This window comes from Odocoileus virginianus, chromosome 1 (assembly GCF_023699985.2).
Source record: "Odocoileus virginianus isolate 20LAN1187 ecotype Illinois chromosome 1, Ovbor_1.2, whole genome shotgun sequence".
Lineage (NCBI taxonomy): Eukaryota > Metazoa > Chordata > Mammalia > Artiodactyla > Cervidae > Odocoileus > Odocoileus virginianus.
Window position 1 is genome coordinate 17,996,310 of NC_069674.1, and position 288,358 is coordinate 18,284,667.

Consider the following 288,358-nt stretch of genomic DNA (forward strand, 5'->3'; position numbering starts at 1 on the left):
TTTTGCTAAAGCAGCTACAGCTAACTAAGACAGTGGCCCGGGTAGATCGTCCCCTGAAAGAACAGGACTTCCACTGATGCCAGGAGAGATGAGGGACCAGCAAGGAACTGATCAGGAGCTCAACTGACAATAACTGGCCAGTCCTTCCCTGCTAATCCAGATACTCCCTGCTACTATTGAGACTTAAGTGGTTAAGGGCACCCAAAGGGTATCATTCAATTAGTCATTCAGCAAATATTTACTTAATAGCTATTTTATGCTGTGCTCTTTTCTAAGTGCCGGGATATGTCAGTGGAAAAAACTGATACCAAAACATCTACAGATACATTCCTGACATTATTATTCAATGAAGAATTTTTAAAAGACAACTGAAAAAGAATAATTTAAAGATTATCATAGTATATTTAAACACAGATATTTATAAACAGATTAAAATTTAGATCCTTATTTTCATTTATTTATATGGCTATGCTGGTTCTTAGTCTCAGCATGTGGCATCTTTTAGTTGCAGCCTGTGGAATCCAGTTACCTGACCAAGGATGGAATCCAGGCCCCCGGTATTGGGAGAGCTGAAGTCCTAGCCACTGCACTACCAAGGAAATCCCTAGATCCACACTCTGAATCTAATTTGTTTTTCTAAGAAATTGGCAAAACCTTAGGCAGGGATTACTAATATAATTGTTGCTTATCTTCTGCACTGTCACCCAAGCTTTGCAAATTTTCTTTCTTTATTTTTTTTGCCTCACACAGCCATAAACCTGGCAAGTTTGTGATGAGTTATCATTTCCCTTTATCAGAATTCTTACTCTCTGTATCAATGTTTATTCACATTTGTAGATTTTAAATACAGTTTTCTACAATACTGCTGAAAAGATTGCTCCTCCTCAACATACTCTGTGAAACGCCAGCCGCCTGCTTTAATCTAGAAAGGCGTCTGCTGTTGTAATGGGTGTTCTACTCTATGATCAGCATCCAAGGACCTTTTACTTTTCTGAATATTCTCTGGAATCTGCTCAACATTGTGGCAATGGGAATAGCTTAAAAACTTCTAACATGTTAGAATAAAAAGTAATTTCCTAACTGAATCCAAGCTTAAAATATTCCATGTGGAGCAAAATCATGAAATTTGTTATTCTATTAAACATCCAAGTGACTACAGTTTTCTGAGGATTAATTATTTAAACATTGCAGGCTACTAGCTAACATATTCTTCAGCAAAATGGGACATCATTCTTTTCCCCACCCCTGCCACTAATGTATCACATTTGCTTCAGATATAAAATACTGTCCATTCAATTTAAAATAATGAGATGTCATTTACCTAAATGACTTTAAATGATTTTAAAATCTTTTTCTGAACAAACTTTTATGTAATAATTACAAACTCAGTTGAAGAGTTCCTGTATACCCTTTATCCAATCTACGGTTGACATTTTAAATTACTTTGTTACATTTCTAAAAACTAAGAAACTGATGATGGTACATTATTATTAAATAAACTTCAGATTATTTGAATTAAATTACTTTTACTATGAATGCCCTCTTTCTGTTCCAATCTCTGGTCTTTGAGTTTCTTGATCTTTATTTGTATGTCATGATCTTGGCAGTCTTGAGAGCTGGCCAGAGTACCCTATAGGATGTCCTTAATTTGGGTCTTTCTAATGCTGTATCTTAAGATTAGATTGAGGCTACATGGGTCTGGGGAAAGAATTCTATACATGTGATTCTGTCACATCAAATCATCATGGGGAGGTTGGTATCCACAAGGCATCACTGATAATGCTAAATTTCATCACTTTGACAAGATGTTGTGTGTCAGGCGTCTCCACTGTAGAATTATCATTTTTCCCTTCCTGTACTCTATTCTTTGGAAGTGTAGTTCATTTATGTTTTCATTTTAAAATGAATGAGTCACAGAAAACATAACATTTGTATAGCTACCACTCAGATTTAAATAAGTTTTAAAATTTAGACATTTTGCTCTATTTTTTTAAAAATACTTTACCTTTATTAGCTCTTTTAATTGCTAAAAAGAAAAAAACCTTTGAGGTAGATTTTGTCATTATTGTTCAGTCACTCAGTCATGTCTGACTCTTTGCAACTCCATGGACTGCAGCATGCCAGACTTCCCTGTCCTTAACCATTTCCTGGAGCATGCTCAAACTCATGTCCATTGAGTCCATTATGCCATCCATGCATTTTTAATAACAAAAAATATTAACATGTGGAGTTGATATTATTTATATGTTACTACATTATTTCATTTTCTTTTTTTTTGCTTTGTAGAGACAAACTGATTTAAAATGAATGTCCAGTGAAAAGAAATAAATTTCATTTTGGCAAATACAGCTTGACTACATGTACATAAATTTTAAAAAGAAAAATAAATATTGTATGAATATCTACATACATAGTATCAAGATCATTGAACCAAAAATGTTTAATATTTTTTTAACTTTGCTTCTTAAACTTAATTCTTATTTGAGTATATCAGTAGTAATATTCCTTTGACAAGGGTTTGATAACACTGAACTCTCAATCTATGGCTCCTCCAAAATTATCTTTATTTTACCCTAAGTATTGAATGATATTTTAGCTGGGTATAGAATGCTAGGATGACAGCTATTTCCTCTCATAATTCAAAGATAAGGCTAGACAGGGATAAAATGGGGCTTCCCAGGTGGCTCAGTGGTAAAGAATCTGCCTGCCAATGCAGGAGATGCAGTTTCAATCCTTAGGTTGAAAGATCACCTGGATCAGGGAATGGTAACCCACTCCAGTATTCTTGCCTGGGAAATCCCATAGATAGGAGTCTGACGGACTACCACCCATGGGGCCATAAAGAGTCAGACACAACTGAGTGACTAAACAACAACAGGGATAGAATGCTATCATCAGATAGTAATTCCCTTGAATGTTAACTACTTTTTGTCTTTGTTTACTTTTAAAATATTATTTCAAGTTGTATGATTTCACTAAATGTATCTAAAATATGATTTAATTTTAGTTATGCTGCTTAGAAGTCAGTGTCCTTTTTTTCCATTTATTTTTATTAGTTGGAAGCTAATTACTTTACAATATTGTAGTGGTTTTTGTCATACATTGACATGAATCAGCCATGGATTTACATGTATTCCTCATCCCAATCCCCCGTCCCACCTCCCTCTCTACCCAATCCCTCTGGGTCTTCCCAGTGCACCAGGCCTGAGCACTTGTCTCATGCATCCAACCTGGGCTGGTGATCTGTTTCACCCTAGATAATACTCATGTTTCGACGCTGTTCTCTTGAAACATCCCACCCTCGCCTTCTCCCACAGAGTCCACAAGTCTGTTCTATACATCTGTGTCTCTTTTTCTGTTTTGCATGTAGGGTTATCATTCCCATCTTTCTAAATTCCATATATATGTGTTAGTATGCTGTAATGGCCTTTATCTTTCTGGCTTACTTCACTCTGTATAATGGGCTCCAGTTTCATCCATCTCATTAGAACTGATTCAAATGAATTCTTTTTAATGGCTGAGTAATATTCCATGGTGTATATGTACCACAGCTTCCTTCTCCATTCATCTGCTGATGGGCATCTAGGTTGCTTCCATGTCCTGGCTATTATAAACAGTGCTGCGATGAACATTGGGGTGCGTGTATCTCTTTCAGATCTGGTTTCCTCGGTGTGTATGCCCAGAAGTGGGATTGCTCAGTCATCTGGCAGTTCTATTTCCAGTTTTTTAAGAAATCTCCACACTGTTCTCCGCAGCGGCTGTACTAGTTTGCATTCCCACCCACAGTGTAAGGAGGGTTCCCTTTTCGCCACACCCTCTCCAGCATTTATTGCTTGTAGACTTATGGATAGCAGCCATCCTGACAGTGTCCTTTTTTGATTCACTGAGAATCTACATTTTATGGGTGGCTCTCTTTCCAATTATGACTCTAGCCTCTTGAAACTTTCTCTTAGCTGATAGATAGGACTTACCCATTTTCTATTTCTAGTACAAGGCAGCTCTTCATGAATTCTGACTTTATGCTAATTGATTGGGTTATCTTATACTTCTGGGTCATATGTGTTCTTCCTGATAGGTGTTTCAAGACACTAAGGCATATGTGATTTTGATGCTTTATTGAGTGTTTGAATCTAAGCTCACTCAACTCCATAAATTTCTTTTCCTTCTTTGTTTCAAGGAACTAATACTTTGCCATTCAAAGTTCTGAGGATGTGTATTCATTTAAAATAAATTATATCTTATTTTATACAGAATTTCGAAGTGTTTATAGAAGAGGGAGTAGAATAGCCAAAGCGGCCAAAGTATTGGCCACTGATGCAAAGAACTGACTCATTGGAAAAGACCCTGATGCTAGGAAAGATTGAAGGCAGGAGGAAAAGGGGATGACAGAGGATGATATGATCGGATGGGATTGCTGAATTGATGGACATGAATCTGAATAAGCTCTGGGAGTTGGTGATGGACAGGGAAGTCTGGCGTGCTGCAGTCCATGGGGTCACAAAGAGTCAGACATGACTTAGTGACTGAACTGAGTAGAATGGCTCTGTCATGTTATGACAGGCTGTTGTATTAATTGGAAACACCTGAACACCATTTCCATATAAGATATTTTTTTCCCATAGAGATAAAAAAGAATGCTGACCAAAAGTATAATATCTACTTTCTAGATGTTTGAAGTCTAATTAGGTATATCAGACACATATTCATAGACTATAAAAGGAAAAACTGTTATTAGCATTGCATAGTGATTTAAACAATATAAATTAGTTACTAGAAACCTTGGCTTTACAGCTAGAATTCCTAGATTTTGAATATAAACTCCAGCATTTGACAAATATAAAATTTTTTCATAAAATAGGTCAAAACTGGTTTCAAAATTAACCTGTGACAAGGATGATTTGACAGAAAGTGGATTTTGTGATAAGGATTTGCTTTGAAAAAAGTTGTTCTATAATTGGAACCCATTACAAGAGTGAGAGTTGTATGACCCAGTGTCAGCTAAAAAATAGTAAGAATCTTGGGGACTAATGCAAGAATCAATACATACTAGTGTTAGTACATATTGCTGGACTGGAACCACTCAGCCCTTGATAATTAGGAGATAACAGGAGACCGACAGAGAAACTCTTTGGAGTGAACAGCAGAAAAGTCATGGACTAAGGAGACATGACTCCTTGAGGCATAGAAGACATTATTTCACAGGAGTTGAGATCAGAAGAGTGCCCCAAAGGGATTTGCATGAAAGCAAAACAGGCTTAATTTATCTGCCAGTCCTAGACAGCATGAAGATATTTTACAACAGTATCAGTCCAATGCAAATTTCCTGTTTCCACCATTGCCATGACAAGTGGGGAAAGAGATAATCAGAAAAAGTAACCACATTCTCTTTCAATGCTACTGACTCTCCCATATAAAAACACTGTGAGTTTTTACATTACCTGAGAGTCAAGAGCAAAGTGACAGGATTGCCAAATCTTAATTCAGTGGCAGAGGAAAATTTTCCCTACCCGAATAAAATTCCAGGGGACAAAAGTAAAGTACTTTTCTAAATACACATTTCAAGGTCACCTTTTTCCTCTGAATCCTCCTTAATTGAAAATAGCCTTCCACTATAAATTTTGTAATTTCTCCTCCATTCCAAATTTTGATTAAAATTTTAAAATCAGTAATATGTAAATAGGATGAGCTATTCATTGCAAGTATTGTGACATTAATATTGTTTTTCTAAAGAGTTAAAATTGTCTTCTTCTATTAAAGTTGTTAATTCAACATATCACATAATGTAATTTAATGTGCTCCTTTACGTTTCATTTTTCCTTGACTCTGGCATTATTTAGGAGAGTTTTCTATTATTATTGCCATTATTATTGATTTCTTCTTCATTGTGCTTGTATGCAAAAAATAAATTTTTAGAATCTAATTTTTAAGGAATTAAGGTTATCAGTGGGAATAATTTTTAAAAGCCACTATAAACTACTAAAAAGAATAGATACCTATGTAAAGTAAAATACCTGATATATGCTATTTAACCAATGTTTCTTTTTTTTAGCACCCCTGTCTGCTTACTTGTTTTATGTTTGTTTCATAAATTAAACCAAAGGGAATACCAAACACTTTGTAAGTATTTCAGCATTTATGTCTATCACATAAGGAGTTTAAAAATATATAACCACAAGAGCTTTAGCATACTAACAGCCTATTATTTCCTTTATATCATTAAATGTTGATTCAATGAACAAATTTCCTATTTATCTCAAAAATATTATTTTATGAACAGCATTATTGAGGGAGCAAAAACATACTATCCTGCATTGTACTAGATTTATATATCTCCTAAGCATTTTTTAAAGATATATGCTATTTTTCCCATTTTTTTATGTTATCTATGTCTCAAATTAACCAAATCATCTGTTCTGCAGAGTGTCCCACTTTATGGATTTGGCAGACTGTATCCATGTTGTGTTTTTAACATGTTGTGATATCTAACATTCATCTTTAAAACTAGAGAATTGGTTAAATTTTGATGCAAGGGTAAGAATACCACATAGATGGTGTTCTGTATTTCTTATTGTATCGCATCAGGAAGAAGGAAATGTCTGATTGTTCCATGTTTACTAATATTAAGACTAACCAGTTAATGTGAGTGGTGCCAATTTCATTTATTCATTATAAAGTTCTCATCAGTATTTCACCAGCTGGTTTCAGAACCAATAGCTGCCTAGATCCATTATTTTATTATAGTCTGAAAATGGTAATTTACTACACTGTATGGTATTCTCTTTATTTAACTTTGGAATTCTTCTCTAAAGAACTTTTCCTCATCAACTATTTAGTTATCTTGAAGTACAATCTGTTTATAAAAATGTTTCTTTTTTCCTTCACTTACTCATTTGAAAAAAAAATGAGTTAATACTATAGAAAACTTCAAAAATGAAAACATTAGTTTATGTTTTTATTGTTATAGTGGATATTTTATATATTTGAGCTGTTTCAGCTAATGCAATTATATTCTTTGTCAGGTTCAAACTATTCCATCTTTGATCTGTTGGTGTTCCCTTCAGATAGATTCTTTTGTCCATTTGAGACAACTATGACTGTTTTTAAAATAGATTTCTTGCCTTCTGATATGACGAAATATTTCAGGTTTATCTTGTATATTTGGGCTTCCCTTGTGGCTCAGTTGGTAAAGAATCCTCCTGCAATGCAGACATGGGTTCAGCCCCTGGGTTGGGAGGATCTCCTGGAGAAGGGAAAGGCTACCCACCCACTCCAATATTCTGGCCAGGAGAATCCATAGGTTTGCAAAGAGTCGGAGATGACTGAGGAACTGCTACTTTCACTTGTCTCATATATTTATCACCCTGAACTGGAATAAGCTTTTTCTTCAAAGAGTACTGATTCATTTTAGTAAGAAACATTTACAGGCCATAATCTGAGCCCTAAGAATGTTCATTTCTACTGGACTGATGTTAGTGTTAAGCTTTTTAGTGTACAAAACAAGCATATATTCTGGAAAGAGTAAAAAAGTAAAAACATGTTATTTCATATTCAAAGATAAAATAACAGGATTAATACTTAATCTATTTGACTTTATATCTTTATTACCAAAAAATGGTTTCCCAGATATTACATAATTACTTCTTTATTTGATCTATCCAAAGATAAGTATTATTAACAACAACAACAAAAAATTGAGGTCAGCCAAAGATTTATTTGTGATTATATATATAGGCTTCCCTGATGGCTCAGTGGGTAAAGAAGCTGCCTGAAGAGCAGGAGACACAGATGTGGGTTTGATCCTGGGTCTAGAAGATCCCCTGGAGAAGGAAATGACAACCTACTACAGTATTCTTGCCCATGGACAGAGGAGACTGGCGGGCTACAGTCCAAAGAGTCACAGAGAGTTGGACATGACTGAGCACATACACAAATGCATGTATCTATATATATCTATATTTTTTTTCATTAAGATACCATGGGGTCGCAAGAGTCGGAGACGACTCAGCGACTAAACCACTACCACCACCACATACTTTTAGGGATATATGGTTAATATAGTCTTTTTAAAATAATTTTACATAATTAACATGTTTATGCTAATAATTTCTTATACATTTAGGTTCACTTATTTCACCCTTTTTTATTATTAAAATTTATATGGTCTTAGAGAGTCTTATACTATACCAAACTTGTAAACTATCTCCAACCAGCAACCTTTGGTTTCCCCAAAGATTAGTATATCTATCGATTTTTACTATAGATCCATCTATCTATATTTATCTAACTTTCTATCTACATATCTTATTCACGTGAAAATTCTAACTATTTATGGATAAATATTTTCTTAACCAAAAACTGCGACAAGGGGCCTGACCACAGGACCACCTAGTTTAAATCGGCACTGCCTCTCCAAATCAGGAATGTGGCATTGTTGAACCTTAACTCTCTACATGTTATCTACCAAATTAGTTTTTAGCAGATGACGTCAGACGGTTTTTTTTTGTCTCAAGGACTGAAAGATTGAGGATCATAATGAAACAAAAGGAATATAAAACTAAAGTAGAATCAGTCAGGTCAGTCGCTCAGTCGTGTCCGACTCTTTGCGACCCCTTGAACCACAGCACGCCAGGCCTCCCTGTCCATCACCAACTCCCGGAGTTTACCCAAACTCATGTCCATTGAGACGGTGATGCCATCCAACTATCTCATCCTCTGTCATCCCCTTCTCCTCCTGCCCTCAACCTTTCCCAGCATCAGGGTCTTTTCAAATGAGTCAGCTCTTCGCATCAGGTGGCCAAAGTATTGGAGTTGCAGCTTCAACATCAGTCCTTCCAATGAACACCCAGGACTGATCTCCTTTAGGATGGACTGGATGGATCTCCTTGCAGTCCACGGGACTCAAGAGAATTCTCTAACACCACAGTTCAAAAGCATCAATTCTTCTGCGCTCAGCTTTCTTTATAGTCCAACTCTCACATCCATAAATGATTACTGGAAAAACCATAACCTTGACTAGATGTACGTTTGTTGACAAAGTAGTGTCTCTACTTTTTAATATGCTACTTAGACACTAAAAGTAAGTGTCTTTAATTTCATGGCTGCCATCACCATCTGCAGTGATTTTGGAGCCCCCAAAAATAAAGTCAGTCACTGTTTCCACTGTTTCCCCATCTATTTGCCATGAAGTGATGGGACCAGATGCCATGATCTTAGTTTTCTGAATGTTGAGCTTTAAGCCAACTTTTTCACTCTCCTCTTTCACCTTCATCAAGAAGCTCTTTAGTTCTTCTTCACTTTCTGGCGTAAGGGTGGTATTATCTGCATGTCTGAGCTTATTGATATTTCTCCCCGCAATCTTGATTCCAGCCTGTGATTCTTCCAGTCCAGCATTTCTCATTTTGTACTCTGCATATAAGTTAAATAAGTAGGGTGACAATATAAAGCCTTGACATACTCCTTTTCCTATTTGGAACCAGTCTGTTGTTGCCTGTCTAGTTCTAACTGTTGCTTCCTGACCTGCATACAGGTTTCTCTAGAGGCAGGTCAGATGGTCTGGTATTTCCATCTCTTGAAGAGTTTTCCAGTTTATTGTGATCCACCCAGTCAAAGGCTTTGGCATAGTCAATAAAGCCGAAATAGATGTTTTTTTCTGGAACTCTCTTGCTTTTTCGATGATCTAGCGGATGTTGGCAATTTGATCTCTGGTTCCTCTGCATTTTCTAAAGCCAGCTTGAACATCTGGAAGTTCATGGTTCATGTATTGCTGAAGCCTGGCTTGGCGAATTTTGAGCATTACTTTACTAGCGTGTGAGATGAGTGCAATTGTGCAGTAGTTTGAGCATTCTTTGGCATTGCCTTTCTTAGGGATTGGAATGAAAACTGACCTTTTCCAGTCCTGTGGACACTGCTGAGTTTTCCAAATTTGCTGACATATTGACTGCAGCACTTTCACAGCATCATCTTTTAGGATTTGAAAGAGCTCCACTGGAATTCCATCACCTCCACTAGCTTTGCTTGTAGTGATGCTTCTTAAGGCCCACTTGACTTCACATTCCAGAATGTCTGGCTTTAGGTGAGTGATCACACCATTGTGATTATCTGGGTTGTGAAGATCTTTTTCGTAGCATTCTGTGTATTCTTGCCACCTCTTCTTAATATCTTCTGCTTCTGTTAGGTCCCTACCATTTCTGTCCTTTATTGTGCCCACCTTTGCATGCAATGTTCCCTTGGTATCTCTAATTTTCTTGAAGAGATCTCTAGTCTTTCCCATTCTATTGTTTTCCTCTATTTCTTTGCATTGATCACTGAGGAAGACTTTCTTTCTTTTTTTTTTTTCCATTTATTTTTATTAGTTGGAGGCTAATTACTTTATAATATTGTAGTGGTTTTTGTCATACATTGACATGAATCCTTATCTCTCCTTGCTATTCTTTGGAACTCTGCATTCAGATGCTTGTATCTTTCCTTTTCTCCTTTGCTTTTCACTTCTCTAAGTAGAATCAGTAGTTTAGTCTTAATGTCTCCAAAGGACTGCTGTGCTGTGCTGCGCTTACTCGCTCAGTTGTGTGCGACTCTTTGCGACCCCATGGACTATTTCCTACTAGGTACCTCTGTCCACGGGGATTCTCCAGGCAAGAATACTGGAGTGGGTTGTCATACCCTCCTCCAGGTGATCTTCTCAACCCAGGGATAGAACCCAGGTCTCCTACATTGAAGGCAGATTCTTTACCATACGAGTCACCAGGCCTTAAGTGTCTTAATAGATTCATTTTGCACACATTACTTTTTCTATAGGCATTTGAGTATTGGGAGGACCAGGCTAGGAACTGTTCATCATCAAACACAATGAATTCCAATTAGATTTTCCAAATACACTTTTCCAAATGAGCACCCATACTGTGCTCATTTCCTGCCTTAAATATTATTCCTTTTCACTTCCTCCACCTTAAGAAGACATTTTTTAAATCCCACAGCTTCACATAAGCCTTATAGGTAGTCAAAAGTAAGGATTTTCAAAGTGTTTTCAGGCAATCCTTAGAGCTTCATGTGCTTCTCATGTTCCAGTCCCATCATGGGACTCTGAGTGGGCACGAATCTGGATCTCAGCCCTATTTTACTCAAAATAGATTCTTTTTGATACATTTCATAAATAATTTGGCTCTTTGGAGACTTTATCTGAAAAAAGAAGCATTTTTCTTCTTAAAAAGAAATTCAAATTCTCAAATTCACCAGTTTAAAAATGAATATATTAGCCTCATTCTCTCCCTATGAAGTGTCATAAACATGTCAAATACAGCCTTAGAGGAAGTAGAATGAGTGTTCCATACCTATCTTTAGGGTAGTCACACAATAGCACAAGTCATCTGTATTTCAAAGTCAGAACTCTCTACCACAAATAAACATATATATATATATATATATATATATATATATATATATATATATATATTTAAACCTAATGGAATACCAAAAGCTAAATCCCATTCATTTATAAAGTATAACTTTATTATTATCATCACCAGGTTCTTTTCCACCAAGACACATAAAATATCCTGAGCAAGAAAAATTTTGCATATTTGTGTAAAACACTAGAGAAGTTCCTTGAAGTAGCAAATTGGCTCTTAAAGACACCATCTTTTTTAAGTGAAAAACACTGGCCAATAAATTCATCACAGGAAAAATCCTCCAGCTCTGAAAATACAGTCTAAGTATTTTATTCTCCATTCTCAGATAAAAATCTCTGTCTTTGAATTTATTTCCTAATGATGTTTAGAGCTTGGAATACAAAAATAACTCACACTATGTGAGTTCCTGACAAATAACTGTTAAGCAGAAGAGCTTTATAAATTTCAAACAAATGCCTTACAGAGACCATTTCAGATACTACATATTTACCTAAAAATAAACAAGCCGTGTTCTCATGGTCTATCTTAAGATAATACTATTTACAGAGTTCTAGAAAACTTTAAATCTAAATCTAAAAAATGCATTATCTTCTATTAGTGTATCTTCAAACACATACATAGATTTATAATTTCATTTAAGTTTGTCTTCATTTAGATTAACAACACCAGAATTTAAAATTCACATATTCAGAGAGAGCACTCATTGTTACCCAAACTAAAAAGAAAGTATCTTGATTTTGGAATGATTCATTAAAAACAGAGTGGTTATTTGATGTATCAAATAAAATGCAAGAATTTTCCAAATTTTAAAATTCTGTTGCCAAGTATACTTAGGTATATTTGAACATGACAGGCAGTGTGTTTTCATTTGGGGGGTTGAAAAAAAAGAGTGAAAATAAACATTAAGTTCTCCAAACAACTTCAGGCCTAGATGGTGTCAGTAGTGAGGTAAGAGGGAAAGGAGACACTCATAATGGACATGGGGTATGACCCCCAACTCCTGGTCACCTTCTGTCCACCTGCTAGTTTATTTTGTTGGGAGCCCTCCCTGGGTACCAACATCAATGTGGCTAGCTGAAATGGACACTGAGTGTGTGCTATATTAAACTGGGCTGGCCTTTTCCTTTCTTGTTTCTGTGCCCTGCTTCATTTTTCTTACATTCCAGTATTTGGGCTTCATTATGGGCCAGGTGGTCTTTAATGAAGACTCATTGTCCACTGTAACAGCTGCTTATTCTTAATTCCTCTAGTACTATCCACTGTCCCATTTATTTGGTATTTGTACATGGTCTGTATTGCTAATATTTTAAAAAACTATTTTAGTTTAGGGTAATCATTAACAGTCAAGGCTTTACATACAATACATTATTCTTGACTACAGGTACAATGTTGTACAGTAGATCTCTAGAGCTTATTTATTGTGCTGCAGTTCAGTTCAGTTCAGTCACTCAGTTTTGTCTCACTTTTTGCAACCCCATGGACTGCAACAAGCCAGACCTCCCTGTCCGTCACCAATTCGTGGAGCTTACTCAAACTCATGACCATTGAGTTGGTGATGCCATCCAACCATCTCATCCTCTGTCATCCCCTTCTCCTCCCACCTTCAATCTTCCCCAGCATCAGGGTCTTTTTCAGCGAGTCAGTTCTTTGCATCAGGTGACCAAAGTATTGGAGTTTCAGCTTCAATATCAACCCTCCAAAGAATATTCAGGACTGATTTCCTTTAGGATTGACTGGTTGAATCTCCTTGCAGTCCAAGGGACTCTCAAGAGTCTTTTCCAATACCACAGTTCAAAAGCATCAATTCTTTGGTGCTCAGCTTTCTTTATGGTCCAACTCTCACATCCATACATGACTATTGGAAAAACCATAGTTTTGACTAGACAAACCTTTGTTGGCAAAGTAATTTCTCTGCTTCTTAATGTGCTGTCCAGGTTGGTCATAGCTTTTCTTCTAAGGAGCAAGTGTCTTTTCATTTCATGGCTGCAGTTACCATCTGCAGTGATTTTGGAGCCCCCAAAAATAAAGTCAGCCACTGTTACCATTCTTTCCCGATCTATTTTCCATGAACTGATGGGACCAAATGCCATGATCTTCGTTTTCTGAATGTTGAGCTTTAGCCAACATTTTCACTCTCCTCTTTCACTTTCATCAAGAGGCTCTTTAGTTCTTCTTCACTTTCTGCCATAAGGGTGGTGTCATCTGCATATCTGAGGTTATTGATATTTCTCCTGGAAATCTTGATTCCAGCTTGTGCTTCACCCAGCCCAGCATTTCTCATGACATACTCTGCATAGAAGTTAAATAAGCAGGGTGTAGCCTTGACATACTCCTTTCCCTATTTGGAACCAGTCTGTTGTTCCATGTCCAGTTCTAACTGCTGCTTCTTGACCTGCATACAGATTTCTCAGAAGGCAGTAAAGTGGTCTGGTATTCCCATTTATTGAAGAATTTTCCACAGTTTGTTGTGATCCACACTGTCAAAGGGTTTGGTATAGTCAATAAAGAAGTAGATGTTTTTCTGGAACTCTCTTGCTTTTTCTAGGATCCAACGGATGTTGGCAATTTGATCTCTGGTTCCTCTGCCTTTTCTAAATCCAGCTTGAACATATGGAAGTTCTTGGTTCACATACTGTTGAAGCCTGGCTTGGAGAATTTTGAGCATTTCTTTGCTAGCGTGTGAGATGAGTGCAATTGTGCGGTAGTTTGAATATTCAGTTATTCAGTTATTGTGCTTAACTAAAGCTTTATGCTGCTCATTTTTAACTTGTTTACCCTTCCCCGCACAGCCCCTGGTTATCACTATTCCATGCTTCGATTCTGTGAATATGACTCCTTTAGATACTTCATGTAAGTGTAAGACTACTTGTCTTTCTATGACTGACTTATTTCATTTAGCATGATACCCTCAAGGTCCATATGTTGTTGCATATTGTATAATTTCTTTCTTTTTGCATGAGTCTAACAAACTTTATGATACTGAAAATGATTTGGGACCAGATAGAGGAGGTGACAGCACAGCATTGTGAAGGCACTAAACGGTTTACTTTGAGATAGTTAATTTTATGTGATATGAATTTCACCTCATGGAAAATAATCAATTTTTGTGAAAAAAAAAAAAAAAAGAAAAAACCCTCATAGCATTGCAAAACTTGAATGTGTGAATTTTACTACATGTAAATTATATCTGGATAAATAAGACTTAAAGAGTAAAGGCTTTGGAATCACTTGACCCTGGGTTCAAAGCCTGACTCTGCCACATATTAGCAATCTGTGAGTTTAGGCAAATCACTTATACTCCCTGCTGTTGAATTCCTTCATGGGTAAAATTGTAATAGTAATAGTGTCGAGGCTGTGTGAGCTATGGTGGAATTAAAATGGCATCACTGTATTTGACCAGAACTACAAGCCCAAATCCACTCTTAATGAAGTCACCTTTGCCTACAAAGTCCTTGAAACTAGCACAAAGCCAGCTGGTATGCTGAGTCCAGACTCCAGAGGAGAACCTGGGGACTTAAGCTGGGAAAATATGGGGTTTTTTTCCTTTTTGATCTCAAACAAGGCAGGTCAAGCCTCTTCCATTTATATCTACTTGAAAATGTAAATTTCATTTCAATTAAACAATTCAATGGTGAAAACATATAAATAATAAAACTATACCTTCTAGTGACAATACAAAAGGAATGAGAAAGATAAGACCATCGATCCCAAAGCTTAGAATAGAGCCAGCTCAGACCCTGTCAAAGGCCTGGTACTGAGTTAGAGTGGGCAGAGAGGAAGCTGTTCTAGTTTGGGGGCTGTGTGCAGATTCTCACGCATTAGGACTGAGGTCCAGCAGGTAACCTGAAATTGGGTCCAGATTTGGACCCTTCTTTGTGGAGATGGCATAACTTAACCTTAACAGCAACTGAGACTTAGGGAATGACTGAAGAGAGGATTGAGAAAGGAGCAGAGAGGAATCTTGCATGCCTTTCCTTAGAAGTCAGCAAATCTTTTCCTTACTGGTTCATTATAGATATTCAATGGCATGATGCAGGGAAAGTACAGATAACAACGCCGAAAATAGACCTAGCTATGATAAGTAGGAGACGGCAGAAGTATTTGTTGAATCGACTTTATCATTTTCTCAAATTGTCTATCCTGCTTTCTTTTCTTTGTCTTCACTGCAGGAGATTGAGTTTTGGGCTGCACCATGACTTTGTTGGAGATGACTGCATTTTAACCTCTTTAGAAGCATTTCCCATAGAGCTTCGTGCAATCAGGACATAAAGGTAAAATGATCTGTATCATTGCTTTGAAAAGCTCAGGACCATTCTAATTGCTTAGCAGGAGAGAGAGACTGTGCAGAGGGCTGGAGCACTAAGATGAGCTGTTATGAAAAGGGTTACATGTATCTTAGCTCTGTTGGCTCTTTGAAAATCAAAACGTCTGACAATACACCCTGGGGAAGCAGCTGTGCCTGTTCTTTTCAGGCAGATGAGCTTAATACTTGCTATAGCAGTGATTTCAGACACACTGCCTTTCTGGAAATGAGATTGTATTTAAAAGAACAAGCTCTTGTTATCTATTTCTTTCCTTCCAATGAATAGTGAGAAAAGATGGTGTTTCTGAAAGGAGATTTTGATGTTTACCGTCATTTAACATGTTTGGAAATGTAGGACTAACCCACAGATACTGCTCATTTTCCTCCTAAGTACTATGCCTGCAGTTCTGGAAGATGTCAACTTAAATCTGAATCTCCCTACAATAGAGATTTTCCTCAGGCATGAAGCTCTGAAAGCATCAGTGACAATCAACAATTCCATTCCTGATGCTCTTTTCCTATAAAACTTAACTTCTTGCTCAGTAAGTAGCATAAATGTAAACACTTTTATTAGACATTTCTCATGACCTTTAAGGATGCTTAAAATAAGAAGTTGTTTAGAGAAAGACTGAACGAAGCACAAAATGCAACTGTAAACTGATACCTTAGATACTAAGTCTGCTTATTATCAGTCAAAAATCAACTCTTAACTTTAGTTTTCCTTCTCTTTTGAGTGAAACTTTGACTTACTCTCATTACAGGTTTTGGGAAAATGCATGCCTGACCAGTTAGTCACTTGTAGTTTGTGTTTGAGAAGTCCTATCACACTTATTTCAGCTTCTCACTTAATGGAAAGTCATTAGTGTCAGAGCTTCTTACTGGTTTTCATGATAACTTAATTAGCCTGCTTCGCTATGCAAGAGGAATTAATTTTATATTTTCTTTCAGTCTTTATGTTCTCTATTTCTTGATTTTTCTAAAAAAAAATACACCATTTATTTTTTGACCTATGTAAATAAAGTCTGTCTTAAATTCTATGACAATTCCTTGCCAATAGGAAAAAAGGTAACTTATCAACCAATGCGGTATTAATACCAGGGCCTACTCTACTCGTCTTCATCAATATTCAACTACCATTCTATGACTTCTAGACCAAGGCCTACAGTGGAACCCTCTTCCCAAATATTTTTAATACCTTTATAAAGTACTTCTTTTTTAAAAAAAAAATGTTTATTTCAAGTATGAAAAGTAATAAAAATATGGAACGCTTCACGAATTTGCGTGTCATCCCCGCGCATGGGCCATGCTAATCTTCTCTGTATCGTTCCAATTTTAGTATATGTGCTGCCGAAGCGAGCAACATAAAATACTTCTTAAAAATAATCCATGCTATTTTTGACTGTTGTGGAGAAACACTGAGCATGTTGAAAAAAACAGGAAATGGATTTTGGGAAAGGGAACCCAGTAAACAGATTCAGTGTTCTGTGTTGTCATTCCTACAAAATACTAGCTTAAACTGCCCTTGAACAGTGCCTATGAATGCACCACTCTTTCCTTATTTTTTATTTCCTTCCAGCTTCTGAAAAGGGCTTCCCTGGTGGCACAGTGGTAAAGAATTCACTTGCCAATGTAGGAGACATGGGTTCAGCCCTTGGGTTAGAAAGATCCCCTGGAGAAGGAAATGACAACCTACTCCAGTATTCTTGCCTGGGAAATTCCATGGACAGAGCAGCCAGATGGGCTACAGTTCATGGGACCGCAAAAGAATCAGACACGACTTTAGCGACTAAAAACAAAAACAAACTTCTGAAATTTGTAAAGATTCACTAATCTCTGAGGAAATATAGGGGCCAGTGTAATGCTGTGGACATTCAAGAAAGGGGAAGTTCTATATCAGAGAATTGTCTTTATTTCATGCCTTAAAAATAAATAGATAAACCTAAAAATCTTTGGCCAAAATTACTACACATCAGTTCGGTTCAGTAGCGCAGTTGTGTCCGACTCTTTGTGACCCCATGGACTGCCACACGCTAGGCTTCCCTGTCCATCACCAACTCCCGGAGCTTGCTCAAACTCATGTCCATCGAGTCGGTGATGCCATCCAATCATCTCATCCTCTGTTGTCCCCTTCTCCACCTGCCTTTAATCCTTCCCAGCATCAAGGTCTTTTCCAATGAGTCAGTTCTTCTCATCAGTTGGCCAAAGAATTGGAGTTCCAGCTTCAGTAACTTCAAATGAAGATTCGGTGTTGATTTCTTTTCAGATTGACTGGTTTGAACTCTTCGCAGTCCAAGGAACTCTCAAGAGTCTTCTCCAACACTACAGTTCAAAAGCATCAATTCTTCGGCACTCAGCTTTAATTACACTTTCAATTACACTTAAATTGTTTAAGATGGTTTTGACATCTGATGTAATTTTTGTGTGTCTTATTTTGATACACATCAGTCTTGTGTAGATATTAAAAAGATGTTTTACATGTGCCTATAGTTTATGAACTGAGCAAATGACTATAATAATCCAAATCTTTAAGTAAGTAACCCTTAAGAAGACTCTCTGTCTTAACATATAGCAAAGATATTTTCTTCAAATTTGAACAGAATCATGTTCTTTAAATTGTTGGTACCAAGAAATTGAATGGCTTATATAAAGAGTTCAAGGTTATGTAATTTTTTTTAACTGTTGCATAGCCACTTGTTGAAATATATTAGCTACTCAAAGATTCATGATAAAAGAGCAGTGCATCAGCAAAGGAGAGAGAGAGAGTGAAGTGGCAAGATGATGCAGAGAGACAATGAGAGGGAGTGAACATCATTTTTCAGTATCTTCTATGGTGTGTCTTGGTATGACTGAATATCCTTGTTTAGCTAAAACTGTTGAGCTAAACAGTTCCAGAGGAAACATTCTGCTTTGGTTATAATCAGATTATGTTTTTTTAGGGAACAGAACAAAGTGGTTTTTTACCCTGGAGATAGATAAATCTAGTTTTAGTCTGATAGGCTGTTTCATCTCTTACACCTAAGTTTCTTCTGTATAAGATTAGGATCAGTTTCTACTTCATAATTTTTATAGGATTAAATGAAATGTCATATTAGAAAGGTTTAGTATGGATCTCAGCACTTATTTTACTCATATATTTTTGTTGTGGTGTTGTTTAGTCTCTCAATTGTGTCTGACTCTTTGTGATCCCATGGACTCTTGCCCTACAGGCTCCTCCATCCATGAGATTTCCCAGGCAAGAATACTGGAGTGGGTTGCATTTCCTTCTCCAGGGGATCTTCCTAATACAGGGATCAAAACTGCATCTCCTGCCTTGGAAGACAAGATTCTTTACCACTAAACCATCAGGGAAGCCCATTTTTTATGTATTATAATTAAGTAACTACTATTTAAAAAAAGGCCATAAGTCTTAATGGCTAATCAGATCTCTGTATTAATGAATAGTCCAGGCAGAATAATCACTAAGAATAAAATATATATATATATATACCAGAATAATTAACCATGGGAATATCAATATAGGTGCAGATGATACATACAATGCAAAGAGGAAAAGTGAGAATAAAGATGCATGACTTCTGGATGGCAAAGTGAAGAACTTCACAGACCCTCTCCACAATGAAACAATACAATTGGTGAATATTATTTACAAAAGCAATTAACAATTTCTAGAAATTACTCTAAAAGCATATGGTAAATGAAGAAACATTTATTTGAAAAAATCTACTAAATTTTGGTAAGTAAAGCAAGAATCTGTGGCATGTGAGTCATGACCCACTCCTGCTGTCCCATCTAAAAGCCCTATTGGGACCTAGAACACAACTCACAGACAGTCATCAAAGATTATTGCTGATTTAGTTGGATTAGACTTAAAAGCATTATTTCAAAGGATAGAGTAATCATCTGGAAATTAATGGAGGCTAACAGCTGGGTGTGATACCAAAGAGGCAGACAGCATAACAAGGATATCAGGGAGATAGACAGCAAAAAAGAAACCAGTTAAAGCCACTGTCAGCCCAGGATGACTGTCTGCATGCCTAAGGCTTTGCCACTTGAAAACTTATGGGGTGCAGCTTAAGCATTACTTAGAGGGAAATTTATAGTGGCAAATGCCCACATCTAAAAAAGAAGAAATCTCAATTCATTAACACAACATTCCATGTTAAGAAACTGTTAAAAGAAAGCTAAACTTAAAATATGCACAATAAGTGAAATAATAAAAATTAAAGTGGATATAAATGAAACAGAGAATACAAAAACAACAGAAAAATCAGTAAAACCAAAAGTTGCTTTTTTGAAAAAGGGAAAGAAAATTGAAAAACTGAGCTAAAATAAGAAAAAAAAATAAATAAGGCTTCAGTTACTAAACTTTTGAATGTAAGAGAGACATCACTACTGGCCTTGCACAAATAAAAAGAATTATAAGGTAATAATTATATCTCAACAAATAAGATATCTTAGAAATGGACAAATCTCTAGAAAGACACAAGAGAGTGTGACTTTTGCAAAAGTGGAGACATATGAGTCAGTGTAAGAACGGGCCCCAAAACAGTTATATTTATGGTTATTTGACCTTTTGACAAGGGTGTGAAGAAACATAAATGGAGGAAGAAAAGTCTTTTTAGCAGTTGTTACTGGAACAACTGGATTTACTGGATATCTACATGAAAAAGAATGAAGCTGAACTGTTTTCTTACTCCATCTACAAAACTTAACTCAAAATGGATCATGGAACTAAATGCAAGATTTAAATTATAAAACTCTTAAAAGATAGTATAGAAATAAATATTTATGAGTTAGACAAAGCATTCTTGGATATACTATCAAAAGCATATAACAAAAGAAATGATAGGCAAATGACATAAAAAATTTTTAAGTTCTACAAAGGACACCATTAAGAAATTGAAAAAAATAACAGAATAGGAGAAAATATTTGCAAATTTCATGTCTGATAAAGACTTGTATACAGAATGCATGAACTCATCATAATCAAAAGAGAGCTAACCTATTAAGACAGTGATATGAGCAATAAGTACATGAAAAAAAAGCTCAAGATCATTAGCCATCAGGGAAATGCAAATTGTAACTCCAGTGAGATACTGTTTCACAACTAGGATGACTTTAAGCAAAATGACAACTGATTACAAGTGTTGACAAGGTTGTGGAAAAATTGGAAACTTCATACATTGATGGTGAGAATGTGAATCACCACAGCCTCTTTTATCTGACAATTCTTTTAGTAGGTTAAAAATAAAGTCAACATATGGTCCATCATATATTGGCAGAGGATGTTCTGCCATATGAAGGACCTTCACCATATGAGGGTGTTCCCTGTCCATTATCTCCCAGAGTTTGCTGAAACTCATGTCCATTGAGTCAGTGATGCCATCTAACCATCTCATACCACCATTCCTACGTATATATCCATGAAAAATAACTTCCATCTATATAAAAACTTGTATGTGAATGTTTGTACCAGCATTGATCATAACAGCAAAAAAGTAGAAACAACATAAGTGACCACTGATGGATAAATGGATAGACCAAATTTGGAACATCCACACAATGAAATGTCACACAATGATAAAAAGAATAAAGTACTGATACATGTGACCACCATGGATGGACTTTGAAAACATGGTTGTTTCTCAGTCGCTAAGCTGTGTTCGACTCTTTGTGACTCCATGGACTGCAGCGCACCAGGCTTCCCTGCCCTTCATTATCTCCCAGAGTTTGCTCAAACTCATGTCCACTGCTATTAGATGCTATTTAACCATCTCATCCTCTGCAGCCCCCTTCTCCTCTTGCCCTCAATCCTTCCCAGCACCAGTGTCTTTGAAAGAGGAGAGTGAAAAAGCTGGCTTAAAACTCAACATTTAAAAACTAAGATCATGGCACCCAGTCCCATCAGTTCATGGAAAATAGATGCGGAAAAAGTGAAAACGGTGACTCTTGAAAACATTAAGCTAAATGAAAGCAGCCAGAAAAAAAGATCAAATATCATATTTGTTCCATATTCTTGGGCTTCCCTTATGGCTCAGCTGGTAAAGGATCTGCCTGCAATGCGGGAGACCTGGGTTCGATCCCAGGGTTGGGAAGATCCCCTGGAGAAGGGAAAGGCTACCCACTCCAGTTTTCTGACCTGGAGAATTCCATGGACTATATAGTCCATGGGGTCGCAAAGAGTCAGACACAATGGAACGACTTTCACTTTCCCTTCCATTCATAGGAAATTTCCAGAATAGACACATCTATAGACATGGTAAATAGATTACTGTTTGTTAAAGGCTGTGGATGGAGAGTGAGGACCATGGGATGGGAAATGACTTATTAAGTTTACAGGGGATTTTTTTGGTACTGATAAAAATGTACTAAGATTTGATCATGGTGATGGTTGCAGAACCCATTAACTATGCTTCAAACCACTGAATTGTAGACCCTTATGGTGAATTGTCAACAAAGGTCCATCTGGTCAAGGCTATGGTATTTCCAGTGGTCATGTATGGATGTGAGAGTTGGGCTGTGAAGAAAGCTGAGTGCCGAAAAATTGATGCTTTTGAACTGTGGTGTTGGAGAAGACTCTCGAGAGACCCTTGGACTCCAAGGAGATCCAACCAGTCCATCCTAAAGGAGATCAGTCCTGGGTGTTCATTAGAAGGACTGATGCTGAAGCTGAAACTCCAGTACTTTGGCCACCTCATGCGAAGAGTTGACTCATTGGAAAAGACCCTGATGCTGGGAGGGATTGGGGGCAGGAGGAGAAGGGGACGACAGAGGGTGAGATGGCTGGATGGCATCACCGATGGGCATGAGTTTGAGTAAACTCTGGGAGTTGGTGATGGACAGGGAGGCCTGGTGTGCTGCGATTCATGGGGTCGCAAAGAGTCGGACACGACTGAGCGACTGAACTGAACTGAACTGAACTGATGGTGAATTGTGTGACAAGTAAATTGTAGCTCATTTAAACCATTTTAAAAGAAATGAGAAAGAAATTGACACAGTTCTGCATCAATGGTCCGAAGAGGAAGAGAAAGAGAAAATGGAAGAGAAAAGGCAAAAGTGAGCAAGTTGGTGTGCAGCAAACTATTGGTGGTTTTTGACAGGAGAGAAATAATCTCTGGTACAAAGTCAAAAATCTTGAAAAGTTCCTCTGAAAAGGCATAACAATTTTCCTACGTAAGTATAAAAATTCTGGTGAGGAAAGCATTTCAAAGTGGATAGAAAAAAACCTAACACACTAATTTACTCTAGTTAGAAACCTATTATTTTAATTGTTCTATAATCATAGTTCTTATTTTTTCATGTTACCAATAAATCCAGAAAATATTCTTTTTTGTTTACTAAGTATGTCCTTTGATTTAAATTTGCTTTCATTTGTCATGATTTTTATTCATGATCCTTTTGCAAGTTCTGAATATATTTGCTTATTTATACTCACATCACTAGCAATAAGAATAATAATATACTATAATCAAAAGTTTTTGTTATTAAATCAGCCTCTAATTTTCTTTAGAAGTCTATCTATTCTTGCTTTTAATAGAGTGATAATGTCTCCCTTTTAATTTCACACCATATCTCATATCCAACTGTCACAATTTGAACATTATCTATTCATGGACTTTACTATTAAAATTTTAAAATCACAATCCTTGAAAGTCACCCTAGAAATTAGCTTGACCACTTCTTTATGTTTATCCTGGTTTTTACCTCCTATCTCATTTCCACAGATAAAAATTCTTTGTTATATCTTTTATTTGCTCTGATAGCTCACAATTTTAAATGATTCAAAGCAACATTCCATTTTCAAGAGCAGTGGAGAGCAGCTATCTTCTTTTAATATTCTTTTATATATGTAGGTGTGTTTACTGTCATCTTTCAGATCCCTGCTTACTATAACCCTGAGTTTATTTTATTTGTCAGTTAAAAAGACAAAATAGAACAAACAAAAATTGGTAAAAATCTTTACTTAAATGTGTAGTATGAAATAGGTAACATTTAATGCAATATTGTATTAAAAATAATAGCATTTGCTATTCAAAGCAACTTATTTGTTCTCCATCATTTAATATTTTACATTACTTTGAGGAAGTTCTACTATTATCTCCATTTTACAACTGAGGAAACTGAGGGACAAAGTTATTATTTTCTCAGCACCAACTAAGATACTTGTGATTATTTTAGCATTTAAAAATAGAAAAGGTAGATGAATACAGAAAACCAAAAACACTCCAAATAATTGAAAGATAGATCAAATAGCTGTTATTTTTGTAGCAAAAACAATCTAGTGAATCCTCATTTATGCATCATTCATCTTTAACAGCCATCAACTTTCCACCTAACCTTGCTTCATTTATAACATTTACTCAAACCTCTTAAGCTGTAAATATTAAATATCTTGATGCAAATCTCAGAATTCATTGATATCTTATAATTTTTGCATAAATATTTATTATGCATCTCACAAAGACAGACCTCCTTTTAACATAATCACAATACTAACAATACTCAAACAATACTCCTGTAATATCCTAAAATGTATAAGTAGTGTTCACAATTCCCTGATAAATCAGTTTTTGACAGTTTGAATTAAAATCCAAATGAGGTTCATATACTGTAACTAGTTAATGTGTCTCAATCTATAGATTTCTCGTTAATATGTAGTTTACTGTTACTTTGCAATCTGTTTGTTCAAGTAACCACTCACTCCCTTTGACCAGGGAGCTTCTCCTCCAATCTGTATTTTGAAGAGGACATCACAGTCATGTATTTCAACAGATCTCTTTCACCAACACTTTTTGAACTTTCTGTAGTTAATTCTAGAGCCCTGATCACATTATGGTTTTAAGCTTTAGCAAAAGTATTTCATGGGTGGTGTGGATTTCTTAATTGGAAAACCATGTCTGTCTAGAAAATTGAGACTGCAGAGAAAAATCTACTACCCATATTGTTTAGTTAAGATCAAACATAAGAGTGAATAGAGAAGAAAATTTTGCCTGAAATTTAACATGCAAAACAGATTCTAGAATATGGACAGACTTAAACAGACTTAAAAATACAGAAATAAAAGTATTTCCCAGAAGCTCAGTCAGAGTTTACTGGGCCAATCAACATGGATGAAGCACTTTCCAAGCCTTAATTTGAAATCTTTCAAACTGACTCACAAGTTACAAATAGGTAGGCTTTGTTCTTTGTTCTCTCATGGTTTGCGCTCTAACATTCACTACTAAAGGTAAGTCCAGCATCATTTGTCACACATTTCTCAGTGACTTTGTTTAATTTCTATAAAAGAAAGCATGAAATCAACTTTGAAAAGTAGTAAAGGGTACTGACAGTAAGAGCAATGGCAAGCTTTCCTGAGGAAAGAAGAGGCTAAAGAAATAGGATTTGTTAATAGTATCTAAAATGAGATTTTTTTTTTAACTTTTGAAAAATTTAAAACAAGGGAAGTCTATTGCTATTTAATTCTAATCCCAACTGTATAGAATGGATTGCAAGAGAAAAAACCATTAGTCATAAATTTTGTAATCTTCCTACCTAGGAGATATGCAGCTCCTATTTTTGGCCAAACTGACTCTTGTTAAATCTGAAATTAATGGATTTGTATGAAATAAGAGATCAGGGGATTGTATTAAAACATGATCCTGGGGGAAGAATACCCTTGCAGTATGAATTGCTTTTATATGTCATGGATATTTTTCCTCTCTTCTCATCCAAAATTCATATGGAGCCCTGGTAATGTCATCTCAGTCAGCATGTTGACAAAATAGAGATTTTTATGCTGGTTTGTATAGCAATTAACTATCTATTAGACTCTTCCTTCCATCACATTCTTTCATCTGTATTCTTTACATTGGAAGATGACTCTCAATCTTCATTCTGCCTTTCTATTCCTTTTAGGGATTTTTTTTTCCCCAATGGCATGGAGCTCTCTGGTATGTGAATCTGACTATGTAAAAGTAAAGTTCATGTTCAACTGTTTAGCTGAATCAGAGGAAAAAGGGGGTCTCGGCGTTAGAGCTATCCATGGTTTTGATGGAACGTAACCACTATGAAGTACAGTATTTTAGAACATGGTACTTTTTATTCAAAAGATATAAAGGTTGCTGGATATAGTAAAATTAATATAGTCTTTGAGATCTAGAGTTGAGGTTTATAGCTCAGATCCATAACATGAATTGGCATGTCTCTTACTCTTAATTTAAGAGTGTTTCCTCAAAAGTAAAAAATGAAAAAAACTTCATGTTTTTCTGGCAAAGTATTAATATCACATTAAATGTCTATAAAATTATGAATTAAAAATCACATTTATATATATATAACATATAGTATTCAATATATTATATATATATACACAGTCTTAACTTTTCATGGTATTGTAGAACCATAAAAATAACCATGCAAGCTGAAACCGGGAAAATGTTAATAATATATGGGTAAAACATAATTTTCTTTAAAAATTTTGTTGATATTAAAAACTGCTTTATTCTTGGTTATAAATGTATAGAAAAAATGAAAAAAATAACAAAATTAGTATTTCCTTATTATACTGTGATTTAAAATATTAGAAGAATTATGAATGAAAATTGAAATGCTTTATTCCTCTGTTAATAATAAACATTATCTATGTATACCTATGGCTAATTCATGTTGAGGTTTGACAGGAAACAGCAAAATTCTGTAAGGCAATTATCCTTCAATAAAAAATAAATTAAAAAAATAACAAACATAATCAAGAATAGATTTTTGGGGGGCTGCAGCATGAAGCATGGGGATCTTCGTTCCTGACCAGGGATGGAAGCCAGGCCTCTGAAGTGGAAGTGGAAGTGTGGAGTTCTAGACACTGGCTGTTGTTCAGTTGCTCAGTCATGTCTGACTCTTTGCAACCCATGGACTGTAGCACACCAGGTCTCCCTGTCCCTCACCATCTCCCAAAGTTTGCCCAAGTTCATGTCCATTGCATTGGTGATGCCATTAAGCCATCTCATTCTCTGACACCCTCTTGTCCTTCTGTGCTCAATCTTTCCCAGCATCCGGGACTTTTCCAATGAGTCAGCTATTTGCATCACATGATCAAAGTACTGAAGCTTCAGCTGCAGCATCAGTTCTTCCAGTGAGCATTCAGGGTTGATTTCCCTTAAGATTGACTAGTGTGATCTCCTTGCAATCCAAGGGACTCTCAGGAGTCTTCTCCAGCACCACAGTTCAAAGACATCCATTCTTTGGCACTCTGCCTTCTTTATAGTCCAGCTCTCACAACTGTACATGACCAGTGGGAACACCATATCCTTGACCTGCCAGACCTTTTCAGGCAGATTAATATCTCTGCTTTTCAACACACTGTCTAAGTTTGTCATAGCTTTCCTGCCAAGAAGTAATTATCTTCTGATTTGATGGCTGTAGTCACCACCTGCAGAGACTTCAGAGCCCAAGAAGAAGAAATCTGTCATTACTTCCACCTTTCCCCCTTCTATTTGCCATGAAGTAACGGGGTCAGATGCCATGATCTTAGGTTTTTTAATATTTAGTTTTAAGTTGGCTCTTTTACTCTCCTCCTTCACCCTCAAGAGGCTCTTTCTGACATTAGAGTGGTATCATCCATGTATCTGGGGTTGTTCATGTTTCTCCCACCTATCTTGATTCCAGCTTGTAATTCACCGAACCCGGCATTTCTCATGATGTGCTCAGCATATAGGTTAAACAAACAGGATGACAGTAGACATAGGCCTGTCACACTGCTTTCTCAATCCTGAACCCATCAGTTGTTCCACACAGGAATCTAACTGTTGCTTCTTGACCCGCATACAGGTTTCTCAGGAGACAGGTAAGATGGTCCAGTATTCCCATCTCTTTAAGAGCTTTCCACAGTTTGTTATGATCCACTCAGTCAAAAGCTTTAGCACAGTCAATGAAAAAGAGGTTGATGTTTTTCTGGAATTCCCTTGTTTTCTCTCTGATCCAGCGGATGTTGGCAATTTGATCTCTGGTTCCTCTGTCTTTTCTAAACCCAGCTTGGATGTCTGGAAGTTCTTGGATCATATAATATTGAAGCCTAGCATGCAAGATTTTAAGCATGACCTTACTAGTGTGGGAAATGAGTGCAATTGTTCCATGGTTTGAACATTCTTTAGTACTACCCTTCTTGGGAATTGAGATAAGAATTGACCTTTTCCAGTCCTGTGACCACTGCTAGGTCTTTTGGATTTACTGACATATTGAGTGCAGCACTTTGATCACCAGATAATTCCCTATCAAGGAATAGTGCTTGAACAGTGTTTGCTTTTTTGTGTAACATTTGACTCAGAGTGAGTATCTTTTCAGGACTTGGGTGAATAGTCATTTTCCTTTTTTAGTTTGGATTAACTTCCAAAATTTTATTCTTCACATTTTCAATGTCATGTAATATCTTAGAGTCCCTTCAATGTGCAAGATGTGCCAATGTCACTTGCCAATGTCACATCCTTTTTTCATTACAACTACTTCTCAATTTTCTTCCGCCATTATTACTTTGTATTTCTAGGCTATTCTTTCATCTTGTTGACCAATTTCCTCTTTTGATTTTTGTAAAATGTCACATGGGTTTATCAATGGGAGAGAAAAAGGAAATGTAAGTAAAAACTTTCCTATGTGTAAACAGATGTGAAGTGACCAATTACCTATTGATTGTGAAAGAAATAACATAGTTGGTAGCTGATCATTTGTTTTGATTTGTTGATATGTGGACTGAAAAGCTAGTGGTGAGGTTTGCATTTTACACATTACTCACAGAAAATAAACTGTGGTACTAAAATTTGAACTGTGTTGTTGGAGGGCTAATATGTTTTAATTAAACCATGGTAACAAAAATGCATGTATGTCAAATCATGCAAAGTGAGTGCTGTCTGTATATGATAAAGATAGTTTATTCAGTTTCTTTTGAGGTGTTATTTATTACACATAACTTTATTAACTTGGACTTAAGAATTAATTTGCCTTCACAGACCAGATTGATACCAATAAAAGTACCAGTTATACTGATACAACAGAAAGTTCTGTTTTTCCATGTTGGCTCTTATCTCTTTACAGATTTTGTGTTAGCTTTTTGCTCTGTTGACTTAATATCTCTGATGGATCAAGAAAATCCTTTGAATTGCTATTTGTTCAGCTTTTTTTCTTGTTGTAAGGATGGAGCAGACTGCTTTCAAGTTTTCTTCTTCTCTGAGTAAAAATGAGATACCTATATAGGACTCGAAGCAGTACGCCATAGAGTCTCCTTGGACAGAAAGAGGGGACACTGAGCACATTACAGGGTATTGACTCTTGAAGCATGGTTTTTAATTGGGTAATACTGGGCAAAACATCAGTATCTATGGACAAATAAACTGTAATAAAGTCTATACAACAATGAACTGAATAAAATAAATTTATACACATATAAAATTAAAAGACCTAAGAAATGTGTCTTTAGATGAACAGGATACAGAAAAATACTGAAGGAAGCATTTGCAATATGCATTGAGATAAATGTACATATAAAGCAACATTAGATACCTATTTTTTTTCACATAGATATCTATATAGTAGTAAAAATAGTAAGGACTTAGAGGTTAAGTGTAACTTATTTATAAATTTTGTAAAATTAATTTGCAAAATTTCATGTATCTTTTGACTGAATTAATTTCCAAGAAATGTGACACCAAGGAGGAGATGACATTGACTTGCACTCTCCTGCCACATCCCAAATGCCTAGAGAATACATACTTTCCTTTTCCATTTTCTTGATTTGGCTTGGAAACCTTCATGTTCTCCCACCATTTTTTGTTTGTCTTTAACTAAATGTCAGTGGCACTTACTTCTTCCTAATATCCTGACAGGATCCCTATTAGCAAATGGTATTACCCACCACTTCGCAAACCAATGCATTTGCTCTTGCCAGTCCTTCTGCCCAGCACACAGTCCTTTCCATATCAACAACTGACTTCATTTTTTTTTTTGCCATATTTCTTATACTTGATCTTTAAAAAAATATTCTGCTTTATTCTCCCAGCAAGCGTGATACCTTACTCTTATAAAGCATCAATTATTTGTTTATACTCTCTACTTTGCTCCTTTGTTTGATATTGCATTTTCTACTTTCCTTATTTTATGAGCCCCCTTAAATAACACACTACAGAAAAGCCATCTATTTGGATGGCCCCTCCTTTCTCTGTTTCATCTTTTTAGGTGCTAATGAACTCTCTGTTCAGTGCTTTAATAATGGCCATTGGCTCTGTCATCCTTCTAGGGCTCTACTATTTGACACTGAATATTGAAAAGAAAATCTAAATTAAATGAACTGAACTCTGGATTATGGTTTATCATGATGTCACACTATACTAAGAGTTAAAATGATCCAAATTTTTAATTTTAAATGGTGGTAGGACTACTACATTTTATGAAAAAATATTTACTCATCGAAATAATACATATAGTAGTTACACTACATTACATTTTATATCAAGATCATGAGGTTTGTTTTTCATTTTTATTTGAGAAAATTTCATTTGCTATAGTTCATTTGTATGACATTGTCAGCTTAGAATGGATTAGAAGTAATACACATGATAAAATATTGGAACCATTTCCCTCTTGGTTTCTGTTTAATGTTGAAAATATGAAATAAGAGGCAGTTTCAACTTCTTTCCCTTACACTCACACATCCCAGGCTGTCAGTTTAGGCTCTGGTCCAAGGTATGCTGGAAATTCAAGCTGACTTGGGAGTCTTTGGACCACTGCAATGCTTTTTCTATCCAATTTACAGAAACATTCATGCCTAAGGCCCTTAGCCTGCAAAAGCTAATTTGGGATTGATGTGACAGGAACTCTAAGCTTTTGCTGGGAAAGTAAGAAATAAAACATGCAGTAGAAGCAGAGAATGAAAAAGATTAAAGCAGTACATACTGACTTTCCCTATACTACCTCCATTTTTATCTAATCTTTGCTTTTTCTTATATTTGGTTTTGGATTTAGTTTATCCATCCATAAATTTTTATTTTCTTTTTTTTTTCCATTTATTTTATTAGTTGGAGGCTAACTACATCATTGCAGTGGTTTTTGTCATACATTGAAATGAATTAGCCATGGATTTACATGTATTCCCCATCCCGGTCCCCCCTCCCACCTCCCTCTCCACCCGATCCCTCTGGGTCTTCCCAGTGCACCAGGCCCGAGCACTTGTCTCATGCACCCAACCTGGGCTGGTGATCTGTTTCACCCTAGATAATATACATGTTTTGATGCTGTTCTCTTGAAACATCCCACCCTCGCCTTCTCCCAGAGTCCACAAGTCTGTTCTATACATCTGAGTCTCTATATAAAGTTTCATTAAATATTTTTATAGTGATAATCAAATGAAAAATATTAATACATTGCAATGGCAATGTAACACAGTGACTAACCTTGGCTATTGAGTAAGAAACATAAATTCAAGGCAGTGGTCTGAGTTCAATTAGCTATGTGACCTCAGAAAAATTATTTAACAATCCTAGACTCAGGTTCTGCATTTATAAAATGGGAATTATAATAATACCCAATTCATAACATCACTGACTCAATGGACATGAGTTTGAGTAAGCTCTGGGAGATGGAAGGACAGGGAAGCCCAGCGTGCTGCAGTATATGGGGTTGCAGAGAGTTGGATATGACTGAGAATGAACAACAACAAAGTCATAATATTATTGTTATCTTTATGCTGAGAATAGGCCACCTCATTTCCCCTTCCTTCACTCAAAGAACCTTTCAATTCTCTCAGTTCTGCTCTATACCCCCAAAGAATTGTTCCCCAAGGGTTTAATTATATGGGATTCCTTTTCTTTTGTCTTTAACAAGAGTTAGTTGAGGAGGAACATAGCAGGATATCTAAGAATGGAAAGAGATAGAGCAGATACTTTCCCTTCTGCTATAGACTAAATATTTGTATCCTCCCAAAGTTTACATGTTAAAATTCTAATGCCCAATGTGACAGTTTTTGGAAGTGAAGTTTTGAGGGAAGTGACTGGTCATAAAGGTGTAGCCTTCATGAATGGCATTAGTGCCCTTATGAAAGATAAACAGATGATACCTCTATAAGGGCAGAATATGGAGAGGAACTAAAGAGCCTCTTGATGAGGGTGAAAGAGGAGAGTTAAAAGCTCGCTTAAAGTTCAACATTCAAAAAACTAAGATCATGGCATTCAGTCCCATTACTTAATGGCAAATAAAAGAGGAAAAGAGGAAACGGTGACAGGTTTTATTTTCTTGGGCTCCAAATTCTCTGTGGATGGTGACTGCAGCCATGAAATTAAAAGACACTTGCTCCTTGGAATGAAAGCTATGACAAACCTAGATAGCATATTAATAAACAGAGACACCACTTTGCTGACAAAGATTCATAGAGTCAAAGCTATATTTTTTCCAGTAGTCTTGTGTGGATGTGAGAGTTGGACCATAAAGAAGGCTGAGCACTGAAGATTTGATTCTTTCAAGATTCTGAAAGTTCCTTGGACTGCAAGGAGATTAAACCAGTCAATCCTAAAGGAAATCAGTCCTGAATACTCATTGGAAGGACTGATGCTGAAGCTGAAGCACCAATATTTTGGCTCTTCATCTAGTGTGAAGAGCTGACTCACTGGAAAAGACCCTGATGCTGGGAAAGATTGAGGGCAGGGTAAGGGCAGGACAGAGGATGAGATGGTTGGATGGCATCACCGACTCAAAGGACATGAGTTTGAGCAAACCCTGTCTGAAGGTCGGGGAAGCCTGGCATGCTGTAGTCCATAGGGTAGCCAAGATTCAGACACAGATTAGTGACTGAACCACCACAACAACAACCAAGGATGCCTGAAAAAGCTCCCTCACTTCTACCATGTGAAGCTTACAGCAAGAAGACAGCTACCTGTGAACCAAGAACGAGGTCCTCTCCAGATACCATTTTCGAGTGCCTCAATTTTGGATGTCAAGTTTCCAGAACTATTAAAAACTTTGTTATTAACAAGCCACCTGCTATATGGTATTCTCTTATAGTGGCCCCAACTAATAAAAACCCTCTCCTTAAATTGACAGTGTAGTCCAGTTTTCCAGCTCCTGTTGGAAGTTCTCCTCTCAACAGCTTCAGATCTCTGAACTGGTATCACTTTCTCTCTGTGTCCTTTTAAGTTTAGGGACAGTAATAGCTTTTGACTATTGATAAGACTCTAGACAGCTGAACATCATTCATTTGCTCCCTAATCCTCTCTTTAGTTTTGGAAATAAACTTTCCATCCCCAAACAGCATTTGTAAAAGCAAGACCAAATTAGTTTTGTTATTTGGGGTTTTGATAAATATAAACTACATAATTGTACGAATAATAAGCATATTATTTCTCATCCAACATTTAATTTTTATTAAAGATTCTTCTGTCACTCATAGTATATATATACATATATTCCATCTTTATGAATATTTTCTATTTTTGTTATTATTCTATTATGAAGCAGAAAACAAAATAGCACATAGATATTTAGGTACAGAAACATCATGGATTTCAAAAAGTCAGTAATTTTAAAATTATTTTCCATACCTTGATTTATTTGATTTAATTATTCTTATTAAGAATACGTGTTTTATAGAGGACAGTCTATGATCACACATACACATCACATGTGTACGATCACACATGCCTTGGGTCAAAATTAATAAGAATAATGATTTTTCCTGAATGATTTTACACTTGAAGCTCTCTCTCACTTTACAATAAGGCCAATATATCTCACAATATTTTTGACAGTCTTTTTCACGTTCATATTATGAGACACAACGCAGACCCATCTGGTAGCCCCAGGTGCATTTGACGCATATGAAACCATCCAGGGTCTCCTCCAGCTCTCCTAGTTTTACAGGCAAAGGCAGAATGAATGATTCCCCTAGCACCTAAAGAACTGTGAACTTTGCACTCCTATAGTCTCATGACTAAAAATGAAGGCAGAGAAAAAGAAGACTTGAAACTGTTTGAACTACAGGCTTTCACAGCAGCACTGCTGTTTTAGCAGATGCAAGTGCTTTATATTAACTGTGACAGGAATTGCAGGTCCTGAGCCAAAGGAGAAAATAAATGTTTACTATTCAACTGGAAAGCTAAAAATCAAAGGCAGGGAGTGGGAGGCAAACAGACATAAAATCATGGATGAAGGTAATGTTATGGAGCTCAGTTCAGTAAATTTGTGCATATCCACATTCATATAAATCAAAGGAACTTGACCACGCAGATGTACTGGATTTGTTCCTGTTGGGTGCCAGCATTTTATCTGTGCAAGTGGACAGAAACTAGCCTAAGTTTTATTAAAATTACTAGTTCTCCAACTGTATAGTCTGTTCCCTCAGTGCTTCCTGGTTTGAAATTCTTAGTTCCCTCAGAAGAGACTAGCACTACTCTGAAAACACTGCTACAATAAATAAAGGAATTCCTAGACTACTGAACACACAGCAATAATGTAGGGTATTCTTTGAAAAAGTAATGACTCTGCCATGTTTTTGGATCCTTGTAGAACAGTCTGAGCAGGGACCACTATAGCCCTAAATTAACAACCAAGTTAAACCCAGTGTTCCTAGAATTATTCAAAGAAAGGCATAGTGTTTGAACTGTTCCAATGAAATCAACAGAATTACAATAGGGACTAAATAAATCAACCAGGCCTCCATGATTCCTCTAGTTTTAGATAGCTTTTAAGAAACTTGAAGCTCCCAGAAACTTTGAGTGAACTAAACACCTAGGCTGCATGTGAAAAGACCTAAAGGTTGAACATGTACCCAAATGTTTTTCATACATGGCCAGGGAGAAGCTCTAAAAATAATTTTATGAAATATGCAGAGGCATGAAACACTATAGATCCATTAAGGAAATATGTAAATTAGGGTGGGTATACACTTGAAATAAACCAATATTCATAGAAATGAAAAGTGGAGTTATTAATAATTATACTGAGAAAACAGGTATAAGCCATGTCCATTTTGGATAAATCAGGATGTATGACCACCAAAATATAATTCAACATGGCTAAACTATGGAGTATAAAGGAGGAAGTCATGGAATTGAGAGGCGGTATGCAGGAACTGGCAAAACATGAAGGCTCTTGAGTGTCAAAGATTTTTGGACTTCATCTATAGATGATGAGAAACATTCTACATATCTACTAATTTGGCAGATTATATGCCTTATCAATATGTTCCTTTTTATAAATCTGAAAACCAAGTACAAATATACCTAATTCAGACTCAGTCTTCCAAGTTTTTCATGTTCCAGATATTTATCTACCTACTGAACACTACTTATGATACTTGGGTTAAAAGAGGAACACAAATGTTGAAACATAGTCATTGACTTCTGGGGAGAACAATTATTTATATAAACTAACTAGGCTTACTAAAATTCAAAATAAAATAAGTTAGATAAGAGAGTACACTCGGGGTCTCTGTTTTTTAACTTTGTTTTCTACAGAATATGCAATATATGAGTCTCAATAGAGGCTCAAAAACTGTTTAGTTGGACTATTTGAACTTTAATTATTTTCCTAAGTACAGGCATTCCCAGTAAAATGGATTACTACGGTAAGATGCCTCCATCATTTGTAACCCAACTGTTTGCAATCCATGACACTAAATAAAAGTCAGCATTGTTGTCACTGTTCAGTCACTAAGTCATGTTCAACTCTTTGCAACCCCATGGACCGCAGCACAGGGGCTTCCTTGTCCTTCACTATCTCCCAGAGTTTTCTTAAAATTATGTTCACTGAATCGGTGATGTTATCTAACTATCTCATCCTTCACTGCCCTCTTCATTTCTTGCCCTCAATCTTTCCCTGCATCAGAGTCTTTTCCAATGAGTTGGCTCTTCACATCAGGTGGCCAAAGTATTGGAGCTTCAACTTCAGCATCAGTTCTTCCAATGAATATTTAGGGTTGATTTCCTTCAGGATTGACTGATTTAATCTCCTTGCTGTCCAAAGGACTAAAAGTCTTCTCCAGCACCACAATTTGAAAGCAACAATTCTTCAGCACTCAGCCTTCTTTAGGATCCAACTCTCATATCTGTACATGACTACTAGAAAAACCACAGCTAGAAAAACCACTACTAGAAAAACCATTTAATTATATGGACCTTTGTTGACAAAGTGATAGCTCTGCTTTTTACACAGACAGTTAAATTAGAAATTTTATTAGCCCAGTTAATTTTATCAAAATGCATTTTTTTTTCATTTTTTATTTTCCCATGAAATCCAGCCTACAGGATCAGTTGTTTCCAAGTGTACAGGCATAATCCAGTTCCTAATGTATAGCAATGTTATCTGGGGGAGTTCTTATGAAAGCAATTTTCTGAGAAATATAATAGGGAACGAAGAAAGTGGAGGTGGCTGTCTTTAAACAGTGTGCAAGGTATTAGATTATTTAGCCTTCCTAGAACAACAAGATAAACATACATGTCATCTGAAATTATACCTGTCATAATATAATGAAATAGCACACATGGGGTTTTCCTCCAAACTATGATATTTTACTTCTTTATAAATACTGCCCTAATCTTTTGACTCAAAATATGAACTTTCAAATTTCAGAGCTTAGTTACATTGCTAGTTCCTGGAAAACAAAGTAATGGAAATGAGGAGGGAAAGTCACCATTATAAATTAAACAGCTATAGTATATCCCAAATATGACAGTTACGATATTTACATAAATTTGAATATATGGAAGCTTGAAGCATTGACTAAGAGTACAGCTATATGCTAGATCTATTTCAAGGTAGGTCTTAATGTCCTTCCATAATATAAAGTATTTTTTGATGCTTATAAAATATTTTATTATTATTAGAATTTGATGTCTTCCTCAATTCAACTGAATGTATTGTAGATAAGTACTAAATAATTCAGAATTTTAAAGTTTCCAATGGAAAGTGGGCAGCTTTTATAGCCTAATTTCCATTCATGCCATAAATCCATTCATGCCTAACTTCATGCAGTAAGAGATAACATAGTAGTCTAAAAAGATTATCTAGGGTGAAACAGATCACCAGCCCAGGTTGGGTGCATGAGACAAGTGCTCGGGCCTGGTGCACTGGGAAGACCCAGAGGGATTGGGTGGAGACAGAGGTGGGAGGGGGGACCGGGATGGGGAATACATGTAAATCCATGGCTAATTCATTTCAATGTATGACAAAAACCACTGCAATGTTGTAAAGTAATTAGCCTCCAACTAACACAAATAAATGGAAAAAAAGAAAAAAAAGATTAATGCAGTTGTAAAGTTTAGATTATGAAATGATTTTATAGGACTGAGAAGAGTTTTAACTTGACTAGTGAGATCTGAAAGAGTCATATAAATTCCTCAGATAATTAATATACTTAACATATCATGGGGCTTCCCAGGTGGAACAGTGATAAAGAATCACCTGTCAATGCAGGAAACATAAGAGATGTAGGTTTGATCCCTGGATTGGGAAGATCCTCTGGAGTAGGAAATGACAACCCACTCCAGTATTCTTGCCTGGAAAATTCCATGGACAAAAGAGCCTGGCAGGCTACAGTCCATGAGGTCGCAAAGAGTTGGACACAACTGAGCACACACACACACATACACACACATCATAATATATCGACTTTCGCCATTACTGCATTCCATAGACAGTAATATAAACTAAGGTTGGAGAGAGATTGACCAGAAAATTCATTAGCAACAAAAATCAAGATTAACCTAGAGGTCTCTTGAATCCTGATTTAGGATTCCTTCAGTTAGAGATAAGGGTGGGATGTGTGTGTAAGAGAGAGGAACAGTCAGACAGAAAGAGGGGCGGGGGGGAATTCACAGTGAATATTAAATGCTGAATGCCACTTAAAGTCTCAAGAACATGATAATAAATATATTGCTTGTAGATTACAATTTTATTTCCATTCTTATAGCTAATTAACTATATTTTGGCTGTTTCTTTTTTAGTTGTCAAGAATGAGCACCTGAAACTTTTATAAGAACAGTGACTCATATTGATAATATGAACCCAATGACCATGGGGTCCAAAGAGTCAGGTATGACTGAGCACCTAACACACACACAATCATAAATGTGCACCATTATTCTTCATTGTAACTATAGGATAAATGGGTCCCAAACAAAATATCTTAGAAAAGTTTAAGTAGATAATTCATGAAGCAGTTTTCTTACTTTTTAATAAAGCTGATGGAAATGAGTTCATGGTTTCAGACAGGAAATACTAAAACTTTGAAACCTTTCTCACACACTAGCAAGAACAAAGAAGCTCAGTATCAACTGTCTAAATAGGAGATTAATCAATTAATTAAACAGATTAGTTCATCTTCTCACCTGACTCCTCCCTCCTCAAACTCACAAGCCAAGGCAGGATTTGTCCAATAGCTAGAATTTTAGTAGATTTCTGTACCAACTGAATCTACCTTGGTGAGCTTGACCTGAATTTCTCACCTCCTTCAGTGTGGCAGATGTCTAACACAGATGACTTCCTACCATTCCCAGTAAAGAAAAGTCTAATACTTTTTAAGATTTATAAAGCTCTATAAACATAGTTTATTAAGACTTCTGGAGTGAAAGGTACTCTCTAAATATAAGATATTAAAGTGCTTAATCAAAAGCACCTTTTTATATCCTCCATCAAGCTGAATAAACAAAAATGCAAAAGAACATAATATATCACTGCTGGAATATCCATCACAAATAGCCACAACTTTTCCATTTTTGGTTAGGTCTATTTGTACAGCCTTAAGTTACAAAGAATTCCAAATGCTTTGTGAAATGTAATACCACCGTCTTCACCTCACCCCTGCCCCTGCCACATCTCTGTCACAGATGTAATCACTTTCTAAGTGCTGATATAAACAAAGTTACATGTTCTTGCTTTATGAAGTTGATCACAAATCTTTAGCCAGAGGATTTATCTTTCACTTTGCATTGGATTTATAATATAAGACATAAAAATGTCAATAGTCCATATGTAAGGAGTGTGAGGATGAATATCCTAACTTTCATAGCCAACTAAGCTTCAGAATCAGTTCCAGCTTCATACCTGATGACTATGCTAAGTGTAAGAACTCTGCTGTATTATTTACAAAGACTGGTTTCGGAGGCCGGGCTGGTTTTAGCCTTTTTTTTCTGTAAGTGGAAGAGTATATGTGGTATGAAAGAGCAAAAGGGAATAACTTCATAAGTCTATTTCATTTGAAAAATATTGTATCAGACTCTCAAATTCATGAAATCAAGAATAGTATGCAAACAGTATACCATTTAGAATAAGAAAACTTGCCATAAAAAGGGAACAAAATGCTAAGTGAGTTTCAAAAAAGAAGAATTACTATGAACAATGGGAAAGCTTTCTTGGATGTGGATATGACAATAGGGAAAGGCTTTCAAAATCTGATGCCCCTTTGTTTGACAGGTAATTATTTATGGACATTTGAAAATAAATACAAGAACTATATAACATCAGGCTGAAATTAAACATACCTCTCTCTAGACGTAGGAACAGCCCAGTGGGAGCACAGTAATAACACACAGCTCTCCACACGTCTTCCCACTGCTCTTCCTTATCCGGCTTCCCTGGTGGTTCAGACAGTGAAAACCTGCCTGCACACTTTTCCACACCATTGACTGTAAGCCTCCTCCTTGAAACTCGGGATTCTGCTCTTCTCATTATGTGGACTCTTACTCACCGCTGCACCCTCAGCACACAAAACAGAGCAGGGTACAGAACTAGCATTCAATACATTTTGGATGAATAAATGAAGTTATTGTGCCTATGAAGTGAAAGGTGAATGAGGCTACAGGAATCAGGAAACAAAGATGGAGCAGGGAATTATGGATCTATGTTTACTCCAAATTTGACTTGCTCTTCTCCAGTCCTTAAATTTGGTACTATTGGATCTCCAGAGAAAGCTTGTGCTCCTCAAGGAAATCCAGCACTGGGATGGACAAGAAAGCGAGAAACAGACAGTTGGCCTTTAGACTGCTTTGTAAATATCACAATATCAATATCATAGTCTTAATCTTCCAGAAAATTAGAGATACCAAGGGAATATTTCATGCAAAGATGGGCACAATAAAGGAAAGAAATGGTATGGACCTAACAGAAGCAGAAGATATTAAGAAGAGGTGGCAAAAATGCACAGAAGAATTATACAAAAAAGATCTTCATGACCCAGATAACCACAGTGGTGTGATCATTCACCTAGAGCCAGACATCCTAGAATGCAAAGTCAAGCAGGCCTTAGGAAGCATCACCACAAACAGCTAGTGGAGGTGATGGAATTTCAATTGAGCTAATTCAAACTTTAAAAGATGATGTTGCTAAAGTGCTGTACTCAATATGCCAGCAAATTTGGAAAACTCAGCAGTGACCACAGGACTGGAAAATGTCAGTTTTTATTCCAATCCCCAAAAAAGGCAATGCCAAAGAATGCTCAAACTATTGCACAATTGCACTCATCTCACTGCTAGCAAAGTAATGCTCAAAATTCTTCAAGCCAGGCTTCAACAGTATGTGAACCGTGAACCTCCAGATGTTCACGCTGGATTTAGAAAGGTAGAGGAAGCAGAGATTAAATTGTCAACACCCTTGGATCATTGAAAAAGCAAGAGAGTTCCAGAAAAATATCTGCTTCATTCACTGTGCTAAAGGCTTTGACTGTGTAGATCACAACAAACTGTGGAAAATTCTTCAAGAGATGGGAATACCACACCACCTTACCTGCCTCCTGAGAAATCTGTATGCAGGTCAGGAAGCAACAGTTAGAACTGGATATGGAACAAAAGACTGGTTCCATATCAGGAAAAGAGTATGTTAAGGCTGTATGTTGTCACCCTGCTTCTTTAACTTATACGCAGAGTACATCACAAGAAACACTGGGCAGGATGAAGCACCAGCTGGAATCAAGATTGCCGGGAGAAATATCAATAACCTCAGATATGCAGATGACACCACCCTTATGGCAGAAAGTGAAGAAGAACTAAGAAGCCTCTTGATGAAAGTGAAAGAGGAGAGTGGAAAAGTTGGCTTAAAACTCAACATTCAGAAAACGAAGATCATGGCATCTGGTCCCATCACTTCATGGCAAATAGATGGGGAAACAGTGGAAACAGTGACAGACTTTATTTTTTTGGGCTCCAAAATCACTGCAGATGGTGACTGCAGCCATGAAATTAAAAGATGGTTGCTCCTGGGAAGAAAAGCTATGACCAACCTAGACAGCATATTAAAAAGTAGAGACAATACTTTGCCAACAAAGGTCGGTCTAGTCAAAACTATGGTTTTTCCAGTAGTCATGTATGGATGTGAGAGTTGGACTAGAAAGAAAGCTGAGTGCAGAAGAACTGACGCTTTTGAACTATGGTATTGGAGAAGACTCTTGAGAGTCCCTTGGACTGCAAGGAGATCATACCAGTCCATCCTAAAGGAGATCAGTCCTGAATATTCATTGGAAGGACTGATGCTGAAGCTGAAACTCCAATCCTTTGGCCACCTGATGGGAAGAACTGACTCACTGGAAAAGACCCTGATGCTGGGAAAGATTGAAGGCAGGAGAAGGGGACAACAGAGGATGAGATGGTTGGATGGCATCACCAATGCAATGGACATGAGTTTGAGCAAGCTCCGAGTGTTGGTGATGGAGGGAAACCTGGCGTGCTTCAGTCCATGGGGTCGCAAAGAGTTGGACACGACTGTGCGACTGAGCTGAATTGAACTGAACTGAACCCTCCAGTGTCTATCCAGAAAAGTCTGGTGGGAGAGCACCACAGATAGGTGACAGGTGACAGAGGCTGCTGGAAAGTACAGTTCAAGCACACAACACATCGTAGACTTGAAAGAAAAAAAATGAGGATAGGGACAAGGTGTTCGTAACAGTAAGATCTTAATGCCTCTGGTCTATGTTCTTTATATTCACAGTCAGAAGAGTAATAAATCCATGTCTTAGAGTGTAAACATAGTGGAACACTGTTTAGTCCCTAAGTCATGCCTGACTCTTTTTGACCCCATGGACTGTAGACCACCAGGCTCCTCTGTCCGTGGGGTTTCCCAGGCGAGAACACGGGAGGGGATTGCCATTTCCTTCCTCAGGGGACCTTTCTGACCCAGAGATTGAACCCACATCCCCTGTCTCCTGCTTGCTAGGCAGGTTCTTTGCCACTGAGCCAACAGGGAAGCCCAAACAGTGAAATACTGAGGTGGAAAACAACTATTTGCTTAAGGTGTAGCTTTGCACATTATAATAAGAACTTTCTTAGCTTTAAAAACTTTTTGTTAATAAATGCTTACGGTAGATGTTTGTTTTTATCATTTCCATGTAGTAGCTGTCAGGGATCATTTGAATCATGTATTTATGAAAATCTATTCTTAGTCACATCTACTTAGAGATACTTGGTATTTTTGATGTTCCTAACAAAGCCATTTCTCTCACACACTTTTTAAAGTTAAGTCAGATTTAATTTAAGCTCTACTTCTTTGTACCACAGGCATTTGTTATCTTTTTTGTCAAGTAGAATGTTAACTTGTACCACTCCTGCTAGACAAGAAGTTGGGATATTTTCTCTGTATTCCAATTGGTCTATTTTTAAAACTATTCATATCTTTAGAAAAAATTATAATAACAATATTTCTAAAAGACAGATGTGAAGTGTAAATTGAAAAGTAAGAAAACAAGTGTCTTAGTTGGAAAAAGTGATTAGCAGGCCACAGCAACAAAGATATTTCTAGAACACTATATACGGTGTGGCCCTTCTGACCCAGCCCTTAGCAGGGGATTCTATTTTGAGCTAGTTTTCTATGAAAAAAAAATGTGTTGTTCTTACCTTTTCACATTTATTTATCATGTTCCTCATATACAGTGGCATTATTTACAAATAGGTGCCATGGTTAGAAATTAAGGGGATCTGTGTCCTACTATTAATACACTGTATCTGCCACCAATTGACAAGATTTAAAATGACTAGTCATCGCTTTTGAACTAAGACTGTTTTTATTTTATTCACTCATACTGAATGAATGCTTTTTACTCTTCAAATTGTGTTTCTGCCACAGGAGGGAAAAAAAATACTTCTTTCATAGGAAGACAGAGAAATAAATCCCAGGTTTTGACTACCAAAACACATATATTTTTGTTAAAATAGCAGCACACATATAAAAACAGAGAGAAGATATTCTTAGAAGAAAAGATTAAAGAAAAAAGACAGTGAACTCTGGTATCTAATTACTACAACTTGCATGGAGTTACAAATGTTGACCCATTTTATGAATTGGGAGTCAAGTTTAGCTTTTCTCAGTACTACTGACTTTTCACACTCTTTGTTCAGAAGCTTCTACATTGTCTTCTAGGATCATAAAGCACAACATTTTGGGGGTGTCATAATGGCAACCCAATGGAATATGTTTACCTCCTCTCCCAAGGGTCCAGAGTACATGGCACTGTTGATCACTTTCTCATTCATAAAATTCTCACTTTTCTATGACACTTCTCTCTTGAGAAACACCTTCCTCTCTTCCCCTTTCATGTTTTCTTTACAGACACCTTTCATTCTTCTAAGTTGCTTCAATTGTGTTTGTGACCTTCAGACTCCTTGTGACCCTATGGGCTGTAGCCTTCCAGGCTCCTCTGTCCATGGGCTTCTCCAAGCAGCAATAATTGAGTGGGTTGCTGTGTCCTCTTCCAGGGAATCTTCCTGACCCAGGGATAGAACCTGCATCTCCTGCGGCTCCAGCATTGCAGGCGGATTCTTTACCACTGAGCCACTGGGCAAAGCCACCTTTCATTCTATTTGCCTCTAAATATTGGTACTTTACTTGTCTTTGTTCTCAGCACTATGTTTTTCTTCTTTCTTTTTTAAGTGAAATTATCCAAATATGTGGCTTAAGCTATCACTTATATACTTATGCTTCGCCATCCTAAATCCCCAACTGCACCTTTCTCCAGAGCTTAGATGCATATAGTCAGCCCTATTAATCATTTCAACTTGGCTATCCACACTATCACTTAGAATTGTAATTGAACTCATTGCTCATATCATCTCTGACACAGTATTTCAAAACTTAATATCAATTATCTCATACCTCTGCTTAACACACTCCAGAGGCTATCCCTGAAATTCTTGACAAAGCTTAAGGTATTGTACTTGGTATATAAGTTGTGCATGATTTTCTGCTGTCTACTTTTCTATTCTTCTCTCTCATCCATTTACCTGTATTTCTTGATTCTTCTTGCCTTTTTATTCGCTTCTTTCTCTACAATCTGCATTATTATCTTCCTCTACTTTCTTCAGCTCATAAACACCTCCCTATCTTACCAAAAGTCAGCATAAATAGTAACTCTTCTAGAGACTCTTCCTTACTGCCTTGTCTAATTTCAATATGTCAATGTCCCAATTCACGGCTCTTAGTAGATCACACTTATGCTGTTTAGTCGTTAAGTCATGTCTGACTCTCTTGCGACTCCATAGACTGTAGCCCGCCAGGTTCCTTTGTCCATGGGATTTCCCAGGCAAGAATACTGGAGTGGGTTGCCATTTCCTTCTCAGGAATCTTCCTGATGCAGGGATCAAACCCCCGCCTCCTGCACTGGCAGACGGATTCTTTACCACTGAGCTACCAGGGAAGCCCAGGCCATACTTATACCTGTAGTATTATTTGCACTACATGTTAACTACTGATTTTCTTGTTCATTAAGCTAAGAAATCTGTGAAACCTCAGAGTCATCCTTGACATTTCTTTTTATATCATAACCTATTAAAAAGCAGAGACATTACTTTGCCAACAAAGGTCTGTCTAGTCAAGGCTATGGCTTTTCCAGTGGTCATGTATGGACGTGAGAGTTGGACTATAAAGAAAGCTGAGTGCCAAAGAACTGATGCTTTTGAACTGTGGTGTTGGAGACTCTTGAGAGTCCCTTGGACTGCAAGGAGATCCAACCAGTTCATCCTAAAGGAGATCAGTCCTGGGTGTTCATTGGAAGGACTGATGTTGAAGCTGAAACTCCAATACTTTGGCCACCTGATGCGAAGAGCTGACTCACTGGAAAAGACCCTGATGCTGGGAAAGATTAAGGGCAGGAGGAGAAGGGGACAACAGAGGATGAGATGGTTGGATGGCATCACTGACTCGATGGACATGTGTTTGGGTGGACTCTGGGAGTTGGTGATGGACAGGGAGGCCTGGCGTGCTCTGGTTCACGGGGTTGCAAAGAGTCGGACATGACTGAGTGACTGAACTGAACTGACACACAATTCGAGAAACTCTCTTGGCTCTACCTTCAAGATATATGCAAAATCTAGTCATTTCCTACTACCCCTTCTCTACTTTTCTAGTCCAAGCTACCAACATGAGTCTGGATTTCTGTAGTAACTTTCTAACTGGTCCCTCTTGATTCCAAGTATTCCACTCTCAACATAGCAAGCAGAGCGATCCTTTTAAAGTATCAGTCAGCTTATATTTCTCTGCTCAAACTCTGTCATGGCTCTCCATTTCATGCGGAGAGAAAGCCACATCCAGAAAGGGCCTACATCATGAAGTTCTCTAAACTTTCTCTGACCTCAGCTCCTACTACTGCTTTGCTGCTTACTTCTGCCTTATTTTACTGGATCATAATATCTCAGAGCCTTTTCACTGGGTGTCCCTCTTATTAAAATATCCTTTCCCCAGAGAGCCACATGAATAACTCATTCTGTGGTCTGTGCCCAAGTGTCATCTTCTTAGAAGAGAAGATTTTACCATTCTTAAAATCACAGCCTGCAGCTCACTCCAACACTAGCCCTCTTGGGCCTCTTCACATTAATATACTTTCTCCATAGTATTTTTACTTTTTCATATAATAGTTCTTGTATTATTTGTTTATGTTCTGTTACTCCTTCTAGAATATAAGCTTCACAGGGGCAACGATTTATATTTTATTCACTGATGTATTCTAAATACCTGACAAATAATGAGCTTTTGATCAATACTTGCCAAATCAATGAGTAAACAAGTGAATAAGAGAATGATAATAGGGTCCATGAACTATTTCTCTATTTCTAGACATAGCAGAGTGCCTGACATATACAGTAGATATGCAATTATTCTTGATAGAATATGTATATATGAGCAACTGATTAAAAGAATGGTTGGGAGATCTGGTGGGGTCTCCACCATTTTAAAAAGATAAATAAAATACAGTCTCTAAACTAAATATGCTCCCTGTCTCTCTGGAAAAGGGTAAGAAAGACAAATTATGCTATTGTAAATATGAACCTAATGTTCAGAAATAATTACTAATCTTAGCTGTCCTGTTCTGTCCTGCAAATTATACTATTGCTGACCAGCTAAACTTTGATTATCAGCACTCTTTACAGTTTTCACCAAGACCCTAAGTATTTTTATGTCTTCAATTCCCTCTTGCTTCACAGGATGTTAATATATTCTCTAATATAAAGCCCTCAAATCATTCCCATGATTGGACCCAGTAAGAGAAAGTTTCCTCTTTTTATGTTCTGGTCACCAATTTCAAAATTGAGTGGGTGAGGAGGATGGTTTCCAGAGCACCAACAAAGAATTCTTAGATACCAGAAGAGTATCTGAGAATTCAACTTGATTCTGACACTATATACTTAGTAGGTAGCATCAGATTCCACAGGTTAAAGGTTCAATCACACAAGATCGCCCCCCTCTCACTTAGGATGCCAGAGGTAAGTCCAGGTTGTCACCTGTGCTTGCTTCTCACCTACAGGCTACAGATCAGAAGTTCCAACAATCCCCTCCTTGAGTTCAATTAATTTGCTCAAGTGACTCATAGAACTCAGATAATTTTACTTACTTGATCACCAATATATCTGGAATCTAAAAAAAAAAGTATTACAGATGAACCCATTTGCAGGACAGGAATAGAAACACAGACATAAAGAACAGAGATGTGGACATGGAGGGGGGGGAGTGTGGAATGATTTAGGATGAGGATTGACAGTAGGATTGACACTGTGCTGTGCTTAATCACTCGGTTGTGTCCGACTCGTTACGACCCCATGGACTGTAGCCCGCCAGGCACCTCTGTCCATGAGGATTCTCCAGGTAAGAATACTGGAAAAGGCTGCCATGCCCTCCTCCAGGGGATCTTGCCAACCCAGGGATCTAACCCAGGTCTTCCACATGGGAGGGGAATTCTTTACCAGCTGAGCCACCAGAGAAGCCCAAGAATACTGGAGTTGGGTAGCCTATCCCTTCTCCAGGGGATCGTCCAACCCAAGAATCAAACGGAAGTCTCCTGCATTGCAGAAGGATTCTTTACCAGCTGAGCTACCAGGAAAGTCTGGCAAATATACACTACCATGTGTAAAATAAAGAGCTAGTGGGAACCTGCTATATGCACATGGAGCTCAGCTTGGTGTTCTGTGATGACCTAGAAGGGTGGGGAGAGAGGTGGGGTGGGAGGGAAGTCCAAGAGGAAAGGGATATATGTATACATATAGCTGACTCACTTCGCTGTATAGCAGGAACTAACACAACATGTAAAGCAGTTACACTCCAATAAGAAAGGGTATAATTCAGGAATAGCCAGGTAGAAGAGACGCACGGATGCATGGAGCAAGGTACAGGGAAAAGGGCAGAGCTTAGATCTTCAATGTCCTCTTCAGGTGCCCCACTGTCCCTAAATCTCCACCCGTTCACCAGCCTGGAAGCTCTACGAATCCTGTCCTTCTGGGGTCTTTTTGTTCATTGTATTTTTAGGGGGAAGGCTTTGTTACATAGTCATGGTTGACTAAATCACTGACCTCCAGCAATTAACTTAACTTTCAACCCCTCGCTCCTCCCCAGAGCCTGTGATGACAGGCGGGGTTCTGAAACTACCAACACTCTAATCATATGGTTGGTTCCCTGGCAACCAATCTAGTCCTAATACTGCCTCAAAGGGCTTTCCAAAAGTCACCTTGTTAATATAGCCAAAGACTCCTTCATAGCTCTTAACACAAAACACTCCAAAGGGTTTAGGAACTTTGTGCCAGAAATGACAAAAACTATTATATATATATACATATGTATATGTATATATATGAAAATGAAAGTCATGCAGTCATAATATACATATATATTTATTATTATAAATCTCAATGCCACACTTCCAAAGAAAGAAGATAGTATTATAGTCTTATGGATTATATAGTTTTGGAAGATAATAATACTATAGTCTTGAATGAGACAGTTATTCCTCCGACAGAAAAGAGTCATTTGAATGCTTTGCTTTTGATCAAAGTTTGCTCATAGTTTGTCATGTTTGGATTGATGTAATGATTTTATTAGTTTTGGAATATTATTTCCATCATGTAGATTTTTGGGTAAGATAAGTGGAGAAGATAATCAACAAAACAACACAATTTTTTCCTTTTGTAATTTTGAAATACATTCAATTTATATGAAGTGCTTAAGATGGAAGAGTTCTTATAAATGTGAGTAAGAATATGGAAAGGTGAGAAAGGAGAAACCTAGATAAACAAAGTAAGTCTACCCAAATAGAATACAGAAAGTTTTGAAATGAGTAAAACATGTGAATCTTTTCTAATTTCAAAAGCAAGTCTTTTTGCATTTTGGTTTGAGCAGGTTCTCTGCCACTTCAAGGTTGAAAAGAGAGAAATGATAAAGCCAGTTTCAAAAACAGATAGTGTTGCCCAAGATAGTGGAGGTTTATTATTTATTAAACTGCGATGAGAAATGCCTTTGTATGGTGTCACTCTGTAATATCTACAGTAATGGGCCACTGGTTCCATGGTTAATCATATTCAAACTAACATATTAAATTAGCCCAACATTAATCATTAGAAAAAGTCCAAAGATAAATGACTGAAAAGGGCATTTAAGTGAAGGGAGTAGCTTGAAGATAACAGCAAGCAGGACATATAAATAAAAGCAAGGATAATTATATTCTCTTTTAAGCAAAGATCATGGAAATCTCTACCTGCTTGAATTATGGCAAAAATCAATTAGTCTACAAATCAGAATTTTTTCTGTTGGGCTGTACCAAGCCTAGAAGAAATCATTACTTTTGACATCACTAATAAAATAGAGTTTTTCAGCTAATATTTAGTTTTCTCTAAATAATATCATCTTCAGAAAATCATCCATCAATAGAAAGGCCTACATATGTACCATGTATAGATTTCTAACTGTTGTCACAAAGAGAAAAGATCCAAGTGAAACAATTGGAAAGCAAGACAATGGGTCTGTGCTTTAGTGGAGATTCAGATATTATCAGAAAGAGTTTTTTGGAAATTACATGGCCCAGGTATAACTTCTTTACCACTCACTGTGAGACCCAGACAGGCTCCTCAATCTCTGTGGACCTCAGCTGTTTGAGATTTAAAAACTTTAAAATGGAGTTCATAATATCTTCTTCCTAACACTTTTGTGAGAAGTCAACAATGTAAAGTTTATGTAAATTCTAATTATAATACCTGAAAGAGGATAACTACTTGATATATCATTGTTGCAGACTAGATGATGATGACAATGAACTTTTTTAAAAAGGTAATTCTATGACAATAATTCTTATTAATTACATTGTCATTTAAAATACCCACACATATTAATCTGTACAAGACCACTCCCCCATCATCTTCCATCCTCCGTTTCTCTCTGGCAGGAGCAAAACAAAGCCCAAATCTCTGCATGCTCCTGACAAGATGCCTACTCCTCCCCTCCCAGCAGCCCAGTCCTGATTGCCTTGAGATTAACAACACTAAGATCACAGTGCTCTTTATAACTGTTTTCCTCTGCCACAAAGGAGGCTCACAACTCCCAGGTTAACTCCTCAACCTCAACTTCCAACCTAAACCTCTCAACATCCAACTCTAATTCCCTAGAAATTCATTATCTTTTCATTTCTACATAACTCCTCAAACTCATCCACTCTTAACTCTGGAAATTCATAGTCAGCTGTCAGCAAAGTTCACCACATTCTCCATCTGTTTTTTATATTTCCCTTTTTGACTTCTTGTACTGAAACCTGACTTACCCAGCAGCCCTAACAATTAATGTCTATTTTGTCTTCATTCCCTCCCTAACACCGGGATCATAGTCCCCTTGCTTTTGCTAGAATGTCCTGTTCCTTTTCTCCCTAAAACAAACATTAAAAAAAGCAAAGCAAATTTTGATTCTTCTGTAGTTATACTATCACATCTCTCCTTGTTATAAATTGTTGCCAGTATCACTTATGCTTATTCCTCAAAGATTTTAGCTCTTGACTGATTGTCACTTTCTGTAACAATATAGTTGAGACAATGCTTCATGGTTTACATTTTCATGTAAATGCTTATTTCAAATTTTCAGTTCTCTAAAATGAGTTTATTCCCCACCCTACCACACCCATAACTTCATATCCCAGACTCTGTCTTTACCAAAAACTACAACTCCCTCAAATCTAATTTTAAACATCCCACTCTCCGTTCACCATTTCCCATCTTTCTAGCTCCCTCTATCCAATGTCTCAACTTGTAATATTCTTCAACCCCCTTGGAACCTATAATCCGTCAATCCTGACTCCCCTTCACTGCCCCTTTTCCCTCAGTCTTTTATTTCTCTCATTCATCACATGATATATCATGGTCCAAATTATAATCACTCTTATATTCACCTCCAATATTTTGACCTTTCCTTTTCTCAACAAACTTGGTTAAATCCAGTGCTTTTGCTATTTTGCAGATGAAAGTGTTCAGAGAAAATTACAGGCATGCTGACCAGTCTTACATTCAATGCATATTCACTGACCTCAAATGGACCCTTCCTGGCAACCCTTCAACACTTCCTCATGGACAACCATTTCACAAGTTATTTGCTTCAAACCCACGGCCCCTCCCCCTCAATATTTATGTTTAGCTGATGGCCTACCTTCTCTTTCACTAATAAAACAGAAGAAATCAAGAATGAGTTCCACTATTTCTCACCATACATCTACCCACCCACCCATATCTGCTTCCTCTTGTCCTCCCTGTTATGACAGTTGAAGTGTCTAAAGTCTTAGCTAAGTCCTCCCATTCCATCTGTTGGTTATGTCCCATCCTCTCTCCCCTACTCAAACACATCATTCCAGCATTTCTCCTCTCCTGTAGTATCAACTTTCCCTTCACTGGAGCAACACTCCTGTAAGTACACAAACTTCCTATAATTTCTACTATCCTAAAAAGCCATTTTAAAGACTTCTTTTTAACGTCCCCTCCCCTCTCATTTATCACCTAATTCCTATGGTATTTTTAAAAGTAGAAAAAAATTTTTTTAAGTTTAATGTCTTCTTTGTTCCCCCAAAAGCCTGATTAAAGCAGGTTTAACTCCCCAAAACATCACTAAAACTTTCAAAGATAGCAATGGCCTCTTCTTCCCAAGTTCAGTGTTCACTTTTCAGTTCCCCCTCTCACTTATCATCAGGATGTCACATTTCAATGCAGAGTAACTCCTTCCTCTAATTACTCAAAAAAAAAAAAAAAAGAAAATAGTCATCTAAGTCTTCTCTGCAGCCCTCAAACTCTACATCCAATCCATCATTAGATCTTATCAGCAATTCTTTCAAAAGAAATCTGGACTCTAAGTCATCACATCCACTGCAGCCACCCGAGTCCATGCCATCATTATCTGTGGCTGGGTAACTGATGTGACTTGCTGTCTCTCTGCTTCTGTCTTTGTCTATACTCTGTTCTCATGAGTATAGGGAAACTGGCCCTCATGAAGCATGGTTGATTTCCATACCCTTAAAGTAAGCTGTAGCAGGGGTCATCAAACTACTGCCAGCAGGTCAAATCTAGCCAGAACACTATAGCACACAAACCAAGAATCGTTTTTAAATTTTTACGGGGGAAGCAGGAGCAAATGTGGAAGAAGAGGAAGAGAAAGAAGAGCAGAAGGAATGGGAGGAGGACAATATATTCTAGGGAACTTAAGCATCCTACAAAGCTAAAATATTTACTGTCTGGCTCTTTATTTGCCATCCCCAGGCCTACACAAGCTCCTTCTCTCCAAATCTCTTACTCACTCTACTTTAACCATATTAATATCCTTGCTTTTTTTGTTTTGTCAATGTTTCAGACAAGCTTCTTTCTCAAGTCTTTTGGATTAGCTATTCCCAATGTTACACTTTCCCCAGATAACCATGTATCAATAGTCATCTCCTACTTTTGGCCTTTATTCAAATACCACCTCCTCCAGGAGACTTTTGCTGATACCCCCTTATAAAACTGCAACACTTCTTCTCCTTACTACTTCCTATTTCCCTTCCCTGCTTCATTTTTCTCTAGAGCTCTTATTACTGCTGTTTCTCAAATAAGCCCCCAGACAGGGAGGGCAAAAAGAGACCAAAGAAAAAGGCAGAGCAGTCCAGACTGGTAGAAGTTCTAGGCAGCAAAGGAACTTACTTACAAGGCTTGTCTTGGGTATCACAAGACGACAAACTCCACATCCACTGCCAGAATCTTAAAAGAAGTTTTTATGGAGGATTTAAAGGGATTCAGTTACTTATACAGTCCAGATGGTCCCAACCACACTCTACTTTCTCAAGGCTGAGTCCTTGAAAGTGGCTCTGACTGTGGGAATGGTGGACAGAGTATAAATTCCAAGGACAGCGGAGGAATTCAGGAGCCTCCGATTGCCTGAGTCCAGCTCACGGGTTAACCAGGGGTCAAGTCCTCTCAAAGACTTCCTCCAACAACCACCATTTAGCATACTGTATATTTAATTCATGCTTTATTGACTGTCCACCCCCAACCACAGTGTTAGATCCATGAGAAAAGGGATGTATGCACAATTTATTCACAGCTATGTATCCAGCATAATGGCATTGCCTCACACATAGTAGGGACTCAGAAAGTATTTGCTGAACAAATAAATCATGTACTGTAAACTGCTAAGTTTTGGTCATATAAATAAGCATATTCTCTATAGCTCTGTGGGTAAGGTACAAAGTGCCAAAATTTCCCCTTTATTTGCAATATATTTTGGTTGTGTTTATTTTTATCATCACAAGACTCTTTCTAGTATGCCTAAGCTGAACCCAGTATAAGTGGCAAGCATTCTTAGCAGGGACAGACAAGAGCAGAATGTTTTATTATGCATTTAAGTAACTGCTTCTCTTTGTCTAATCTTCTAACAATAAACTGACCCTCTTCTATTTACATAAGTGTCTCATCTGCTTATTTCCTTTTGATTTCTTCATTTTTAAAATATATAGAGAGAAGTGAATAAAATAACTAAAGGTATAAAAAAAAAGATAACATTTTATATTCTGAGTGAAAAGTTCAGACTTATTAACCAGGAAATAATGAGTAACTTAACGAAAGAGAGTAAAAGATCAGAAATGTGAGCCCAGAGGCTACTCCCATGCAAAGATGGAAAAGCCGTCACCAATCACCCTTCATGAAGGTGCTGACAGGGATGATAATGCTGGACTACGAGCTTGAAAAGAATGTCAGCAAGGTCATCATGGAAAGCTTGATTCTTGTATCAACCAAGTAAGACCTCTTGTTTTCATTCATGATCACCAACTTAACTGTAGATATAAATAAAAAATAAGTATAAATCAACCTAAATTTGTACTCACTTCTATAAAAATCATCAAAGTACATTCACTACTGATGATGAATTTATCACCAGCAAAGCCCATTGCTACGGCTTCCCACGTGGCACAGTGGTAAAGAATCCACCTACCTGCCAATGCAAGAGACAGATGCAAGAGACATAGTTTCGATCCCAGTCGGGAAGATCCCCTGGAGAAGGAAATGGCAACCCACTCCAGGATTCCTGCCTGGAGAATCCCATGGACAGAGGAGCCTGGCGGGCTACAGTCCATAGGGTCTCAAAGAGTGGTACACGAGCACCAGCATCAAAGCCCGCTGCAGTCCCTGGGAAAAAGAAGATGGAATCTAGGTGAGAAGGTTTAACCCTTTCTTTTGTGCTTCGTCTAGCTCCACTTGCCTGCAGGGGGCTGTGGTCAGACGCCACACACCTGACACATCAGGTTAGAGTTTCCAGCCAGAGACGCTGCCGGACACTTCCATTCAAGATGGCAGAAGCGCCCGGGGCAGAGCCGTGCCCAGCACTTCAGTCTGAAGAGCAGAGCCGTGAGGGAAGTGACTGCTGGAAAACTGCCCTTCCCTCCACAGACAACGGGAGGACTAACAAAAGTTCAGTAAAACTTAGGCGGACCAGCTGCACAAGCAGGAGAAAATGCCCCATGGAGTGTGACAGGAACAGTTTGGCTGCAGTCGGTTCCCAGGATAAGCTGACGGGTGCAACGTTCCACCCTTTCAGTTCTTGTTCAGATTCGGGAGAAGCTAAAAATTCAGGGAATTTTAACGGAGAGAGAAGCCTGACTAACTTTTGGTCAAGACAAAGCAGAGGGCATGAAATGGACAGTTGAGAGCAATCAGTCAGCAGGAATGAAAACCTTCTCTCCTCCAGCAAATGTGGTTTCTCTATTCTGAACCGGACCACGATGGACAGGGGCTCCTGCCAGTTCTATAGACCAAACCCAATTTTACCAACACCAGCTCCTCCGGCAATCGGAGACTTTCACTAAGCAGAAGGCACTCCCTTTGAAACACTGTCACCGGCAAAGCTCATTAACAATTCCTGGGAAACAGAATGTGGGTAATAAAGTCTAACCTATTTTTCCCTTTGTGCTTTCTAGTTTCACTGGCTCATAAGGCCAGGCCAGGCCCAGAGGCCTCCCAGCTGGTACTTCAGGTCTGAGTCCATACCGCAAAATGGCGGCCGACACCTCAGCTGGCAGACCGCGCTCTGCTCGGGACACTCAGTTCAACATGGCGGCAGCCGGCCGTGCGCAGAAACTGCACTGGGCACTGCAATCTTGAGCATAAGCAGAGCAGCTGTTCCCACCTGCAAGAGCTCCACCCCTCCCCCTGCTGATGAAACCCTTATAAAGCAGCCCCACCCACAGCCTGTCCGGAGAGCACCTGCTAAAGAGCAGCAGCTTGTGCCTATCCATTGTTTGATGAGAGAGTAAAACTTCCTGTTGCTTCTGAACTGAACTCCTCCCCCTCCTACTAGTGAGAGTGACACCAGGCAGGAGGACCCTTGCTGGGGACTGACTCAAAACGGTCAGTGACAAATTTACAGACACATCTCTGACACAAATTTCATGACAATGACTTATTAACTCATCTCAGATTTCTAAGACTCCTTCTTATTCATAACCTCGCTAATTAATTTCCCTATTTTTTCCATTCCTGTGAAGCAAAATTCTCCTGGCCTTCTCTGGTTGCCTTCACTTTCAGTTCCTCTGGATGACTCTGACTTTTGTCCAGTAATCTCAGAAGCTGTCACTGTCAATAGTAATTAGGAAACAGATGACAAGCCAAAATTAGGCAAATTGAGGTGAGTTAATAAAAGGTCCATTTTCAAAGGTATGGGCAAGATACATGGGGGGGTGGGGGGAATGCAGTGATGTGGTACCAGAAGGTTATGAGATCAGGCAATATTCTTAGGCCTGAAAAAGAAAAGGAACAGGAGTAATAAAACAACTTGGAGAAAGTGCTCCACAGAGAGGGTCACCTAAGAGGAAGGGTGACCTTCAGCAGAGGACAGTCTAACCATGGGAAACTGGTGAGGACTTTCTCCCAGCCTCCAGACCTCTTGTTGGTGTCTCATATTGGCAAAATCCAGCAGGAAACCTTAGCACAAAGAAAGACTGCTGATGGTCATTGTCAGGTCATTGTCCCAGGACACTGCATTGGGAAAGGGTGAAGAATGAATCTGGAGCATTAAATGTCATTATTGGTTAGCTGCAATCTGAGTCAATAAAATGCTTTTCATAGATAGTTTCCAGATCAAGCAAAATTTACTCAGGATTACAAAGAAAGAATTAGCATGTTAGAGAAGCAGCACATAGCTTTCAGTTCATATTGCAAAAGGTACTTAGTATGTGGGATCAGATTTTCATTCCAGGTAAATTCCTAGGAGGATTTCTGTAAATTTTTCAGGTTAAAAGTTAATCATGACTATGTTCATAAATTTGTCAAACAGCATGACTAACAGGGCATAAGAATCTTTATTAAATAAACCTCTTTCCTTTGCATATACAGCACAAACTCAGTGGGTTTCTGAACTGGAATGACGTCGCCCTTTCTGTTCCTTTGCTCCTTCCAACCTTGCTCTGTCCCTGCTCCCATTCCAGGTCACTGTTCAGCATACTAATGCCAAGCCTGCTTTTACCCGAAGTGCCTGTTTCGTATGCTGTCATATATATACTGCCAGTTGGAGCTCAGCCAGTGGAATTAAATGAAATGGTTTTCTGTCAGACTGAATACTAATTATGTCTTCATGCCGAAGCTAGGTCTGCATAATGACATCATTTGCAAGTAGGCTGGAAGTTGAAGCTCAGATACAGTTTGCTCTTATATTTATGGATGTAAGCAAAGTGGTTTTATGCTGTTTAATCTACCTGTTTTGTGTGAGAGTCTGCTTGTTTGATAGATTTGGCTTTGAAAATCTAAGGTTTTCTCTGGGTGATACTGTGGATTAAGTAAATTTTTTCATTGCCTAAATCAGTTGTCAAGGCTTCAAACCCACAACTAAGTGCCCTAGGGAAACCTTTGGGACACTACTTTTTTTTTTTTTTGGTATTGTCAAGAGCCTGAGATTCCCTTCAGGTCATGCATATATGCCTAGCATGATAAAATATCCGATTCTCTGAGACAGCTTGGTTTACGTCTGTTGGTTATTATCAAAACTTTCCCACTTTGTACAAAGTCTGCACTTTGAGCTCATCAGCCTGTCAGAAATAATAGTATCCTTCACCCTTCAAATAATGCCCACATGTCTTGCAGCATTTATTGTGTTCAATTAGCTAAATTACTCACAAATCCATGTTATGATGAGAATGAGTAGAACCCCTCCAAGGCCCTCATTTTTCTCTTGGCATTTTAATGGTCATTTTATAGGAATAACTGTCCTCATGGGAATAAAAAGATAAGAAGCAGATTAAACGTTAGGGAGGCCCACTGAGGACAAAAGTTCAGTTGAGGAGAAAACACACGATGTCCATTTAATTCAAAACATGCACAACAGAATCCTTTCTAGTTCAGGGCATCTTGCTAGGTATATGATGCATTGAAAGACTAACATGTGAATCCTACACCCCAACATCTTGTAATTATATGGAATCATGGAAACAGAATCGGGCAAGTTGTTAAGAGGTGTCATTTTTAAGTCAATCTGTATTAATAGAGGGGTGTAGCCTTGGAAAACCATTTAATGCTTGTGGTTATTGAATAATGGTGATATACTAAATGATCACCAGTTGATACAGGCTCTAAATTTATCTTCTCTTCCAAGACTGTAGTATGTTTGGATTGAAGTAATTCTTTTAAACTCTAAAGAATTTACTGTTATTATACAAACAGAATTGCTTCCTATTGCTGTCAGAAAACAGCCATTATCCCTGAGCATCATGACATGTTCTACTAATTTTTAGAATGGTAATAACAAGTTAGGAGCTCAAGAGTGGTGAGTTTTAACATAAATATTTGGCCTGTGATTTGAAAATACTTTTTCCCAATGAGTAATCTGTACTGTTCAACCAGCCCACAAATGTCCCTTATATGGCCTATATCTATGTTTAACTGAAAGCAAGTTTGTGTTCCTTTCCACTTTGTTATGTAGAAGCAGGCAAGAAGCAAAGTCAAACAAGCAAATGTCAACAAGTTTGAAGGCAGTGAAACACGAAGTCTGGGAACTCTGAGGTCAAGTCTCCAGACCAGTGCCCTGGGCACAGTGACAATCTACTACTGACTCTTTTGTCAAAAAATCCTTTATTTTGTTACCTTTTACCACTATAGCTACAAGGTATGACTCAATGTGACCCTTTTGAAGCTGAAAAAGCTCTGATCCTCTTAAGTTCATGTTCTGATGCACCTGGGGGAAAAAAAAATCTACTTTAGTAGCTGTGTTGGATAGTAATCCATCATGAGAGTGACCATTAGGAGGTCTTTAATTATACCATGTGTATTTGGTTTGATAAATAGCTTTTCCCCTTACACCTCAGAGTTTTAAAACCCATAGGTTCACTAGATTTCCTGAAAGAGGGGCCAAGATGCTGACCTGTGCTAGTAAGCTCCTTGAAACTTGTACAAACATGATATGTACAATTGTGTTCTATTCTGGTGTCCTTGCCATAAAAGGAAGTTTTTTAGAAGTGAAAATATCTTCCAGAGAGAACTGGCCAACAAATAGGAAGCCAGATCAAATGGGTAATGGTTCATTATCAAAGGCTATCTGAAAACATGACTCACCTCCAAATATTTCAAGATCCAACAAATAGAAATCAAAAGATCAGAGTAAGAAAAATCTTTCTGATCTTTTGTACTATCCTATGATGGCATGAACTATTTGGGAAAACATGTTTCCCTTCCACACTGCTCCAGAAATAATTTAAGGTCATATTCAAGGATAAATGGAATATTGGGGATTTCCATGAATTAAGTGTAGACAAGAATATATAGGAGAGAGTATGCTCCTAGTGGTTCCATAATCATATGTCAAGGTGGTGTAGAAGGAGGTTATATATAGAAGGTTGAACTAAGTGATTCAGAAGAGCAGAGTCAAAAGTGATTTAAAACTCTAGACCAACTATCTTACCCAGATGCAGAAAATCTTTCTACAAGAATTCTGAAACAAGATCATCGATACTAGTCTATATTGTTTGATGTTAACCTTTCTGGTCAGTACTTCTTGGGGCAGTCTGTTCTTTTAAGAGATAATCATTATTGATAAAAGTTCTTTAAATTGAGCTAAAATCTAATTCTGTTTAATTTCTCAATTCTGAGCTTTATAGCCACTGGAATGGCCCAGATGAAACCTATCCCTTTCTAACATCAGTCCTTCCAAATAACTGGAGGCAGCTCCTATGAATCTTCTCTTGCACAACAGTAAAGAACATGGGCTTTGAAGCAAAGTAGATTTTGGTCTGAATCTTCTATTTAAAACACAATAGCTTTTTAAGAAATCTCCACACTGTTTTCCATAGTGGCTGTACTAATTTGCATTCCCACCAACAGTGTAAGAGGGTTCCCTTTTCTCCACACCCTCTCCAGCATTTATTGCTTGTAGACTTTTGGATAGCAGCCATCCTGACTGGCAGTGTAATGGTACCTCATTGTGGTTTTGATTTGCATTTCTCTGATAATGAGTGATGTTGAGCATCTTTTCATGTGTTCGTTAGCCATCTGTATGTCTTCCTTGGAGAAATGTCTGTTTAGTTCTTTGGCCCATTTTTTGATTGGGTCATTTATTTTTCTGGAGTTGAGCTGGAGGAGTTGCTTGTATATTTTTGAGATTAATCCTTTGTCTGTTGCTTCGTTTGCTATTATTTTCTCCCAATCTGAGGGCTGTCTTTTCACCTTGCTTATAGTTTCCTTTGTTGTGCAAAAGCTTTTAAGTTTCATTAGGTCCCATGTGTTTATTTTTGCTTTTGTTTCTAAAATTCTGGGATGTGGGTCATAGAGGATCCTGCTGTGATTTATGTCGGAGAGTGTTTTGCCTATGTTCTCCTCTAGGAGTTTTATAGTTTCTGGTCTTACATTTAGATCTTTAATCCATTTTGAGTTTATTTTTGTGTATGGTGTTAGAAAGTGTTCTAGTTTCATTCTTTACAGGTGGTTGACCAGTTTTCCCAGCACCACTTGTTAAAGAGGTTATCTTTTTTCCATTGTATATCCTTGCCTCCTTTGTCGAAGATAAGGTGACCATAGGTTCGTGGATTTATCTCTGGGCTTTCTATTCTGTTCCATTGATCTATATTTCTGTCTTTGTGCCAGTACCATACTGTCTTGATGACTGTGGCTTTGTAGTAGAGTCTCAAGTCAGGCAGATTGATTCCTCCAGTTCCATTCTTCTTTCTCAGGATTACTTTGGCTATTCGAGGTTTTTTGTATTTCCATACAAATTGTGAAATTATTTGTTCTAGTTCTGTGAAAAATACCGTTGGTAGTTTGATAGGGATTGCATTGAATCTATAGATTGCTTTGGGTAGTATAGCCATTTTGACAATATTGATTCTTCCAATCCATGAACACAGTATATTTCTCCATCTGTTTGTGTCCTCTTTGATTTCTTTCTTCAGTGTTTTATAGTTTTCTATGTATAGGTCTTTTGTTTCTTTAGGTAGATATACTCCTAAGTATTTTATTCTTTTTGTTGCAATGGTGAATGTTATTGTTTCCTTAATTTCTCTTTCTGTTTTCTCATTGTTAGTGTATAGGAATGCAAGAGATTTCTGTGTGTTAATTTTATATCCTGCAACTTTACTGTATTCATTGATTAGCTCTAGTAATAAGCTGGAAATAGAACTGCCATATGACCCAGCAATCCCACTTCTGGGCATACACACCGAGGAAACCAGATCTGAAAGAGATACATGCACCCCAATGTTCATCGCAGCACTGTTTATAATAGCCAGGACATGGAAGCAACCTAGATACCCATCAGCAGACGAATGGATAAGGAAGCTGTGGTACATATACACCATGGGATATTACTCAGCCATTAAAAAGAATTCATTTGAATCAGTTCTAATGAGATGGATGAAACTGGAGCCCATTATACAGAGCGAAGTAAGCCAAAAAGATAAAGACCATTACAGTATACTAACACATATATATGGAATTTAGAAAGATGGCAATGATAACCCTACATGCAAAACAGAAAAAGAGACTCAGATGTATAGAATAGACTTGTGGACTCTGGGAGAAGGCGAGGGTGGGATGTTTCAAGAGAACAGCATCGAAACATGTATATGGGTGAAACAGATCACCAGCCCAGGTTGGGTGCAGGAGACAAGTGCTCGGGCCTGGCGCACTGGGAAGACCCAGAGGGATCGGGTGGAGAGGGAGGTGGGAGGGGGGACCAGGATGGGGAATACATGTAAATCCATGGCTAATTCATTTCAATGTATGACAAAAACTACTGTAATGATGTAAAGTAATTAGCCTCCAACTAATAAAAATAAATGGAGAAAAAAAATAAAACACAATAGCTACAAAACAAAACAAATAAACAAGCATGATAGCTTTTGCTTTTGGACGAATTACTTAAATGCTCTGAGTTTGTTTCCTCAATTTTAAATATGAAAATCCTATTTACCTAAACAGGTTATTGTGAACTTTTATTCTGAGGAGATCCCTCAGAAATTTTTTTTCCCCCCCATACCACATAGCATGTGGAACTTCCCTGACCAGGGATCAAACCAGTGACCCCTTCATTGGAAGCACAGTCTTAACCACTGGACCATCAGCGAAGTCCAACTTTTTTTTTAAGTGATATAGGGGATTCCCCTGGCAGTCCAGTGATTAGGAGTCCATTCTAATACTGGAGGATGCAGGTTCAATCCCTGTCCAGGGAACTAAGATTTCACATACCACCTAGTATAGCCAAAAAAATAAAAAATATTTAAATTAAGAATATTAGATAAGTATAATCTTGGCATATAATATATATTCAATTAATTTCCTCTCATACCTCTTGATCCTCAGAATCTGACGTTTTCCTCCAATGGCCTGTATTCCAGATTCCTTATGATCATATCACAGTGCATTAAGTTCACTACAATTCTAAATTCTACAGGATACCAGATCTTTTTATAGGTGAAATATAGACATTTACATTGTGGTTTTTGCCTCTTTGTGAGTCAATGCCTCTATTTATGTGTGTGTGTGCATGTGCACTCAAATGTGTGTTCGACTGTGCAACCCCATGGACTATAGCCCACCAGTTTCTTCTGTCCATGGAATTTTCCAGGCAAGAATACTGGAGTGGGTTGCCATTTCCTACCCAGGGGAGCTTCCTCTTTATATAGTAAATATTATATAATGCTGTCTTTACTATCGCTAAAAAGATTAATAGAAAATTAATCTATATACAAAAAATAATTTCAAAAAATTAATATCCTAAGTGTAATATGAGACATTTTAAGTTGATACATAATAAAATAATGTGTATTTCATTATTTAAATACTTTCACAAGACTACAACGGCAGGCACAACAGAAAAGAGATTTGTGATCTATATATGTATTCCATAAATGCACTAATTTCAAGTGCCAGCTGATAGTTGATACAGGAGCAAATAGTGAAGCCACCAGTGACATAATTTTTTGAAATTGTAAACAGCCCCTGGTAAAGTTCTGAATAAAAACCAAAGAACAATCTTTCCACATAGTAGTTATACACCTGGAAAAAATAATACCCTGCAGAAACATTTTAGGATTAATGCTATGTGAAATTAGGTTTTAAGCTTAGATGATTATAAACAACTTTTACTTATCTTGCAGGACATTTGAAGGTCATAAATGATACAGGACAATGCCTTGAAGGTTTGACCTGCCTTGTGCATTGTAATGTATCTGGCATTGCTGGCCAGTAATACTGACCATACAAGAAGCATTGGGAAAATTTAAAAATATATTAATAAATACACCCCCAGATTGCCAAAACCCCTCCATTAAGAGTTACTATTTGAAGGGTACCAGAGCTATCTGAGTCATTTTTTTTTTTAAAGAAGCAGCTATGTTATCATTTTGGTGACCTATCTGGCAAGTTTTAAATTTTGAACCCATGCTACTTCTTTCAGGAATGTCCTTGATTTTACTCCTTAAAATAAGCCATATCTATCATACTTAGGTAATTTACATTAAAACCAAATTCTTTATCTTATATTTTTGCTAAATTTTATTTTCTTTATTTCACTTTATCTTTTCAGTCAATCATTTTGCATCTTGATTCTGGCATATTATATCATCTCTTCTTGGTTTCCATCACCTGCAAATTAAGTAAATATCTCTCATCTGTCTTTATCCAACTTGCTAGTGAAAATGAGAAATCAGACCAATGAATGACAGCATTTTATGGAACTTGACTAGAAATTTCCCTCTGTGTTGACATAGCTGATGACACATTACCTTTTTATTAATAACTATTATAGCTAAAAGAGATTTATGACACATGTGGTCAACAGCCTTGCTAAACCTAAGATAAATTATATTCCTGTATTATGTATTTCTCTTAGAAATAAATTATGTATTTTCCTTCCATGTGAAATTAGTAACATTACTAATATTACTATCTACTTCTAATTTTAGGGCAAAATGCCTACACAGTGAGCCTGAAGTACTAATAATGCATCTTTCTAAATTATTTCACATGCTTAAGTTTAATAATAAGAATTCTGACATAAATATACACAGTTTTAAAACATTACTCTATTAGTTTAGCTGCTACAACAGCTAGACTCTGACATCTCAGCTGTCTCATGTGATAGAAGGGCATTTCTTGCTCAAAGTTGAGTCTGAGGTAGGGATTGCAGGGTTCTGCTTCACTTCTGATTCAGGCAGCCAGATTAACCCATGTCATTTTCAATACACAGGACCCAAGCTCACTCTGAATACTCACAAACATCCAATAAAGCAAGGGAAAAGAGAGCAGAATGTCATGGAGCAAATTTTTATGGGTCAGGTCAGAAAGTGGCACATATCACTTCTGTCCACATTTCACTAGCTAGAACTCACCTGGTCACACCTAAGTCTAAGGAAGCCCGGGAAATAGAATCTTGCTGTTTGACTAGAAGGAAATGGATTTTGGTGAACTAGTAGATATCTCTGCCAATTTATTCTTAGAACTGCACTAGAGAGTTTCCTTCTCTGAGCCCCCATGTTTCAGGTGGCCCTACATTTTGGAATGCCTTCCAGAAAATATTCTAAGTCACCCTCCTGTGCCTAGGACTAGCCAGGGGCAGCAGTGTTCTCCGGGCAGCTAATCTAGAGCCTAGACCTGGTGCCATGTGTGTCCCTTTCACTGGAAGCATCAACCTCAAAAAATTTTAAGTCCCATTCTAGAAGCTGGACCTGCCAAAGCTAATAGTGCTTTTCAGGTGTGGTGCCCTGTGTGAATACCAGGAGCTATGTAGGCTGTAGTCCCTGCTTCTCCACTTCAGGGTATTCTTAGATCCTATACCAGACTCTGGGGTTGAGTAGATGTTCAACCGAGATGGTTCTGACACATCGGTTTAGGACAGTTTTTATCCAAGCCAGCATGCTGGACAAGCTCAGCGCTCTGGGCTATGATGGTCTGCTGTTGGCCCTTGGACATGGGTCCTGTGGGGAGATCCCTGAATGGATCCTCACCCCTCTGTGTTGGACCTCCACTTTATATAGCACCAAGTACAGCATGGATGCCAGCACCCAATATTTACTCTTGGGACTCCCCTCATAAGCATCCAAGGAGGTCACCAACCCTCTTCACAAATTTTGAACCATATTCAAGGTAATCTATGGGGGGTGATTGCGCATAATTCTTCTAAAGGTGATGAGACATTTATTCCACAATGCCATGAGGGCTTCTTGATTAATGTCCTTTGGTCTCCAATCAATGTGGTAAGGTTGTGCTCTTCTGAGTCAGACTTCCTGCTGGATGAAGGATTCCTTGCAGAATGGAATCATTCTCCTTGCTTTGAACACTAAATCCTTGCCTCTCCACTGGTGACAGTGTTTAGAAGGCAGGGGTTTGGGCAACACTGAATAAGATCACATCCTAAGAATGTAGTGATTACTGCCTAAAGTAGTCAAGAGAAGATGTAGTTGGAGATGTATTATTTTATATTTGAAATCACAAATTTAACATGACCAGAAAATGGATTATTGTTTATATTTTCCTTTACATTCTGGATAATATTCATCTCTGTGTTCATTATCAGTGAAGCATAGTAGCAACTCTTGTGTCATTAGGAACCAATATTCATGGGCTGCACAAGGGACGATGCAATAGCATGGGTAATGATGCAACCAGCATTAAATAAATGGTCTTCAGGAACTTCAGAAGCAAGAAGATACATACTGTTTCTGTGCAAACAGAATTCTAAAACCATGGTATTGTGAACAGTATTATTACTACTTTTTTCTTTTAGTGATAGATATGAAGTTAGACAGGCTTCCCAGGTGGCACTGGTAAAGAACCCGCCTGCCAATGCAGGAGGCATAAGGGATGTAGGTTCAATCCCTAGGTCAGGAAGATTCACTGGGGGAGGGCATGGCAACCCAATTCAGTATTCTTGCCTGGAGAATCCTCATGGACAGAGAAGCCTGGCAGGCTATAGTCGCAAAAAGTCAGACAGGACTGAAGCAACTTAGCATGCACACATGAAGTTAGCCAGGAATGATGCATTTGACAATGAATTGTATTGACCCATAGATCAATTTGGGGAATATGTTCATATAAACAGGTTTAATTCTTCACATCCATGACTATAGGATGTTCAAAAATTTATACAGATCTATAATTTCTTTCAATGATATTCTGCAGTTTTAAGTACATGCTTTGTGTTAAATTTTTTCGGTAAGAATTTGGGGGTTTGGTGCTCTTTAAATGGAAGCATTTTCTAATTTGATTGTTCATTGCTAGTGTACAGAAATATAATTGATATATGATTACTTATTTTGTGCCCCACACCCTTGCTGGATTTATTACGTATTTTGTATATGATGGTACTTGTTTTCAGTGTTCGAGTAGACAGTTTATAACTCTGCCTTAGTCTTTACTTCCTGCTTGTACAAAGCCTCAAGTCAGCCAAAGGTGAGAGTCTGGGATCTTCTCAGGTTTTTTTCTCAATGTGTGCATAGCCCTGCACATGCTCTTAGCTGTGAATATGTACGTGGCCTTGTAGATTCCCAGGAATATATTAAAGCTCCTTAAAGCTCTTAAGGATATCTTATTTAAGTTTTCTCTTTTAAGTTTTTTGATTAGCAGCTGCAATGATACACATTTGCTGATTTTTTTTTTAATAAAATGCCCTCTGGGCAGCTCACATGAAAAGAACTCCAAGTCAAGTCAAATAATACAAGAATGGAGCTTTTCCAAAATGGTCAAATTGCGGCAGATCTGTAAGAAAGGGGTTTTGAGGTGTACCAAACTCATTATTCCACCTTCTGCTAAGTTGCCGGTTTTCACATCTAATATAATTGCTTTTTAAGACTATTATTGAGCTAGGAGAAGGGGATATTATTAGGGTAAGTTAAAAAGCCTTTGACTGTGGATCACAACAAACTGAAAAATTCTTAAAGAGATGAGCCAGACCACCTGATCTATCTCCTGAGAAATCTGTATGCATGTCAAGGAGCAATAGTTAGAACTGTACATAGAACAACTGACTGGTAAATCGGGAAAGGAGTAAGTCAAGACTTTATATTGTCACCCTGCTTATTTAACATATATGCAGAGTACATCATGTGAAATGCTGGACTGGATGAAGCACAAACTGGGATCAAGATTTCTGGGAGAAATACCAATAATCACTGCAGATGGTGAAGAAAAGCTATGACCAACCTAGACAGCATATTAAAAAGCTGAGAGATTGCCAACAAAAGTCCATCTAGTCAAGCTATGGTTTTTCCAGTAGTCATGTGTGGATGTGAGAGTTGGACCATAAAGAAAGATGAGCACCGAAGAACTGATGCTTTTGAACTGTGGTGTTGGAGAAGACTCTTGAGAGTCCCTTGGACTGCAAGGAGATCCAACTGGTCAATCCTAAAGGAAATCAGTCCTGAATATTCATTGGAAGGACTGATGCTGAAGCTGAGGCTCCAATACTTTGGCCACCTGATGGAAAGAACTAACTCATTGGAAAAGACCCTGATGCTGGGAAAGATTGAAGGTGGGAGGAGAAGGGGACGACAGAAGATGAGATGGTTGAATGGCATCACTGACTCAATGGACATGAGTTTGAGTAAGCTCCAGGAGTAGGTGATGGACAGGGAGGCCTGGCATGCTGCAGTCCATGGGGTCGCAAAGAGTTGGATGCGGCTGAGTGACTGAACTGAAAAAGCCACAAGACTCTGGGTTCCTACTAAGATTGTACTGTTTATCTTTTAGTAAAAGCATTCCTCAAATTGTTGCAAGTCTTTAGTTAATTTCCAGGTTTCTGAAAATACTGATTTTGAGAGATTTTGCCAGTGTTTTTGTTTTTATATAAAGCATCAAGGTCTTCAGAATACTTTGCTCGTTCAATTTGGACATGATATGCTCACACACACAATGCTTAGAAAGAATACAGACACACAAAAATGCATACTATGTGAGTTCATTTATGTATTGTTCAAAGTCAGGCATAACTAATTATAGTAGGAGAAGTCAGAATAATTTTCCTTTGAAGAAAGCAGCACAAGGAGGGTTTCTCTTGTATTTCTGTGTTTAGTAATCTGGATGCTGGTTACTCAGGTATGTTCAATTACAATATTCATTATCTATATATTATGATTTGGATTTTTTTTGTACATTTGTTACCCTTCAATATAAAGGGTATATTTATGATCACAAAATTAGGGATATGCTTTTAGGTATTGGTGGGATAGGCAAGAGTCCTGTAGATAACTTCAGAGATATTTGAAAATGGTCCAGTCTTGAAGTTGTTAGGTGGTTCATGCATGTTCTTTTAATTATGCATTGAATTATGTTGTTCTTGTTCAGTTGCTAAGTCCTGTCTGACTCTTTGTGACCCCCCATGAACTGCAGCACACCAGGCTTCTCTGTCCTTCATTATCTCCCTCAGGTTGCTCAAACTTATGTCCACTGAGTCAGTGATGCCATCCAACCATGGGATTGAAGCCATGGGATGGATGACTTCAAAACATAGCTTCCTTATGTTGAAGTATTTCCATATAAGCTCAGAGATACATTAGTTCCCTGGACTGAATTTGCTGATTTTCAAAGGCCTAAGTCATAATATGTTTATAGATATATTGTTGTTGTTCAGTCGCTCACTCATGTCAGATTCTTTTGTAATAAAATTTTTTTTCCTTTCATGTGCATCCAATATTATATCATAAAATTTATTTAAAACACTGCCAGCATTGTCCAATAACCATTAATAGACATTGAGGTTTAAATACTCCAGTTTTTGCCCGTTATTTGGACATTTAGAGTAGTTCCAATATTTTTGTTTTATGATGTTGCAATTAGTATGCACAAAAATAAATCTTTGAGTATACATCTTATATTTCCTTAAGATATATTCCAAAAGTGGACTTAAGGGGTCGAAGTACATAAGCATTTTAAATACTCTTAGTACATAAACTCTATTGCTGCAAACATTTTACAAATTAACTCCCTACTCTCCTCAGAAACACATGAGAGATATCACTTTTCTGCCTGCTACTGAACATATACATACAATATACAAAAATTTTAATATATATACATAAACATATGAATGAATATATTCATAAAACATTAATATAGAATAAATCTGTCAAATATAATTTGTTTGCAATATGTTGGTGTTGGATAGGGAGTTAGTGATGGACAGGGAAGCCTGGCATGCTGCAGTCCATGAGGTCACAAAGAGCCAGACACAACTGAGTGACAAAACTGAACTGAACTTGCGATATGTTAAAGGAAGCATGTTATTGCATTTTATTATGTAATTCTGTGAGTAGCAGTTGTGTTGAATATTTTTGTTTGTCTTATTTTTTATTGACTTTTTTGTTTCTGATATTTAATGATTATTTTTATTTATACTGCAGTGTTGCTATTATTCTTATTGATTTGTGAGACCACTGAGCATTTCTAATTCTGCTTTCTAAGGTCTATGATCCATATCTTATTAAGCCTTATATTTAATTTTATTTGATATTTTAACCTCAAATATTGTTTGAGCACATTTGCTAACGTTTCAGCCACTTGCATTTCACCAAGCATCTTTTCATTGATGTTCAGAATGATGTACAGAATAGTTTTCCTCATGACTTCCTTTCCTTTCTTAAAATAAAATTTCAGCCTCAATAGCATCAAAGGTAATGGAGCTCTCACAGAGTTCTGTTTGTTGTGACCCTTTTTGGGTTCTTAAAGCTGCCTTTGAAAGAAGATGCCAAGGGTTGAAAACAGAACTTCATGTGCTCCTGCAGCCCTCCTCCCTTCCTCAACAGTTATAGTATCAGCATTCAAATCTGTCTCAGAGATCATCAGAAATAATCCCACCAAGACCCCTGTCCCTTTTTATGTCAGTCACCATAGAAAATACAGGATCCCCAGGTTACCTGGGGCTTCCCAGGTGGCACTAGTGGTAAAGAACCTGCTGGCCAATGCAGGAGGCTCAGGTTCGATCCCTGGGTTGGGAAGATCCCCTGGAGGAGGGCATGGCAATCCACTCCAGTATTCTTGCCTGGAGAATCCCATGCACAGAGGAGCTTGGTGGGCTAGAGTCCATGAGGCTGCAAAGAGTCAGACACAACTAAGTGACTGAGCAGCAGCAGGTTCTCTCTCATGTGATTATCTTGCCCACATTGTTTATTGTTCATTGAAAAAGGCCCTGATGCTGGGAAAGACTGAAGGTGGGAGCAGAAGGGGGTGACAGAGGATGAGATGGCTGGATGGCATCACCGACTCGATGAATATGAGTTTGAGTAAGCTCTGGGAGTTGGTGAGGGACAGGGAAGCCTGGAGTGCTGCAGTCCATGGGGTCATAAAGAGTTGGACATGACTGAGCAACTAAACTGAACTAAACTGACTGACATTGTTTATGAAGTCTGAATTGACCCAATCTCATATTTCACCCTCCAATTACCACACTGAGTCACTGTGCCCTCTGGACCAGTCAACTTAAAAATCTTAAATATCTTCAACTTCTTCTTTGAACCCAAGCAAGGCTGCTCCTGAGGAAATTTCTCTCCATGCAATTCTCTGGGGTGTGCATATTTATCACTGTTCTTCATATAGCCTTAAAAACCCATCCCTTTTTCTAGGTCTCTAAAGAAATTAATCAGCTAAATCTTTGAAGATATAGCCCATGGATCACTGTACCTATCCCCAGCCTTCTCTAAAAACTTCATAAATATTGATACTTTTAATATCAAGATAGATGCTCATTCAATACCTCAGCCTGATTCATTGAACTCCTCTCCTACAATGACCTTTGCTTTCACCCAACCTCTAGCACTGATTCCCATGGTTGAACTGCCTTGAAGCTGGCATTACCACTTGCAGCACACTCTCTATTATCCAAATATCAAGCATCACCCTCTTCATCCACCACCTCTCACCTTTTCAGTTCATGCTTCTTGGCTCTCTCCATCCTGCTGTTACTGTTCTTTCTTTCCCAGGATAAATTTCAATTCTGCCACCACACGAACACCCTGCATTCACACTCAACTCTCATTTTCCTCTCTCTCCACTGAACATGTCTGTAAAATCCCCAATGTTGATTCTAATCAACTCTTCATCCTCTTTTTTTCTCAAGCCCTTGAGTAGCTGAAGTCAGACAGAAAAGACAAAATCAGTCTCACTTTAAATTCCTGATCACTAAAACCAAGTGGGCTGCAGCTCAATTCCAGAAAAATAAATGACCCAATCAAAAAATGGGCCAAAGGACTAAACAGACATTTCTCCAAAGAAGACATACAGATGACGAACAAACACATGAAAAGATGCTCAACATCACTCATCATCAGAGAAATGCAAATCAAAACCACAATGAGGTACCATTACACTCCAGTCAGGATGGCTGCTATCCAAAAATCTACAAGCAATAAATGCTGGAGAGGGTGTGGAGAAAAGGGAACCCTCTTACACTGTCGGTGGGAATGCAAAACTACAGCCGCTATGGAGAACAGTGTGGAGATTTCTTAAAAAACTGGAAATAGAACTGCCATATGACCCAGCAAATCCCACTTTTGGGCATACACACCGAGGAAACCAGATCTGAAAGAGACACGTGCACCCCAATGTTCATCGCAGCACTGTTTATAATAGCCAGGACATGGAAGCAACCTAGATGCCCATTAGCAGACGAATGGATAAGGAAGCTATGGTATATAAACACCATGGAATATTACTCAGCCGTTAAAAAGAATTCATTTGAATCAGTTCTAATGAGATGGATGAAACTGGAGCCCATTATACAGAGTGGAGTAAGCCAGAAAGATAAAGAACATTACAGCATACTAACACATATATATGGAATTTAGAAAGATGGGAATGATAATCCTACATACAAAACAGAAAAAGAGACACAGATGTACAGAACAGACTTTTGGACTCTGTGGGAGAAGGCGAGGGTGGGATGTTTCAAGAGAACAGCATCGAAACATGTATATGATCTATGGTGACACAGATCACCAGCCCAGGTTGAATGTATGAGGCAAGTGCTCAGGCCTGGTGCATTGGGAAGACCCAGAGGGATCAGGTAGAGAGGGAAGTGAGAGGGGGGATCGGGATGGGGAATACATGTAAATCCATGGCTGATTCATGTCAATGTATGACAAAACCCACTACAATATTGTAAAGTAGTTAGCCTCCAGCTAATGGAAATAAATGAAAAAAAAATTAAAAAAATTAAAAAAAAAAACAATTCTGCAACAGTTCCTCAGGCCATTCAGTCTTTTACTCCCCTAAATAATTTATATTTTCCCTTTTGTCCTCAAGCCTTTAACCCCTTATAGTGAACTTCCTCATAGTGAATCACATTGGTTTTATTTCACAGAAAGTATAAAAACAGAAAACAATTTCAGAATCATCAAAAAGTGTAATCAACAAAATGTCTAACTTCTAATCAATGAATCAACAAAATGTGGTATACCCATGTAGTTAAAAATTATTGAGTACTGCAATGGAATGGAATACAAATAAATGCCAGAACATGGATGAAATCAGGAAACATTATGCCTAGTGAAAAAAATACAGTCACAGAGACCACAAATTGTATAACTGCATTTATATAAAATATCCAGAAAAGGCAACTGTGTACAGACAGAAATAAATTAGTGCTTGCTTTGAGTGGGTTTAGAATGGAGAACACAGAGTGAATGAAAATGTGTACAAGGTTTCTTTTGAGAGATAAAAATGTAAAATTAGATTGTAGTGATGACTGCACAACTATGTGAATATATTCAAAACCATTGATTTGCATGCTTTCAATGGGTGAATTATTTAGTATAGAAATGTATGAGCTGTTTAAAACAAAACAGAATCAGAGAATAAGTATTTTTTAACTGTGCACACTTTCCACACTTAGTTCATCTGGTAGACTATATTCCTTCAAATCACATCTTAGCTTGGGCTTGAAAGTTAAAAAATGGGGCAGAAATGATTAAAGGTATGTTGACAAAAGCGAGAGAGAGAGAAAGAATGCAAGAACATGGAGAGGAGATAGCAAATCATTAGACAATTATTTTGAAGGATTCTCATTTTGATTGTGTTGACTCTGCAGGTCAGTATGGGGAGTAATTCCATCTTAACAATATTCGGTCTTTAAATCCATGAACATGTGAATTTTCCCTTTATTTTTAGATCATGTTTAAATGGCTCTCAACAATGTTTTCTAGTTTTCATAATGTTTTGTACTTCTTTTATGAAATTTATTCCTAAGTATTTTATTCTTTTTGCTGCTAGTGTAAATGAGATAATTTTATCAATTTCATTTTTGGATTGTTCATTAAAGTGTATAGAATACAATTGATTTTTGTATATTGTATATACAATATTTTTGTATATTGATTTTGAAACCTTGATCAATTATCTTACCAGGTCTCATAGATTTTCCATGTTGAAGAAGCTCTTCTTCAAATAAAGAGCTTTACTTCTTGCTTTTCATTTTGTATACTTTTAATTTCCTTTTCTCTTAATTATTCTCTATAGAACTCCAGTACAATGAAGTCGAGAGAGCAGACATTCCTGTCTTATTTGTGGTCTCTGTAGTAAAGAATCCAGTCAACAATAAATATGCTAGTTATAGGTTTTTTAGTAAACTTTATCAAATTAAACAAGTGCCCTTCTATTTCTAGTTTTTTCTAGGGTTTTTATATTGAAATGTGTTGGATTCTTTCAAATGCTTTCCAATTGAAATGATCATGTGCTTTTTGTTCTTTTCTCTTAATATAATGAATCATATTGACTTGTTTTTATATTTTGAACCAATCTTGGAACAAGATCAGAATATATATGGAACAGATACTAGTCTTTAAAATAAGCCTTGATGACAAAATATGCATAGAAATGAATGAAAATGATAACACAACAACCCAAAACCTATGGGACACTGTAAAAGCAGTGCTAAGGGGAAGATTCATAGCATTACAGGCCTACCTCAAGAAAGAAGAAAAAAGTCAAATAAATAACCTAACTCTACACCTAAAGCAACTAGAGGAAGAAGAAATGAAGAACCCCAGGGTTAGTAGAAGGAAAGAAATCTTAAAAATTAGGGCAGAAATAAATGCAAAAGAAACTAAAGAGACCATAGCAAAAATTAACAAAGCTAAAAGCTGGTTTTTTGAAAAAATTAACAAAATTGACAAACCATTAGCAAGACTCATTAAGAAACAAAGGGAGAAGAACCAAATTAACAAAATTAGAAATGAAAATGGAGAGATCACAACAGACAACACTGAAATACAAAGGATCATAAGAGACTACTACCAGCAGCTCTATGCCAATAAAATGGACAACTTGGAAGAAATGGACAAGTTCTTAGAGAAGTATAACTTTCCAAAACTGAACCAGGAAGAAATAGAAGATCTTAACAAAACCATCACAAGCAAGGAAATCGAAACTGTAATCAGAAATCTTCCAGCAAACAAAAGCCCAGGACCAGATGGCTTCACAGCTGAATTCTACCAAAAATTTAGAGAAGAGCTAACACCTATCTTACTCAAACTCTTCCAGAAAATTGCAGAAGAAGGTAGACTTCCAAACTCATTCTATGAGGCCACCATCACCCTAATTCCAAAACCAGACAAAGATGCCACAAAAAAAGAAAACTATAGGCCAATATCGCTGATGAACATAGATGCAAAAATCCTTAACAAAATTCTAGCAAACAGAATCCAACAACATATTAAAAAAATCATTCATCATGACCAAGTGGGCTTTATCCCAGGAATGCAAGGATTCTTTAATATCCGCAAATCAATCAATGTAATACACCACATTAACAAATTGAAAGATAAAAACCATATGATTATCTCAATAGATGCAGAAAAAGCCTTTGACAAAATTCAACATCCATTTATGATTAAAACTCTCCAGAAAGCAGGAATAGAAGGAACATACCTCAACATAATAAAAGCTATATATGACAAACCCACAGCAAGCATCACCCTCAATGGTGAAAAATTGAAAGCATTTCCCCTGAAATCAGGAACAAGACAAGGGTGCCCACTCTCACCACTACTATTCAACATAGTTTTGGAAGTTTTGGCCACAGCAATCAGGGCAGAAAAAGAAGTAAAAGGAATCCAGATAGGAAAAGAAGAAGTGAAACTCTCGCTGTTTGCAGATGACATGATCCTCTACATAGAAAACCCTAAAGACTCTACCAGAAAATTACTAGAGCTAATCAACGAATACAGTAAAGTTGCAGGATATAAAATTAACACACAGAAATCTCTTGCATTCCTATACACTAACAATGAGAAAACAGAAAGAGAAATTAAGGAAACAATACCATTCACCATTGCAACAAAAAGAATAAAATACTTAGGAGTATATCTACCTAAAGAAACAAAAGACCTATACATAGAAAACTATAAAACACTGATGAAAGAAATCAAAGAGGACACAAGCAGATGGAGAAATATACCATGTTCATGGATTGGAAGAATCAATATTGTCAAAATGGCTATACTACCCAAAGTAATCTATAGATTCAATGCAATCCCTATCAAACTACCAACAGTATTTTTCACAGAAATAGAACAAATAATTTCACAATTTGTATGGAAATACAAAAAACCTCGAATAGCCAAAGTAATCCTGAGAAAGAAGAATGGAACTGGAGGAATCAATCTGCCTGACTTCAGACTCTACTACAAAGCCACAGTCATCAAGACAGTATGGTACTGGCACAAAGACAGAAATATAGATCAATGGAACAGAATAGAAAGCCCAGAGATAAGTCCACGAACCTATGGTCACCTTATCTTCGACAAAGGAGGCAAGGATATACAGTGGAAAAAAGATAACCTCTTTAACAAGTGGTGCTGGGAAAACTGGTCAACCACCTGTAAAAGAATGAAACTAGAACACTTTCTAACACCATACACAAAAATAAACTCAAAATGGATTAAAGATCTAAATGTAAGACCAGAAACTATCAAACTCCTAGAGGAGAACATAGGCAAAACACTCTCCGACATAAATCACAGCAGGATCCTCTATGACCCCCATCCCAGAATTTCAGAAATAAAAGCAAAAATAAACAAATGGGACCTAATGAAACTTAAAAGCTTTTGCACAACAAAGGAAACTATAAGCAAGGTGAAAAGACAGCCCTCAGATTGGGAGAAAATAATAGCAAATGAAGCAACAGACAAAGGATTAATCTCAAAAATATACAAGCAACTCCTCCAGCTCAACTCCAGAAAAATAAATGACCCAATCAAAAAATGGGCCAAAGAACTCAACAGACATTTCTCCAAGGAAGACATACAGATGGCTAACAAACACATGAAAAGATGCTCAACATCACTCATTATCAGAGAAATGCAAATCAAAACCACAATGAGGTACCATTATACGCCAGTCAGGATGGCTGCTATCCAAAAGTCTACAAGCAATAAATGCTGGAGAGGGTGTGGAGAAAAGGGAACCCTCTTACACTGTTGGTGGGAATGCAAATTAGTACAGCCACTATGGAAAACAGTGTGGAGATTTCTTAAAAAGCTGGAAATAGAACTGCCATATGACCCAGCAATCCCACTTCTGGGCATACACACCAAGGAAACCAGATCTGAAAGAGCCACATGCACCCCAATGTTCATCGCAGCACTGTTTATAATAGCCAGGACATGGAAGCAACCCAGATGCCCATCAGCAGACGAATGGATGAGGAAGCTGTGGTACATATACACCATGGAATATTACTCAGCCATTAAAAAGAATTCATTTGAATCACTTCTAATGAGATAGATGAAACTGGAGCCCATTATACAGAGCGAAGTAAGCCAGAAAGATAAAGACCATTACAGTATACTAACACATATATATGGACTTTAGAAAGATGGTAACGATAACCCTATATGCAAAACAGAAAAAGAGACTCAGATGTATGGAACAGACTTGTGGACTCTGGGAGAAGGCGAGGGTGGGATGTTTCAGGAGAACAGCATTGAAACATGTGTATTATCTAGGGTGAAACGGATAACCAGCTCAGGTTGGGTACATGAGACAAGTGCTCTGGCCTGGTGCACTGGGAAGACTCAGAGGGATCGGGTGGAGAGGGAGGTGGGAGGGGGGACTGGGATGGGGAATACATGTAAATCCATGGCTAATTCATATCAATGTATAACAAAAACTACTGTAATGATGTAAAGTAATTAGCCTCCAACTAATAAAAATATAAAAAAAAAAAATAAAAATAAAATAAGCCTTGATGAAATTGAAAGGCTAGATTAATACAAAGTATGTTCTCTGACCGCATGAAATGAGATTAGAAATAAGTAACAAAATTAATTAGAAATTGAAAACTAAATTGAAATTAAACAACACATTCCTAAATGTGCAATGGACCAAAGAGGAAATCACATAGGAAATTATAAAATACTTTGAGATTAACACAAATACAAAAGCCTTGGAAATGTATACATAAAGGCAAATTTATATTTATAAATGCCTATACTCTAGTACTCTTGCCTGGAAAATCCCATGGACGGTGGAGCCTGGTAGGCTGCAGTCCATGGGGTCGCTAAGAATCAGACATAACTGAGTGACTTCACTTTCACTTTTTACTTTCCTGCATTGGAGAAGGAAATGGCAACCCACTCCAGTGTTATTGCCTGGAGAATCCCAGGAACAGGGGAGCCTGGTGGGCTGCTGTCTATGGGGTCGCACAGAGTTGGACACAACTGAAGTGACTTAGCAGCAGCACACTAAAAAAATTTTTTTAAATCTCAAATCAGTAACTTAAATTTCCACCTTAAAAGACTGGAAAAGGAAGAACAAACCAAACTCAAGCAAGCAGAACAAAGTGATAAAGATTAGAGAAGAGATAAATGAACTGGAAAATAGAAAACCGATTTAAAAATAAATAACAAGACTTTTTTTTGCAGAAAATGACAGAATGCTTCTAAAATTCACATGGAAATTCAAAAGACCCAAAATAGTCCAAACAATCTTGAAAAGAAGGTAACAATGGATTGTTGATGGATTCATGTTTCCTAGTTTCAAAACTAATAAGAAAGCTATAGTAATCAAGACAGTGTGGTACTGACATAAGGATATACATATACATCAATGAATTTGCATGAAGAATTCAGATATAGATTACATTTACACCGAATTGAATTTGACAAGCGTAACAAGAAAACTATGTTGGGGAAACAACTGACTTTTCAATAAATTGTACTAGGACAGCTGTATGTCTACATATAAAAGAAAGAATTTGGACCCCTACCTCACACCAAACTCAAAAGCTAACTAAAAATAGATAATAGACTTGAATATAAGAGCTAAATCCATAAAATTCATAGAATAAAATCTAAAATTAAATCTTTGTGTCCTTGAATTTGATAATTCTATTAAACTAAAATCAATTTTCCTACTGGTCCTTCTTATATCTTTTTCTTCATGAAAATATGCACACACATTATCATTTTCATCACCAATTTGTTTCAGCTCCGCTCAAAATGCTTCTTTGCCTAAATCTCAAGTACTGAGAATTCTCTCTCTCTGGATGGAGTATTCTACCTTCACTACTTCATATGTTGTTTTAAACTTTCAATTTAGCTTCAGAATTATTCCTACTCCTCAATGATTTACAATTCTTAAAATTTTCTGTCCATATCTATATCAAGACTGAGCTTCAGGTTGATTATATCAAATCTTCTCCCTAGAGATCAAGACCTTTTTCTCTTTTGCTTGGTACCTGGTATGTTTAATTTTCAATGACAATATTCAGCCAAAGTAAACACTTTCTATTATCCAGCTTTTAACGCAAATCTCCAAAGCAATGAAGATATAGATAGATAGAAATAAAGCAACCAACTGGCTGCATTACAAATTCATGCTATCTGCTATCTCAAATGTAACTGTAAATAACTCACCTAGATTTTCTTAGTTTAATCTGTGTTTTCTTACATAGAGTTGCTCTCTTGTGATGGAACATATCATATCACTGCTTGATCTCACCTTCTCCTTTGATGAAAGATTAACCATCCCAAAAGAACTCCATCAGCTTATCTGCCATCAACTTCAATGTGTTTCTATAGCTGTTCATTATGTAATCATTTTATCTCAGAAGACAAGAAATATTCTTGTTAATTTTCAAAGCCTTTCAAACTTTACTTGATCCTACCTATGTCATGTTCTATAGGAACTGCCTCCATGGTCTTTACATACACACCTTCAATTTGTCTATTCGTTAGACTTCTTCATAAATGTTCAGTCATTTCCTATAAAAATAAAATTGTCCTTATAAAAAATAAAATGCTAATTGACCTCAATCCAATTTATTTTCTACTAAACTAAAATATTGATTACTCTGCTTCCAATTCTCCTTCTAATCATTCCTCAACTTATGACACACAATCTTCAATCACAGTATTAAAAAATCCCTAATTGTTACTGATAACAGTCCAGTGACCACTTTATAGTGCCTTTACTTTTCTGAAGCAGCACCCTGTTGAACAGTTACTGTTTATGAAAATGGCGACATCACTCCCATGCCATAAACTCAGTTGATGGACTTTCCACCTTTTTGAAAACTACTCACTTTTCAGTTTATTTCAATTCAGTTGCTCAGTCGTGTTTGACTCTTTGTAACCCCATGGACTGCAGCATGCCAGGCCTCCCTGTCCATTGCCAGCTCCCAGAGTTTACTCAAACTCATGTCCATTGAGTCAGTGATGCCATTCAGCTATCTCATCCTCTGTCATCCCCTTCTCCTCCTGCCTTCAATCTTTCCCAGCATCAGGGTCTTTTCCAGTGAGTCAGTTCTTCGCATCAGTTGGCCAAAGTATCAGAGCTTCAGCTTCAGCATCAGCCCTTCCAATGAATATCCAGGACCAATTTTCTTTAGGATGGACTGGTTGGATCTCCTTGCAGTCCAAGGGACTCTCAAGAGTCTTCTCCAACACCACAGTTCAAACGCATCAACTCTTCAGTGTTCAGCTCACTCACTCTCTTTTCCCTCAATTCTTCTATACTTCAGTCCTTAATACAATGTCCTTGTACAGTTTCCATTTTTAATTCCATGGATGACTTCTGGAAATTTGTCTCTTATCTTCCTGATCTTTACACCTGTTCAGCTACATTCAGGAGACCTCCCCAAAACTGTACCTCAACACTAAACTCATCATGAACATCCTCAAACTTTGTCTTGATCCTTGCTTCCTACATCAATCAATATCATCACCTTTCTCTTACTCATTCAGGTTTTGAAGATCAGGGTTATCAGCGATATTTTTTTCTCATGTATAATTAGTGACCAAATGCTATAGAATGTATCTCTATAAGACTTTGACTTATCTTAATTATGCAATTTAATAACTCTTTACTTCTTTCCTGGGACATTATAATATTTATAATGAATAATTTATATATAAATGTATATATAATATTTATAATATTGGAAGCAAGATGTTGCTTCCAATTTTCCCACCCTTGAAAAATATGATCCACATTGTCATTGGTTATTTTTCTATAACACAGATTTTATCAAACTATTTACATAAAACTCAAATATGACAATTATGTGCTTATATATTCATATATACTCTATGCAAATACTATATTTTACCCAGCTTACAGTAATACTTTGCTATGATTATTATGTTGCAAAAAATGACCACTCAATACATTTTTAATGAATGAGTTGATTACCAACTCACTAGCTTAATTCATTTTCATGTTTTAGCTAATGGAAAAATAGATAAGAACAGTGGTTATTAAGAGCTTAGATGGTGAGTAGTTCAATCCCTATGCCACTACTGCCTTAAACTCTGAGCCTTATTTTCTCCATCCATAAAATGATGACAATAACAGCACATGTTTCTTAGGGTTTTCCAATAAGAATTAATTCTTGACTCAATTCATATGAAGAACTGAAAGAGTATCCTCATGTTTTAAGCCCTCAATAAATGTTAGCCATCATTATTAATTAACATATATATTTATACAACAAAACAAAAATATGGACTTTAAAGACAGATCTAAAATTGTTTCCAACAGATGTGCTTTCATGTGCTTTGCATGCAACTTCCTGGCAGGTGACAAATAACAATAAACTTAATTAGGGGTGACTTTTCTGGTTAGTATAAAGGACAGAGCAGTTTTAATCCTGGCAAGAAGCAGAGTCTGGAAGCTTTTCATATTTAATCATTTTCTTTAACATGAATAAGTCGAGTGCTCCATTAGTTCTGGAAAGGAGAGTATAATAGAATCAGTTCTATAATAGGGGCATTAAGCCCTCCTGCATTATAGGAAATTGTTGAAAAAGGCTGCCAGGCTCTGATTTCCTTGCCAAAATAGGGTTACAGATACTCAACAGTAACATCCATCCTGATAAAAAAAATTTTTTTACTTTAAATAGCAAGAAATTCAAATGGCAGCATAGAATGCGAATGTCAGTTTTGAGCAAGAGTAGAAATCAAAACATATAGACACAATCCGTTCTTAAAGCAGGTGCTTATTAGCACTATCACTTTATTTAGATGGTTTAATCAAGATGAAATGATATTTCCATTGCTTGTCTTTAATTTACATTGCCTCTGTAAGCTAGAATTCAAATTTAAGCCAATATCAACAGTCTATGTAAAACAGAGACTTTTTTTTTACCTTTTGAATGTTGACATCAAAGAAGGTCAACTCTGTCGTAGTAAATTGAGAAAAATTTAGCCACATCAGTTTTTTTTATTACCTTACTTCAGAATTAGACAATTTCCCTTCAATGACAGGTTTTATTACCACTACATTTCTTAAAGGCACTAATTTGTCTATTCATTATACACTGCTTTCCAATTTGAGAGAGAAAATTTTGAGTTCCTCTAATACCTGCTAGGAAAATCCTGATGCTGGCATTTACTAGCCTGATCCCAAACCCTTGTTGCTACTGAAACTCTGTGCGGGGCATAGGCTGCAGAATGAAGAACTGTTCAGAGGCAGGAAAGCCTCTCTGTAACAGTGTCAGCAACCTCCCCAGAAGCACTATGCAGCGTGGAGCGTGCATCAGGGTGACATTGGTGTGCTTCAAACTGAAAGAAAACATAAACCCATTGACAGGGCACATAGACATCTCTTTAATAAAATATAAATGTGACAAGCTGACTCCACAAGCATTCTTTCCTTATCAAATCTGTTCTGATTACTTTACAGTCACACTTTTCATACACAGCCTGCTCATATCCCCATCTACTGAAATGAAATAGACGCACTCAAGCAGCCCCAGAGAGAAACACTCCCCAGCTGGCATTCCCGCCTGCTTCTCAAGCAGAACTCCATGAATCCACATGGATTTATATCACCAGTGAATCCAGATAGCTAACATCAGCTCTCTCTCCACATCACATGTAAAAGAGTTATTTCTTCTTTCTTTGGCCTCAGAGTACTTTATCGCCCTAAACATCTCATTATTCACAAAGACATGTTTCAATATAAAATTCAAAAGTGAAAGTAAAATTATTCAATGCCACTACAAATGCATACTTTCAAAGAGCTTATATCCAGCAGATTTCTTATTTAACCTTCCATTTCATTCAACAATCTATTAATGCCTTTGATAACAGTGTTCCGTGTTCTTTTCTTATATCTTTTAAATGAGAACCAGTAGTGCCTTTTCAGATTGGTTCTTCACTAAACATTATCAGATCTTAATAATTCAAAGAGAGATAACAATAAAAATCCAAAGAAGGAGATAGTGCTTATAGATATTATTATTATTATTATAGTAAGATAAGGGTGGAGACGTTTTATCTCCACATTTTTATGAAACATGTCTTTCCAGGAAGAAACCTAAAAGATAATTCTTAATAGTATCAATTCATGCTAAAAGAACTGATTTCTCTATTTTCCTGCTTCCTACCATCTACTTGCCCAGGTCAAATCCTTGGCTTAAAAAAGTCTTATTTACTTACAAATAAATAAGTAACAAGACGCTGAGACACTGACTTGGGAAGTTAGAGAAAAGTAAGAAGTAACAATTTGAAGGTTACTTGAGCTCCACCCCCTACAGCCCAAATTATATTTCTTATAATATAGCAAGGATATGTTTATATTATGTGGTAAAATAGACAAAAATGGAATATACATAGGTAGTAGTTTAAATTTACTTTGTGACTTTTTTAATGCTTACGTATGTTGTTACTTTCTTTTAAAAGGAGGCTACCAAAGATGACTCTCTAGAAAATAAAGCACAGCAGGGTGTGACAACAAATACCCAAAGACCATAGAATTACAGTTATGAGAATGTGATACCTTATAAGAAACCACTAACTTTTTGATTAAATGTCAGATTCACCAAATTTAGGGAAAGTGACCTAAACCAAGATCATCATAATTTCCCCTCAGACCACTCTGTCCTGAGTATCTCTTTCTACTATTACCCTAGAACCCAGAACACATTGGTTCAAGCTGGTCCACAAGAACCTGCTTGGTCTCCAGTTTCAGGGAGATATGGTGAGACATTAAAGCAAGTACAGCAAGAAGGAGTCTCAGGCCACAAACTATATTCTTTTCTTCTGTTTAAGGACTTTTATTCACCTAGAGTTGAGACTCTGCAACAAGGAGCATATAGAGATCAGATATAAGAGCGTGTGTGTGTGTGTGTGCGTGTGCGTGTGTGTGTGTGTGTGTGTGTGCGTGTGTGTGTGTGTGTGTGTGTGTGTGTGTGTGTGAGGGAGTGGGGAGAGCACCATCAGAGAGTCAGAATAATTTGACCAAACATGAATCCACTAAGGCACCTGTCATCACTCCTGGTCCTTGGAGAGCTGAACACGCAAACTGCTACAGAGATGACAATTGATGTTCACATGGCACCTTGGGATCTGGTAGCTCTTTCTACCATGCTTCCATCATATTGAGTTTAAAGTAACCATTTTATTCTGCTGCTTTGACAACATGCTAGGGTTCAGGAAACAGATTATCTAAGACTACCTCTGCCCAGATGCATTTCTTCTCTAGGGTCTTGACATCTTCCCAAGAAGTTCTACACCCCCAGAAATTGGCTTAGGTCTCAGTCTCTGATCCTACAGAAACATCAGAAAGTTTTTTCCTCATCCCAGGATTTCTCCAGGGGAACCACCAGTCTGGAGAAATTGATGATTTGGCTTCAATTGCTTCCATTCCACTCTCCCAATTCTCCTAACTTTATTGTGTGGCTTTTATTTTCCCTCAGGACCTAAGCTTTTGAAATGCAGCTTAGAGAGAAATTCTTTTTTTAATTTTGAGTTGTTTTATCTATCCCTAGAGACAAGGAATAGAGAGCAACTGAGATACTTAATGAAGGCAGGCCAATAAGTTAATTTTAAAAATCTAGAAGGAAATAAATAATTTAAAGTGATACTTTTTAAAAAGCTAAAGAATAAAAAAATTAAGATAAGGCATAAAAAGCAAACTGAAGTTAGATTATCTTTTCTGCAAGGAATAGTTTTACTCTTTAATTACGTTTCCTGGTCATGTTCCTTTCATAGCTTCTTAGACTCTTTCTGCAGTTCTTGCCACCTAAACGCAAATGCCCTAACCTCTGCCTGATCTGAACACTAAGTAGAAAACAGCAAGAGATTAGGGCATAAAAAGGAGCCTTACCTTGACAAGGTTCCCCTTCTTGACCCTATGATTTATCTAGATAGTAATGAAATGTTAGAACCTAAGTTCCATGAAGGTAGGAATCGTGTGTTTCTTGTTCATTGCTCATTCAATTCAGTTCAGTGGCCCAGTCGTATTCAACTCTTTGCAACTCCATCAATCTTTCCCAGCATTAGGGTATTTTCCAATGAGTCAATTCTTCCCATCAGTTGTCCAAAGTATTGGAATTTCAGCTATAGCATCAGTCCTTCCAATGAATATTCAGGACTGATTTCCTTCAGGCCTTTCATTACTCATTGCCCGCACTGAAAACTGAGCCTGCTCCATAGTAGCTGCTCAATCAATATTTTTTTTTTGGATGAACACATCATGTAAGATCATGCATTTATATCCATGAAGATAGATTTCAGTAATTCCTGCAGCTAAACACTACTCATTATTCTGAGGTTCTCTGAGGGACCCAGTAAAAAAACAAATATCTCACCACCACCAACACAAATGGTAGAAAACTATTTGAGAGGAACTATTGGAATGAGTGCAGACACAGTTCTCCTAGTGGCGTGGAAGACTGCTCCTTCCACTACAGCCCAGAGATCTGCAGATTTCCCCCAAATTTCAGATGAACTATGAGGATGCTCTAATCCCATAGCAAGTATGATAGAAAGAAAAGCTTTTCTCAGAGATCTTAACTCAAACAAATAAGCAGCAGCAGCTATAGCTCCTCAACTCCTGCCAACATATTCTGAACCATAAAGGCAAAACCAGATTTCCCATGAGAAGGATTCAACCTACTGACCATTCATAGTTGTCTTTAAAACTTGCTCCATTAGTCCCTCTCCATATTATACTCTAGAATCAGAGCACAGAAATAGAGTTATGATCCAAGTACAATCTTGACAAATCCTGACATGAATCTGAGACTCATAAGTTTTCTTATTCATCCCATGTATTAGATCCTTTTCTATGATACTAATATTACCTGACAAACCTAGACAGCATATTAAAAAACAGAAACATTACTTTACTGACAAAGGTCTGTACAGTCAAAGCTATGGTTTTTCCAGTAGTCATGCAAGGATGTGAGAGTTGGACCATAAAGAAGACTGAGCACCAAAGAATTGATGCTTTTGAACTGTGGTGTTGGAGAAGACTCTTGAGAGTCCCTTGGACAGCAAGGAGATCCAAACAGTCCATCCTAAAGGAAATCAGTCCTGAATATTCATTGGAAGGACTGATGCTAAAGCTGAAACTCCAAAACTTTGGCCACCTGATGCGAAGAACTGACTCATCAGAAAAGACCCTGATGCTGGGAAAGATTGACGGCAGGAGAAGAAAGGGGAGACAGAGGATGAGATGGTTGGATGGCATCAGCAACTCTATGGATATGAGTTTCAGCAAGCTACAAGAGTTGGTGATGGACAGGGAAGCCTGGCATGCTGCAGTCCACGGGGTTGCAGAGAATTGGACACAACTGAGTGAATGAACTGAACTGAACTGAGCATTACCTGGAAGTTGAATTCTTCACCAATAGGTCCTGGTCCCAAACTTGAGTTCTTTTCTCCTCTAACCTTTTCTTCAAAGATCTAGTTGACATGACTCAATACAGTATTCTTTAAGTCACCGAGTTAAACTCACTTTAGTAAACTTAAATTTTTATACCAGAGGAGTGTTTTATTTTTCCACTAGTGACTATAAATGGGAAATTTTATTGAAAAATATCTCTTGAGCTATTACTTGAGTATTATAACTAGAATGCCCTGTCAATGGAAAATGAAACATACATCCATTATTAGTTCCATAATAATATTAAAAATATGAGCCAAACTCAATAAGCCTAACTAAATATGGATCTACAGAGTAATATCCCGGATATGCAATAAGTGCTACACAGAATGATTCATTTTAATATGCAACAGTGCAGAACAATCTCATGTGATGGCGTAGTTACATTCTTAGAATACTGCAGCTTTCATTAAAATGCTTTCTCAGAGGAACACAGGCAAAGTATGGAGCTACACTGCTCATGGTTGGAGACAATCCAAATCTATGGTGTTAGAAAACAGATAAAAGATTAAAGCCCATTACAGATTCCTGAATTAATGAGGACACTTTCGAGAAGCTCTGCTACAGAATGCACTTTCTGAAAGCAGCCTGCTCTTGTCATCTCAAGGTTTGCTGACTTTGCTCTTTTTGCCTGCAACAACCTTCTGGTCATTCTTCAAGTGGATGGCTCCTTTTCTTCATTAGAACTCAGCGGACACATCACCTTCCACATGAAGATTTATTCAAGCCTCAGTCCCCTGACCATGCCAGATGCCTCTCCTCTAAGCTCCTAATCACAGTGGGTTTACCACTCTCACAGCATTTGTCACAAGGTTGCCATTGTGTATTATTTATTGTCATGCCTCATTATGTCAAAAGCTGCTTCAAGACAATAAGCATGTTTTTATCTCTCTGATTCCTGACCTTGTAGTTGGCCTGATATATAGCAAGAGCTTAATAATCATGTGTTGATGCCTCTTTCTTTGGCCAATTCTTTCTCATAGCTGAGTCCTCAATTTAAATATGACTTTAACTAAAAGGCCTTCTTTGACATTTCAGTTTACTTTGGTATCCCTGTGATACCCATACTATATTCATCACAATTGTAATTATAGTTATGAACGTGATGGTTGTTTGAAGCCTTTCCCCATTAGGCTAAAAGCTCTATGAGAACAGGCACTATGTCTCCCCTGTTTGAAGTTATACCCCTCTTGACTTACTGAGCCTGTTACATAATTTACACTCAAAAATAGTTATTGAGTCAACTACTGATACTTGCTACAGTTGGGATGAACTTTGAAATCATTATGTTTTCAATGAAAGAAGCTAATCACAAAAGACCACATTTCACATAATCTCATTTTTATAAAATATCCATACTAGACAAGTCTATAAAGACATGAAGATTAGTGGCTGCCTATGACTGTAGCAGGGGCGAAAGAAGAAAGAGAAGTGAGAAATGGTAGTGACTATTAATGGGAACAAGGTTTCTTTTTGTGCTAATGGGAATATTTAAAACTTAGATTGCAGTGGTAATGTCCTAACTCTGTAAATATACTAAAATCTATTGACTTGTGCACTTTAAATAGATGAATGTTATGATAGGTGAATTGTATTTCAATAAAGCTACCGAAATAATTATTGAATAAATAAATACTTGAATTAATAGATGAACATGAAGTTCAGGGGTCCGTCATTTAGCAAAAGGAACGTATTTCTGGAAATGGAAACCCTGCTACCCTTGGTCCTTTGATCTTACTCTTTTCAAAGATGCATTTCTGGCATTGACATAAAACACTGTCAATCATGTTTCCTTTATTTTCATATTCTCTGAATCCATGCAGTGATGCTTGCTATAGTGCCTTTCAGCTTTCTGTCATATAATTAATTGATCTCTGGTCCTCTGAGGCAGCCTCCAACGAATAAAAATAAATGGAAAAAAAAATCTAAAAGAGCTTAAAAAAAAAAAAGAAAAAGAATACCCATTAGCTTAAAATAAATAAATAAAATAAAATAAAAATCCTTAAAAAAAAAAAATTCCGCCAAACCCCAATTGTCATGTGTTTCCTCTCTCTGTCCATCATTTGAAGTCACTATGGGCCACTGAAGAAAAGTGCAACTAAAAACAGCTGCTGCTGCTGCTAAGTCACTTCAGTTGTGTCCAACTCTGTGCGACCCCAAAGACGACAGCTAGGAGCAACCAAATGACCTCAGTGAAATGCCCCTCTTCCTTCTCCTCTACTGTGCCACTTGTAACATAAGTGATGGCTGTAACTCTGGCAGCCACTTTGGATAATGAGAATGAGTTCCATACCTTCAGAATGTCAAGATTCAGTGGGAAGGAGATTATGAAACTTTTCTGTTTAATTATAGCAAAACAAAAATTTCAAAATATGGGTGCATGCATGTGTACTTGCCTGCTCAGTAATGTCCAACTCTTTGCAACCCCATAGACTGTAGCCTACTAGGTTCCTCTGTCCACAAGGTTTCTTTAAGCAAGAATACTGGAGTCGGCTGCCATTTCCTACTGCAATATATGGGTATATCCTGTCTAAATTCTGAGGAGGTAACCTTTAAATCATGGAGAGAACATTTTATTTCTATAAGGAATAACTGAATTCCACAAAAAGTGTCACTGAATACCTTGAGGAAGAAAACATGAGTTGTCATATTAGAAGGAAGCATTTAACTCTTAATTCTATATTTTATTATCGGTGAGAACTCGGGGAGATAATTCATCAGTGGGTCATACTTTTTTTCATCTGTAAAACAGTGTTAATAAAACTTACTGTGTTATCAAAGGATAAAAATTATGCAATGTGTTTGATAGTACCCAGCAACTATTTGGGATATTGGAGATACTTTAAACATGCTTGTTTCTTTCAAACATAATTACTTCAATCAAAGAGGTAATCCAATCTTATCTTTCCAAAAGATAACAGTTTGGTCAATAACTAATCAAGAACTGTATGTGTGTACTTCCAATGTACCGTAAAATCTATTGAGTCATAAAAGAAACAAAAGTAAAAGGCACATTCTTGTCATCAGAGAACCTACATTAAGTTAGAGAGTCACGACTGATAGAGCACCACACGGTAGCACCTATTTAACATGGCATCACATGCTAACAGGAAGCTTCATGAGACTGTCAGAGTGAGAGATACCACTGGGAAGGAGGGTAGTGGGGAAAGTTTCATCAAAGAGGGTATACTTGATCAGAACTTGGAAAATCTTAATAGAAATATTTATATATAATTTATTAATCATTTTTATTGTGTCAAAATACCAGTGTTGTTAATTCCTTAATTCTAATAGCCAGGGTAATTCATACCTATTCTAGACAGAGAAAATATATTCAGACATAATGCAACTCAAAGAAGGAACCAGCAGTTCACCACTCAAAAGCCAATAAAGAAGTCAGTTTGGTGGAAAGGAAAGTTTGCTTTATTTTGGATGCCAGCAACCAGAAGAGGAGGGCAGACACCTGTCCAAAGGTCAATTCCACCTCCTGGCACTCAGCGAACAAGAGTTTTTATAGGCTGAGGGAGGGGCCACGTGTAGAAATAGCAGTCAGTTGTGACAATGTATTTCGACTGTTTGAGTACAGTTACTCTTCAGGTGCATACTGATTTATTCCCATCTCTTTGAGGCCAGCTGACAGAACTGTGGTGGCATAAGTCATGGCTACAGTCTGGTCATCACATAGTTAATTTATTCTACCAGGTGGGGGATTCTAAGACACCACAAAGGATATGGCTTGAATATTATCTATAGCCCTTGAGAAGGAACTAAAGGTCTTTGACTATGCCTTAAATGACTAAACTATTGTTATTTGGTCTTCTTTGCCTAATTTTCTTTGTTTCTGCATGTTCTCACTTCTATGATTAAACTTATTCTTCAGCTAAAGTTTTTCCACAGATGAAAGTCAGGCTGAGGACATTGAGGGGCAAGAACCATAGGGTCCTGCTCCACTTAAAGAACAGTTAAACTATGGCTGCTGCTGATACACTATCCAAGCCCATTCCTTCCCACTGCCGTCAATAGTTGAATGACAAAATCAAGACACTAAGTATCATCATATAGTTCTTTTGGTCAAGGATTAAGGGGACAATTCAACCATGGTAACAGCTACAAAAAGGAAATTTGGGAAATATATCTTTTACAATGGGGGAGGGGGACAAATATTAATAGAAGGCTGGGAATGAATTGCATTCATTTATATGGAATGAAAGCAAAAAAAGAATAAAATAACAGACACAAGTGTAATATAGATGAAAAATTCTTTGGAAAATGCATCCAAACAAAGCAGAAAGAAATGTAAGGCAAATTTTTCTATATGCTTAAGGAATTTAGAAATAACATGGAGCTCATGAATTAAGTGGTGAGAGAGACCATAAATAATGCAGGATATCAATGAAGGTTTGAAAATAGAATACAAAGGAAAGGTAGCTGACAAGCCTATCAAAGAAACTGAAGAGGAAACTAAAACCTTTAAAGTATTTGAAATCCCATTAGAAGCAGAAAAGAATTGAATTACAGTAGAGCAAGTCTTTTCAGTGGTAGGAAAGTAAATCTTGGGGGAGAGGGAATCACATAAAATTCAGAGTAAGAAGATGAAGAGATCACAATAACTAGACAGAAAACAACAACAAGAAGAAAAGACAATGAATTCAATTTTTGAATAATTGCTCTTGTGAAAGCAAACTGGAACACAAGGAATAAGTTTTAAATATATAGTATAATAGAAATTTCCTGAAATAAAGAAGACCTGAAGACTCAGATTCTAAAGAAAGATGACTGAAAGCAATGTGTACCTATCCCAGTGAATTTACAGAAACCCAAATATAATGAAGAAATTCCCTAATTATTCAGGCACAGCCTGCATGTCATTCGGAAAGAAAGCAATCAGTAGACTGACCTCTGACTCCTCTCCCAAACAATGTTAGATGCCATGGTATTGATCTACACTATATCAGGAACAAAGATGTAACTCAAAACTTCTACATGCTTCTAAGTTTTATTCCAGTTGGAGGATATTTTCATAAACTAGAAGGCATTTTCCTAAGCAAACAAAAACATCAGGAAATATAGCAGTAAGATTTTCTTCATTTCACACCCACTTGAAGAAGGAAAATCTTAGGAATCAAAAGCTAAAGTAGAATGAACAAATTCTAACTAAGTGGTTAAATTAGGGAAAGAAAAGCCTGACAGAGCACTAAGTACATAAAAAGGTATAAAAAGGTCAATAATGATACATCTAATTAGGAGCAATATCTGGATATTTTATAAACTCTGAAAGATATCTACCTACCTACCAAGGCTATGATTTTTCCAGTGGTCATGCATGGATGTGAGAGTTGGACTGTGAAGAAAGCTGAGCGCCGAAAAATTGATGCTTTTGAACTGTGGTGTTGGAGAAGACTCTTGAGAGTCCCTTGGACTGCAAGGAGATCCAACTGGTCCATCCTAAAGGAAATCAGTCCTGGATATTCATTGGAAGGACTGATGCTGAAGCTGAAACTCCAATACTTTGGCCACCTCACGCAAAGAGTTGACTCATTGGAAAAGACCCTGATGCTTGGAGGGATTGGGGGCCGGAGGAGAAGGGGACGACAGAGGATGAGATGGTTGGATGGCATCACCGACTCAATGGGCATGATTTTGTGTAAACTCCGGGAGTTGGTGATGGACAGGGAGGCCTGGTGTGCTGAGATTCATGTGGTCGCAAACAGTCGGACACGACTGAGCGACTGAACTCAACTGAACTGAATCTTAATAATGAGTTGCTGAAAATGGACAAGGACTAAGGTCAGAGACATGCCTAGACAAAGTGGAAAAAGAGGAGAAATGAGGTAATATAAATGAACAAACTTTATTATTTATTATGTGCTGTGAAATCAATATATTCACGATTACATTTGACATTAGGCCTGTGTTCATATATACCTTAGAAAACCTTCCTTAATTAATAATGCTATGAAATAGAGGAAAACAGTGGAATGGGAAAGACTAGAGATTTCTTTGAGAAAATTAAAGATACCAAGGGAACATTTCATGCAAGTTCAGTTCAGTCGCTCAGTCGTGTCCGACTCTTTGCGGCCCCATGAATAGAAGTGTCTTTTAATTTCATGGCTGCAGGCACCACCTGTAGTGATTTTGGAGCCCGAGAAAATAAAATCTGTCACTGTTTCTACTGTTTCCCATCTATTTGCCATGAAGTGATGTGACCGGATGTCCTGATCTTCTTTGTTTGAATGTTGAATTTTAAGCCAGCTTTTTCACTCTACTCTTTCACTTTCATCAAGAGGCTCTTTAGTTTCTCTTCGTTTTCTGCCATAAGGGTGGTGCCATCTGCATATCTGAGATTATTGATGTTTCCCCTGACAGTCTTGATTTCAGCTTGTGATTCTTCCAGCCCAGCATTTCACAAGATGTACTCTGCATAGAAGTTAAATAAGCAGGGTGACAACATACAACCTTGACGTATTCCTTTCCCAATTTGGAACCAGTCCGTTGTTCCATGTCCCATTGTAACTGTAGCTTATTGAACTGCATACAGGTTTCTCAGGAGGAAGGTAAGGTGGTCTGGTATTCCCATCCCTTTATGAATTTTCCATAATTTGTTGTGACCCACACAGTCAAAGGCTTTAGTGTACTCAATGAAGCAGAAGTAGATGTTTTTCTGAAATTCTCTTGCTTTTTCTACGGTGCAGTGGATGCTGGCAATTTGATCTCTGGTTCCTCTGCCTTTTCTAAATCCAGCTTCAACACCTGGAAGTTCTTGGTTCATGTACTTTTGAAGCCTGGCTTGGAGAATTTTGGGCATTGCTTTGGTAGCATGTGAGATGAGTACAATTGTGCAGTACTTTGAACATTCTTTGGCATTGCTTTTCTTTGGGATTGGAATGAAAACTGACCTTTCCTAGTCCTGTGGCCACTGTGAGTTTTCCAAATTTGCTGGCATATTGAGTGCAGCACTTTAACAGAAACATCTTCTAGGATTTGAAATAGCTCAGCTGGAATTCCATCACCTTCACTAGCTTTGTTCGTAGTGACGCTTCCTAAGGCCCACTTGACTATCACACTCCAGGATGTCTGGCTTCTAGGTGAGTGTTCACACCATCGTAGTTATCTGGGTCAGTAAGATCTTTTTTGAATAGTTCGTCTGTAGCTCTTCTAAATATCTTATTCTTCTGTTAGGTCCATATCATTTCTGTCCTTAATTGTGCCCATCTTTGCATGAAATGGAAATGAGATGGGAATACCAGACCACCTGACCTGCCTCTTGAGAAACCTGTATGCAGGTCAGGAAGCAACAGTTAGAACTGGACATAGAACAACAGACTGGTTCCAGATAGGAAAAGGAGTACGTCAAGGCTGTATATTGTCACCCTGCTTATTTAACTTATATGCAGAGTACATCATGAGAAACGCTGGGCTGGAGGAAGTACAACCTGGAATCAAGATTGCCAGGAGAAATATCAATAACCTCAGATATGCAGATGACACCACCCTTATGGCAGAAAGTGAAGAGGAACAGTCTGACACTGTTTCCACTGTCTCCCCATCTATTTCCCATGAAGCTCCTTTTAAGAAAAGCTATGACCAATCTAGACAGCATATTAAAAACTAGAGACATTACTTAGCCAATAAAGGTTTGTCTAGTCAAAGCTATGGTTTTTCCGGTAGTCATGTATGGATATGAGAGTTGGACCATAAAGAAAGCTGAGCACCAAAGAATTGATGCTTTTGAACTGTGGTGTTGGAGAAGACTCTTGAGAGTCCCTTGGATTGCAAGGAGATACAATCAGTCAATCTTAAAGGAAATCTGTCCTGAATATTCATTGGAAGGACTGATGCTGAAGCTGAAATTCCAATACTTTGGCCACCTGATGTGAAGAACTGACTTACTGGAAAAGACCCTGATGCTAGGAAAAGATCGAAGGTGGGAGGAGAAAGGGACAACAGAGGATGAGATGATTGGATGGCATCACTGACTAAATGGACATGAGTTTGAGCAAGCTCCGGGAGACTGTAAAGGACAGGGAAGGAAGCCTGATGCGCTGCAGTCCATGGCGTCACAAAGAGTCAGACGTGACTGAGTGACAAAAGAGTAACACCAACATATATTTACATATTTATATAAGCGTCAAACCTATCACTTTCTTAGGTTGTACAGGTATTACTAGGATTATAGTTTCCAAGTAAAAAAAATAAATATCAGGTAACAAACATTAGAAAACTAAAAACAAGCCACAAAGAAAAATGAAAAGAATCACTATTAATTTGAATTCCTACTATGATTCAACCACTGTGTCAAAATCTAAGTTGTTGTTAAGTCACTAAGTCATGTCCAATTCTTTGTGACCCCATGGACTGCAGCACAGCAGTCTTCCCTGTCCTTCACTATCTCCCAGAATTTGCTCAAACTCATGTCCATTGAGTCATGATACCATCTAACCATCTCATCCTCTATCACTCCCTTCTCTTCCTGTCATCAAACTTTTCCAGTATCGGGGTCTTTTCTAATGAGTTAGCTCTTTGCATCAGGTGGGCTTTTGATTAAAATTTTGTGACTGTCTTGAGTTTGATTGAAATTAAACTTAATTCATACATTTACAAAGATGCTTGCTGCTTAGAAGAAAAGTCATCACAAACCTAGACAGCATATTAAAAAGCAGAGTCATCACGTTGCTGACAAAGGTCTGGATATTCAAAGCTATGGCTTTTCCTGTAGCCACACATGATTGTGAGAGTTGGACCACAAAGAAAGCTGAGCACTGAAGAGTTGATGCTTTCAAATTGTGGTGCTGGAGAAAACTCTTGAGAGTCCCTTGGACAGCAAGGAGGTCACACCAGTCAATCTTAAAGAAAATCAACCCTGAATATTCATTGGAAGGACTGATGCTGAAGTTGAAGTTCCAATCCCTTGGCCACCTGATACGAACTGCTGACTCACTGAGAAAGACCTTGACGCTGGGAAGGATTGAGGGCAGGAGAGGAAGTGGGTGACAAATGATGAGATGGCTGGATGGCATCACTGACTCAATGGACATGAGTTTGAGCAAACCAGGAGATAGTGAATAATAGAGAAGCCTGGTGAACATGACTGCTTATTAGACTATTAGAAATATTTTCTAATTTCCTTGTTATGGCCTCTTAGATACATCCACCATTAAAAGTGGACATTTCTCCATGGTATTTTGTTTAAAGTATCTTCAATATTAATTTTTTATTTTGATATGCTGCAGACCATAGGGTCACAAAAAGTTGAACACAACTGAGCGACTGAACAACATATCCAAAGACAACTGATTTCCTTATAATGTTGTCTTTCAAATAAATTTTAAATCTTTTCAGTATCTTTCAGTGAGATTTCTACACAATTTTCTAAACAAAGACAATGAATTTCTTTTGTGAGACTTATTTCTAGTTACTTGTATTACTCTGCTCTAGTTGCCATAACAAAATACCATACACTAGGTGAGTTAAACAACAAATTTATTTTCTCCGAGTTCTGGAGGATGTTAAGTCTAGATCAGGGTGCTGGCTGATTTGGTTTCAATGCTCTCTTCCCAGCTTACAGATGGCTGCATTCTCACTATGTCCTTACATAGTGGAGAGAAACAGAGAGAGAGAGAGAGAGAGAGAGAGAGAGAGAGAAAGAGAGAGCTCTATGCTGTTTCTTATAAGATCACCAACGCTGTTGGATCAGGGACCTACCCTTATTGGCCTCCAATAGGGATCCTCAGGTGGTGCTAGATAAGACACGTGGGTTCAATCCCTGGATTGGAAAGATCTCCTGGAGGAGGGCATGGCAACCCACTCCAGCATTCTTGCCTGGAAAATCCAATGGACAGTGGAGCCTGGCAGGCTATAGTCCATGGGGTAGTAAAGAGTCGGACACAACTAAAGTTTTTGGCAAGCACACAGGACTTCCATTAAGGCCCTATCTTCAAATATACTCACATTGGGGGTTGAGACTTTTGCATATGAATTTTGGTAAAAAAAAATTCAGGCCATAGCAGTACTTTAATGTTTGTTGCTATTGGAAATGGTAATTTAAGGGATAGGTCTTAAAAAAGATCCTTCTTAAATATTTTTGCTGGTATTAAGGAATTCAATTGTATCAGCTCCTATTTCCAAGCTTTGGAAGCCTGGGCCTTTTAACATGACTACAGAGGGACCCATCAAGCTGAGGTAATCTGACACCCACCATGTGATCCAGCCACTCCACTATTAGGAATCCACTCAAAGGAAATAAAAGTATATGTCTGTACAAAGACTTATATACAAATGCTCTGGAAGCTTTATTGTTAACAGCCAAAACCCTGAAATAATCCAAATGTCCATCAACATGTGAATAAGTAAACAAATTATAGCATATCTACACAGCATTATTCCATAATAAAAATGATGAACTTTTGGTATATGAAACAACGTGGATGAACCTCAAAGTAATGCTGAGTGAAAGAAGTCATATAAAATAGTTGTATATGATTCCATTTATATAAACTTAGAAGAAATGCAAACTAGCCTATATGACAGAAAGCCAAATAGAAGTTGTTGGCAGATGCTAAGAAGTAGTCAGTGCAGGTTGAGAGTGAAGGATTATATGAGCATGAAAAAACTTGGAGTGGGGGGCTGTGGTGATGGCTATGTTCACTATTTTTATTGTATTTGTTTCACATGCATATGTAAAAATTTATCAAAATGTATATGTTAAATATGTGTATTTTCTATCCTGTCAATTCAATAAAGCATCCCTTTTGATATTTTTCTAATCTATGAGCACTTACAAAGTTAGGTAAGAAACAAATTGAGCTTTGCAACACCACATTTATTTAAACAAATAAAAAGTATATAGTTATACAAATAATAAATAGATAGTAATGTTATTTTAATACAGTTCCAATATTGCTTTTATAATAAGGTACCTACTATTTAAACATGTTTTCATAGCAGCTCTAGTTGCTCATATTTTATACTTAAAATTTTTTACTCCTTTGATTTCTCATTGGTCAGCGCTCTTGCCTTATAGTTGAGATTTTGTTTACTTTTATTATTCAGTGATTATAGATTTTGATATCATTTTTAAATTTAAAAACCTAAATTACCAACTAAAGATTTTCAGATGTGCATGTGAGCTTCCGATAACTTAGTGGAAGACATCTATCTAACTTTGTGTGCTTATTTTATGGCAATACCTTACAAAGAGGTAAGAGTTTTTCCAAATGTTCAAGTGACTATTTTTATATTAACTGCAAAAATTCTTACCATTGCACTCATACCACTCAACTATCTTTAAATCTCATAATTAACTAACTTTACTAAGAATTTTTATTTTAAAGAAATTTAAGAAACTGTGGTTCTTATTGAACACATATACTGTATCCCTCCAACAAGCCCTTCATTAAGGTTTCTGTTACTCTGATAGCTCCTTCATCAACATAAGCTTTCTATGGAGAGTCTACATGATTGTGTGAGATTCTCCACCACTAACTTACCACACTATCCATGCCTTATTTTGTACCAGGAATTGTACAATCTAAGTAAGCACAGAGATAGAATTTCCAGTAAGGTATAAATGGTATATGGGGTAGAAAGTGAAAACTGATTAGGAGACAACTCCTAGATTTCTACTGAGAGGCACTTTGGTATTAGATTTTGGTTTTCAAGCCAGATGTATACAATATTTTGTTGGCTGAAGCTACTAGATTGACCTAATCAACTAATTAGATTGACCTAATTAGATTGACCTAATCAATTAATTGTGATTTTTATGTAAGTTTGTACATGTAACAAACAATAGAAAATTTTTTTCTTATAATAAACCGCTGACTGCTAGCCATAGCTTCCAAGTGAACAGCTTTATGTTTTATTTGTGATTATTATTTTAATGAGAAGTTAGAAAAGGACATAGTGGAGACTGTTAATCTCATTCCATCATATCCCAGATGGGCTGAGACTTTTATCTAAGTAAAGCTTGATTTGCATATGATTTTTAATCATACAGGACATGGAGTGAGAAACTAGAAATCCATGGTAGCATAAACAGAGACCTGGAGCAAAGAGAAATTAATTCACCTAAAAGTAAAACTGGAAAGAAAATAGCAGAGCAGAGATTTTGAAAAGCACATGGAAGTTAATCAGAGAAATGGCAAGTTCCTAAAAACTGTCACCAAGGGGTGGAGGTTTACTTTCCTCTCAATGTTTCCTGATGGACTTTGAGGATGCTTTAGACCTGATATGCCCTATCATTTGAAAGTGTCAGTTGTTGGAAATGTAAAAAATGCCAGATAATTTATTGACCTCGTTAATAAATAAATAAGAGTCAACTGTTAGCCAAAAAGAAGATACATTCTTAGCCTTTGGAGACTTGAGGGTTTCTGAAATTATCAGCAGTCAAATAAGATAAGCTGATACTTAAAATATTGTTAAAGGTAGCCATAAAAAAACTGATGGTAGTTAAGACACTTTAGCAAACTCTAAACTTGCATATGTGCATATGAAGATGAAAGGTGTATCAAAGGCCTTTGTAGACAGAGACGATTAACTTAGGTGCTTAGAGGTAGTCTATCAACAATAGATCTTTGGGTTAAAGTCAATAATGTCTTCTATTTAATGGCAAGTTCTTTGATCAACAATTCCTTTTGAAAAGATGTGTTTTTAAGCAGAATTTTCTGCATCATCTGTTTAATGGAGAGTAACAGAATAGCAAGATGGGCATCTGACCTTATCTTGTCCAGCTTAGGTGGTGATAAGCCATGGAGATTCTGGCACCTGGCTCATGGTCTGGAATTAATAATCATTTCTGCCAACTTTTCAGAAATAAATCATACAGTACAAATTATTAATAATCACACCTATGGTATCTGGTAGTGCAGTAAGGGAAGAAGAGAAGCACAACCCAGATGATGGAATTAGTTGTATCAATCCTGTGTACTAAGTGAAAGATGCTTCAAGATCCTCAAATCTCAGCAAAGAGAAGAGTTTTAGCTATTGTACATTATTCTGTGCCTTTTCTTAAAAAGGGTGTCTGATGCATATTATTTAAAAATACTTTTTTTTTCAGAAAATAAATCACTTTGATGAAAATGTAATGGTGATAACAGTATAATCATTTCCTCTCATGGAATACTGACAAATCTCAACATAATTTTACTTGCAATAACCAATGAGCCCTGTCTTCTGCTCACAATACTGTGCTAGGCACCTGGGATAAAAGGATGGGTCAGGTGTCCTCCTCCTCCACCCTCATGTTACACACCACATCTCTCCACCTTTGCACTGATTGTGCTGTGGTGAGACTATCTTTACAGCCTGCCCCTCTCCCTCTTGCAGCCACCACCATGGACATCCTCATGAGCAGGGCTGGTCTCATTCATCTTCATGTCCTTAATACTCTATCTATTGCTGTGCCTCACACATGGCCTGCATCCCATCCCATCTTTATCTATTCAACTAGGACATGAAACCACAATCTTTTGGTAGAGATAGGCAACTAATGCACCTATCACAACCATAGTAGAAAGTTAGGTGTGGTTAATACTAAAAGATGAAGCTAACTAGAAATCATCCTTCAGAGTTTCTTCTAGCCGAGAAGTGTAGCTCTCTGCAAAAAAAAAAATACTCCTTTATGACTCCATACATGTCACTAAAATAGTTGGGGATACTCAGAACTCCAACTTCTTGGTGAACTTGAAAAAATAATAGAAATTATAAAAAATGAGATGGATGAAACACAAGGTGGAAAATTTTCAACCTGGAAAAAGCAATAGAACAATGCATTTGGTCAAGTAACCATGCTGCCATCTAGCCAGCACAAAAATCTTTGGTGTATCCAACTGTGCTCATAAATATAAATATTGTAAAAATGATACATCTGTATACTGTGGAGAAAAGTTGCTACTCCTGTTTATAACATTAACTGACTTCATTTCAATGTTATAATCCTAACTTTATTTTTTTCCATACTACAACTGAAAAAGGTCTGGTACCAAGACTACCAGAATGAAGTCGATGGTATCTGTCTGCTATTTCACATTATTTCCTCATTCTTTAAACTATAGAGAAGGAAAATCCACTGAGATTTCCCCAGATGGTAAAACCTACTAGCATAATCCTTGAGTTTATTCTTCTCTTTAAACATCTGTCATAAAGATTGAAATCAAGTGAAGATAATATATGTTAAAGTGCTGTGCAAAGTTCAAAACATTATACAAATGTGAGATGGTATTTTTATCATAATTTACATGTATACTTGTCTCTCTGATTACATGATTTTGGCACTATTATGGACTTTGAATATAGGGTCACCGAAAACAGAAACAAATGTTGAATCTAAAAGCATTACTTTAGTTGGCTGTGATTCTATGCTGTTATTATTTCTCAGTGGTACAATCTATTCTATTATCCAAGAAAAGTCTACCAGGACAATTCCATGCTCCATCTTTGAATATGAAACCAAGTATTAAACTCTATTTCTAGGTTTTTATTAAACTTTCTTTGTTTTGGAAAGCAAAATCTAAAATGCATTGGCCATGAAAATACCTCCTCTTATTCCCTCAAGAAAGATGCTTGTCTGATGAAAAATAAGTTCTAAGTCAAGCATTTGCTTGACTTATTAGAGCTTGTGGTCCCTTTGTTTACAATGTCAACACTCTTGATGTAAGTTGACCCTGACATATCAGAAAGCTATGGATTTATCAGACTAGTAGGTCCTATCAAAAGGAGTGAGAAGCCAAACTAAATGATACAATTGCATAAAGAAGGGACAATTTAAGTACCAAAACAAAAGGCAATAAATGCAATACATTAAACATATTCAATACATTTAAGTCCATGAGAGCATCATGATACTAAATACAACACACACTACTGGTCAGCTTTGGGAGATGATAGATAATTGGCTCATTATTTTTAAACTGATTAAATATATTTTTAACAGATACTTTTATTTAAACTGATATATAAAGGGAAGTGAGTGTTTACCCCGCTTTTCTTACATGGTCTGCACATTATGATTACAGGAGAGTTGAAGAAGCGATGTTTCTTTTTATATGTCTTTCTTCCAGCTAAAAATGAATGATAGAATTTAATTATGAACACCATATAACATCCAGTGGATTAATGAATCTATGCAATGGATGCCAACAGCTGCTAATGTTGCAGAAATAAAGGCAACCAAACATCCATAGCCCCTAATGGAAGAGCGCGGCAAAGTACCACCTATGAAGTAGCATTGCAAAAGTAAATAAATAAACAGGAACCTGAATCTGATCAAGTCTCCAGATCTAACTAATGAACTTTAAGTAATTCAAAAGTCAGAGAAACATACAAAATATATTAAGCGACACCATGTGGATGCAATCAGAAAATTTAATCTGTGAGACATTCTACAGGATCCATATATATAAACACATATGTAAAATTTATTCAAACCAATATAAAATTTCACAAACTGTAGAGATAAAAAGAGCCCTAAGAGAAAGGGACATGCAAACCAGTTAAAATACATATATAACGATTCGAACAAAATGGAAAATTAAAATAAAAGGAAAGAACAAAGGAAAAATAGAGAGAAGTCAAGAAATACATTAAAAAATAATTTTGGAATTGTGAATAAAACATGAATGCCTGATGATTCTAAGGAAAATGTTTATATTTTATTGATATTCCTTTTTAGTTATAATATTCTTTTGTTAGAACAAAGAGCCCTTATTGTTAAAATATATATAGCAAAATATTTAGAGATAAATTGTGGTTGCCTCAAAATAATTCAGGCAAAATGAGTAAGGGTATAGATGAGACCAGATTGACCAGGAATTTTAAATGGTTGAGCTCAAATGAATTGAAAGGAGAGGCATATTGAATTTACTGTACTGTTCTCTTTGGTTCTGTATATATTTTTAAACATCCACAGTAAAGTATGTTTTAAAAAATCTCCTGGTACAACCCTGCAATCAAAAGTGAGAGAAACAGACTGATGATCCTAAGAGCCTCATAGATTATGGTTCTAAGTTAAATATCTTATTTTTGGCACACTGATGAAAACCAGAAAAAAAATAAACATCCTCTCCCCAAATGGTCACAAGAAACCAGAGAGTCAAGATGTTTACTGCTGAGTATCCCTTCCTGTCATCTGAGAGCATTCAGTGTTGATTTTTTGATCCAAAGATATCTTTAATAAAACAGAATGATTGATACAGTCTCTCAAAATGAAAATTAATAAAAATCTATGTAAGATAATTTACGTCTGTACAATTATAAGTCAAATTAATGGATTTTGGTAAATGCAGACATATGAGATAGTTTAGTAGACACTAAGCTCTATGGGAGTCAGCCATACAAAGTGGCCTCCATAAAGAGAGTGGATATTTCAGTGAATTCATAGCCATATACTGGGGCAAGGTGTCAGTCCCAATTTGCTCTCTGTTAGACAATATTGTCCCCATTAAAGGTAGCTTACCACCTTGGAAAGATTGGAAAGATTCTAGGATTAGTTACATGGCTAGAAAGTCTAAAGACCTGCCGTATCAGAAAATTTTGAAGTAAAACCATGCTTATTTTAGAAAAGAGTAGGGGTGGGGGTGGCAGATAAGTCTGTGTTGAGAATGGAAAAACTGCCAAATAAAACGAGTAGTTCCTCCCTACCGCACCCAGTGGGGAGGGATTACAGGCAGCCCAGAGCCAGGGATCATGGGGAGGTTTCAACTGCAGACTGGCTTGCCAAAAACAGAGGTCCTCCCTCCCTGGAGGCGTGCGTGTACACCCTGGACAACCATCTTGTGTTGTGTCATAAAAGGAATGATTTTCAGTTTCTTATATCCCTGAGACTCTGAAATCAGAACTATACTTTATCATAACCATTCTGCTTGTTTGGCTTTTTCTCTCCTCTTGTTCTAAGTGGCAGGTGTTTTCAGGGATTATTACCAACCTATTTGTGTCCAAATCGCAGCTTCCATTCTTTAAAATTAGCCACCTTTCCCTCCTCCTGCCTGACATGTTCCCTGTTGTCATGATATGTGGCTTGGAGGAGAGCATTTGATCACAGATAGGTGGTTGTTACCTAGTTTGAGCTCAGCAAGAATCAGATGGGTGACAAGAAGGAAAAAAGCTTCTATATATACACACCTAAGCACAAATGATGGGGAAGGGAAGAATCAAGATAAAGAACATGGCAAGTAAATTGTAGCCATTACTTGTAAAGTTTTTGAGTGGAAATAACAGGCTTAGATTGCAGTATGTGTAAGTAGAAACTCTGCCCTGTAGATTTAGGTTTCTAATTTACAGAAGAACATTGGGAACTTTAAGCCAGTGGGTATATTTGGTCTATGTCAGTTCCAGTGTCCTGCATTATTCTGTTGTCACTCCTTGACGTAAAGAAGGGAAGACTATTGTCGGCACTCTAAAAACAAAGATATACAATTAATGACATTGACTGATTTTGGCATTACTCTGACATGATTGATTTCTTGTCCTCACAAGCCCTTTGATTTTGTTTTGAAATATGTAGCAACACAATTGAGTATTCTTTTTCCCTTTCTTACCCCAATATACTAACTGGAACAATTTGTTGAACTGATAAAAATAGAGAACTTCCTCCCAAGCAGAATACATTCTGCTTTTATATTACCCAAGATATTTGGCCAGATTTTATGACTGCATGACATGACCAAACCTAATAAAACCTGATAAATCTAATGTACACTGAAGACAAAATATTAGACTTCTATTTATGTATGCCAGTGAAAAGTTATTTCTTTAATCATGCCACCACTAAAGCTAAATAACTGGAAATGAGTAATACAAACAATGATTGGGTGTTACAAATAAGTTTCAATTGCACAGCAGAATTTAGCTTTATATACAGATACTGGAATCCAAACTGGTTCCATGCTTTATTAGCTATGTGATATTTGTAAAGTCTTACTTTCCCTATTAGTGAAACAAGACATTAGGAATGAGGTCATCTTGTTGGGTCCTTCTAGTTTCAATAGTTTTTGAACTGAGAAACTAGAGCTGAAGTGTATGTATATCTTATGTTTAAAAAACTCACAGAAATACATATGGGAAAATATTAGAAGAAAACATACCCAAAAGATAACTCCCTGTTTGGCAGAGGGGAAGACAAAACAGTGCATGAGTAATTTATTTTTCTTTAATTTGTTTCTTCATATTTCCTAAAGATTGCATAAATCACCAAGTGATACACGTATAATTGGGGAAAACAGAAACTTTTTCAGTATTCAAAATCAATATTCAGTTCAGACCACAACTTTGTATAAAGACAATTCAGTTTAGTTCAGTCGCTCAGTCATGTCCGAGTCTTTGCGATCCCATGAATTGCAGCACCCCAGGCCTCCCTGTCCATCACCAACTCCCGGAGTTTACTCAAACTCATGCCCATCAAGTTGGTGATGCCATCCAGCCATCTCATCCTCTGTCGTCTCCTTCTCCTCCTGTCCCCAACCCCTCCCAGCATCAGGGTCTTTTCCAATGAGTCAACTCTTTGCATGAGGTGGCCAAACTATTGGAGTTTCAGCTTCAGCATCAGTCCTTCCAATGAACACCCAGGACTGATCTCCTTTATGATGGACTGGTAGGATCTCCTTGCAGTCCAAGGGACTCTCAAGAGTCTTCCCCAACACCACAGTTCAAAAGCATCAGTTTTTCGGCGCTCAGCTTTCTGCACAGTCCAACTCTCACATCCATACATGACCACTGGAAAAACCATAGCCTTGACTAGATGGACCTTTGTTGGCAAAGTAATGTCTCTGCTTTTTAATATGCTATCTAGGTTGGTCATAACTTTCCTTCCAAGGAGTGTCTTTTAATTTCATGGCTGCAGTCACCATCCGCAGTGATTTTGGAGCCCAAAAAAATAAAGTCTGACACTGTTTCCACTGTCTCCCCATCTATTTCCCATGAGGTGATGGGACCAGATGCCATGATCTTAGTTTTCTGAATGTTGAGCTTTAAGCCAACTTTTTCACTCTCCTCTTTCACTTTCATCAAGAGGCTTTTTGGTTCCTCTTCACTCTCTGCCATAAGGGTGATGTCATCTGCATATTGATATTTCTCCCAGCAATCTTGATTCCAGCTTGTGCTTCTTCCAGCCCAGCGTTTCTCATGATGTACCCTGCATATAAGTTAAACAAGCAGGGTGACAATATACAACCTTGATGTACTCCTTTTCCTATTTGGAACCAGTATAAGGACATGAGACATCAAATGTTGTCAACACAGAAAAATGAGATTTGCTTCGTATGTGTTCCTTGTTTAGGATAAAGTCCAAGTAGATAGCAGCAAAGTAGTGCCAGTCGAATAAAGCCAGTGATATTGGTAGTATCACTGGGCTAGTTATAAATAAACAATAAGAATCAGGGACTAAAATGAAGCAAATGGTTTAGATGTCACAGTATTTTACACTATAGGTTAAGCATAAAACACTCAAGTTCTAGTTTAAGATGTTTTGCTAGATTAAAAACAAACCAACAGGTCTGGTTTATAACACATCAATTCATATTCCACACATCACTGAAGTTCATCATGGGGGTCGGCTAGACATGGTTTCATTTATTTCAAATACTTAGTTGGAACTTGAAGATTTTGACACTCATATCTGAGGTCCAGGACCTGGTTCCAAATTTGCCATTAAATGACCCACAATTTGCTATAGATGGGTGAAGAATTGATTATGTCATATATTCACATTGTTTTAGCAGAAAGGAAAAGATTATCAGTTCTTCTGGCAGAGAAAGGGGGTTCATCAATTTAAAAAACAGAGGATGTGATGCTTATGCTGAATCCTGGCAGATGGTTGGTTGGTGCTTCTTAAATTAGAAAGTAGGGAGGATGGGCAAGTGAGAGATGGGGAGAGCATTCCAAACAGAGAAAGATAAAATAACAATAAATTATGAAGAGCTTGTATCGATCACTACAGAGTGTGCATCTCAACATTCAGGCAATGAGTCAGAGAAGGGCTATTTCAAGGCAGAAACAGATTCAGATTTTGCAAAGACTACTGTGATAAGCAATGCAGAAAGGGGACTAAGGGGTTGGGGAAGGAAAAGAGGCATACAGGGAAAAAATGAAATATTAAAAATATACATGAGGCTCAATTTAACACTCTTCTCATGGTATTCATTTCTAAATTGAAAGAGCATATTAATTAAAAAATACAAAATAAATATTTTTTATATTCTGTCCAACTTCCAGGATATATCTGATTGATGCTGCCATTCTAAGCTGGGACTGGTTTTCTTTAAGCATGAATTTCCGAAGCATATTATATTAACACAACTCATTGAGAAATGATTTCCTATTCTTCTGTTAACATAAAACTCAGAAATGACTATAACAAAGAGAAAAGTAAAATAGACTCTAGTAGTGAAGATAGTTCTGAAGTCCAATCAAGCTTTCTTTTGCTCTTTGTGATTGAGATACAACATCCAATGTAGAAAAGTCTTGGAGACAGGGAATGCCCTGGACTGCTTGAGGGTATGTAGGTCGTGAGAGGCCTAATTATGGTATCCAAGCGGAAGCACAAAAGGGGAAAACTCATGAAATACACACACTTTCAGGGAACACAAATGAAGGCCAAGAAGAGTAACAGAACAAGACAAGACAAAAAAGAACAATGACAGAACAACAACAGAATGCTACACTGAGTGAGTCTGGTCAGGCTGAAGACTAGCAGCAAAGAGAGGTTTCTGAAGGCTTAAGAGTTGTAGCATGATGAAAAACGGACACCTATGCCTATTTGAATGCATCTAGGATGCCCTGTGGAGGGCACAGCTGTTGCTTAGTTGCTTAGTTGAGTCTGACTGAGGTCCCATAAGAGGCTCTTGATGAAGGTGAAAGAGGAGAGTGAAAAAGCTGTCTTAAAACTCAACATCCAAAAAACTAAGATCATGGCATCTGATCTCATCACCTCATGGAAAACAGACAGGGAAACAATGGAAACAGTGACAGACTATTTTCTTGGGCTCCAAAATCCCTGCAGATGGTGACTGTAGCCATGAAAGTAAAAGACGCTTGCTCCTTGGTAGAAAAGCTATGACAAACCAAGACAGCATATTAAAAAACAGACATTACTTTCCAGTCAAAGTAGTCTTTTTTGCTTTTCCAGTAGTCATATGTGGATGTGAGAGCTGGACCTTAATAAGGAAGGCTGAGTGCTGAAGAACCAGTGCTTTTGAATTGTGGTATTGGAGAAGACTCTTGAGAGTCCCTTGGACTGCAAGATCAAGCCAGTCAATTCTAAAGGAAATCAATCCTGAATATTCACTGGAAGGACTGATGCTGAAGTTCCAATATTTTGGCCACCTGATGAAAGGAGCCAACTCATTAGAAAAGACCCTGATATTGGGACAGATTGAAGGAAGGCAGGAGGAGAAGGGGACAACAGAGGATGAGAGGGTTGGATAGCATCACTGACCCAATGGACATGAGTTTGAGCCAGCTCCGGGAGATGGTGAAGGACAGGGAAGCTTGGTGTGCTGCAGTCCACGGGGTCCCAAAGAGTTGGACATGACTGAGCAACTAAACAACAACAACAAATGGACTGTATCCCACCAGGCTTCTCTGCCCTTGGGGTTTCCCAAGCAAGAATACTGGAGTGGGTTGCAATTTCCTTCTCCAGGGGATCTTCCCAACCCAGGGATTGAACCCTCTTGTGTCTCCTGCATTGGCAGGCAGATTCTTTACCACTAGCACCACCTGAGAAGCACCCATGGAAAGTGCAGTGACTGGTATAAACAATCAAGTCTAGGGTCACATCAGGAGAAAAGATCCAGAAATATACAGAAGGAACTGGTGGATACAAACAGGAAAGCCATTAACAAGCAGTAACATGGTGGGAATCAGGGAACAAGAAAGACAACTGATCACAAAAAAGGGTGGATCACATTTACATATTTGATAGGGAAAAAAGCACCATATGCTTTGACTTTGGGATAACTGAGAACTCCCTCCAGGAACTTGGACCAGTTCCTTCACCTTGTTGTTTGCTTCTGCACAGAAGAATGAACGTAATTATACCCTCTACAGCAGAGCTGCTGTGCTACTTCAATTAGAACACTGGGAAAAGGCATTGAGACCACAGATGAAAAGCTCCATAACGGCACAACTTATAAAATCAGGAAGAGGATGTGTGCGCCCCAGCTGCAACCATTAGACAAACCCTGTTCCCAGCACAGCGCTGAGGTCAGTGGATGAAGCTGGTACACAAAAAAAGGACTTTGGCAACAGCAAGAGCTGCATGAATCAAAGTCATGAAACAAAACAACTGTCAGCTGCATTCAAGCCCCATTGTGGAAGGGAATCAATATTTGACAAACACTTTGTAAAGGACACAAATTAGAAAGGCAAAACATTTAAAAATATTTCATAGGAATCAAACTACAGGAAGTAAATATGCAAAGAAATGGTCTTAAGCATCGCTGCAGGCATTCCTTGGCACAAATGCTGACATACACCCTATAAGCAAGAACCTAAACTTTTCTGTGAGAGTGTCCTGATAGTTATGATAGATTCTGGATCAAGTATATCAATAAATATTTGACCTTAATGAGGAGCAAACTGTATCCAATAGCCAGACCAGGCAAAATCCATGGTTGCCAGAGACTTATTCAATAAACAAATTTGATGAGTAATTCTAATTAGTAAGAAGCAACTGCTCCTAGGGATTCAGTGATTATGTGACGGACTGATTTTTAAAGCAGGAAAAATATGACTAATTCATTGAATAATAAAAATGACTTTCATGTGGGTAGGTTATTCAGATGTTCTTATAGCAGAAGATAGCAAATTTTTCTGTAATGTGCCAAAGGATAAATATTTTAGGCTTATAAATACAGTCCTCTGTAAGGTTGCTCATCATTCAGCTGTGCAGGTGTTATGTAAAAACAGCCACAGACGGTATGTTAAGAAACAGGTGTGACTGATTCCCAATAAAACTTATACACACAAATGGCAGGTTCAACATAACTCACTGTGTTTGCTGACCACAGTCCTATTGTGTAATCTTAACTATTCCCAAGGCCACTGCTGATCAAGTGAATACAAACAGTTAATAGCAACCATATGACCATCAACAATTAAATCAAGAAGATGAGTTGCGTGTATGCAGTGGAATATTACTCAGCCATTAAAAACAATGAAATACATTATTGTTGTTTAGTCACCAAGTCATGTCTGACTCTTAACTCGCCAGGCTCCTCTGTCCACAGGATTTCCCAGGCAAGAATACTGGAGTGGGTTGCCATTTCCTTCTCCAAGGGATCTTTGAGACCCAGGGCTAAAACCCAGGTCTCCTGCATTGGCAGGCAGATTCTTTACCACTGAGCCACCTGTACTAACACAATATTGTAAATCAACTATACTTCAATTTAAAAAGATGTAGCTTTTGTAGCTTGCCCTATCTCTTCCCAATTAATCATCCAGTCACCTGATAGAGCCCATTTTAACTCTGCATAGTTAACACAGATAAGAATTTGCTATTTTCTGATTTTTTTTTATCATCTTTTCCTCTAGACCCCCCCCAACTCTCCAGGAATGATGCAACCTCAATGAAAGCAAAGACCCTATCTGGGATCCTCAGTACCTAGAGCAGTACCTGGTACTTAGTAGAGCCAGTAAATGTCGTTTGTAGAATAAACCTATACTAGGTGGTTAAGGCGGAGAAGGCAATGGCAACCCACTCCAGTACCCTTGCCTGGGAAATCCCATGGACGGAGGAGCCTGGTAGGCTACAGTCCATGGGGTCACTAAGAGTCGGACACAACTGAGCAACTTCACTTTCACTTTTCATTTTCATGCATTGGAGAAGGAAATGGCAACCCACTCCAGTATTCTTGCCTGGAGAATCCCAGGGATGGGAGACTGGTGGACTGCTGTCTATGGGGTCACACAGAGTCGGACACAACTGATGTGACTTAGCAGCAGCAGCAGCAGCAGGTGGTTAAGGGGGCTTTCCCTGTTATCTCAGATCTTTAGCTAGAGCTTTGGATAATAGGCAATTGATATGCCCACCTTCCTCAGAAAAATCAGTAGGCTTATCCTTACAAGATTTATTACAATGCAGGAATGAGGATCTCATCCTCCTACTACCTTCAGACCATACAGAAGACTAGATATTCAAAAGAAAGACATAAATTCAAGGAACCATGGACCTTGGTAGGGACAATTTTTTTACTACATTTCTGTCCTACCTGACAGTGACCCCCAGATTCCCATCCTTCAAGATAATGAGGGGTCTAGAATAAGAGAGAACCAGCACCTCATTCCCCAACTGGTTGCATGCTAAGTTTCAGAAAATAACAGGCATAAGTCCACACACTAGGAGAGCTGTATCTGATACTGAAACTTAGAGACAGAATAGCATAGAGACTAATGCCTATTTCTGGCCTGGAGTATTATGACAGGAGGAGGTTTCTAGAGCAAGGCAAAAAGAGAGGGCATTTGATGTGTATTTCTGCCCTTTGGAACAGCAAAATACATGAGGTCAAGCTCAGACATCATCAACCCACCTTGTGGTGATGCTGGTTGGCAGTGATGAGCGGTAAAGGGACACAAGCTGGACTTTCACATGCTTTTGGTTCAACGTTGCTTTGCAATAAAGGACAGAAATTGTATGGACCTAACAGAAGCAGAAGATATGAAGAACAGGTGGCAAGAATACACAGAAGAACTATACAAAAAAATATTCATGACCCAGATAACCAGGATGATGTGATCACCCACCTAGAGCCAGACATCCTGGAATGAAAAGTCAAGCGGGCCTGAGGAAGCATCACTACGAACAAAAGTAGGGGAGGTGATGGAATTCCAGTTGAGCTATTTCAAATCCTAAAATATGATGCTGTGAAAGTGCTGCACTCAATATGCCAGCAAATCTGGAAATCTCAGCAGTGGCCACAGGACTGGAAAAGGTCAGTTTTCATTATAATCCCAAAAAGAAGGCAATGCCAAAGAATGTTCAAACTACTGCACAGTTGCACTCATCTCACATGCTAACGAATCAATGCTCAAAATTCTCCAAGCCAGGTTTCAACAGTATGTGAAACAAGAACTTCCAGGTGTTCAAGCTGGATTTAGAAAAGGCAGAGGAACCAGAGATCAAACTGCCAAAATCCACTGGATCATCGAGAAAGCAAGAGAGTTCCAGAAAAACATCTACTTCTGCTTATTGACTATGCCTTTGACTGTGTGGATCACAACAAACTGTGGAAAATTCTGAAAGAGATGGGAATACCAGACCACCTTACCTGCCTCTTTAGAAATCTGCATGCAGATCAAGAAGCGAGTTAGAACTGGACATGGAACAACAGACTGGTTCCAAGTTGGGAAAAGAGTATGCCAAGGCTGCATATTGTCACCCTGCTTGTTTAACTTATATGCAGAGTACATCATGGGAAACACTGGGCAGGATGAAGCACAAGCTGGAATCAAGATTTCTGGGAGAAATATCAATAACCTTCGATACGCAGATGACACCACCCTTATGGCAGAAAGCAAAGAGGAATTAAAGAGCCTCTTGATGAATGTGAAAGAGGAGAGTGAAAAAGCTGGCTTAAAACTCAACATTCAAAAAACTAATATCATGGCATCTGGTTCCATCAGTTTATGGCAAACAGATGGGAAAACAATGGAAACACTGACAGACTTTATTTTCTTGGGCTCCAATATCTCTGCAGATCATGACTGCAGCCATGAAATTAAAAGACGCTTGCTTCTTGGAGGAAAAGCTATGACCAACCTAGACAGCATACTAAAAAGCAGAGACATTACTTTGCCAACAAAGATCCATCTAGTCAAGGCTATGGTTTTTCCAGTGGTCATGTATAGATGTGAGAGTTGGACTGTAAAGAAAGCTGAGCGCTGAAGAATTGATGCTTTTGAACTGTGGTGTTGGAGAAGTCTCTTGAGAGTCCCTTGGACTGCAAGGAGATCAAACCAGTCCATCCTAGAGGATATCAGTCCTGAATATTCATTGGAAGGACTGATGCTGAAGCTGAAACTCCAATACTTTTGCCACCTGATGTGAAGCACTGACTCATTTGAAAAGACCCTGATGCTGGGAAAGATTGAAGGCAGGAGGAGTAGGGGACAACAGAGGATGAGATTGTTGGATCACATCACCGACCTGATGGACATGAGTTTTAGCAAGTTCCAGGAATTGGTGATGGGCAGGGAAACCTGGCATGCTGCAGTCCATGGGGTCGCAAAGAGTCAGACATGACTGAGTGACTGAACTGAACTGAACTGAACTTGCTTTGTCTGGGCAGTTTCTGCATAGGGTAGACCCTGAAGTCAGAGAGGGTATTTTCCATGTCCTAAAAATGTTTAGAGGTAAGATCTTTGAGCCGCAGAATCTTTCCAAGTGTGCTCAGATGACAGCTACCCTTTGAGTTCCTGCTGAACAGACAACTATAAAACATCAACCAGGTAAAACATTAGTTCCTTTGTCTGTTACCCATCTGTCCTCCTACCTCAACATCAACTATCTCACATTTGGGGGCTGGAGTGAGAGGAAGAGTGAAAAATCAAAACATGTAAGAAAACAGATTATGCTCCTTTTCCATGCATTCCTGAGGGTCAGAAGGGGTGAGAAGTATGTGATCTAAATATGAGATTCCATTTTCAAGTCATATAGGACTGGATTTTAGTACCTAGCAGAGTTTTAATGACCAGAACGAGATTGTTTTAATAATCAAAGTGAAATCATAGAATCCATAATAAGATGTCATCAAGGGACATGGAAATGAGATCCAGAGAATGTTTAAATACATTGACTGGAAAAAATAAAACCAAAATAAAAACCATTATCTCTTCTAGCAAAATTCAATGCAGTAAATAAACTCATTAAAATCACTTGCTTTTTCTTTCCCAGGCTTACTAGTCATTCAAAAATAAAGGGTTTCTTGTGTCTCAGTCAACAAGCTTTCCCTACAAAACATAGATTGAAACTTGCCTTCTAGGTATAGCCTCCTTCATGCTGCCTCAGTCAAGCACACAGCTTGTTCACCTGGCTACTGCTAGTATCTTTTTAATAATGTCCAAAAACTAAATTTTCTCTCTTCCAAATCAAATATCTTTTCCAGTTCATTTAATGGTGTTCTATTGCCCCTAAAGCCCAAGATTTAGCAATTGTGTCTTTTTTGTGTGCTTTTCTCTCTTGCTTCCTATAATCAGTTACTGTCTCTCAGTTAACAGTCTTTCATGTGCTCTCTGCTTTCAATCATCACAGTTGCCATCCTAATCCAACTAGCTGGATTACCATAACGAATTGCACTGTTTTCCCTCAGCCAGTCAATGTCCATTTGAAGAGACAATGCACTCAATACTACATTGTTGAATACCACCAAAGGGCTTCCATGGTGGCTCAGATGGTAAAGAATCTGTCTGCAATTCAGGAGACCTGGGTTTGATCCCTGGGTCAGGAAGATCCCCTGAAGAAGGGAATGTCTACCCACTTCAGTATTCTTGCCTGGAGAATCCCATGGATAGAGAGGAGCCTGGCAGGCTACAGTCCATGGGGTTGCAAAGAGTCTAACACAACTGAGCAACTAACACTTCCACTTTCACTTTCTATCCAAACCTTCACCTACACTGTATTTCCTGCTGCTAAAACTTCAGCCTCACCTTGACAGATCTCTATAGCCAATAAACTGGTATATTTCCTACCTGATCACCTCTCACTTTATGTATAAAAACCTGTTACCTATTCACCTTTCCATAAAGGTACCTTTCCTTCCCACAGGCCAACTTTTTTATTGTACCTTCCTCTGCCTCTGAAGAGCCTTCTGAGGAAAAGGAAATCTGGGCATGAAACTAAGACACAATATTCTATAGTATCCCAGTCATCATCCAGACTGACATCTACATAAAAATGGGTCATATTAGATATTGCATTCCTTAGAATTCATCTAAACTCTAGAATCACAGAAAAAGGAAACTAAATTCTAAAAATAACTCCTCAGAACAGTAATTCCCAAGCATTCTGTGATTCTGATTTAGTAGCTCTAGGATGGAACCTATACGTCTGTATTTTAATAAGATGACTAATTGATTCTGTTGGTCAGACAGGTATGAGAATCTTGGTCCTCTGCTCAAAGGTGATTGGCCTGAGAGCCTAATCCTAATCAGGAGTGATGAGAGAACTCAATACATAACACACACCACAACTGGGATCATCCCTGATTTTTGACACAATGCAGGGGGAATCATACTATTTTGAACCCCTTGTTCATAAGCTACATTTCCCAAGAACCAGATAGCAACGGTACTAGCTCATGTTCCAGGCTTTCTTTAAAAAGTAGATCACTGGTCCTTGGTTCCATTCTGTTTGATGCACAAGTACATAATCTAAAGGAATTTAATCCATTAGCATGGCCACAATGTCCTAATATGAGTAATTTGTGATTCCCTTTCTGAAGAGAAAAAGTATACATCCCCTAGTCCACCCCTTCCCCGCCTCCTCTGGACACAACCTCTAAGTCTAAAAGAGTGACCAGTGAGAAAAATTTCAGGCTCCATATCAAAGTAGAAGTGGATCAGACATTTCACCCAGCTGGGGAATGGTCCTTGCATAAAGAATATTCACTCTTCACCCAGTTGAGTAGGCCAAGACACTAAGTCATGGAGTCCTGGGCTGTTTGACAGAATCTGTGAAGGGGTATGTCCAGAGCTAAAAGGCATCTTAGTGCTACAGCTACAGTGATGATCTGAACAGAATAACATAAGGAGCCCCCCTTTCACTTCTCCATTCCCATCCCTAACTTATGCTAGGATGGACAGAAAATTTGGAACCATCTCAAATAAAATCCTTACTACATTTCTTTCCAGAGAGTTCTTTCTATTTGAGCTGAGGTATATTGTATTGCTGTTGTTGTTTAGTTGTTAAGTCCTGTCTTGACTCTTTTGTGATTAAGCTCCTCTGTCCATGGGATTTCCCAAGCAAGAATACTGGAGTGGGTTGCCATTTCCTCCTCCAGCGTATCTTCCTGACCCAAGGATTGAACCCATCTCTCTTGCATCAGCAGGTGGATTCTTTACCACTGAGCCACCTGGGAAGCCCCTATATTATATTAGCACTGTCATAATATTATGGCAATTGCCATAGCACTTGGTGATTAAAAAGATCAGTTAGGCAACTTTTGGAGGCTGTGAATCAGGTGAGACTAATCAGGGCTTAAGAAAGCCAGACTGTTCTCACTGTCCCTGCTGAGTCCAGGCCAGGAGTAATTCATCTGCTCCCCTATCAAAGTAGAAGACCAAGTTTTACCCCTCTGGGGAAGCAGAGGCCATACTCCAAAACAAACCCAGAAAATAAGTGGCCAGGGATTTGCTATTTAACAAAGACCTAATAACTTTTCATTAGTGACCAGTTAAAATTGATTCAGATTCAATTATTTTTTTTAAAGGTGACTTAAGTAAATGATTTTCTCAAATGAAAACAAGCCCAAAGTTGAGCAATCCCAGAGATGATTCAGAGGCTCAGCGATGTCAGGACTCTGAGTGAACATCTCTGTCATTGCCTCTCCTTTCCCTCATGAGCACAGGGTGGCTTCACTGATTCCAAGCAACATAACTTCATAGAGCAGTAGTCAAGTAGAAATAAAGGGGCTGGAGAGAGGAGAGCTGTTTTCATACCCTAAGGGAAGAAAATGTATCTCCAAAAGACCTAAGATTTCCTTACGTCACTAGTGAGAGACACGTGTTTCCCCCTAGACAAATTAATGGCAAATAAGAATTTGATTAACATGATTGGCTTAAGTCAATCACATTCCATAACCTGTGGTTTATAATCTTGCTGCTAGAACTACACCTAATTGGACAATGGACTGCCTGTAGAGAAAATGACATCCATACAATGAGGAAAGCAGTGTCCTTCATTTTATAGAGGTTAGAAGGGATAAGGGATAATGTGCACATCATTTAGTTTTCACCAACAGTTGTTAAGTGTCAGCCTCATTTTTATGGAATCTGAAGTAAGTGAGGGATTCACCAACGGGATATTGAGGTAGAATTTCCAGCAGTAGTTTTTAGGGTCCTGCTTTGTTAGTAATGCAAATATTAGGATGCCAAAAAATGCATTTAGAAGAAGTCACTAATGAAACTTCCATTAAGTCACAAGACACACACCTTAAAGAACTTAGGGTGTCAGAGTTCCAAAGGGAAAAGAAGTTATTTTATTGATAATATCATCAAGAGGCTAAAAAGATAAATGAAATCTATGAAGGCATGCTAGCTTACTTCAAAAGAGAAGGTGCCAAAGACCCTAAGTATTATTAGACCTAGAAAACATTAGGATGGAAGAGGAAGAGCCAAGTCTCAAGCTTTCATATGAAAATAAGAACTAGAGATGGAAAGTACCCCACTCTCACATCAGTAGCTAAGAGATTACTGAGTTGCAATGAAAGGGAAAAGAGTAAAGCATCTCATTAAAAGACGAGAAGAGGCATGTAATGCTGCAGAAATTCCCACACAACAATAACTGTGATCAGAGTGTTAATCAACACTTTCTTCATCAGATGTGACCTATGTTCTTACTAAGACCAGGCCTCTCAAGAGTTGTAGCTCTCTAAACCACAGTTTCCAGGTGTGGTCCCCAGACCAGCAACATAACCATCATCTGGGAACTCCTCAGAAATGCAGATTATCAGGCCTTAGCTCAGCCCTCCTAAATCTGAAAGTCTGGAAAAGTGGCTCAGCAATCTGAGATTTAACAGCACTTCAAATGTTTTTTCTACTGCCTGCTAACACTTTAGAGCCACCCCCAAAGTTTCTGGCATTTTAAAATATTAATATTGAAGCCAGAATCAGAATGTTGAACTGGCTTGTTTGGTCCCAGTTTTTTATTTCTATTTTGGTTCTCATTCCTGGCCACAGAATCCAGTCCTTAATCGATATTTCTGTGCACTAAGCTGCTTTTGCATGCGACCTACTACAATATATGCAGACTGTTTCTAAAGGTGAATTACAGCTTTGTCTTAAAAAGTAATGCTTTCACATTAAAATAAGCTTATTGTTCTACTTTGCAAAATCATTCAGGTGTCAAACCGAGAAATGGTCAATGAAAATTAGTTAACACAAAGAGTACGCTCATCTAAAAGTAGTTTCCTTATTCAGCAGAAATAAACAAACTTGTCTTTCATGCATTCTCTTTATAAAATTAAGAAACTTGTGTCCAGGTGTCCTGTGTAAACAAGAATCCCTACGGGAATTCTTGGTCATGCTCCTGAAGGGGGAACACTGTGCTTATCGTCTTTCCCCAGCAGAGCACAAGCCAAGGCTATCATCAGGGCCACATTCATGCTGTTCTCCCAAGGAGCCATAGTTAGCAGACAGCTATTTTCTTCTTCCCCAATAATAATGCCTACACATAAGGACAATCAGCTAAAGGAAGTACTTAACATATTTTAGAGCTTAATTTTCCCTCCTCAGAGCTTCAATTTGAAAAGGCACTGAAGACTTTTCTACAACTCAAATATAAAATGCACTCCTAAAGGTTTTTTCTCTTTCCCTTTGGTCCAATTACTCTATTCAACTATCAGTACTAAGCGACAGCTCTGGCCACTGGTTTGGCAGATAAAGATGGTATTTAGAAAAAGCCATTCAGATTCTGGTGTTCTGCCTTCTATCACTTCCTATTGCCTACTCTCCCTCCCCACACCATTTGTTATTCTATATCTAGTAGACCACAATCTCTGGATGAACACCTGGTTTCTGAGAAACACAGGCCCTAATACTGTGATGAAAATCAAGGCCAGAGGAGAGATGATGGATACCATCTAGAAATGAGATTTGAGAATCAACGATCCTATCTTTTAGTCTAAGGCATTTGAAGACAATGACTATGCACAAAGCTCATCTTCAGGTTCAGTTCAGTTCAGTTGCTCAGTCATGTCTGACTCTTTATGACTCGCTTGCTGCGAGCCTGACTGCAGCAAGCCAGGCTTCCCTGTCATCACCAACTCCTGGGCTTGCTCAAACTCATGCCCATCGAGTTGGTGATTCCATCCAACCATCTCATCCTCTGTCATCCCCTTCTCCTCCCGCCTTCAGTCTTCCCCAGCATCAGAGTCTTTTTCCAAGGAGTCAGTTCTTCACATCAGGTAGCCAAAGTATTGGAGTTTCAGCTTCAGCATCAGTCCTTCCAATGAACATTCAGGACTGATTTCCTTTAGGATTGACTGGTTTGATCTCCTTGCAGTCCAAGGGACCCTCAAGAGTCTTCTCCAACACCACAGGGATATCCACACATCTTCAGGTATATACACACAAATCTATCTCAGTTTGCATAGTCCTAAACCTCCAGGAGGCAGTAGCTAAAAGCTAAAGGAAGACTTGGAGGGTGGGGAGAGGGTAAGGGGATAGAATTCCAGGAAACAAGAAGGTATTCTAGCTAAAATTTGAATTGTTGAAGCTATACCTGCAGATGGATTGCCCTGTAATCCAGGGCTGTTAAGATCTGTTATGATTTCTTGTCTAGTTTCAGAAGTAGTTTGGATATGAGAAGTCTTACACAAATATTGAAATGGAACTGCCACTTATTTTGTCTATTAATTTATTAGGATAGTGATAACACTCAAGTTGGTTTCTTCAGTCTTCTGTACAGCAATGCTGTAAAGAAATCAGCAATGGTTATGGTTCCAACTCCAAAAGCCAATAGCAATACAGTTCCTGGTTCCTTCCTCTCAACTAGGGGTTTTGTAAAATGTTAATGCCAGAATGCTTACATCTTTGTTATCTACACTTTATGGTTAATCAACCTTGGGATGAAGCTAAAGCCACTTGACCAGCACTACTGTTGGTGTCATAACTCATGGTGGTGAAGAGATATCCAACTAGCACAGCTGCCTCCATCTCTCTCCTAGAAATTCTTGAATTTGGTACAGGTCAGATGGCCTCTTTTAGTAGAACATGGCTCAAATCATCCTGAACTTATAGCACAAATCCTCAAGAAAAAGCATTATAATACCCAAAGGGCCAAAGTTAGTTTTTATTACAATGGTCGTGGCCCTTTAAAGGTCAATTATATCTGAAAATTTCTTTTAAATTATTTTAAAGGTATTTATGTAATAATTTGGCTGTTCCAGGTCTTAGTTGCAGCACTTGGGATCTTAGATCTTCACTGCTGCACAAGGGATCTTTAGTTGCAGCAGGAGAACTCTTAGTTGCAGCATATGAGATCTAGATCCCTGATCAGGGATGGAACTCGGTCCCCATGCATTGAGAGTTCAGAGTCGTAGCCACTAGACCACCAAGAAAGTCCCAATGCCTGAAAATTTCTTATTCCTTAGTATTTAACTTTTCTTAGCACTTAAATTTTTAATCTATAAGGAAGTTACTATGGAAAAAAAAAAGGGTTGAGAGACACTGCCTCTGACACTCTTACATCTTTGCTGACTCACAAAATTTCTACCCTGCCTTGACCACTCAGCTTTCCCCCAGTGGCTTTGAGCCAGTTTCAGAGAGGGATGTGATTTTTCACAGGTTTGAGTTTCACAGCAGTTACAAATGTCTACATTACCTTCTAGAGGAGACCACCCAGAAGATGACAGCAAAGGGCTCTAATCCTTATATTTCTAGCAGATAAACAGTCAACTATGACAATACTCATCTAGAAGGTTCACAGAAGTGAAAGCATAGTAACAAAAAATCAAGCAGGGATATGACATTAATTATTTAATTGCTTATTTTTTATTTTGTGAAATCAAATTCCTAAAACTTGTATGTAGAAACTACTCACTTCAGTAAAAGTCTTTAATAGCCTTAGATAAGATTCAAAGTTTAGTTTCTTAGAAGAGCAAATAAACTAGGTTTATTCCAAATGACAAGGTCAGGGTAAAAAGAAAAAATAGAAACATGATACAAGAGGGGAGACAAAGTTTTAATATAAGAAGTTTCTTCTTTCCCTAAGAGAAAAAAAAAAAGAACATGGTATTTCTTGCAGCCAATGGTGAGAACTCTCCTAAATTCTTTAATTAGGAAATATGGTTTGAGAGACAGAGACACTGATTGAAAACCTAATTTGCCAATTGTCTTAGTGATTATTAATAGCTGCTAACTTCTCTCGTTTAATTAAAAAAAAGATCTCTCATATTAAAATTGTAAAGTGCTTAGTTCCTTGACACACGTGTTAAACAGTTAATTTAAATGTATAGTCACAAATTTTAACTATATATATATAAAATACATATATATAAAATATATATATAACACATACATATACATATATATATATATACATATATATATATATATAAAATAGCTTTATCTATTCTTTCCCTTCCTGTCCTAACACCTGAGAAAAGACATATATATAATGTTCTATGCAGCCTCAAATGGCTACTGATCTCTTCCTAAGAACTCTGTATTTTTACTGAACTTGACTCTACTTGGTAAGAGTGGTTTACACAAACTTATCTAGAGCCAATGATATTCAGGTCAAAACCTACGGATACCTCAACAACTATACCCACAATTGGCTTGACCTATTGGAAGAGCAAGCTTTGTTTGGAGAATCTAGCTCTGTTGATGCTTTAGTAGCCTTGAGATGGCAAGCAATATAGAACTAGAGTGTCATTTGTAGTTGAAACATGGGTGGGCTTAGACTTAGACATTTAGAATGATAATGCCAGATTATCATAAAAGAATAGAAATGTAACTCACCAGATTTGGTTTGAGCCTTAAAACTCAACATTCAAAAAACTAAGATCATGGCATCCAGTCCCATCACTTCATGGTAAGTAGATAGGGATACAATGGAAACAGTGACAGACTAGTTTCTTGGCCTCCAAAATCACTGCAGACAGTGACTGCTGCCCTGAAATAAAGACACTTGCTTCTTGGAATGAAGCTATGACAAATCTAGGCAGCATATTAAAAAGCACAGACATTACTTTGCTGACAAAGGTCTGTCTAGTCAAAGCTATGGTTTATCCAGTAGTCATGTATGGATGTGACAGTTGGACTATAAAGAAAGCTGAGCACTGAAGAATTGATGCTTTTGAACTGTGGTGTTGGAGCAGACTCTTGAGAGTCCCTTGGACTGCAAGGAGATCAACCAGTCAATCCTAAAGGAAATCAGTCCTGAATATTCATTGGAAGGACTGATGCTGAAGCTGAAACTCCAATACTTTGGCCATCTAATGTGAAGAGTTGACTCACTGGAAAAGATCCTGGTGCTGGGAAAGACTGAAGGCAGGAGGAAAAGGGGATGACAGAGGATGAGATGGTTGGATGGCATCACCGACTCGATGGACATGAGTTTGAGCAAGCTCCAGGAGTTGGTGATGGACAGGGAAGCCTGGCGTGCTGCAGCCCATGGGGTCATAAAGAGCAGGACACAACTGAGCAACCGAGCTGAACTGAATGTGAAGGTAGAAGCAGCATCTTTCCATTGACCATATCCAAGTCAGCTAGACATTTAAAGAGCCTGGCTAGTACTTCATAACTGGGAATTGACAGGGGGGCTTCATGTAACTGACCCACTGAAATCAATAAGGACACATCAAAGAGTCAATTTTGTGTTTGGAGTCTGCATGGTTACACCTGAATCAATGCAGAGCCTTAAAACAATTAGACTCCCAATGTTGATATCAACTTGAAGGTGAATAACATCCCCAAATTGGACACTATGAGAATTCCTCTCAGAACGCCAAGAATCCGTATTGAGATATCACCCACAGAGCAACTGGAGGTGAGGAGTAGCATCAAATTTAGCCATGCCTCTACCTACCAGTCATCAATCTCAGAGTGAATTTTTGTCTCTGCTGAGAGGACAGAGTGGAACTAAATGGAATCTGGGTGGGCTGAATGGCTTTGCTTCTCACATTCCTCCTCCTGAGACATTAATCATAAACCAGCTGAAGAAGTTGAAGTAGGGAGTCACGGTAGGGCAGGAACAGCTATGAGACATCTCATCTGGTATAGGAACATTTTATTGGAATGATAGTTGAATTAGTTCTCAGAATACCAGAACTGTTGGCATACAATGAACTGTACTGTAGAATTATGGCATATATCAATGTGTCAGGAATCATCCAGATGCAATCAGACAAGTCTTTGTTACCTTAGTGATAAGATGGTTTCTTGGAAGGAGAGCTAGCACATTGTAGCAATGCTTTTTGTGACATTTTCCACCACTTCTTGAATTGAAGCTTTACATATAGCCAGATGGTATCTATAGGTTAATACCACAAGAAACTTAAAAATATCCCAAAATGGTTTCTCCAGAGATTTATGAAAATTAATTGTGGCAAGTGTGTGTGCTAGTGGCTCAGTCATGTCCAAATCTTTGTGACCCCTTGAGCCTGACCCCACCAGGTTCCTCTGTCCATGGAATTCTCCAAGTAAGAATACTAGAGTGGGTAGCCATTCCCTTCTCTAGGGGATCTTCCTGACCCAGAGATCAAACCCGGGTCTCCTGCACTGGGGGAAGATTCTTTACCATCTGAGCTAACAGGGAAGCCTCAACTGTGGCACAGATCCAGGTTAAGGATATGAATTTTAAAAAAAATCTAGGTTTTAATCCAAATACTGCTAGTTATCAACTGTACTGCATCAAATTACTCAAACTAAGTCTCAGTTTCTTCATCTATAACTTGGTGGAAAATAGGATTTGCTTCAAAAGACAGAGAAAAAGTAATTGTTACCATATTGCATCCCTTACTCTATTCTATGGGCAATTGATTCTCATAATTAGATTGTTAAGCTTACAGAAACTACTCTTCATATTTTGAACTATCATAATAACTGACTTTTTCAAGGGTAGAAAATAAAAATGAAGCAACTTGAATATTATTCACAACACTCTCCACCATTTGGTTAAGTTTTAGGAGCTGGACATTACTCAGACTACCTAAAATGATGCTGACAGTGGCAAGGCAAGAATTCAAGTCACTCATGTTTTATGTTATCTTTTGTGCAAACATCAAGAAGTTGACTTGATAGGTGATGAGGTCAATATAGTTAGGTAGTTTGACCAACCTCTCAAAACACGTCTTAAAAGCAACTAGTAAAAGCTACATCTTTTAAACAAAAGGACTCTGAGTTACCCCTCCTCTTAGCTTCTCAGTCAAACTATGGCATCTTGACAAATACCCAGGGAGGAGTATTACCCGTATTGTGCTGACACATTCATGGAGCCCACTTTCAAAGATGGCAGCATTGTTTACTGAGTCCAAATAGTTGTACCAGCAGCCAGCTGGGCCAAGACCCATAGGATGGGTTCCCCAGCTTCCCTTTCCTGAACACTTCCTCTGAACAGTTACTACCACCTTCTCTGAACCTGCACTTTAACAGGCAACCTTGAGTAGGAAGGCATAGAGAGGAGTCTCTGGAGAAGCCCAGGAAAGAAAAGGGACATGAGAAGACTCCTGAGTGGATTTCTTATCTCTGGTCAGGAATTGCTGGGAACAGAACCTGAAGTAGGAAAACCTCAAAGAGCAACAGATCCCAAAGGACACACTGCCAACCAGATTAAGCGAAGTGCCACCAGGTACCTCTGGGTCATCTCACCTGCTTGCTACAGCTAGCTTCCTAGCAACCTAGAGGTGGTGGTCTTTATGTGAAAAAGTAGTGGAAGTGGTACTTGCTCCATCATGTCCAACTCTTTGTGACCCCATGAACTGTAGCCCAACAGGCTCCTCTGTCCATGGAATTCTCTAGGCAAGAATACTACAGTGGGTAGCCAGTTACTTCTCTGGGGGATCTTCCCCACCCAGGGATCAAAGCCAGGTCTTCCGCATTGCAGGTGGATTCTTTACCATTTGAGCCACCAAGGAAGTCTAGTGGCCTTTATATCCATCCTCAAACCATTCAGTAGTTATTGCAGACCCTGAAATCAGGCTGGATATACAGGAAGCAAGAATGATAGTCTACACCTGGAACTCAGCCAGCCCCTTCATGATTTAAGAAAGAGCCTCAAGGATGAAGTTGTGAGCTGTTGAAAGATTTTCAGCTCTCCTTAAGAAAGCACATGTTGTACCCCTTTAGAGAAGCTTGATGAGTCCTGGAAGGGAGTTATAACTCACAAAGATTCAAGGTATACTCTCCCTGTAATCAAAAACTGCCTTAAGTTGGTGAATAATTTGATTAAAAGGAGTTTTAAATCAAAGACATAAGAGTTTAATTAGGAACTATTCTTGTCATACTGAAGTTAACAGGCAGCTGTGCTGATTTATTCCCCTGCCAGGAATTTTACAGACTCACAGAAAAGGGGGACTTTGAAACCAGCATTTAATGAAATGTATAGAAGGAAACACAGTTACCACTGAAATAGGTAGGCCATGAAGTGTTTTCCAAGCCACAAGGACTGATGAGGTAAGAGTCTAGCAGAAGAAGGTATGTGTCCTGGAGGGTGCTAAAAATTGCCCCAGACAAGCAGAGCTGGAGGACTCTCCTTCCAGGTTTTACTTGCTGTATTTTAGTACTCCATCTATTTATTCCCTTTGATACTTTTTCCCTGCTTCCCAATATTTTAATTCTCTGGTTGCTGAATGTCTAGCCTTACAATTTTCAAACATCAATGTGCATAAAATACATTTTGCAAGATTTTTAAAAATGCAGATCATCCCCTGCTTCCAGGCCAAACTCCACTCCCAACTTCGCTCGATAGGTCTGGGTGGGACTCGTTCACCTTCAGCAGACGCCCTGGGTGATGTGATGCAGTTGAGATACTCTCCCAGTCCCAGGGTTTGTGCTCTTGCAGTTATTCACCCTCCACCACCCCTATTTCCTATGACCTGCATACACTTCAACTGATCTGTTACCTGCTTTTTCCTATCCCCCTGCTTCAGGGATCACCTGATCAACTACAAATCTTTGATCAGTAAGAACCCTGGGACATATCAACATACAGGAAGGAAGACAAAACCTGTGTAGCTGTGGTTTAGTCACAAAGTTGTGTCCGACTCTTGCGATCCCATGAACTGTAGCCCATCAGGCTCCTCTGTCCATATGATTTTCCAGGCAAGAATATTGGAGTGGGTGGACATTTCCTTCTCCAGGAGATCTTCCTGACCCAGGGGTTGAACCTAGGTCTCCTGTACTGCAGGCAGATTCTTTACCAACTGAGCTACAGATATTTGTGTAGCTGTGGCATTCCCCAAAACAATGTTAGTATTTTTATCAAAAGGGTCAGATCCAAATCAGTCCAGATCCTGGAGAAATCCCTAATTATGGAGACTCATGGACTTCTTTCCAGAAAGTCTCGATGGTCCCAGGAATTTAAAACAGGTGGCTCTACCAGAAGAAAACCCGTAGAAAACAAAACTAGAAGAGGACTTTGAGACAATACAGAACTTTTAGGTTAGAAAAGCAAAACTCAGAGAGATTAAGTAATAGAATCACAGCAAATTTGTTAGTGGTTAGTGACATCTCTGAGGGTACAATCTGGGTGACTGATCTCTTTCCATGGGTGGTGTGTGTGTATGTGTGCGGACTGGAGGAGTAAAAACTTTGAACAACACTGTAGATCCTTGAATGAATCTGACTGCTCTGGATTGTAACCAATTTGCCATTTTGGGTCTACTCCGATCCCAACCACCATATGGACGTTCAGAGATCCACACTGCTAGCAGAGACTGGAAAGGGACAAGCAAGGGGATTTGGAGAGCATTTATTTCTATGAAATAGGTTTGCTATGATTCTGTCTAAAAGTCATACCCCTAAAGAACAAGCAAAAAATAATATTAAATGTACTCTATTTAATAATATACCATACAAAAAAGAGGTCCAGACAAGGGATGAGGGTGTGCAAAATCATCCATGTGTTCAGGATTAGAATCACACAGAAGCCCACATCTAATTTCAAATGGTTTGGTAACTGAGTGTTATCACCTCTCTTATCAATCACAGTTATGGTCATTCTTGATGAGTGTTCCTGAGAGACATGAGTCTAATATTTTAGATATTTTCAGAAGGCATTTCTGTAATTTAAAAAACCTTTGTAAGAATGAAGAATTTACATAATAATAAAACAAGCATTACTCAAAACTGTATGCCTTAGCTATGAAATTACATTTTAATTTCTGCTCTCCTGGCTCTTCAAGTAAATAATATTTTTAAATGCAATTCAGCCAATTCCAAATTCCTCCCCTAAATGTACATACTTCTTATAAAAAAGTATGTACACTGTCGATATGAACTATGATGAAGGGAGGTAGTAGGTCCAGCCTGACTTTGTCTTGTATATCTGTGGTGTGTGTGTATATGTCTCTGTGTGTGCCTGTGTGTGAGAGAGAGAGAGCAGGAGAGAGAGTAAGAGAGAGGGAAATTCAGCTTTGAGTGTCTTTTTAAAGTGAGATTTTTTGGGATTGGGTGGAAAGGGAGGTGGGAGGGGGGTATCGGGATGGGGAATACATGTAAATCCATGGCTGATTCGTATCAATGTATGGGAAAACCCACTACAATATTGTAAAGTAATTAGCCTCCAACTAATAAAAATAAATGGAAAAAAAAATAAAGTGAGACCTTTAAGAGGGAAAAATATAACATGTTATTATTATATTAATAGCATTAGAAGTATCAAAATACAAGAAAATAATCACAGTAAAAAAAAAAAAAAAACAAATCACTGGCAGAACCAAAGATGTCTTGGGTAGAATGCTTTTCCCCACCATTCATTTCTAAGAGGAGTAATCTTTCCTAACCCCACTCTCACCCCCCTTTCTCATTCCTGATTACCAAACTGGAGGAGGAAACCTGAGCAAGCTCATGCACCCAACATTTTAGCCACCTGGATGGGTCTGTCCCAAGAGACTTCACTGCTGCTATGTGGTGGAAGTCTTCCTGGGTATTGATGGGTTCAGTTCAGTTCAGTTCAGTCGCTCAGTCGTGTCTGACTCTTTGCGACCCCATGGACCGCAGCACGCCAGGCCTCCCTGTACATCCCCAGCTCCCGGAGTTCACCCAAACTCATGTCCATTGAGTTGGTGATGCTATCCAACCATCTCATCCTCTGTCATCCCCTTCTCCTCCTGCCCTCAATCTTTCCCAGCATCAGGGTCTTTTCAAATGAGTCAGCCCTTCCCATCAGATGGCCAAAGTATTGGAGTTTCAGCTTCAGCATCAGTCCTTCCAATGAACACCCATGACGGATCTCCTTTAGGATGGACTGGGTGGATCTCCTTGCAGTCCAAAGGACTCTCAAGAGTCTTCTCCAACACCACAGTTCAAAAGCATCAATTCTTCGGCACTCAGCTTTCTTTATAGTCCAACTGTCACATCCACACATGACTACCAAAAAAACCATAGCCTTGACTAGACCGACCTTTGTTGGCAAAGTAATGTCTGTGCTTTTTAATATGATAGGTTGGTCGGAGAAGGCAATGGCAACCCACTCCAGTGTTATTTCCTGGAGAATCCCAGGGACGGCAGAGCCTGGTGGGCTGCTGTCTATGGGATCGCACAGAGTTGGAAACGATTGAAGCGACTTAGCAGCGGCAGCAGCAGCTAGGTCGGTCATAACTTTCCTTCCAAGGAGTAAGTATCTTTTAATTTCATGGCTGCAGTCACCATCTACAGTGATTTTGGAGCCCAAAAAATTGAAGTCTGCCACTGTTTCCACTGCTTCCTCATCTATTTGCCATGAAGTGATAGGACCAGATGACATGACCTTAGTTTTCTGAATGTTGAGATTTTTGATTTAACTCTAGAATCCAGTGTCAGTAAGCTGTTTAGGCAACAAATCCCAAGGCTTGTTATTTTTTTACCTTTTCCCTTTTTTATGCCTCCAGTTACACGGGACTTTTTTGAGATATATTTCATATGCAGAATAAGAACCCTCCAGAAAGCCGTGGGAGAGAAGGGCACAGTGACATACAGCTCCCAGGCTCATCCAGGTGGGGCAAAGACCCTGATACTTGGTTTAGTGGCAGCTGCTCCAAGGCCTTTCTCCAAGCTTGCTCCAGGTCCACCTATTTAGTAACTCCCATGCCCTTCTTAAATCAAATTCTTGAGCCTTGCTTAGGATTTACTGAATCAATACTGGTCATAGGGCCCAGAGATGCACACATTTAACAAGTTTCTCAGGTTATTCCTTCTTATACAAAGCTTGAGAGATACTACAACAGAAATACTTTCTTTAGTACACAATATCTCTCAGGGAAGTTTCAAAAACCTTTCTCAAATATACAGCTCTTCAGCATGCATGTCCTGATTTTAAAAATTTCCTCTTTCAGAGAACATAGGCAAAACACTCTCTGACATGAATCACAGCAGGATCCTCTTTGACCCACCTCCCAGAATATTGGAAATAAAAGCAAAAATAAACAAATGGGACCCAATAAAACTTAAAAACTTTTGCACAACAAAGTAAACTATAAGTAAGGTGAAAAGACAGCCCTCAGCTTGGGAGAAAATAATAGCAAATGAAGCAACAAAGGATTAATCTCAAAAATATACAAGCAACTCCTCCAGCTCAATTCCAGAAAAATAAATGACCCAATCAAAAAATGGGCCAAAGAACTAAACAGACATTTCTCCAAGGAAGACATACAGATGGCTAACAAACACATAAAAAGATGCTCAACATCACTCATTATCAGAGAAATGCAAATCAAAACCACAGTGAGGTACCATTACACGCCAGTCAGGATGGCTGCTATCCAAAAGTCTACAAGCAATAAATGCTGGAGAGGGTGTGGAAAAAAGGGAACCCTCTTACACTGTTGGTGGGAATGCAAACTAGTACAGCCACTATGGAGAACAGTATGGAGATTTCTTAAAAAACTGGAAATAGAACTGCCATATGACTCAGCAATCCCACTTCTGGGCATACACACCGAGGAAACCAGATCTGAAAGAGACACGTGCACCCCAATGTTCATTGCAGCACTGTTTATAATAGCCAGGACATGGAAGCAACCTAGATGCCCATCAGCAGACGAATGGATAAGGAAGCTGTGGTACATATACACCATGGAATATTACTCAGCCATTAAAAAGAATTCATCTGAATCAGTTCTAATGAGATGGATGAAACTGGAGCCCATTATACAGAGTGAAGTAAGCCAGAAAGATAAAGAACATTACAGCATACTAACACATATATATGGAATTTAGAAAGATGGTAATGATAACCCTATATGCAAAACAGAAAAAGAGACACAGATGTACAGAACAGACTTTTGGACTCTGTGGGAGAAGGCGAGGGTGGGATGTTTTGAGAGAACAGCATGTATATTATCTATAGTGAAACTGATCACCAGCCCAGGTTGGATGCATGAGACAAGTGCTTGGGCCTGGTGCACTGGGAAGACCCAGAGGAATTGGGTGGAGAGGGAGGTGGGAGGGGGGATCGGGATGGGAAATACATGTAAATCCATGGCTGATTCATGTCAATGTATGACAAAACCCACTGCAATGTTGTGAATTAATTAGCCTCCAACTAATAAAAATAAATGAAAAAAAAATTTCCTCTATTGTAGCAGTGCTTCTTGGTTGGAAGTCCATGTATAGACTAGTAGAGGTCTATGAACTTCCAAAATGTATTAAGTGAATATGTATGTCTTTCTAGAAAGAGGGCTTATAGATTTCAAGATTTTTACAACCCAAAGCATTCTTGTAGTTGCAAAATTAGATAATATCCATGCAGAAAGACTGATTCGTTCTCAACAGCTCTTTCGGGTCCCTAAACATAACAAAGTACAAGGCTGAGCAGTTAAACTTTTGTTAAATGGCCTTATTTGTCTGCATGTCAGTTCCTTATAATTAAGCTTACTTTGACTAATTTGAATTAAGTATGCCTGCATTTTAAATTCCCCATGCTATTTGCCTTATACAAACAGAGAACAAAAGGACAGGACCGTCTGTGCTCCCTTTTCAGTGTTAGTTACCTCTGAGGAGCATAGGTGTCTTTGCTTTTCTGTGGAATAAATTAACATCTCTCTGATGAGAGTCACAGATTCATCTGATAACAGGTGCAGAAAGAAATATTTAAACTCTAGACAGATTAAGAATAAAGGAGGACCCTAGGGCACAAAGCAGATGTTGTAAGTAATCACAGAGACAGAAATTTTAATCAGTTCTTCTGTTTTTCAGAGACAATTCTGTGCTGTGAAGTTGAATTGCCCAGGTGTGGCAAGATACTGTCCTACCCTCCTAACCTGGGGAAGCTTAGAGAACTTCATCCTTTCTAAAACTTAAAGTTATCTAGAAAAGAGTTGCTTGTTTATTTTTTAAAGTAATAATTCCTTTTATTAACAGGGATTAATTAACAAAGCTTAACATACAACCTGTTAAGCTTTGGAGTTAGAGAGTTTTAAGGGGAGGAGTAGGGTATCTGGCGAAGGCTACATACTTCCATAATTTTCAATGGATTAAAAGCATTTAATACATAAAGTTGATGAGCATTACATGAAAATATATGCAAAACAATTTCCATTTGGCATTACTTGCTGTTACTTTCCTTCCCCTTACCAAGCTGAATGGGAAGACTAAACATTTCAAATGACCTGAATTTCATTTCAATAGTGTGGCAGGCAGCTTCTAAAATGAGCCCCAAAGATCCTCATCTCCTGATATCCATGATCTTCTGTACCCCCAACCCTTGAGTGTGGACTGAACCTAGCAACTTCCTTCTAATGGTAAAATGGTAAAAGTGATGGGATATCCCTTCAAAAACTAGGTAACAAAAGATTATGACTTTCATCTTTCTCTCTTTCTCTCTGCCACCGCTCTGGAAGAAGCAAATTGCCACATTGTAAGTAGCCTTATGGAGATGCACACATATCAAGTGTAGGGAAAGAGCAAACTAGCCAAGATGCCGTGGTCAAGCTCTCTCACCCGAGACTCTCACTCTTGCCCTGCATTTTATAATGATTATGTAACAGCTGAGATCACTTACAGCACTGCACATGTACATCACACGGTACTCACTTAGCCATGGGCTACTCCTGTATAAGCACATATAAGCTCCACCTGGAAAGCCCTGTGGTTTGGTTGGTATCGTTGCCACATTAGCCAGGAGGGAAGGTTGTGTTATGGCTGCTGCTACAGCTACTGCGTCAGTTAGAAGAAAACAAACATTTTTGCAGTTCCTACCGCTCTTTACATCTTCTTCCAGCCTCTTAGCTCGTGCTTTGCCTGCCATGGGTTCAGCAAAAATGTGTACTGTTGACAAGAATCACAAACAGCTGACAGAGAAAGAGGTCTTTTTATCCAGTACACCCACACAATTTCACTCTACAAATGAAAAAATGGAGGTCTTAATTTGCTTATAGCCACATAACTAGCTAATTGGAGCAAAAATTAAAACCAGATCTACTAATTTGCAATTCAATGTATAGTCTGGTGCTGTTCATGGGCCAGTAAACTCCAGGTAGTGTTGAAAAAGCACCACTTTCATTTATTCCAATAAAAAAGTGGAATCAAATTAACCAACAATGAATTATTAAGCTCTCTTTGGAGGCCCATGTGAAATATAAAATACATATTGAAAGAGCAACAATAGACTGACAGTTAATTCTTCCACAGAAATAATAGAATTTCAACTATAATGGGCAGATCTCTTTAAAATGCTTAAAGAAAATACTTCTCAACCTAAAATTCTACATTTGTACACTATCCTTCAAAAATGAAGGTTAAGCTTAAGAGGTTTTCAGGAAGCTAATCATTTATCACTAGCAGGAACACTGAAGGGAGTTTTTGAGGCAGAAAAAAAAAAAAAAGGTTCCAAACAGAAACACAGTAATGTAAAAAGGAATAAAGAAAAGGCTAAACACACTGGCAGAAGATGAGTACTGAATGCATAAATAATAGTAATAATGATTTAGAGGCTCTAAAATATATTTTGCATAAAAACACATAACAGCAACATAACAAAGAGAGGAAAGGATAATTGGAGTTTAAGTGCTCTAAAGCCTTTATATTTCGCTGGCAGTTGGTAACAGGACATATTTAAGGTGGATCTAATAAGTCAAAAATACATTATAGTCTCCAGGCTAACCACTAAAAAGAATGGTAACACTGACAGAGAAGGGAAAACTGAAAATTTTCAAATGTTTGAAAAATACAAAATAAGTCAAGATAAAAGAAAGGAACAAAGAACCTGTGAGTAAAAAACAAAAACAACAGAAATGTTATAGATTTAACCCAATTATATTAGTAGTTTCATCAACATAATAGACTGAATATTCCATTTAAAGGACTATAATATTCAAGAAAAAAATAAAACTGAACTATGTGCTCTCTACAGGAAACACACTTTAAACATAAGGACACAGAAATTTTGTAGTCAATAGACTGGGAAAATATATAACCAATGTAAACAGCATATCAGTAGTGAAAAACTAGACTTTTGGGGAAAATTTTTTAATTAAAACTGAAAAAAGTGGAAGAAACAATCATTTTTAGAGATATTAGAATACACTTTTCAGTAATTAAGGTAAAAACTGGTAAACAAATAAATCAGTAAGGATATAGAATATTTGAACAAACTGATTAATAAAAATAACCTAATTAACCATAACACTACACTTAAGAGCTGCAGAGATATTTTACAAAAGCTCACAGAATGTATATGAAAATAGAAGATGTGCTGCGTCATTAAATAAATCTCAACAAATTTTGAAAACTGAAATCATAAACAGTGCATTCACTGAACATAGTAAGCCAAAAACAATAATAGAAATTTGAATTTTAAAATCTCAAATATTTAGAAATTATGCAATATACATCTAAATTACCCTTGAGTCAATGACCAATACAAGGGAAAGTAAAATGTCTTTCAAATACTAAAATACTAAAATTTGTAAAATGCAGGTAAAGCGGTGCTTAGCAGAAAACTTATAGCATTACGGAGAAGGGAAAGGCTACCCACCCCAGTATTCTGGCCCAGAGAACTTCATGGACTGTATAGTCCATAGACTCACAAAGAGATGGACGTAACTGGTGACTTTCACTTTTCACATGTAGAAAAGAAGAAAGAATTTGAGCTTCTATCTGAGGAAGCTATGAAAAGAACAGCAAATTAAAATAAACAAGAAAGGAAATAAAAATAAGAACAGAAACCAATGAAAAAGTAAGCAAACATAAAGTTGAGAAAATCAGCAAAGGCTTTGAAGAGTAATTGAAATTTAAAGTCTAACAATACTGTGTCAGGGTGGGGAGGTGGGTCAAAGAGTAGGGGACAGAACACAAATGATCAAGATCAGGGATAAAAGAGCCACCGTTACTTCAGATGCTACAGATGTCAAAACAATAAGAAACTATTGTGACCAATTTTATACCAATAATTGTGATAATTTCGATGAAATGTACATGTTATCCCAAGAGCTGCATTATATCCAAAAGCTGCATTATAACAGCTGACAAAAAAAAAAAAAAAAAAAACAGAAAATAGAAGCCCACAGTTCCTTGCCAGGGAGGCTTTCTCAACATGGTTATTCAGTACATTAAACCACCAAGTAGTACCTCTTGTTCCAACCTCCTAAGACACAGTTTTATGTAGTATATATAACCACAGGAGTTACAGATCATCTTTGCCTCATGATGTAGCCTAATCAAAGGGGTTGTCAATATAATGTGGCAAATATAAATTTTCCATATTATACTGGTTAAGACAAGTTACAAGTACAATCTTTATGTAGGGTTGGGGGTGGGGGAAGTGATATATTACACAAACTTATGGCTACCATGAGGCAGAGATCATTTAGTTCATCTTCAGTTCAGTTCAGTTTAGTCGCTCAGTCGTTTCCGACTCTTTCTGACCAACCTAGATAGCATATTAAAAAGCAGAGACGTTACTTTGCCAACAAAGGTCATCTTAGTATCTGTCTATCATACCGTGCCCAGATAATTTGACTACTGAGCTTGTTATAAGAACATTCATAGTAGCATTATTTGCAAATGTCAACAAATTAGAAATGACTCAAACATACATCACAGCAGAATGGATGAATAAATTATGGTATATTCTAATAATAAAAACTATACAACAATGAAACAAATGAACTATTGCTTCACTCAAAAATATGGCTAAATTTCCTAGACAAAATGAGGAACTAAAGACATCAAACACAAGTATCTGTTTGTGTGTGTGTGTGTGTGTGCACTCAGTTGTGTCTGACTCTTTGTGAACCCCCTGGACTGTATCCTACCAGGTTCCTCTGTCCATGGAATTTTCCAGGCAAGAATACTCAAGTGGGTTGCCATTTCCTCCTCCGGGGGATCTTCCCTGATCCAGGAACTGAACCCGTGTCTCTTGTGTCTTCTGTTTTGGCAAGTCAATTCTTTACCACTTTGCCACACGGGATGCCCTACGTGTGGATGCGTACTCAGTCATGTCCAACTCTTTGTGACCCCATGGACTATAGCCCGCCAGACTCCTCTGTGCAAGGAACTTTCCAGGCAAGAATGCATCTGTGGTATAATTTCATTTATGTATGATTCAAAAAGAGACAAAAGTGCTTTATTATAAGCACTTCTGGATAGAATGACAGGTAAGGGGGGCACTTCTGAAGTAAGGGAAATGTATATGATTTAGTCTGAGTCTTAGTTAAAAATTTATCAACATTTAGATTTTGCATATTACTGCCTATATTCTGTCAGTTCAGTTCAGTTGCTCAGTCATGTCCAACTCTTTGGGGCCCAGGGACTGCAGCACACCAGGCCTCCCTGTCCATCACTAACACCCAGAGCTTGTTCAGACTCATGTCCATCTAGTAGGAGATGCCATCCAACCATCTCATCCTCTGTCATTCCCTTCTCCTCCTGCCTTCAATCTTTCCCAAGATCAGGGTCTTTTCAAATGAGTCAGCTCTTTGTATCAGGTAGCCAAAGTATTGGAGTTTCAGCTTCAGCATCAGTCCTTCCAATGAATATTCAGGACTGATTTCCTTTAGGATTGACAGGTTGGATGTCTTTGCAGTCCAAAGGACTCTCAAGAGTCTTCTCCAACACCACAGTTCAAAAGCATCAATTCTTTGATGCTCAGCTTTCTTTATAGTCCAACTCTCACAGCCACACATGACTACTGGAAAAACCATAGCTTTGACTAGATGGACCTTTGTTGGCAAAGTAATACCTCTGCTTTTTAATATGCTGTCTAATTTGGTCATAGCTTTTCTTCCAATGAGCAAGAGTCTTTTAATTTCATGGCTACAGGCACTATCTGCAGTGATTTTGGAGCCTAAGAAAATAAAGTCTGTCACTGTTTCCATTGTTTCCCCACTTATTTGCCATGAAGTGATGGGACCGGACACCATGATCTTAGTTTTCTGAATGTTGAGTTTTAAGCCAGCTTTTTTACTCTGCTCTTTCATTTTCATCAAGAGGGTCTTTAGTTCTTCTTTGCTTTCTGTCATAAGGGTGGTGTTATCTACATATTTGAGGTTATTGATATTTCTCCCAGCAATCTTAATTCCAGCTTGTGCTTCATCCAGCCTGAAGTTTCGCATAATGTACACTGCATAGAAGTTTAATAAGCAGGGAGACAATATACAGCCTTGACGTACTCCTTTCCCAATTTGAAACCAGTTCATTGTTCCATGTCCGGTTCTAACTGTTGCTTCTTGACCTGCATACAGACTTCTCAGGAGGCAGGTCAGGTGGTCTGGTATTCCCAACTCTTTAAGAATTTTCCACAGTTTGTTGTTATCCACACAGTCAAAGGCTTTGGCATAGTCAATAAAGCAGAAGTAGATGTTTTTCTGAAACTCTCTTGCTTTTTCTATGATCCAACAGATATATATTCTATGCTTAAAAACAAAAATTATCCCAATCTCTTTGAGTTATTTTTATTTCCTGTACAAAACATCAACTATCCTTGATTGTTCAACTCTTCATTAACACTTTTCCTTCCTATACTTCTTTCAAGAAAAATAAATAGACTCTTTGAATGGTCAATATGCACTTTTAGAAAAGCAAGAAAAAGTGAACAAACAACTACCAGCTTCTCTTCAATGTGGCACTGGTGCCCCTGTTTCAGGTAGCACATTTTCTCTTGTTTCATAACCCTCATGCTCATCCTCTATAAATCTCAAGACCCAGTGGTTCGGTCAACAATTGGTTGTTCAACAAATTGATTACTCAACCAGCATTTTTAGTTACTGTAGCTAGGAGACTACAGTGTACGTTTCTTGAAGTGTAAGATCATCAAAGAATAACACCAATAAAATCCACTCTTTATAGGCTCATAGGTGAATGAAGAGGAGAACTACTAGTGTGAATATGGAAACATGAATTAAATGCTACAAGATCAAGGAAATAAACAGTTCATATAGAAAACACAGGACTGTCTACTCAACATGTCATGAAAACTGGTATGCAGGGATGTGTAAACAGTTCCCTGAAAGAAATGGTCCACAGCAGCTAATATTTAACTAACTTACATCTACTTTCTGGGTGCTGTTCCAAATGCTATATACATATGTATATTTATTTAATTTGCATATCATCCAAAGACATAGGAACCACATAGCCAACTCTACTTTGTAGATGGGAATAAACAGAGGTAAAAAAATAACTCGTCCAAGGCCAAAAGCTGGAAATAGAAGTGTAGAAGTTTGAATAGGAACCCTGGAAGTCTGTGCTTCTAACTACTTTGCAGCGGCAGAAATAAAAACACCACCACCACACTTTCAAGTCTCCTCTGAAGAAGGCAAGCAACAGAGCAGGGCTGGAGACTGAGAGGTGAGGATGGGAGACTAGCAGAGGCCAGAGTGTTATTCCATAAATGATGTTTGTATCGATAAAGTGGGGACCCCATGGAACACTTTAAGGTATTAAGTTACCATAAGATTTTTATTTAGAAAAACCACTTTGGCAGCAATTGGGGTAGAAGGTATACAAGATATAAACCTAAAATAATAGTCCAGGTAAGAAATGACTAAGACCTCACTAGAGCAGTGAGGATAGGGGTGAATAGGAGTAGAACCCAGAGAAGGGATTCACAAAGTCCAGGCAGGAGAGTGGTACCAGCATTACTTGGAACCTGATAGAAATGCATATGTTCAAGCTCTGCCCTACACACTTGCATCTGAAGTGTAGGAGTAAGACCAGCCTTTCTGGTCATCCTGGTTCACCCAAAAGTCTAAGAACCACAGGCTTAGGGGATTCATTTTTGACCCAGGGTCCATGTTAGACATACCGGGAAGGTGCTCAAGGTTCACTGCCCCTCCATCCAGCCATTTGAATTTAGTAGATCTGGTTTGGTGCTCCAGCATGTGTGTGGTTTTTTTTGTTTTTTATTTTTTTGAAAGTTTCTTCGGTAACACTGATACACCCCTTGATTAAAAATAACTGGAACGGAAAATGGAATCTGATCTGGTTCTTTAGTTAGTTAGTTGGTTGGTTCAGTCACTCATTCTTGTTCGACTCTTTGCGACCCCATGAACCACAACACACCAGGCCTCCCTGTCCATCACCAACTCCCAGAATCCATCCAATCCCATGTCCATCGAGTCAGTGATGCCATCCAACCATCTCATCCTCTGTTGTCCCCTTGTCCTCCTGCCCTCAATCTTTCCCAACATCAGGGTCTTTGCAAATGAGTCAGTTCTTCGCATCAGGTGGCAAAAGTACTGGAGTTTCAGCTTCAACATCAGTCCTACCAATGAACACCCAGGACTGATCTCCTTTAGGATGGACTGGTTGGATCTCCTTGCAGTCCAAGGGACTCTCAAGAGTCTTCTCCAACACCACAGTTCAAAAGCATCAATTCTTTGGCACTCAGCTTTCTTTATAGTCCAACTCTCACATCCATACATGACCACTGGAAAAACCATAGCCTTGACTAGACAGACCTTTGCTGGCAAAGTAATGTCTCTGCCTTTTAATATGCTTTCTAGGTTGGTCATAACTTTCCTTCCAAGGAGTAAGCGTCTTTTAATTGCATGGCTGCAATCACCATCTGCAGTGATTTTGGAGCCCCCCAAAATAAAGCCTGACACTGTTTCCACTGTCTCCCCATCTATTTCCCATGAAGTGATGGGACCAGATGCCATGATCATAGTTTTCTGAATGTTGAGCTTTAAGCCAACTTTTTCACTCTCCTCTTTCACTTTCATCAAGAGGCTTTTTGGTTCCTCTTCACTTTCTGCCATAAGGGTGGTGTCATCTGCATATCTGAGGTTATTGATATTTCTCCAGGCAATCTTGATTCCAGCTTGTGCTTCATCTACCCCAGCATTTCTCATGATGTACTCTGCGTATAAGTTAAATAAGCAGGGTGACAATATACAGCCTTGGTGTACTCCTTTTCCTATTTGGAACCAGTCTGTTGTTCCATGTCCAGTTCTAACTGCTGCTTCCTGACCTGCATACAGGTTTCTCAAGAGGCAGGTCAGGTGGTCTGGTATTCCCATCTCTTTCAGAATTTTCCAGTTTATTGTGATCCACACAGTCAAAGGCTTTGGCATAGTCAATAAAGCAGAAATAGATGTTTTTCTGGAATTCTCCTGCTTTTTCGATGACCCAGCAGAGGCTGGCACTTTGATCCCTGGCTCCTCTGCCTTTTCTAACACCAGCGTGAATCTGGTTCTTTACTCCTCCACAAGTGGATACATGGCCACCTTGCACACAGGGTGTTCCCTGCTTCAGCAAACTCTGAAGGCGGAACTTGCTAATGTCTCTGTCTCTAAATCTAAATCTTTTCCTGAGGATGCCCTTTCATGTCTGCCTATGTACATAGGGATGATCCTGCCCTCTAATTCACATGCTGTAAGACCCTTGGATGTTTGAACTTCATCTAGCAATAAAAACAGGAAAAGTGGCACATCTACTAAGTGCTTATTTCTGAAATGTATCAGATAATGGTTTCTGAGTGAATGATTCAGTCCCTAATAATAACACTGTATTAGCTAGTGGATCCAATTTAACCTGAATTCGGGGGAATATTCAAACGGCTTTATACTTGTCAGTACTGAAATTTAAAAAGCAAACAAATCAGCAGCAGAAGAGAGGTAGGCAACTGTACAAAGATCAGCTCCACAATGTCCTCATTTCATACCTGTCTCCTTCCATCACCAGACTCGTCTTTCAGTGCTTCCTTAGACCATTTGAGTCCCTTTCTTCTAGGCTTGCACTGCTCTTTACTCTTGAAACAAACAGATATAACCATCAATATATAGACATTCCCTGTGGCTGGTGAAAATTTCAAAAGTCTTATTACCCCTGGGGCACACTCTTCACCTCAGTATCTCATTCAAGTTTTGGCATAAAGTCCAAACTCCTTAGAGTGGCTTGTAACAAAACAGCCATGTAATTTATTTATCATTCAATGAAAAGCATCTGAGAATGAGAAGGGGTGCTAACAGTAATGACAGCGGAATAGTTGGGCAAACTATGACTGCCCCAGTCAAATAGGAATCTCCATTAGCTCCACATGTGGCAGTTCATGACCAGTTCATGACCTGGCCTCTAGTTCCATAACCAGCACTTCATCAATGTCTACCTTGTAACTCATACTATTTCTAATCAGTACAAAAGTTCTGCAATGCTTTATTATTACCCTTATTTTGCATATAAGGAAATGCAAAGAAATTCAACAGCTTACAAGACAGTAAACAGGAAAAGGCAGAACCAGAAGTCAAATCCTGATGTGTTTGTTTTCCAAACTTTTCTTCAGGTGGGTGTTTATTTTTAACTAGTAATAAATTTCTAGAATAGAATAAATGGGGAGTTACTGAAATTCCCACTAATACCAAAATCTGTTTTTTTCATGTGACTCTCTAGCACTCTTCCTGAAGAACAAATCAATCATAACAGAACTCAAAGAAAATTTAGATAGAAGTACATAAAGTCAAAAATATAACTTCCCCTCTGCCCCGACTCTCAGTTAACTCAATCCCCCTCCCAGAGGTAAACACTGTTGGCAAAATCCTGTTTATACTTTCCAAAGTTTTTAAAAAGAAAACATAAATGTGGGTTTCTCTTTTTTCTTGGAATATATACATGAAGCACTCTCTTAATACTTCATTAAGAAATCTGGACAATTTAAAACCAAAGATATAAAGTACTTTCACATACCAATCTGCTGACAAATAAAAATGTTCATATTAATTCTTAATAAAAGACGAGGAGACATCTAGCAATAAACTCATGGGAGTGGAAGAACAAAATATATTTTACGCTTAGTAAATTTCATTCCTTGCTTGGCTTCTTCAAAGAGTTCAAAATATAATAAAGGAGGGCTGAGCCGGTTATGTGGAGGTTGAAGAATACATCTTTGACTCCTGGGACTGGGTTATTACTTTGAAGCTCCGACTCTGCTGTGAATAACCTGGGTTACCACACTATTATTCACCTGAGCCCCAGCCTTTAAGTTCAAAACCAATGAGTTCAACTTCATTAGACTAAAACCCCATGTATCTAGATGACACTAATGCATCAGTAACACCAAACAGGGCCCCCCCACTAGACAAACTCACCACCCTCTCTCGCCTATCAGCTGGGCTATTTTCACCAAAACAGACAGAAAACAAACATCCAAAAGAAAAACTTAATTGCAGAATTACTGAACTGTGGAAGGAGGATCATTGCTTCCCTCACCCTGCTAACTTCAGGGCTTGTTCCCATGAAGATTCACATCTAGAGGAAGAAGAGAAACACAGTTTTCATGATGGGTGTATCTTTTCCACTATTGAAGTTTCCTTCTTGGGAAGAGAGGTCACAATAATATACCCTGTGGGCATTCTCTGCAAAGTCCCTTGTGTCTCTTCTCATAAAAGTGTCTCTCCTCCCCATGACCTTGTCTGAACTCAGTTATTTCCCAAAGGCTGCATCTCCAAATTCCACTACATTGGGGGTTAGGAAATCACACTTTCAAGGAGGCACACAGCTCAGTCAATAGCAGTAGCTCAACTCCATTCTTTTTCTGATCATGGGAGTGAAACTGCCCACCAGAATCATGAGTGGTCTTGGGTCCATCTACACTGCAAGTCTCACTGGCCCAAGGGGGATAAGTTGCCTGATTCTTGAGTTCACTGTCAATAGTACCATGTTTTTCATAGAAAAGTCAAGTACTTTGTCCTGGTCTTTATCTACAATAAAGGTGATACCACGTACATAGCATACTTTTGTGGTCCTATTCATCAGTACTAACAACTGTCCCTTCTTCCAACACATGTAGGATCGTGAATGTCTTTAGCCATATGCTTTAACTGAGGAGCAGTTGGTTCTTTGAGAGTATTCGTCCCTCTCCACGAGTACACATTTCTGTGTGTGTACTGGAGGGGGAGCTGATGGTAAGGGTTCGTCCATAACTACACTTGGCCAGTATTCTGCACACATGGCAGAGGCGCTCCTGGGCGACAGTCTGACAGTGCAGCACGAGCCTTCTTTTCGTGTAACACCTCCTCCACGACACATGCTTCTTTAGCAATGAGAGACTCTGCATGACTCACCAACATTCAGGGTAAGGTCACTGGGAGAAAAACCAAGTTAGCAAGGCACACCTCTTTCAAAGAAAGGACACAACCACCAAAAGGAAGAAGGGTCAATCCTATCAGTAAGAACACATTAAGGCAAACATCACAGAAGAGCCTTGATACAGTAGGTTAAGAAATTAGGAAACATTTTAATCTCAAATAATGAGATAGCAGGGACAGCTCCAGGATTGATTTGTTCAAGTGGCTCATTGACATATCAAGAACTCAGGATCTTTTTTACTCTAACATCAATAATGTGTCAGTCACTCAACATAGCTTCCTTTATGGTCACTAAGTGATTACCACTGCTCAGGCATCTCATTCATGGAGACATAACAAGATTCATTGGGAAAAGGGGGGCACATCTCTTCCCATGTGTCCTATTTTAAGAACAATAAATCCTTCACCCAAAGTCCTTCAGCCAATTCCTTACATTTTAGGAGCCAGGACTTGTTCATATTTCCCTCCCTAATAGCATCACCAGCTCAATGAATATGAGTTTGAGCAAACTCCAGGAGACAGCAAAGGACAGGGAAGCCTGGTGTGCTGAAGTTTATGGGGTTGCAAAGAATAGGACATGACCTAGTGATTGAATAATAACAACAAAACCTATCAGTGAAATAAAGGTAATGGGATTAGTATGATTCACTTTGGAAAAATCACATTTTAGGCCTGAATTACAATGGAAAATCAGAACTAAACCAGCAAGAAAGGAGGAAAGCCAATTGAGCTGGCAACTAGTAGTGTCTGTTATACCTAACAGTCAGGATTGATGGATAATGCAAGAATATGTTCTTGGTAGAATATAGGATCACTTCTTACATCTAACTGAAATCACCCCTCCCATCATGTGTGCTTGAGAACTTCAAGGAAGATAGGCGACTGGGACTAAAACATTTGGTACGTTATCAGTTGCATCAGCGTTTCGAGATAGGAAGGCAGTGATCATATTTAATTAAATTATGCAAATCCTTTCCCAAATGGTTGTTGCTCTTGGTTTCCTTTCATAAATGGATGAAATGAACAAATAAATTATAGGACTACTCAGACTCCATTCCTTGGGAACTGTCACATAGTCCTTGACAGTGAAACCAGAGGGGCAGATACAGAGCACTGACCTTAACAAAATTTCAGCAAGACAGTAGCCTGGCCAACTTATCCTGAGTTAAAGTTTAAATTAGATGTGCTTCTGCCAATACAAGAGAAGATCAGTCTGCTGTTCTGACAGCACCTTTGCTGCAACCATTTATGTAGAATACACACTATTATTCAAAAAATGTTGGCAGTGATGTTATTCATATTAATTAAATAAGAACCATCTGAGAATGCGAAAATGTATCCTATTTTCAGCTAACAATTAAGGACTGTTGCATAATAATCAGGCTCTTGAAACATTTTCTCTAAACATTTCAATTTCTATTAACTATTTTAATTGAATTCAAGTTGTAATAAAAATATAGAATGGTGCTGCCCTCTTTAAGCTATGATGTTAAGAGCCAACCTGTGGATTTTTAAACAGATATAAGAGATTGAGTTTCTAGGTAGAAGGCCCAGTGACACGGTATAAAAACGAGATATTCCAAGAGAGAAGGCATGGAAGTTTCATCTCTGCTACTTAACTCTGTTTCTTACATATGTCAATCAATTACTGTAAACTGCTCATCTCTGAAGTGGGAGTAATATTACCTGTTGTGTAAGTTTGCTGTATAAAGCACTAGGTGCAGTACCTAGCACATGATAGGTACTTGAAGATGAGAGACATTAGTATTTATAATGGATTTGAAATAACTTGCATATACTTTCCACTGTTATTCTATCTAACCTAAACCTAGAAAACACAGATAGCACTAACATTATTTTTATGATGATGTAAATTAATTTGTAAAGGTATAAGAATTCAGACCACAACACCCAAAAGAGCAAACTTGGAATCCCCTGTGATGGCTAATTTTATATGATAACCTGTTAACTACATACCATGTCTAGATATATGGTAACACATCATTCCAGGTGATTCTGTGAGGATATTTTTTGGATGAGATTAACATTGAAATCAGTTGACTTTAAGCAAAGCAGATGCCCTACATAGTGTAGGTGGGCCATATCCAATCAGTTAAAGACCCAAAAAGAACAAAAGTACTGAGCTCCTCTGAGCTAGAGGGAATGCTGCCAACAGACAGCCTTCATACAGGAACTGCAGCATCAGCTCTTCCTGGTTCTCCAGCTTACCAGCCCACCCTGCAGATTTTGCACTTGTTTCCATGATCACCATGAGAAGTCCACAGCTCAAAGGGTAAAGATTCTGCCTGCAATGCAGGAGATCTGGGTTCTATCCCTGTGTTATGAAGATCCTCTGGAGAAGGAAATGGCAACCTACTCTAGTACTCTTGCCTGGAGAATCCCAAGCACAGAGGAACTTGGCAGGCTACAGTCCATGAGGTCACAAGAATCAGACATGACTTAGTGACTAAACCATCACCAGAATCACCTAAGCAAATTCCTTAAAATAAATCTCCTCCGCATATATAACCCAACAGTGGCCACAGAACAGAAAAGGTCAGTTTTCATTCCAACCCAAAGAAGGGTAATGCCAAAGAAGGTTCAAACTACAGTACAGTTGCACTCAATTCACATGCTAGTCAGGTTGTACTCAAAATCCTTCAAGCTAGACTTCAGCAGCACATGAATAGAGAAAATTCGGATGTACAAGCTGGGTTTAGAAAAAGTAGAGGAAACAGAGATCAAATTGCCAACACTTTTTAGATCATAGAGAAAGAAAGGGAATTCCAGAAAAATATCTACCTGGAATCAAGATTGTGTGGAGAAATGTCAGTGACCTCAGATATGCAGATGATACCACTCTAATGGCAGACAGTGAACAGGAACTAAAGAGCCTCTTGATGAAGGTGAAAGAGGAGAGTGAAAAAGCTGACTTAAAACTCAACAATCAAAAAACTAAGATTGTGGCATTTGGTCCCATCACTTCATGGCAAAGCGAAGAGGAAAAAGTGGAATCAGTGACAGATTTTATTTTCTTGGGCTTCAAAATCACTGAGACAGTGAATGCAGCCATGAAATTAAAAGATGCTTGTTCCTTGGAAGAAAAGCTATGACAAACCTAAACAGCATATATTAAAAAGCCAAGACATCACTTGGCCAACAAAGGTCCATAGAGTCAAAGCTATGGTTATTCCAGTAGTCATGCATGGATATGAGAGTTGGACCATAAACAAAGCTGAGCACTGGAGAACTGATGCTTTTGAATTGTGGTGCTTGAGAAGTCTCTTGAGAGTCCCTTGAACTGCAAGGAGATCAAACCAGTCAATCCTAAAGGAAATGAAACCCTAAATATTCATTAGAAGGACTGATGCTAAAGCTGAAGCTCCAATACTTTGACCACCTGATGAAAGAGCCCACTCATTGGAAAAGACCCTGATGCTGGGAAAAGTTGAAGGCAAAAGGAGAAGGGAGTGATAGAGGATGAAATGGTTAGACAGCATCACCAACTCAATGGACATGAATCTGAGCAAGCTACAGGAGATAGTGAAGGACAGGGGAGGCTGGCGTGCTACAATCCACTGGGTCAAAGAGTTGATCGTGACTTAGTGACTGAACAACAACAACAACATATATGCACATCCTTTTGGTTTGGCTTCTCTAGTTGGGGCTTCCACAATGGCTCAGTGGGTAAATAATCAGCCTGCAATGCAGGAGATACAGGAGACATGGGTTCAATCCTTAGGTCAGGAAGATCCCCTGGAGAAGGAAATGGCAACCCACTCCAGTGTTCTTGCCTGGAAAATCTCATAGACCCTAGGACCCTGGCTAATATGTCTCCTCAGGCAAAAAGTATTCTATTATGTGTTAGATCCTGACAGCAGTTGTCAGTTATGTTAGCATTATGGCCCTTCATGATAGGTAGGTTCTCCTCTCACTAGGTATGTCCCCTGCCAGTGTATAAAGGACAAAGTAAACTCCGTTCACATTCCTTAACAGCCAGAACCACAATCTACTATTCTCATTAATGCCCTTAAGGACAATTTAGTCTTAGAAATATCAGAGGATTAAAACCCTATTTACTAATTGTCCAAAAAAATATATCTACCTGCAAAATATCTGCCTGCAGTGCAGGACACCCGGTTTCAATCCCTTCGTTGGCAAGATCCTCTGAAGGAGGAAATGACAACCCACTCTAGTATTCTTGCATGGAGAATCCCACGGATAAAGAAGCTTGCCAGCCTACAGTCCATGGAGTCCCAAAAGAGTCTGACAGGACTGAGCGACTTACACTTTCTTAATATCCACACGTCTATTTCAAAATTTATCCAGGCTTCCTGTCAAAAATGTATTGTCCAACCACTTAGGTCTCTTACCTCCTGCCCCTTATCTATATATCTATTGATCATCTTCTGGTTTATTACCAGGTTTTGCCTCTCTATTTTGTTATTTTTCCTAAGGAAGAGCCCAACTTGTTAGAGGAATGAGATATGATTTCTAATGGCAAAATTGGGGTCACTTTTTAACTAATTTGTGGGAATATATCTATCCTTAAAGATTGTTATACATTTTTGGAAGTGGTCTATATCAGGTGAAGATGGAGATTAAGAAGGGAATTTAAATTATTTCATTTAAAAACAAAGAACAAGAAAAATATACGTTTTTTTTTCTTCACACTCCCTGGAAGAGGGCTAGAGAACTTAAGGTTTATCTAATCTTTGGAGCTTATCTCTTTGAACCTAGTTTACATCCATAAAACCCAAATCCATAGTAAGACCACACATCCTAGTCAGAGTAGTGGTGATAAGCACAGTTTAGGTTAAGACAAATGCATAGAACTGAGACATAATAGACAAGTACTTGGAAATAGGAACTAGACTATAGAAATATACGGCTGTGTAATAAATAGGTCACTTGCATATTAATGAGCCCCTATGACCTAGGAATTTGTTCCTGAATCCTCTACAAGCTACACTCACAGTGAAATAGTGTATTATTTGGGAATAGCATATTTGTGTTCCATTTTCTTAGCCAGGTTGAAAATAAACACTCCTATGAGGCTTAAAAAATCCATTTTGAAGTATCTACAGACAAAACTATTCAAGATGTGGATTTGGAGGAACTATCTCTCTGAATATCTGAGACATGTCAAATATTTAGGTATAAGCACTGAAGGTTATCAATACTACATTAACCTTTTAAAAAGAGTGTGAATACTTTTATCCCTAAGTTTTGAAGGAAAAAAAAAAATACAGTGGAAAGAATTCTAAAGCTGCTCCCCCAAGATTCTGTCTCCTGGTTATTCAATCAAACACTATCTAGGTAGGGCTATGAAGGGATTTTGTAGATGTAATTGAGGTTATGGACCTTAAATTATGGAAAGTAGCCTGTATTATCCAGATGGGCTCATTCTAATTACCTGACCTCTTAAAAGCAGAGAAATTTCTCCAGCTCAAGTCAGAGGAGCTATGAGACAGAAGAGGCAGTCAGACTCAAAGGAAGTGGCAGTCACCCTTCAAGAGCTGAGAATGACCTCAGGCTGACAAGCAGCAAAGCAACTCAGACCTCAGTCCTACAACCACGTAGAACTAAATTCCGCCAACAACCTAAATGATTATCTCCCAAAGCCTCCTGATGAAAACCTAGGGGGCCTAAAACCTTGAGGTTATACTATGGGATCTGGAGCACAGCTCATGGGTCCTCTGGATCCCTGAACTACAGAACAGTCAGATCATAAATCTGTGTGGTTTAAGCTGCTAAATCTGTGATAGTTTATTATGGCAGCAACACAACACTAATCTAGTACTTAAAAATAATTTTTTATCTTCCTCCGTTTCCTCTATTCCTTCCCCCTTGATAGGAGCAAAAGCAGTTTTCAGAAAATCTACAGCAGGAAAAATCTGTGCTTTGCAGATGCACCCTACAAATTTAAATTAGCCAATAGCAATTATTCAAATTAGCATTTTCCCCTAAAATCAGACTGGTAAAAGAAACAAACAAGCACACATTTCCATTGAGAAGAAAGGACTCCAAATTCACATTCTGTCATTTACAGGTTTACATGACTTTGGATACATTTTTAATCCTTTAAAACATTATGAGGACTAAAAATGATTTTTTAAGTGAATATCTCATTTATAGAAGATTTTATAATAATTTTTAAAGATACAGAAAGATAAGACTCTAATACCTAAATTCATCATTTTGTTTTTTGCAGAAGCAATCTATGTTTATTATAAAAGAAATATGACAAACACCACATGAGATTGATCTTTAAAAAAATAAAATAAAATGAAAAAGATAAAAGCATATTTTAACATTTCAGAATAATTCCTGTAAATATTCTGCTGCAAATATCCTTCCAGACACTCAATTTTTGCAACATGTAACATACATATAAATATTAAAAAGTGGTGGCAAGGATACACAGAAGAACTATACAAAAGGATCTTAATGACCAAGATAAACACGATGGTGTGATCACTCACCTAGAGCCAAATATACTGGACTGCGAAGTCAAGTGGGCCTTAGGAAGCATCACTATGAACAAAGCCAGTGGAGGTGATGGAATTCCAGCTGAGCTATTTCAAATCCTAAAAGATGATGCTATGAAAGTGCTGCATTCAATATGCCAGCAAATTTGGAAAACTCACAGTTGCCACAGGACTGGGAAAGGTCAGTTTTCATTCCAATCCCAAAGAAGGGCAATGTCAAACTATGTTCAAACTACTGCACAATTGCACTCATCTCACATGCTAGCAAAGTAATGCTCAAAATTCTCCAAACTAGGCTTCAAAAGTACGTGAACCGAGAACTTCCAGATATTCAAACTGGATTTAGAAAAGGTAAAGGAACCAGAAATCAAACTGCCAACATCTTTTGGATCATAGAAAAAGCAAGAGAATTCCAGAAAAAACATCTACTTTGGCTTCATTGACTACACTAAAGTCTTTGACTGTGTGGATCACAAAAAACTGTGGCAAATTCTTAAAGAGATGGGAGTATCAGACCACCTTACCTGCCTTCTGAGACATCTGTATGCAGATCAGGAAACAACAGTTAGAACCGGACATGGGACAACAGACTGGTTCCAAATTGGGAATGGAATATGTCAAGGCTGTATATTGTCACCCTGCTTATTTAACTTCTATGCAAAGTACATCATGCGAAATTCCAGGCTGGATGAAACACAAGCTGGAATCAAGGTTGCGGGGAGAAATAATAATAACCTTTGACATCCAAATGACACCACCCTTATGGCAGAAAGCGAAAAAGAACTGAAGAGCCTCTTGATGAAAGTGAAAGAGTAGAGTGAAAAAAGCTGGCTTAAAACTTAACATTCAAAAAATGAAGATCATGGCATCTGGTCCCATCACTTCATGGCAAATAGATGGGGAAACAATGGAAACAGTGACATACTTTATTTTCTTGGGCTTCAAAATCACTGCAGATGGTGCCTGTAGCCATGAAATTAAAAAATATTTGCTCATTGGAAGAAAAGCTATGAGCAACCTAGCCAGCATATTAAAAAGCAGAGACATCACTTTGCCAACAAAGGTCCGTCTAGTGAAAGCTGTGGTTTCTCTAGTAGTCATGTATGGATGTGGGACTTGGACTATAAAGAAAGCTGAGCTGAAGAATTGACACTTTTGAGCTGTGGTGTTGGAGAAGACTCTTGAGAGTCCCTTGGGCTACAAGGAGATCAAACCAGTCCATCCTAAAGGAAATCAGTCCTGAATATTCACTGGAAGGACTGATGCTAAAACTCCAATGCTTTGGCCACCTGATGCAAAGAACTGATTCATTGGAAAAGACCCTGGTGCAGGGAAAGATTGAAGGCAGGAGGAAAAGGGAAGAACAGAGGATGAGATGGTTAGATGGCATCTCTGACTTGATGGACACGAGTTTAAGCAAGCTCCGAAAGCTGGTGATGGAAAGGGAAGCCTGGTGTGCTGCAGTCCATGGGGTCAGAAAGAGTCAGACATACTGAGCAACTGAACTGAACTGAATGCACATATAATAAACAATGTGTATATATATAGTATAGCAGGGAAATGTATTAATGGTTTTTCTCTTTTCTTACTGCTATAAAGACATCAGAAATAATGAGAACTTCTTTTTTCCAAGGAAAACTCAAAATTGAGTTTCACAGACTGAATTTTCCATACCTGGGGCTTCTCTTCCCCCTGCCTAGGGAAAGAAACTTCCCTTTACTGTGAACATGAGGTTCACTTAGGTCCTTGTGATGGGACCATTCTGGACAGCTGAGCAAGAGGCAGGGCATCCAAAGGCAATGCCCGCAATGACCTCTCAGAAGATCCAAATCACACTCAGCAAAGATCAAGTGCCAAAACAAACCTCTAGCTGATAAGATCAGAATACTTGCCATCTAAATATATATCATAGTGAAATTTTAAAATGTGGTGCTTCTTATATACAAACTGTGTTGTAAATATAATATACTCATATAAAATTTCACAAAAATTCTAGAACCTCTGTTTTTCACTTCATGTCTTTATCTTTTTCACATCAATAAATATAGTTACAAAATCATTTTAATACCTATGTAGTGTTTTTTTGGATAGATGTTCCATAGTTATTTTATTAATAAACTATTTTTGGATATCAGTTAAATCCAAATCTTTACTATTGTAAACAACTGTGCTGTCAAGCTCCGTTATCTTTAACAAAATGAAAGAGTAAGTCAAGGTGACCTGTGCTTTACAAGACCAAAGCCAGGAAGCCTAGAGGCACAGTTGATGGAGGTTGTAACTAGGATACTTATTTGCATCCCCCTGAATGATGAAGGGTATCAATAAGATCTGCCACAGCATATGTACTCTACAGCTTTCTGATAGTTCACTCTCTAATACTTATTTTTCAGTGTTTTTTACTTTGTTTGGTTTCCTCAAAGACAGGTAGCATTTTGCAAGCAAGGCAACAAATATATTGTTTTTCATAGTCTCAGACTCTCTTCAATATTCTGCAAACAGTAAATGCATAAAAATATAATTACAATTATACTTATTTTCCTGGCCAAACATATACTAAGATAAAACATGGACTAAATTTGTCTTTAAAATTATATTATGACCTGGCTTCTCTAAAAACCATAAACCTGTGATGGTTGAATGCTGTTTCTAATACCTAAAATTTGATTTCATGATACATAGTTAGCCCTCTGCTATTTTTTAATGCAGTTGGACTATAAGTACACCCTCTAATATCAACAAAGATGGACAATTTTGCTATGCAAACTGTATGCCCAGTTATCTTCCTGGCGGTTCAGATGGTAAAGAATCTGCCTGCAATGCAGGAAATTCAGGTTTGATCCCTTGGTCTGCAAGATCCCCTGCAGAAGGGAATGGCTATCCTGCAATGTTCTTGTCTGGGAAATCTCATGCACAGAGGAGCCGGGCTGACTACAGTCTATGGGGTAGCAAAGAGTCGAACACAGCTGAGCAACTAACACTACACACACCATGATTCAATAAATATATGTGATATAACTTGATAAGCTCATGTTTTAGTGTATTTTCCTGCTGAAATTTTTTGGTTTCTTATCAGTTCCAAGGAGGTGAATTTGCTTAAATATACGCAATTATGTCCCCAAGCAGAAACTTCAAATACATTTAAATAAATATAAACATTGAGCAAAAGATACTGAGATGAGAGAAGGGAAACCCCATATATTGAATCCAGCAACAGAATCTTGATATAATGCCAAACCAAATCAATGAAATATTTGATTTAAGTTTTCCTTAGTCCCATTCTCCCCTAGCTGTTGTGCTTTTCTGTCCAAATGGCTCATTAGCTATTAATACAAAACTTCAGACAGACAGCTGGTGTGTCCTATTGCCTAGCTTCTGGCTGCTTTTCCCCTAAACTCCATAGGCAAGCAATGAGTTCCCAATATTGAAGAGTCATTATTTCCAAGTAACCAAGAATTAGCTCTTAGTGTAGAATCTAAATTAATCATCATGTACAACTTGGTCTTTAAATATCTTAATCTGAAAAGTTTCATATAACTAGGAGAAGGTGGAAGTATCCAGAAGAAAATCAATAGTCTCAGAAGGCAAGCCTTGCCAACACAGTGCTATAGGGTGAGTCCATTACTCCCCAGCAAAGGTGTCTATTCAAAGTTCACCAAATTTAAAATCCTTTAACAGGGTCTCAAAAATCCATATTCACATAAATTATTTAATGGATAAAGAATGCAAGAAAAACCATCATGTTTTTCCTCCCATCCTGAACATGTTACAAGTGTATTTTCTTTTTTCTTAGCCTTTTAAAAAACCGTTTACTTTATACTGGCGTATAGTTGATGAACAATGTTGTGCTAGTTTCAGGTGTATAGCAAAGTGATTTAGTTACACATATACATGTGTCTCATCTTTTTTCAGCAGACTGGTCCCAAATCGGGAAAGGAGTACGTCAAGGCTATATACTGTCATGCTGCTTATCTAACTTCTGTGCAGAGTACATCATGTGAAATGTCAGGCTGGATGAAGCACAAGCTGGAATCAAGACTTCCAGGAGAAACATCAATAACCACAGATATGCAGATGACACCACCCTTATGGCAGAAAGCAAAGAAAACCTAAAGAGCCTCTTGATGAAAGTGAAAGAGGAAAGTGAAAAAGTTGGCTTAAAACTCAACATTCAGAAAACTAAGATCATGGCATCTGGTCCCATCACTTCATGGGAAATAGATCGGGAAACATTGGAAACAGTGAGAGACCTTTTTTTTGACAGGGGTGGCCTCCAAAATCACTGCAGATGGTCACTGCAGCCATGAAATTAAAAGATGCTTGCTTCTTGGAGAAGAAGCTATGAAGAGAAATGAAGTGAAGTGAAAGTCGCTCAGTCGTGTCTGATCCTTTGTGACCCCATGGACTATACAGTCCATGGAATTCTCCAGGCCAGAATACTGGAGTGGGTAGCCTTTCCCTTCTCCAGGGGATCTTCCCATCCTAGACAGCATATTATAAAGCAGAGACACTACTTTGCCAACAAAGATCCATCTGGTCAAAGCTATGGTTTGTCCAGTAGTCATGTATGGATGTGGGAGTTGGACTATAAAGAAAGCTGAGTGCCGAAGAATTGACACTTCTGAGCCTTGGTGTTGGAGAAAACTTTTGAGAGTCCCTTGGGCTACAAGGAGATCAAACCAGTCAATCCTAAAGAAAATTAGTCCTGAATATTCGTTGAAAGGACTGATGCTGAAGCTGAAACTCCAATACTTTGACTACCTGATGCAAAGAACTGATTCATTGGAAAAGACCCTGGTGCAAGGAAAGATTGAAGGCAGGAGGAGAAGGGAACGACAGAGGATGAGATGCTTGGATGGCATTACCAACTTAATGGACATGAGTTTGAGCAAGTTCTGGGAGTTGGTGAAGGACGGGGAAGCCTGGTGTGCTGCAGTCCATGGAGTTTCAAAGAGTCAGACACAACTGAGTGAACTGAACAGGTTCTTTTTTCAAATTATTTTCAGGTTTAGGTTGTTACATAATATTGAGCAGGATTCCCTGTGCTGTACAGCAGGTTCTTGTTGGTTACCCATTTTAAATACAGTAGTGTGTAATCTCAATCCCAAATTCCCTAGCTAATCCCTCTGTCACCAGACAGAGGCATTTTCTATTTTCAAACAGGATAGTTTTAAAAGAGAGAAATGTTATGAAAAGGAAGTAGTTCAAAGTGATGAGTACTATACAGGAGAGAAGCTTGACAATTCTGCCCTAGCTTTTCTTGGTGGGGTAAAGAAAAGAGGATCATGCCTATACACACACACATATATAAACACACACTGCATTTGTTTTGATTTTAAACCACAAGTTTCATAAAAGCCCCAGATAATGAAACTATCTCTTTCTGAGGCCATATCCACGAATCACTGTGTAGCTTCCAATAGCTTAGAGACTCCCTGCCCCCCAAAATCTGGTCTTCCTGATTTGTCTGTCTCCCAAAGAGCAACTTCACTTTCACTTTTCACTTTCATGCATTGGAGAAGGCAATGGCAACCCACTCCAGTGTTCTTGCCTGGAGAATCCCAGGGACGCGGGAGCCTCGTGGGCTGCCGTCTATGGGGTCGCACAGAGTTGGAGATGACGAAGCAACTTAGCAGCAACAGCAGCAAAGAGGCAAACTCCAGTAAACATTAACATAAAGGCCAGCCTTGAAAGTCACTGTAAATACGTGGAAGATTTTTAAAAATCAGCCATCATTTTAACTGGCTTATCAGGATTAGTGGAGAGACAGAAGACGCTGCATCTGCACCTGGAAGGCCGTGTGCTCATGACTGCTTACATTTTTCACATCTGTGTACTTGGATGTCACTGTAGCTCCACGTATCTTGTTAGAATATTCTCTGATCCTATGCACAGCTAATGTACATAATCAATATTGTGAATTGAATGAATAACAAGAAATATATATCTGAACTATTTGACTTGCCTGTCTGTCTCAGCATAAACAAATAAAGGAGACATAGTAAAAATTATTTGGATCCAAATAGAATTTTGGGCTTCCCTGGTAGCTCAGGGGATAAAGAATCCACCTGCAATGCAGGAGACTCCAGTTCGATTCCTGGGTCAGGAAGATCCCCTGGAGAAGGGACAGGCTATCCACTGCAGTATTCTTGGGCTTCCCTGGTGACTCAGATGGTAAAGAATCTGCCTGCGATGCAGGAGACCTGGGTTCAATCCCTGGGTCAGGAAGTTCCCCTGGAGGAGGGCATGGCAACCGCCTCCAGTATTCTTGCCTGGAGAATCCCCATGGACAGAGAAGTCAGCGGGCTGCAGTCCACAAAGGGTCAGACACAACTGAGTGACTAAGCACAGCATAGCACAGAATCTGAGGCTTCTAAAGGAAAAAAGGGCAAAACAGCTGGTGGGTAGAATGAATTTCATGTTAGTAACACATACAACAGTATGTCTGAACTGGAATTACTGTTTCACTTAGAGTCATTCCAGTTTCAATATTCTTACTCACAAGAGTAAGATATCTTGCAAGTCTTCTGACAAAACTTGATTTATGATTTGCTAGATTCTGTTGCATGAATCCTTCAGTAAAATTGTTACTGAGCACGACAAATGGAAAGGCACTGCCATTCTTCATATTTTCTTCTTTGTAGATGAAACCTTTGATTTAACCAAAAATAAAGAGACCTGCCCTTGAGAGTCTTAAAAAATAGTCTTTGGAGTCAGTGGTGTGTCTCATACAAAGTAGATTTCAAAGTAGTAAATTCTTCCTGTGCTGTTTCTATGGAATATATGCAGAAATGTTTCTTTGGATGCCAAGGCAGCATTGGGGAACCGACTCTGGTGTACTAAAAGAGTTAATAACTGAATCATTTTTCTCTGTAGTCCTTGAGTGTAAGAATGAAGTCATGTCAGTCATATCCAGACATGACTGAGTCAAGGCACTCTGACTCCTCTGTCCATGGAATTCTCCAAGCAAGAATACTGGAGTGGTAGCCATTCCTTTCTCCAGGGGATCTTCCCGACCCAGGAATATAACATAAAGCCCTAATTTTAAATAAATAGAACTACACAATGATTTAACTTCTGATGACCATAAGTAAGATGATCTTTCAGAAACCAACAATATACTCTACCCATGCCCTGAATTAAATCAGTTGTAGCAAGGATGAAAACACTCATGGCCAATTCATTAATACTTTTTTGCAAACCCATGACTTATAGTTCTCCCCCCAAAATTAAGTGATCTACTTAAGAAATGTTAATGAGAAGAACAAGTATATTTCATTTCTGCTACTCAATTTTTTTGGTCCACAATGTTAGATATGGTTTTTAAGAACACTTGTTGTCAGTTGTATAATCCAAGCCCAGTTTTAAATGTAGCATTATTATCTGATTTCCAAGTCCACATGCTAGGTATGAGATGGGTGTAAATGAAGTAAAAATTCTTTGATGGTTTTACACCCAAAGATGATATTTATCTATGTTATTCCCCAATTCAGGAAACAGATATATATATAAAGCTACCATGTTTAGAGTGCTTAAGCATGTCAGGTATGGTGCTATTTTCCATGAATTATTTACTAACTCTCATAGGAATTCTCTGAACTAGGCATTACTACTGTTTTACCGATGAGGAAACTCAGGTGTAAGAAAACTAATATGCTCAAATGGTAAGTGATGAATTTTTAGCCTCATTTTTTCTGACTTTAAAGCCGCCTTATTTTGTTTTCACTATTTTTCTATAAACTGGTATAATGCTAACTTCTTTTCCTGATTAAGTGATTTTTAAAAACAAGTGAGGCTTTGAAGAGCTTAGGTCACCAAAACAACAGAGTGGACTTAGACTCCCATGTTACATTTATTACAGTTTATCAACAACAGAGTGCGATTAAGATTTAACATGTTTAAAGACATGAAATAGGCAATCAAAATAGGAGCTGGTAACAGAGAGATGAAACCATAAAATTTTTTTTTTTTCCTTTTCTGCTCTACAGTAGTTTTATTCATATCTCTGTTCAGAGCCCAAATTCACCATGGAAAACTATTTTCCTCTTCTCAGCATCACTTTTTTTTAATCAAAAACTTCAAACATATACAAAAGTAGAGAGACTAATATGACAAACAACGATAAATCTCCATTTGCCCAGCAATAATATTCATCAGTGATCAACTGATATCCACTCTTATCTACAGCTCCTCCCCAAAACTCCCAATATTCCTACTGGATTTTGAAGTAAATTTCAGGTATCATTTAATCTATAAACATTTCTGTATTTAACTCTAAAAGATAGTCCTTAAAATATATAACCACAATATCATTATCACCATTAAAAATATTTCCTCTCTTTTCAATCGTTTCATAATGTTGTTTTACGATTTGTTTTTATCAGGATTCTAGTGAGATCCATACACTCCACTTGTTTTTACATTTGTTAAGTTAATTTTAATTGACAGATTGCTCTTTCACCATTTTTTCCTTTTCCTTATCATCTGTTTATTGAAGAAACTGGGCCATTTATCTCATATAGTTTATTATAAACTGAATATTATTGATTGACCTGTGGTGTTACTTAATATTTCTACTATCTCTTGTATATGCTGTAAATCAGTAGTTAGATCTAAACTATCAATTCAAAACTTTGTTTTGGCAATAATGTTTTATGGGTGATATCACACACTTCTATCAAGAGATATGTAATATCTGTTTGTCTCTTTCTTGATGTGAATGCTGCTGCTGCTAAGTTGCTTCTGGTCCTGTCCAAATAATTAATAACTATTGCCTGGATACTTTATTTCAGTAGAGGTTGAAACATGATGATTCTCAATTGAATCATTCTTTCTTCATTTATTTGCTAAAAAGCATCTATAAAGAGAATGCTCTCATCAACATTTGATAACCTTGAGGTGTAATCCACAAAGGAAATGCAGCATAAAAGGTTAATTCTATTCCTTTATTCACCAGTTTTCAAAACAATGCACTGGATCTCTAAAGGTATCCAAAGACACTATTATTTTTTAAATTATTATTATTATTGACTGCCAGATTTAAAAATATTTGCTATATTTTAATTTACTACATTTATTTTTCTTATTATCAAATTGTCCTAACTTTGGCCAGTGATAATTTTTCAAGTTGACTCTTGAGTCTTTTTGGTCCTAATAACCTTGTAAATCTTTCTTGCTTCTTAAAAGAAAATCATTTTTTACTTTTTCATTTTTTTCTTTTTTATTTCTTCACTTTAAAGTAAAGTTTCCTTGCTTTTAGCCATACCAGCTGAGGCTAATACATGTGAGTGAGCTCAAAGCTGTCCATTGCCATGTAACAATTCACAGACAAAATGAGTAAAAGAATCACCCAGTAAGCCCACTGGAACAGAAGAAAATAATGCATAATTCTTGGTTTAAGACACTAAGTTTTGTTTTTTCAAGGAAGCGACATATAATCTTTAAAATATTATACTGACATAAGTTCATCACTGTTAAAATTTTTTCACTTTTATTTGGACTTACAACTTCATAGCAATAGAGAGAGCTATTTGACATTCTTTTTATAAAACTACTTGGTACTCTGTTATATGAACTTATGCTAGACAACCAGTGCTCTAGTGATAGCATTTGGTCTGTTTTGATCCTTTTACCATTATAACAATGCTTTAGTGAAAGTTTCAGTGAAAAGGACATGTTTCTTTTTACATTTTTTTAACATCTGTTTTGATACAGAATAATAAAATATTATGGAATACAACAAGAACCAAAGAAATGAAAAACATGGAAGAATGAATAAAAAACATAGAGAACAGATGGGAAAATTACATTTGTGATAAGAGTTACAGAAGACAAGAAGAGTCTGGATAAAAAGCAATACTTGGAGAGTTAATGGCTGAGAATATTCAAAAGGGACGAAAGATTTGAATCATCAGAGTCAGTACACAGATACCACATAGTTTAATCAAAAGAAATCCTTTTCTAGATGATGATGGTAAATTACAGACACCAAAGACAGTTTTCCAAGGAGACCAAGAGAAAAGAAAGAAAAGACCTGTAAAGACTACATTTACGCTGACAGCTACTTTCTCAATAGCACCAACAGAAACTAACAGCAAACTATATTTAAAGAGTTGACAGAAAACAACTGTCAACCTAAAATTGTATATCCAGAAAAAGCTGTTCTTCCAAAATGCAGGCAAAATAAAAATACTTCAGGCTTAAAAAAAAAAAAAAAGAAAGAATGATCCTGAGGAATTTTACCACCTAATAGATCTTCATTAAATGAAAGCCTAAAGGATGTACTAAGAGAAGAAAGAAAATGGTCCCAAAAGAAAGGTCTACCATGAAAGTTACACTGACAAGCAAAATGTGATTGTAAATATGTGGATAAATGTGTCAACACAGGTAGATAGATAGATAATATATAATTTTTAGGATTATAAAAGTCATAATAAAATACAAGACATTACAATGATATTTGGGAAATGGAGATTTGAGTTATAGCCTTTTAAGCTACTTATTTTGTATAAGATGGGGTCAAGACATTGATTAGTTTTATAATTAATATGTACATTGAGATTTTTAACAGTGCCATTAACAGCTTGAAAATAAAAGTATAAAACTACCAAACACATAGAAAATAAAAAAGGAAAAATACAACAGTTATTTAATCTTAAACATGAAAAGCGAAACAAAAAATGCACTGTAAATGGAGAACACGAATATGGTGATGTGGATAAAATTAAATTTAGTAATCTAAATAATTTAAATGAATTAAGCTTATTCATTAAAAGGAAATTAGTCTCAAAAGTTTTTACATTTCTGGTGCTAGACTGCTTACAAGTTACATATACGTATCATAAAAAGAAAAAGGATGAGAAATTATGTGCCAGGCAAATACTATCCAAAATGAAGCTACAGTTTCTTTCAGACAAATAAAACCTAAAGCCAAAGGCATTAATAAAGAATCCAGTTTACCAAAAAGGTATATCAATTTGAAATCTGTTGCTACTGAATAATATAGCTTTGAAATAAATAAAGCAAATACCACCATAAATATAGAAGGAAACTGATAAATCTATCATCATGGCGGGCAGATCTCAGTAATCAGTAGGTCAACCAAATAAAAAAGAGATCAGTTAATATAGAGAAAATCTGAACCATACATTAGCCAGATTGATCAATGGACTTGTATAGAACCACATGTTCAGTGTTGTAAACTACATTTTTCTTTAGCATAAAGGGTATCTATGGAAATTGTCCATATGCTAAGCTATGTTTTATGAAACAAGACTCTCTCCCTCCCTCTCTCTCTCTCTCTCTCTCTCACATACACACACACACACACACACAAAGAGACTAAGAACTGGAAAAAATGTTTTCTAAGCACAATGAAATTAACTTAAAACACACCAGAAAAAAACTTGATTGCTTAAATTAAAAACAAAATTAAGGAAGTAATCATAATAGAAACTATAAAGAACCTAAAACTGAATAACAATTTAAAAACTGCATATTTTAAAATGTATTAAGGTAGTTAAAATTGTCCTTAAAGGAAATATTTAGTCTTTGAACCCATTTTTGAAATTAAAAAAAAAAAAAATTGAAAAAGTACTGAACTATTAATTCAATTTAAAAAGTTAAAATAACAGAATAAACACCAAATATAGTAGGAGGAAAGGGACTGCTCTAGTCTGAATGTCTGTGTCTGACTTGCCCCACCAAATTCATATGTTGAAATCCTAAGTTCTAAAGATGATGGATTTGGCCATGAGGGTTTGACTCTTCATGAATGGGATTCATGTCTTTATAAAACAGGCTTCTAAGAGATCCCTTGCTCCTTCCACCACATGAGCACATTGCAACAAGGCACCAGCTATGAACCAGGAAGGGAACCGTCATCAAAAGGCTACCATGCTGGTGCCTTGATCATGAACCTCCAGCCTCCAGAACTAAAAGAAATAAATGTCTGTGTTTATTAGCCACCCAGTCCAATGCAGTATAGCAGTCCAAATGGACTGAGCAGGGCTTGGATTTAGGGGGAAAAAAGAAGTTAATACAATAGACAAAAATACAAAGATACAAACTGCAAACTGAACTAATACAGATACTCAATTTAATGCTGTCTATATGGAATGTAACAAATGAAATAAAAAAGAATATAATTTGCTTACATTTAAAATAAGAAACAAAGAGAAACCGAGAAAAGCTGAGCTTATATATTTTAATAAATTTTAACTCTGGTGAAAGAGGGGGTGGTATTAGCCCCCTTACTCCTAAATCTAGACATGTGGTTATTCAGACCAGAATCACTGAAAGAGCAGCCCTGGATGGAATTACATTTTTGTGAGGCCCAAGTATCTCAGGAGAAGTAGGAAGACAGAAGATGGCCAGGGAGGCAGAAGGGCTCCAGATGAGGCGAGGAAAGCCACTGCAGGGAACACGCTCAATACAGGATTTGTGCAACTCCTAGATAATGTTCAATCATCAGACCATAGAAAGAACAGTTAAAACTGGACATGGAAGAACAGACTAGTTGAAAATTGGGAAAGCAGTATAAGGCTTTATATTGTCACCCTGATTATTCAACTTGATGCAGAGAACATCATGCATAATGCCAGCTGGATAAATCACAAGCTGGAATCAAGAGTTCCAGGAAAAATATCAATAATCTCAGATAATCAGATGACACCACTCTAATGACAGAAAGTGAAGAGCAACAAAAGAGCCTCTTGATGGAAGTGAAAGAGGAGAGTGAAAAAGCTGGCTTAAAACTCAACGTTCATAAAACTAAGATCATAGCATCCAGTCCCATCACTTCATGGCAAATAAAAGGGTGATAAGTGGAAACAGTGACAGGTTTTATTTTCTTGGGCTTCAAAACCACTGTGGACTATTACTGCAGCCATGAAATCAAAAGACGCTTGCTTCTTGGAAGGAAAGCTATGACAAACCTAGACAGAGTATTGAAAAGCAGAGATATCACTTCACCAACAAGGATCCGTATACTCAAAGCTAAGGTTTCTCCAGTAGCTATGTACAGATGTAAGTTCAGTTCAGTTCAGTTGCTCAGTCATGTCTGACTCTTTGCAACCCCATGAACTGCAGCATGCCAGGCTTCCCTGTCCATCACCAACTCCCAGAGTTTGCTCAAACTCATGTTCATCGAGTCGGTGATGCCATCCAAGCATCTCATCCTTTGTTGTTCCCTTCTCCTCCTGCCCTCAATCTTTCCCAGCATCAGGGTCTTTAATCTGTGAGATGTGAAGTCTCACAGACATGAGAGTTGGATCATAAAGAAGGCTGAGTGCCGAAAAATTGATGCTTTTGAACTGTGGTACTGGAAAAGACTCTTGAGAGTACCCTGGTCTGCAAGGAGATCAAACCAGTCAATCCTAAAGGAAATCAACCCTGATAGTCATTGGAAGGACTGATGCTAAAGCTGAAGCTCCAATACTTTGGCCACCTAATACGAAGAGCCGACTCATTAGAAAAGGTTCTGATGTTGGGAAAGATTGAAGGCAAAAGGAGAAGCGGGTAGCAGAGGGTGAGATGATTAGATGACATCACCGACTCTAAGAACATGAGTTTGAGCAAACTCCGGGAGATAGTGACAGACTGAGAAGGCTGGAGTGTTGCAGTCCATGGGGTCACAAAGAATCAGACACAACTTAGTGACTGAACAACAACAAAATTAGACCATATGACTAGGTAGGAGATTACTATCCTGTCATCCGGCAAGTTTATAGATATGGAATGCAATGATTTGATCTTGGACTGGTTAACCATTTTCCTCACTTATCCAACCTCCTTATCTTTCTGCTATGCTTTAATACTGCAATTCCCAAGAAAAATATGTTTTAGATTGTTCCAAGTACTTGAGATAGTTGGCAAAACAAATCTCTAACAAATTTAAACTTCCTAATCTGATCAAAGAAAATGTTGAATATGGTTTACTGTCAAGATGAGTTTCAGCTTTTAGGAACAAAAGGATGAATTCATTAAAAGAGCCTGAGAATCTCTACATTGAATACTGCATCTTATTAACAAGTTTAATGAAATCAGCTCAAGAAATCACAGGAGAGACTTTTTTCCCCTTAATTCAGCTTTATTGACTTACTTTGATTCAAAGCACCAATATTTATGTGGCAGAAATTTTCAATTGCTTCTTAAATTTTGGTTTATTTGGTTTTACATGAGAAATTATGCTAAGAAGGTGGTTCAATGAGTAAGTTTTTGTACACATTTTCATAGAATGCTTCTTCTCTCCCAGCAGTAAGTATTTTCAACTGGTAGAACCCCTGACTTGCAGTTACTGGAAACAACTGGGACTATTCTTATGTTCAGCAAAGACATTTTTGAGCAGGTGGATGCCATTCTAAACACACACACACCAAGAAAAAAAGGAATTGAGAGCAAGATGTAATAGCAACTTGGTGAAAGAGAACAGAAGGGAAGGAGGGAGAGAGAAAGAGATTATTGATTGTTCCTGGGATGAAATTTGAACAGGTACTTCACAAAGGAAGAAAATGGATGGCAAGAAAAAAAAAAAAAACACATCAAGAGTCTCACCATAGTCATCAGGAAATGCTAATAGAGACCACAGTAAGTTACTTCTATATATCCACAGAATGACTTAAAGGAAAACTAAGTGTTGGTTAGGATGTTTATCTTGATCTCGTATACACTGCTGATGGGACTGGAGAATGATACAATCACTGAAAGGTGCTTTGACAGTTTCATACGAAATTAAACATCTGACTCAGTAGTTCCACTCATAGGTATGTACCCAAGAGAAATGAAAATATACTGCCGCAGAAAGACTTGTACGCTAATGTTCATAGCACCTTATTCATAATAGCTTAAAAGGGGAACAACTGAAATAGCCAGGAACAGAGGAATGAATAAACAAAATACACATTAATAAAAAGAAACAAACTAGTGGAACATGCAAGAAATCATGGCTATGTCTCAAAAAGATTCTAGAAGCTAGATATTAAGAGTACATACTGCATGACTACATTCATATGACACTCTAGGAAATGCAAACTAGGCTATAGAGATACGAAGTAGATTGGTGGTTGCCCGGAGTCAGACATGAAGAAAAATGGAAAGCAAAAAAGCATTAGGGAGTTTTTGAGCGATAAAAATATTCTGCACAATGATTGGTATAATACTTACAAAAATGTTTACACTTACCACAACTCATCAAAGTTTATACTCAAAATGGGTGAATTTGTTGAATATGAATTATACCTCAAAAAAATGTTAAAGGTTTCTAAACACATATACACACAGAAAGTATTTAAGAAAAATGAAGTGGATGGTGAGGGAATTAGAACCAGCTTTATTTGCCTTTGAAAAATAATATGCTATTTGTCTTTGAAAACATGTCAGAGTTAGTGGTAGATGCAATAATTGCCACAGCACTTTAGGTAAAGTAGAAAGGAAAGGTCAAAGTCAGTCCTTCAGCTCTAAATCAAGTGGATGAAACATCACCAGTGCATGTTGGTTGCTCTGATCAACTGTAAAATTCATGACTTTATATTCTTTCAGCGCTAATATTTTATGATTCTTTGTTCTGCAATAATGTATTGAAATTCATTTGTCAAACATACAGAAACCTTACAGCTAGAAAGGATAGCTATCTGATACTTTGGATGACAGCTTCAGGATTCAAAACCATTTTGATATACAGAAACACTGGACTGAAACCAACAAGAAGAAATTTTTTTTTTTTATTAGTTGGAGGCTAATTACTTTACATCATTACAGTAGTTTTTGTCATATATTGAAATGAATTAGCCATGGATTTACATGTATTCCCCATCCCAGTCCCGCCTCCCACCTCCCTCTCCACCCGATCCCCCTGGGTCTTCCCAGTGCACCAGGCCCGAAGGACAAATATCAGGGCATGCAGTTTCCTGTCCAATCCTTTCTAGTGCTCACATTTTCCTTGATATTATATCTACCTTAATCAAAATTGTGTGTTTTATGTAAGTTCAGAATAAATAATAATTCATACATGCTTCAAAAAATAAAATAAAATAAAAGGACAAATATCTCAAGGTGGGTTTAAAAATTCAATTCTGCAAACAGATTTTGGATAATCTGGCTTCCTTTAAATAAAAAATTCTCCGAAGGAGAAAAATCCTTTTTAATGGATTATCTAGGTGTGTATGATTTCATTTATACAAAGCTTCAGAAAATGCAAACTAATTTATAGTGACATAAAGATCATTGGTTGCCTGGGGTCAGAGGTAGAGATGCTATTAACAGCAAAAGAGCATTTAGGAACTTTGGAGTTAGGGAATATTATAACTTATTTAAAGATGATCAAACCAGGTTGTCGAATAACCACTAAAAATTTCATGCAATATTAGACTACATGAAGGGAAGTAACATCCAGAACATTGTAAATAAGAGCCTCATTGAGTTTTGTACTGGTCAAACCATATCTAAAATATATTCAATCATGAGTATCAGGTTATAAAGAAGTTGCCTATGAAAGACAATCTGATGGGAAATTCTCCAAAACATGTCACGAATTACAAGACTAAAGTGAAAAGAGGCATAATAGTTTCCAAATATTTGCAGCATCACAACATGCAAGAGGAAGAGGAACAGAAAATGTGTGCTTTAAAAATTTAAGATCATACATCAGAAATTAACACAGCATTGTAAAGCAACAAAACCCCAACAAAAAATTAAAGTTCAATGTAAGTTACAGAGGTAGAAATACCTTAAAATAAAAAAGAAGTCAAATATGGCAGCTAGTTCATAAGTCTGGACTATCTCTTGATGTACCATGCAAGGTGTAATTGTAATTGTGCAAAGGATACACAATCAAATTACAGAGATATTATAATAAGAATCCTACCATTAAGTGAAAAGTAAGACTGATGTCAGTGATTAGAAAATGCCATAGGCAGAATTCAGTGCAACCTTACTGATGGAAAATATCTGGAGAGGCAAAGAAAAGAGGGTGGAGGGGATGGTGGAAAGTAGAAGGGAAAAGCTAGCATATGTATTGATGCAATGATGCTGCCAACATTTTAAAAAGGAGAATAAAATAGTGTAGCATGTCACAAGACACTAACCTGGCTAAAATGCAGTGTTCTCATTAAGAAATAGTGCCCTAAACAGCCTGGGTAATTAAGGAAGACCTTAAAATTATGGCAGGTGATTTGATGGTTGACTATTCTGAGCCAAAGCTAGAAGATGTTGCTTTCAAATATGTTTTAGAGTTGAACGCCTTGCTTCCTTGTTCACATCATTAATAAAAGGAGGTAATTCATGGGCAGATACTGCCCATGAGATTAAGAAGGAAAAGAGAAGGAAGAAACAAAAGTGGGGAGAGTATTGAGAGAAAAAGACCAAAAAGATAAAGTAGAGTTATCATCAAACAAATTTTAGCTCAAGTTTGATAAATTCAGTGTTGAACTCTTATTTGTATGTGCAGGGGGAAATTAAGAGAATGCAGCAACTGATGGAATGATAAAGAATTTGTGGATAATGGAATACTATCAACAAACACAGCAACAACTGGAAGAAAAAAGACAATGTATGAGGAAGGCTTGATCTTTTGAGCTGATCCTTCTCCACCCACAGAAGAAACTCAAGGCACTCAAGAATCTGCAAGCTGATGTTTGTTCTGAGAGAGAGACAGCACAAGCACATCTGAGGTTCTTTTATTTGCTCTCTTTGTGTTTCTCTGTATTTGTTAAGATGGATGGATTCTCTGCTTCATTGAGCACTATAGTTAAAGAGAATGAAAATTAAATGTTGACTCAGTCTGATTAAAATATAAATCCAAACGCAGCACTGAGAGAGAGAATCAAAAAGTAAGGAGCAAGAGATTCATTAAATATTTATGTTACAGAAATGTGGCTTTTAAATATCTTTACAATGGGTTGCTGTTGTTGCTGTTATAATGGGTTAGATGTTTATAAAGTCATAGACATCACACTTTCATTTTAGCCTGCATATTACACCCTATGAACTTAAAATTCCAGAAGCTGGACTTACCTACAAAGGCCAAAGAATCTGTATATCCCTAAAGCTTGGGGCAGGAGGTCAAACAGCCCAAGATCTTGTCATTTTTATAAAGGAAGATATGGTTTTAGTCAAAAGCCTGTATATCCAAATGGCCAGTATATGTATGAAACTCTGTAAAACTTCAGATCTAATGAAATTAAATTAATAATGTTGTCTATCAGTTCAGTAATTTCACTTCCAGAAAAATATTCTAAGGAGATTAGGAAAGAGTATAAAGAAGCAAGTATGAAAATGTGTACTATAGTACAGACAATTTAAATGCCTACTAAGAGGAAACTGAAGTAAATAAATAATAAACTTATTCCTAAAATGAAATACTAGGTAACTGCTTAAAAGGATGAAAGCATCATAATTCATTAATATGCCATTATATATTACTAAGTGAAAATAAGATTGAAATATATATACAATGTGCTATGCAGGGGATTCCTTGGTAGTCCAGTAGTTAGGACTCGGTGCTTTCACTCCCATGAGCCAGGATTTGATTTTTGGTTAGGGAGTTAAGATCCCACCAGCCATGCACCACTGCTAAAAACAAACAAAAAATACTATGCTATACTGTACTTATAATATGTTTTCATTTAGATACATTAAAAAAAATCTATGAAAAAGTCTAGAAGGGTGTGTTTTTAACTATTAATTACATCTAGCCAGCATTATATAGAAGTTTTCATTTCTTTTACTACTAGCTCCAGAAAGAATGAAGAGGCTGGGCCAAAGTAGAAACGACACTCAGTTGTGGTTGTGTCTGGTGGTGAAAGCAAGGTCCTATGCAATATTCCTTACATAAGGAATATCACCTAGGCACCTGGAATGTAAGGTTCACAAACCAAGGTAAATTGGACATGGTAAAGTAGGAGATGACAAGAGTGAACATCAGCATCTTAGGAATCAGTGAACTAAAATGGATGGGAATGGGCGAATTTAATCCAGATAACCATTACATCTACCACCATAAGCCAGAGTCCATTAGAAGAAATGGAGTAGCCCTAAAAGTCAACAAAAGAGTCTGAAATGCAGTCCTTGGGTGCAGTCTCAAAAACAACAGAATGATCTGTTCATTTCCAAGGCAAACCATTCAACATCACAGTGATCCTGGACTATGCCTCACCACTATTGCCAAAGAAAAAGCTGAAGCTGACCAGTTGTATGAAGATCTATAAGACCTAGAACTAACACCAAAAAAAAAAAAAAAATGTCCTTTTCATCATAGGAGATTGGAATGTAAAAGTAGGAATTCAAGAGACACCTGAAGTAACAGCAAAGTATGGCCTGAGAGTACAAAATGCAGAAGGGCAAAGGCTAATAGAGTTTTTTCAAGAGAACGCATGGATCATAGCAAACACTCTCTTCCAACAACACACGGGATGACTCTACACATGGACATCACCAGATGGTCAATACCAAAATCAGATTGATTATATTCTTTGCAGCTGAAGATGGAGAAGCTCTATATGGTCAGCAAAAACAAGACATGGAGCTGACTGTGGCTCAGATCATGAGCTTTCATTGAAAAATTCAGGCTTAAATTGAAGAAAGTAGGGAAAATCACTAGGCCATTCAGGTATGGCCTAAATCAAATCCCCTATGATTTTATAATGGAGGTGATACAAGGGATTAGGTCTAGTAGACAGAGTACCAAAGAACTATGGGCAGAGGTTCGTAATATTGTACAGGAGGTGGTAAACAAAACCATCCTAAAGAAAAAGAAATGAAAGAAGGCAAAGTGGTTATCTGAGGAGGCTTTACAAATATCTGAGCAAAGAAGAGAAGTGAAAGGCAAGAGAGAAAAGGAAAGATTTACCTAACTGAATGCAGAGTTCCAGAGAATAGCAAGAAGTTATAAGAAAGACTTCTTAAGTGAACAATGCAAAGAAACAGGAAAACAATAGGATGGGAAAGACTAGAAATCTCTTCAAGAAAATCGGATATATCAAGGGAACATTTCAAGCAAGGGTGGGCATGATAAAGGACAGAAACAGTAATGACCTAATAGAAACAGAAGTTATTAATTAAGAAAAGGTGGCAAGAATACACAGAACTACACAAAAAAGATCTTAATGACCCAGATAACCATGATGGTGCGGTGACTCACCTAGAGCCAGATATCCTGGAGTGTGAAGTCAAGTGGGCCTTAGGAAGCATTACTATGAACAAAGCTAGTGGAGGTGATGGAATTCCGGCTGAGCTATTTCAAATCCTAAAAGAATGATGCTGTTTAAGAGCTACACTTAATATGTCAACAAATTTGGAAAACTCAGCAATGGCCACAGGGCTGGAAAAGGGTAATTTTTATTCAATTCCTAAAGAAGGACAGTGCCAAAGAACATTCAAAATACCATATAGTTGCACTCATTTCGCAAGGTAATGCTCAAAATCCTTCAAGCTAGGCTTCAACATGAAACAGGAACTTCTAGATGTATAAGCTGGATTTAGAAAAGGCACAGGAACCAGAGATCAAATTGTCAACATCCATTGAATCATAGAAAAAGCAAGAGAATTCCAGAAAAACATCTACTTCTGCTTTATTGACTAAGCTAAAGCCTTTGACTGTGCAGATTACAAAAAACTATGGAAACTTATTAAAGAGATGGAAATGCCAGACCACATTACCTATCTCCTGGGAAACCTATATACAGGTCAAGAAGCAACAGTTAGAACCAGACATGAAACAATGGATAGGTTCAAAACTGGGTAAAGAGTACGTCAAAGCTATATATTGTCATCCTGCTTATTTAACTTATATGCAGAGTACACCATGCTAAATGCCAGGCTGGATGAAGTACAAACTGGAATTAAGATTTCCAGGAGAAATATCTGCAACCTCAGATACACACAGATGATCTCACCCTAATAGCAGAAAGTGTAGAGGAACTAAAGGGTCTCTTGATGAGGGTTGAAAGAGGAGAGTAAAAAAGTTCACTTAAAACTCAACATTCATAACATGAAGATTATGGCATCCAGTCCCATCACTTCATGGTAAATAGAAGGGGAAAAAGTGAAAAAAGTGACATATTTTATTTTCTTGAGCCCCAAAATCACTTAGGACAGTTACTGCTGCCCCGAAATCAAGACACTTGCTCCTTGGAAGGAAAGCTATAATAAACCTAGACAGTATTTTACAAACAGAGACATCGCTTTGCTGACAAAGGTCCATATAGTCAAACTATGGTTTTTCCAGTAGTCACATTCGGATGTGAAAGTTGGATCATAAAGAAGGCTTAGTGCCAAAGAATTGATGCTTTCAAGTTGTGGTGCTGGAAAAGACTCTTAAGCGTCCCTTGGTCTGCAAGGTATTAAACCAGTCAATCCTAAAGGAAATCAACCCTGAATATTCATTAGGAGGACTGATGCTGAAGCTCCAATACTTTGGCCACCTGATGTGAAGAGCTGGCTCATTGGAAAAGACCCTGTTGCTGGGAAAGACTGAGTGCAGGAGGAAAAGGGGGATGAGAATGGTGATGAGATTGTTGAATAGCATCACTGACTCCTTGGACATGAGTTTGAGCAAACTCTGGGAGATAGTGACAGACAGGGAAACCTGGCATGCTGTAATCCATGGGGTTGCAAAGAGTCGGACATGATTCAATGACTGAACAACAACTACGTGCCAGTTAGTGCATTTGTTCTTAAATAATAATTTAATGCTCATAGAAAACACAACAGGAAAAGTCTTGACTGAAAAAAAAGCAGATAGTGAAATGGAGATAAAAGTTCATGACCAGATAGCTTGTGTGGATGTTTTCTTCTGGATGGTAACTAAGGATAGTGATGACAATAAGGTTCCTATTATAAGGACTAGCCTGCAGAATGCAGGAACAATGAAATGTGAATGACAGTTTTGAATATGCCCAAATACTACATATATAAAGATGGAAATGCCAATACATGAATATATCCTAAAAGCTAGAAATGCCAGATTAAGGATAAGACTTCATCATCCTCTAAACTCTTGCTACTCAGAGTTTGGCACATGGACCATCAGCCTTAGCATCACCTGGGAGCTTGCTTGAGAGATAAATCTGAAACTTACTTACTGAGTCGTAAGCTACATTTTTAACAAGTTCCCCTAGGTGATTCATAATTATATTAAAGTTTGAGAAATACTGCTCTATAACATAGATTTTCAACATAGATTACTCAAACATAACTGGTGGGATTAGAGGTGGCATTACAACTCAAACATAACTGGTGGGATTAGAGGTGGCATTTCAACATAGATTCAAACATAACTGGTGGGCTTCGCAGGTCGTTCAGTGGTAAAGAATCCACCTGCCAATGCAGGAGATGCAGGTTCAATCCCTGTGTTAGGAAGATCCCCTGGAGCAGGAAATGGCAACCCACTCCAGTATTCTTGCTTGGAAAACTCCCATGGACAGAGGAACCTGGCAGACTACATACAGCCCATGGGGTCACAAAAGAGTTGGACATGATTGAGCACACATGCATTACAACTAGGATAGTAGGAATCAGCCTACTACAACTATAGGTTGATATAGGAATCAACCTATATCCTGTTGTGTCTATGAAGTCATCTACTGAGCTATTTACTGGTGAGAGTGTAAGGCTGGTGAAGCTTTTTTTCCTGAGTTTATTTAGGTAAAAGGGGGAGGGGACGGTTGTAAAAGACAATTCCAGAAAAATAGATTTGCAAACTCATGTCTGTATGCTCCAGGAGACATTGGTGCCTAAGACTGATGGCAAGTTGTTAGACAGCCATGAGGATTTACATCCTATTGAAGAGAGAATTCTGTTCTGCAGAGAACTGTAAATGTGTACTGAGACTATATGCGGCTGGCCTCTGCCGCTGCCAGCACCTTTATAAACCAGGAGACTAGAGCAGAGGATAAGCGAATGTGCTGGTCCGGGAGTAGGACAGCACCAGAAGAGGCGGGTTGCCCAACCGCCTTGTGGTGACATTATGACCATAATGATAAAAGTCTGTTTTATACTCCCCCAGACTCAGGCCAAGATATAGTTTATAATTGTATTACCAAAAAAAAAAAAAATTAGCCTGGGTAATGAGGGTGGCCAGCAGGGGCGGAAGCAGGGTTTGAATTCACCTCAGTTTCTAGGAGGCCCATAAGAGTCTGTCAGAGATTCAGCCTTAGCCCACAGGAAGCCACGCCAGCTGTGGGGCAGGGAGAGAGCCAGCCTTGGAGGAGCCAACTTTTGAAGTAGCACCCTCTCAGGCGGGAGGAGAGGCTAGTAGTCCCGCCATTGCAAGAGAGAAGTGGGGCTCCAGCCATTCAAAAGCAAGCTCCCCTTTCTCCCACCTTCTACGAAGGCATTGCCTTTACAGAGAAAGGTTTGGGAGAATCTAAAAGGTTGGTGCAAACATAATTTTGGTTTTGCATTGTTGAACTTTTCTGTTTGATATTGGAATACATTCTTAAATAAATGTGGTTATGTTATACATCATTTTAACACATATTTCTCGCTTCATTTTTTTTTTGCTAGTGACTTATTACTAGCTGTTCATTTTACATTTATTTTAGACTAGAGAAATGATGTTAGACAAAAAGCAAATTTGAGCAATTTTCCTATTCGAGTTCAAAATAGTTGTAAAGCACCAGAGACAACTCACAACAACAACGCATTTGGCCCAGGAACTGCTAACGAACGTACAGTGCAGTGGTGGTTCAAGAAGTTTTGCAAGAGACAATAGCCTTGAAGATGAGAAGTGCAGTGTCCAGCCATCGGAATTTGGTAACGACCAGTTGAGAGGATCAATGAAGCTGGTCCTCTTACAGCTACACAAGAAGTTGCCAAAGAACTCAACGTCAACCATTCCACAGTCATTCAACATTTGAAGCAAACTGGAGAGGTGAAAAAACTTGATAAATGGGTGCCTCATAAGCTGACAGAAAATCAAAAAAACTTTTGGTTTTGAAGTCATCTTCTCTTATTCTGCAGAACAATAATGAACCATTTCTCTATCGGATTGTGATATGTGACAAAAAGTGGATTTTACACAATAACCAGTGACAACCAGCTCAGTGGTTAGACCTAAGCTCCATAGCACTTCTGAAAGCCAAATTTGCAACAAAAAAAGGTCATGGTCACTGTTTGATGGTCTGCTGCCCATCTGATCCGCTGCAGCTTTCTGAATCCTGGTGAACTCCTTACGTGTGAGAAATATGCTCAGCAAATTGATGAGATGCACTGAAAACGACAATGCAGGCAGCCAGCACTCATCAACAGAAAGGGCCCAATTCTCCATGACAATGCCTGACCGCACATAGCACAACCAGCGCTTCAAAAATTGAAGGAAGTGGGATACAAAGTTTTGCCTCATCTGCCATATTCACCTAACTTCTCACCACCTGACTACCACTTCTTCAAGCATCTCGACTTTTTGCAAGGAAAATGCTTCCACAGCCAGCAGGAGGCAGAACATTCTTCCCAAGTCTTCATCGAATCCCAACCCATGGATTTTAACACTACAGGAATAAGCCAACTTATTTCTCATTGGAAAAATTGTGTAGATTGTGATGGTTCCTATTTTGATTAGTAAAGATGTAGCTGGGCCTAGTCACAGTGATTTAAAATTCACAGTCCAAAACTGCAATTACTTTTTCACGAACCTATGCCTGCTAGCGACAGTCAGCATGCTGAGCTGAGAGAAGGCACATAACCTCTTTACCTCCCTTGAGGAAATACCCTGGGGTGAGCCATATGGACAGTCATCACACACCTGCCCAGAAAATTCTACCAATGTACTTGCCTACACCTCTTCTTCCACTCCTCCTTTCATGCCTACCACTACCCACCATTAGTTTAACATTAAAATCAGTCTGTGCCTTCCTTCCCCTGGATATGGATGTGGAAATTAACTTATGAGAAGTCAGAGCACATCATAGAGTGGTATTTTAACCACGGAACAGGGCAGGAGTCTCAGTTAAACTGATAGGGGTATTAATTTTTACTATACTATTTACCTTTTTTTGTGAGGCTTCCCACGTGGCTCAGTGATTAAAAAAAACAAACAACAACAACAAAAAAAAACCACCTGCCAATGCAGGAGACATGAGTTCAATCCCAGGGCTGGGAATTCTCCAGGCCAGAATACTGGAGTGCGTAGCCTTTCCCATCTCCAGGGTAATCTTCCCAACCCAGATATTGAACCCAGGTCTGCCACATTGCAGGTGGATTCTTTACCAGCTGAGCCACAAAGGAAAACCACACATGTGGCTATATTACTTTAAAGTGAACTATTGAAGATACTGCCAGTCACCCTCATTTGAGATACCTTCATCTTTCTCCAATCAGTATCTCAGGAGAGCACAGTTAGAAATTAAAAGGGTGGGAAGGAAAAATATCCTTAGATTATCAGTTGTTCATTACATATTCAAAAGGTGAACGGTAACGCAATTATTCTGGATCAGTTGTTAGCCCACTTGGACAAAAATGCCCTTCAGCAACAGAATGGCTCCAATGGGCTGAGTTTGGCTGAAGAGCTCTGAAATGCCAGAAGCCCTGATTTGGGGGTGTGAGCAAGACAGCTTTGCAGAGGCTTTTTCACTCTATTGCACTTCCTTGGCATTCACTTGTATTTCATCATTCAAAATGGATAAAACTTTTAGCCTACTTCAAAACTTCCTCAAATCTGTGGAGGAGCAAATCAAAATCACTACCCTATGTGTCCAGTAGCAGGCTGAGAGGTATCAGAATGATTCAGAGTCATTGAATCTGCCCTGGATCATTTTCCAAATCTTCTACCCTTAATTATACTTGTCTTCTCTTTGATTTCATGACAATCCATGGAGGAACAGCTAAATTATTCTAGAATGATAGGTAAAGAGTGACAGTCCTGAGTCACAGTCAATTCATTTTCTTAACTGAAATAATCACTGCTTCTTCCAACAACACTTGGATTGAAATATGGAGGATTTGATTTGTTCTTGAGGGTTACTGAAAAAGCTAAACCATGAGATATCTGAGAGAATTATTCCTGTCATTGTAAAAGCAAAGTCAGATAAACTGGGCAGTTATCTGCTTCATTATTTGTCCACTGTCAATCACAATAGCTGAAACAGAAATTAATAACAGAATAGTTGACTTAGGTGTGCTATATAATGTCTGAATATATCTGTCATGGACATATGTTATTTTTCCAATTTTTATACACAGCAGATCAATTTGCTGCCAAAAGTCTACAGAGCAACCATTTCACCAGCTTACAAACCATTCTATCATGGGAGAGGAAAAGAGAGGGAGAGAGATGTTTTTCTCAAGGAATACTGTCTTGTATATATGCAAATAAATAAATGTCTTCATTTTGCAAGGCCCCACTGAAAAATGTAAAGTGTTCATTATGCTTCCATGATACAATGTATTGGTAAATATCCAGCTATATAAGTTTTTTTCCACTATTTTTCAAGTACTTTACATCCACCTAGAATTTTTCACCATGCATATAAACTAGAGTAAGAACAATCAAAATATAATATAATATCCACTCCAAAATGAACCAATTGGCCGTTGTAAACTGCTTCCATTCTAAAAAAAAAAAAAAAAAAGAAAATGTGTAGCCACTTACAGGGCAATAACCAATCACTGGCCTCCAAGAAAGGATAAAACCAGAATGCACTATGTAATGTAAACATTCTTAATGACTTAAAACTCTAATTAAATCTATTTTGTGAATTCTAGTATTTTAATTATTTGTTAATTCTTCAAATGACAAATACTTAAATTTCATAGTTTTATTTTAAAAATTATCTGTAATGACAGGAATATGAGGGTGCAAATAGTGAAATAAGAGAAAGTCTTTTAGAGGTTTTTAAAGATTCAATTAAACAGTCATATTTATACCTTTCCCCCCCTTTTTCCTTTTTTTCTTTTGCTGGAAAAGCATTAGTTAAACCACTTTGCAATTGTAGAAGACTACAGTTTTTAAAGTGCTTTAAATACTAAATTTTTAATATTTTAAATCTGCCTAGAAACAAATATCTATATGTCATATTTTAAACAAAGAAATAAGAAATAAGCTAGTTGTTTTTTTTTTTTTTTTTTTAACCATAGATCTACCCATAAGAGAATACAATGAATAGAAGCAGGTGGAAGGAAGGGTGAGTGGCTCCCAACAATATACAGAAAGACAAGGTAAATCTTGCAAGTCAATTCACTGTAGACCAATAAACTGATTTACAGATAGACAGATAGGGCTGAACAAGTATAACATAAGGCATTTCACAATCCTTGTGAAAAGATTAATCTGATATTGACACCTGAAAACCTCATTATAAAATTGACCTATGGCATGTATTTTGGGACAGCTCTAAGAGAAGGATCCAACATAAATATTTGGAATCAATAAGATTCCTAAATTGGACTGGGTACATACTACGTATAGGTAGGGCCAATGTCTCCTGAAAAACACAATGCATGCTTTCAGAGGTTCCACAAATGGTTTCAAAAGGCATATAGACATTAAATAGCATCAATTCCCATAACAAAAGTTATTTCCTCTTTAATCAATATGATTATGTCAAGAAACAAGTCTTATTTTAGTGCCACTGTATCATCAAAAACTCTCTGGCATGTGGTAAACTACTTTAGTAAACAAAAAACAAACAAAACAACAACAAAAACTCATAAGCAGACTTCTATTTAACAGGTATCCAAATAAACTTCTACTTCCTGAGTCGCAAGTCACAAACTGACATTTAGGTCATGGTATTTCACCAAAGGTGTTCCAAGCAGTCTTGCTCTGCTTGGACATGAAATAGCCTTTAGGGAGCTTCAACACACACACGACTCTAAAATTGACTGACAAAATGAGTGTTCTGTGTCTTCTTGAACTCATACTTCTGTGGTCAAGATCCCTATCACATGAGAAATATTTTAGCTTTAGTGTTTCATCACAGCTGATGATGCAAGCATATTCAAGGGACATTTAAATTTTGTTGAGCTTTCTTTTCTTTCACATCTCTATCTTCAACCAGTCCTGATGTCACATAAGGCAAATACCCAGCATAATGCTAAGGTAGATTTTCTGTCAACTGGATACAACAATGATCTGTTACCTGACCAAATAGACTGATCCCCTGTCACTTTATATTTAATAATTAAGATCAAATAACATAACAATAACAAAACTTTAAAAGAGGCTAATAAATAGCTTGCAGAGAACGTGACCTCGATAACATTAAAGTACCTGTCTGATCAGCTTCCTGAAGTGCATCGGTGTTTCCAAAATTTCCCCTTAAGAAACCACGGCCAATCAGACCCCACCCTCAGGGCCTCCACGTGGTGGCCAAGGCCAGACTTAAAGCAGCCCAGGACTCTAGCCCATGCTACCCCTTTCCCTGAGTGGCACTGCCTGCCTCCTTCCCACTGGAGTCTCTGCGAGTGCTAGGCTCATCTTCTCCAGGAAGCCTGCTTCACCTGTCGTATGCAGTGTTCAGTTTTCTCTCACCCTAGTCCAATAGCACCTTCCACGTGCTTCTAAATTATAACGTATAACACACCATGGGCATATTTTTTTGCATGTCAGTTTCCCAGAAAAACACCCTCCCCTCAATGCAAGGTTATAGAGAACAGGACTCTATTATCAACCATCTGTGGATCTCCAGCCACAAAACCTACCAAGGTGTTATACTCTGGGAGTGATGTAATACCTCTACATTGAATGAATGCATTAGTGCATGACCTCAGAATCGTTGCAAATTTCTGCACTAGGGGAAAATCAGAAAAATCCTCTCATCATCTCTTATATATGGTAGAGGGTGGAGGAAATGTCTGGTATATAAATTCAAAAATGTGACTGAATGAATCTCTAAGTGGTATTCATGAAGAATTCAAAATGAGATGAAGTCCCAGTTTCTCATGTTTTAAAAATCTTTATTATTAAATACCTGCTACTTTAAATTTTTAGCTGAGAATGCTGTACTACTTACTTATTTATACTACAGTCTAGCATTTTTCATTTAAATAAGACCCTCTATCATTTTCCCTGAGTTTGTTAGTACCTGTCATGTACAAAATAACCACAAATAAAAGGAGGTGGAATATAAATGTTCAGAGACAACGCAGCATGACAAGAGGAGGTGAGAAAGGACGTCACACAACACTGGCCGGTTCCCCAGGGGACGAGGAATATGGGGCAAGTCACATCAGGGACGTCATGGCTGTTCAGTCCAGGTACACACACATATGCCAGTGTATGTATACTGTTCTTCTCTTGGAGGTGTAATCTTTCAGAATCTTTTGATTCGCTATGATGTGCAGGCCTCTGCTATTGTAACTTAAAATACCATACTTTTTTTTTTTTTGCTTCATGAAGCTAAGACTAAGTTCCTTCCTGAAATCCTTCCTCAGCTTCTAAACTCTCCTACCACAAAGAAATTTAATTTCAGCAAGGGAAAGCCAGAGAGGAAGTTTCCCAGGTGGGAAAGCAAATGAGAAGGGGAAGAGAAGGATGTATTTTGACAGCATCAGAGCACCAAAGGATTCTGGGACCAAATCAGAGTACCAAAGGATTCTGGGACCAAATCAGAGCACCAAAGGATTCTGGGACCAAATCAGAGCACCAAAGGATTCTGGGACCAGTGTCACTGAAACACTTTATGCTCAGGTGTGTGAATAGGCTGGGACCCTGAAAGCCTAGAGTCTGGGTTCCGGGTCAGCCTCAGTTCAGGTTAGCTGGGTAATTAAGCACATGTCATTTCCTATTCTGTGACTTGGTTTAATTACCTATAAAGTGAGGAATTTGTCTTTTCCAGGGTTGTACTTCTGTGCCTCAGGGAATTTCTATAAATTATTATTTCATGCTTTAATTTGCATCAACTCTAGTAAATGAGAACCATTGACTCATTCAACTTATATTAATTTGCCTGGAGTCTGCTAGGTCAACAAAAATAATGTGGTTGAAAAATATAACTGGTATGTTCCTTCTTTGTGCCAATTCAACAAACATCAGAGACAAGAAAAAGCTTTGCTTCAGAGTGAAACAACATGTTCTAACTGGCGCCACAATGTACAATATACATTACAGGGAAAGCATTGCCAAGCAGGGAAAAGCAAAACTTTAATTTTTTCCACTTGGAATTAAAAGTATTTTTCATTGCATTTTATGCCTACAGCTTTAGAGTTTCAACCAGGTGCCATAGCCGATGAAAGAGAGCTTAGAGCGTTCGATGACACATTTTTATCTCCCTGGGCTCTACTGCAGAATGGTGAATTCAGCGTGGTGCCCTCTAGTGGAGAAACACTCTGGTTGCAAGTTCCTTTTCCTGGGAGGAGAATCATATCTACAGCTATTTGGGATTTTTGTGTGATGGGGGCACCATTTTAAGTGATTTATGTCTTTATTCTTATCTGTGATACCGCATAAACAGCACACAAGGCTTGGTTTAAGAGTCCCAAGTCTGAGTACTGGATTGCCCATCACGTAACTATGTAAATTTGAGAGTAAATTTCTGAAAGTCCCAGTTTCCATCAATTATGTGAGTGTTACCTTCCAAGATGGGTTGTGGTATTAATTAAATGAAGTAATATATCCACATGAGATTTTTAAAATGTAAAGTATCCATTTTTATTATAAGTAAAGTTAAAAATAATACTGAGACCTTTCAATGATTAAATCAATATTAATCAAGTACATCTCTGAATACTAGGTAAATCAGCATATATTTGAATTGTTTTTAAGTTTTTTTCATATTTATCATCTTTGCCAATCTCCTCTCATACTTCCAGCATCTTCTCTGAACTCATAATTGCATTATTCAAGTAAAAAAAACTTTCATGAAATTTAAATAATTTACTTAAGAATTATCTCAAATCAACTGAAGAGTTAATAAGAGATCTGCCAAGCTCCTGGACTTAAATAAACACAAAAATTACAACAGTTAACAAAATCAAATAATTTAATTAAAAATGTCACCTATAGAAATCCCAGGCTTCCCTTGTGGCTCAGCTGGTAAAGAATCCACCTGCAATGCGGGAGACCTGGATTTGATCCCTGGGTTGGGACGATCCCCTGGAGAAGGGAAAGGCTACCCACTCCAGTATTCTGGCCTGGAGACTTCCATGAACTGTATAGTCCATGGTGTCGCAAAGAGTCGGACATGACTGAGTGACTTTCACTTTCACTTCACAGAAATCCCACTTTAAATAAACATATAGAGAGTAAAAGTATGATAGAAATATGACACTTTAACATTTGTCCAATTAAAGATGAAATTCCTTCTCAAAGAGCTTCTGAATAAGCTACTTCTGTACAGCAGAAGCACCTAAAATGTATGACTGATTATCTATGGATGGTGAGATTATTTATCATTTTTTCCTTCTTTTTATTCTTGTATATGTTAACAACATGTCACCCAAATTATCTTTATTAGGGGTAAAAGCATTATCTTAAATGAATTCAAAGTAACAGGTCATTCTGTGGGACAGGGAAATTGACAGAGATGTTTATCATTGTACCTACGTGAGAGGGTAGAACTCCCTTCCTCTCTCCCTGGTACTGTCTCCAGCTAGCACACACGTACCTTGCTACGTGCAGACAGTGGCAGACTATGTACTTGCAAAGCATCCCTCCTGTTTTCCCAGATGTCTTTATGTATCACCCCAGTCCACACACTCTATCTGTCCTTCCTCCTGCTCTCCATCACATGTTTTTAAGACTAAGAACTTTTAAAATTAAAAACACAGCCAGTAATTAAGTAATATAACACTTTTCTGTCTGAAACTCATCAATTAAAATTCTACTATAACCAAGCAAAGTAATCAATCTTTCCAGGTCTGCCTCTATGGTAGTACTACAGAATCAGAGAGAAAAGCCATGTTCAGGATTAGCCAGGAAGACAGATGGAGAGGGAATACCCAGGAGCGGGGTAGTGACACTGAAAGTGGGAAGGCAGGGTTTAACTGGGGCAGATTTGAGAGTCTGAATCAGGTGGCAGAAACAAAGTACAATGTGGGAAGGAGAGGGAGGAACCAGTGTTCAGCCCAGCCCTTCCAAGCACACTGCATCCTCATGTGTAGGTTCTGAGGCCAACTTAAACCTCCGGGAAACCCTAGACTACAGAACTGCTGTGCTCTGAGCCACGGGAAAGTTCCAGCTTCCCAAAGACACTGGATTGTCTTCCTGAAACCCCTATCAGCGAAATCACAGTTCTTAGTTCTACTTTTCTCAGAACACCATGAACTTTCCTTCACAGGACTTACTACAATTTAAGCATAAATTTTATTTATGTGAGTGGTGAACCTTATAAGCAATGGTATTCTCATAGAAGGGTTAAAATGGTCCCAGTTTATAGATGATCACCAAACTTAGAAGGACTCTGTGGACAGGCCCCCAAAACTGCTAGCCTGGTTAGCATTTCCAAACCTCTCCAAAAGTCAGTCCTGGATTGGACAAGTATGTGTAAAATCTCACAAGTCTCAGTTATTATCATTCGGGTTCAGAATTACTGTAAATCATCTCATCAACTTCTTTAAAGTGCCCCGAACCACAAGAAACAAAATAGAGCATAAGAGAGAAGACATATTTCTCCTTATTAAATACCTTTGATTATGGATCTAGAGCAACCCCATAATCAAAAATAATGAAATTACTTGTAGGAGTAGACCTGAACTGCTCAGTCAACACCAGTCTGTCTGCTCTGCATGATCTGTGAACTGGAAACTAATTATGCAGCTATAAATGGGCCCACGTTAACCCTTAATCCTCACAGAATTAACCAACTAATCTATTCAGCACACAATCCCACTCACCATGAGGACCATAAAGCAACTGTCCTAAAACTGGATGCATTTTCTCAATTTGCTCTTCCTCCTCAAACATCTGAATATCCCTTTGATGGCCCATCTGAGTTCAGCTTCCAGCAATCAAAACAGTAGCTAGATAGAACCCTCCCAACCAATCTAATTATGAGTTAAAGAAAAAATAAAGAACAGAGAGGTGATTGTTAAAAAAAAAAAATCAGTTAATCTCTCAAGAGCCTAGAAAATAGGATTTCTCTCTAAAGATATCAAAATGAATTTCTGACTTCTGCTAATCCATCACCAAAACCTTAATGGGGCTCCTACCAGAATTGTGTGCGCAGGCTGTGAGGAATTGCTCCTTTGGTCTAATACGTTGACCAGCCCTGTTCTGTTTTCCAATGACTTTTCCTCTTGTGAAGTATTTTTGGTCCTAGAAACCAAAGCAGGTTATGCGCCTTCTCTTAGAAGAGAATTTAAGTCAAGAATGCCTTTAAAAAGAACCCCATATGAGTGAAAACATACTGTACTGTGAAGCCAAAATAAAACAAAAAACAAATGAACAAATCTAAAAAAACAGAAATAGATCCACAGATACATAGAACAAACTGGTGGTTGCCAGAAGGGGTGGAGGCAATGGACAGAGTAGGTGAATGGATTGAGAGGTTCAAATTACTAGATATAAAATAAATAAGTCACAGGGTTGTAATATACAGCACAGGGAATATAGTCAATAATGATGTGTATGGTATAAAAAAATCAAATCACTATGTTGTTACACCTGAAACTAATATAATATTGTAAGTCAACTATACTTTGATGAAATAAACAAAATAAGATAAAAATACTATGTATGATATTATAATGGTGGATACATGTCCTTATACATTTGTCCAAGTCCTCATGACACTAAGAGTGAACCTTTAAGTAAATGATGGTCCTTGGGTGATCACGACCTGTCAAGGTAGGTTCACCAGTAGTAACAAATGCACCACTCTGATGAGGGATGTTGATAATGGGGGAAGTTGTGCATGTGAGGGGCAGGGAGTATATAGAAAACTTCTATACCTCTCTCTAAATTTTCCTGTAAATCTAAAAGTATTCTTTTAAAAAAAGCAAATCTTAAAAAAGAAAGAAAGAAACATTTACCCCAAAGGAGACCCAAAACGTTTATCACGGAACATTGGTTTCTGTCCCCCTGTCATCATCAATAGGGCACACAGGGGTGGAAAGGTGAGCTCTGAGAGTCTCCCTGAAGGGCTGAGGAGCCCCTGAAGACAGCCCCTCTTTACTCTGCCTCACTTTATAGGGAAGCTTAACCACCTGTTCTTTGAAAGGGTCTCCCCACAGGCACTTTTATCCCCCTCCCACTGTTCATCCTCATTCCCACTGTTAAGCACTACAGAGATCAATACCATTAAGTAGGTCATGAGGTTGAAACCTTATGATGAACAAGTTTCTTTATGAAGATAATCCCCCTTTCACTAAAAGCTTTACATCCTGGGGAAATGAAAACAAAAACTACCCTTGTCATGACTCACCAAAAAAACCAGACTAAAAGGTGTTTGTAGTACACTCTATGCATTTTAGGGTCTGTTCACTCACGATGATCCTGCTTTCTTTGGGACATTCCCCTGAGAGTATCTTTTTTCTTTTATTCCCCATAATGATGACAGCATCACAGCACTGTGATGTGGCTGAAACTGATTGGCCAGAAGTTGGCATCTGAAGGAAGCTGGACCAAGTAAGTGTGCACCTTCAGAAATCTGGGCGGAGTTCTGAGATGTCCAGTCAGTTCCTGGGTTGTGATGGATAATGGTGGGAGTGGAAACATTGTAGTGTCCACAATCCAGAAGGGAGGCCTCCAAGCTTCTACTGCAGAAACCCATTAACTATCCCGAGTTCCCAGTCATCTCAAAGCACAGCTCTTCATTTTCCCCAGCCCCTGTGAGATACCACAAAATTCTTTTTTCTATAAGCTAGCTACCTCACTTCATTTCTATAATAAATAATGACTTATTTAATGCCTCTTTTGCTAAAAGCTCATTTGAGTGGCACAAAGTGAAGCAAATTATTTGTACTTGGTCTTATTTCTGACACAGGTAACCATCATTGCCTGTGTTGCTGGAGAGGGTATGACTATTCAACTCTCCCCACACTTTCCTACGAAGGAACGCTTTGTGTCCAGTCAGTATCTGCTCTGATCTTGCAATTATGCTCTTGTTTGGATTGGCAAAGCAAGCTATATAGAACTTCTTTCTCTATCTCTACAAATTTGCTGACTATCCTGAAAGATTATAACTCACCACATGATTATAGAAGCGAATTCTAGGAAACTATGTAGAAGGATCCTGGATGTGAATGACAACTCACCAATCAATTCACCATCTTTCTCAGACCTGTGTGTGTGCGTTTTGGTTGCTCAGTCACGTCCGAAGTTTTGTGACCCCAGGGACTATAGCTTGCCAGGCTCCTCTGTTCATGAATTCTCCAGGAAAGAATACTGGAGTGGGAAGCCATTCCCTTCTCCAGGGGATCTTCCTGACCCAGGAATTGAACCCAGGTTTCCTTCATTGCAGGCAGATTCTTTACCATCTGAGCCACCAGACCTGTATTGCTATAATTTAGCAAATGGCAGCTACAGTTAACTTGACAAATAGGTGGCCACCAGCCTGGTACTTGTGTAACTTTTTATGTTCTTCTTTCTTCTTATTTTTCATAAACCCCTTGGCACCTCATGCATAAAAGAAAGGATAAAAGAATGAATAAAGATATAGACAAATAAATGAGATTCCCATATGAGGTCCAAAGGTTGAATAATGTTATTCTTCTCTGTGAAACCCAGCAGAAGAAACACGCATAAATATGCATACATATACACACATACAAATATGTTTCTTACTATTCAGTATCATATGTTAGGTTTAAATTTGTGCAAAATGTATATAATAGATGTGTATATATCATAGGAAATACAGATGTACATATGTAGGTATATACACATACAGATGTATATAGATGTACATATAAAGTAAAGTGAAGTTGCACAGTCGTGTCCGACTCTTTGCGACCCCATGGACTGTAGCCTACCAGGATCCTCAGTCCATGGGATTTTCCAGGCAAGAATACTGGAGTGGGTTGCCATTTCCTTCCCCAGGGGATCTTCCCAACCCAGGGATCGAACCTGGGTCTCCCGCACTGTAGGCAGACACTTCACCGTCTGAGCTACCAGGGAAGCCCATTTGTGTGTGTGTGTGTGACAGAGTCACACTGCCTTGTCTGACTCTGCGGCCCCCTTGGACTGCAGCTCCTCAGGCTCCCCCGTCCATGGGATTCTCCAGGCAAGAACACTGGAGTGGGCTGCCATGGCCTCCTCCAGGGGATCTTCCCAACCTGGAGATGGAACCTAGGACCCCTGCATTGTGGGCAGATTCCTTACCATCTGAACCACCAGGGAATCCCACAAATATACATATATGCATGTAAATATATATGCATATATCATAGGAAATATGCATAAGAAAGCAAATATTTTTATCCCTCATGCATGTCCTCAGAAGGGACTAATCAGGAACACTTTAAAATGAAGGCAAAAACCACATGATTCAAAAAGGAGATAAATTAAACTCATGAGCTGGTCTGTATTCTGCCCATTTAAAATAATTTAACATGAGTTTCAAAGTGATATTGTAACCAGGTTCACTTCACTGAACCTATTTGCATATTCATCTGAATGCAAAGTACAAGATTAAAGTGAATTGCTGTTTAGCTTTCTTCTGTGGAGTTCTCCACAGGATCCACCTCTTGCTGACAGGCACACCAAAGCCCCTAGGGAAGCATTTACAAAATGGGTTTACAAATTTGTTTATTTGCAATACCCTCCTTGCCAAAACAAAAACTATCACTAGGATCCTGAACTGAAGCAACTCTTGCCATTTAATCAGCTTCTCCTACTCATCCTTCACTCCATTCTTATTCTGTACAGTTTTAATTTGAGCTTATCATTATCCTATTTAATATTTTAAAAGTTATTTCACATGTGTAGCAAGATATCGAATATTCATTAGGTACGTCTTACACACTTAGTTTTATGTTAGGCTCTGGGTAGGCTCAGAAAAAGTTTTAATGCATATGCTTTTCCCATTAATCCGTTCTAGTGTTAGTTGCTCAGTCGTGTGTGGCTCTTTGCAAACCCATGGACTGTAACTCACCAGATTCCTCTGTCCATGGGACTTTGCAGGCAAGAATACTGGAGTGGGTAGCCATTCCCTTCTCCAGGGGATTGTCCCAAACCAGGAATCAAACCCAGGTCTCCTGCACTGCAGGCAGATCCGTACTGTCTGAGCCACGAGGGAATCTGTTCTAGCTTGGATATTTAACTCTATGTATGGCTTGTCACTTCAACTTCTACTGCATTAAACAACATTTGGTCATGTTCCAATTGAAACATACTGAATGAACTTATTTCTGAAACATTAGGCCCATCTTGAAGAGGATTACTCTATAGCTTGTCTATTTTAGAATTCTACTATATTTTACTGGGGTTTTTTAAGGAAAGGCAATTGATAGCACTAGGACAGGCTTAACCAATGATTTTAACATTGGATCTGAAATGCTGTGAGAAATATTTTTAAAATCCCGTTTATATATCATATGTTCCTTCATTCACTTATTTTAAAATAGTTGCCTAATATGTACCATACCCAGAGAGCCAGGGTTTCCCTGGTGAGTGCAGAGGTAAAGAATCCACCTTCCAACACAAGACACATGGGTTCGATCCCTGGGTTGGGAGATCCTCTGGAAGGAAATGGCAATCTGCTCCAGTATTCTTGCCTGGGGAATCCCATGGACAGAAGAGCCTGGTGGGCTACAGTCTGTGGGGTTGCAAAGTCAGACACGACTGAGAACCAGCACCACCAGAGAGCCTTGGTAGAGGAGAATCGCTAGCTTAGTAAAGATCAGAGGAAAAAGGGAGGGCCTACAGCTCAAAAAGTGTGCTCAGGTGGGACTAGCAGGGAGCAGTCCCATTTGCATGCATGGAAAGCTACAGCTTGTGCACAGAAAACAGACAAGGAGAAAACCCGAAAGCAGCAATTTGGAAACCAAGGTCAACTCTGCAGGTCAACTATGTTTTCATAAGAAATAGAGAAGCTGCTTGAGTGAGATTTAGGATGTTATAAAGAAATGAAGCTGCTACAGAAGTGAGATCATCTGTCCTAAAGATTTCTATGACATTGAAAATTGCTGTTATTGACAGTATTAAAATAACTACATATTTACATCATCCAACAATAAATGTAAAAGAGCTTTAAAATGATACCAGTTTCATTACTAACAACCAGAAGCCTGAATAATCTTTAAAATGTGTTTGCAACTCTATTGTTCTTAAAATATATTACACTAAATATATGTAGTTAAAGATTGCTTCTAAGCTACTTGAAATAATTTATTTTCTCCATGGTTAATACTGTCAACTCTATATATACAGTTAAGTGCATTCACTTTGCTTTTTAATTTGTAGATACTCTACTGTGTCTTTTCAACTCAATTTAATTTTTAAAATGTAAAGAATTTATGTTTCCAAAGTCAATATTATTTTAAAAGGTGTTTTCAGAGAAAGCTTGTTTTAATATCTGTTCCCTTTTTTGAGTGCTTTATTAAATACATCTGCATAGATATACACAAATGGTTGTGGATCAAATATGCTCTTCTGAACCTTGCTTTTTAAAAAATAATTTTATTTATTTATGTTTGGCTGTGCGGGGTCTTCCTTGCTGTGCATGGACTTTCTAGGTGGGGTACGCGGGCTCCTTATTGCAGTGGCTTCTTTTGGTGCAGAACATGGGCTCTAGGGCACGCAGGCTTCGGTAGTTGGAGTGCATGGACTCTAGAGCACAGGCTCAGTAGGTGTGGCTTTGTTGCTCCCATGGTATCTGGGATCTTCCAGGATCAAGGATCGAACTCGAGTCTCCTCCGTTGGCAGGCAAATTCTTCACCAATGAGTCACCAGGGAAGCCCTGACCGTTGCCTTTTTCACTTAACAATACATCCTCAAGATCACTCCATATCAGCTGACAGTGTTCTCATTACTTTTTGTGACTGTATACTATTCTGTCAGGGGAATGAACTATTTTACATTCAGCCAGAACCCTATGAATTGATATCTATTAACATTTCTAAGCTTACGGGTTAAAGCATTTTTAAATTTTGGATTATATGGATATAACAGAACTGATTTAGCTAGTATCATATTTCTAAACATGTAGGTTATTTCTAATATCTTCCCATTACAAAAAAAAAATCCTCTAAGCGATAATTCTTTAGCAAACTCTATACAGATCCTAAATTATTTTACAGAATAAGCTTCTAGAAGTGAAATTTCTGCCTTAAAACTTTTACACTTGTTTAATATTTTATCTCCATTGATTTAAGTCCTATTTGACAGCTTACAGAATAATCCTGAATTTGACCATTCAGTAATATCATTCTGTCATCCTGAACATAAAGTTTTTTCAAATCTCTAGATATCAAAAACTTAGAGATATCAAAAAGCTGTATTAAAACAGAAATAAAAACTATTCTAATACATGAATCTATTCTCCACCATGAAAAAATAGTATTGGGTTCTTTTACCTATAACATGGCAAACAGTTTGTTCCATCAAACTGAGTAAATAAATAAATGCAAGTTTTGACTGAAGGTGTTATACAAATGAATTTTATCTTCAAAGATTGTTTCATTTTAAGTAGTTATTGAAATATAATGTGAATATTTGCTTTGGGTTATAAGAACAAGTCTTTCCCTGTTTTATACATGCCCTTTTGCCTGTGGTGCAAATGTAGAAAACTTTGGAGCTATTGCCAAGTTAGAAATCTGAAGTTTGACTTTTCTGAAAAAAATGAATGCGTTCTACACTGTTTTCACTGAGAAGCCACCAGTAGGGATAAAGTCATCTCTGAGTCAAGTGTAGAAATTCAAGAAGGAAAAAGAGTTGGGATGTCTTCCTTCCTCTAGACAGTCATAAGACCTCAAATAATTTCCCCTGAAGATGCATCCCTCAGAAAACATATGGCATAGACGAATTCACTCGAGAATTCCACATAAAGCCATTTGTAGAGGAAACCCTGAAGGAAATTGAAATGACTAGTCAATGTTTTGATTCTGACCAGGGAAACACATAATGAACCTAGTTTGTACCTAGGGAACCACATACCCAGTGACAGACTATAAACAAATCAGCCAACGCCTGAGAGAACAGCTGGTATAAAGATAAAAGAGCTACTATTTACCAAAGATAGATTCAACAGAACAGAGATTCTTGGCCAACAGAAACTACTGGTACACAAGATCCCAAAAAAACCATCTGAGGAGCCATCTTATAGAATATTGATATGAAAGCAACTGTGCTACAGACCTCATCTGAGCTTCACAGCAAATACAATTAAAGTAATAAAAGATGAGGTTGGGTTGAGGACAGATAGAAGACACAATATGAGAAAACAGACTGTAGGCAGAGCTCCATTGAATGGAGCAAATAATTCTGGTAGATGGAGATTCTAGCAATAAAGACTCTCTGCCCTTAATGAAATAATAATTCATGTTTTTAAGGCAAGACAAGAAAAATGTAAACATACAGTTTTTCTCTGCCAGTATGGGCCCCCTCCCTCCCCTCTGGTGTGTGTTGTGTGGCTGCATTATGCATCAACCAGACCTCCCCAAATGCAGAAATACCTGCTCAACCATAAAGATTAATTTTTCTTCTTTCAGAGCCAGCCACATTACTCCTTAGAAGATAACATTGCTTTCTCAATTGTGGGAGGGATCACAGTGATCCACCACTTGCCATGTACCTGCAGATATCTTTGGTGAACTTTATGAATAATGCCAGTGCATCTTTTCCCTTGCGGATAGCAATTGGTACAGGACAGACTCAGTCAGATGACCTGAGAAGATACTGGTCCACATCTAATGGAAGTTCTGAGTTTAAATACACAGGACTTTATTAATGTTACTAGCTGTATTACTTGTATCCTGCCTATTTTATCGGGTTATTTCTTGCCTTGCCAGATGTGTGACTGAGCCTCTAATAAAAATAATGATGACTGATGACTAGGCAACTTGAAATAACTGACCAAATATATAGTCTTATAAGGTCAATGGTTGTTATGCTGTAACTCTGGATATGGGAAGAAGCAACAAGAGGGAGTCGTTTGCAGGACCATAACAGACTAGCAAGACAGATAGTGCAGAGGCTTCTGGATGCTGCTAACAGGGCTAGTTCAGTAATAGCACAATAAGTGGCCGCTCAATGAAATCCTTGCCTGACTTCAGAATGAGCATTCTGAGTACCATGGGAGACACTGATGATGAAACGCCTCCCAAACCCTGGTCGAAATTAAGACTGAAAGGGAGGGACTGTAAAATGAAGAGCATGACCCACCATCCAGCTCTCCAAGAATCAAGTCATCAGCCACGGCAGTCACTGGCCTATAGCACACCCTGAAAGGAATTCAGGGTGAGGATCAGGATGAGGCATTTTGTGCTCTGGGAAAACTGGTAGAACTGACTTTCAGGCAGATATGCTCAGGAGAAAATTTTGTGAACCCCTGTTTCTTGTCTCTTCCTATATTCAGAGAAGCACTAAAGCCATTAACTTAGAAATATTATTTCCTACCAATAGCAGTAACCTTATATCAAGATGTATGCTTGAAATGCATCCACCCCTTGGCCAATGTCACATATATAGTGACCTCTCCCTTACCTCTTTGGAACAGTTTTCAGAGCTCTCTGGGTTATGATCCTCAGGTTGGCACAAGTAAGTTTTTCCATTTCTTTCTTAGATTGACATCAATTAAATGTTTTATTGACAGTCTTATAGAGCCAAACACAAGACATCAGTGACTGAAGCCAGCCAGATGATAGGAATGACGAGTACGCTGAGGCGCCAAGAGTGCTCTCCCACCTGAAGACAGCAGGGGCCGTGCTGGCTTAGCTAATAGTTGCCTCTGAGGAATTTGGGTCCAGTATTGCCATACTGCAAGGCTTCCCTCATGGGGCTTCCCAGGTGGCGGCAGTGGTAAAAGAATCACCTGCCAGTGCAGGAGACTTAAGAGACATGGATAAGGATGATTCCCCAGAGAAGGGCATGGCAACCCATTCCGGTATTTTTGCCTGGAGAATCCCATAGACAGAGGAGCCTAGCAGGCTACAGTCCATGGGGTCACAAAGAGTTGGACACGACTGAAGCGACTTAGCCATTTGCACATTGCCATACTGTCTGATTTTTTTCAAGAAAAGCTAGAAAACTTTTGTGTGAAGAAATCAAACCATTATGTTACCAACACAATTTTTTAAGTTTTAAAAAATTATATATAGGCCAATCAAAACATGTCCACAGGGCCCTAATTTTCTATCTCTATAATTGTCCTCAGGCTACTGGGCCTTACCATCCTCTTCTCCCAAAAGGAATGAGAGAAGCTCAGAAACAACGAACACTACAAGGAGAAACCATCTATTTTTTAAGGGCAATAAATAATTCTTATTTACTTTTGAATTGCACAAGCTTTGTGACATCCCAGCTTAACAATGTTCACTCAAAATAACTTCAAATATCTTTTACTTTAAAAAAAAAAAAATCAACGCTGAAATAGGACTATCACTTCCCAAATTTCAAACTGGTTCTTAATGGTGCAATTCAAGCCTTTTTCATCTTGCTAACGAAAATGGTACACTGACTAGGCATTTCATGTATTCAAAGGTGCTGACACAGCCCTCTGAAAAGAAAAGACCCATACCTTCCAATAATCATTTGATTAATCTTCTGACTGAGATGATCAAATATTTTGTGACTGCTAAGACAGAAACATTACCTGCAAGGCCAGCCTAGTGTATTTTGAGAGCACAGATTGGGGTTGGTATTTTACAGCTCCCAGAAGAGTATTAACTGCATTTCTATCTCTTTTCAAAGGCAATAGCTATTTTTAATCTGAAAAAAAATTTTTCTATATATTAAAAAAAAATGACTCTGCCTCTGCAAATACGATTTTTTTAGAATGAGGGAATTTACAGTTGCAAAGCACACTGGAGGTCATTCAGGTCAAACCTCTGATTCAGCGGGGAATTCACGCTGTAGAACCTCAACAAATGACTAGTAGTTTCTGCTTAAGTAACTGGTGAAAGTGAACCAGCCTCCAAGGATTTAGGCTCACATGCAGAATAGTAAAACTGTGACCTGGAATGCTTTCTCTCTCCCCATCTCAAGTCCACACATGACAAAGTGAAAGATCCTGTTTTCCCTGGAGGCTCACTGGTAAAGAAACTGCCCGCCAATGCAGGAGATACGGGTTCTATCGCTGGGTCAAGAAGATCTTCCGGAGAAGGAAATGGCAACCCACTCCAGTATTCTTGCCTGGGAAATCCCATGGACAGAGGACTATAGTCTATGGGGTTGCAAAGGGCCAGACACGACTTAGTGACTAAACAAGAAGGATTTTGGTTTGCATGCAGAATGCTAAAACTGTGGCTTGGAATACATCTCTCACCCCATCCCTGCTATTAACTCTTGCTATCATGTTCGGCTCTCTCCTTAGTAATCCTCAGCACCAACAAACACCCAATGGGCTGGCGTCCCAAGCATCGTTCGTGACTCACAAGTATCTGATTATTTAAAGCAGTGAAATATCACATTTGGCACCTCTCCTGAGAGGCAGCTGCTGTGTTTAGCTGGTGTGTGAGCAGTTGGTGGGTCCTGCCCACTGACAGGCCAAGTCAAAAATAGTCAGTGCCCACGTCAGCAGTTAAAACTACACAGTTTCACTGAAATCCCCAAATTTGTGGGACTAATGTGGTCGAAACAGGAAACAGAAACCTATGTGGAAAACAGAAAGGCAAACCACCTTTCTAGTTTGCTGGCCTTTTGGTCCCCTTAAAGAAGAACAGAACACTTGTCTTTATAGAATTGATCTGAAATGCTTGAATCTGTGTCAAAGATATATTACCATCATAAGTCAAATGAATGTATCACGGCCCAGTTATTTCAAAACCAAAATAAATTATTTCAATTTTTACAAAAAACATATATTTGCTAGGGAAATTGGACATTTTAAAATATTGATTTAATGTGGTGTAGAATTTCCAATAGTAAGGGTATCTGTGGTTTCTAGGGCTCTTAAAATAATGTTCTGGAAGCTAGGTGTCTTCATTTTCCCTATTTGTATCCATGACACAGCTATTAATCTTTGGACAGTTACATATTATTAAAATATCTTCCAATTAATGTCTTGTCCTTCCACTTTCTCTCTTTGTTAATTACACCCAAAAGAAGCACTTAAATTGATGCATTCAGTTTTATTAATCTTTTCTTGTACATTTTGTTTCTTATGTATTTAAGAAATATTTTTCATCCTAACATTTAAAATAGTGTTTGATATTTGTCTCCTAAAACATTTATAGCTGTGCCTTTCAGAAATAAGCCTCATGTGAGGTAAGACTCAAATTCTATTTCTGTCAGCATGATAACAAATTGTTAGACCTATAGTCTCACTGACTGATGATGCCATATCAGTTGCATATCAATATGTCATAAATGTAGATTCTGCTCTGGGCTCTCAATCCTTATTCAGGAGTCACTTTCTCTATGAAGCACAAATACCACTTCATTAAATGCGGCAAATGCAGACTAAGTCAATATCATAGAGAGTAAGTTCTCACACCACATTCTTCAGGGAAGTTTTGGCCATTTTTCTTTCCCTCAAATTTTTAGAATCAGCTTGTCAAGTTTCTCAAAAATCTCTATTGGTACTTTTATTAAAATTGTGTTGAATCTCTAGCTTAATTTGTAGAGAACAGGCATCTTCTGATGCTAAATTTTCTAATTCACTAATTAAATATCTTTCTTTATTCTATTCTTCCTTAATGTCTTTTAAGAAGTTTTATAATTTTCTCTATAAAAGTCTTATGCAGTTTTTGTTAGATTTATTCTTATATACTCTAATACTTCTGTGCTATTGCAAAGATTATTATTTTTGAAGTACATTTGTTTGTTGATAGTGCATAAAAATTCAATTAACTTTTTTATATCTTACAGTCAGAAACATTGCTAATTAATTCTAATAATAAGTCTAAAAACATTTTGAAGTTTTTATTTGGGCAATCATTTTTTACAAATAATTATTTTCTTTCTTCCTTCTTTGTATCTTTTATTATTTTTCTTTTGTAATATCTTGGCTGCCCTTAATATAATGAAAGCTAGAAAATAAAATAATCTTGAATTTCTTTGGAAAAAGCACTACTTATTAAGGATATATGATCTTACTGTGCATAGTAGATTTAATTCAGAGCATTTTGCTTGGGATTTGTGCATCCATGTTCCTAAGATAGTCTATTATTTTATTTTCTCATGAAGCTCTTGTGTGATTTTAGAAGTAAGATAACATTCACTTTCTAAAACTGTGTTCAAAGAATATTCTTTTATTTTTTTATTTTTTGGAAAATGTATAACATTAGAACTACTGCTTGAAAGTTTGATAAGAGTTATTTTGTGCAACTAGTCTTTTTCACTGTGGGAAGAACTTAGATTACTCAGTTTTTTAAATGGTACAGAAATTGTCCTGCTTTCTATTTCTTCTGGAGTCAGTTTGGACCAATTATGTGTTTCTCAGAATTTGTGTTTCACTGATGCTTTTAAATCTGTTGACATAAACCTGTGTGTAGTAGCTTTTTATTACCTTGTCAATCTCTTTCATATTTGTAATTACGACCCTTTTCTCTATCTAACATTGGGTATTTTTGCCTTCTCCTTTGCTTTGGATGGGCCTCATCAGATTTCTGTTTTACTAATCTTGTCAAAGAACAACTTTTGGTTTTGCCATTCTCACTATTTATCTTTGACTTCTTATTTTGTTAATTTCTGTTCCCGGTATAATTATTATCTTCTATATTTTCTTGGGTATATTCTGCTGTTCTACTCTCTTCTTAAGATAGTTAGCTCAGTAATTTTAAATCCTTTCACAGAAGTAAAAGAAACTGAGTAAGTATTTGTGACTAACAATGACAGATGCTTTTATATTATATTTTTATAGTTGCCTAAATCTCAAAATATCACTTACATTTATAACTAAAGTTACAGTTATTAGAACCACCACTAGATCTTATTACTAATAAAGGCATGTCTGTTACTAAATCACACATTTTCAAAAAGACTTTTGATAACTATTTTTATGTAATGGGTTTTATTATACTTTTACATATTTTATTTTATACATCAGGAATTACTATTATGTGAAGGAACCTATAAGCTCATCAGATTTCTATAGAGAAAAAGGTGGGTAAAATCCCTTTGGTTGGATCTTACTGCAGGATTAGCAGATTTGGCTTCAACGTTTTGCCAGGAGCCAAAGTCTCCAGGTATTCAGTGCCTTCATGGGTGTTTTCCTTCATGTAGTTTGCTTTCTTTTTCATAACTTACCCCTCTGTGAGTTTTCAGCTCACTGAGTTTTATTTTTGTTAGGGTTTTTTGTTTGTTTGTTTATGTTTGCTGTTGGATATTTCTCTTGTTTTGTAGCAAATACAGTGATAAATTAAATATATTATTGGTAATTTACCAAGTTTCACATTATATTTTAACAAAAACATCCTTTAGATTATGTAGCCCATTTAAGTGAAGTGAAAGTCACTCAGTCATGTCCAACTCTTTGTAAGCCCATGGACTATATACAGTCCATGGAATTCTCCAGGCCGGCATACTAGAGTGGGTAGCTGTTCCCTTCTCCAGGGGAATTTTCCAAACCCAGGGATGGAACCCAGGTCTCCTGCATAGGAGGCAGATTCTTTACTAGCTGAGCCACCAGAGAAGCCCAAGAATATGGGAGTGAGTAGTCTATCCCTTCTTCAGCTAAGGTTCCTGACCCAGGAATCGAACCAAGGTCTCCTACATTGCAGGCAGATTCTTTACCAGCTGAGCTACTCGCCCATTATTCTGCTACAAAAAGATGTCTCATCCAGAATTTTCCAACTTTTACTTAAGCTGGCTTGGGAAAAATGTCTATCATAATTTATTAAAAATTCTGACCTTCAGATTTATAGTCAAAACAGACTCTGTCCCTGGAAGGACAATTTTCCACAGTGAGATTTTATACCTCTTACACATCTAACCCAAGATAGTCTTTCCTAATGGCAAAATTCAAAATTTTAAACATGGAAAACTAGTTCTCAGATTTTAAACATCAGTTGCTATTTCCTGTTTTAATAGGGACGTATACAACCTTCTCTCTTTTTTAAAAAATTGGAAACAGCCCTTTCTTTAATAAAATGGAATTCACATGAATGCTACAGACAACTCTTGAGGTTCTGTGTCTTGCTCTTCCATCTTGCCTGGTCTCCACCATGCCTTCTCTGCTTCCTCAGCCTCACAGCCAGAGCTTCAAAAGTCTCAGAATCCTGTTTCCTGTTATATACTATAATATCCATATTGACTGATCATTTAATTTTTCTGTCTCTTTCAAAATTCTAGATCTCAGTGCCATTTTGTTTAACTTCTTACCTAAAAGGGTAAAGGCATACCACTGGTAGAGGAATAAGCTGTTTCTTGGAACACAGTATATGCTCAAGATACAGCATCTTGTACAACATGCACAGCTGTTGCTTAGGCTCTAAGTCATGTCCTACTCTTTGCGATCCCACAGCTTCTAACCCTCCAGGCTCCTCTGTCCATGGGATTTCCCAGGCAAGATTACTGGAGTGGATTGCCATTTCCTTCTCCAATACATACAGTATATGATATTAAATATACATATATATAGTATAAGACATTAAATATGCTTGAGTCATAATTATTTCTCTTTGTTTTCAAGTAATTCTGCATCTGGTTGCTCTAACTTGCATTTCCCTTCCACTTTATACTTCCATTGGTTTTAGTTATTTTTGTTCTATTTAGGCTTTTCAAATTAAATAGGCCAAAAAAAATTCTTGTTTTAAAACTTACATTTTATGACTAGTGCTATTGAATATTTTATCTGTGTACTTAGAAGAGTTGACTAAGTTATTCCAGCAAAAAGTCATTCTCCTTTCAAATGTACCTTATTTTTCAGACTTAGGGCCAGTTTATGGTTAATTTAATAATTAACTATCAGTTTTCATATTATCAGCTTTTTGACTGAATTCTACGATGTGATTATTTTCCAAAGTAATTAGATCCAGTTCCTAGTGACTTGCTGCTCAAATTCTTTTATGGTTTCTAGCTAATTTGTTTTAGTTATCTAGGAATCAAACTAAATAAACTGATTGATATGAAGTACCTGAACGATGGCATCTGGTCCCATCACTTCATGAAAAATAGATGGGGAAACAGTGGAAACAGTGGCTGACTTTATTTTGGGGGGCTCCAAAATCACTGAAGATGGTGATTGCAGCCATGAAATTAAAAGACACTTACTCCTTGGAAGGAAAGTTATGACCAACCTAGACAGCATATTAAAAAGCAGAGACATTACTTTGCCAACAAAGGTCCATCTAGATAAGGATATGGTTTTTCCAGTAGTCATATATGGATGTGAGAGTTGGACTATAAAGAAAGCTGAGCACAGAAGAACTGATGCCTTTGAACTCTGGTGTTGGAAAAGACTCTTGAGAGTCCCTTGGACTGCAAGGAGATCCCACCAGTCCATCCTAAAGGAAATCAGTCCTGGGTGTTCATTGGAAGGACTGATGTTGAAGCTGAAACTCCAATACTTTGGCCACCTGATGCAAAGAGCTGACTCATTTGAAAAGACCCTGATGCTGGGAAAGATTGAGGGCAGGAGGAGAAGCAGACAACAGAGGATGAGATGGTTGGATGGCATCACCAACTCAATGGACATGGGTTTGGGTGGACTCCGGGAGTTGGTGATGGACAGGGAGGGCTGGCGTGCTGTGGTTCATGGGGTCACAAAGAGTTGGACACAACTGAGCAACTGAACTGAACTGAATAATGGCATCAGCTATTTTAGGGGTAGAATATTTTCATAAAACTTCAAAATGGTCATTTGATTCAGTTGTAGCTATAAAAACTTACAGATATAATTGGAGGAGAGAGAGAGAGAGTCAAATCTAGCACTCCTTTTTTGTAAATCTGGCAACCAATATCCAGAAAGGAAAACTGATTTACCAATATCACAGAGAAAGTTATTGGTAAATCTAGGATTAGAACCTAAATATCCTGTCTCTTTTCTACTGACTTATAAGGATTTTGCCATCATACAATTTTTTTTTCCAAATTGGAAAAAGAAATTATGACAACACATTTTTATATTCAGATTGACATTTATATGTCAACTTCGGAAAAATATTAAATTTTCTCTGACCAGGATGTCAACCCATTGGAGTGGGAGGTATATGTTTAACCCACACTGGTTTTTGCTTGATAGTTTCAAACTCTTAAAAAACAATTAGGCTATATCCCACTTAGTAAGTGCTAGATAAACAGCCATAGACTGAGCCTGCCATAATGATGTTTCTGGTATATTTTTTAAATGAATCTATTTCAGTGCCTTCATTTTTTTTAAAGAGCTTAACTAGAGTTAGTGATTTAATGAATAACTTTTTTTCTGCACAACATCAAACTAAACATGGAACTTAGTCCCTATATCACTTATACCAAACCCAACCCACACAAACAACTTGGGTATATAGTAGATCTTGATGAAAAGCTGGAGGCTGCTGCAGCTTCAAATTTCTACCTGCATGTGTGTATATTAAGTCACTTCAGTCATGTCTGACTCTTTAAGACCCTATGGACTGTAGCCCACCAGGCTTCTCTGTCCACTGGGATTCTCCAGGCAAGAATACTGGAGCAGGTTGCCATGCCCTCCTCCAAGGGATCTTCCCGACCCAGGAATCGAATGCATGTCTCTTGTCTCTTGTATTGGAAGGCGGGTTCTTTAACACTAATGCCATCTGGGAAGCTCCAAATTTCTACCTCGAAGGCGAATATGAACATTCAGCAATCAGGTTGGGAGAAGAGGTAGGTAGGGACATGTTTTGAAGATGCTTCTGCAGATCAGCTCACTATTTTGGTTTAGACTGTATTTTTTTTTTTTTTTTTTGAGGGATCAGGAAGGCATTTGGATCTAATCAATCTCTTTAAAGGGAAGAACTTTCTGGTCAGCCTGCTGTTAAATGAGTGTCCCACACCTTTCCTGATGACATAGCATTCAGCACACATCATGTCATGCCTCCTCCTTCTTCCACCTTTCTCCCTTCTCTGCCTTCACAGCTCTCTTTGCACTTCATGAAGAGCAAAAAAAAAAAAAAAAAAAATCTTTTCCACTGACATGTATGCCCTTTTCTTGGATGTCTTGGTGCCAGTATGCCTTCTACAAACATTCAGATAAAATTCCAGCCAAAGACAGTTCACTGTGTATGAGCAATTCTAATGCCAACCACTTAGGTAATAACATTTTTTCACCATATTCTACAATAAGCAGACAATCATCTATGAGGGTTTAATGCAGACAGACAGTTTACCACAGCACTTAATAGTTTCTAAACTCTAAATAATCTCTAAACCATAGCATGTAACAATCTTTCAACTCTGCTTATCTTTCTCTGCTAAGCAGCTTCAGCCGTGTCGGACTCTTTGCAACCCTATACACTGTAGCCTGCCAGGCTCCTCTGTCCATGGGATTCTCCAGGCAACAATACTGGAGTGGGTTGCCATGCCCTCCTCCAGGGGATCTTCCCAATGCGGGGATTGAACACATGTCTCTTACTTCTCCTGAATTGGCAGGTGGGTTCTTTACCACTAGTGCCTCCTGGGAAGCCCTATCTTTCTCTACTTTCCTAAATTTGTTACATTCCCGACCAACTGTTTCTCTGCCTAAGAAAGTAAACATTATCTTGCTCATTCTACCAACTTCTCATCTTGTTTTCAAGCAGAGTCTTTCTCAGCCCTCCTCTCCACTGAAAAGGTCCTTTCTCCCAATTTCCTGTCTGGCCCCAACTGGCTGCCACCCCTTGCCTAGCTCTCCTAAATCAAGGAATAATTAATCTAATAATTCCCAACGTTTAAAGAATTCTGAAAACATATTCTTCTCCTTCTTTACTCATGGTTCTCAATTTTCAAGTCAAGCACTCAAGTATTTTTCTTCTTCTATTCTAGATCTTTCAAGTGAAAACGATAGTCTCCCATTTACATGCTCCCATTAGCACACACTGGCAGTAATTTAAAACTCCTACATTGAAAACACTCCGAGTGTCTTCCCACCAAAAAGATGACAAGTGAACAAGGGTAGAGAATTTTCATCAAAAATGTCCATGTCTTTGTAATCGTGTTATACTGTTTCTCCCAAAACCAAAAGGATATATTTCATTATCCTCTCAGATAGTGATTTTTATAAAGAAGTGTTTAGTAGTCATTCTACCTATACTATCATATTCTGATCTCATTTCCCCCTGCTTTTCAGTCTCTAATAAAAATCACCACTCAATCCATATGTGAAACCATCCTGTAACAAGAAAATTTAAGGTTTCCCTAGTGGCTCAGTGATTAAAAATCCACCTGCCAATGCAGAGACACAGGCTGGATCCCCAATCCAGGAAGATCCCATATGCCTGAAGAGCATCTAAGCCCATGCACCACAACTATTGAGCTTGTGCTCAAAAGCCCACAAGTCACAACTATTGAGCCCACGCACCACAACTACTGAGGCCACTGTGCCCAGAGCCCATGCTCTGGGACAGCAGAAGACACCACAGTGAGAAAGAAGCCTGTGCCCTGCAACTGGAGAGTAGCTCCTGTTCTCCACAACTAGAGAAAAATCCTAGCAGCAACAGAGACCCAGCACAGCCAAAATAAATAAACAAATAAAATTATTTTAAATTTTTTTTTCTTTTTTCTTTTTTTATTTTTTTTTCATTTATTTTTATTAGTTGGAGGCTAATTACTTTACAATATTGTAGTGGTTTTTGTCATACATTGACATGAATCAGCCATGGATTTACATGTATTCCCCATCCCTATCCCCCCTCCCACCTCCCTCTCCACCCGATCCCTCTGGGTCTTCCCAGTGCACCAGGTCTGAGCACTTGTCTCATGCATCCATTTGGGCTGGTGATCTGTTTCACTATAGATAATATACATGTTTTGATGCTGTTCTCTTGAAACATCCCACCCTCGCCTTCTCCCATAGAGTCCAAAAGTCTGTTCTATACATCTGTGTCTCTTTTTCTGTTTTGCTTATAGGGTTATCATTACCATCTTTCTAAATTCCATATAGATGTGTTAGTATACTGTAATGTTATTTCACTCTGTATAATGGGCTCCAGTTTCATCCATCTCATTAGAACTGATTCAAATGAATTCTTTTTAATGGCTGAGTAATATTCCATGGTGTATATGTACCACAGCTTCCTTATCCATTCATCTGCTGATGGGCATCTAGGCTGCTTCCATGTCCTGGCTATTATAAACAGTGCTGCAGTGAATATTGGGGTACACGTGTCTCTTTCAGATCTAGTTTCCTCGGTGTGTATGCCCAGAAGTGGGATTGCTGGGTCATATGGCAGTTCTATTTCCAGTTTTTTAAGAAATATTCACACTGTTTTCCATAGTGGCTGTACTAGTTTGCATTCCCACCAACAGTGTAAGAGGTTTCCCTTTTCTCCACACCCTCTCCAGCATTTATTGCTTGTAGACTTTTGGATAGCAGCCATCCTGACTGGCGTGTAATGGTACCTCACTGTGGTTTTGATTTGCATTTCTCTGATAATGAGTGATGTTGAGCATCTTTTCATGTGTTTTTGTGCCATCTGTATGTCTTCCTTGGAGAAATGTCTGTTTAGTTCTTTGGCCCATTTTTTGACTGGATCATTTATTTTTCTGGAGTTGAGCTGGAGGAGTTGCTTGTATATTTTTGAGATTAATCCTTTGTCTGTTGCTTCGTTTGCTATTATTTTCTCCCAATCTGAGGGCTGTCTTTTCACCTTGCTTATAGTTTCCTTTGTTGTGCAAAAGCTTTTAAGTTTCATTAGGTCCCATTTTTTTATTTTTGCTTTTGTTTCTAATATTCTGGGATGTGGGTCATAGAGGATCCTACTGTGATTTATGTCGGAGAATGTTTTGCCTATGTTCTTCTCTAGGAGTTTTATAGTTTCTGGTCTTATGTTTAGATCTTTAATCCATTTTGAGTTTATTTTTGGGTATGGTGTTAGAAAGTGTTCTAGTTTCATTCTTTTACAGGTGGTTGACCAGTTTTCCCAGCACCACTTGTTAAAGAGGTTGTCTTTTTTCCATTGTATATCCTTGCCTCCTTTGTTGAAGATAAGGTGACCATAGGTTCGTGGATTTATCTCTGGGCTTTCTATTCTGTTCCATTGATCTATATTTCTCTCTTTGTGCCAGTACCATACTGTCTTGATGACTGTTGCTTTGTAGTAGAGTCTGAAGTCAGGCAGGTTGGTTCCTCCAGTTCCATTCTTCTTTCTCAAGATTACTTTGGCTATTCGAGGTTTTCTGTATTTCCATAAAAATTGTGAAATTATTTGTTCTAGTTCTGTGAAAAATACTGTTGGTAGCTTGATAGGGATTGCATTGAATCTATAGATTGCTTTGGGTAGTATAGCCATTTTGACAATATTGATTCTTTCAATCCATGAACACGGTATATTTCTCCATCTGTTTGTGTCCTCTTTGATTTCTTTCATCAGTGATTTATAGTTTTCTATGTATAGGTCTTTTGTTTCTTTAGGTAGATATACTGCTAAGTATTTTATTCTTTTTGTTGCAATGGTGAATGGTATTGTTTCCTTAATTTCTCTTTCTGTTTTCTCATTGTTAGTGTATAGGAATGCAAGAGATTTCTGTGTGTTAATTTCATATCCTGCAACTTTACTGTATTCGTTGATTAGCTCTAGTAATTTTTTGGTAGAGTCTTTAGGATTTTCTATGTAGAGGATCATGTCCTCTGCAAACAGCGAGAGTTTTACTTCTTCTTTTCCTATCTGGATTCCTTTTACTTCTTTTTCTGCCCTGATTGCTGTGGCCAACACTTCCAAAACTATGTTGAATAGTAGTGGTGAGAGTGGGCACCCTTCTCTTGTTCCTGATTTTAGGGGAAATGCTTTCAATTTTTCACCATTGAGGGTAATGCTTGCTGTGGGTTTGTCATATATAGCTTTAATTATGTTGAGGTATGTTCCTTCTATTCCTGCTTTCTGGAGAGTTTTAATCATAAATGAGTGTTGAATTTTGTCAAAGGCTTTCTCTGCATCTATTGAGATAATCATATGGTTTTTATCTAAATTTTTTTAAATAAGGGAATTTAATGTCCCTGGGAGAAATGTTTCTGTTGTGCTCAGTTAAGTGGCTCAGTAAAAGAAGAAGCATTTGTAAGACTCTGCAAAAGTACTGATTCAGTACTTCCAAGCAAATTGTTTCAGGAGTCTTCAGATCCATCATATCCTTTGATGATGGCTCTTCATTGTGAAAATAACTTTCCTTTATGAATTTCTTAAATCAGACACTGATTTCATGAAATATTCTTTCTCTCTAGTTCTTATTTCCTCTTTCTGCCTTTTAATATAACTACTTGGCTAGTCAAAGAAGGAATTTAATTCAGGAGGAGTGGGAAGGAAGGCAGACAGGAGAGAATGGACAAAATCTCAGAAGAGAACAAAATTAATTTTGATGTGTTGTATAATCTAGCAAGTGTCGATACAAGAGGCAGCATTATGCTCAACGAGTGGATATTTTACAAGAAATACCACTTAAGTTTTAGTAATTCCGCAGTGACCAGTCAGTTGAGGCAGGCATGATATTGATGAACAGTGATTCATAAGGTGAGATTCAATGCAAAATACGTTATGCATCTCCCACTTCATGGAACTTTCCAGGTTAGAGTTTTCTTTTTTCTCTAGTTCTCAAATTTAAGCCAAAATTGAGATGTTAACTCCATCAAGTAAGGGATAAATCTAGCAGTTCTCCACTTGCATCATAAAGGAAACTAGAGATATGAAAGAAAATCTTCAAGGCACCAATTCTGGCCTTCTAGTTATAGCTAATCAGTATGGTAAGTTTCCTATGGTTCTTTGCATCTTCAAAAATCCTCAGTTTTTTTGCCTTTATTATCAATATTTCTTTCTCATCATTTAGTATCAATATGTATACACCATGTGACCCTGACTTAATATCTTATTATGTATGATATTTCAAACCCTATCAGACTGCAGCCCACAAGGCTCTTCTGTCTATGGGATTTTCCAGGCAAGGATACTGAAGTGGTTTGCCATTTCCTTCTCCAGGGGATCTTCCCGACCCAGGGATCAAACCTGGGTCTTCTGCACTGCAGGCAGATTCTTTACTAACTGAGCTATCAGGGAAGCCCATCAAGTAATAAGAAACAACCAAATATGTCTTCAGACACTGAGAAAATCTACTTCCATTTTTTGCAGGTTAAATCATCCCCATCCCAATAAATTTCCACACAGAACATTATTTTCTAACTAAATATTTTGGCTTGTCTCTCTTACAGAATCTTAAAAATGTTCACATATATCTAAGCTCCTGGAACCAATAATAAGATTCTAACTAGTTTCTGACTAGTGAACATTAATACAACTTATTCTACTAAATATTCTAATACAGAAATATGCAGTTGAAAGAATCTTATCTCCTAATGATCCTCAGTATCCCACAGGTACAAAGTAGGTTTGTAGCAAGCAACCCTTCTCCGAAGTCAACCATATGGAGAAGAAACCATAAACTCCCACCACTACCACCCTCTTTGTGATGGGAATAAGCTCACAAGCCCTTCCTGCTCCCTATTCTGTGGGTTACCAAGGAAACTGCATGTCACATAAATATACTTGGCATTTGAGAGGTGTTCCCTGAAGACCTACTCTTCCATTTGCTTTTAATGAGATCTTTTAACTGACACACAGCTAAGTAACATAACAAACTCTAACCAACGGTTCCCTGAATTCATAGAAGTTCCTTGCAGCAGGGGAATGTACAATGCCAATAACATGGTAAAATTTGGTGCAAGCAATGGTCCCTCCCACGTCCAGGGGTCAGAGAAGCTTATATGTTGAATGTCTTAGAAGCCTTTTCACAGATCAATCCTCCTGAGAAAGATCAAGTCAGGGATACAGTGTTTCTTCAGTGACAAAGCCCTCAGCTGTCTTCATCCTCATGGGCTTTCATTCCACTCTCTTCCTCTCATGCCAAAGCCCCAGCCCCTCTGAAGTCCAGGATCCAGTGGAGGGTATCAACCATTCGTCCCTCCATTTGATTCTACATGGCACAGAGGGAGGAGGAATCTTAGATCCTAAAATTAGGGTAAGAAGGGGCTGGAAAAAAAGCTTCACAGTTGTCTGGACTTCAAACTGGATATCTGAAAACCAGTAAGAACTTCTGTACTAAAAAGGCGAATCTAATACCAACATATCTCCTATATCTCATACTGAAATGGTGTCTGAATCTTTGCTAGCTTAAAACTCACTTTAGAAACATTTCTAGCATGCCAGGCTTCAGGAAGAGAATACAGGTAGAGGTGGGAATGAGGAAAATCATTCCAACATAAGTTAAAAAGTAAATTATAATATTCATTTATCCATATCTAAAAACACTTTTATTTTTACCATAAAAAAGTTTGAACATATACAAAAGTTGAAAAAACAGTGTCATAATTCTTACATACCCATCACCCAGCTTCAACAATTATCAAGCTCAAATTGTTTTGAAACAAATCCCAATTATTATGTCATTTCATCCATAAATATATCAGACTGTACCTATAAAAAGTCATAATACCATGACTCTTTTTTAAAACATAACTATAATAACACTACCCAAAAAATAGCAAAAATTTTAGTACCATCAAATATACAATTAGTCCAAATTTCTCAAAGTGTCTCACATTTTTTTAATGTATTTGCTCATTTTAGGATCAAAATGTTCTGCACTTGGTTGATACATCTCTTAAGACTCCCTGAATCACAAATTCAAGTCTCCATCTTTTTTTTTTTTTCAATTTTTTTTTTTATTTTTTAATTTTTTTCCATTTATTTTTATTAGTTGGAGGCTAATTACTTTACATCATTACAGTAGTTTTTGTTATACATTGAAATGAATTAGCCATGGATTTACATGTATTCCCCATCCCGGTCCCCCCTCCCACCTCCCTCTCCACCCGATCCCTCTGGGTCTTCCCAGTGCACCAGGCCCGAGCACTTGTCTCATGCACCCAACCTGGGCTGGTGATCTGTTTCACCCTAGATAATATACACGTTTCAATGTTGTTCTCTTGAAACATCCCACCCTCGCCTTCTCCCAGAGTCCACAAGTCTGTTCTATACATCTGAGTCTCTTTTTCTGTTTTGCATATAGGGTTATCGTTACCATCTTTCTAAAGTCCATATATATGTGTTAGGTGAAAAGACAGCCCTCAGATTGGGAGAAAATAATAGCAAATGAAGCAACAGACAAATAATTAATCTCAAAAATATACAAGCAACTCCTCCAGCTCAACTCCAGAAAAATAAATGACCCAATCAAAAAATGGGCCCAAGAACTCAACAGACATTTCTCCAAGGAAGACATACAGATGGCTAACAAACACATGAAAAGGTGCTCAACATCACTCATTATCAGAGAAATGCAAATCAAAACCACAATGAGGTACCATTACACACCAGTCAGGATGGCTGCTATCCAAAAGTCTACAAGCAGTAAATGCTGGAGAGGGTGTGGAGAAAAGGGAACCCTCTTACACTGTTGGTGGGAATGCAAACTAGTACAGCCACTATGGAAAACAGTGTGGAGATTTCTTAAAAAGCTGGAAATAGAACTGCCATATGACCCAGCAATCCCACTTCTGGGCATACACACCAAGGAAACCAGATCTGAAAGAGTCACGTGCACCCCAATGTTCATTGCAGCACTGTTTATAATAGCCAGGACATGGAAGCAACCCAGATGCCCATTGGCAGACGAATGGATGAGGAAGCTGTGGTACATATACACCATGGAATATTACTCAGCCATTAAAAAGAATTCATTTGAATCAGTTCTAATGAGATCGATGAAACTGGAGCCCATTATACAGAGCGAAGTAAGCCAGAAAGATAAAGACCATTACAGTATACTAACACATATATATGGACTCAAGTCTCCATCTTATTTCATTCTAATTTGTTTGTTGAAAGAATGAGAGTATTTGTCCTGTGTACTTGGCCCAGCCTAGATTTTGAAAATTTCATCCCTGTGGTAATTTAGCATGGTTCTGTGTCCCATGTATATTGATTAGATTCAAGTTCCTTTCTTGAAAAGAATACCCTGGGGTGTGTGTGTGCTCAGTCATGTCCAACTCCATAGACTACAGCTCACCAGGCTCCTTTGTCCATGGAACTTTCCCAGCAAGAATACTGGAGTGGGTTGCCATTTCCTACTCTAGAGGATTTTCCCAGCCCAAGGATCAAACCCACATCTCTTATGTTTCCTGCATTGACAGGCAGGTTCATTACTACTAGCACCACGTGGGAAATCCTAGGAGTAACTTAGAATGGTTTATGTACCTTCATTACAAGGCAGTTAATAGCTGAGTGTCTCTATTTCATAATATTACAATGCATTGCAATAATTACCTAGATTATTTTAATTCTTTAGATGGAACTGTAAAAGATTTAGGCAAATTGCAATGTGTATATCCTAGAAATAAGAACTGAGGACTCAAAGATAAATAAGATATGGTCTTGCTCAGTAAAATCTTATAACTTAAAGGGTGGGAAATAAGAAGCAGAAATAGAAACCAACTGTTATAATGCCAGGCAGGCTCTGCCAATACCAGATTAGTTGGTAGTATGAGGTTGTCTAACAGAAAAAGGCCCACTGGCTAAGCAGTAAAGGAATGCACCCCAGATTAAACCAACATCAGAAAGAAGGAGTCATACAGAAGATCACTGGGAGTATATAGTGAAATTCAGCCTCTCTGACCATCAATACTTTTTTTTCCAGCTATACAATGAGAAAGCTGATTTAAAACTTCCTTAGGGACTTTCCTGGTGGTGCAGTGACTAAGACTCTACGCTCACAATGCAGGGGCCTGGGGTTTGGTCCTTGGTCAGGGGACTAGATTCCACATGCTGCAACTAAGATATAGCAAAACTAACTAAATAAATAAATATGCATACTTCTTTAAGTTTTATTTGTCCTTCCTTTCACCTCTAAGTTTCTAGCAAACCATATATTTAACCTACAATATGCCCAAAATACTCACATATTTGTAGCAAAAGGATAGTTATCAAATCAAATGATAACAAAAAAATTTAATAAAGAAGTTATTTGCTATTCACTTCTCCAATGAAAGTGTCAGAGGAAGATAAGTCAGTGGTTAAGATATCTGAAGCATTTATGCAAAGGATTTCTGGCTAACTTCAAAATATGATCATTCCGATTCTTCACTGAGTTAAATTTAATTTTAAAACATGACTTTCCAAGCACTCAGTGGATTGTGGGCAGGAGTATAAATTAGAATAATAACCACTTGAGGAAATTTGGAAATATCTGGTAATAACATAAATTTACATACATTTCTGGCATTATAATTTAGGCAATAAATTCTATATGAACACTCACACAAATATACAAATATGATAACTGTAGCTTTATTTGTGATAGTGATAAACTGAAAACAATTGGTGGTGTTCAGTTGGTAAGTCATGTCTGACATACTCCTTTTCCAACTTTGAACCAGTCCATTGTTTCATGTCCGATTCCATTTATTTCTTCTTGACCTTCATACAGGTTTCTCAGGAGACAGGTAAGGTGGTCTGGTATTCCCAACGGTTTAAGAATTTTCCACAGTTTGTTGTGATCCACACAGTCAAAGGCTTTAGTGTAGTCAATGAAGCAGAAGTATGTGTTTCTCTGGAATTGCTTTTTCTATGATCCAGTGGAAACAATTACACCCATCAAAAGAGGACTGATTTTTAAGATGCTAGTGATTTGTTTACAAAAAGAATACCCTAAATTTCCAACTGCTTATATGAACATCACTGCACAGTTTCAAGTGAAATCAATTAGTATATGGTATGTCTGTTTAATTCTTATTTTAAAGTGTCTTTCTACTTGTGTATCTCTATGTATGTGTGTATATATATTCATGTTTTTAGTAGAAAATGTCTGCAAGTATGAAAAAAAAACAAACGCTTTGTCAGTATTTTACTTTTAGAAGGTATAACTATGGATGATTTTCCTTTACTACTACTTCTATATTATTTGAATGCTTTACCTGTACATACTGCTTTTCAAGTTAGAAAAAGGGCAATAATTTTTTAACAAATGCTTTTATATTCCCAGGTACATCTCCTTTGTCTCCTCTCTCTTCTGCTTCAAATTCCCCATCACATTGACCATGTCTTATCTTACCACAAACTCTAAGTAAGTAAATAAGAAAACCTTTGCTTGACGTGGATGTTCCCCTGGCTTCTGTCCCATCTCCTTCCGTCCCCTCACAAACATGTCCAATTTTAAGGCTACTCCGACAGCTGTCCTTCCACACCTCCCCTTCACTTTTTGACCCACTATCTATCACTGGGCTTCTCTCCCTGTCACTCCCTGTCACTCCTGTCACTGCACTGAAATTTCCTTGATTAAAGTCATCAATGGCTTTCTGATTGTCAAATAATGTGAGCCATGTTGAATCTTCATCTTGGACCTCCCAACTACACTGAACATTTTTCAGCACTGCGTTCCCAAGACTTCCAAGAATTTCCTGCTTGAAATACTGCAACACCATCCTCTTGGCATAATCTTCACACCTGTGGGATCACATCTGGAGTCTCCTCTCATGAATCCACTCATTTGTGTTACTCTCCAAATGTTCTTTCCTTTGTCCGAGCTCCCCCTGATTCCATCCTTCTCATGCCCTCAGGGTCTTTGATCTACTTTTCATGCTCTCTTATGTATCTTCCATGTCTCCCTTCATCACTTGAAGTCATGTCACCAATGAGCTCATGTCACTCCATAAAGTAAACACACACACAATCATCCTATGCCCTCTGTTCTCTACCTCCACACAGAGTGATTTTTCAATTGTTCTTTTCTTTCAAAGCCTAATTTCTTAAAGGAGGAAACAACACTTGCTATTTAATCATCACCCACTCACTCTTCAGCCTGAAGGTAGATTTGGTAAAGAGCAAATGAAGCTGAATGTCAGGGCCCCTCATTGCATGGACCCCTTCCAAGGCTTTATGCATGGTTTCGAATTCGTAATTGCGTATTCTTTTTCTTATAAAGAGTCCCAAATTGTACAGCAGAAGGCCATCCATAATTTGAATTCTTTCCTCCCTCAGTACATTAAAAACTGGCTTCAGTATACTAACACATATATATGGAATTTAGAAAGATGGTAACGATAACCCTATATGCAAAACAGAAAAAGAGACTCAGATGTATAGAACAGACTTGTGGACTCTGGGAGAAGGTGAGGGTGGGATGTTTCAAGAGAACAGCATCAAAACATGTATATTATCTAGGGTGAAACAGATCACCAGCCCAGGTTGGGTGCATGAGACAAGTGCTCAGGCCTGGTGCACTGGGAAGACCCAGAGGGATCAGGTGGAGAGGGAGGTGGGAGGGGGGACCGGGATGGGGAATACATGTAAATCCACGGCTAATTCATTTCAATGTATGACAAAAACTACTGCAATGATGTAAAGTAATTAGCCTCCAACTAATAAAAATAAATGGAAAAAAAAAAAAACTGGCTTCTAATCTAAACATTCCTCTGAAATTACTGTGACAGAGATCACAATAAATCCTGAAGTAATTCCGAGTCTGTTTGACCTCTTGGTGATTTTGTTGCTGTTAACCATCCTCTCCACCTTCAAACTGCCTTTTTATTTATTTTTATTTATTCCTTTTTATTTATACCTTTTTAGCTGCGTTGGGTCTTCATTGCTGGTGCAAGCTTTCTCTAGTTTCAGTGAGCAGGGGCTACTCTTTAGTTGCAGTGGACAGGCTTTTCATTGTGGTAGCTTCTCTTATTGCAGAGCATAGGGTGCCTGGACTGCAGTAATTGTGGCTCACAGGCTTAGTTGCCCCATGGCATGTGGTATCTTCCTGGACCAGGGAGTGAACCCAAGTCCCCTGCATTGGCAGGCAGACTCTTAACCACTGGACCACCAGGGAAGTTCTGCCCTTTCATTTCAACATCCACCTTTCCCTGGGACTTTATACATCAATATCGTCTTCTCTTACTCCTTTTCTCTTTGCTGGCCTACCCGCACATTGAATTAATCATCAGGGTTATCAAGTACATCTCTGAAATTTTCCCTCCCATTCACTGCCACCTTCTTTCAGGCTTGCTCTCAGCTTCTACTCTCGTAAGCCCCTAAAGTTATGTCATCTCTCTGCCTTCACCCACCCCCACCATTAAAATCCTTAAATGTGGCCTATAGATTGAGGATGAAGTTCAGACTTTATAGTGTACAAAGTCTCCATGGCATGTTCTTGCTCTTTCTAGTCTCATTTCAAAACATGGCTCAATTACTACTCTAAGCTCCAGTCAAAATACTTACTTTTCCTAGAAAGCATATCCATGCTCTGTACCTACTGCTTACTATACCTAAAAAACGATTTCTCATTCTGTTCTATTCTCCTACCTATCATTCTATCTAATTCCTACTCAACATTTAATATTCAGCTTAAGAATCACTCCCTGACTACCTTCCTTTAAATTAAGTTGGTACTACTTATCTATGCTACAACACCTGTTTTCTATACCTGTTAACTTGCAGTATTTATCATACACCTTGCAATTTTTGATTTAGTTGTTCCCCAACCAGACAGAATTCCTTAAGAACAAGGAACATGCTTCACTCATCTTATGCATTTAGCACCAAAAATTATGCTTGGGACAGGAGGCTCTCAACAGGTATTTGTGGAATAAATGAGTAAATAAATTAATGAATCTTCAAAACACTGGAATAGAATCAGTTTGGGGATCTTTTTCCCTCTAAATCTTTCTGCCTAAAGCTTCTTTTAAAATTTAATCATAAGTTGAATACTCTGTTCTCTGTCTCAAATGAAGCTACTAGTTTGATTCTTTTTGAATATTTTATGTTCATAAAATATTTCTTTTCATCAGTCTAATCAATATGTATTCAGTGCCAAATGGTATATGCACTAGGGTCTTTGGGGTTCCAACAAGAACCAGAGAATGAAAGATACTCTTATCAACCAGGTTATTGTCATCTGTGATTATCAGCCACACTACCAAGTTTTAAGAGAATTTATTCAAGTTAAAGGAATCAGAGGTAGTACAAGTAAGTAAAATATCTATGGAGATATAATTTCAACAAATAGTATTACAGAGAATGATAGTTAGCAACAAAGTTAGGGTTATTAGAGTAAGAGATCTGAAAACCTAAATTCATGACCCTAGAACCTCAGCTGTTTTTGTATCTAGAAATAGAAAAAATGATTCCTGAGCCTGCTGTTGACTTCATGTCTTCTCTAGGACACCCTGAAAAGCATCATACACAGGATATGTTCCAGGTGAAGGGAGAGAGAGATAGGCAAAATAAAAGAGAAAACACATTTGATGATACCAGGATATTAACAAAGTATATAGTATGAATAGGAAACATAGCCGGGATAAAGTATATTTGAATCATGCCCCAAAATGAAGCAGATAGCCGATGAATATCCACTTCCTTCTCTACCTCTAGGAAGTAAAGTTATGATTATGAAGTCATTGGAGAGTGGGGCTTTGGTGTGTCCTGCTCTCTAATGCTCATTTTCTCTCTTTTTCAGAGGGAGCTTTGGTTCATGAAAAAAACTGGATCTCTACAGAACACAGACTACTCCAAATCAGAGTCTGGAAAAAAAGGAAACAAAAAAGTTAGCATGCTGTAACTTGTATTACTCGCAGCATACTAGGACTTAACTCTGCACTCTTCCAGGTCTTAGGCTCGAAGGATAAAACTAGAACATGCAGGTTTTCTTCCAGGTTAGCCTGCCTTATTAATGTGAATAGGAAAACAGCCAAATTTCAGAGGTAGCATTCTGATCTAGAGTAAATATTACTCATTTTAAGAAAACTCTACTAAAAAATACATCTTTATGTATTCATTTATGCCTTCAACAAATAGCTAGTAAATGCCTACTATGAACCAGGCACTGTCCTAGGTACTGGGAATACAAAGTGGACAAAATATATAAAAGTAAGCTTCACTAAGCTTCAGTGAAAGGCAAGCAGCCTGGCAATCAATGAAGTAAAATTCATAAAGTGCCAGATGAGGTAAGTTCTGTGGAGAAAAATAATACAGAGGGAGTAGATGGGGAACACTGGGCAGAGATGGTCATTTAAATAAAGTTGATTTTAGAAGCCTTCACAGAGAAGATGATATCTGACAAAGACCTGGAGGAGATGAGGGAGTGAGTCATGGGCACACTCAGGAAAAGAGGGGATAAGCCCTGGGGGTACCTGGGAGATTAACTTTCCAGGAAAAGAGAACAATCAGTGTCAAGTTCCTGAGAAAGTAGAGTTTTAGAGAAAGAAGGATATGACTGAGTCGGAGGAAACAGATGGAAATGTGCTGAGTCACATGTTAACTGCAGAAGCTGAGTGACAGGTACACAGGGGTTTAGTTTTCTATTATCTTTGCTATTATACATGCTTGAAATTTTACATAGTATAAATTTTTAAAAGCAGAATAAGCTGGATCATTATATAAAATGAAAAACAACCTAGTTCAAAATAAATAAATGTGGGGCAATTCACATTTGATGTAAAAACAAAGACTTTCAAAGAAAATCTCCATCAATTAATATTTGTGATGATCAAGGCTTTCTGTGCCTATTTTTAAGCATTTCAGTAATGAAGAAGGCACTGGGCTGGGAGAATGGACACAGGCATTCTAGGTTTCTCTCTGCCACTAACTGACCTTGCAACCCTGAGCTAGTGAACATAAGGGCCATGTTGTTCTGTCTCCCTATCTAAAATAATAAAGGAGTCAGACCAGATGGTCACGAAGGTTTCTTCCAAATCTAAGACATAATCTTTGTGATGGTTGATTTGCATTAATTTTGATTTTAGTGACTGCCTTGAAGCAAACATATGTTACTAAAGGGTAAAAAAAAAGAAAGAAAAGAAAAAACATTGTACCAATACAGAATCCTGAGAGATACAAAAAGCTGCCTGAGAATTAGGCAATTCCATTATTTCAACTCCAGACTCTTCTTACAAGATAAATAATAAAATGTAGAGCATAATCTCTGCAGAGATTTGAGTTTTTTCAGTAAAGGCCCAGACAGAAAATACTTGAGGCTTTGGTGCCATAAAATTTTTGTTGCAACTTCTCAAGTCTGCCATTGTGATGCAAAAGTGACCATATGGAATATGTAGGTGTTGGGGGTCAGGGGGCTTTGTTTCAAAAACTTCATTTACAAACCAGGCAATAGGCAACATTTATGCCACAGGCTAGAGTTTGCCAAGCCTGGCTCTTTAGCATAAACAGATATTAATAGAAGGATCTTAATATAACCAGAAAATAATAGAGATAGTAAGTCATATTCCTCTGCTTCACATTTAATGCTCATTTTCCTATAGCTTAACAGTGACTAACAATGAGATCTAATGCTGTTGAGTTTTATGTCCGAAGCCTAGCCTTTCTCATCATTCTGCTGCTTCCACTCCAATGCAAGCCCAGCATCTCTTACTTGAATAACTACAGGTTGCTGTAATTCAGTTGCTCAGTGGTGTTTAGGTCTTTGAGACCCTTGAACTGCAACATGCCATGGTTCCCTGGGCTTCACCATCTACTGGAGCTTGCTCAAACTCATGTCCATTGAGTCAATGATGCCATCCAACCATCTCATCCTCTGTCATCCCCTTCCCCTCCTACCATCTATCTTTCCCAGCATCAGGGTCTTTTCTAATGAGTCAGCTCTTTGCATAAGGTGGCCTGAGTACTGGAGCCCAGCTTCAGCATCAGTCTTTCCAATGAATATTCAGGGCTGATCTCCTTTAAGACTGATGGGTTTGATCTCCTTGCAGTCTAAGGGACTCTCAAGAGTCTTCTCCAATATCACAGTTCAAAAAGCATCAGTTCTTTATCACTCAGCCTTCTTTATGGTCCAATTCTCACATCCATATATGACTACTGGAAAAACCTTAGCTTTGACCATACAGAACTTTGTTGGCAAACTACAGACTGCCATATTGCAATTCATTCTCTGCCCAGCAGGCAGAAAGATCACTTGTTTGAAGGAATCAGATCATTTCGATGTCCTGCTTAAAATCGTTCTTGGCTCTGGGACCCTCTTACCATGGCCTCTCAGACCTTCCACTATCTGCCCTTTCTTCAACTTCATCCACAGTCAATCTTTCTCTCACTTTCAATTCTCCAAGCTTTCTTTCTATGTCATGAACAAACTAAGCTCATTCCTATCTCAAGGTGTCTGCATTTATCAGACCCTGTCTGCAATGCCTTTTTTACAGATTGCCATGTGGCTGCTTCTTATTCAACACTTATGTCTCACTTCAAATATCCCCTTTGAAGAGGACGTCTCTGACCACATACTCTTTCCCTCATAGTTTTGTAAACTACTGCATTTTTATATTTCTTCCTAAAACTGCTCAGAATTTGGAAAGATACTACTTATGTGTGTTTGCATGTTTATTGTCTGCCAATTCCAATATACTGTGATATGTAATAGCAATGATTTTTGTCTCTTTCATCCTTGTATCCCCAACACCTAGAACAGTGCTTGACATTTAACAGGCACTCAATATGAACTGAATACATGAATAAATTACTCTTCAATATTTTGTGTTTTTAAGAACCTATATTTTTTCTTAAAATGGAATTATGCTATATACTTGTGCTTCCTAACTGTAGTCACAAATGACCCCCAAGTGGTATAATGGTTCTGACACAGTAAAAGTATATTCTTGCTCATATAACAATGCCAGGCAGATGGATGGGTTTATAGCCCCCTTCATCCAGTCATTCCAAAACCCAGGATGGTAGAGACTGACATTTTAAATAGGTGGTTTTCCAGGTTGTCCTGAGGTTGTCCTGGCTCTTCTAGCCAGCCTGAAGATTAAGAATATTAAAAAAAAAAGAAAAAGAAAAAGTCCAGTAGATAGTTGGGGGAATAAACTTGCAGGCATATGTCACCTCTGCTCACATTTTGTTAACTTGAATTCAGTCATATTGCTACACTTAGATGCAAGGAATTCTGCAAAAGTTAATTTGAACTTAAAATAGTCACAAAATAACTGTAATACATGTAGATAAATTATCAAAATGTTTTTTAAAATATTTATCTCTGAGGAATGTATAGCTTTATGTTATTTTTTTATATTCTGTATTTTTAATATTCTACATACAATTTATTAACAAAAACAAAATATAAGTTGATGAACTTCCAATCACCTTTAAGGCGGTAGTGTTACCTCTACTTCCCCTCATGTAATACACAACACCTTCCATGAGGTTGTCCTGCTTTTGCTACATTTTTTAAAGAAACTTTACTTCTTGAAAGACAATAAACTAGCTTCTGAAATTCTTCATATTACAACATTTCCTTTAATCATGTAACATGCTTGCCTAGCAAAGGTCTTTAATGTAAAGAAAGAAAGATTCTTATAGCTACCAAATCCAACAAAGAATGGGACACAGAACAAGATTTTAATTTGTCTCATTTTATAGGATTTTATCTCTATATTAAAAATTTGGGAATCTCATTGTAAATAGCTGTGTCAACTTCCTCACTAATTGCCTCAGAACTTCCAAAAAGAAACAAGACTGAAAAAATTTACTCATCTCTCCTGTTTTCCTCCACTTAAGGGATCGTGGCTCTTGTCAAACATTAAGCAATGGAGAGAAAGAAAAAGCCAATGATGAACATTCTAAAAAAATGGACAACTGGGCTCTGAATGATGGAGGATTTACACTGTGTGGCATTTGATATCACATGTGTCTTCAAGTTGAACAACTAATTATTAAACAGCTAGAAATGATTTGTCTTTTCACAGACTTTATAAATAGTAGGTAAATGAGTCCCCAAATTCAAAACTGCATTTGGTCTTAGTTTATCCTCTAAAAGTGGGCCTTTGTTACCCTTCCTAAATTGAAGACTCTCAATGTGTAAACAAAAGTAAAATGTCATTCTGATGTCTCTACAAGTGACCCATAGAGACTATGGTGAGAAGTTCAAATACATGTAGTACAGGGCTCCTTCCACATCTTGGTATTGTGGAGGCAAAAGTCCTGCTCCCACTCCTTAACCTATTCCCATTTGCAGCTCTCCAAACCAAGTCAACATGCTTTCACCCAGTTTTAAATATATATACACAAGTGCATGCTTGTATGGACTTTTTAAAACAGCATAACATGACTGGACTTATTTGTGACCACTGAAGAGTAGATCTCGGTGCACTGCCAAGATATCCATTCATCAAAATGGCAACATGATGGTGCTAGGTTCAGCCTCTTGCTCACAGAGATCATTAGCTTATTAGAGATCATGGATTCTTTGAGAATCCAATAAAGCTGCAGATCCTGTCCTCCTAAGATATCTATAGTTATGCGTACACAGACTTATGTGCATGTGCGCACGTGTACATACACAAACACAATGTGATATACAATTCAGAATGTTTGCAGACTTCCTTGAAGCCCATAGATCCCCAGCTTTAGAATTCTGAATTCCCAATATAAGAAGCAATAGCTCCAGCTGTGTGATGTAATCAGTGCCAGGCCATAATCTAGTCTCTTCCTTAAGGAATCAACCCCATCATATTTTTTCCTTAAATGTTATTTTAGACATTAGATATTTAGATGCTCTCTTTATCTCATTCTTCCCCTTTCCAGTGTCTCTTAATACTCATGTATGTGTTTTTCTCACTGACTCTCTGTTCTCAATATCTTAATCTCTTTCACAGGGTTTGTCTCTATCTATATCTCTCTTTCCCTCTCTTTCTCTCTCCCTCTCTCTCACACACACAAAGATGAATGTCATTTGTGAGTTCTATCATAAGTCTGATTTAAGAATATGACATTTGTTTTAACACCATAGCCTGCTTCTTCAGAATTGCTCTACTCTGTACTCATTCAATCAATTCTAATTTTTCCAGATCATTTACATTCTTTCTATTGTTTCACTCTTGCTGAATAACAATCTCGCCATCTGGACTGTAATAGTTCAGTGAACGAACGTCAAAGTTCTAAATGTAAAAGTTCTTTACTAACAAAAGTTAGTTATTTTTTCAGTCTTTGCCCTGTGGCACACCATGGCATGCTCCAGTGCACTGACTGCTATTTGAATCTCCAATCACATTTAAACACGTCTACCTAAAAGCGACATGTACAATAACACAGGAATCAGATTTCCTATACTGATTTCTACATTTTCTCTCCCCAGCAATGGAACATCACTGTGTGGCTATGCATGTGGAACTATAGCCTGCACATTTCTATGTAAAATATAAACACAACTTGCTCATGTGCACACATGCACAGAAACACACACACATCCATACACTCACACACACAGACTTGTGATGAGCTAAGTTTGTAGAAGGAGGAGGTTAGAGTGAGTTGAATGACTACAGAAAGGAATCATTGTTTGCAGTTGACTAAATCAGTTGACTCACTGGTCCTCATCCATAATGTGCGTGTCCAGTCACCCAGCGGTAACTGTGACTTGACTGTTGCTAAGCTATTAATAGGGCTTCCCCCAGGGGCTCAGTGGTAAACAATCTGCCGGAAATGCAGAAGCTGTAGGAGAAGTTGGCTCGATCCCTGGGTTGGGAAGATCCCCTGGAGGAGGGCATGGTAACCCACTCCAGTATTCTTGCCTGGAGAATCCCATGGACAGAGGAGCCTGGCAGGATATGGTCCATAGGGTCTCAAAAGAGTCGTATTCAACTGAAGCAATTTAGCATGCACACAAGCTATTAATAATATAGTTATAAATCTCATCTTCATGTACTAATTGTAGTCACACTAATAGACAGGTATTATTTCCATATCTTAGTGATGACTGACGTGCTGTATTTCTCTACCTGTGGCCACAGCAGCCCCTCTCCTTGGCACACAGCTCTCCACATGTCCTGATAACCATTTCTTCCAGTTGTTCTCTCAAACCTGAAGAAAGTAAAGGAGCTTCTAACTATGCTAGATGCTATTTACTAGATGCTACCACATTCCTTGTTGAATCTCTCAACCCTGTCTGTTCCTCTTCATTAATAAAGAGCTGCTACATTAGACTCTCCTCACTAGTCAAGTCAAAGGAGTACAGGCTTATTCAAGAGCACAAAGGTAGACACTAAGAAAGATGATGTAGTCAACTAAAAGCTGGGTAGATAAGATGGAGAGGAAGGAGGGAAAATGAGGAAGACATTAATGTTGTTTCCAGTCAGGAGTCAATGGAGACAATCTAAAACCAAGCACTAAAGCTCTTTTATAAAGTTATTGTTATAATGATCATTCTTGAACAACAAATACACAAAACAAGGCTGGTCAAACAGGCAATTCAGTCAAGAATAGCCTACTAAGACAAAACTAAGACCAAACATATTTCTGATACGAGAATGTACTCAACTTGACAGCATAAAAAGATGTTTACACACATCTTTTATCACAAAGCCTACCATTGGCCTGGGACAGTCATAAGGCCAGTGGCCAGCCCAGATGCCAACCCCCCTCCCAGGGCAGGGCAAGGGGGGCGGTGGAGCAGGGGGGTAGTGACTTTACTGACAAGATCTGCTGAGAGCCATTGTGAACCCTGTAGCTAGAGTCAGAAGATAACCACTGCCAGGACCACTGCCCCATCAATCAGCCACTTTACTCATTCACCAAACTGCTTTCCAAAACACTGGAAAAAATTTACCTCTACAATGGAACAGAATTTATCTCACCATGCATGCTGTTCTGCTTTTTTTTTTTCCTTTAAAGATTGGTGTTTATTTTTTTAGAGTTGTGCAATTATAATCTTTGTTTATTTTTCTTTTGCACTTTTATTATAAAGTATATTTCTAAGAATTGTATCTTTTCACTGACTGAATATTAATTTGTGCCTATCTATACTACTAAATTCTCTTAGTGATTTTTCAGCATGAGTTTTCCAAGCATATGCTTACATCATCAGAGAACAATTTTACATCTCTTTTCTAACTTTTTTAATCTCAAGTCCAATATTATATCCTTTAGTCTAATTCTTTAAGCTACTATCCCAAGAATATTGTTAAATAATACTGATATAAGCGGACACTTTTGTTTTATTGTTTACTTGAATGAAAATGGTTCTAATGCCTCTTAAACACTTGCTGGCTTTGGGATAAGAAGTATATATTTTATCATCTTAAAGGCTTTAAAAACCTTTCATACCCAATTATCTAGTAGTTTCTGAGGTATAGACCAGTAATGTGGTTTAAAATGATTCACAGATAGCAACTGTTAGCAAAAGTAATTAGAAAATAATCTGCTTTTTGAAATCAACCCTAAGAAAATATTTAATAATTACAGCCATATAGAAGAGTTATATACAAAGATTTTTAGCCCGGTGTATATATATCATAGTAGGACAATCTAGCTCCATATGGTAGTGAACCAGTGTTTACTGTTTCACTGAACCAGTGATTCAGTGAGGTATGATTCAGTGAACCAGTGTTAATGGTATCACCAACCAGAGGGAATAAGACACAGTCATTAAGGCACACACTTAAGAAATACATAGTAACATTATTTAAATAAAAAGCATAAATTACACTGCTAAGCATAAATATGCAAAAATACAGAGAGAAATATATGAAAAATCATGTAGCTTTAAGTAACAGAACCACAATGTTTAACCTTTTTTTCCTACTTCTCTATGTTGTAAAAATTTAATGAGAATGTATTGCTTTTATTTTTTTGTTTTTTTTGTTTTTCATTTATTTTTATTAGTCGTATTGCTTTTATATTAGAGAGTAAACAGTAAAATTTATCGGATGTAGGTAATTTGGTATCAAGGAGGTTAAGCATAAACTACTCCAGCACGCTGAAGTTACTTTGATTTTAGATTCAAGGAAAAGAAGTGCAACCAGTTGTTGACCAATGATACATGCAGTTAATTGTCAGTTAATTATTTGGGTTTTTTGTATTTTTTTTTCAAAATTAGCTGGCAAGAACCTCAATAGAATTAGCCATACTAACCAGATATTTTGGCCATTCATATGCTTAGCTGGAGAACAAGGCTATAGAAAAGGTGATTCTCTTAGACCAGAAACCAGAGCATCAGTTACAGCAGGTACCCAATTAAGTCCATTTGACTGTAGGGAGGAGTGTGACGTCAAGTGCTCACGCTGACATTTTCTTCCCCAAATGTATAAACATACCTGTACTTACTCTGCCTCTTTTTCTTCCTTTCCTGCCCTTATGCTTTGCAATTATCTATTGTGAGCTTCATATTTCTGCTCTGTTTTGCAGTCCTATTTAACTTTGAGGGGCAATTAACCATGGCAAGGGAAATGGTGATATAGAAAAGATTTATCTCAAGACTCACCTAAAGAAGGTGGTGATCCAAGCCCCATTCGTGGTTATGGTCTACAAGCTTTAGGATTCTAGACAGAGGCAGTTTCTCACACTGCACTTGAGTCCACTCCTTTTTCATTTGTCCTCTCTGGGTTTTATTCCCTTATTTATTGGTAACATGTTGTACCTAGACAATGAAAAACATTCCTTTTAAAGATGACTAAAACTAATTATTCAATCAAACTAGCCTGCTCAAAGGTCTGTCACCCTTCAGTTTTGTGTCTGTCATTTTTGTCTTTTATATTTATACCAAAATCTTTCAAGTCTTTCTCTGATAAATTCTCCAGGTCTTAGGCTCCAATTCTCATTTGCACATTGCTCTTCATATTGGCAGCTTGCCTTTCCATTATCTTTCAACTGAATACTTTTATAAATTAGTCAGTGCTTTTCATATTAACAATCTGACAGCTCTTTCTGTGTATAATATCTTGCTGACATGAATATAACTTTGATTTGATGTTGACAGAGAAATCTGTACCACTGGTGGATTTTCAAATTTTACAGGAATAGCACTCAAAGGTGGCCATGAAGTTACTGGTATGACTGATTCTGTGGCAGTAGAATTGAGCCATAGACCCATGCAGGACTAGGATACTTGATAATTATGGAATTATCAAGTTTTTGTCAAATTATTATGTATTTGATAATTATTTAATGAAAACTATAACAAATAAATGCCATTTACAGCTCACTTTCACATTCATACTTTATTCTTTCTTTCAAATGACCTTGAGACTGCAGTATTATTGTTGCTAATAGCATGACAGTCCAAGAATCTGAGGTGGAAAGAGCATGAATAGCTGCTTTCCAAAGCCAGTTAACAAATGGCAGAAAAGACATTACTGTTCAATCAAATTCTTATCATCACGGATGGGCAGTAACACCTGCTCCTGTAAAGTAAACCTATTAAATTTTAACAGCAACAATATGATCCTGCTACTGTAAATACATTGAAGCAAGGCTACTGACTGGTCTGCTGTTAATATTTTTTATTCATTCTTCTAATCTATCTTGTTTATGTGCTGTCATTGCATAATTGAAACCAAACTATACTCATATATTATTATCTCTTTTTCATATAAATTATAACATGCTCTTTGAAAACATCATTTTAAATGTGTCCATAATCGCTCATCTCATTTAACCATCCTCTTACTGTTAACCACTTAAGCCTTACTATTAATCATATAAATGTATGTGTGTGTTTCCAGGATCATTCTTATGCATAAGGCATTTCACTTTATTTCCTTAGATAAATTTCTATCAGTGAGTGAAAAAGTACTATTTTTTAGGTTCTCAACACACTTTGGAAAATTACTTTCCAAAGGACTGTGTGATTAACATTTCCATAGCAGTTTATGAGAAAATACTCTTGCAAGAATTATTATTCATGTTTTTTAAATTTAGATAAGCTCATAGTCCAAACATGTTATTTTGTTGTTTTAATTGACTTTTTTTGACTTGTGACTTAATATTTTCCCATATGTATATAGCATTTTACCATTTGTATTTTCACTAGTATAAACTGTTTGTTGATTACTTATTCTTCTGAATCTGTCTTAAGTGCACAATTTATATATGTGCCTTGTATACGTCTATTTGTTAAACACTTTAGCCCTTTCTCTGTAATATGTTTTGTAAATATTCTTCAAATGTGTAATATGCTTAATAAATTGCTCTTTTAATTGTGAGCAACAGTTTTTTTTAAAAAGACATTTAATTGTTGTGAAATCTACTACTATTGCCAATGTGATGTCTTTCATTGCTTTTCAAAATACAAGATGTCCATGCAGAGGGTTGAAAAATATTTATTTATATTTTTCTGGTCTCTTATGACTTGGGGTTTTATTAAAACTATTACTTTAAATTTTTCATTGAATTCTAGTGCTATTGAAAAAACATTAATAATTAATATTGATTAATCAACAGTCTTAATAATATTTATTGAATGATTCACATATCTCATTGATTTTTAATGTTTAATCATATAATTGTCTTTTACATAAAAGAGTCTCTTCTGATCTAGTTATTTTGTTACTTTGGTTTAGTATACTGTCATTTTTATAGTTTAAATTATTATAGCATACAAAAAACTTAATATCTGAAGAATCTACTCTATTCTAATAGAATAACTTAATCTATTCTAAATATATTTTAGAGTAAATAATTAACTTCATAGTCATGGACAAGAGTTCTCAGGTTGTCCTGATCTTTTTCTTTTTTGAAAAAAGTGGATGGTACAAAGCCAGAAGATATGAATACAAACTCTTTGAAAGATATACAAATCTGCTGGGGTTTTCTCTCAGTGTTGAAATACTTGGTCCTGGCTGTCACTTTTTGTAAGGAAGCTGATGAACAAATGAAGGGCTCCTTACTAAAAGGTTAAAAGTTACTGCCAGCCTCAGGCAATGAATGCATCCAAACACCCAGTGGGAAGAGGACAGGCAGACAGTAACAGGGAGGGGACTGCCTTCAGTGAAACACAGAAAACTCATGACTTGTTTTGCTATGCAATGTTTTTATTACTTCAGTTTCTATGGAAAAAAAGGAAGAACATGACTGGTTTGAGCTCAGTTATATGATTTAAAGAATTGAAGAATTGATGCTTTTAAACTGTGGTGCTGAAGACTCTTGACTTGGACTGCAAGGAGATCAAACCAGTCAATCCTAAAGGAAATCAGTCCTGAATATTCATTGAAAGGACTGATGCTGAACCTGAAGCTCCAATACTGTGGCCACCTGATGCGAAGAACTGTCTCACTGGAAAAGACCCTGATGCTGGGAAAGCTTGAAGGCATGAGGAGAAGGGGACAACAGAGGATGAGATGGTTGGATGGCATCACCAACTCAATGGACCTGAGTTTGAGCAAGCTCTGAGAGCTGGTGATGGACAGGGAAGCCTAGCATGCTGCAGTCCATGGGGTCTCAAAGAGTCAGACATGACTGAAGTGACTTAGCACCCACACAATCCCAACATGAGGACCCCAGGCCATGACCTCATCCAAACATAATTATCTCTCAAAGGCCCCATCTCCAAAAACTATCATGCAAACTGGGAAGCAGGGAGGATACAATTCAGTCAATAGCATTCCACCCCAACTCCCCCAAAATTCACATGCTTCTCACATGCAGAACATTTATTCCATCCCAACAGCCCAGTTTTAATTTGCTCCAACATCAACTCTCAAAGTCTAATGTCCAAAATCTTACATAAATATCATCTTAGTCAAATGTGGGGAGATTAAAGGTACAATTTATCCTGAGGCAAAATGTATCTCCAGCTGTGAACTACACAAAGCAGACAGGTTATGGGCTTCCATAGATTTTCCACTCAAAAAGGGAGAAATCAGAGGGAAGAAAGAGTTGATGGGCCCCAAGCAAGTTCAAACCTAGCAAGGTAAATCTCATTAGATTATAAGGCTTGAATATAATCCTCTTTGGCTCCATGTCTTGCCTTCTGGCCCTAAGGGGGAGGCAGCATCACCTCCAGGGATCTGGTACCAAAATCCGTATTAGTCAATGTTCCCAGAGAAACAGAACCAGTAGGATATCTATTAATATATGTACATATATATAGATAGAGATATACACACATACATGCATGCTAAGTCACTTCAGTCGTGTCTGATTCTTTGTGACCTTGTGGACTATAGCCCATCAGGCTCTATCCATGGGAATTCTCCAAGCAAGAACACTGGAGTGGGTTGCCATGACCTCCTCCAGAGGATCTTCCTGACCCAGGGATCAAACCCACATCTCCTACGTCTCCTGCATTGGCAGGTGGGTTCTTTGCCATTAGGGCCACCTGAAAGCCTCTGTATGTGTGTGTGTGTGTGTGTGTGTGTATGTGTGTGCGCGTGAGCGTGCGCGCATGCCAGCTGGAAACCTAGGAAAGTTCATGGTATATTTATAATTCAAGTCCTAGTCCAAGTTCAAAAGCCTAAGAACCAGGAAAGTCAACAGTGTTCAGTCTGAAAGCTGTCAGGTTCAAAACCCAAGAAGAACTAACTTTTCAGTTCAAGTCCAAAGGCAGGAAAAGACCAATGTCCCAGCTTATATTGTCAAACAGCATTATATTCTGGCTTTTGTTCTATTCAGTAATCAACTGATTGGATGAGATCCACCCACATTAGGGAGAGCAATCGGCTTTACTCAATTCAAGTGTTAATGTCATTCCAAAACATCCTACAAATACGGACACACTCAGAATAATGGGTGGCCAAATGTCTGGACACCTTATGGCCCAGTCAACACATGAAATTAATCATCACAATGTTCCTCTTGATTTGTGGATTCTCTTTGACTACAAAGAGAGAACACAGACAAGTATTATGTCTATTTGATGAAATTCATCTTACAAATGCCTAGCTCTGGCTCATATCTTCTGTCTTCATGATTAGCATAATCTGCCTGCCAAGGGTAAAACGCTCAACATATGGATGTTTTTAAATCTCTAACAAAATGTTTCAATTTTATGTCCTGGAGAAACAGCTGTAGTTTGTTAGTTTATAATAGTGTTATGGGAAAATGTTACATAAGTCGATATTTCAGATAACTATTCCCATCTTTTTATTGGCCTTCTAAGGAAAAATTTCTCCTCTGCCCACTTTAGGTATCTGATTGGACCTAAGAATTAAACTGATGGAAGATAGACTAACAGGAGAAAAGCATAGAAATTTTACTTAGCAATTTTTTACATGGGAGACTTCACAAGAAAAATAAAAATCCAAAGAAGCCATCAGAACCACTTAACACACTGTGGGAAAAAGAGTGATAAACTGTAAAAAGGTGACAAGAAGAAGGATTTGAGGCTGGGCAGCTAATTATGGAAAAGTAACTAGGAAAATAAGGGTTATTCTAGTAAGATTTGTTTCTATAAATTCTCTTCCTCAACACCCTGTCTCTGTTGATAAGAATGTTCTCCTTCCTCCTGGTAAGGTTAAGCACTTGCTTTTAGGAAGAAAAAGCAAGGTTAAAGTGACCCTCTTATATCTACTGTTTTTAAGGTGCCTTTAAATTAAAACATGGAGAAGGAAATGGCAATCCACCCCAGTATTCTTGCCTGGAGAATTCCATGGACAGAAGAGCCCAGACTCATGGGGCTGCAAAGAGTCGGACACGACTGAGCACCTAACACTAACTCCAGTGGTCATATATGGATGTGAGTTGGAATATAAAGAAAGCTGAGCACCAAAGAATTGATGCTTTTGAACTGTGGTATTGGAGAAGACTCTTGAGAGTCCCTTGGACTGCAAGAAAATCCAACCGGTCCATCCTAAAGGAGATCAGTCCTGGGTGTTCATTGGTAGGACTGATGTTGGAGTTGAAACTCCAGTACTTTGGCCACCTGATGCAAAGAGCTGACTCATTTGAAAAGACCCTGATGCTAGGAAACATTGAGGGCAGGAAGAGAAGGGGACAACAGAGGATGAGATGGTTGGGATGGCATCACCAACTCAATGGACATGGGTTTGGGTGGATTCCAGGACTTGGTGATGAACAGGGAGGCCTGGCATGCTGTGGTTCATGGGGTTGCAAAGAGTCGGACATGACTGAGTGACTGAACTGAACTGAACTGAAGGATATTTTAGAGAAATTTTGAAATTAACTTGCAAAGCTTTTACTTGTATTTCTAACATCCATATTTGTCATTTGTTGTTCTCCTTGTATATACAGATTAGACAATTTCCCAACACAACTGCAAGTTTCTGTAAAGAGTTTTCATCTATCCATCCATTCATTAATCCATCAATTCATTAAACACACATACACAGACACACACACACACACACACACACACACCTATATACACATATTCACACACTCGGTAGGAGAGAAAGCAAGCATTAACAAATATTATGAACAAAAATAAACAGATCCCTGCCCTTGAGCAACTTACAATCTAGTGGAGAAGGAAGATGTTAACCAAAAAATCAGATAAATATAAAACTGCAATGCAGTGAGGGTATGATAAGAGGATTTCACCTAGCCAGGGAGATCAGGAAGAACTTCTCTCAGAAAGGAATGATGGATTTATTTGACAGATCAATAGAAATTAACAAAGGAAAACCTGGAGAGAATTGTTTAGTCCTGGTCAAAAACCTGAGCATACAGCATGGCATGTACACAAGAGAAAAACTTAGCCAGTAAATGTGGAATGAAGAAAGCTTGAATGAGAGGATAAAATCAGGTTGAGAGATCACTAAAGGACTTTTAAAAATTCATTTTGAGAAGTGACAGCGAAGGGAAGGAAGAATTCAGATAATGAATTCAGGTGAGTAGGAGAGGTTTGAAAAGTACATAAGTTAAAAAATAATTCAAGCTTATATCCAGAGAAACCAGGGGACAAAGAATGGGACCTGGACTTGCAGGTGTGGAAAGGTGAGCTGGAAACAGTGTCCTGGAGATGAAGAAGCCCTCAGAAACAGCGCTGAAGAGAGTTAGCCTCTTCAGGGGTGGTTGCCTGGGGGGTTTCTCTCCTACTTTGTGTTGTCAATGAATATAGGATACCCATGGACCAAAGGAGATTTAGAGCCACAGAGCCATCAGAGAACTGCAGTGAAGCCCTGCCATCACTACAACTGCTTTGCTGTAGACCCTGAACCTGCACACACTAATCCAGAGAAGATCCCTGATCCCCAAATTCACAAGCTTGGAGAAATCCTCTGGTTTCCCAGGTGTCTCACTTCCTCCTGAATTAAGTTTATTTCAGGCATCACACTTTTTTGCTTAGATGTTCACACTAGGAGTTATTCTTTTTTAAAAAACTTTACTGGAATGTTGCCTCTCAGTGAATGGCAACTTTTTTTAAAAAAAGAAACTAATATTATGTAACTTCTGAAAATGTTTGCTTTTCACAAACAACAAAAGCAAAAATCAACAAATGGGACTACATCAAGTTCAAAAGCTTTGGAATAGCAAAAGAAACAACAAAATGAAAAGGCAGCCTACAGAATGGGAGAAAATGTTCACAAACCATATGTCAGATAAGAGGCTAATATCCAAAATGTATAAAGACCTAACACAACTTAATAACAAAAAACCGGTCTATTTTAAAATAGGTGGAAGGACTAAATGGAAAATTTTTCCAAAGATGATATCAAAATGGCCCTCAGGCACATGAAAAGATGCTCAACATCATTAATTATCAGGGAAATGCAAATAAAAATCACAGTGTGCGATTATCTCACATTTGTTAGAATGGCTGTCATCAAGAAGATAAGAAGCAATAGGTGCTATTGAAGAGGTAGTGAAAATAAACCCTTTCCCACTGTTGCTGAGGAATATAAATTGGTCTAACCACTATGGAAAGCAATATGGAGGTTCCTATAAAAGTCAAAATAGACCTACCTTACAATCCACAATTCCATTTCTGTGAATATACACAAAAGGAAATGATAACTATAATTCGACCATATATACACACCTATGCTTATGGCAGCACTATTCACAATAGCCAAGATATGGAGACAACTCAAATGCTCATTGAATGGTGAATGGATAAAAAAGATGTGGTATATATACACAACGGAATATTATTCAACCATGAAAAGAAGGTTATCCTGCTATTTACAACAACATGGATGAGAGTGTTATGTTGAGTAAGATAAGCCAGGCAAAGGAAGATAAATACTGCATGATATCACCTATATGTGGAATCTTAAAAAAGTAAAAATGTAAAAGAAAAATCAGACTAAAATGGTAGTTACCAGGGGATGAGGGGTGTTTAAGGGGACAAACTTAAAAAATACTAAAATAGTCATAGAAATTTAATGCACAGCTTATTGAACATAGACAACATCAAACTGTATGCTATATGATAAATACTGTTACAGTGGCAATAATATTACAACTTATAAATGTTTCAAAGTAACATGAAGACTTAGATTTGTACAATGTTATATGTCCAATTTATAAATAAAAATTAATAAACAAATAAAAACTATTGCTTTTGAAAGAAGAAAACAACAGAGCAACCCAGAGAGGCAAAAGTTGAGGGTCAGCCACTGCCACCACTAGCTGGGTAATAATCTTGGAGCGTGAGCAAGCCAGACTCACACTTCAGCCAAATTACTGGTGACTTCATGTGCATCTTCATGGGTGCTGAGAAAGGCCAAAAATGTTTACCTTGTTGCCCTCTTATAAGGATGTGACTAGGTTAAGAAGGCCTGAAAACTGAGGTGTTTATGTTCCCTCTGTTCTTTCTAGAAATTATTACAAATTCTTAAAATATTAAGCATAACAAAAATTACCTTTTTTTGCCTCAGAGAGGTAGTTTTAAATTACCTATTATTGCTTCGACCTAACTGACCTCAATATTTAACCTAAAAATACTACAATATTTAACCTAGAAAATACTACCTCAGCAAAATGAAATAAACAATCAAGAAAGAGAAAGCAAAGTAAAAAAACAAAAGGAAGAAAAGACCAAAGTAGCACACTAAAAAGATAGTTCTCAGATCAAAGGCTCAGAGAGTGAGATTTATTGTGGGCACAAAATAGCTAGTCAGGAGAGCCTATGTCAAGTGGGCAAATTAAATCATCTAATATGTAAGTGAAGGCACAGGCCATAATGCCTAAATTAAAACTGCAGATATCAACCATGTGCTAATTATGACCAGTACAGTCATCCTCATCTAGGTACACATGTTGTGGTTTTACTTTTAAATTGAAATAGCTGGACAGAAAAATCATCAGAAAGAATAACATAATAATTATACAGTAGCACACTATCATTTGAAATAGGATATTGATCATTGGGATGATGCACATTTGTTATGCACTAATGCATTTCAACATACTAAAGTGGGATGATAGATGTGGAGTAATTATACAAAAATAGACAGCACATTTATCACTGTTTGTGGTTATTTCATAGCATTGGCATTTCCATGAATTACAACATGTCATCTCACATGTATACAAATGTTAAATCATTTATGGCAACAATTGATCATTAACCATAGCATATGCTGATGGGTGGCTCCTGTAAGACATTCAATTAAAGGAATGAATTTGGTGTTTAGGCTGTGCAATTAATTTGACAGGCATGCTGTAAGTTTTAAAGGTGATTCATATTTCATTCATTTTATTGCTTCCATCTATAAGATGTTACTGACACAAGAAAAATAAGCATGCTGAGAGTATGAAGTATTTTTCAATTCAGAAATAGGCTGTGATGTAATAATTGTGTTGGGGAATACCAATTAACCTGATCTCTGGGAGGAACGAGCTATCACTTCATCTCCCAAGACATACTGCTATTCAAGTTTCTGAGCAGCTACTAAGATTATTTACTAATTACTCTGAGACTAACCTAGAGAAGGAAATGGCGACCCACTCTAGTATCCTTGCCTGGAAAATCTTATGGACAGAGGAATCTGGTGGGCTGCACGTCATGTGGTCGCAAAGAGTCGGGCACAACGGAGCGGCTAACACTCACTTACTTACACACTGGGAATAAAGTAAGGAAAAATAAAATGATGGGGGGAAAAGAGCAAGGTAAGATACAGAAATAAGCATATAGCATATACAAAGAATATTCAAAGAGAATGGAAGATGATCTGAGAAAGAACAGAGAGGAAGAAAAAGAATTAAATTTGTAAACAAAAGTTTCGTTCAAATTTTATTTTATTCAACAAATATTTAAAGAGCATCTACTAAAAGATAAATCACTTTGAACTTCTTTGTCAAAATCAAAATCTTCACTAAAAGGTTCTTTAACTCATTTCTTCCTTTTTATTTATACCACCATCACTTAAGTTCAAATTCTTAATTTTTATTCCAGAATTTAAGAGGGTCATATGAATTTTCTGTCTCTCAGCTTGCATTTTCAATGTATCAATGTCAGATTACTATGTCTAAAACTGTTTGTGAAAGCATTATTCTTCATTTCAAGTTTTCAGTTGCCTACAGAAAAAGTTCAACTCAATTCAGTGTTTTGTACTAGATCCCACATGCCACACCCAAGAGTTATCATCCTGCAACTGAAAAAAAAAAAAAAAAACTCACATGCCACAACTAAAAGATTTTTGGTTGCACAACCTGCCCCTCACAACCTGCACACCACAACCTGCCCACAGCAACAAAAATGGAAGATCCCATGCACCACAAATAACACCAGCACAGCCAAATAAATACTACAAAGAAAAACAGGTTTAGTTTAGTGTTGTTTTTTTTTTTTAATGTTTAGTTAAAAAAGAAAAAATAAAAAGAAGATCCACCACCTGGATGGCTGTATGTCTCTGTGGAGCCCTAGGTCACATTCACAGGCCAAAAAGTATTTTTGCATACTCAATGCCTCTTTAGAAATTCCACTGCTTCTCAGATCTCTCCCAGGTGATTCTGGAAATTGTGAACAGTTTCTGGTGTGTTCTGTGAATCAGCCCCCTTGCCTGCCACACAGTGTAAGCCATTTCATTTCTCCCTTGGCCCTGCTGTCTACGGATCCAGTCCCTTGTCTCTGCCAAGACCAAAAGCAGGAAGTCTGCTGCTGGCACCCTCCAAAAGCACAGACTCCACACCTGCCCTACCGAGACACCGCAGAGTACCAGCGCCTGCCAGCATCTCCACCAGGCTGCCAGTGCTCTATGTCAAGGACTGACACTTGAGCAGAGGGCAACTGGGCCTGATGTCATCAACCTTGTTATCTGCGCTCAATTCCTTGTCTCTTAGCCTAACAAAAGCTGCTGGCATAGTCTTCTGTTGCTGTGAAATTGTTGGCATGAATGCTGCTGATGCTTTGCATCCTCGTGGTCCATCCTTGTTAATGTTTTCTTGGCCTTCCACTGCTGCTTTACCCTGCAAGCTTTTGACACAAGTCCATGATACCAGTCAGAGGATGCCCGAGGGAAAACAAGAAGCCATGTTTTCCAAAAAATCACGCATACAACCGACAAACCTGACTGTGCCCTTTCATTTCCCCTTAGGTGGAGGTTTGCCCAACCAATGTAAACAGGGGCTCAAGATTCTGATTTGGCCTGAAGATGAAGACTGACAAGGCTTTCTGGTCTGCTAGAGAGCTGGAGACAGAGACATCATTCAGATCCTTCCCCCCCACCCCCCCCCACCCCCGCCTTGAGTCTTTTTCCTCCCTCCTGTAAGGAGGTGGCCATGCAGATACTAAATCAGTAGAGTCGAACCATGGTAAAGCTCTCCCTTATGATTGTTAACGCAGATTTTTCTGGAATAGAAACACAGGCAGAGTATAGAATAATTTGTCTCCTTTATGAGTTCTGGTGTATATTTCCTGTACTAAAATTGTCAGAGGCACCAATGTACCCCAGAGGAGACCACAGACAAAAGTGAAAGTGTTAGTCACTCAGTCGTGTTTGACTCTGCAACCCCACAGACTGTAGCCCACCAGGCTCCTCTGTCCATGAAATTCTGCAGGCAAGAATACTGGAGTGGGTAGTCATTCCCTTCTCCAGGGAATCTGCCTGACCCAGGGATGGAACCTGGGTCTCCTGCATTGTAGGCAGACTCCTTACCATCTGAGCCATCAGCGAAGCCCACTATAGACATAGGAAATACACAAATATATTGCCTTGATTCCTGCCACCATCAGTATTATAGGCAAAGCAAATCAAGAACTTACAGCATGCCGATTGGTGTGTGGTCTCTTGCCACTAATCTGACCCACAGCAGCCGTGTTAAGAGACGGCAGCAGTACCCCAGCAAAGGCAGAATTGAAAACCAAAGGGACACTCCAAGGCATCAATTCCAAGGGTATAAGCACAAGCTAAACCAAGGCCAAAGTATCAGTTTTGTAAGCAACCAGTAGAATGACCAGCTTAAGGCTCTAAGCAGTTCCTTGGAGCTCCCAGCTCAGCCATGTCACCCCTATAACGCAGAAGTGTCCTTCAAACTATACGGCACAGACATGTGGGGCTCACTAAACACCCATGTGCTTTCCCCCACACCTTGCAAATAGCAACTATTTAGCTTATTGTGGCCAATGGACAGTGATGGAAAGGACTTGGCTCTCATCTCAGCCAAAGCATTTAAGAGTTGATGAGCAGCCCTCCAGCCTTCTCAGCCATGGTAAATGCAAAGGACACACACTGAGATATTCTTGCTTCCTCGTGTCCGGGTAGAAGAAGGACCATGCAGGGCCCAGCCCCCACCACTGCTGGACTTTAATGAGTGAACAAACCTTTGTAAAGTCATTAAGATTTGAGGACTGGTTTTTTACATCATTATATCCCAACTATCAAAGTATCACCAGCAAAGCCCACTAGGGTCCTGGGGCAAATCAGACAAAATTCAGGTGATGAGGCCTAACCTCTTCCTTTGTGCTTAGTCTAATTTCACTTACCTGTCGGGGGGCTGTGAGAAGAGGACTCTCGCACCCACACTTCAGACCAGTGTCCCCAGTGTAAACGGCTGAGCGACACCTCAGCTATGCGAGCTGCATGTAGAAGCGCTGCTGTGGCACCTCAGCTCAAGACGGCGGAGGCCAGGTGTGTGCAGAGACAGTGCACCCACCTGGCACAGAGATCTGGAGCATGCGCAGAGCAGCTGCACCGGCCTCGCGAGAGCTCCGCCCCCTCCCGGCAGATCAGATGCCTCTAAAGCAGCCCCGCCCACCATCTCTGCCTAAAGGGTGGGGTAGGAGGTGCGAGGGCTTCCACAATAGCTCCGTGGCAAAGAATCCACCTGCAGTGCAGGAACCATACAAGACGAGGGTTCGATCCCTGAGTGGAGAATATCCCCTGAAAGAGGGTACAGCCTCCCACTCCACTATTCTTGCCTGGAGAATCCCAAGGACAGAGAAGCCGGGTGGGCTACAGTCCACAGAATCGCAAAGGGTCAGACAGGACTGAAGCGACTTAGCGCACCCACTCCCGCCGCACTCCCCCCACCCCACCCATGCGCACGCGTGCCCGTGCAAAAAGGAATGGGAGAAACAGAGAGTGTGTGCCCTACAGCAGCGCAGCTCACACCTCTCTCTTGATTAAAGAATACAACTTTGCTTCTGAACTAACTTCATCTTATTCTATTGACTTGAACACCACTCAGCAGAAGGATTCTTGTCAGTGCCTGACTCAAAAAGGTTAGTAACAAAATCTTTTACATCAGAAGATCTTACCAGTCTCTACTAATGAACCCATTTCCCTGGTTTGTCTGTTCTTTACTTAAGATCCCACATCTTATTTCTAGTTGATCCTTTGGCTATTCCAGTATTTCTTGGGCCATCTGTACTCAGACTATAAACTTGACTCCCTTTGATGAAACCAAGTGTGTTCAGTCGCTTAATCGTGTCTGAATCTTTGCAACCCCCATGAGCTGCAGCATGCCACACTTGCCTGGCTTTCATTATCTCCCAAAGTTAGCTCAAACTCATGTCCATTGAGTCAATGATTCCATCCAACCATCTCATCCTCTGTTGCCCCCTTCTCCTGCCCTCAATCTTTTCCAGCATCAGGTCTCTTCACATCAGGTGGCCAAAGGACTAGAGCTTCAGCTTCAGCATCAGTCCTTCCAATGAATATTCAGGATTGATTTCCTTTAGGATTGACTGGTTTGGTCTCCTTGCTGTCCAAGGGACTCTCAGGAGTCTTCTCCAACACCACAGTTCAAAAACATCAATTCTTCTGCACTCAGACTTCTTTATGGCCTAACGTTCACATCTGTACATGACTACTGGAAAAACCGTAACTTTGAATATGAACCTGTGCCAGCAAAGTGATGTTTCTGCTTTTTAATGAGCTGTCTAGATTTGTCATAGCTTTTCTTCCAAAGAGCAGGCGTCTTTTAATTTTACGGCTGCAGTCACCACCTGGAGTGATTTTGGAACCCAAGAAAATAAATTCTGTCACTGCTTTCATTGTTTCCCCATACATTTGTCATGAAGTGATAAGACTGAATGCCATGATCTTAGTTTTTGGAATGTTGAGTTTTAAGCCAGCTTTTTCACTCTTCTCATTCACCTTCCAGTACTCTTGCCTGGAGAATCCCAGGGATGGGTGAGCCTGGTGGGCTGCCATCTATGGGGTCGCACAGAGTTGGACACAACTGAAGTGACTTAGCAGCAGCAGCAGCAGCATTCACCTTCAGCAAGAGGCTCTTTAGTTCCTCTTTACTTTCTGCCATTAGTGTAGTATCATCTGTGTATCTGAAGTTACTGATATTTCTCCTGGCAATCTTGATTCCAGCTTGTGATTCATCCAGTCTGGCATTTTGCATGATTCACTCTGCATATAAGTTAAATACAAAGGGTGACAATATACAGTCTTGATGTACTCCTTTCCCAATTTGGAACCAGTTCATTGTTTTATGTCTGGTTCTAACTGTTGCTTCTTGACCTGTTTCTCAACAGGCAGGTAAAGTGTTCTGGTATTCCCATCTCTTTAATACTTTTCCACAGCTTGTTGTGATCTACACTGTGGTGGTTTATTTGCTAAGTCACATCTGACTGTGACCCACCAGGCTCCTTCATCCATGGGATTTTTCTGGCAAGAATACTGGAATGGGTTGCCATTTCCTTCTCCAGGGGATCGTCCCAACCCATGGATCGAACTCTGGTCTCCTGCATTGCAGGCAGATACTCTACCGACTGAGTCAAAGGCTTTAGCGCAGTCAGCGAAGCACAAGTAGATGTTTTTCTGGAATCCCCTTGCTTTTTGTATGATCAAATGGATGTTAGCAATTTGAACACTGGTTCCTCTGCCTTTCCTAAATACAGCTTGTACATCTGGAAGTTCTTGGCTCACATACTGTGGAGGCCTGGCTTGAAGGATTTTGAGCATTATCTTGCTAGCATGTGAAATGAGTGCAATTATATGGTAGTTTGAACATTTTTTGCCTTTGCCCTTCTTTAGGACTGCAATTAAAACTGAAATTCTCCAGTCCTGTGGCCACTGCTGAGTTTTCCAAATTTGCTGACATATTGAGTGCAGCACTTTAACAGCATCATCTTTTAGGATTTGAAACAGCTTAGCTGGAATTCCATCACCTCTACTGGCTTTGTTATAGTAATGCTTCTTAAGACCCACTTAACTTCACACTCCAGGATGTCTGGCTCTAGGTGATGCCCACACCATCGTGATTATCTGGATCATTAAGATCTTTTTTGTATAGTTCTTCTGTGTATTCTTGTCACCTTTTCTTAGTATCTTCTGCTCCTGTTAGGTCCATACCATTTCTGTCCTTTATTGTGCCCATCTTTGCATGAAATATTCCCTTAGTATCTTTAATTTTCTTGAAGGGACCTCTAGTCTTTCTATTCTTTCCCTCTATTTCTTTGCATTGTTCACTTAAGAAGGCTTTCTATCTCTCCTTGCAATTCTTTGGAATTCTGCATTCAGAAACCAAGTGACTCAGGGGCAAAAAAGAGGAGGACCAGGAGAGATCCCCAAGACACTGTGTGCAGAGGTAGAGAATATATTTTAGGAAACATGTTCCTCTTCTACACCTAAATATTGCCAGAACAAGCTCTGCTTGATCTCAAACCAGAACCTTCACTATATATTTGAAAAAACAGCACATTATTTCTGTGTTAAAAATACATTCACAATGGCAACTCTTTGCCAAGCTACATTTGACTACTTTTTCAGAGCTAGAACCTCAGTAGAGCACCACACAATTCTTATCTGTGTGTAACCACCACTAGACTCAACATAGTTATAATACACGAGAGCTAGTTGATGTTGTTAATAATCTAACATTTAGAAATAGGGAATGTTCCCACTTCTACCTAAATGTCATGTGTAAATGATTCTGGACAGATACCTGTGATGAGAAGAAAATGATTATGGATTAAAAAAAAATACCCTGTACTACTCTCTCACCATTTGAAAGGCATATAAAAAATATTTATGAGATACATTAAAGAGCTTATTTTGCTAGTGTCAACTCTAAATGATCATTCCCAGTGTTCTCTAGAGTATATTTTTATAACAGTATCAATTTATTATAAAGGTCAATATTTTTTTCTCTTTCAAATTCTTTCAAGTAGATTTTTAAAGTCCATTTTCTGAAGTATTTAACATTCTAATAAACCACTGCAAAATTACCAGGAAAGTCCTATGGGATTCTTTTCTAAAAACATACCATTTGATGCAACATGAACCTGGGTTACAGTAAAACATCATTAAGAAAAGGTCAGCTCTGAAAAACAAAGAACAAAGATAAAAAAAAAACATCAGGCATCTTGGAAACACTAGGGTCAACAGAGTTTATTCAATGCAGTCTTTCAGAGTATAAAGCTTGAAGTTCTTAAGTGATAGTTTTCCAAGGAGATGAAAACACCCATTTTGTGTTAAAACTGATCTGGTATCCTCTCTTTATCCCATCATTTTGATGAATAGTCACTTGGTTGGATTTTTTTTCCCCTGGATACTGTGTCTCTCAAAAGTGAAAGGAGATTTTCATTGTTAAGACCACTTTTTAGTGATCTTTGCAGCCACAAATTCTATTTTGGTATGTAGTGCTCAAATACAGAGATTTGCTGAATGAATAAATGAGTCTTCTCTGGGTCCTAGGACAGGTATAAAAGTGAAAAATACTGTCAGTTAGGTCACTTATCTACAAAGCACCAAGAACTGGCTTGATGCTTTTTCCACTGAGTTTTCTAAATAGACCAGCTATCTCATTAATGAATAAGCAGGCTTGGGTGGTTTTCACTCCACACCCAGTCCCTCAGCTTTCTACTGAGAATGGGTCAGGGTCAAGGAAAAGAACATTCTATTTATAGGCTGTGCTGGGTATAGAGCTCTGTCCACAGTGAGCCTGGCTGAGTGCATCCTTTCTTCTTGGCAAGATTTCTTTGATGCCACACTTGGTAGAAGGCTCCTCTTGAGGGCAGCCTGCCCGACCAAGCCGAACTCTAGATGTTGAGGTCACTGCTTTCTTGTTCTTGCTCCTCTCTGGTTTGTTTGTTTTCTCATGGAGGGATGAAATTCCTGCATGCACTTAGGAGGAAAGGGGCAATGCTCACATGTTTTGAGAACACAGATCTATTTCTAGCTTGGATTAAAGCTGCCCCGCCTGCAATCCAGCCAAGATCACTATTCATATTGCAATTTGTGCCCAAAGCCCCAGCGAATAACCTCGGACTCCTTGTCCTGCCTTTAATCCTTCATGCACTTTTTTTTTCTTTCTCAGAAGCCTTGATGGCTCAGAGAGTAAAGAATCTGCCTGCATTGTAGGAGACCTGGGTTTGATCCCTGGGTCAGGAAGATCCCCTGGAGAAGAGTATGGCAATCCACTCCAGTATTCTTGCCTGGAGAATTCCATGGACAGAGGGGCCTGATGGGCTACAGTACATGGAATCACAAAGAACTGGACATGACTGAGTGGTTAACACTTTCTCACACTCACAAAAGTAGCAGCTGTCGTATAATAAACTTTTACACACTTCTGAGATTCTGTCATTTCTCTTTTTACCTAGGAAATTCTATTTCCACAACACTCCCCTTAGCATAGCTCAGATCTGCTTCACTTCTGACAACTCAACAGCATTGCTTCATATCTACAAACTCCAACTAATATAGAGTTATAAAGAAGCCCAAAAACTGATAATCTTATTCACCTTCTTGACTGCCCTAGCCCTTTGTTAAAAGAAAAGGAAATATGACAAATAAAAATAAGGCAAGTTTAGTGTTTATTCATTTTAAGTTTTACAATGAAAAATATGACAACCTGGAAATTTGTATATAGCTTAAAAATAGGAGAAATGTTGCCTTTCATATTTTTAAAAATATATTCAGACCAACGTTGTCCATGATGAAAGATCAGCTTGAAGGGCAGTGTCACACCTATCTCAGCCAGCAAGGAGCTGTGCGGGGAGTTTTATTTTTTTAACCTCTGCTAGGATACCTTCTGAACTGCCATAGTAGTTTCAGTATTATTTCTGAATTGATATCACCTGTACAGCAACCAATTAGGGATACATAAAGGGAAATGGCTAAATCACTATGGCCAGATAAACCCATGCAGAAAGGCCCTCTGGGGCATTTTACACTACAAAGTCCCTCTTAACACTGGAAAATGGATTTGTGTAGAAAGGCCCCTGAGCCTACTTTGGCCCACTGTGGGTTGATTAGAAACACCTAAACAGTAGATTAAAAAGCACCAGATTCTTGAGGAGAGATCACTGCAACAAAATCCTATCTTTTCTGTCCATCTGCAGAAACCAACAACAATTGTACCTTCCATCTGTTGCCTAAAATCCACTCCCTTGCTGTCACTTTGAAAAGACACTATGTATGGAACAGATTTCAATCCTTTAAACAGAGAGCTGGGAGGATGAAATCAGTCTGGTACATGGGAGTTAGATCAGAACATGGATTCTAACCCAGAGTCTGCCACTTATGTGTGTTTCCACAGGCAAAGTGCCTAACCCCCTAAGCTTCAGTTCTTTCATACATAAACTGGGTACACTCTGAACCTCTTAACTAGCTTTCAGAGCTATAAGGATTGTTGTTGCTGTTGTTCAGTTGCTAAATGGTGTCTGACACTGCAACCCCTGAATTGCAGCAGGCCAGGCTTCTCTGTTTTCCACTATCTCCCAGAGTTTGCTCAAATTCATTGAGTCCGTGATGCTAGCTAACCACCTCATCCTCTGTTGCCCCCTTCTCTTTTGCCTTCAATGTTTCCCAGTATCAGGGTCTTTTCCAATGAGTTGGCTCTTTGCCGAGGGACTGGATTGCTACAAGGATTAAAGGTCTTCCCAGGTGGCTCCCTGGTTGCTCAGTCGGTAAAGAATCCACCTGCAATGCTGGACACACTGGTTCGATCCCTGGGCTGAGAAGATCCCCTAGAGGAGAGCATGGCAACACCCTCCAGTATTCTTGTCTGGAGAATCCCATGGACAGAGGAGCCTGGTGCCCTACAGTCCATGAGTCAAGACATGATTGAAGTGACTGAGTATTCACATGTAAGGATTAAAGCTGTGATTCTCAAGCTTTAGCCTTCCCTGCTGGCTCAGAGGTTAAAGCATCTGCCTGCAATGCAGGAGACCGGGGTTCGAACCCTGGGTCAGGAAGATCCCCTGGAGAAGGAACTGGCAACCCACTCCAGTATTCTTGCCTGGAAAATCCCATGGAGGAAGGAGCCTGGTAGGCTATAGTCCATGGGGTCGCAAAGAGTTGGACACGACTGAGCTACTTCACTTTCACTTTCAGGATCACTTGAAGGGATTGTTATAACAGATGGCTAGACCCCAGAGTTTCTGATTTAGTAGATCTGGGTTGAGGGGTAGGCAAGAGTTTCTAACAAGTTTCCAGATTCCATTGATGCTGCTGGTCCAAAACACTAAAGGCTGTGTGGGAAACCTCTGTACAGGGAAAAGGGGATGAGTGTCCTTCTTATATGGAAAAGCTTCTGATGACCAAACTGCGGGTGAAAGGACCCCGGAGAGACCCACATCTTACTCTCTACAATTTTTGAAACGCATCTTTTTGTTCCTGAGCATATTTCCAAAAGAACTTCTGATGCTACAGAGGACAAGGCGCCCAAGAAACACAGACTCATTGCCTTCGAAAAGTGCCCGGTGGACCAAAGAATACTATTATAAGGGAGTCAAAACCAGCTACGGACGGACCCGTCCTGCCTTAGGAGCCCTTCATGGGATGTTTTTCCAACTTATCCAGAGAGTAAAGTCTCCAGGCAGTGGAACTGGGTGGATTTCCCATGGGAGGAAGAAATTAGAAAGGGCCCACTAGTATTCATGTGCCTAAAATGGAAACCCTACAGCAGGAAAAAAGAACACTCCAGAACGCCCTCCACTCCAAGGTAGCAAGCTGTCGTAAAAACTTTAGAGGACCGGGCGGCATTGCTTACGGATTTATTTCCGACAATCCCCGAAGACTGTTGTCACTGAGAGCAATCGGAGGGCTTTTTTTAAACTCCTTGGGAAAAAGAAGGACAAAATTTAACCAGCCCCTTCACTGCCGCGTTCGTAAAACAAAGGGACTGAGAATCTCAGAAAAGAGACCCCAAAATAAAGGCAAGGTTTTAGTGATTCATTGAAGTTTAAATGGAAAAAAGACGCAAAGATTACCCACTGGAGAATGCCCATTAATACACTGCAAACAGGCCCCGGTTTCTATCTAAAGACTTCCTGCGCGGAGGGAAAAGGCGCGCCGCACCCGGGAGAGTACGCCCAAGCCTCTGGCCGCCTGGGCCGCTCGCCGCGGAGGGAAAAGGCGCGCCGCACCTAGGGAGAATACGCCCCAAGCCTCTGGCTGCCTGGGCCGCTCGCCGCGGAGGGATAAGGCGTGCTGCACCCGGGAGAGTGCGCCTAAGCCTCTGGCTGCCTGAACCGCTCAGGCCGGGGAAGGCACAAAACGCAGGAGCAACCGAATCTGCGCTTTTGTGGAGTACCCGAAAACTGGAACCGCACTCAACGCAGGGCCCGCTCCATATAGAGCGGCCGGGAGCCTGAGCAGTGTAGACGGCGAAAGCACAGACACCCGTGAGCGGGGCAAACCCAGTGTGGCCGGAACATGGTGAGCGCTATCCACACAGAGCGGTGTCTGTCTGCAGCGCCCCGCCCTCCCCGTAGCAGGACTGAACTGAACTAGAGAACCTAAATAAGAGATCACCTCCGCCCGCCTGTGTCAGGGCGGAAATTAGACACCAAAGAGACAGCAAACAGAAGCCAAATAAACAAAGGGAACCGCTTCAGAAAGGACCGGTGCAACAGATTAAAATCCCTGAAGGTAACACCGAATACACGAGAAGGGGCCTACAGATATCGAGAAGTGTAAGCTGGAAAGAGGAGCTATCTGAAATTGAACTGAACCTACGCTGACCGCAACAACCTCAGAGAAATTCCTAGATATATATGTACATTTTTTTTTTTAATTTAAAAAAAAAAAATTTTTTTTCTTTCCCCCTTTTTTTTTTTTTTTTAAATTTTTTATTTTTTCTCTTTCATTTTCTTTTATAATTCCCTATTACTCCCCCATTACTCCTCAACTTTCATTTTCGTATATTTTTACGATTTTTTTATTTGGGAAAAAAAAAAATTTTTTTTTTTTTTCTTTTCTTTTTTTTTTTTTTTTTTTTCTTTTTCTTGTTTTTCTCTCCTATTTCCTTTTAGAGTCCTCTAATACTCCTCTATTATTCCTTAACTTTCACTTTCATTTCACTATAGCCACACAAAAAAAAGAGAGAGAGAGAGAAACCCTATTTTAAAACTGAACTTCATATACAGTTCTAAATTTTTTTGTGTGTTTTTGTTTTTAAATATTGTATTTCAAAGAGTCTAACCTCTACACTAGATTTTCAATCTTTGTTATTCTCCCTCAGAACACCTCTACTTCCTCCATTCCCCTTCTCTTCCCAATCCAACTCTGTGAATCTTTGTGGGTGTCTGGGCTACAGAGAACACTTTGGGAACAGATAACTGCGTAGATCTGTCTCTCTCCTCTTGAGTCCCCTTTTTCTCCTCCTGCTCACCTCTATCTCCTTCCTCCCTCTCCTATTCTTCACGTAACTCTGTGAACCTCTCTGGTTGTCTCTCACGGTGGAGAATCTTTTCACCATTAACCTAGAAGTTTTATTATCAGTACTGTATAGTTGGAGAAGCCTTGAGACTATTAGAAGAATAAAACTGAAATCCAGAAGCAGGAGACTTGAGCCCAAATCCTGAGAAAACCAGAAAACTCCTGACCACACGGAACATTAAGGAATAAGAGACCATCCAAAAGCTTCCATACCTACACCAAAACCAACCACCACCCAAGAGCCAATAAGCTCCAGTACAAGACATACCACGCAAATTCTTTAGCAACGCAGGAACATAGACCTGAGTGTCAACATACAGGCTCTCCAAAGTCACACCTAACACAGAGACCCATCGCAAAGCTCATTACTGGACACTCCATTGCACTCCAGAGAGAAGAAATCCAATTCCACGCACCAGAACGCTGACACAAGCTTCCCTAACCAGGAAACCTTGACAAACCAATCGTCCAACCCCACCCACTGGGTGAAACCTCCACAATAAAAAGGAACCTCAAACCACAAGAATACAGAAAGCCCACTCCAGACACAGCAATCTAAACATGATGAAAAGGCAGAGAAATACCCAACAGCTAAAGGAACATGAAAAAAGCCCACCAAGTCAAACAAAAGAGGAGGAAATAGGGAATCTACCTGAAAAAGAATTTAGAATAATGATAATAAAAATGATCCAAAATCTTGAAAACAAAATGGAGTTACAAATAAATAGCCTGGAGACAAAGATTGAGAAGATGCAAGAAATGTTTAACAAGGACCTAGAAGAAATAAAAAAAAATCAATTAAAAATTAATAATGAAATAAATGAGATCAAAAACACTCTGGAGGGAACCATGAGTAGAATAACAGAGACAGAAGATAGGATAAGCGAGTTAGAAGATAAAATGGTGGAAATAAATGAAGCAGAGAGGAAAAAAGAAAAAAGAATAAAAAAAAATGAGGACAACCTCAGGGACCTCTGGGACTATGTGAAACGCCCCAACATTCGAATCATAGGAGTCCCAGAAGAAGAAGACAAAAAGAAAGGCCATGAGAAGATACTCGAGGAGATAATTGCTGAAAACTTCCCTAAAATGGGGAAGGAAATAACCAACCAAGTTCAAGAAACCCAGAGAGTCCCAAACAGGATAAACCCAAGGCAAAACACCCCAAGACACATATTAATCAAATTAACAAAGATCAAACACAAAGAACAAATATTAAAAGCAGCAAGGGAGAAACAACAAATAACACACAAAGGGATTCCCATAAGGATAACAGCTGATCTATCAATAGAAACCCTTCAGGCCAGAAGGGAATGGCAGGACATACTTAAAGTAATGAAAGAGAATAACCTACAACCTAGATTACTCTACCCAGCAAGGATCTCATTCAGATATGAAGGAGAACTCAAAAGCTTTACAGACAAGCAAAAGCTGAGAGAATTCACCACCACCAAACCAGCTCTTCAACAAATACTAAAGGATCTTCTCTAGACAGGAAACGCAGAAAGGTGGTATAAAAGTGAACCCCAAACAACAAAATAAATGGCAACGGGACCATACCTATCAATAATTACCTTAAATGTAAATGGGTTGAATGCCCCAACCAAAAGACAAAGGCTGGCTGAATGGATACAAAAGCAAGACCCCTATATATGCTGTCTACAAGAGACCCACCTCAAAGCAAGGGACACATACAGACTAAAAGTGAAGGGCTGGAAAAAAATATTCCACGCAAACGGAGACCAAAAGAAAGCAGGAGTCGCAATACTCATATCAGATAAAATAGACTTTCAAATTAAGTCTGTGAAAAGAGACAAAGATGGACACTACATAATGATCAAAGGATCAATCCAAGAAGAAGATATAACAATTATAAATATATATGCACCCAACATAGGAGCACCGCAATATGTAAGGCAAACGCTAACGAGTATGAAAGAGGAAATTAATAGTAACACAATAATAGTAGGAGACTTTAATACCCCACTCACAACTATGGATAGATCAACTAAACAGAAAATGAACAAGGAAACACAAACTTTAACGGACACAATGGACCAGCTAGACCTAATTGACATCTATAGGACGTTTCACCCCAAAACAATCAACTTCACCTTTTTCTCAAGTGCACACGGAACCTTCTCCAGAATAGATCACATCCTGGGCCATAAATCTAGTCTTGGTAAATTCAAAAAGATTGAAATCATTCCAGTCATCTTTTCTGACCACAGTGCAGTAAGATTAGATCTCAATTACAGGAAAAAAATTATTAAAAATTCAAACATATGGAGGCTAAACAACACGCTTCTGAATAACCAACAAATCATAGAAGAAATCAAAAAAGAAATCAAAATATGCATAGAAATGAATGAAAATGATAACACAACAACCCAAAACCTATGGGACACTGTAAAAGCAGTGCTAAGGGGAAGATTCATAGCATTACAGGCCTACCTCAAGAAACAAGAAAAAAGTCAAATAAATAACCTAACTCTACACCTAAAGCAACTAGAGGAAGAAGAAATGAAGAACCCCAGGGTTAGTAGAAGGAAAGAAATCTTAAAAATTAGGGCAGAAATAAATGCAAAAGAAACTAAAGAGACCATAGCAAAAATTAACAAAGCTAAAAGCTGGTTTTTTGAAAAAATTAACAAAATTGACAAACCATTAGCAAGACTCATTAAGAAACAAAGGGAGAAGAACCAAATTAACAAAATTAGAAATGAAAATGGAGAGATCACAACAGACAACACTGAAATACAAAGGATCATAAGAGACTACTACCAGCAGCTCTATGCCAATAAAATGGACAACTTGGAAGAAATGGACAAGTTCTTAGAGAAGTATAACTTTCCAAAACTGAACCAGGAAGAAATAGAAGATCTTAACAAAACGATCACAAGCAAGGAAATCGAAACTGTAATCAGAAATCTTCCAGCAAACAAAAGCCCAGGACCAGATGGCTTCACAGCTGAATTCTACCAAAAATTTAGAGAAGAGCTAACACCTATCTTACTCAAACTCTTCCAGAAAATTGCAGAAGAAGGTAGACTTCCAAACTCATTCTATGAGGCCACCATCACCCTAATTCCAAAACCAGACAAAGATGCCACAAAAAAAGAAAACTACAGGCCAATATCGCTGATGAACATAGATGCAAAAATCCTTAACAAAATTCTAGCAAACAGAGTCCAACAACATATTAAAAAAATCATTCATCATGACCAAGTGGGCTTTATCCCAGGAATGCAAGGATTCTTTAATATCCGCAAATCAATCAATGTAATACACCACATTAACAAATTGAAAGATAAAAACCATATGATTATCTCAATAGATGCAGAAAAAGCCTTTGACAAAATTCAACATCCATTTATGATTAAAACTCTCCAGAAAGCAGGAATAGAAGGAACATACCTCAACATAATAAAAGCTATATATGACAAACCCACAGCAAGCATCACCCTCAATGGTGAAAAATTGAAAGCATTTCCCCTGAAATCAGGAACAAGACAAGGGTGCCCACTCTCACCACTACTATTCAACATAGTTTTGGAAGTTTTGGCCACAGCAATCAGGGCAGAAAAAGAAGTAAAAGGAATCCAGATAGGAAAAGAAGAAGTGAAACTCTCGCTGTTTGCAGATGACATGATCCTCTACATAGAAAACCCTAAAGACTCTACCAGAAAATTACTAGAGCTAATCAACGAATACAGTCAAGTTGCAGGATATAAAATTAACACACAGAAATCTCTTGCATTCCTATACACTAACAATGAGAAAACAGAAAGAGAAATTAAGGAAACAATACCATTCACCATTGCAACAAAAAGAATAAAATACTTAGGAGTATATCTACCTAAAGAAACAAAAGACCTATACATAGAAAACTATAAAACACTGATGAAAGAAATCAAAGAGGACACAAGCAGATGGAGAAATATACCGTGTTCATGGATTGGAAGAATCAATATTGTCAAAATGGCTATACTACCCAAAGTAATCTATAGATTCAATGCAATCCCTATCAAACTACCAACAGTATTTTTCACAGAACTAGAACAAATAATTTCACAATTTGTATGGAAATACAAAAAACCTCGAATAGCCAAAGTAATCCTGAGAAAGAAGAATGGAACTGGAGGAATCAATCTGCCTGACTTCAGACTCTACTACAAAGCCACAGTCATCAAGACAGTATGGTACTGGCACAAAGACAGAAATATAGATCAATGGAACAGAATAGAAAGCCCAGAGATAAGTCCACGAACCTATGGTCACCTTATCTTCGACAAAGGAGGCAAGGATATACAATGGAAAAAAGATAACCTCTTTAACAAGTGGTGCTGGGAAAACTGGTCAACCACCTGTAAAAGAATGAAACTAGAACACTTTCTAACACCATACACAAAAATAAACTCAAAATGGATTAAAGATCTAAATGTAAGACCAGAAACTATCAAACTCCTAGAGGAGAACATAGGCAAAACACTCTCCGACATAAATCACAGCAGGATCCTCTATGACCCACATCCCAGAATTTCAGAAATAAAAGCAAAAATAAACAAATGGGACCTAATGAAACTTAAAAGCTTTTGCACAACAAAGGAAACTATAAGCAAGGTGAAAAGACAGCCCTCAGATTGGGAGAAAATAATAGCAAACGAAGCAACAGACAAAGGATTAATCTCAAAAATATACAAGCAACTCCTCCAGCTCAACTCCAGAAAAATAAATGACCCAATCAAAAAATGGGCCAAAGAACTCAACAGACATTTCTCCAAGGAAGACATACAGATGGCTAACAAACACATGAAAAGATGCTCAACATCACTCATTATCAGAGAAATGCAAATCAAAACCACAATGAGGTACCATTATACGCCAGTCAGGATGGCTGCTATCCAAAAGTCTACAAGCAATAAATGCTGGAGAGGGTGTGGAGAAAAGGGAACCCTCTTACACTGTTGGTGGGAATGCAAATTAGTACAGCCACTATGGAAAACAGTGTGGAGATTTCTTAAAAAGCTGGAAATAGAACTGCCGTATGACCCAGCAATCCCACTTCTGGGCATACACACCAAGGAAACCAGATCTGAAAGAGACACATGCACCCCAATGTTCATCGCAGCACTGTTTATAATAGCCAGGACATGGAAGCAACCCAGATGCCCATCAGCAGACGAATGGATGAGGAAGCTGTGGTACATATACACCATGGAATATTACTCAGCCATTAAAAAGAATTCATTTGAATCAGTTCTAATGAGATGGATGAAACTGGAGCCCATTATACAGAGCGAAGTAAGCCAGAAAGATAAAGACCATTACAGTATACTAACACATATATATGGACTTTAGAAAGATGGTAACGATAACCCTATATGCAAAACAGAAAAAGAGACTCAGATGTATGGAACAGACTTGTGGACTCTGGGAGAAGGCGAGGGTGGGATGTTTCAGGAGAACAGCATTGAAACATGTATATTATCTAGGGTGAAACAGATCACCAGCTCAGGTTGGGTACATGAGACAAGTGCTCGGGCCTGGTGCACTGGGAAGACCCAGAGGGATCGGGTGGAGAGGGAGGTGGGAGGGGGGACTGGGATGGGGAATACATGTAAATCCATGGCTAATTCATATCAATGTATAACAAAAACTACTGTAATGATGTAAATATAGCCTCCAACTAATAAAAATTAAAAAAAAAAAAAAAAAGATATAAAGCCATTAAAAAAAAAAAAAAAAAAAAAAAAATAAAGCTCCCAACATCCTGTGTTTCAGGGCATTATCTTCTTCTTGTTCCTTCCCAAATGGTCAGGGTCAAATCCTAAATAAACCCATCGCAAGGCCCTTCCCGTGGATTTACACTACAAATCCTCAAGAGCTAGCTTTTTAGGCCCCGACCACTGTTGGCCCATTTTTTAGAATAAAAACAATGAAATAAGCAAGATTTTTAAAGTACTTAACAAAATTAATCTTATATTCACACTAGGAAAACAAATGTTTAGTTCTAAACCAAGTGTACTTTAAAAAACACTAGTGTTAGTCATCAAATAGGCAATCCTTTAAAAAGATTCAGGATGAATCATCTGGTACCAGTGGGCAATCATGAACCTATGATTCCTCAGATCCAAGAGTCTTCTTATTTGTGTTTCCCACAATCTACCCCGAGTTATTGTCTTCATACTTAAATGGGTTTAATGAACAGTTTAATACTTTTGACTATAAAAACAGTTTTCACTTGCTATGAATCAATATTCCAGGCCCTCTGCCCCTATTCCCGAGTGAGAAATATTGAGTCGGTGATGAGCCCAATCCTCCCTAGATTTCCTTTTGCCTCATTTCAGACAGCTATTTGCAAAAGACTTTCAGGGAGATGACAAGCGATTATAGGTCTTCAGTAGCTCCTGGCTACTGTTAAAAGAATAAAAGGGAAACTGTATGGCTGAAAAGTTTGAGAAGCATTCAAGAAGATTCTTGTTGGGTCACCAGAACCTTCCTCACACACTGAATTCACTTGAAGGCTGAGCTTCCTAAAATTTAAAACCTTGAAAACCAGCTTTTTTCCCCGCTAGGGTCAAAGGTCAAACACTCTGCTGGGGACCTTTCCCGGTCAAGGGAAAATTGAAGAAAACAAATCCAAGTAATAGCTGCTTATATTGAGAAGAAGTTATATCTTGAATTGATGGGGATATTCACTTTTCACATAGATCACTTAGGCTAATTTATCAATGGGTCTCTGAAAAGAAGACAAGAAAATTACAGATTCCAGAGGGGTCCGACAGTGGGATGAAAAAAAAAAAGGTAAATTTCCCCGCAAAACTCAAATTTTTGATTATTTTTTTCTTCTGCTTCAAAGTCAGGCATCAAAAAAATTTTTAATTCAACCCCCAACTCCTCTATACAGGTATGTTTTTTGTCTGTCACATTGTCTTCCTCATTGTGGATGTTTAACAATTCTTTGCTGAATTGTCATATTCTAAATATAAAAATAAATACCAGGAAACTGGATGGGTAGACCAGAACACTTTCCAACTTTTTTTGATTTTCACCATCTTAGTTTGTTTTAATATGCCCCAATATGTTCATAAAATTATTTCTTGAAAAAAAAATGGAGGGGGAAGGAAAGAAAAGTAGTTATGCTAGTTAAATTTTTAACATGATTAGATTTTTAATGAGTACTATTGTGAACAGGTCTTTTATGATATATTATAGGTGAAAAATGGTGTTACAATGCCATTAACTATAAGCCATCTTTTGAAATTCAAAATAAAAAACAGAAGGGCCCGAATTTATTTTTCTTCTGATGATCTGCCACATAACTATACACAAACAGGATCTAAAAATAGGCATACATCACAGATTTATGTATTATTTTCTATGCCTTCCAACAATTCTACAAAGGTGGTACCTTTGTCCTTAGTCTTAGAATAATAAAATTTAGAGGTTAAAAAAAATAACAATAAAATTCAGAAAGGTTGGTAACATTTATTGATACTGATATCCCACAATTTTGATAATATCAAGAACTGATTTTTTGAGTGCTTAATGATTGAGTAGACAGTATGTAGATGCAGTCTCACCTAATCAAACATCTGGGGCATTGAAGACTTGGTGTAAAAAATAAGCCATTTTTCTCTTATTAAAGTGTATGATGTGCAGGCCTGACAAGTTTGATTATTACTGAGAAAGAGTTCTGTCATGGTATTATGCTTCCCATATTGAATTATATTTTTCTTTATAACTGGGGGCATTTACATAAAAACAAGACTTTGTTTCCAAGAGTTTAGCTGTTTATGTATTGCCTGAAGTCACGATTCTCCCTTTGGGTATGACAATTACTTCCATCATAACCAATTGAGAAATGAAATATAAAAGCAAAATTGTTTCTAAATTAATGGTTTTTAAAAGTTTCCCAGGGAGTTGTCAGACAACTCTAAATATCTCTATGCTCCATATCAATTTCCAACCTGGACAAATGGTAAAACTATACTAAAAAGAAAGTGGAACCACTGTAAACAAATTTAATTTTGCCCCCTATAAAGGAACAAATTTCTAAATTACAGAAAAGAATTTCAAGTAGAATTTATGCTAATATTTGTAGCAGATATTGTTTTCTACAAGCAAAGGGTCTGTTCCCAACTTAACATCTCCAAATGAGATGTCCTTTCACATGAAGTCACTTTCACTGGGGCCAGAGGTATTGTGACTAAGCTGATATGAGATGAAGATTTACATACACAGACCTCTGAGGAATCACAGCTGATCGAAGTAAACTCACACAAGCATGCACACACACATGTACTTTCATGATCGAGGCTCCCCTCCCTTGCAACTGTAGGGGACCAAGTGTTCTCTGCCTTCTGTAAAAGTACCTAGTGTTCCGAGTGGGTAGCACTTAGTAGCTATGAATTGATCTTATTTGGAATGGGAATGTTCTTGAATCGTTCAGTCACTACTGCTGTGCATAGGTATGCATTCATACCTGAGCCCACATTTCAGAGATCATCTTGTCATGACTGGCCCCACCCAGTGTCTAAGCACATGTATACCTTCACATTTTGCTGTTGTTACTGTCGTCCTCACTACAAGCAGTCATTCTATGCATGTTTAATGAATGGGGAAATATGAATGTTAATGTTATAAAGAACCAGGTATTAACAAGAAAACAGATCAATGAATAGAGCAAAAATAGGATGCAGGTGTTTTAAAAGAGGAAATTAGAGGGGATTATGTTAACCAAGATTTGATACATGATCCTGGGACTGTGGTTTATATACCCTGTCCTAGATTCACAGATCAGAAAGGCCCAGAAGACCCTGAAAGCTAAGATACAGAGCTTAAAGCAGTCAGGAGATGTAGGTGATTAAGATTTTATGTTTAATAATTACACTTGCAATAATTTTTATGAACTGATGATGAGCCATAAGAAGTTTAACAATGTTTTCCAAAAACTGGAACAGAATTCTGAAAGAGTGACTGACATGAATAAAAACCACAAGAGGGAGTAAATTTCAATCTCTGAGCCTCTACCATAAGAGAGGAAAGATTTTGTGTGCTCAGTGCTTGGCATAACCTCTGCTGCTGCTGCTGCTGTCACTTCAGTCGTGTCCGACTCTGTGAGACCCCATAGACAGCAGCCCACCAGGCTCCTCCGTCCCTGGGATTCTCCAGGCAAGAACACTGGAGTGGGTTGCCATTTCCTCCCAATGCATGAAACTGAAAAGTGAAAGTGAAGTCGCTCAATCGTGTCCAACTCTTCGCGACCCATGGACTGCAGCCTACCAGGCTCCTCCATCCATGGGATTTTCCAGGCAAGAGTACTGGAGTGGGTTGCCATTGCCTTCTCTGGCATAACCTCTGACACATACTAAATATTCAACAATCTTGGTGACATATATACAAGCAGGATGAATATGTGATCATTCACGTGACTGATGAGAAACAGTGTCACTTACAGAACTGAGAAATCAGACGAAGGTCTCCTTCTCTTGAAAGTGGAACCTGACAGACCAGCAGTGAAATGGAAAAGTATTAAGAGCAACCCTAGCATTTTTGAACCTCTCATTGGCCCAGTTCAGAACTCTCAGCTAGGGATGCAGCCCCAAGAGACATTTGACACTGCCATGACTGCGAAGGGGCTAGGGTGCATTTAATGGGTTGAGTATAAGGATGCTGTTGAGCATTCTGCAATGCGCATGACAATCCCTCCAAGGAAAGAATTGTTAAGCCCAAAATGTCAATAGTGTCAGGTTTGGGAACCCTTGACCCAACTGAATGGACTCCTCCACTCTTTCTGACTCCTATCCATCTTTCAAAGCCTAGCTGTTGCTTCTTACCTGGAGCTTAACTGAACCATTCTTCGCCATACTTCTCAAGAGAGCTGAGTACCTCTTCACCTGGGGTTCCTTTTCCCAAAGTACATTTTACCTATCTCTAGCATTGAACATATCGCAAAGCATTGTAATCATAGTTAAGTATCACTTTGGCTGAACTAAAATATAAAAATCACTACCACAAATTAAGCATAAGGTCATATACTAGAGGTCAATTTCACTGTGACATGTGTCCTTTGAGTCCAAAGGTAAGAAGTACTAGATGGAGAACTACCATCTTAGCAATTTTGTATCAGAGAAAATGATAACATTCAAGACCAGTCTGTAGACCCACCTACTAAAATGAACACGGGTAAGGGAAACAGGCCTATATGTAGAGACTAACAGTGGATGTCCTGGGGATACTCAAGTGTTCAAGTGGTTTAGAAATACTTGGTCAAAATCCAACCAAAAAGGGATAGTTCAGTTTGAATGATGTGGTAGTGGTTTAGTCACTAAGTCATGCCCAACTCTTGCTATATGGACTGTAGCCTGCCAGACTTCTCTGTCCATGGGATTCTCCAGGCAAGAATACTGGATTGGGTTGCCATTTCCTTCTCCAAATTTACTCATCTGGCTGCATGAGGTCTTAGCTGCAGCACGAGAGCTCTCTCGTTGTTAGCTGCCCAGTAGCATGTGGGACCTTAGTTTCCCTACCAGGGATCAAACCTTTGTCCCCCGCATTGCAATTTGGATTCTTAACCACTGGACCACCAGGGAAGTCCTTAGTATTTCATTAAATAAATAAATGAAATGAAAAGACAGATAAACATGCTTGTAATCAAGTGTTCTAGCATGTAAACAAAACCCCTGAACAGGCTGTTGGCAGTGGGGGCAGGGGGAGTGATATGGATAGAATATCTAGGGATGGGAGACCTATTCCTACTCTATGATTCAAGAAGAGGTTTGATGAGAGGGTCTGGGGGAAATGATGCAAGGCCCTGGACCAGGAGGAGGCAGCAGTGGGAGTCACTCACCAAAAGCAGACCTAGTGATGTGAGCTGAGAGATGGGTGACAGGAAGAGTAGGCAGGAAATGAGTCTGGCAGGAATTGCTACCTTGGGAGACCTGGTACCAGTTTTGAGTGAAGCAGGAAACAGAGATGGTAAACTCTGCAGCCAGGTGAAACTGATGGGGATCTTACCTCTGGAAATGGTGGGATCAGTCTTGTTCTCCAAGTCAGAGTCATCACGTCATTCACAGAAAAAAGATTATATTATAAACATATATTATATTATAGACAGAAAAATTATAGAGACTGGGAGGAATAATAATTAATTTAACACGGTAAGATGTTAACATTTTCCCAAATGCAACAAAAAAATTTTTGTACTACTTGGGGAACACTGCTCCAGATTTGAAATGACTTAAAAAAAAAATCCTCTGTGACCTGCCCCTACATGGGATGGGAGAAGTGCTGTCCTCGCTAAGTTTCAACCAGGAGAGGAACTTCCTGAGTATCTCACCCACTGGATTCACCAGGTTGATGGGATGGTGGCTCAGAGACGGTGCCACCATCAGAGAGGACCCTAAATTCTCTCACTGTCTGATTATTTCCTCAAAACTGTGCAGACAACAGGCTCCCATTTCTATTATAATGACACAAGTTGTGCTCATTTAAATTGACAGACATTGCATTAACTAGGAGACTAGTTACCCAGAGAAAAACAAAACCCTTCAGTGGTCCCCACTAAGTAATCCCTTCCCTAATATCCCAGCAAGAACCTCACTCACAGACTTTTTTTAAAAAGTCCTACTGTGAATTAACTCTGAGTGCTTGAAAATGCAGAGAAGTATGCTCAAATTCCATTTCATGTGTCATTGGGGCACTTCCAAGGTAAGAGCCTCTTTCTTCCCAAGTGTTTCTAAGCACAGTGAACAAGCCAGCTGCCTATATGGAGGACTGAATCCACCTATTTTTCATGTGGCCTGGAAACCCCACTTGTATTAAGACATTAGAGGCAGTTACGGATGCTCTTAAACAATACATTTGTTAATTCTCTCATCTGACGCGTTTCCAGCCAACTCTAAGTAGAAAGGAGGAAAAAGCTGATTACACATAGCCAGTAGCTAGAATCATTTAAGCTAAATTAATAGTCTATAAATAACTTCGTCCTTCCTTTAAAAAAAAAAAGAGGGAGAGAGATGGTGAGGTTAGTGAACAATCAGAGGAATGGCCTATTTCAGGCTGTCAGAACCTGAAGAAATTTCAAATTAAATTCAAGGGAAATGTAACCACCTTGTGTCATATGCTGCTTGCAGAGAGGATGAAATAAAGGTCTATTAACTAAAATTCCAGTACCACCCCTTTACCAGCACACTTGACAGTCCTTTCTGTAGCTAATAGTGCATTATTTGGTTTTAATGTATTTTTTTATCCAGTGAATTAGATTTTAGACTTCTCTGTGAACTTCTACCCCCAAATCTGTCATCTGAAATGCAAAAAAAGGTATCCATTCTTTTGGGTGAGTCTTAAGCCAACTGTGGATAATTTACAGCATACTAGGAAGCAATGTATTAAGACATCTCCCCAGAGCTTGGTAAGGTGAAGAGGGAATAAATTTCATGGTATGAGTGGGTGGGCAAAATAAGTTTGAATCTTGATGTCTTGGTCCTTCCACCACCAAGAGATCAGGCACCTGATGCCCTATGGAAGTGCAGTCAATAACTCCAACGGTGACACAGAGGAAGGAGACATGGAAGAAACTGGACAGAGCACAAAACAAACTCTACTTCATTTATTCCTTCAGCCAGTCAAATAACAAACATTTATAGCATTTCTAATAAATGCCAAGTGCAAGCTTTAGTGTGTCTTCCAGTTTTGACCCACATCTGTCTTGCATTAAAGACACAGATGATTGCCCCATAATCCCATGACAGCTACTCTTTCTTTCAAATCTTAACCTTCAATATTTCAAGGCTAGAAAGGCTAAAAAAGCATATGATCAAGTATTTTCTTCCATCCCTTACCTACATTAGCAAAGCATTTCTTAGGGCAAATCATGATATCAAACGCACACTATACCCAGGATTATTCATCTGTAGCTTTAAAATTCTTTGAAATCAGGACTTTAAGAATTTTAGTGACACTGCAAGCTTTCCACCAAATTAAATTTGCATCACAATATGTCTGAGATCCTCCACTACAGGACAAATGCAGCTTGTATTAATGGGAATTAAGGTTATTCATCCAAACAGCTGAAAATTGCCCTGGTTTAACTCTGAAAGACTTTGATGGGTATCCTTTTTAGTTATTTCTTCTAGAAATGACCAAGCATTGAAAAAAATTAGGCATTTTGTTCTTTTTTCCTTTGCCAACTCAGAAACTAGGTTATTGCTTCCCAAACTCCAAATCAGAAATACCCACTAATTTTTTTTGTTTTTGAGATGCTTCTTTCTCCCCTCCACTGTACTATCTAAATCACGGTGCTCTGCTGGGTACAGGCCACCTCCACAGCCAGCCGAACAAATGATTAGACACAGCATAGGGTGTGCTGGGTTGTGAAGTGAGCCCCCTGCTCACAGTGCCAGTTAAGAGCCTGGGATTTGTCTGTTCTGTTTTCCTGCACCCTGGCCACTTGTTACGGCCTGCGTTCATGTCACCTTGCTGTTTGGGGCCCTGGACGGACTCTCTTGCTCACCAGTCTTGGCTTACCAGCAGTTGACAAATAGGCCCTTCTCAGCCTTGGTTATCTCTTTGAAATCATCTCCAGGTAGTGTCTCGCAAACGTTTTTTTTCCCTCAAAACCTTTTTCTCTAGGTTGTGTTCTGTGGTGTTGATACAGACTAAAATAGTTAAATTGGCTCTAAGTCTGTGTATTTGTCTCTGAAGCCACCTTGAAAAGCTCTGGCTATACTTTCAATTTAAAATTTTTAAATACCCATGAGCAGTCATTACCTTTTAAACCTTTTAAACTTTAGGTTTCTTATTTCAACTATGGTGAACATGGAAGCTAGAGGATGGAGTCTCTGACTGCTGAGGAGGCTGCCACTGGGCAGGGATGCGGATGGCACCCCTGACGGGCGGTCACTGGACGATGCGCTTGTGACTTACACACTAAGGGTGTGTGCGAGCTTGGAGGGGACATACACGCCCACCTGTATTGACCCTGAAAAGCTAGGGCTGACCCCTCAGGTGGGTTGGTAGAATTCCAAAAGGGTAATTGATTCAAGTAGTTAATCATCCCATCCCAATGACAAAGACATAGACAGGATATATTTCTCAAGCTGTTTAAAAAACTAGCAAATCAGTAAACATATGCTAAACTTTGACCATTATCCACATATGCAAAATAGTCTTGATGTACATTAATTAAGATCTCATCAATCTAGGGAAACTGGTAAATAAGATGACAGAGTTTTGGACAAGCATTCTTACTCAGTTGTTGGTTTGTTTTTTTTCAGCAATCATCCTGTTCATTTGATACCAAACAGATGGCTGGACAAAGGTACTTGAGACCACATCCCAAGGATTATTTGCCAACTGCTGGGTTCTGTGTGCCAAGGCTTACAGTCAAGAAATTAAATTCCTTTGACAAAAAAGAAGAAACAAAAATCCTCCTAGAGTAAACACACAGAGAACTCATATCTAAATCCTGCAAGGCTGGCTAAGTTCTAATTTTATCCTTTTCTACTACCTTCACTACTCTTTAAAGTGGGGTCAGGGGTATTTATTATTTTAGTTTATGTGCAAACTGTAATTCCAATATGAAATCAAGTGAAGTTATTTAAAAATCAAAGCTGATGTTAACAAGATGATCTGTTTCATCCTCCCAAAAGAAACTAATGAATCATTGTGAATTTATTGTGGTAGAAAGACAGTGGCTGCTGGCAATTATACTGATGAGCAGAAATCCTCACAAGTGGGTACTTTAAAGCAATTATTTTCCATTTGGTTCTAAAAAAGCCTCTGAGTACAACTAAGCTTTGATTACCTGGCATCTGAAAATATACATTCTCAGAGGGATATTTGTGATGATTATTTTAGTGGAAAGAAAGTAAACAGCTACTGTTTGTGAAAGCTCAGTTGTGAGCCTCTTTAAAGTTTAAATATGAATCGTGCAAAAGATGGAGCTCTGACTTAACAGACTAGCACAGTACTATTACATTATGTTCCCAACTAGAAAGAGTCAAGAATTTATTGGGTTTCTGAGGATCAAAACGCTGTTTGAAATGCATGCTCTCAAGAACATACTTCTTCCAACTCAAAAGCCAATGGCATTTTTTATAACAGACTCTCCAGCCCTAAGATCAAAACTTATTCCCCCATTTTTTTCTTCTTGGCCCCAGGTTCATGAAGAATGTTGTTTCAAAAAGTGACAACACAGAGGTCACTGGAACAAAAATTGATTCCTCCAAGAGACGGAAACCAAAGACCATCCGAAGAGGGAATAAGGTGGATATTTTGTACTTGACTTATTTTTCAAGTACAGAAAAGTTGTGGGTTCTTATGAAGGGGTATTACATTCCTTTCTGTCTAATTCAAGTTCATTGGTATTCAACAGAAGCCAAAAGACCACTTTTTAAAAGGAGAGGAGAATGTGGACCCAAGGTTCAAGATCATAAGAAATGAGAAATCAGATTTGTAAAAGTTCTTAACTCCAGGTCTGGAGATCATAAGTACAAATACTGATGGAAATAATCAACTTTTCCACTTGTCTTTTCCCCAAATAAGAGAAATATTAAAGAAAATACTGGTGATGCAATTCAGTAGTATACACAGAAACAAGAAAAGGGGAGATATACTGGATTGTGTAACCAGCAGTTACCAAAACCAGAATCACCATACCATTTATATTTGTCAGACCCATCATGGTTTAATGCAGTACCAACAAAACTGTTAAAACTCAACATTCAGAAAACTAAGATCATGGCATCCAGTCCCATCACTTCATGGCAAATAAATGAGGAAACAATGGAAACAGTGAGAGACCTTATTTTGGGGGGCTCCAAAATCACTGCAGACGGTGACTGCAGCCATGAAATTAAAAGACATTTGCTTCTTGGAAGAAAAGCTAAGATCAACCTAGACAGCATATTAAAAAGCAGAAGCATTCCTTTTCCAACAAAGGTTCATCTAGTCAAAGCTATTGTATTTCCAGTAATCATGTATGGATGTGAGAGTTAGAATATAAAGAAAGCTGAGTGCCGAAGAATTAATGCCTTTGAACTGTGGTGTTGGAGAAGACTCTTGAGAGTGCCTTGGACTGCAAGGAGATCCAATCAGTCAATCCTAAAGGAAATCAGCCCCTAATATTCATTGGAAGGACAGATGTTGAAGCTGAAACTCCAATACTTTGGCCACCTGATGTGAAGAACTGACTCATTAGAAAAGACCCTGATGCTGGGCAAGATGGAAGGCAGGGGGAGAAGGGGATGACAGAGGATGAGATGGTTGGATGGCATCACCAATTTGATGGACAGAAGTTTGAGCAAGCTCCAGAAGTTGGTGATGGACAGGGAAACGTGCCATGCTACAGTCCATGGGGTTGCAAAGAGTCAGACATGACTGAGTGACTAAACTGAACAAAGCTGTTACTGTGATGATGGCCCTATGAAAGGGGTCAATTGCCTAGGCTCTCACAATGAACAAATCATGGATCTTGGACTAGGTGCCAAGTGTTCATTTCTCTGTATTTTGTTCTCAATATGAGAATAATACATAACCATTTCAGAGAAAGTAGAAAAAATATTGAAAATATTTTAAAAAACCATGACTTCAATTCCTAGAGAAAATGTTAAAACATTATCATCCATGCATGCGTGGGAAGTTAATTCGTCATGTCCAACTCTTTGCTACCCTATGGACTGTAGCCCATGGCTCCTCTGTCCATGGGATTCTCCAGGCAAGTATACTGGAGTCGGTTGCCAAGACCTCTTCCAGGAGATCTTCCCAACCCAGAAATCGAACCTGTGTCTCAAGTCTCCTGCAATGGCAGGCGGGTTCTTTGCCACCAGCACCACTTGAGAAGCCCAAATGTTATCACAATTTCTCAATTTTTCTACATATTGCTTTGCCTACTAAATACTAATTTGTGTTCTTCTTTAAAATGTTATCATTTTCCAAATTCTTAAAAACTACACATGAATATCCTATATAATGTCTGCACAGTATTTAAAAACACTATTTCTCACTTTTCAGTTCCTAATGGTTGAGCAGTTAGAAAGTCTTAACTTGATGGGGAACACATGTACACCCATGGCTGTTTCATGTCAATGTATGGCAAAAGTCACTACAATATTATAAAGTAATTAGCCTCCAATCAAAATAGATAAATTAATTTTTTTTAAGCCTTAACTTTTTTACTGTTATAAATTATCTTACAAAAACATCAGCAATTGAATTTCTGGCCTTAAAGATATGAACATCTTTAAAACTCTATAAATATTCCCAAACCACCTTCTTGAAAAGTTAAAACAAATTGTACTCTCAGCAGTATCTGAAGTGCCCACTTCATACTTGCCAACACTGGGAATTCCCTTTAAGAATAACTTTGTATATTTAGTTAATGCGATTTATATCTCATTTTTATTTGTAAGCTTTGACTATGAAGTAACCCAAATGATTGTCTAATGCCTACTAATTATTTTATTGTTTCTCTGGTGAAATAGCATACATGGTCTTCACCTGTTTATTTATTGTAATCTCAGGGTTTTTTCTTATTGATTTTTAAGACCACGCCTAGCATGCATAGTGGTAGAACCCTAGCATTGTATGAAAAGAAATAAAAATTAATTGAATTACTTCTTTATAAATCAATGTTATTAAATTTTTATATTTGTCACAATAATTTTTCTTTGCCATCTTTTACGTTAACATGCACAGTTTAAACGTTCAAAAGTAGCTGAGTCTGCTTTTTATTTTTTGCAAATTCTTATTTGTTTTAAATATAAAGGGTCTTACCCAAAGTAGAGCTCAGATAAAATGTCTGAGTTTCTTTCTAGGCATTTTATGGCTTAATATTTATAAGTTAATTATGATATGGAATTTATTTTAATACTGGATAAGAGTTGAAGACAACAGTTTTACTTAAAAGTAAATGACATAAACTCACTTATTAAATAACCCTTGCTTTTCCCAAAGATCTGTTAATAGATTATTTTCATAAGGTGAATTCATATATGTACTAAGATATCTTTTTTAGTATTGTTCTGTTTCTTTGATCCTTCTAAAGGTGCCTATGACTGTACCCCATTGAATAATGTGATACTATAGGTTTACACTGATTTAATATCCTACAGCAATAATTTAAATCAATCATCTTTTTCACATTAAATAATATATTCTTACCAATTTATATATTCCCACATCATTTTTAAATATATTTAAATAATAAAAGTTTAAAATTTTGTTAGAGAAACAACTGCACATATTTTTTAAAAACATGCAAACAAGGAATATACACAATCATCCCCCAGTTCATCTATCCCTATTCTTTGTTCCTACAAGAACCTAGTTTTCACTCTTCCAAGAGTTTATGTTTTAAATTTATCTGGCTCCAAGACTCTAAATAATATGCTAAAATTTATCTATTTCAAACGTCTTTTTCCAACAAAACAAGATAAGATTCAAAATGTGACTCTGTAAACCCTTCCCTGATTCTTTCTACTACAGTTATCCACTATTACCATTCATCACTGTTACTTTTGGAACTTTAAATCATATATTTTAATATTATTCTTGTTCAAACAACTAGAGATTTTCTCTGGATTCCTTACTCCACACAGTGTTTATTGTCCGTCTATTTCATCACCAATTTTTCTGTCACTACTTCCAAACTTCTTTCTTCCACACATTTATTTTAGATTGACTAGTTTGATAAAATTCATGTTCTTTTCTTGCAACCAAAGTTACACAGATTTTCACTAACTTACAGTATGATTCCATGATACTCACTATGATTGTTCTAACAGTTCTTCTCCTACCCAGATAAAAATAAAAAATGTTTCGCCCTGAAGTCTTCAGTCACTAAAATGAGGCAGTGAGTTCTCTCTCTCTCTCTAGGGAAAGTGGACTCAACAGGACCACTCAGAGAGCTGATGAGTGTGCCCTGTATGTAGGGAGACCTAATGAACTGGTGTCTGACTCCTATCTAGAAATCCTAAAGAGCAAGACACGGTGTTGCCGGCTGCTTTGATGAAAAAATAAATGAGACTTGACTGTGCTGGAACTGGTCAGTATTCTCAGAGTTTGTTGGGGTGTGAGTACATCTAGAGGACACAAAGACAGAAAGTGAGAAACCAGAAAGAAAAAGAATCGGGTGTTGTTTGATGTAAAGGGTCTAAGGAAGAATCAAGCAACCAGGGGAAATAGAGATGCGCTAGCCAATCTCGTGATATTGTACAGGAGACAGGGATCAAGACCACCACCAAGGAGCAGAAATGCAAAAAGGCAAAATGGTTGTCTGAGGAGACCTTACAAATAGCTGTGAAAAGAAGAGAAGAGAAAAGCAAAGGAGAAAGGGAAAGATATTCCCATTTGAATGCAGAGTTCCAAAGAATAGCAAGCAGAGATAAGAAAGCCTTCCTCAGCGATCAATGCAAAGAAATAGAGGAAAACAACAGAATGGGAAAGACTAGAGATCTCTTCAAGAAAAGTAGAGATACCAAGGGAATATTTCAGGCAAAAATGGGTTCAATAAAAGACAGAAATGGTAGGGGACCTAACAGAAGCAAAAGATATTAAGAAGAGGTGGCAAGAATACACAGAAGAACTGTACAAAAAAAATCTTCGCAACCCAGATAATCACGATGGTGTGATCACTCACCTAGAATCAGACATCCTGGAATGTGAAGTCAAGTGGGCTTTAAGAAGCATCACTACGAACAAAGCTAGTGAATGTGATGGAATTCCAGTTGAGCTATTTCAAATCCTGAAAGATGATGCTGTGAAAGCGCTGCACTCAATATGCCAGCAAATTTGGAAAGCTCAGCAGTGGCCACAAGACTGGAAAAGGTCAGTTTTCATTCCAATCCCAAAGAAAGGCAATGCCAAAGAATGTTCAAACTACTGCACAATTGCACTCATCTCACATGCTAGTAAAGTAATGCTCAAAATTCTCCAAACCAGGCTTCAGCAATATGTGAACCATGAACTTCTAGAAGTTCAAGCTGGTATTAGAAAAGGCAGAGGAACCAGAGATCAAATTGCCAACATCCACTGGCTCATCAAAAAAGCAAGAGAGTTCCAGAAAAATATCTATTTCTTCTTTATTGACTCTGCCAAAGACTTTGACTGTGTAGATCACAATAAACTGTGGAAAATTCTGAAAGAGATGAGCATACCAGACCAGCTGACCTGCCTCTTGAGAAACCTATATGCAAGTCAGGAAGCAACAGTTAGAACTGGACATGGAACAACAGACGTTCCAAATAAGAAAAGGAGTACGTCAAGGCTGTATATTGTCATCCTGCTTATTTAACTTATATGCAGAGTACATCATGAGAAACGCTGGGCTGGAAGAAGCACAAGCTGGAATCAAGATTGCCAGAAGAAATATCAATAACCTCAGATATGCAGATGACACCACCCTTATGGCAGAAAGCAAAGAAGAACTAACGAACCTCTTGATGAAAGTGAAAGAGAAGAGTGAAAAAGTTGGCTTAAAGCTCAACATTCAATAAACTAAGATCATGGCATCTGGTCCTATCACTTCATGGCAAATAGATCTGGAAACAGTGGAAACAGTGTCAGACTTTATTTTTGGGGGCTCCAAAATCACTGCAGATGGTGATTGCAGCCATGAAATTAAAAGACGCTTACTCCTTGGAAGGGAAGTTATGACCAACCTAGACAGCATATTAAAAAGCAGAGATATTTTGCCAACAAAGGTCCGTCTGGTCAAGGCTATGGTTTTTCCAGTGGTCATGTATGGATGTGAGAGTTGGACTGTGAAGAAAGCTGAGCACCGAAAAATTGATGCTTTTGAACTGTGGTGTTGGAGAAGACTCTTGAGAGTCCCTTGGACTGCAAGAAGATCCTACCAGTCCATCCTAAAGGAGATAAGTCCTGGGTGTTCATTGGAAGGACTGATGCTGAAGCTGAAACTCCAATACTTTGGCCACCTCATGCAAAGTGTTGACTCATTGGAAAAGACCCTGATGCTGGGAGGGACTGGAGGCAGGAGGAGAAGGGGACGAAAGAGGATGAGATGGCTGAAGGCATCGCCAACTCAATGGACATGAGTTTGAGTAAACTCTGGGAGTTTGTGATGGACAGGGTTGCCTGGCGTGCTGCGATTCATGGGGTCGCAAAGAGTTGGACACAACTGAGAGACTGAACTGAATTGAACTGAGCCAATCACCAGAGAACTTCAGCTGGGTGATCCCAGCAATGGAGAGAGTCTCTGAAAAATCCAATAAAAAGTATCCCTCAATATGAAGAAAAGTAAGCTTCCATACCTGGCCAGGTCTAGAGAACACAGGAGTTAGATCACAAGGGTACCAAAAGTTTCCTGCACTTTCCTCTCCTCCCTCCCCTTTTCTGATCTGTTAGAGGTGGAAACTACTCATCAAGGGAGAAAAATTCTCTTACAGGAAGAAATAGAAGAAGCTTTAATATTAAAGCAAAACAAAAAATTTGAATATTATAAGAGATTGGACTTTTAAATATTTCATACTAAGACTACATCTCGTGATTCGTAGTGAGAAAAACTTTTAGCATTCCATAAAAGCTACCACAACCTGCCAGGCTTTCCAACCACGAAGTGGAATAATTAACTCTGAAGACCGATTTCAATGGAAAGAGAACAGAAAAAGTTATTTTCCGAGTACTCATTTTCTGCTCATTTGAAGCAACAATCATTCAAAGGTTAAAACTCAGATGAGATTTTAGGATAAATGACTTTTCAAAGAAATTTTTACCCTACAGTTCTGATTCTCATTTTTTAATCTTTTATTGGTATCTACATTATCTCAAGAGTACAGACAGGACTATATGCAAAAATAAATGTAATTTTGAAAGGTGGCATGCAAATATATTTTAATTGCATCATAATTACTTCCTGTTTCCACTGAAATTATTTTAGCTTCAAATCTAAAGTTTTTCAGATGGCCAAAGATTCCAAGTTTATATATCCTTTGGAAAAAAAAAATTGAGACATGTAAAACCAAAACAAGACAGCTGTTTCCCGCCAGCTATTTTATACATGGTAATGTGTGCATATGACGGGGGTGAGTGGGCAGTTCAAGAGGGAGGGGACGTATGGCTGATCCACAGGCTATACAGCAGAAACGAACACAACATGGTGAAGTAATTATATTCAAATAAAAAAGAAAGAAGAAAAACCCAATACAAGAAATTTACTAGAGAAGCTAATGTTTTGAATCCTCATGAAAGTGAAAGTGTTAGTGGTCACTCAGTCTTGTTCAACTCTTTGTGACCCCATAGACTGTAGCCGGCCAGGCTCCTTTGTTCACGGAATTCTCCAGATAAGAATAGTAGAGCGGGTCGCCATTTCCTTCTCCAAGGGATCTTCCCAACAACACAGATTCTTTACCGTCTGAACCACCAGGAAAGCCCTTGGAATCCTCATGGTGTTTCCATTTTGATACAGATATTTGGTCCACTTATTTATTTAATAATCTTTTGTTAAAGGATCCTATATACAGGTTTTTAAATCCACATTTAGTCATATTCATTCTCTCTCTCAATCAATAGAGTCTACAGAAAAGTCGAGTGTATGATAAGGCCACAACTTGCTAAGTCTCCCTATAAATGACCATTGTTGACTGGAGTCACCCTGGCAGTAAAATGATGATCAAAAATACCATTTTCCTTTTATGTTTCTACAGTTTATAGAAGTTTATAGAATCATTATTCTCTGCCCTTCTCAGCAGCCCTTTTTATCCTACCCTTAACAGTTCGTTTATACTTTCTGCTTTTCACGGGGATTTAAAGCACCTTAAAATAAAATGCATGTATACAGCAAAGTTCTGGGGGTGGAAATAATGTATTAAAGATATAAGAAGGAGCAGAAGAAAGCAAAAATGCTAAGCATAAGGTTTGATGTAATTATTGTGATTGCCTATTCAATTTTGCTCTGAGTTTCCTCAGGAGCAAGAAAAATAACAACAGCAAAAACCTAGGCTAAATACTTTCCGTTATTTGATTGAAGAAAGCAAAGCAATTTTATAAGGGAAAAAGAGACAGAGACAGAAACAGAGAGAGAGAGAGAGAAATTGGCACATGCATTTCTTCCCAGGTTATAAATTCTAAATGGACTTACCAAATGAGACTGTATACAGAAATAATAGGCAATGTGTCTTTGACCAAAATTATCTACCAAATACAGACAAAACCAAAGATAAAGCATTTAAATCTGATTTAGAGACGGTGGTTGTTCAGGCGATATGATAATGTGAAAGAGTTATGTAATTTTCTAGAGCTCTGCCCTGATTCAAGGATAGGTCTGATGATTAGCCAGAGAAGTAAGTTGATATCATGTTTCTCCAACAGTTTTACTCATAAGGGACTGACCTCCATAGAGTTTGAAGCAGAAGTTGGTTGGCAGATGGTTTGAGGTCAAGCACCTCAGCAACAGTCTATGAGAGCAGCATCATTTATCACAGGACAACCACATGCTCAGTATCACATTGGTGGGTAGCAATGCCAAAGCAACTGGTCCAGAGACCATGCCTTGAGAGACATGGCCAGAGTGGCAAGTGTTCACCTTTTTTCAGAAATGGAAATTCTACCATCATCCATGCTCCGAAAATATATTGATTTCTTTCTAAGGTTTAAGTCAAGAGTAGCATTAGACAACAACAGGTTTCCAATAGTATCCTGTGAAAAGGTTTGAAACTTCAAGTTCCTAGGGATGGAAAGCATTCTTTCCAGAAGCAAGTTTATGTCTATTCAAACTTCAAAACCATAAGCATACATTATAAATATTTTTCACATGTGCTGGTCTTTCTCTTAAAAAACTGCCCTTCAGCTCCTTGGTATTTCACAATTTCAAAGCTTTTAAATTAAAACCCCTAACATAACCTGCTTTATTTTTTAAAAAAAGAATTCATTTTTAAAGTGTTTTGATCATGCTAATATATTTTAAAAGTCAATTAAACATAATCTAAACATCTCAAGACAGGAAGATTAATTTCTTCTTTTATCTAAAACCACAGACACAAAGCCCTTAGTAAATGCATTTTCATGCGGTGCTGGGAATACATAATGTCCAGGCTAACTGCTTAAATGTCATCCAGCAAAGTGCAAATCCAGTGTGTAGTTTGGAGGAACAATGTTTGAAAATCTAATACACCCAGATTAATGACGAGTCATAGTTATATACAATGACGTTCTTGTGCCAAGAAAGGATGCTAGCCAGATGAACTTGAGAATAGCTTAGAAAACTTGATTGGAGAGTTTCTCATCTAAGAATGGAATGTACAGCCTATTAGAACTCTCTTAAAAAATTAATCAAAGTCCAGAAAATGTTTTATACTAAACTCTGAAAGAAGGTCAGATTCATGTTTTGACAGCTGAATAAAAATCAGATAAAGCCAAATTGTTTATTAGCTCTAATATGCCCTCAGCTGTCAAAATAGTCCCAACAGGGAGAGGAAAGTAAAAATGCAAGCTCACCAAACGGGGTCATCCTAACAAATGAAGACCATTGGACCCATTAAATCTGTTGAGCATTTTATTCCATGAAAGTAAAAATACCTCTGTAAGCAAAACATCATACCCCTCATCAGTCTCTTCTTTGACTATCTTTGCTCCTGAAACCTGACTAAAATGTCAGAGGCATCTTTTGCAAATCTATCTCCTACTTAAGAAAGGCCCAAGCAGATGTCTGCAATATATCTTAACACAGAATCAAAATTCATTATGAGACATATTTGTATCTCAAATAACAATCTGGGTGAATAACTACAAATATCAGGAATGCCACCATGCAGGACAAAATAAAAAACGTGGAGGAAATGAACAGACTGCAATTAAATACATAAGAAATTGATCATTGTTACAATCTAGGATTATAGATCATGTTTTACTTTCCCCAAAATTCTATACTGAGAATGTATTGACTTTGGTATAAAAGAGAGCATCTTAAAGACTGTCTTATAAAAAAGTTGGGAGAAGAAAAACAAAAATACACAAAACGTATCAAGGAAAAAAATTCAAAAGTAGCATATCAACATGTGAAAAGAATATGCTGTCAAATGAATGTGAAACTGTTAAGAAACAAGCAGAGTGCTGAAGCTCATTCAGGGTGGCTTCCTGAAGGAAGTGACATTCTGGGCTCTAGGAAACAAAGTTATTATGTAGCAGAGCATAGTAAATTTATGAGGATGCCAGAAACCCTGGAACAGATGTCATGTGCATTCATAAGAACGCTGAGTCGGCAATAAAGAAGACAATTGCCTGCACATTGCGAGACTATTTAGAAGAGGAAAAGAAGGATATTTTTTTTCAAAAGCAATTGGGAGGCAGGAAATCTTTTTGCTGGGAATTAAATGACCTGAGTTTTTGTGCTGGTCTTGCCATTTTCTTGACTTTAAGTAATTCACATGAATTTTCAGAGTCTCAATTTCCTCATCTGAAAAATAATGACAATAATTATACAGCCTCCCACCTTCCTTTGTTCCCATAAAGGTCAAATGATATGATGTTTCTGAATATGAAAATAGCAAGTGCTACTTGTGTAAAAAGGATTTTTATGAAGGACATGCTAATATACATCTGTCAAAATTTCCCCATGGCCCAGTCTTCACCTCTAGACTTTTTAAACACTCTCCTAAACGAACCTCATTCACACCCATGGCTTCATCCACCATCCATATCCTGATGACTCTCAAATCAATATTTCTAACTCAGCTCTGACTACTTATTAGCTATTTCCACAAATGATCCAAGTGCACTTAAAATCAACACGTCCAAAGCAAACTGACTCTCCTTCCTCTAAAGTCCACTCCATACATTGTATGTTCTATCTGAGCAAAATGCAAGGTCCACAAGAGCGCTGTCTTAGGTCAGGTTCCACAGAAGCAGACTCTGAGATGAATATTCATGTGAGGGGCAGAGAGAGAAGTGTGCTCCCAGGAGAAAGCTCTAAGGGAGTAAGGAAGAGAAAGCTGAATGGAAAAAGTGGAAGTCAAGCAACAGTGTGATTGCAGCAAAAATTCTAGCTTCAACCTGATCCTGTGGGGGAGCCCTGGGGTGTATGTTACAGCTCCAATTTGTTCCATCTCAAGGAAGGGGAGCTGAGCTTTCATATTCTGTGCAGTCAGTCTCTGGCTAAAAGCCATCTCAGGGTTGAGCAGAGGAAACATAAATTCCCAGGTACTTGCAGTCTTTGCACAAGTGAGCCATCAAGTCATCTCCCAAAGAAGTACATAGCACAGAAGCCTGGGGAGGAAACAGAGATCTGAGAGGGTGTGAGCACATCTAAGAGGGATGCGTGCTGTTAGCATCCCCTGAATTACCTGACCCAGGAGCCTACAGCACTGCAGAGTCCTCACTCCCATTCATTCTGTGCACTGCTCCAGTCCCTAAGTCCTACAGAGATCCAGGAGTCCCCTCAAAGTGACTCCCACCGCCCCTTTGCTCCCCTTTGAGACTACATCACATCGAGCTCGAACCACTAGGACAGCCTCCTACCTGGTCACCGTGCCTCCTCTCAAAGCCACCCCTCAGCTAAACCACAAAGCAAGCCTCCAAAGGACAGGCTGACTGTTATTTTCCCAACACAGAAATATATAGATTCGATTTGCCCTCTCCTATTTAAAAATCTTTCACTATCTCCCCATCATTTTAAAGATGAAATTAGAATCATTTTGCAGACATAGGTCCATGTAGTCAAAGCTATGATTTTTCTGGTAGTTATGTACAGATATGAGAGTTGGACCATAAAGGAGGATGAGCATCAAAGAATTGATGCTTTTGAACTGCAGGGCTGGAGAAGACTCTTGAGAGTCCCTTGGACTGCAAGGAGATCCAACCAGTCAATCCTAAAGGAAATCGACCCTGAATATTCACTGGAAGGACTGATGCTGAAGCTGAAGCTCCACTACTCTGGCCACTTAATGCAAACAACCACTTTATTGGAAAAGACCCTGATGCTGGCAAAGATTGAGGGCAAGAGGAGAAGGGGGCAACAGAGGATGAGATGGCTGCATGGCATCACTGACTCAATGGACATGAGTTTGAGCAAACTCCGAGAGATAGTGAAGGACCGAGAAGCCTGGTGTGTTGCAGTTCATGGGGTCCCAAAGAGTCAGACACAACTCAGTGACTGAACGACAGGAGAATTTCTTAGCTTCACACACCCAGCTACTTGTGCTTTGATCTCCATCTCAACAGCTAGGCAGTTTATACCTTTTCAGTCTTAGGACCTCTTACACCCTAAAAATTTATGTAAAGACTCCAAAGGCTTTGAATTATGTGAATTCTAGCTATTAGCACAGCAACAAAGATTCAGCACAGCCAAAAATAAACAAATTTAAAAAATTTTAAGACTAATGAGATAGAATATGGAAGAAATATTAGAGGCCTAAAGGAAGTTAGTGAAAAAGAAGAAAAGAAAAAAAACAATTGAGAGGGGCCTAGGAGGTAGATTAGATAGGACTTCATTCTTAAATGTGGTAGTTAAAAGAAACAGAAGAATGAAGAGTGACACAACTTTTCAAGACAATAAAAATGAGTTGTTACTTGGTCATGAATTTGAGGTTATTAGAAAGAACATAGAGCTTCATTTAGAATCTGGTTTCCCCATTTAAAAGATGCATGGGCTCAGAGAAATTTCTTAGACTAAAGTTATAGTTTTTTTTAGAAAAAAAATGTAAAAAAGGTAAAATTTATAACTAAACCTCAGAAGTTGTTGTGAAACTACATATTGTATGAATAACAGCTATTGCGGTGCCAGACACCTAATAAATTATGCTTATTTGCTCCTTTCCTATTTGTTCTTTTGCCCTATTTCTTTTCTTTCTTTCTTTTTTTTTTCCAATTTCTTTAATGTCTGCATGTTTTTGAACTTGGGCTAGAGAATTGGTAGAGAATACTGCTAGAAACTTGAGGGTTTTTTCAAAAATGTTTGATGGTGCATTTACATGAACACAAAATAAAAATGAAGGGCTTTACTAAATTATAGGTGACTGTGTGCCTCCAACCCTTTCATACATATTCTCACCTTATATTCTTCTCCTCCTTCTAAGACCTGCTTACATTTCAAACTGGACCATGAATTATTCCTTGGGGCAAAGACCCTAGCCACTTCAAGGGAACAGCAGAGTTGCACTTCCAGATGATTATAAGGAAGAAAAAGTAATATTTACTTTTTTTTCTTGATTTGTTTCTTTTTCCCCCCAAGGCTAAGAGTAAGGCTCAAGATGCTGAAGGGAGTCATCCATCTCCCCAACACAATATTTTTCCACTGCCCTCCTCAGAGGCTCTATCTGGCCCCTCATGAATCATTTACAATCAGTTGTCCTTCTCACTTCCCAACAATAGAAAATAACCCACAGGGTTGTATAACTATGCTGTCTGTCCTTTTCCAACTCTCATTTATCTCTCCCTCACTCCATCTCTCTCACACACTCAGTCATCCACACCTACCAAAATAGCTGCCGCTCCACTCCCAAATGACTGCACTTCTGATTTGCACAAATGTACACATGTCCTCATGTGTTTCTCTATCTGAGGATGTGGATTTGTGTCCTAAAAAGTAATTCCATTTTTAAAATCTTTACATCAGTAATAACCATGAAGATACATTACTCTCTATGATCACATTTTGAACTCTTATTTTCTTCTCTATCAGTTCCTTTTGGTAATTCTGACTTTCTCAAATACCATTTTAATTTTAAGGTCTAAAAAAAGAAGAAACACATCATTTTTAACAATGTGGAACACAGATTCCCTTTCACAGCCCCAGAAGGTGTGCCTAGAGAATGATCTTTGCCTGGAATTACTTTTACCAAAAATATTTAATGGTGTTAATAATTTAGCTTTAATGCAGCTTTAAGGTTCCTTCCAGATTGCTAGACATTTAGCCAAATGAGTGGTACAACCATGTTGGTGTGACTTTGGACATCAGAGCACTATATACATACCATGGTTATAAGCAATGAATGGCATTATCCAATTTCAAAAGTCTTTTTTGTTAAAAGTAGTGACATGTATAGGAAGGTAACTCCCCAAGCCTTACTTCAAGGTATTCATTCTCTGAAATATACCATTTGAAAGGCTCTCATACAACTCAAGTACTTATATCTATTATTACTGAAAAGAAATAAAGGTTCTAACAACTAAGAGGACTTCAGTTTAGTAAATTATTTGAGTTTCCAGAAAAAGTTTAATTGTAATTTTGATAATTTGACCATTACTCATTGCCTACGTGTTTAGTGTAAGTTAGACTCCATACAAGATTCAAACATTCTCTACTATTTAAATGATATTAATTTTTTAAAAAAAGGACAGATCAAAACATCTTCACTTCTCCTGAAGGCATGATACTTATAGAATGGCCAAAAGCCTCCCCTGCCCAGTAACTATAACCACCTTAATTTTTAGGCTCAGTTTTGCTGACTGTATTAAAACGCCTGCTGTCACTTAAGTACAGTACTGTCCCACTGCCTCTCTTGGCTGAGTTCTGTTATCACAAGCATCCCGTTGAAGCCTACTTCTCCAGCTTGAGTATCTTCTACTTTATCTTATTTCTGCCTTACGTGAGTAGGAATATTCCTTGAGACAACAATTATTTTTCACTTTACTCATCACTTCCTTTTTCTGAAATACTATGTTAGTGACCAGAAAAACTGGGGCTACTTATCATCCACTTCTGGAGCACCACCTGCACTCGAGCGATTATGTGGTAGACTGGACAAGTTCAAAGACCCTGTGCTGAAATGATTCTAACAGGAGGGAAAGAGGACTAAGTCTGAGAATCTAATCTAGAGTTTCTGTAGGTCTAGAGAACTGTAATGCTCTGAGTCACAGAGGGCATCTGAGAACCCATTCAAGAACAGACTGAAATCCTGAGTCATGGCACTGGAAAGGAGGCCAACCATTTCACTTCCCTCATTCAGCAGTGGGAGAGCTTGCTTAGATCCAGACACCCTCGTTCAGCTTCAGATTATACCTGGGAAGCCTAGAGAAACTGGAGCAGATGGCTGACTTCATGCACCATTGAAGGGCCTGTTGTCCTCTCACCTATTTGGCAATGCTCCAAAATAAACAGGGCAAAGCCTACTTTACCTATAGTCTCCTTAATGTTTTATACCACTGAGTCAAACAATGCATCTTTGCATGGATAAAACACAATGTGGTAGAAACAAGAGGAAACCAGGTCATCAATGAGACCAAAAACAGATTATTTGGAAACCAGGTCATCAATGAGACCAAAAACAGATTATTTGAACAGATCAATCAATAAATCTGATAAATGTCTAATCCAGCTAATCATACAAATGTAAACTCATCCAATTTGACTATTGGAAGGATCTATAGACTTTGTGGCCTTTGATCTTTGGACTTTATGTCTATAACTCTCTACTTCCATCTAATGTCAGAGTATAGACAATGCAGAAACTTTCTTTTAAAGGGGGAAATTTCTCCCCCCAAAATGTTCAAATTTCAATATAGTCTTATGGCTGTTTATGACACTTGAGCAACAAAGGTCTCCAGTAACACTTCTTTTTAAGACAAGGAGCTGAATCACAACTTAATGGCATGCATGTGAAGAGTAATCTGTGGAGAAGTCATGTCTTAATTCTTGTTAGCATCTCCATTAGAGCTTTCCCTCTGGCCTCTTTCCAGAATCTATAGCTTTGCTTCCCAAAACAGGATCTCAACAACTGCACTATAACAAAGTTACCTGAAAAGCAAAATTTATTTGGTCAAAACTCCTTAACTTAAGAAGGAGCTTTCCAATTTCCCTTGATGTGTTTTTTTTAAGATTTGTACTTTTTATAATTATTCCAAACCTAGGGCACTTCTGTTTGATGAAAAACTCCAGTCATTCAGTAGCTATGTAGACCTATGCCCTCAAAGAATTTGCACTTAAGTAGGGAGATCACAAAATATATACACATAGAAAAGCAAGCAATCTAGGACTGAAAGTGATGCTAAGATGCCTGTGGTACCAGCTGTGACCCCAGAAGTTTAGAGAAAGTGGAGATGAGGACCTCAGTGAGGACAGGAGCAGCCTTCATGTATGACGGTGTAGTCAGAGAAAGATAAAGGGTGCTTGGAAAAAGGCAGCCACGTGGATAAAGGCACAGAAATAAGAACATCCAAGTGTCAGGAAAGAGACCAATGTGACCAGAGTACAGAATGCGTATATGAGATGAAATATGGTTTGAGAGACTTGAAACCAAGCAGAAGATTTCCAACAGAAAACCACAGGAAATAGGTTCAGTGAAGTGACAGCCTTGAAGAAAGTGGTCTTTGGGAAAAGTGAGTGGGGCAGAAGTGTGCACAATTCTTCAGGAGGAGACAGTCTGACATGAGAGAGCCCACCGAGAGTTATACCTGAATGGCAGCACTGAAGAAAGTAAAAGAAAGACATGCAATATTTTCAAAGGTGGAACCTGCTAAGTGAGCGGACGCAGGCGATCAAGAAGCATTTTAGTTTCTTGGAGAATGTGAGAGATAAATTAAGAAAGTGGCAAAAAAGAGACAGAAAATAAAGGAACATGGAAGAAATGATAACAGGATAAAATCCTTGAAAACATTACGTATGACATGATGGCAACAGTCTTGAGTGGTAATATACACACCAGATGTTAGAGTGATAGAACAGGATCAGAGACAAAAATTTCTGAATTGTCTAAATAGACATGATAGTTAAATTTACACACACACACACACACACACACACACACTGATGTCTTAGAGAAAAGTGACAGTGAGAAAGGTAGGCTAAGGATCATAGCTGAAATCTTCCATGTATCCAGTTAGGAAGGAAGGGGGAAAAAAAACAAGTTTCCTCTCCTTGGGGAGCAGAGAAGCAGCTGGAAGGAATAGAGAAGTCAAAGAACAAAAAGAAAAAAAAAAACACAGAGCTTTTAAAAAAGTCACAGTTGGTCAATGGTGTCCAGTACTACAGAGAGGGAAAGGACCACAAGAGCTGAATGAAGGCAGCTGAACTTGAGAACTGAAAGTTTTGGTCAGCAGCGACCAGGGTCTGTGGGGTGCAGGGAACGGAAGAGTTACTATTCAATGAGGACAGAGTTTCAAGTTTGCACTGAGAAGCCTTCTAGAGATGGGTGGTGATAATGATCACATAATGGTATCAATGTACTTAATGTCACTGAACCATATACTTAAAAATGTTCAAGATGGTATTTATGTTATTTAACCACAATAAAAAAATGAAAGGAAAAAAAGTTTTGGCCGTTTTGCATATAAAAATCTACATCTCACTGTGTGTGATTTGGAGAGGGCGCTATTTTCTTCTCCATTTCAGAAGCACATTCTTTTTTTCTGCCTACAGACAAGAAAATGGGGCTTCCCAGGTGGTGCTAGTAGTAAAGAATTCACCTGCCAAGGCAGGAGATGCAAGAGACATGGGTTTGATCCCTGGGTCAGGAAGATCCTCTGGAGTAGGAAATGATAATCTGCTCTAGTATTCTTGCCTGGAAAATGCCATGGGCAGAGGAGCCTGGCAGGCTACAGTCCATGGGGCTGTAAAGAGTCGGACCTGATGGAGCAACTAAGCATTCACCCACTCACATATAAGAAAACAATAAGTTCAAACACAGGAATCTTCAGCAGGTCCCAATGATCAACACTGCTTCATTATTTATTCAGATACACTTTTATCAGAGAAATACTTCCTTTGGAAACAATTGTTCATGAAGACTTCTGCTGCAAAAAAGGAAAGAAATAGCATATGCTTGTCATCAAATCCAGACAATTACACCTTTTGTCGGCAAACTTCTGAGTATGTAGATCATATTCATCCTAGTCTTTAAATGTTAGAGTTAAAGGGAACTTACATCACAGTTCTTACATTCTAATTTCTAATTCTTACATTCTAATTTCCTCACACTGAAGATGGAGAAGAGGCTTCTCAAGTGGCACTAGTGGTAAAGAACTCACCTGCCAATGCAGGAGACATAAGAAACTCGAGTTCGATCCCTAGGTCAGGAAGATCGCCTGGAGGAGGGCATGGCAACCCGCTCCAGTATTCTTGCCTGGATAATCCCATGGACAGAAGAGCCTGGCAGGCTACAGTCCATGGGGTCACAAAGAGTCAGACACGACTGAAGTGACTTAGCACACATGCATAAAGATGAAGAAACCAAGGTGCAAAGAGGCTGAATGATGTGCACAAAATCACCCACAAGCCAGTGCAAGAGTTGGAACAGGAACCCAGGTCTTCCCAGCCCAGCTCAGAACCCCCTCAACCAGATAACCCTCTTCTGAAGCAGAGTTTTCCTCACCTTAATAATAATCCAGTAAACCTGTGTAGGAGCCTCATGGAGGATTTACACTGATAACAGTCTCTGTGGGGAAAATAATTCCTTATTTCAGAAAGAGGACACAAACTACAACATTTCAAATTAATTGCTGTATTAGATTATTGTGCATTCCTATTGCACACATTCCTATTCCATTTGCAGTCTCTCAGTCTGCAAATGACAGAAAGACATGGTTACAATGCTGTGCTCAGTAGATACTCATAAATAGAATTAATCAGTTAATTAGGTATTTTACCAGAATTATTATACCATAAGCTAATATGATTCCTGAAACTAGAAAACCACATGATTTATAACCTGAAAACAGGTTTTGCCCCTAAACCATTTGCAAGACTGGAGTGGGAAAAAAGGTGGAAAATAAAAGTGAGGGTCACCCTAACCATTATTCCTGTTTCTGAATCTGTTCCTTTCTCACAAAACTATCTCTTGGTAATTTTTTTTAATGTTTAAGAAATTTTAGCATTTTTGACTGTGCTAGACCTTTGCTGCCGTGAGGGCTCTTCTCTAGTTGTGGTGGGTGGGCTTCTCATTGCAGTGGTTTCTCCTTATGGAACATGAGCTGTAGGGCGCACAGGGTTCAGTAGTTACCGGGAGTGGGCTCAGTAGCTACGGCTTCCCAGCTCTGAGCACAGGCTCGTCAGTTGTGGCACACGTGGGTTAGCTGCTCCACGACATATGGGATCTTCCCAGATCAAGGATCGAACTTGCATCTCCTGCACTGGCAGGTAGATTCTTTACCACTGAGCCGTCAGGGAAGCCCTTACTTGGAAATTTCAAAATTACAGACTTACTGAAGGTTGTTCAGCACCATAAGAGTGCTGTTTTCCCACTATGGATTCACAAATTACCATGTCTTCTATAAAGAGAAAGGATACTCGTGGTTTACTTCCATTTCTTGGGTATAACCAATAACAAATAAACGCTTGAGAACTGCAGAGTGACATTCCTCTGAGCAGGGTCCACTCAGAACCTGAATATGGCACACTTTCCTCATGACTGGATGTGTTGCATCTGAGGTAAGTATAGCAAATAGGCAGCTTTGACTTGGTAGAAGGGGATCCGTGCATCCACAACAGGACTGATGGACATCAGAGAAGTCAGCCCTAACATCTAGGCCAAGTCACTTCTGGCCGCTTTTGTAGCTTGCTTTAAATGAAACAACTGCACTTGGAATTCTAGGGAGAAAGGAAGTGGAATTCTTACGTTATAGGGTGAGAAAAATCACCTTAAATCATGAACAAAGTACATACTGAATTGCGAGAGTACGAAGAAGGCTCTAACTGCCTTTCAAAGTGGATGTTTTTAATCAAGAAGGAAATTTCGTTTGAGTTATCCAAGATAAAAATTGGATTTATGAATCTCACAAATATGGCAATAAACACCAATTACTAGTTTGTGATGAGTAACAGTAAGCCTTCAATGCTGATGGCTTGAAAATGTATAATTTACCTGTATGGTGTCCTCACTGTTGCTGGTTAGATTGCTGGTCACATTTCCTAGATCTCGGTACTTTCCTTTCCAGAGGGTATAATTCTGATAGCTGGTGGTCACAGGGCTAGGTTTAGAGTAAGGGACTGAAAGATTTCTTCAGGCACTATCAGCTGAGACTCAGCAAATAGCATGACTTCCACATGAAATGTGCTTTTCTCCCCCTAAAAACCTTCCATTGCTAAAATAATAACTTGAACTACCCTATTAATAAGAAAGTGAAAGGGAAGTCGCTCAGTCATGTCCGACTCTTTGTGACCCCATGGACTGTTAGCCTGCCAGGCTCCTCTGTCCATGGGATTCTCCAGGCAAGAATACTGGAGTGGGTTGCCATTTCCTTCTCCAGGGGATCTTCCCAACCCAGGGATCGAACCCGGGTCTCCCACATTGTAGGTAGATGCTCCAGGGAAGTCCATAAACAAGAAGTCACACCATGTTTTAATAGCCAAAACATCATTAAAAAAATTATCTCCTTGAGGATGAAAAACCTTTTTTTGAATTAAGAAGAAATAAGCAAAGCTCACCCACTGGTGGCTCAGCGCTAAAATATCCGCCTACCAATGCAGATGTGGGTTCAATCGCTGGGGAGGGAAGATCCCCTGGAGAAAGAAATGGCAACCCACTCCAGTATTCTTGCCTGGGAAATACCATGGACAGAAGAGGCTAGTGGGCTACATAGTCTGTGGGGTTGCAAAGATTCGGACACAACTTAGCAACTTAACAACAAGCAAACCTGAACTTTTACAATATTATAGAAATTACTGACAATGAGGCTAAGATATGGGAACATTTTTGTGAAAGAAATCAGAGAAACATTCAAGTCAAAAATGCCTTTATTATTGAAGAAGAAAAAATAAAAATTAATTGGGAAAAGCATTTAACTTAAAAAGCTTGGAGAGCAAAACAAACCCTCAAATATTCAGTTCAGTTCAAAAACTCAGTTGTGTCCGACTCTGCGATCCCATGGACTGTAGCATGCCAGACTTCCCTGTCCTGGAGCTTGTTCAAACTCATGTCCATTACGTCAGTGATGCCATCCAACCATCTCATCCTCTGTCATCCCCTTCTTCTCCCACCTTCAATCTTTCCCAGCATCAGGGTCTTTTCCAATGAGTCAGTTCTTCCCACCAGGTGGCCAAAGTATTGCAGCTTCAGCTTCAGCATCAGTCCTTCCAATGGATATTCAAGACTGATTTCCTTCAGGATTGACTGACTTGATCTCCTTGCAGTCCAGGGGACTCTCAAGAATCTTCTTCAACACCACAGCTCAAAAGCATCAATTCTTCAGTGCTTATTTTTCTTTATATTCCACTCTCACAACCATAAATGACTACTGGGAAAATGAAAGGTTTGACTAGATGAACCTTTGTTGGCAAAGTAATGTCTCTGCTCTTTAATATGCTATCTAGGTTGGTCATAACTTTCCTTCCAAGGGGCAAGTGTCTTTTAATTTCATGGCAGCAGTCACCATCTGCAGTTATTTGGGAGCCCCTAAAAATAAAGTCAGGCACTGTTTCCACTGTTTCCCCATCTATTTGCCATGAAGTGATAGGTCCAGATGCCATGATCTTCGTTTTATGAATGTTGAGTTTTAAGCCAACTTTTCCACTCTCCTCTTTCACTTTCATCCAGAGGCCCTTTAGTTCTTCACTTTCTGCCATAAGGGTGCTGTCATCTGTGTATCTGAGGTTATTGATACTTCTCCCAGCAATCTTGACTCCAGCTTGTGCTTCATCCAGCCCAGCATTTCTCATGATGTACTCTGCATATAAGTTAAATAAGCAGTTGACAATATACAGCCTTGACGTACTCCTTTCCCAACTTGGAACCAGTCTGTTGTTCCACGTCCAGTTCTAACTGTTGCTTCTTGACATAAATACAGATTTCTCAGGAGGCAGGTAAGGTGGTCTGGTATTCCCATCTCTTGAAGAATTATCAAAAGTTTGCTGTGATCCACGCAGTCAAAGGATTTGGCATAGTCAATAAAGAAGAAGTAAATGTTTTTCTGGAATTCTCTCACTTTTTTGATGACCCAACAAATGTTGGCAATTTGATCTCTGGTTCCTCTGTCTTTTCTAAATCCAGTTTGAACATCTGGAAGTTCATTGTTCACATACTGTTGAAGCCTGACTTGGAGAAATTGGATCATTACTTTGTTAACATGTGAGATGAGTGCAACTGTGTGGTAGTTGGAACATTCTTTGGCTTTGCCTTTCTTTGGGATTGGAGTGAAAACTGCCCTCTTCCAGTCCTGTGGCCACTGCTGAGTTTTCCAAATTTGCTGGCATACTGAGTGCAGCACTTTCACAGTATCGTCTTTTAGGATGAAATAGCTCAGCTGGAATTCTATCACCTCCACTAGCTTTGTTCATACTGATGCTTCCTAAAGCCCACTTGACTTCACATTCCAGGATGTCTGGCTCTGGGTAAGTGATCACATCATCGTGGTTATCTGGGTCATGAAGATCTTTTGTATAGTTCTTCTATGTATTCTTGCCACCTCTTCTTAATATCGTCTCCTTTCGTTAGGCCCATACTGTTTCTGTCCTTCATTGTGCCCATCTTTGCATGAAATGTTTCCTTGGTATCTCTAATTTTCTTAATGAGATCTCTAGTCTTTCCCATCCTATTGTTTTCCTCTATTTCTTTGCACTGATCGCTGAGGAAGGCTTTCTTATCTCTCCTTGCTATTCTTTGGAACTCTGCATTCAGGTGGGCATATCTTTCAAATATTAAAACAGCAACATCTGTCGGCAATGTTAAAATGTCACTCTGTGTTGCAGAGCAGTCTAAGGCATATCCATATAATAGAATGTTCTGGAGCATTTTCTGTAATGAGGTATTTTCTCTAAGTACTCATATGGCACATATCACAAAGGATGTTAAATGAAGAAGTTTCTGAATCACTAATGTGGCCTCTAATCATTTGTTTCATTTTTTCTTTTCTAGGTGAAAACACACGTATATTCCTAGATAGATTCTAAATGAAGCAAGAAATGGATGAGGGAAGTGGTGAATTGAAAGTCAGTAATGGGGAATGGAGAGTAACTTACTTTTTACACTTTGTATGTTATTTTCTTTTTCACGAGAATGTTTTATTTATTCAAATAAATAAATTTAAAATAAAAGTGGTCCAGGAAATAGCTTCACCTAGAAACTCATTTTTTATTCTCTTTGAAGACAGAAAAGTTTCTTCCTGGTCATCAGCTGTCCATTTCCAGCTCTTTTTATCCCACTCTGCTTCAAAGATCAGCCCTTCTAACCTGTTCTCGTTCTCTGCTGCCCTCTTCTCCTTTTACCTTCTACCTTTCCCAGCATCAGTGTCTTTTCCAATGGGTCAGCTCTTCGCATCAGGTGGTCAAAGTATTGGAGCTTCAGCTTCAGCATCAGTCCTTCGAATGAATATTCAGGGTTGATTTCCTTTAGGATTGACTGGTTTGATCTCCTTGCAGTCCAAGGGATTCTCAAGAGTCTTCTCTAACACCACAGTTCAAAGACATCAATTCTTCGATGCTCATCTTTCTTTATGGTCCAACTCTCCAATCCATACATGACTACTGGAAAAACCATAGTTTTGACTAGGTGGACCTTTGTCGCCAAAGTGACTGCTTTTTAATATGCTGTCTAGGTTTGTCATAGCTTTCCTTCCAAGGAGCAAGCATCTTTTAATTTCATGGCTGCTGCAACCCTTTAAGTTGGCTAAAAAGTTGAATCTACTCAAAGGGAGAAAAAAAAGATTCAGTCATATTGCAACTCAGAAAAAAACAATGCTTCCTGCAGTTTGAACTTTAAGTACTTTTGTGTGATTCTTCAATTCACACTTTCTATTCACACTTCTCATCTCACATTCCCTGCACACCTGAGCCTTTGCCAGCTTCAGAAGAGGTCATTTCCCTAGCTCTTGGCACCCCAGATTTCCACCCAGCTTCAATTCCAACTGAAAAATTGTTGGACACATTGACAGGTTGACAGAAGTTGACATGTTGAAACCACTGATAGGTTTTTTAAGAGTAACCCCCTAAGAAGTGGCATGTGTGTTCAGTCACTCAGTGTCCAACTCTTTGTGACCCAAGGGTCTGTAGCCTGCCAGGCTCCTCTGTCCATGGAATTTTTCAGGCAAGAATACTGGAGTGGGTTCCACTCTAGGGGGTCTTCCTGACAGAGTGATCAAACCCATGTCTCCTGCATTAGCAGGTGTATTCTTCACCCCTGAGCCACTAGGGAAGCCAGCAGTGGGATAGCACAGCCAAAATGACTTCTGTTCCTGTGAAAATGTAGAGGTGACCTTCTTTCCTTGCACAAATGTTGAATGAGAATTGCCTCTAAGTACAAAGCTGAGCTGAGTTCCCACTTACTAGATGAAGAATTCAACTCTTTTACGTTTATAACTGAAATAATTATAGCTCACCTTTCCCATAATATCCTCAGATAAAGAGAAGTGATTATTCTCCGTCTGGGAATTTCCTTTGCTTTTCTGGATACTATGTGAACCACAACACTCCATGCTTACGTTCATCATTTTCTAAGGAATCCCTAACTCTTAGGATAATAGAGGATAAAAACCAGAGCTCTCAAAGTTAGCCCCAAAATAAATTGAACCTACAAAGAAACAGAGAATGAATGGCCCTGGAATAAAGCCTACATCCATCTGACATAAATATCTGTCTCCTGGAATGGCTGAACAGAATTCATACCTGGACTTCCTGCTTCCAGGGCCAGGAATATAGCATATATTTATAGATGTATAGAATGTAGAATATATTCTATAGCCAGCTACAGAAGAGCTCCACTACCCCTTGCCACCAGCTATTATTACTCCATCAGTCATCCTTGATGTCACCTTCCTTTCACAGTCTATCCCTGACACTGTTCTCACTCTGTTGTAGCTCACTCCAGGGGCAACTTTTCATTAAAAATATTCATCAACTGTTAGGTACTAGAGAGCAAACATACAGGAGATAGTGTTTATCCTGAAGGAACACACAGAGCTGTGAGAATTCAAACAAATAAGAAAATAATAATTTAAAGAAATAAGTTTCAAAAGTTAACATATACTGCTATATAACCTTACTTTTCCCCCCAAAAGCCTCAGTCCTATCTTCTTAATTGCATTGTAATCTATTTTTGAGCAGGAATCACAAAAAACCTAAAATAGTTTCCTTGAACAACTTTTGAAAGAATGGATGAAAGGCAATTTTCTTTGGCATTATTGTTAATATTTTAGTACAATGCTGGGTAGAAAAGAATCATTTAACTACTGAATGCAGTATACGATATGTAATTTAATTGACTTTAATTTGAGCATATTCACTGTATTGGTTTTCTAGGGCCACCATAACAAAATACCACAGACTAGCTGGCTTAAAGGGCTTCCCAGGTGGTGCAAGTAGTAAAGAATTCTCCTGCCAGTGAAAGAGATGCAAGAGACTTGAGTTCGAGCCCTGGGTTAGGAAGATCCCCTACAGAAGAAATGGCAACCCACTCCAGTATTTCTTGCTTGGAAGACTCTGTGGACAGAAGAGCCTGGTGAGCTACAGTCCATGGGGACACAAAGAGCTGGACATAGCTGAGCATGCACACGCCACACCAGGTGGCTTAAACAACAGAGATTTGTCTTCTCACAGTGCTGGCAGCTGGAAAGTCCCAAATCAAGGAGTCAGCAGGTTTGGTTTTTTTTTGAGGCCTCTCTCCTAGGTTGTGGATGGTCACTATGTTGCCCATGACCTCTGCTCTGCACACACATGTCTGTGTCCTGATCTCCCTTCCGTGTAAGAACATCAATCATACTGGGGCCGTCGTGGTGGTTTAGTCGCTAAGTCATGTCTGACTCTTTGCGACCTCAGGGACTGTAGCCCACCAGGCTCCTCTGTCCATAGGATTCTCCAGGCAAGAATACTGGAGTGGGTTGCCATTTCCTTCTCCAGGGGATCTTCCTGACCCAGGGATTGAACCTGGGTCTCCTGCATTACAGGCAGATTCTTTACCAACTGAGCATATACAGACCCCATATGACCTCATTTTTACTTTCATTAACTCTTTAAAGGTGATACAGGTAAACTTGTATCTCCAAATACAGGTACTGAGAATTCATTTTAAGGTGCTAGGAGTCAGAACTTCAACATGAATTTGGAGTGGGCATGGTTAAGTCCATAAAATTTACTGAGATACACTAGACTCTCACTATAACACTGTTCTTTAGGACTATGTCGTGGAATAACTAGATGAAACTTTACAATAAATTTCTTTTCACAGGTTTATAACGTGTTTTATGTGTAGAATTTCACTGAATTCTACACAGAAAGTATAAGTATGGCAATGTTTCAGTTTATAATCTTTTGATAAGTTGTCTGCAAAACAAAAAAAAAAAGTCACAGTAATTCTGCTATCTACAACCATGCCCTTCTGTGGTGCCTTCTCAAACTGCTTTTAGCCACATGTCCCACCTTGACCAATTAGATGTTAGTAAATGTGACATAAGTAGAGATCAAAAATCGCTTGTGCATTGGGACACATCCTAGATGTGTCCTAGATGTTCCTAGAACCTCTTCAACCATGTCAGTGAGCCCAAAGAGCCTTCTGAACAACGAGAAACAGACAGTGGATTGGCCCTCATCACTCCAGCCAGCAGCGCACCAAAACCCAGAGGAGAACCAACTAATGTGACCGCATTTACCTGAGGGAGCCCAGCTCAGATCATCGCAAAAACCTCCCAGCTGATCTTAACCCAAATTACCAACCCACTGATTCATAAGCTAACTGTCACTGTTTTAAGCAAGTAAGTTTTGAAGGAATTTGTTACAAAAAAAAAAAAATAGGAATACAATGAAAATCTCAGAACCTTAGAACTTATTTTAACACAAATGAATAGAATTCATATTTGCATGTTAAAACACCAAAAACAATTGTCTTCAGAGACTAAAATAAAAATCCTCCCAAAGTCAACTGATACCGTAGTAAGTCAGCTACATGATGGCAAAGACATATTAGCGTCAGGCACAGGCAGAGAATGTTATCAAAATGATGTCAGAATGACTCAAAAAAGAACATTAAGGCAGATGGAGTCAAATCACAGCTGCTACAGTGAAACATAACCCTGTGCTGTAGGATTCCCTTGTGAAATGAGGTAAATTAAAACTAATTTAGGTGAAGACTAATATAGTTCAGTGGTAGAAATTGTGCTGTGCTAAGTCACTTCAGTTGTGTCCAACTCTTTGAGACCCCATGGACTGTAGCCCACCAGGCTCCTCTGTCCATGGGGTTCTCCAGGCAAGAGTACTGGAGTGGGTTGCCATGGCCTCCTACCAGGGGATCTTCTCGACCCAGGAATCGAACCCATGTCTCCTGCATCTCCTGGACTGCAGGCAAATTCTTTACTGCTGGGCCACCGGGGAAGCCTGGTGGAAGAAATTAATTATAGGCTATTTCAGAAGAGAATATCATAGCATTTTAAGCCACAGTATCAGGGGAAAACAAATCATGGCTAAGAAAAGACTTTGTAAAACCATGTATAATTGGTGAGAAAAATTATTTGTTATTGATTCCTGAAGGATATGCCAATGAGGCACAAGTGAGCTGAAAAAAAAACAAAGTAAGATCTTTTTTAAAAAGGAAAAGAATAAAAAAAAGAGAGAAATTTCATTTCAGCCTAGACTAGCCATCCTGTTAACAAACATCAAGGAATTCATTTGGCAGAAGAGGAAGAGGCGGAGAGAGATGAGGAGTTTTCAAATATTGAAGGCTGTGGGTTCTCGGCTGATGACTCAGCTTTCTGAAGCAGGCAATTCCCCGTGCAAAGCCCAGCTCAGCAGCTCTAAGAGGCGAATTGTTAATTGCTCACTCATCTCACCAAGATAAATTAGCCTGCCTGTCCTGGTATGAGAAGATAGTGGCTGCAATGCCCACACTGGAGTTCGATGGCCAGATGTGACCATTTGTAATGAGGGCTCCCTGGGATCCACTAAGAGTGTAAGGCCACCTGAGACTCCTCACCAGCAGGGATAAAAACTGGGGAACACAGGGTTGATGACAAATGAGCAAGAATGACGGCATGCAGGCTTACCAGTAAGGGTGACAGTATAGTATATTGTCCAAACTGAAAAAAACTAGGGGAACAAAAGGAGGTTCCATTAATAATTACTCTGAGACCACAGGGGTGGAGTGACCTGGAACTGTCCCAACTGGACCCAAGAGTCAGCAGACTCTTTATTATGTATACATATGTATCATAATCAAAGAAAATCAAAGGGATTTTTCATTTTAAATCTCTTAAAAAGTACAAGGGCATCAAGAGGAAACTGGTAAAAGATTGTGACTTAGCAAGAAATGACAAGGCAGTCCTGAGTGACCCTCTTGGGAAGAGGCAGGCCATACTTCCTGCATCCAGGAGGAAACAGCCTAGAAAGATCCAGAAACCAATCAACCGCCTCAGGAGAAGACATGCACCGTAGGGGTTGGTGACTCACTGCTGAGAGACATGACTGCTTATGAAACAAAGCTGAGCAGAGAGTAAACAATATTCCTGGTGCAGATATTTAAGAAAGAAGCTTTTAGAGGTATATTATCTGTTCATTTTTAACAAGTGTTTACTGAGAGACAACTCTGCTAAACATTCCTATAGGTAACACAGAGAGTAACTAGACAGACGAGGTCCCTACTATCAGGAGCTGACTTTCAGGTGGGAGACACACAATAAAACACATAAATGCATGTCCTTATAATCGAGGTAAGAGCTATGAGGGTAATGAGAACAATGCTGTAATAGACAGTGTCTGTGCGTGGTGAGTGAAGTGATAAATAATCAGTAAGGAAAGGCCTGAGAGAATGACTTCTGAGCTGAAGTTCAGAATGGAACTCGTCATGCAAAGATCTTGGGGAGGAGAACATTTCATACAGAAGAAAAGAGCTGCTACAACAAGTTCTACAGTCAGAATTAGCCAACACAGCTGAAACAAAGGAAGGCAGGGAGAGAGTGATAGAAAACGGGATAGAGAGTCTGAGAGGGATCAGATAATGTAAGAATTTGGGGTTTTCTTTGCATGGGCCAAGAAGTCATTAAAGGTTCTCTGCAGAAAAAGACACAATCCAATTTACCTTTGAAAACGAGCAATCCCACTTCTGGGCATACACACCAAGGGAACCAGATCTGAAAGAGACACGTGCACCCCAATGTTCATCGCAGCACTGTTTATAATAGCCAGGACATGGAAGCAACCTAGATGCCCATCAGCAGACGAATGAATAAGGAAGCTGTGGTACATATACACCATGGAATATTACTCAGCCATTAAGAATTCATTTGAATCAGTTCTAATGAGATGGATGAAACTGGAGCCCATCATACAGAGTGAAGTAAGCCAGAAAGATAAAGAACATTCTAGCATACTAACACATATATATGGGATTTAGAAAGATGGTAACGATAACCCTATATGCAAAACAGAAAAAGAGACACAGATGTACAGAACAGACTTCTGGACTCTGTGGGAGAAGGTGAGGGTGGGATGTTTCGAGAGAACAGCATCAAAACATGTATATTATCTATAGTGAAACAGATCACCAGCCCAGGTTGGATGCATGAGACAAGTGCTTGGGCCTGGTACACTGGGAAGACCCAGAGGGATCAGGTAGAGAGGGAGGTGGGAGGGGGGACTGAGATGGGGAATACATGTAAATCCATGGCTGATTCAGGTCAATGTATGACAAGACCCACTACAATATTGTAAAGTAATTAGCCTCCAACTAATAAAAATAAATGGAAAAAAAAACCCAAGATATTTAGCACATAAACAAAAATAAAAATCTACTGTTGAAAAAAGGGGAAAAAAAAAAAAAGAAAGCGAGTACTTACAAAACTGAAAGAGATTCACAGACTTAGAAAACAAACGTATGGTTATCAGGGGGAAGGGACAGTTAGGGAATTTGGGGAGGTCGTGTACACACTGCTATATTTTAAATGGATAACCAACAAAGACCTATTGTATAGCACAAGGAACTGTGCTCAATATTATGTACCAACCTGCATAGGAGGGGATTTGGGGGAGAGTGGATACATGTATATGTATGATTGAGCCCCTTCACTGTTCGCCTGAAGATGTCACAGCATTGTTAATCAGCTATACCCCAATACAAAATGTTTTTGGTGTTAAAAACAATAAAAAATTTTAAAATAAATAAATAAACTGAGCACTCCGGCTGATCCCTGGAGACTAGGTTGTAACCAGACAGGAGAATTTGGAGGAGTCAGTGGATTGACTGGAAAGGGTCACTTTTCATTCCAATCCCAAAGAAAGGTAATGCCAAAGAATCCAACTACTGCATAACTGCACTCATCTCACATGCTAGCAAAGTATTGCTCAAAATTCTCCAAGCCAGGCTTCAACAGTACATAAACTGTGAACTTCCAGAAGTTCAAGCTGAATTTAGAAAGGGCAGAGGAACCAGACAGCAAATTGCCAACATCTGTTGGATCATCAAAAAAGCAAGAGAGTGCCAGAAAAACATCAACTTCTGCTTCATTGATTATACGAAAGCCTTTGACTGTGTGAATCACAACAAACTGTGAAAATTCTTCAAGAGATGGGAATACCACAACATCTTACCTGCCTCCTGAGAAATCTGTATGCAGGTCAAGAAAGAACAGTTAGAACTGGACATGGAACAACAGACTGGTATTCCAAATTGGGAAAGGAGTATGTCAAGGCTGTATATTGTCACCTGCTTATTTAACTTCTATGCAGAGCACATCAAGTGAAATGCTGGGCTGGATGAAGCACAAGCTGGAATCAAGATTGCCAGGAGAAATATCGATAACCTCAGATACACAGATGACACCATCCTTATGGCAGAAAGCCAAGAAGAACTAAAGAGCCTCTTGATGAAAGTGAAAGAGGAGAGAGAAAAAGTTGGCTTAAAACTTGACATTCAGAAAACTAAGGTCAGGGCATCCAGTCCCATCACTTCATGGCAAATAGATGGGGAAACAACGGAAACAGTGACATACTTTATTTTCTCGGGCTCCAAAATCACTGCAGATGGTGACTGCAGCCATGAAATTAAAAGACGCTTGCTCCTTGGAAGAAAAGTTATGACCAACCTAGGCAGCATAATAAAAAGCAGAGGCATTACTCTGCTGACAAAGGTCCATCTAGTCAAGGCTATGGTTTTTCCAGCAGTCATGTACAGATTATAAAGAAAGCTGAGTGCCGAAGAATTGATGCTATGGTTTTTCCAGCAGTCATGTACAGATTATAAAGAAAGCTGAGTGCCGAAGAATTGATGCTTTTGAGCTGTGGTGTTGGAGAAGACACTTGAGAATCTCTTGGACCGCAGGGAGATACAACCAGTCCATCCTAAGTGAAATCAGTCTTGAATAATCATTGGAAGGACTGATGCTGAAGCTGAAACTCCAATACTTTGGCCACCTGATGCAAAGAACTGACTCATTTGAAGATATCCTGTTGCTGGGAAAGATTGATGGCAACAGAAAAAAGGGATGACAGAGGATGAGATGGTTGGATAGATCACTGACTCGAGTTTGACATGAGTTTGAATAAGCTCTGGGAGTTAGTGAAGGACAGGGAAGCCTGGCCTGGCGTGCTGCAGTCCATGGGGTCACAAAGAGTCAGACATGACTGGAGTGACTGAACTGGACTGTTATAGATATTAAGCAAAGAAGTGATTTGCATAAGCAGAGATGGAGAGAGGCTGTTTAGTTTGGGCTCTGTTCTGCTCATGGTTCTGAAGTAGAGCTTGTGAGGGAGAGAAATAGAGACCAAGGTGGGCTTTTACTTGGTTAGCTGAAAGGACAGTGCCATACACTGAGATACTGACAGCTGGGGAAAATACAGGTTTACTTCTTCCTTGTAAATATTAAACTTGTTGTTGCTCAGTCACTAAGTCATGTCAGATTATTTGCAATCCTATGGACTATAGCACTGGGCTCCTCTGTCCTCCACTATCTCCCAGAGTTTGCTCAAATTCATGTTCACTGAGTCAGTGATGCCATCCAACCATCTTCTCCTTTGTCTCCTACTTCTCCTTTTGTCTTCAATCTTTCCCAGCATCAGGGTTTTTCCAATGAACCGGGTCTTCCCATCAGGAGGCCAAAGTATTGAAGCTTCAGCTTTAACGTCAGTCCTTCCATTGAATATCCAGGGTTGATTTCCTTTAGGATTGACTGGTTTGATCTCTTTGCAGTGCAAGGGGTTAAACATCAAGAATATAATTGTATATAAGACTCTAAATGAAAGGAAATGCCAGAAGTTGAGTTATAAATTTTGCAATCATTGAATATAAATGTCATTTAATCCGAAGGACTAAATGAAGTTAGCAATGGAGGAAAAACAAATAGAGAAGAGCGTGTGCCCAAAACCCAGCTATGTGATACTCTAACATTTAGATGATGTGCTAATGCAGCCAACTCGACAAACAGGAAACAGTAGCCAATGAAGTAGAGGGAAAATGCAGAAAATGCTGTGTCATAGAAGCCAAGAGAAGCCAGTACACTAGGAAAGACACGGCAGTCAGCTATATATACACTGCAGAGTGACTGAGTAAGGAGAGACAGAGAGCCACCTTTGGATTTTATAACATGGAGACAGATAATGGCCTTTTCAAAAAGCACAGTGGGCAGAGATTCTCTACTGAAATTGAGAAAGTAAAGAACTGGAGACTGCAATTTCAGAAAGGTCTTTCTAGAAATGTTGCTAGGAGTCCTAACTTCTCCTGTAGATTCATGAGAAACTAGTAACAGTGCTCCTAGAGTCTAGTTCTGGAGGTTCATTCCAGATTGCTTTTGTAGCTTAGCAGGGCTGACTCAGTCGGTCAGGGTTAGGTCAGTAAAAGAACACGCTGACACAACAGGTATTAAGTTCCAAAAGTTCTCTCTTTCTGTAAAGACCACTTTTGAATAGAAAGTGCTCACTCTTA

General features: G+C 38.3%; 2 long non-coding RNA genes and 1 other non-coding gene across 3 annotated transcripts in view; 1 reads left to right on the plus strand and 2 right to left on the minus strand.

Annotated features, from left to right (window-relative positions):
- Positions 1–16,961: 16,961 nt before the first annotated feature.
- On the minus strand, positions 16,962–17,068 carry LOC139036596 (U6 spliceosomal RNA). Its single transcript, XR_011489415.1, has one exon. It is a non-coding gene; the product is annotated as a U6 spliceosomal RNA (small nuclear RNA).
- Positions 17,069–52,931: 35,863 nt separating this feature from the next.
- On the minus strand, positions 52,932–181,368 carry LOC139035248 (uncharacterized). The gene is made up of 2 exons (XR_011487896.1): positions 181,167–181,368; positions 52,932–53,221 (listed from the first exon to the last, which is right to left on the minus strand). It is a non-coding gene; the product is annotated as an uncharacterized lncRNA (long non-coding RNA).
- Positions 181,369–282,435: 101,067 nt separating this feature from the next.
- Positions 282,436–288,358, plus strand: part of LOC139034382 (uncharacterized) — a 14,162-nt gene continuing 8,239 nt past the window's right edge. Inside the window, exon 1 of the long non-coding RNA XR_011486834.1 lies at positions 282,436–282,554. This is a non-coding gene — a long non-coding RNA (uncharacterized lncRNA). The remainder of the gene's footprint in view (positions 282,555–288,358) is intronic.